The 217,270-nt window shown below is 41.1% G+C and overlaps 6 protein-coding genes across 10 annotated transcripts; 3 read left to right on the top strand and 3 right to left on the bottom strand.

Moving 5' to 3' along the window:
• Positions 1-283: 283 nt before the first annotated feature.
• WDR25 (WD repeat domain 25) lies at positions 284-77,291 on the bottom strand. Of its 3 annotated transcripts, none has more exons than XM_072865779.1 (8): positions 77,243-77,291; positions 73,911-74,680; positions 53,208-53,279; positions 32,816-32,963; positions 22,880-23,010; positions 4,363-4,533; positions 1,877-2,017; positions 284-1,490 (listed from the first exon to the last, which is right to left on the bottom strand). In XM_072865779.1, exons 2-8 carry the CDS (start codon positions 74,619-74,621, stop codon positions 1,269-1,271), a joined length of 1,596 nt encoding a protein of 531 aa, XP_072721880.1. In that variant the 5' UTR covers positions 74,622-74,680; positions 77,243-77,291; the 3' UTR covers positions 284-1,268. The 3 variants fall into 3 exon arrangements, with proteins under 3 accessions (XP_072721880.1, XP_072721881.1, XP_072721882.1); XM_072865780.1 differs by lacking the exon at positions 77,243-77,291 and adding an exon at positions 75,919-76,142; XM_072865781.1 differs by lacking the exon at positions 53,208-53,279.
• A 212-nt stretch (positions 77,292-77,503) lies between these two features.
• WARS1 (tryptophanyl-tRNA synthetase 1) lies at positions 77,504-105,596 on the top strand. Of its 3 annotated transcripts, none has more exons than XM_072864691.1 (11): positions 77,504-77,604; positions 82,550-82,766; positions 83,873-84,080; positions 90,764-90,872; positions 91,620-91,739; positions 92,349-92,531; positions 93,857-93,957; positions 95,212-95,324; positions 96,425-96,598; positions 99,701-99,841; positions 102,950-105,596. In XM_072864691.1, the coding sequence occupies exons 2-11, from the start codon at positions 82,653-82,655 to the stop codon at positions 103,106-103,108; spliced, it is 1,422 nt and encodes a 473-aa protein (XP_072720792.1). In that variant the 5' UTR covers positions 77,504-77,604; positions 82,550-82,652; the 3' UTR covers positions 103,109-105,596. The 3 variants fall into 3 exon arrangements, with proteins under 3 accessions (XP_072720792.1, XP_072720791.1, XP_072720793.1); XM_072864690.1 differs by having other exon boundaries at positions 77,573-77,700; XM_072864692.1 differs by having other exon boundaries at positions 77,573-77,700; positions 102,929-103,065.
• Positions 105,597-114,095: 8,499 nt separating this feature from the next.
• On the bottom strand, positions 114,096-123,838 carry SLC25A47 (solute carrier family 25 member 47). The gene is made up of 7 exons (XM_072865491.1): positions 123,824-123,838; positions 123,177-123,414; positions 117,403-117,446; positions 117,047-117,118; positions 116,607-116,789; positions 115,218-115,491; positions 114,096-114,382 (listed from the first exon to the last, which is right to left on the bottom strand). Exons 2-7 carry the CDS (start codon positions 123,202-123,204, stop codon positions 114,096-114,098), a joined length of 888 nt encoding a protein of 295 aa, XP_072721592.1. The 5' UTR covers positions 123,205-123,414; positions 123,824-123,838.
• A 14,653-nt stretch (positions 123,839-138,491) lies between these two features.
• On the top strand, positions 138,492-148,074 carry SLC25A29 (solute carrier family 25 member 29). The gene is made up of 4 exons (XM_072865376.1): positions 138,492-138,577; positions 140,245-140,288; positions 144,926-145,009; positions 145,686-148,074. The coding sequence occupies exons 1-4, from the start codon at positions 138,544-138,546 to the stop codon at positions 146,427-146,429; spliced, it is 906 nt and encodes a 301-aa protein (XP_072721477.1). The 5' UTR covers positions 138,492-138,543; the 3' UTR covers positions 146,430-148,074.
• Positions 148,075-155,871: 7,797 nt separating this feature from the next.
• Positions 155,872-182,222, bottom strand: YY1 (YY1 transcription factor). Its single transcript, XM_072863664.1, has 5 exons — positions 181,265-182,222; positions 171,402-171,564; positions 161,727-161,787; positions 159,174-159,332; positions 155,872-158,056 (listed from the first exon to the last, which is right to left on the bottom strand). Exons 1-5 carry the CDS (start codon positions 181,959-181,961, stop codon positions 157,874-157,876), a joined length of 1,263 nt encoding a protein of 420 aa, XP_072719765.1. The 5' UTR covers positions 181,962-182,222; the 3' UTR covers positions 155,872-157,873.
• A 23,112-nt stretch (positions 182,223-205,334) lies between these two features.
• On the top strand, positions 205,335-215,084 carry DEGS2 (delta 4-desaturase, sphingolipid 2). The gene is made up of 2 exons (XM_072864665.1): positions 205,335-206,073; positions 212,796-215,084. Exons 1-2 carry the CDS (start codon positions 205,357-205,359, stop codon positions 212,937-212,939), a joined length of 861 nt encoding a protein of 286 aa, XP_072720766.1. The 5' UTR covers positions 205,335-205,356; the 3' UTR covers positions 212,940-215,084.
• Positions 215,085-217,270: the final 2,186 nt, after the last annotated feature.

Below are 217,270 nucleotides of genomic sequence, written 5' to 3'. Positions count from 1 at the left end.
GTCAAAGAACATCCACTGCACTGAATAGCATAATGACAATTTTCTGTGTCCAAGTGACATCAAGAAGTATGGAGAAATGCATATGTGTTCACAATAAATTAGGGTAGCATATTAATTGTTTCTCCCCCCAGGTATCAATTCCATGATAGTCTTGAGTACTAACTTGTCAAGAATAACAGGAGTAAAATAGTGAAATACAGACACCATGTATAAAAAAAAAAAGTTTATTTTTTCATTAAAAATACTTACACATAGTTTTGCTTTGTTTATGTACAGTCATAAATGTAAGTTTAAAACTCCAGTTTAAACATCGGGATTTCAAGAACACAAATTTATTGACCTCAAAATTAGCTTCAAGTTATCTGGCACACATTTCCCTGAAACTCTCAGAGGGCATTTTACAATAAGTTGAGCTGGTAACAGCTACCCATTTCCAAAAGAAGCAGTCCCACCTGCCCTGCAATCTTCCCCCTTCTTGTGCGTAGAAGCTGTTTTGCCTTGAACTATGCTACTGCTTGTCTAAACCTTCAGTGACCAGATCAGGGAGCTAAACTAGTAAAAACTAGTTTAAACCAGTGAAAAAAAAATCCCAGGAAGATCAAATAGGCATTAATTGATCTGAACATAATCCTCTGTTAAACAGTATGTCCTCACCAACATTTGGTGAGGATGAGAGGAAACGGCCTCAAGTTGTGCCAGGGAAGGTTTAGATTGGATATTAGGAAAAATTTCTTCACCAAAAGGGTTGTCAAGCAGTGGAACAGGCTGCCCAGGGAAGGGGTTGAGTCACCATCCCTGGAGGTATTTAAAAGACGTGTAGACGTGGTGCTTAGGGACATGGTTTAGTGGTGGACTTGGCAGTGTTAGGTTTACAGTTGGACTCGATGACCTTAAAGGTCTTTTCCAACCTAAAAGATTCTATGATTCTATGATAAAACCTGGTTTGAGAAAGCTGCATTGAAAAGCTACATAAAAAGAGCAATAATTTTCTTAAGTTTAGCTACTCAAACCAGGGTGAGGCTAGATGAGCACCAGAAGATTGACACAAAAGGGGCAGAAATTTGTCACCATGGCTGAGGGAGAGAGTAAGACCACTTCTTTGCTCAGCAGCTAACCACAAGACCATCTTAACTGCATTATGAAAGCGTACACTTAGAGGTCATAGAAGAAACAACACATCACAAAAAAATTTCACATTGCATACCATGGTTTATTTCCTACGCCTTTGACAGACTAACAGGATACATCCTGAAGAATAACTCTGCTTGTTATTGCCAGATCTTGATTTCTCCAGCCCAATCGCATGTTGCAAGGAGTGATGGCAAGACTGGGTGAAATATTGCACTTACACAAGCTTCTTTATGTGCAGACAAAGTGCGAATAATCCTAGCAGTATGATAGTTGTAGAAAAACACTTTGCCATCTGAACTTCCTGTCACCAAAAGTGTTCCATCTGGAGAAAATTCACAGCCCACTGCAAATCCTTCCACCTGTGAAAAATCAATAACAGTGTAACTCCTGATGCTGACTAGAAAAGCTCATTGTGATATACTAAAAATTAATATAGTACCAAAAAAAAGTGTATCTTTAAATAAATATACACTAAGGACTTCTCCAGGTGTTTATTAAGACATAGCTATAACACAAACTTATTTAATCATGCTATTAAGTATTCATAAAGTCTCCTAATAACTATTTTCTTCAGCGTGCATATGATTCAAAATAGACTGGCACATGGGAAAGCAAATGAAGCCAATTAATATCTATCACTGATTTATAATCAAACACTATTAGCAGACATATTAAAAAGCACAGGTACTTTGCTACCTGTCTTACTTCTAGACTTGGATACTAAGGTCCCAGTGAAGAAGGATACCTTATGTCCTTCGTATCTTTTCTTTTTGTTGATTCGGTAAGGTCGCTGGGCAGAAAACAAAGCCATGTAGTTCCCATTCGTCTGAGCAACAAACATAGACTCTTTTGGGTGCAGAGTCAGACTTGGGCAAGTATAACGCTCCTGAAAATAATTTTAAAGAAAGTTTTGTTGTATGAAACAAAAGATTTATTCAAATGATTGAGGTTATCTTCTGACATATTTGAAAGACCACAAAAGGCAAGGTAATGATAAGTCATCTCCATAGTATACATTATATAAAGATGCTTAACTCATTACAATTCACTGAAAGTCTTACACCAAAACAAATATTAAATCCAATCTTTACCCCAATTTCATAGATACTGACCAAAATCCCATCTCCCTCTGAACCATAATTATACTGCAGAACAGCTGCAGAAAGGTAACTCCACCTGATGGTACTCAGTCATCCTCTTCCTGCTCAGGGCAAACTGAAGTTTGAATGTGGAAGTGAATCTTCTTCTCCCATATCCCTTCCTCCATAGCCATACTGTGCCTTCCATGCTACTTTGTACAGTTATCAAATCCTCCATCCTCTCAGTTCTGGCCACACTAGAAATCACCCTATTTAAAGAGACACCTTTCCCCATCCCACTCTTATTTAAAAAATAAAAATAAATAAATAAATAAATAAATAAAGGATCATTATTAGCCTACTAAGTCAGAAGTTCCTTATGACAGTGATTTGCCATGTAGACTGCTGCTGGCTGAAAATTCATAAATATCTGCAGAATTCAATAACACTTGGCTTTACTCTGGTGTTCCTATTTAAGACTGAATTAAGATTACTTTCAAAACTTGGCATGGTGACTGCATCAGAAATCAACTGCTCTTGCAAGGTTTCCACCAGGTCCAAACCTCTTCTAGTTTCAACCTAACCTAAAGACATAGTGCTGAATTTTGATGCCATTAATACAAATTAAGAGAGCTTTGGCTGTAGGATGCATCTGTATGTGAAGGACACCAGGCTGACAGTGACCACTGGACACCATGGGCTTTGTGGTAGAGTGGGAAGAACATCAGACTGGTTTTGTTGTGTGGTTTGGAAGTGATGAACTGGGAAGGAAGTTCTGGGTATTGTAAGGTATTGGGCACAGAAACCAAAACAGGGTTAGGCAGTGTGTCTGGTTAGGAGTGTGCTCCGTGGCAGAGCACTGCATGCTTCTGGGGAGAAACTGGGTCTAACAGTAAGAGATCAGAAAGCACAAGGCAATCTGCAGGAGCACTGTGCTGTTATGCTGGGTATACTATAGTAATGGGTTATTTTAGAGCTCTTAACTATTAATTTTTTAATGCAGACAAGCAATAGATCAAGTCCTCTGGGATCTCATCTGTTTGGAGAGCTCAGGGGTTCTCTCCCACCTTGAAGGGTTCAAAGGTGAAATTCAGAAAAGTGAAGCAGAGTTTCCAAAATCACCACCAAGTTTTGTTTATTCACAGTGCAGAAAAGGGGGAAAACAGTCCATTTCAGAGATGCTGTAGACATGAGAAGGTAGCCTGTGGTGGGATTTTTGTTGGTTTGTTTGGCGGGGATAAGGAGAAAAGAGTTGTTTGTTTGTTTTTCACTCCTTGATACCAAACCTCACTGGTCGGTACTTTACATATTCACAGCTTTTTTTTTTTTTTTCCTATTGCCTATCCAAGACGTTGATAGATCCAATATTGGACAAAGACATAACTGTGGAAATTAAACATGAAACAATCCCATTAGATCATCAACTACATGTCCTCGTCAGTAGAGAACTGTTCATTTCAGCCAAAAAAGCAACTATATACAATCCAATCATATTATATTACATAGGATATTAGACTTGGGTTTTCAAAAAAGACCCAGGGAGTCGGAATTATCTATTAAATTCCTTGGTAATCTCCTTCAAAGCTGTCAGCCTTTCTAGACAATTTAGTCCATTAAATATCTTGCCTGGATAGACTACTGAGAGAAATACTGCACCTGCATTGATAAAAGTAAATTTTGCCTCTGTGATTAAGCCGTACTAGATATATGTATGTATCAGGTTGCTATTACTATGCGAATATTAAACTCAATTTGTCAATAGCCCTCATTGCAGCTGATGAAAAATGCATGAAAAAGTGGGGAAAAGAAACGTGGCCCTATAGCAACTACTGCCATGCACCACTGGCAAGCTAGAATGACACTGCAGTGGCCTTGCCTAAATATAGCTTAGATGTCAGTGAATGAGCACTGAAATGTAAATATTTTTAACACAAGGAGACCTATCAGCCTTTAAGGTCATTTTTTAAGAATAAGTGTTTTTAAAATATAAAAATAAAGAAAGTCCTCAACTTATATTAAGAGCATTTTATACAATGATCTTACAGAATGAGCATCACACAATGATCTTACAGAAAATCAAAAGTTTTTTTTTTACACTGACAAGCATGAAATACTAAATCATGACACAAACAATACTAGTTGTTAATCTTACATGAAAAATCTGATTGGATATTTTTGCAGCGCTTTGGAAGTCCCATGCAATAATGGTACGATCAGCTGAGTCCCGGCTTACTGCATCCGTGCTTGTAAGAAATTCTCTTCCTTCAGGGAGAAAAAGTATATCCAATGTCTGTTGTACTGCGGCTTTGTACACTCTTAACACCTAGTGGATAAAAACATTTGTTATTTTTTGACAGATTAGAAGAACATGATAACCAATGTTTTCTCTCTTTGTATTAATAACTATCTCCAACAAACTATATATTATTTTAAAATGTGAAAAAGTAACTCATTGAAGTACTAGTGTATTAAATAGCTTGTTAAAGTATGTAAAGAGTCCACACACAGGAAAATTAAATGAGATAAAAGAAAGCATCAGTTTGTACAATTTATATATTCTGTTTATATACACATAAGATTCTGTTATAAATTCCCAATTAATTAGAGTTAGATCCAGAAAGAGCTTTAGACAACACAATGTTGTGGAGCTGGGTCTACACAAACTCCCTTCTATTTTATGAACTATTCTAGATTCCCTAGAAGAGGCAAGGGAATCTTTGGCAGCAGGCTGGCCAACTTGGTGAGGTGGGCTTTAAACTGGAGGACTTGGGGGGCAGGGACCAAAGTGGCAACGCTACACCATTGCAACCAACTGGGGAATAAGCCAGGCCAACCAGAGCAGTGACAAATGTTCCTTACCTCCCTCCCAAGATGAGAACCAGAAGACCAACCACCTCAAGTGTATGTATACCAATGCATGCAGCCTGGGGAACAAACAGGAGGAACTGGAGCTCCGCACCCAGTCAGAAAGTTATGATATCATAGGAATAACTGAAACATGGTGGGACAACTCACATGACTGGAGGATCACGATGGATGCCTGTAGACTGTTTTGTAACAACAGGCAGGGAAGAAGAGGAGGAGGAGTCACACTCTCTGTTAAGGAGAACCTTGAATGTATAAAAGTCAAATATGGCGATTGTGGAAGCCCTGTCGAATGCCTCTGGGTCAATATCAGAGGGGTCATCTCCAAGGGGGATCTTACAGTAGGCATCTGCTGCCGACCTCCAAACCAAGACGATAAGGCAAAAAAAGCAATATTTGGGTTGCTTAAGTAAGCTTCGGGTCAACAGAACCTGGTTCTTATGGGTGACTTCAACTACCCAGACATTTGTTGGAAGAACAATACAGCAGTTCACGTCATCCATCAAGTTCGTGGAATGCGTAGAGGACTGCTTCCTCATACAAATGTTAGATGTACCAACCAGGTATGAGGCACTGCTGGACTTGCTATTCACAAACCAAGAAAACCTGCTTTATAATATCTCAGTTAGTGATAGTCTTGGCTGCAGTGATCTCAATATTGTGGAGTTTGGGATCCTGCTGAGCACGCTGAAGGTTAGTACTAGGACAAAGGTTCTAGATTTTAGAAGAGCAAACTTCAGCTCGCTCAGAGCTCAGTTGGGAGGGATTCCATGGGAAGCTTCCATGGAGGACAAAGGAGCTAGTGAGTGCTGGGAGTTTTTCAAGAACACTCTCCTGGAGGCACAAAAACAGTTCATCCCCTTTAAAGGTAAGGGAAGTAGGCGGAGTGAGAGACCACCTTGGCTTAACTGCAAGCTTCTGAGTCTGCTCAAAACCAAGAGAGAAGCATATGAGAGATGGAAAAGCAGCTGAATACCCATTGAGAACTACAAGGGCATTGCCAGGGCGTGCGGAGATGCAGTTAGAAAAGCAAAAGCTCAAATTGAAATTGGCCAGAGATGTCAAAAACTACAAGAAAGGGTTCTTCAGGTACATAAACAACAAGCAGAAACAGAAGGAAAATATTGGCACACTGTTAAACAGGAGAGGTGAATCAGTCACCAACAATGCTGAAAAGGCAGAGGTTCTCAACAATTTATTCACCTCAGTCTTTACCAGCACTGTTGGGCCCCAGGCCTTTGGAACAAAAATCCAGGTTGATGCAAACACAGACCCACCATCAGTGAAGAAAGAGTTGGTATGTGAACTATTACAGGAGCTTGATCCCTACAAATTGATGGGCCCTGACAATATCCACCCGAGGGTGTTAAGAGAGCTGGCTGACGTCGCAAGGCTGCTCTCCATAATCTTTGAGAAGTCATGGAGACCGGGGGACGTCCCAGAAGACTGGAAGAAGGCTAATGTCACTCCCATCTACAAGGGCTTAAAGGAGGATCCAGGAAATTATAGACCCATCAGTCTTAATTCAGTCCCTGGGAAAGTTGTGGAACGAATCCTCCTGGGGGCTATTACAAGCCAAACGAAGCATATGATTGGGAAAAGCTAGCATGGATTCGCCAAGGGCAAATCGTGCTTGACAAACGTAATTGCCTTCTACAACAAAGTAACCTGCTCAGTTGATGTGGGGCGAGCAGTGGACATTGTCTACCTGGATTTCTCCAAGGCTTTTGATATGGTTTCCAACAACCTCCTCCTTGAGAAACTGATACGTTATGGTCTAGAGAAGTGGTCCGTGCGGTGGGTGGGGAACTGGCTGACAGGCCATACCCAGAGGGTGGTGGTAAATAGCTCCTTTTCAAACTGGCAAACTGTCACAAGTGGGGTCCCCCAGGGATTGATATTGGGCCCAACGCTGTTTAATATCTTCATAAGCGATCTAGATCATGGGATCAAGTGTACCCTGATGAATTTTGCTGATGATACCAAACTGAGTGGGGAAGTGGACACTTTGGAAGGGAGAGCCACCCTGCAGGAAGACCTGGATAGGCTGGAAGAGTGGGCTTACAAGAACCTTATGAAGTTCAACAAGGACAAATGTAAGGTCTTGCACCTGGGAAAACAATCCAGGAGTGCAGCACAGGCTGGGATCTACCCGGCTGGGGAGCAGCTCTGTGGAAAGGGACCTGGAGGTCCTGGTGGACAACAAGCTCAATATGAGTGAACAGTGTGCTGCTGCGGCAAAGCAAGCCAACAGGATGCTGGGTGCATCAACAAGAACATCAGCAGCAGAGATAAAGAACTCATTATCCCACTCTACTCAGCGCTTCTCAGGCCACACCTGGAATACTGTGTTCAGTTTTGGTCCCTGCTCTACAAAAAAGATGTGGACAGGCTGGAGAGGGTCCAGAGAAGGGCCATGAAGATGATCAAAGGACTGGGAAGCCTGCCATGTGAGGAAAGGCTGAGAGAACTGGGTTTGTTCAGCCTTGAGAAAAGAAGGGTTAGGGGAGGCCTTATGACCATGTTCCAGTATTTAAAGGGTGGCTACAAAGAAGGTGGAGACTCCCTTTTTACAAGGAGTCACATGGAAAAGATGAGGGGTAATGGGTACAAGTTATTCCTGGGGAGATTCTGATTGGACACAGGAGGAAAATTTTTCACAATGAGAACAATCAGCTATTGGAATAATCTCCCCAGGGAAGTGGTGGATTCCCCAGCATTGGACACTTTTAATATTTGGCTGGACAGGGCGCTGGGCCGTCTTGTCAAGACCATGCTTTTGCCATGAAAGGTTGGACCAGATGATCCTTGAGTCCCTTCCAACCTGGTATTCTATGATTCTATGATTGAACTCAGAGCACTCTGAGGATCAGTCTGAGGATCTCTCCTTCCTCCTTCCAGGAAACTTCAGAAGTGTAAGGTTTTGGTCTTTTTGTTCTCAAAATCTTCAGCTAGTTATAGAGTCAGGGAAAGGAAAGTAATTAGGTTAGTGGGGATTTGGGGCTTACAAGTATGAAAAGGACATGGCAGGAAGAGAATATTCTCGTTGATCATTCTGGACTTAGTTACAAATCACTGTTTATGACTAGGGATGAGTAAACTTGATGATTCAAAGCTCTCCCGGTCCCATGCTGCTGTGTGTCATTGCTTAATTTGCAAGTGGTGAGACCCTGCTGTCAGGACTGTATGGGAAGGGATCAAAGCATGCATTCTCAGTCAGAAACTGCCTACGAGGCCAACGTGGACACGCTCAGCAGAAGGGTACACCATTCACCCTGCAGAAGATACCTCAATCCCATTAAGGACTCGGTCTGACACCCTGTCCTGAAAAAAGAAACTCAAGAGTTTGCTCTTTTAAAGTGCTGCCAGAGAGGGAGGGATGGAGGTGACAGGAGCACTGCCGTCAAACAGTTCAGTGCTTTAAGGACTCAGCCAGGATCCTTCCTTGGTCTACGGGGATTCAATCCCACACCTCCCACCTCATCTGTCTACCGACTGTCCTAGCAAGAGGCAGTCTCTGCTGCTTCTGCTGAAGCAGAGGCTTTTTCTGTCACTCTGCTGAAAATGCAGGGCAGCAGGGAAAGAAAGAGTCATCAATACTTCAAAGCACGTTTGGGCTCAAGAGTAAATAATGTGGCTCATCCACTAGTTCCCATCATGTAATTAATGCACCTGAACAATCTCTAAAGAAGTTTGTGATGTCAAAGGAAATAGCAAAGTTCCCAAATCTTCTTCCCAAATCAAAACCACCAAAGTTCCCAAATCTAGATCCTCTTTCAGGACTTATACCAAACTGGGTTGGATCCATGCAGAAATGGGTCCTCAGCCACAGGATTCTGAGTATTTTATCAGTCTGTGAGTTGGATCTTAAAAAGTAAGAGAGATTTTGAACTATTCTAAGGAATATATGAGCAATTTGAATTCCCTTTCTTTCCACATTTCTTCACAAAATTCTGCATCTATGTTGTCTACTTTGAATTTTGCAAATCAATACTTTTGCTTTCTTTTTGTCTGATTTGCCTCCAGTGAAGAGAAACTTCAAGGCAAGTGGCCAGATCAAAGCAATCCATCTCTCTGAAGATGGTGATCCTTAAAACTGGGACACTGGAAGACTCCTAGTTATTAATACCTAAATCTCTCTCTCTCCCCAAGATAGCTAAAACATAGCAGCCTGCACTTCCAACAGCGTGTTCAGAGGTTAGTCCTTCTTCTAACACCACTAGAAAAACCAACAGAGCAGAGAGAGTGCTTGAAGCATTATATTGAAACAGTTCCCAACTTTGTGAGGCATTTCAGTGCTTACATTATACCTCTAACATAGCACATGACTACTGACTTCAGGGCCCAGACCTTTTACAGATACTGTAAGCACATACATTTTTTAAAAAATAATTTTCAGGTGTTGCAGTGAAATATCCTGGATTATACCTCTGTTTTATACATTAACCAATAAAAGGAAAATCATAAAATCATTTCAAATATCAAACACAACATGAGAACTTCTTGATTTCTTGCCTCAAGCTCAAAAATCTATGACTCTTTGGAAATGTTCAGAACTAGCTGATCCTGCTTTAGGGTAGCGATATACTAGATGATCTCCTGAGGTCCCTTCCAGCTCTTCTCCCTGTGATCTCGGCATGTAGAAGGATGGCAGCAGCAGCTGCTCCAATTGCTTTTCACAGGCTCTGCGAAATGTACAGTTTAGAAACGCGATGTTTGCATTCAGTGAAGAACCTCAGTCATGCAAGCACCCTACACACCCTGTAATAACATCAACAAGATGTAAACCTGCAGATTCAAAAAACTGGCACACTTTTCAGCAATCTGCCTGCATTTTTAAGATAGTGAATACACAAATGTTACTTGCTCTTGTCAGATTTTTCAGCCTAGGAATCTGCATAATATACAAAGCAATTAAACTTTGTAAAGCCAAAAGTGATATTTGCATATTTATAGCCTCCACTTTCTCTATAGAGAAATCACCATGCATAGCTATTTCTTCACAGAATTATAAAAGGAAGTCCGTAGTTCATTAGTAAAGTAGAAAATTAAGCTATTTTGTAGAGCAAATACTAAAAAAAAACCAACCAACCAAACTAAAAAAAACCCACAAAATATAATAGCTGCCTGGAATGAGAAATGGAAAAACCATACAGAAACCTGACACCTGTAGGAACTGCAGGAGAACTGAAATAAAGTTAAATTGAGAGGGGGGGACACAAAAGGCTTTACTAGCCCGACAGACTGAAGGAGGCAGCTACTTAGCAGCAGGCACCTTCACAGAAGTGACAAGTCCCAACCAGAGAGTTGGCAAGATCAGAGCGTGGAGCAGCACAAATGTGTAGAAACAGGGACAGGGAGGCAGAAACAAAGGCTATTTTGTGCTGGGAAATGAAGAAGAACGATATAGAGCAATAAATGATAATAAAGTCCCAAACAGTGAATCACGGTAGTGATTCTTTAATACTTTCTTATTTTAAAGATGAAAAAAACTCAGACATACTGTTTGGGTCTTTGTCTTCTAAAAAAACCCTTGTGAAATGTATGTAGGTACGTATCCATACATACACTGTGACCAGCACTGTTAAGGGGTTAGGGTTTAGGTTTGGGACTTGTTTTTAATAGGTTTTGGAGCAACAGACATCTCTCAGTAAGGAAAAAGAAGAGATTGTGAAGTTGGTAATGTGCACATACTTTTAATTTTTGCTGAAAACCTGTTGGGCTCTTACATAAACTGCCACTATCAATTTAAACATTTTCACTGCTAATCATTAAATATATTTGCTTGTCTGTTATTTAATAGGATATCTAACCAAATTAGCTGTGTATCTTAGCTCTGCAACAGGAAACTGTCTTTATAAAAATTAGTCCAAAATACCACCTTTTTCTATATGTTTGATGCATACCTCAGAAAAACTATCTGTGTAATCTTCAAATCACATAGTAAGAACTGACTCAGAGAACAATAAATTAACACTTTGAGTAGCAGCTGGGAACTTGATATACCTAGTATTTAAATTCCGCCATAAAGATAGCTTTCAAAAATAACTAATTGCAACACCCCTGCTCAGAAAAGTACTCATAATTAAACCTGCTTTGTTCTACCTTAGACAATTAATTCATGACATGCCTGAGGAACTTGCCTGGGGAAAGCACCAGTTTCCCTACCCTGCTGGCTTTAGTTTGTTAATAACAGCTTTTGCTCTTTTTCTATTTGCAGATTTATCACCCATAAGCATTGGAAAACCACAGTCCACTTATTCAATCTAAGCATTTTCTGGACATAAAAGAAATCATTTCAAAGGAAGGCCTAATAGTTTCTGGTGTCAACACAATCCAACATAATAATAAAGCTTCTTCACTAAGGCAAGAGTTCATGGCTGCAGGCATTCAACAAGAAAGGTAATTTAAGCAAATTAAATCAGTTTCAAACAGATTCTTATGTTTCTGGTGATTTGAAAAGCACGCTGTGATGCTGAATTCAAGGTATGTATTTCAGATGGGTGTTCCATAATACTTCTCTGCGTAAAGCACATGCAATGACAGGTATTTTGTTTGTCAAGAAAACTCAAAGTCTCCACACAAGTAATTCAGAAGCTGCTGTTCGCCCCAGCTCTGTGCTGGTCACCTGTAACCTATGTGCACTGCACTTTCCTAAAATTCCCTCAAGCTTTATGCAAGCAATGAGAAAGAAATGTGCTTTTATAGTCATTGCCCTGAGCATCAGGAGATGAGGTCTCAAAACAAATCTAATAGGACTACAGGCAATCTGGATGGTCATGGAAAAAACCCTTAATCAGTCAGTGCCATGGCTTCCAACCTGTAAAAATGTCCATATTTTTTCTTCCACTTCTTGTCCTACCCTTTTAGATTGAGTGCTTTGGCATGAAACTGCCTCTTCCTACTGGCATGTTGGGTAATTAATGCAATGGGGGACTGATTTAAGTTTCCTCTGTGAAACAGTACTACACAATTAATAGTAAAAAAAAGGTGCATTTTAACTTAAAAGAAAGCTTATTTTGCACAAAATATAAGCTTTTTTATCTACTGCAGTGCAAGTCATTTGTGTTGATCTATTCTATAGAGTAAGGTGTTGAGGCAGAGGACTACTATTTGCTTTTTAGCTACATGTTCACAACAAAACCACAACCACATGACAAATCCAATTTATGTCTCTGATCTCCATCTAAAAACTACAATAGCAATTTTAATCAAAACACATGACAATATCATAGACAAGAAGATCAAGCATGCTACAGCCTTATGTTCTTTTAAAGTCTTTTAACATGACTGCTGTATTTCTCTTTATGTAATTGAAAAAAATTATTTTGCTTTTCTATTTACATTTTTTCCTGTTTGTAACTGCTCTGTTTTCAGACACAGCTCAAGATTATCAAGGGGTCTTGAGAATAATTAAAAGGAAAGGGACACTGATTAAAATGAAGAAGTGGTTGAGCTTAATCTGGTACTGATCTATAAGACTTTAGGTATGAACAATGTACACTGCTTTTTTTAAAGTCACTTTCAGATTGCTTGAGAAGGCACAAGAATCTTGTGATGGAAAGTGTCAACCATTTATTAGAAAAAAAAATATTTTCCCATCAGATATTTAAAATTGTCTTCCCATCTCAAATAGGATAAGTGAAATCTGTATATAGGAAACAGACAAGGAACATCTGAGATACAGAATGGTTTTTCTATGAGGAGCAATAATCAAGGACTTTTCAGTACAGAAATGAGATGACCAAGAGGAATTTGAAAGAATCGGAAATAAAGTCTGGGCAGCATGGAGAAGGTGAACAGTTTCTTCCATTACAAGAATTTAGACTCCAAACTAGCAGAAGGAAGCTTCAAAACACACAGAATGAGATGCTTCTTCACACAACACATATTTAAATTGAATTCCTTGCTACAGGATGTTGCAGGCATACAAAGAATCAAGAACAACCAATTCCACAGCATGAAACTTCAGAGAGCCATGAAAGACAGACACTATTTGTAGTGCAGCAAGTCTCCACACTGTAAGTTAGAAAGGCCTGGGTAAGAATTGCTGGGAATTGTGATAAAGAATTCTGCTGTGCTTTCATATTCTTGTTTTTTTTTAAAGCATACTGGTTGCTGCTGGGGGTGTAAAATTTGTCTAGAAATGGGCTGAAGCTGGAACGGCTATTCCCTGACAGCTTCTCACTCAAATACTCATGCGCCGGAAGGAGGCACGTTTTGTTCCTGGCCCATTTCAGTCTCTCCAGGAGCAGTTGCTCCAGGAGATATTGTATGCACAGACAGGTCTACAATTCTCATCTGCGATACCACCTTATGAGGTTTCCAAATAAGCACAGCAGGATGGCTTATGTATGTGATACAGCCACATAAAATGTGCCTTCACACTCAGAAAGGATCCCTGAATGTTATCATTTAAAAACAAATGCCATTACGCAAGTACAAATGTACCCCCACCATATGTCTTTGAACTTTTTGACCATAAATTCAGTAAAGATTTCTCTGACTGTGAGAAGAATAACTTTAGTTTTCTAAAGCACTAAATAAATCATCTTATTTTAATTACATTGTTCTTCCTAATACCACCAGTGCATGACAATGTATTGGCTGTTTCTATAGAAACTAGAAGAGCAAGTAGCTCCACCAATTTCTACAGCCTTTTTTCATATTTATATGCTATCCAGAGACAAATTCATTAGGTCTCCTAAATACATGCTACTTAAAATAACTGCATCTCATCTGAAAGAAATTGCAAAGGAATGTTTCCAAGGAAACAAATGCACTGCACTCGCACTCTAAATTTATTAATTTTTTTAACTGTGCTTTAATGACTTAGGCTTATTTCTTTATAAATTCAAGTATGGAGAAATAGCTCAACAACATAAAGAGCATCTCTTTCATTTTTTCTTTTTAAGCATAACGCTATAGATGATAGTTGCAATTTTGTAGCTAAACAATGTTCAATCCAGACTAATAAACCAAGATAGGGAAACCGCCCCCTGTTGTTACTCTGCCTCGGCCTCTGTTAATAATAAAAATTCTGCAGTGCATTTCTAGACTAATTTTAAAAGTTCAAAATAACTGCTTCCACCAGTTTTCTAGTTAATTTGTTCTATAGCTTATAAGACCTCAGTTTCAAAAATGGGAATTTTGTGTAAATCTTCAAATCTAAGTTTTCCTTAAATTTGCCTATCACTCCAACAGATTGACTTTGTATTAATCTGTTTTGAAACCTTCCTTATGTCCTGACAAAATTTTGTTATTAATCCCAAAAGGCTGGCCCTTTGTATTCATTTGTACTCTTCCCATTTCTAATAAGTCATTGCTATTTTTCCTGCATGATATTCTATTCCTTTTTATATATATATTGTGTTTCTGTAACAAACATTTTTCAAAAATAAAATAATAAATGTTGTCTCCATTTGGAGCTGTGCCTGAAGCACTTCACTAAATTCCTCCCAGTCTGTTTCCTTTCTTGAGATCTCACCTTTAGCTAGTTTTCTCATTTTACAATACCAAGGTTAGTCCCTGCCTTCTCCAGCATCTCTAATTGCTCTGTCAAAGTCCAAAATCGTAGTGACATCAAGTAAGCTACACACAATCAACCTTCGCTTAACCCCTATAATTTATTTTTTTTATAATTTAATTTATTCCTATATCTGTAACTAATCTTTCCTTCAAAGTCTGTTCTGTGGCTGTATCAGGTCATACTACTGGGTCTCCACTACCTGGTGCCCTTCTCCTTCCCTCCTTGTTTAACATAAGCAGTGGATTTGCATTTATGGAGGTCTAAGAGCTTCAAATTTTGCTTAAAGATCAGAGCCACAGCCCTGTCGCCTTCCACTTATTCCCTCTCCAGATTACTACATGGTGCTTCATCAGGACTTGCTGTTCTGACAGCTACAGCAGATAGCTCTTGCCAAAGCTCCAATGGGCCTCAGTGGTTTATGAGACGGAACACATGAACATCAACAGACAAGAGATCAAAAACAGAGTACATCCAACAGCTGAATAAATTATTCCTCTATTTTTAACAGAGTCCAAAAAAATGTTAGTGATCTCCCTACCTTTAGAGTTCCTTGCATTTCTGTATGCACATGATAAAGAACCAGTTCCTGAATGCTTACAAAATGTTAAGAGTTCCATCAATCAAAGCAGAATGTAAATAAAAGGTAAAATATGCAAAACTCAAAAATAACTATATGGATACATTTAGAAAATTTAAATGAATACATTCAGATGCAAGTTCTTGAGTGCTGTATGTCCTTCGGCAGAGCTAACAGCATCCCTACTTTACACTATGCAAACCTTGCTGACAAGTGTAAGTAAAGCTTTTCAATTCAGTTTGACAATTCACTCATGATATAAGGAACTTTAGCTCTTTTAAAAGTATTATCAGTACAAGACAGTTACAGTTGTAGTCTTGTTCTGATATTACATCTGAGTAATCTTAGAAACCCAAATTAAAAAGAAAAAAATTATCTGTGGTCATATTTTCTTTTGTGAACACAATAAAGTCCTTATTGCCAGCTAAAGGATACAAGTCTTGACCCTTTGTTCTCTTTGGTATTTCAAGGAATATTAAAATTTCAGGTAGAATAAGTGGTTGGAATATATATCGTCTCCTGTCTGAAAAGCTAACGTAGATCAGCCAAAACGGAGAGTGACACTGTAATTCAACTGGCTTGTGCTGAACATCTTAAGAAATTCTTCCACAGCTTAGAGAAAGGAAGTACTTCTAAAATATATAACTACTTTAAGGTCTCAGTGTTATTGCACAATTCTTTTTACAGGGCATTTTACAGGGTTTCTCTAGGTTCAGCTCTGAGGTCCAAAGATCCCTTGGGGGCTGTTCAATATGATGTTCTCTCCTTGCTCGACACTGTAGAGCTTTTTTTTTTTTTTTTTTTTTAAACATAGCAGCTCACTTCCAAGTTTTCTGGTCTTTTCATAAAGTCTCTATAAACATTCTCCAAATGTTTCATAAATTTAATCAATCTGTTATACAGCAATATAAGATCTCCAGAATAATCTCTTCACCAGAGACACAAAACTGGGTTTAACACAAACAGAAAGACATACCACTATAATAAATCTCTACATGCTAGTCAACTGCCTCTTTTATTCTTTTTTTTTTCAGGCTTTGATTACTTGTCTCTGTAATTTTGAGATGCCTATATACTCTACATTTCACTGAGCAGTTAAACTGTTCCATCCATTCATTTCTCTGAAGTATATTGCTTAGCTTTATCTTGAAGATTTTAACTCCCTTATTGTTCTTTCATTCTTTATCTTGCTCAGTACCCAATGCTACATTTGAAATCATTTTGCCTATTTGCTCAACAGAACAGGGATAGCAATAAATGTCTTTCAACATTCCTCCTTGTTTTTTTTTTTATATCTGCCTTTCTGATTAATAGCTTACTGCACATTTCTCAAGGTTTTAGTAGCTGAAAGGCTGCCTCAAACCTATCTTCATACATTTTCTCTGGGGCTTAGAAATCCAATTTTTATACCACATTCAATTCATGAATAAATATTAGTAATTTATGCTCATAAATTTATGCTCCTGTTAAAAATTAGTTGCCCATCAAAATCAAAGCGAGATTTCAGAAGTACTAATTTGGAAGAATACCACTATCAGCTATCTATGTCATTTTCCATCAGCAGAAAGCACCAATGTGGCACACTGGCATAAAGCAGCCCATTTCAACCACTGCATATGTATGTGTAATTGGACAATATTTTTGTTATTAGTCATTCTCTCTATCTCTGTGGTGCTTAATGCTTTGCTCTGAATTTCCACGAAAAATTCCCTCATTTCCTGATATACAATTATCATTTTGCCTCACATAGTTAAGTTTAAGATGTGCAAGCAGATAGCCTGTTAAAACACAGGAGTACATCCTAAAGAATGACCTCTGCAATTGAATTACCAGCGAATGCTGAAATTGAGTTTTCAGCGTGCAATGAATAACAAGATTCAAGGTCTTGATTTAGGGTGCTCACTCTATTGACAAAATATGCTGCAAAGCCTGAAAAGGCTATCAAGAGTATGATGATGGGAACAAAAAGAATCATTAGTTTACCCACACATGATTCCAAGCTGAATGACAGGTTAACACACTTGAAAGAACAGGAAAAACAGGAAAATCTTGTAAGGAATTAGGATGAAAGCACTTGGAAGATTTTAAGACTGTTTGCATCAAAACTGAAATGAAGTGGCAAGAGGCCTCAGACATGTAGTTCAGTTAAGAGCAAATGGCACTTCTTAGAACAGGACAAATTTCAAAATACTGTCCAGGACAGTTTATCCAATCTTGAATATGGCCTTAACTGTGCAAGATGGAAAAGATAGAAAGCATGCTGGTTTTATCTTGTGAATAAAGATAACAATGTAAGCTAAAAGCAGGAATACCTGAAGAATACCTTGAAATCTCCCAAAGTAGGGAGAAGCAGACATGAGATACTGATGATATTGATGATTCATGCCTAACCAACTGTTGTGGTTTAACCCCAGCCACCAACTAAGCCCCACCCAGCCACTCGCTCACTCCCCCCCAGTGGGATGGGGGAGAGAATTGGAAGGGTTATTAATTAAATAGTGAGAAAACTCATGGGTTGAGATAAAGACAGTTTAATAGGGAAAGCAAAAGCCGCGCACACAAGCAAAGCAAAACAAGGAATTCATTCACTACTTCCCATGGGCAGGCAGGTGTTCAGCCATCTCCAGGAAAGCAGGGCTCCATCACGCCTAACGGTGACTTGGGAAGACAAATGCCATCACTCCGAACGTCCCCCCTTCCTTCTTCTTCCCCCAGCTTTACATGCTGAGCACAATGTCATATGGTATGGGATAGCCCTTTGGTCAGTTGGGGTCAGCTGTCCCAGCTGTGTCCCCTCCCAGCTTCTTGTGCCCCCCCAGCCCACTCGCTGGTGGGGTGGGGTGAGAAGCAGGAAAGGCCTTGACCCTGTGTAAGCACTGCTCAGCAGTAACCAAAACACCTCTGGGTTATCAACACTGTTTCCAGCACAAATCCAAAACACAGCCCCATACTAGCTACTGTGAAGAAAATTAACTCTAGCCCAGCCAAAACCAGCACACCAACATACTGTTCTGTGGCTGAGAGTTTGAAATGTAACTATGTTATTTTGCAGTTATGATGCACAGGTGATACTCGCCATTTTGCAAGAAGAAGCCATAAGCAGTCAAATCAGAGTTTGATATTTTTCCCCTTTTCTCCACTCAGCTGTGACCTTCCACATTCACTCAATACACACACACAGTTCTTCAAATTTTAAAACCGATGCAAAGGTAGGTGTCTAACAGTCTACACCCATCACTGAGCTACAGCTACCTCAGATGGGGAAAAAGAAAAATCACAGGATAATAGAAGCTCTCTCCCCCTTTTGGAAATGTTTCAGAGTAAGAGAGTAAACCACACTTCTGCTTTAGACAATCACAGTACATACAAAATTATGGTTTTCAAATAAGCAAACATGTCAAACAAACAAACAAAAAAAGGATCAATATCTGTTACCAGGCTAAACCCACGCCTTCCACTTTCTAAGGTGATTAGACACTGCTGGTTATTAAAATTAATACTCCTCATGCGCTATTTAATTGCCTAGTTTTCCAACTGATGAAGTTCTACATGAATGTAATTGTTTCCTAATGAACAAAGCAGGTAACAGCTTCTAAAAACTCCCAGAGAGAGCCCAGTACAGGATCTGTACAAAAGAAACAGGCTGGGGTTTTGTTTTACCAAGCCTAAAACCTTTCCTATTTTACCTGTCAGAATATACATTCATTCACTGATTTATTCTCTCAGAAAGTAAATTATTTCCTTGTATAATATGGTGGGATATTTCCCTTATCTCTTCACTAGCATCAGCTTACGGAAATAGAGTTGCACACAATCTTTCTAAGCACTGGAGTGTCTTGCAGGTACAGAGACAAACACTGTGGGCATTCCTCGGTGATCAACAGCTCTTTAAGGCAGGTTCCAAGGCTGGAGCTTCAGCATTGCAAAAACGAGTGTATGGTTAGTCATTGAGATTAAAATGCATTATTCTGCTAGTCTCATTTCTGCTGTATAAAGCATCCTGGCCACAGAACGCGCTGCCTTTTGAGAAATCATGTCATCAGATGGGATCAAAGGATGTCACAGCATGCAATGTTGTGACATATTGCACACAACAGCAATACTCTCAGTCAAAAAGAAAAAAATCATAATGCAACAATCTTGAGTACCGTCTACTTCAGCAACAGTATTAAAAGTGGATAGGGAATGGCCCATGGAAAGACAAATACCTCATTGCATCCATTTGAAAAAGGCACCACACCCAGATCAGTAAGCAAGGAGGCCAAAAACCACAGTTGGGCAGTAAAGCATAAAGATATGATAAAATACTGTTTGAATCTCATAAAGATAATATACTCCCTAATTAGTAGAAAACATGAGGGCTGTTTTAGTCTGAATGTATAGTCAAATTAATAAATTGTTAAGTATTCATGTTCCTCTTCTACATAAATAAAAATGGGTTTTATGGTGTGTGTTTGTCCTCTGGAAAAGAATCATAGATGTTGTCACCCAAAGTGGTCACTACAGGCTCTGCATGCAGACACACACGCAGCTTATATGTCATGCCCTGCAACCTACACAAGGGTGATCCCAAGCATAACTATTGTTTCTTATAACTGTGCAGTGGTAATGTACTGAAAACTGCACATTTCCTCTGCAATTTTGTCAGACGTAGTTTACACAAAAGTTACTATATCAGATCATCTCAAGCCAGGCTACTGGTAGTCAGGATTACAGAAGATATGAATGGGTGGGGTATTAAAATCTACAGTTTATCAGTATGGTTTTGCTCCTTTGCTTTCTTACAATGCCTTTTACAAAGGCCAGTACCTCACAAATTGCACCTTGCCCCTTATCTTTTCATCTTCTACTGCAACCTCCATCTCAACATGTTTGTCTGCTCCTCACTGCAATAATGCCTCATGTAAATTATGCCAGACATATTAATTGACAGTTTGGCTGTGGTTGAGCTGAGGCACCAGAATTTAAAACCTAACAGGAAGGAGCTGCTTTAAGAGATGACACACTCAGTGTCTTCATTGCTAGGAATAAAATACTGCTCGATACCTCGTCTGGTACAACAAGAAAGCACTATTGAAACTCCGAAACTTCAGAAGGGGTAAAAGGACCAAGAACAGCATTTTTCAAGCCATTTGTCACCGTAACACCATTCAAAGATAAAACCAAAATATAGGGATTGGCAGAGATACTGACAATAGGAGAGCATCAGACTCAGGAGATTACGCAGAACTAACTTATCTAGCACAAGCATTAACATCTGTTATTTAGCCCTTTAATTCTACTTGAGTCAATGCAATTTTGCATTGTCCTCAGGTCTTGTCATCACAATCCCTGGTATCAGAATTGCTGCAAAAAAATCTTGTTCAAGCATAATCCTTGAACTGTACATATCCATTGCAAATGAATCTTCTGTTTACTTGAAACTGAAGTGCCTTCTCCACTATCAATATTTGAGATTGTCTCCTACCATACATGAAAGATTTCTAACCACATTCCTCCATAACTGTATCCAACAGTAAGCAACTGTTCCAGACAGGCACATTTTTGCAACATGCCATTTTGGTTGTTTGTTACTATAGAACAGAATCACTTATTTTCCATCTGTAGAGACTGGGCACCTTAGACACACGCAAGCTGGAGGTATTGCCATTTTTGGCATGAACATGCTCATCAATCACAGCTGATTTCAAATCTAGAGAAAAATCATCTTTACAGGATTCTCGGAGATAGTCACTCAAAGACATACATAGGTATAAAATCCATCATAAAGAAACTACAGGGTGTGAAAGAAAGAATGTCTCTGCCTTTGTACACAACTAGACTATCATTTGACTTTGTGTATAACTAAAACATCATTGTTTTGTCACCTACACCTGCCATCTTCTCCTTGACTAGCACCAAATATCTCAAATTTTGACACTACAGTCAACAATCTTTAAGCCTTAAACAGATTATACCATTTAGCTCCTGAAGTACTTTTTAAAGGAAGTTCAGCCTACAATGGCTTCTCTGTTAAAAAGGACAGCTAAGCGTTCAATTACAGACTGCACCTCCTCCCCACAATTAAGGTCTCCTGTTATGAGAATCTCAAGAAAGAACAATTGTATTCCCTACTTCATTTGCACCCTATGAAAGCACTGAACCTGCTGTTCAGGAGAGAAGACTTCTATTAGTCTTCCTTCTCCAGCCCACTGCCAGAAAAAAAGTAATGTTTTTGTTCCACAGTAAATTTACAGGGTAACCTCTGATCACGTGGAACAAACACCCTTTGAACTGGTACTAATTCCTATTTGTGTGATACATATTTTCATGTTCTATAAGTTGCCTACACTAAAGAAAGTATACCAAAATCACTTACTGACAACACGAGAATACTGTACACCAGTGCAAGGCAGGTCGAGGGAGGGAAGAGCTGCTGTGGAAAATCTCATAACTTTTAAAAAAGTTACATAGGTATTCTTTATCATAAGTATTTACAATTTTGGCAATCTAAAACTAAAATCATCTTCCTTCATAGAACTGTGCTTTGAGTATCTCTACATATCCTTATCAAGGAAAACTAGCCATCATACAAGCATGACGGATGGAATAAATCCCATCAGACTTTTTACAAAGGTTTTCATGCTGACACTGTAACTCTGAAACTCACAGTAAATTTTTTTTCAGAGTAGTCTCAGACTTGGCAGCCTTGATATGTACTTAGTAATGTTTTTCTTTTAAGAACCTATTCGTGTGAGGGAAGCCTGTAGTATAGATCCCACACAATTAAATTATTTTCTCAAACGTCAGTGACAAATCCACAGGAACAACTGCAGCACAGGAATTAGATTGTGAATTGCACAATAATACTGTGTTTCTTTAATAGAGCAACTCCCATAACTATTTCTGAGCTCTCCTGTTAGAGCCCCCATACCTGAAACGCATCTGCCTACATCTCTCACCTATTATTCTTAGTACATCAAAGTCAAAGACAAAGTTTGGATAAGCAATCTTATCTTTTTCGGATCTCTTCTGTCACACCCTCTAGAGCAAACAGATGGCTAACTAAGATGAGTAGGATCTACCCACATAGAAATTCAAAGGAAAACAAAGAACTACTCACTTTACAGCCACTGCTGCTCTTTGAGCTGTTCTGCGCATGAGGATATCAGCTTGCCTTATGCTTCCACTGGCAGAGTACAGCTCTGGTCTTACCTGAGCTCTGAATGGCAGCTGGGAGCATGCTGTTCTTCATGGTTCAGCATAAAGTGAAGGCAGAGACTATACATGCCTCTCCGTGGCCCTTCATGAATGTAAAATTACTCCAAGCTTCTACACAAAAGCTACAGGCACACACATCCTGACCCACACGTAACAGCTTGAACAGCGCGTTAGCTGTCCTGCTTCCTAGTACACAACTGCCTTTTTCACAATCCTGAAGTGAGCTATTGGCTTTATTTAATTCCACTATATGTTACTCATATTTACATAAAGCAAAAAAAAAAAAAATCCTATTTTTTGTGTACAGTGTTCCTCTTTGTGCTTCAAAAACATTACAGAGGTTCCTATCAACAAATGGCAACACAATCAACGACAAATACAAACTATTTCAGAATAACATTTCATTGAAAGACCCGTACATCTAGCAGCTTAGTAATGCACAGCACATCCAACCTAGGAAACATTCTAAAAGAGAAAGAGGTAAATGATTTCCATTACCTTAGAAGTCCTTATATCCCAAGCTTTAACTTCTGGGCTGAACCCTCCACAAATGAAAATATTTGACTCTGTAGGGTGGAACTTCAGCGCACTGATCCTAAATTCATTTTTGCTGCTAAATATCTGCTTCCCTAAAATAAAGTGAGAAGCAGAGATTAAAATTTGAGCAGAAAATGAAATATGTTATTCATTTCAACCTACTTTCAAAAATGCCAAGGTTGTCAAAGACTAATATGTTTATATTAACACATTTCAAGTATCTGGGGCTACTCTGATTTACTGACAATACAAGACTCAACTCACTAATTTCTATCCACGTGAAATTGCTCCTGCTCATGGGTCTCTGCACCACTGACTGTGTCCTACTGAAAGGAGAGAACAAGTGGTTTCACACACTAAGGAGAGGAGGTCCACCGAGGTCCCAGTTCAGTCGACATGCAGGACTAAATCTACAAATCTAATGGTTGAATGTTTCCCTACAGAGAGCCATAGTCTTTCTTTCAGTGCGATAAAAATAACTAGAAAAAATACTGGCTGTGCAGAAATACCACGTCCCAAACTATACTACAACTCTTGAGTTGTTTACTTATATTTCTGTGAAGGTAGGAGTGAAACTTCATCTTGAAAGTAGGAAATAAGGCAATAGCTGTTCCCATGGATACACTGTTCTCAACATTTAATTATGTACACTAATCTCCACAGGATCCTGTGGTTAGCATCAATTGGATTCTCGACACTTTTGAAGGCAACAGAATTCAGCTAGGTTAATTTATAGGACTTTTCCACAGTCTGCTGCTTCCTTTCATCCTAACAAATTCATGATATTAATGTACATTCACTGAAATATAATTTTTGGAACAGCAGCATGGACCAAGATAAATACATTTGCTTAGTTTCACAATTTCAACAGTGCTTTATATTCTACATATCACATATAAAGATCCACATTAAATAAAGTTACTACTTTAAGCCACAGTGAAGAAGGTACTGCAGAAGTAAAAAAAAACCCAACCCTTAAAATACTATGATAAAAGTTTCTTAAAATATTCATTAAACTACATTTTCAGCAAGTGAGAGTTGTCTTAAGATAGGCTTTCTTAAATAACTGAAAATACTTTGAGCTAAAAACATTAGTGACAGATGTAAATATTTCCTGTTAAGTGAACAATACTGAAAATCATTCATATAGATTTTTTTTAATGCTTATTTCATTATTTGGAGCTAATTTATTTGATTTTGTCATCAGTTTCATTTTCCCCATCTGCTGAACTCAACTTACACAGTCAAGAGGCTAAGACTTGTCAAATTATTTATTTATTCATTTTAAAGAAGAGAAGAGAGAGATTTTACTTCACCACACATGTTCTTCAAGCTAGCAGGGGCAGGGAAAATAGATTGCAGGGAGCATAAGGGAGGGTTGAGTGTTGTTCTACGTGAACTCTGGTTTTTGCAGGGGTTTTTTTGTTCTTTTTAAAAAGATTCTCCACCTATTACCCATACAAGATCTAAAGGGCCTCTCTGTCACTACCGAGTGAAAGACTTAATTTAGTCCATAAGTGCCTTCCCCAAAAAGAGAAAAAAGTCATAAGGGCAGCAGAGGTTCTCTCTACAAGTCATATGCAACAGTGACCATCTCTCACCGTGGGAGCTTTCAGTATCCCAACAGCTCCAGAAGGAAAAAAAAAAGACTCCACCGGAAGGAAGAAAGTATTAAAATCGTCACTTATAGGAGTGACAAGATGTTGCTCTCATGTGCACCACTACCAGGCATCATTTGCAGGCTTTAGAAAAGCCACATACACATGCGTCTTCCTCTCATCCACAGCACTTGAGAAAATACTGAATTTCCCCATGGAGGTTCACTAGTCAGTTTAATAGCACTTTGCTCCCAAAGGAATTTGGTTCCTACTGGTACCTAGTTTAATAAACACCCTGAGAGTATAATCAACAAGTTTTCAATGGCACTGCAGCCAGAAATTAGCAAAACTGCAGCCTACCTGTACTGATGCTGTCAAACAGCTTTATAAAGGATGCATCGAGCTCACTATTCTCCATAAAGTGTGTTGTCCAAATGGCATTAGACATATACATAAGTGATCCAGTGGAACTCATCATCTAATCTGACAAACATTAATTGTTTAACTGACTTTACTAAAATACGTTTTTACCTCCACAAGACTTCTGAAAACTGCTTTTTCTGTAATGCATACATTGATCTTGCCATTGTGCTCTCTAGCCTAAGACATGAGAAAGCCAGGTAAGGCACAATCAAAAAAGATGTGCACTAAATTCAAGATGCATTTCACCTACTAACTACAAGATCTGTTAACTTTTCCACAGAAAGAAGATTGATTTAACATAACTTGTTATTAACTAGTCCACCTTTCAATCTCATCCCCAGCTACTTTCAAGTAATTCAATCATTTGCTCGATATTTTCTCCAGAAACTAAAATTCTCTAATTCCCTGCTCCATCTCCCCCTGTTTTAAGATAGAAGTGGGCACTGCATTTGCCATTTTCTTGTCTTCTAGAGTCTGTTATTTATCGAAAAGCTCTCATAGCACTGAGATCATTACAGTGTAATTCTACGAATTCTACATTACAGTGTAATACTAGATAAAATTAATGCAAACTACTTGAGCATCTTATTCACCTCTATACTCTTTAACCCCCTTCCTTTTCCTATTTTAACCCGTTTGATGCAGATATTAACTACACTAGCTTTTTGACTGGTGTGAGGTGCAATCAGGATACATTAATCTTAAAAGCTCAGGCTCTCCAATTAATACTTTGAAATACAGCTCTCTTTCTCATTCTCTCACCCCCTGAAGTGAAATTCAATCAAATGTCTCTTTTTGGAAGCTCAGTAAACAGTGTTTGGTGTTATTAGATGCATACATGAATTTCATTCTACTCCCATGTCACAGAAAATTAGAAGGCTGGAACGTAGAAAAGAAGAGCATGGGAGCAAAGCAGCAGCAGATAACATACTCAAAAGGGGAGGATCACAACAGTACAGCAAGGAAACCCTCTTATTGCTAGAACTGAAATTTATGCGCAACATACAGAATCTCAATCGGACTGCTTGCCATACAAACATGCCTGCATCCCAGCAAAATTAACTTTCCTAACATTTACATGAATACATCCCTTAAGCCCTTCCCTTTTAGGTATTAGGACTGCAGGGCTGAAGTGCTGAGGTGCATTCTCTACACCGTTATGAAACCTCTAGCACTGTAAATCTTTCAGAACCTCAGAAACTTAGGAAAAATATCCGAGAGATGGAACAGATCACAGTGGAAGATGATGTGGGGCAAAACAGCTCATGCAATTTAGTACGTTAAAACAATGAATTCAACTCTTAGCTCCTTTCCGTACAAACTTTATTTAGTGTGTTTTACTACTATGAGCAGAATTTGCTGCTTCCCACGCTGTAACTGTGCTGTGACAGAAGCTAGCCCCATGGCTTGGGAAATCCAGCTTCAGTGTTTGCTGGAGACACTGCTCCACCTTTCTGCAAGTCAGTTATATACATTTTTGTCTACAATTGTTCAGTTTATTAACATTAAACATTCAGCTTTTGGGGGCCTTATTTTATATATTGCAAAAGATGTCCTTTGAGGAGAAGACTCCCTCATCCATAATAGAGTACAAGGGGTGTAAATCAGCAAGCTTGTATATACCTTTATGTGTATATATTTAGTGTATTTTAGTTTCTAAAGGCAGCATAACAAAGATTCAGCCAACTCATAGGCTGTAGAAAATTACATCTTCTGAAAATCTATTTGCCTAATTGAGGCAAAATCCATACCACATAACATTTTCCTGTATGAGAGGTTGTTATTCCAAAGCAGAAAGCAAATGTTTCTCTCAATCTTTAATTTTCACAATTTCAATAACAATATCTACTACATCTTTGCAGTGTGTTTTATATTCTTAAAGTGCTTTAATTCAATTCTTCATTCATTAAAAGCTCACCAGTAACACACACAGTATGAAAAAACACTTTCTTGAACATATGTTTCTGCTCCTTCATGCTGCAAGCCTACTGTGAAATTGCTCAACTGTGAAATCAGATATTTTAAAGGCTATTTAACATTGTGAATTTTTCACAGAACATCAGCACAACTATTGAGTACAGGATGCTTCTGTAACTGTGTTCAGTGGTCCTCGGGTTCACACCCCTACCTGCATAATCCAAAACCATTCACTTCCTTACACTAATCTGTAAAGAAAAGTGAAGCCTAAGACTTACAAGGACAGGAGAGTAATCTTGCTAAGCAGAACGGGTTTCCCTACTGTGTTTACAAAAAGACATGAGACAATATATTAAAAAAAAATCTCATTACAGTCACAATCTCCCTCATGCACGACAGTGAGAAGAAAATTAGATTGATCAGACATAATTTGTTCTTAACAAATCTACATTTGCTGTTACTTATCCATTTTACCTTGGCATGCTTACAAATTGCTTTATTATTTTTCCAAGAACTGAAGTTATACTGATTATATGTGTTTCCTAATTTTTTCCCCTACATAGTCACAAGTTTCTGGCATGCGAAGGTGCTTGAAATATTAAATCATTTTATCTCTTACCCTTGAAAATGTCCCAAAAATAAATGTTTTTCTCTCTTCTTATTGCAAGGACTTTACATTAGTCAGTATAAAAAAGTAAAATGCTGTTACCTCCTAGCTGGAGAGTGACCACTAAACTATGTTCAACGTCTTACTTAAAACTGCTGAATTTTGGGGGGAATCTTGAGACCTCACATCAAAGATGCCTGTATGCATTCAAAAGGAAAAAATAAAATTAAAAAAAAAAAAGAAAAATCAATCAATTGGGCTTTTTTCTGAGGTGTCATATAAAACCTTCATGCATATTAAAACAACATACTATCTACACAGTACTGGGAGAGAAGGGGAGGAATAGGAGAATGAAGTCACAGCTCGCCTAAGGTGATGTGTATGTATGAGCACTAAAACTCCTATGTGAACAAATACAATTACATTAACAATAATATTAACAATAATAATGTTATATCTATAGGACTACCAAATTAGAATATAAAGGAAAAGATAGAAAAGCAAATTTGGACCACCCTCTTGGAGGTACAAAATGTTCCATTAAGAAACTCTCGAAATAATGTGAAATAAAACAGGTTAAAAAAAAAACCAAACAGATTTAACTGACCACATTATAGATAATTTGAACTTTCCTTCAAAACCAACAGCTTAATTTCAGTATCCGGGCCATGGTAATGTGAAAACTTTCAAAACAATGGGGAATTTAAATTCCCCATTATAACTCTGAGGACGTTATATTTGAAATCAAACTCAGTCCATGAACTAAAATATAACTGCAGCATTTGGCAATGTAGGAAATGTGCCAAAATTTCTTGGAACATTCCCTCTGTCATAATATTAAAGAAATGAAAAGTATCTACAATATGCAAATAGCATCAACCCAGCCAATGTTCTGCCTATGCTATTGTACCAATTCATTTGTGACTAATGAAAAATCCAGTGATGAATAAAACATATATTCCAAAAATAAAATAGTTATAAATAAATTTTAAAAATACAGTTACCCTTCTGAAGTTGGCAGAGCATCTCCATTACACCTGGACGTAATAGAAGTTAAATGTCAAATGTACTTGACCTAGAATTGTTTTAAAAGCTTTTCAGTGCTCTCTGAATATACCACTACTTACTACTCTGTAAATAACAAAGTGTCTGAACTATCACTAGTAGAAAATGACTGCGAGTGTGGTGTTAGTAGAGATGAACAAAACCAGGGAGTCTCACTGGTTCAGACTGCTGCATTATTATCACATTTGTGAAACCTTTCAAAAAGCTTTCTTTTTATAAAGAAATAATGTATATAAATCAGACAATTAAAAAAAAAATATTAACCAGTAATTGTTACAGGCAGCTCAGCTGCAGTTTTTGGATCTACTAATATTTATGAAACCCCATATTGCAGTACTGAACTTGCCTCATGCAAACTGTAGCCACAGAACCATTCATGTGAATGACGCATGAATAACCTTGAGTTCCTTAAACATTTTACGCATATTTTGGATCAGACCCATACTCTGAATACGTACAACAGTTTTCAAGAAAACCATATTTGTGGAGAGTCTTAGCTTGACATCCTGGTGTTAGGACAAGGGATGACCAATAAGATGATAAGTGATGATCTATAAAAAATGAATTTAGAAAAAGAAGACTTGTACAACAGCGTCCATATTCACCAAACCAGGACAAGTGAACTCCTTGTACCTCAATAATTTGAATTCTTTTCTTTCCCTGTTCTTCATCATAGCATCAACAAATCATGTAAGTTGGACCTCCAGGGGTCATCTAGTCCAAACCCCTACTCAAAGTAGGTCCAGCTGCAGCAGGTTACTTAGGGGTCTCTCCACTGAAGTTCTGAGTATCTCCAAGTATAGAGACTCCATGGCCTCTCTGGACAGCCTGTTTCAGTGTTTGATGACCCTTGAGTTGAGCCAAGAAGTTTCCTGTGTTCCTACATTTGTCCTTTGCCTCTCATCCTTTCACTGCGCATCTCTGAGAAGAGCCTGGCATCATCTTCTCTATCTACTAGGTAAACACTTGCTAATCGGGCCCGGGATGAAGTTGACCTTCTTTGCTGCAAGAGAACACTGCTGATTCATATTCAGCACCAGGACCCCCAGGTATTTTTCTGCAAAGCTGCTTTCTAGTCAGTTTAGCACCAGCCTGTTCTGCTGCACAGGATTACTCCATTCCAGATGCAGTACTTTGCATTTGTCCTTGTTGAACTTCATGAGGTTCCTATCAGCCCATTTTTCCTCCCTGCAGCATCTTAGATCTTCTTATATATAAGAACTTTCATTAAACACACTGGACAAGGGGAAGAAGTTTGATGGTGTAAAGCTGCAGGATAAGATTTCATGGATGTATCTTCTACCCTTGCATCAGGATTTCTATGCCAACAACAAAAATTCTGTTTTGTGATTAATGAGATTTCAGTGTTTGCTTCTATTCTGATGTTGTTCAGATCACAAAGATTTAAAAAAAAAGGAAATCACTCCAGAAAATGCAATATCCTAGGACAATGGATAACCAAACTTAAAACCAAGCTTAGAAACAAAATTTCCTGAAGATTTTATTCTAGCACTGTTTGTTACAAAAATGCTGGCACATTCCTTTGAAAAATCTTGTAACTAGCTGTCGTCAGACCCAGAACAAACAATTAGCTAGACTACAATTTTGGTTTAATAGGGCAGAAACTATGTTCCTAACAGAAAACCAACACAAAATGACAAAAAAACCCCAACTGAGCAGCTCAATACCACGCATGTACTAAGCTGTATTTGCAACCTTTCCTAAACTTTTAAAAGTAATTCTCTTCAGACTGTTAGGTTTCTTTTGGTGAAGGACATGTAGCAATTTTTATAACACAGACGTAATATATAAAATCTATACCGAAAACAAAGACAAGAAGTATTAGACTTTAGCAAACATGACTAGAAAAATGTTGAATCAGAACAACATACACAAGAGACAAGAGCACAGAGCCTTAAAGACAGCGTTAGTATTTATAAAATCCCACCGGTATGCATTTACTGCATTTAAACACACTAGTAGTTAGTTCAGTCTAGCAATGGAAAGTAATTAAGACCAAAGTCCAAAAAAGTTATCTAAAAATCCTCTGTGAAGGAACAGTTCTAACATCTATCTGAAGTTAATCAAAGAAGAAATCATCTCAGCACTGATGAAGAGTGAGGAGGAATGAATGATTCAGTGAACTAATGTAAATCAAAATCTTATAGCTGCCTTAGTGTTTTTCAAATGGAAATGAGGCTTTTTATATCAAATTGATTTGGATTCCAGAGGCAAACTGCTTGCCCTGTTTCTCTGAAAAGAATTGACTGAAATGTATGAAAAAAAAGAGTAACTTTACAACAGGGAGGGAAATCAGAAACTGGCCCGCATGCGTAGGAAATCAGAATAAAATTCCAATCACTCATATAATACTTTTCCAAATGAGGTGTGTGTCACTGAAAGTCAGGTCCAAACATCAACATTACAACTGCAGTTCACAGGAGCTACAAGAAATTCTGCGTTCTTGAAATAACGCAATATTGAATATCTGGTGTTTTCAAGGATTATAAACATTCATTTTGCCTTTACACATACAATTTATTTAAGTAGTTAGAAATACTACATAACTCACAAGTCAGTAAGGAAAGAACCATTTATAAGCTTATCTGTTTTGAAACTTGATAAATATAATTTGCTACTGTTGTCATTGCCTAAAACACTACAAATACCTTCTTTCAAATGAATGACTACTATCAACTTAATCCAGACTACTATCCCATTACTGGATAGTTAAGTCAAATAGATGTTAGAAATTAAAGTATATGATTAAAATCATGTATCTTTGGAACTTGTTCTATGATTTTATAAAATGAGATTTTCCCCACAGTAGTCCCTTCGAATGACTCAGGCACATAAAATCTATTCTACTGCTATAAATCCCATTAACGGCAGTAGCCACTCTGTTTAGAATTTGTAGGCATTACAGTCAAAATTAAATCCCCTTGGATTAGTGAGATTCAGCTATATGAGACTAGAAATGAGAAGGTTGCTGCAATGAGACTGAAAATAAAAAAAAACAAGTAGTCTGACAAAATTAATGGCTTGGTATATTAACCTCAGGTACTACTACATCAGATATATAAAGCTCTTTTCCCTGTTACAAAACCTGAATATTCTCGAAACATCAGTATTCCGTAACTGTGTCACATGTTTTACATTCCCAAACTACAACAGCTCCCTTCCAGCCATCATTGAATTTAAATACTTCTGGTATGACAAATGTTGAGAAAAATAGATTCTTAGAGCATGGAAAAGAATCTTCTTTTCATGTGAACAATATTCACAAATTTCCTTGGCCACTTTCCCAGTTCATCTGAATAGGACTTCTGCTCTCCAGATATTCACATACAATGTACTTCTTACTGTTACGTAAGAGAAAACCCTCCTAGACAAGAACTTCTTGTAATTTTTGTAAGGATTTCTTTTGTAGTCTTACAAAAAATTATTGCACCTTTGCCGGAGTTAAACATTTAAAAATAAATCAAGTGCAAAAAATAAAATTGCATCTCTTCAGTTGACAAGGTACTATTTTAGGCCTAATCCTTCATTTATACACACTCAGAGGTGCCCTATTATGTACAGCCCCAATGAATGCAGCAGTATGAATGCTGATAACATACATAAAGGAGAGAAGAAATATAGCTGATGGAAGCTCTTTAGTTTGTGAAGGAGACATGAGGAGAGACAGCATCCAGGAAATTAGTTGTTAAGGTCATAACAATCAAATCCCAAATCAAATTCACAACTGCATCAAAGCAACACAGGTTCAGTCTCAAGGTTTCATACCAGAATCTAAGTTTCTACACTCCTAATTAAGGTCCTACTCAGGAAAAAAAAAAAAAACAACAACAAAAACAAAAACAAAAACTCATAATTAACTTTAGGCACAAACTTAAAACCAACCCACCTGAGAATGAGGTACAAGCCTATGTTTAAATTAACCATATGTATAAATGTTACTGAAGTCAGCCTTAAGAGGCTCTTCAAACACTTTAATGAATGATCATGACAGAGCATAAAAAATACACATTTCATTCTGTTCATCTGTGCATTATCTGACAACAGAAATTACATGTGATCATGACGTTAAAGATATTTCAGTTTTCTTAAATATCTCAAACTACCCTTAAGTGCTGAGATTTTTTTTTAGCGATGACATTTCAAGAATTCTAACTTTGATCTGTAGATTTTATCTATATTTTAGAAGAAAGATTAAGGCTTACGAGAGCCGAAGGTATCTGTACTTAATAAAGACAGGGCTATAATGCACCCTTACGTGACCTTTACCTGTTTCTACATCTGTTAAATGCAACATGGAATCAAAGCCCCCACTGAGGATCCTTCTTCCACAAGATGACCACCGGGCAGCTCGAACAGCACAGGAGTGACAGGAATATGTTTTTAAACAGCAGCCTGTATCTACAGCATCCCATACCTTAAAAAGAAGGATAAGGACAACTTCATAAAGAATCACAGTATTTTTTCCAATGTACTCATAAGTAGCTACGGCAAATCATCGTGGCTGAGAAAGCTTTGCATTCCAAAGTTGTATCTGCTAAGCTGTACAAGTCTGTTTGAAATAATTGCATGGTTGATTAGAATTAGGGCATTTAATTAACAAGGCACAGATCTGTAATACATTTTTGCGACTTGTATTATTTCTTGAAATGTCCACATTGCTCTCAATGACAATTAATGTTATATTTTCCCATTCATAATGCTGTCCTATCTCTGTGCAGGGATGTATCCAAATACATTTTCTCTTTAAACCATTTTTCTTCCAAATTTTTGTCTCTATCATACCTTGCTTTCCATTGAGTAAGAGGAATCCTAGCAGATTGCAGCTTTTACATCTGCCTACAGATAGGCTATTATCATATTTCTCACTCAGTTTGTAATTTTAAGTAGAATTTTACCTTAACTTCACTGAGGAGACAGATAGGAATATCATCATGCATCTACATGGAGATTTCTAAGTGCTGCTCTAAGTCCTCTCATTTTTCAGTTTCTTCTGGACAGAATTAGGTTGATGCTGAGCACTTCTGAAGATCCCATTCTACTAGTTATCCAATTTTTTAAAAGTATATAACAGCTAATATTTTCAGAACATAAATAGTCCTGCTCATATTTTTAAAACAATTTTTAAAGAGAAAGGCAGTTGTTTCCAAATAATATATTTTAGAAAACAGAACTAGTCTGAATTATCATTTCAGTTACCAAATACAGTTCACAATAACCAAAAGCACATCCTTTTCATGGTGCTCTTTTTGTCATAGTTTTAAGATAAAATAAGAAGTTTAGCAACAAATGACCCATATGAAGAACCAGTATGCTCACTTCTGTGAGAGAAGGCTAAACATCAAAACTATTTTCCCTATGAATATTCTGCTGCAGTAAAAGCTAGATTATAAAATATCTTATGATTGTAGGATACAATATAATACCTGTTGAGTTGTCTAATAAAATGGACATCGAATGCTATAACCATACCAGTAAATCCTACATTTTATTACTTCTAATATCAGTAGTACAAATAAATCAACACTTTGACAGTGCTTCATGATAGTTTTATTGCAGTTTCAGTAAACCCAAGGCAGTTTATTACTTTAAAGTCACCATTTTACTTCATGGCACTTCTCTTGGAGATTAGTCACTTTCATCCTGCAAAAACTTGCAGGATGAAAACAACACTGCCTATGGGCTTAGAAGGTTATTCTGAATTTTGTCTGTTCTAATCAATTTCTCAATTCTAAGATTGTTTATATAATGCTGGGAACAGACTAGGCAATTAACAGAATACAAAAAAAATTACTTTTTTTAAAGTGAGATCAAATTCAACCTTCATGTATGTTGACACAAGAGCACTGAAGTTAGTACCAAAATAAAATTGACTGCATGTTTGTGCATTTTAAAGAATGCTAAAAACAAAACCGACTCAGTAAATCAGAAAACATACATAAATGTTTGCTTTCTTGTGGCAACAGCACAATTCACAATACAGGAGAATGTAAAGGGGGAGAAAAAAGCAAGACTTTTGGCAATGTATTTTTATCTTCAGTTATATTTTCCTCTTAATGGACAAAAAGGACTTGCTGACAATATCATTATTATATAGTCCATACTCAGAAGACAACATTCCATTATAGAAAATTATTTCATCAAAGTATCTTCTAGCACAGAGCACAGTTCTGCAATGCAAAGCAACCAATTATTATTAATTACTTGAATAGTCAGTTAAGACTGGAACCATGATGGCCATACCCTAAGTATTCTACCCTATCCACAAGAAAATAAATCAGGACAATTTTAATATTAAACTGCTTTTGAAAGTAAGTTTCTCTGCTTTAATGAGTTTTAATGATCATTTCAAGCTTCACAGTATTAAAAAAGGGTTAATTGTGTCTTGGAGGGCTTTTAATACGAGGAAGCTAATGAATGAATCAAGATGAAAGGAAAAACAGGTGGTACATGCTTCAGATATTTTTCTGTCATGTTTTAGTGATTAAGTATGAAAACTCAATTTTCACAAGAAGGATGAAGTAAAGCAAGTTCAATAGCACTTCTGAGTTCCCACTTGATTAAAAAAGGCTGTATAAATGGAAAAAGCTGTACATTTCCCTCCATTACGTGAAACAGAACAAATGATCGACTCTTGTGGATGAGACCACTGACCATGCACAAGGGACAAGTTACCGAATACCACGTTTCTCTCCACTGTTATGCTTTCCATCAGCTCTTTTTGCTCAGGCAATGGTGGTGCTGCAATGCCTTCTGGAATTAGAGCCGCGTGGACAAGGCAATCTTGACTGAGGAAATTCACTTAGTTTATTGCCAATTAACATAGAATTCTAATTACAGGTTCAGGTATTGAGGAAAAAAGACCAAGAGTGAAACGAGCACTTAGGGGAGCACCTTCCTGCCCCAGGCCCCACTTCAGTCCCACACTTCTCCTCCCCTATTCCTACCCCAGCTTCCCCTGTTTTCACCAGATGTTACGCTCAGCCCCTTCCATATCCCTTTGGCGAGACAACAGTCATCGCAGGAGGCTGGGGTCAGGGCCTACAGGTTTCTTGTTGCCTCTCCTTGCGTCTCACTCCTTTTATCCCCTGCTCATTGCTTCTTACTGCTTCTCTGCTCCTTCTCTGCAGACACACATCTCTTCCCCGTCTCCTCCCATCACCTTCTGTGTGTCCTCACACACATCCTCATGTGTCCTCATGTGTGTCCTTGTGTCCTCTGCCCTCAGCAGCTGCTCCTTTTCTTCAGTATGCGTGAACAGAGGCACCACCTGCTCCTCTGAAGTTCTGGCCCACAGTGAATTGTTTTCATCCATTTCAGAGTGAGCTGAAATCAGCTGTAGCAGCACAGGGCAGCTCATGACCTCCTCCCGCACAGGGGAACCCTGCAGCCCTTGCTACCAAACCCCACAGTTTATGCCCAATACAAGCAGACAGTCCAAAGTTAGGACAGACCTCCATCAAGATACAGTCCAATGCAAATTCACTGGAGCCCACAAATGTGCTTTTAAATAATGCTGAGAGGTGCCACTTCTGCACCTCTCAGAAGAGGTGCCACACTGCTTAATGGACAGAGAAATCAAACAAGGCAGCAGAAGAGGATGGCAGACCCTATCCTGCTGTGCAGTGGCAATGCTCTGCAAGCTTCATCCAAGTGCATTCAGTCCTAGGTATGGTTCCGTATGACCTGCCTGGGATTTTCCTTCAAGTCTCACATCTGCTGAATTTAGCTCAGTGTAACTTTGATACGTTAGTGTGTGCCCTGCTGCAAGGAGGACACTGTGCAGTGCATCCCCAGAATAATTTCAGTTTTAAGTTTCAATATTCATCTTCCACAGGAAAAGGGAAGCTCTACTTGCTATTTGCAAGAAGTAGTATTTGATATTTACAGTTAGCTCTTCAGCAATCACTTATGAGATTAAGCCATGCCCACAGAAAGTCATATAAAGGTGAGCCGTTGCATATCAAGAAACAGATATGGGCGTGCAGAACCCAAAACAAGGCAATTAAAGGTCAAGCTATGCACCTTCTGTACAAATAAGAAATTATGACAAGGTGGGAGCTATGAATGCTCAGCTGTAACAGGATGTGTGTGTCCCAAGTTACAAACACTGTTCAGTCTCTAGAAGTGACAGAGATGTTAACTGTGTTACGCCCACAAATGGGGAACCTACTGTCCTTCATTACCAAGGTAAGATGCTTCAAGTCCCATCAAGGATCATCACAAAGCCACCATCAAGTCTGCATTTTCTTAGAGAGTCTCTTAAGTAGTTTCCCATTCCCGTGGTATAGCATTTCTACTGCTTAATCATAACAAGAGGAAAATGTGGCTAGAGGGAGAGTTCCAATATACTCCATCCAAAGCTTCAGATTAATGTCTACTCAGTAGCTGGTGCTCACTCTGTATAGGCAGTCACTGTCATTAAAAAAAAGGGAGGAAGGGGGTTGCAAAGGGATGAGTCCTTTGCATGTGAGTTTGCCTCTCACTGCCAAACACTCAGATGCCAGATTATCAGAATCACCAGGATGAAAGGCATTTCAGGGTTTTTCTTCAACTGAGATACTCAAGCGCTTCAAGAATAACTTGTGTGGAAATCATTTCTTTCTAGTCTTTCCTTCTTCACTTTTTCTATATGCTGGATATGCTGGCTTAAAGCAGGATGGAACAATAAGCCTGAAAGATTGCATGGGCATAACCAGCAGAGTTGATGAAATAACCTGCATCCCCAAAGAGCATCCAATATGATGCCTGAACCCAGAAGCATGTTCTTTAAATTACCAAGGTAAATAATAAACAAACAGACACTAATCAACTAGTTTAGAGTGTGACAACTCTGCAAGGAATATAGAACTAGGTTGCAATATAGCCACCAGACTTCAGCCTTAAAAGAAAATTTTTTCAGGGCCTGGTACAAACCAGGGGACAAGAGAGTCCCCTAGGAATTAGGACCATTAAAACCTTCTTATTTCAAGTGAGTGAAGTTGTTGATTATGCCTTCTCTGCCAAAAAGTAACATGAATTACAGACTCTTAAAGAAGAGGATCCCAAACTCATTCTTCTGAATGGCATCTACATATGAGCTCAGAAGAAGGTTTTGTACCCAAGAACAGCCTAAGGCTGAAGGCAAAGGCCACAACGCTGTAATTTAAAAAGTCATGGTTGTAACAACTACAGCTTTAATTTCAAAGTAAGTGTTTTTAAGAAGTGTCTTAGAACTATTAGAAAGTTGTATTTTAAATACCAAAGGCTGCTAACTTTAAGCACACCTAATAATAAATACCTGTAAAATAAAGATTTATAAAATAAACTCATAGATCTACATGGAATAAAGGCTTACATAATTAGTACATAATAAATTACTCGGACGGGGGAACAGTTCAATACAAAATACAGAGGCTGAGATATATATCTTCCTTCATAGGCATTTAAAGGCGTGTATCAAGTATTATAGGACTAGACACTACTATGCATCTGTCTGAAAGGAGGACAGATTTATATTCAATTATTTTTACCAAGAGATCAACTGGTTTAAGTGTTGTTGCTCAACTCCAACACTCAGATGTTACAGACATTCAGTATTATCTCTAGATGAAATACTAAATTCTCATTACACTTGAGGTTGTTCTTTTATCTTGTGATGGCAGATGTGATTTTAATTGCTCAGTTAAAAGTTAAAAGCACACATTTCAGCCTGCTACTCTGAAAATACTGCTTATTGCCACACATTCAAGCAATGTTTTACATTATAAACAGTAATCGGTCCATCCTTTCCCCTTACAAAGAATCCTGAAAACAATGAAATACGCAACTGTTATTAGGAAAAAGGCACATATTACTGTATTATCTCCCCTAAATCTACGATTATAAACTAATGACTTCTCCAATATTTGAAAGAAATAAACAGACAAGACTCAAAGCTCTGAAATTAGGTAGTTATTTTCAAGTATTTTCTTCAATGCCTTTCTGGCATTAAGGTATCATGAACACTTTAATTGCATTTTTTCCAATTTTATTAAAATCAGCTTTAATGTGTCAAGCTGGTTCATATTTCACTACTAGTTCTTACTCTTCTGTACTTCACTATTTATAATATTGCCTTTCCATTTCTTTTCCATTAACTGCTTTCATTTCATTTCCTCTCACATTATAGAAAGTATGGTGATTACACAGTTATCTGCTAGGAATAATATGTGGGGCCAAAATGGCAGGTACAAACAGCTAAGTGACAAAATGATACTAGAGATTTCTTTACAAAAGCAATTTTCTTTTTACTTTCTCTGAGGCATGTTGTAATTCAATTGCTCTTTCACATTCTTCATAATATTTGGAAATAAAGGCTTTAGAAGTTGCTTGCTTTCCTGTATAGCTTAAGAACATTGTGACAATACTGTAACCAGCATTTTAGGTAATATAACCAGACCTCCTCACCCTCAAGATCAAAGTTCATAAATCATGTAAGCAACTAAACAATATAATGATGAGATCTGTTATAGATTATATGTTTCCACATCCTATTTTCTGACTGAAAGCTTTCAGGAAAACAGCCCCTGAAAATAAAGTACTTTGGGTTGAAGATAATAAAAACTCTCTTGGTAAGTCACAAAAGAAAGCAGGAGAGGGTAAGCACTTGATACTCAAGTAAATAGCAGCCACAGAAGAACGTTCAGGGGTCTGCTATGCTATCGACCAGCTCATAGGACACAAAATAAAGGCTTTTGTCTTACTGACCATCCAAACTAGGCATTCATTCCTAGAAACAAAAGTCACAGCAACATAAGCAGAGTAACCAAAGTAATGTGAGAACTCACCAAGCATATGAAGACTGATAAATTCGGAATTGAGCTTGTCTCTTCCATTGTCATTCTATGATTATCTATAACATGCTTGACTCCAAGCAAATTAGATTGCAGAAAAGAAAATATAGCAGCCTTACTTTTAGAAAGAGAAAGGTGCATCTATTCAAACAGACAGTCACTAATTGCACAATGAACCCAAGAACAATGATTCAATTGTGATAAATTAGAGGTTGGAAGCAAGTATCAGGAATTAAGTTGTACGCATTTTGAATTTGCATGCATGAAGGAACTACAGCAGAGCCGATCAATAAAACCAAACAAGAAATTAATTTCTGGAGCATGCATAACAAAATTTAAAACTTTTTTAATGGATCAATTCAAGTGAATTCCAACATAACATCCATACTAAAATAACAGAACTCTTCTCCCTCAATTTAACCAAGTTGTGCCATTCTTCTGTAATTACAAACTTCCTCTGTGAATGGCTCCTACTACATGAACGACAGCAAGAAATCATTTCCAACTTCTCGACTAATCTAAATACAAAGATGGCATTTAAGAAACAGCCCTGTTCAAGGATGATGTGGGATAGTACTGAGTTACAGGAAGCATGAAGAATTACTATGCTTTGACTAGAACATATGCTGCTCCCTTCCAAAGAGTGCTCAGGTTGCTCACAGACTTGTGAAATTGAAGAGACATGACCCTCTCCTTTCCCTTTTTGGAATAACATTGCTCCCTGCTGTGTTTCAAGGAGAAAAAAACCTGATTTTTGTTTTCTTTTTTTTAACTGCAGAACTGAATTCATCTCTGAAAATTGAACATGTCATATCTGCTAACACACATAGATTCAAGAGAATGGTACTCCCCGAACCATACTGCTTTTCCTATCTCATCAATATCTAAATACTGTAATTTCTAATAAATACAGTAAAGAAGGAAGCCCCACACAATCTACAGAAAATTGTGTCATTCCTAGTTTGCAAAGCAGGCTCAGAACTGTAGTTTAACTGTAGTTTAGTTCTTCGAAAGTCAATGCACCGGACAACAGTAGTCCCATGGAAAAATTAAAAAAAGGTATTTGCTGCTGCTGCTTCTTCAGGTTCCCCACTTGGATGAAGTGCAGCTTTGGGCAGGACTGCAAGAGTTAAAAGTGCCCCTTGGGTATCGCTAACCAACAGCAGTAAGGATAAGAAGTCACTCACAAACAGGTACATTCTTTTATTCATAGGAACTGAGGCAAGAGAAAGCCAGTAAAAAAGCAACAAATAGCTGAAAAGCAATAAGTAGTCAAGCATTAGAGTTGGTAGGTGTGCCTAAGCCTCTCCAGCCACTGCATGATTGAAAAAAAATCAGATCTTGAATGGGTATGTAATGTAATATGTATAAATTCCTGGAGTAACTATAGGAAGATTTAGAATGTTTCATTGCGGTTTCAATTCATGTCTTCTTAAAACAGTGAGCTAAATATTATAGTTTTAGTAGAAGGTAAAACTTGTTGAAAGGAGAATTACAAAATGGATCACTGTCTTTGCACTCTTTTGTCTAAACATGTAGTTAAACTGTGTAAAAACTAAGAGCTAAGGTCTAGCTTAGGGTACAAACTGTAAGTGTTAATAAACTTATTTTCATACAATTATGAAGGATGTAAATGGATGTTCAGATTGTTATATAGACTATGATTGATGACATTTTGGGCATACCACCTTAATTTGTAAACCAAGTGTGCCAAAAAAGAGTTTTTCAGCAGGATTCTGTAAAGCTAGATAAAGCTAACGTATTTTCAGATGTGTTGAACACTTGCTCCAGGAATGTTTAGAAGTGTGCTAGGGAACATATTTTAAATGACATCCATCTTCCTAATCTAGACATGGTGTAAGAAGTATATATCAATGCTGTCATTTGAGCAAGCACTTACAGATTTCCACTAGCTTTCTTCTTGCAGCAGATGTAACTCAAAACACGATTATCTTAGTAATCCAAAGCACAGGACTAGTAACTGATAGAAAAGAGAAAACTTTATTATTGCTTTAATATCTGAGTAAGAGTTTGTATTTGGATAGTTTATTACTAGACTACCCTCACTACTGTAGAAACAAGGAGAATGGAAAGTTGCAAATTTAATTAGCTGAGACAGCCAGCATAAGGTCTCACTTAATTTTTTTTTTTTTTACCAAAAATTTTAATATTAAAAAGTTTCCAGTACATTTATCAAACCAATGAGGTGGAAAATCTTCTCTTTTACAAAAAAAAAAAAAAAAAAAAGAACAGTACATTAGACCTTAAGATAGCTCTTATTTTGTAGGGGGATTTATCCAGGCAGAAGTATTTTAAGTTATAATACTAGAAGCATACTGCTAACCAAGTTAGCAGTACTACTAGAAACTAGTCGGTGGTATGAAAACTGATTTGCAAACATGTCAACAAGCTTTAATCCTGGTGAATCCAGCAAAGGCTGAGTTAAGTACAAGCACTACATTTAGCTTCAGGAGGCAGCACTAACATACTAAGCATGCCTATGAAATACATTTCCAATTATTTGGTGTGTTTTATTTTAATCTTCCCTCCCACAGAAACACAGCAGTCCTTTCCCCAAGGAAGGCTCCACAATTGTTAATCGTGAAGCTTCATTTGGGTGGTTTTGCCATTAACAGGAAAATAAAAACCTAACCAAAAGTGTACTTTGAGCTGCCAGCATCCTATAAAATGATTTTAAGAAAACACTAATAGACTAAGATAAAACACTGACATTTTCAGCTGGCAAAGGGAGAAACAAGAGAAGTAAAATAGAATTCTGTAAAAAGAAAACAAAACCCCCACACCACTATGGCAAGAGCTATCCATCTGATTATATACAATAAGGGAATGTTCTTGGTAAAGCTTTAATAACGAGAGCTACTACACTTAACCTAAGCTTGTTTGTTGGCCATCTACTCTTGGAAATACACCTAACGATTCCATACTTCAAAAGCTAACTTGTAGCACAAGGAAAATCTGATCAGCCAATCAAAACTGAAAACATAAATAATTTTAAAGTATACAAATTGGTTGGGGTTTTGCCAATATAAATAATTAATGTAGCCTCCATGGGAGCCTTTCAAGTGAAAACTGGCAAACAGAACTCTTAAGAAAGATGTAAATTATTAAAAAAAAAAAAGTAATGGTAAGAGACTGAACAAGACTGATATAAACATTTCATAGACATTTCTATTAGAGAATTTGTAAATTATATATTGCCATTGTATCAAAAGCTAAAGTTTTACCCTACATGCCATATTTTTCTCAGGCCATACTAATCTCACCTGCAAATAACATTTTTTCCATCCCCTTCATTCGTAAATGGAAAAAGTAAAGAAAACATGGACACTAGTGAATTCCTATTTCTTGGATGTTCTTCATATCTGGAATTACAGACAGACAGACAAGATGGACAGCTGGGACAAGACATTATTTCCATTTAGTGGTTTTCAATATTCTTTCCCTGTTAATTATATGCAGTTTCTGCACAAGCAAGCTCAATCCTCCAGCGTTTCACAACCCTCTCGGAGGGAGGCCTTCACTTTCAATTGTTTGGATAGCGCACACACACACACATTTCATGTCCAGATGAAATGCTGCTAAACATTGATGTTGCAACAAGAAATATCAGAGTACTAATAACATATTTAAATGCTTGATTAAAGTAAATAAATGCTAGGGTATTACATAATTATTCAGAAATAGGCCCTGCTGCCTCTATAAACTGAAGCTACAGATTAGAATTTCTTTGTTTATAAAGGATGTTTACCTAAAATTAACATCTCTGTGATAAGAACGGAAATAAAACTGTTGCAGTATGAACAGGGTGAAATCTTGGCCTGCCAGGTCACTTACATGAAAACACAGTTAAAAAGTTTCAAAGTTATTCAACAGCAGTTATATTTGAGTGCTTTCATGACACAGCAACTCATTGTAAAATTTTCTTTTTATTATGGCATATCTGTAGCTGTGCCTGTTGAGCTGAAGTTGTGCCAGATTTATAGTGAACTATTTCCATTCAACACCTGGGCTTCACAAAAATAACATAGCTGAACAGGCACTTTCTTTCAGGCTATTTGCACAGAATAACATAAGCACTGGATATGTAATAATTTACTTCTTCATGACACCTAGCTTCAGAGTCACACATACACATGAATTAAAGAGTGTATAATGAGAAATTCTCCTCTTGGACGGCAAATCAATTCAATATACACATTATTGTTATTTCGCCATATAGATAAAATTTTATGAAAATCAGTTACTACCTTTTTATTGCTGAGACAGACAAAATATTTAGGTGTGGGAGATATACCTAACACAACAATCAAAAAAAATCTAATACTCCTTTATTTGACAGAATGGTAACTTAGAGGGTTTGTTATATTTAACAAACCAATGAAAAAATTAAGGAGACCTTAAATTGTGCTGCTACAGTCCATTATGAAGTGCAATTATGAGAAGGTAAAATTATTTCAGTGCAAGTCCTCAGAGGTGCCATTAAGGTGCCATTAAAAGACCATTATAATGTTTAACTTCAAGAGTAAAGCTACTTCATTACAAGTCATACCATCATTTTAAAGAGAGGAAAGCAATTCTCACCAAAAAGAGGTATTCTAATTCAAAATAACTACATCATCCTCATTTTAGCTCTTTTATTTGCAATTTTAAAGTTTGTTAACCTTCTGCTTGCTTATGTAAGAATTAAGATCCAAGTGGTCCAATTTCCAGATGTGTTGGCACTTACAAGAGTCATTAATGCCAATGGAAGTTGAGGGTAGGGGGTTAATAAACTTTAAGCTTTAGATTGAGTTTGAAAACTTGGATTTTAATGTCTCAATGTTATAGCATCTACTATAACTTATCCTCCTAACTGAGGGAATATTAACACCACTATTAATTTCTGATTAAGGAATTAGCAGTTTCATACAAATATAGTATAATTATGCAGTTAAGAACAATTAGACAATATATTTATGACCACCTGATAAGCATTTGGTTCTGGAAAAATATTGCAAAATGACTTTTACATTTATTAAATACATAGTGATTCTTCACCTTCAGGCACTGAAAATAGCTTCTCTTTTCAGTCTAGAGATTCTCTAACCTTTGCTTCACTTTCCACCAGAAAGATCATTTCCCTCAAAATCAGAGTAAGTCATCCCTGCCAAAAGTTTGCGTTATTTCAGATGCACTTACAAGGCTAATCTAGCAGTTATTCCGACGTGGCTCTGCCCCAGTGAAGTGACAGATGAATAGTTTCAAAGACAGGAGATGTGTCAGAGAGAGCTGTCTGGGCCCCAGCGTGTTGTGACACGGCAGCACACACGATGCTTACAGAGCGGCATCCTCTCTCCATGCACCAGCACAGCCACATCACAACGCGAGTGACTTGCGGCTGAACACAGACCAGACACGTCTTCCTACGGACGAGCAGGGAAGGAACGGACACAGGCACCGCTCAGGAAAGGGGTTCAGGGGAACAACAGCCAGATATTTTGTTACCAAATACCGTTTTAAAAGGGTACTGTTAGAGAATGTGCTATTAAGCAGCGATAATCAACAGCATCTCCAAAAAAAGCAATACTAAAGTGGGTTTCAATCTGTTTCAGTTTCGAGAACTGAAAGAAACCCCCAGCGGGGACACAGACTATGCAGCTACCTTAGACCAACCGTCAAGTAACGCACTTTTCTTAATTGCTTTTTATGGATCCCTTAGAAGTAATCTGTGTTCCCAAGGATCCAGTAATCACAAACTTAAGACAATACTACCACCTACTAAATTATATTTTTAGAGTATCATTACATTATTGAAGTATGATTGCTACTGTGCAACCTTTGGCTTATAATTTGTTATAAAGGTACTTCAGCTTTGAACCTCTCACCCAAAATAAATGAAAATTGATTAACTTCAACAGTAGTTGATTTTTCAACTCTGATAATTACAGGCTGAAGGCAGGAGGGAGGTGAGACTTGGAACCAGTGCATCTTCCCTCAGGAATAAATTATTCCACACCCTTTAGAAGTAAAAAATTTTTCCCCAGCCAACTCAAAATACATGTTTCAGAGTCAAAGTACTAAATATCTATATATACACACTGTTTAAACAATACCTGGAAAAACTAGAACTACTTATGCACTTAAAATAGTGACAACAGTATTATAAAATAGCATAGACAATTCTAGATTCTACAAATGAAAGAGTATCCCATGTGTTGCACATGCCTGATGTTAAATACCACATTAAAGGGCAAGACAAAGCAGCATTCTAACTTTTTAAGTGTCATAATACTTTAAGGATCAATATCTGCTTTAATTCTTAAGATCTTTGATCACTATTTAAACAAAAGGCTTTTAAATTTGAAGTAATCTTTATAAAGACATGTTTTTAAAATGAAACTTCAGAGTATTTTTAAATGATGGAGTACTCTGATATTCACTTGGAAGTAAAACCAATCTACAGTTCCTTGTTTGAGGGGATTTTGGGCGGCTTTGGTTTTTTTAAAATGGGTTTCATAACACTTATCATGGACCATCTGACTTCATTTCATTGTTTTGTAGCATTTCCAGTGAACATCTAGTTAAGATATGGCACCAAGCTTTGAGTTTTAGGGGCACAAAGTTTACACATGTACAGTGTCTGTGACAGACAAGTTTTGTGTTTTTAAACAGGGCTGAGGGCTAAAAGTTTCAAATATGCATTTATTTTTAGTATCACAGTGGAATACAAGGCACATTTAAAAAAAGTGACAAAATGAGTTTCAACAAATTAAATACAGCAGGAGCTATATATCTTACTTGTTTAATGAACAGTACTAGCAGAACAGGTTCCACCCCCACTAAAATAAAAAAATATTAAAACAAGCTCAGTAAGATGATCTTGCTGTTTAAAAATACTTCCAGGCAACGAAGAGAAGCACTAACACATTTCAGTGTTCCTTAGACATCATCTGAATTTCTCTACAAGAATGACTGCCATCCCAGCGGGGGATATAAACTAAAAATTGAGGAGACATGTTGAACTACCAGAGAACTATCAAATTTTATCATCTATTTAAACTATAATCAAAGTGGGCAGGGACTAAGAATGGTGTGAAAAAGCAGCTTAGTTTCTGGTAATACATATTAGAGCTTTAACTCCTATGTTGGTTAGAACCTATGGTATAAATCTGTTCAAAACACAATCATTGTGCAGTTGCTAGCATTTTTTATTGGTTACATTTCTTTACAGCATTAAAGTTGAGAGAAAACTGACATGTTTATTTTTGTTACTTTTATGTATTTTTTCCTACATTGCCAAGTGAAATCTTCACAGTTCTAGTTTCCTTCCTTGAAACCAAAACATTATTGTTAATAAAATTCTCCTGAAACGATTTTATCTTGTCTGCTCATTTAAAAACTTCAGGGAAATTACACTGATAGACTTTCAAAACACATTGATTCCTTCTGCAAAAGCACATATTTGATTGTTAGAATGTTTTATATTGCATGTATCATTTTAAAAGACACTAGAAAATTGCAGCTGTTTGCAGCATAAATTCTTCACATAATGAGATCAAGATCTCCAAATACACTGATCCTTCTTTTGACTTTTATTTTGGCAGACAGCTAGTTTTTTCCCAGTTCTTTGTTCTTAAAAAGGAGAGATTCTAAAAGAATGGAGATGCAATAGAAGTAAGAGCAGCATCTTTCCTCTTTCCCCTGTTCCAAGATTTGGGAAAATTTGCTTTTCATTGATATCGGACCACTCTAAATATAGCCCTGTTGGCTAAGAGCCCTTTAAAGGCCAGCAAGACACTTGTGGGCCAGCAGTGTAGCTGGCAGCAAATACCCTTTGCCAGAGATGCCAGCTCCTCAGACCAGTTCAGCATCCTCTCTACTACGTAGCTCCCTCCACCGCTGGTTTCAGCATAAACTCTGCAGTTCCAAGACCTCATGTGAAGGCAAGTGAATCGGTCACATTACACACAGCACTAGTTTGTCTCTCTAAAAGGCAAGGAAGCTACAACCTCTGAAAACGATACAAATCTAGACACACTGGCAACTGCAAAAAGTTGAACATATATTAAGGTGTAGGATCCATGTTATCATGGATTTGAAGATATTTGATTTTGGCTACATATTTCAATATCCAGATGAATAATTAACTCAGGACTGCCCACCACAGCTTGTAGTAGCATTTTACTGAAACTGTATTACACAATTAGAAACAAGCTGGAATGATCTTTACCTTCAGAGGAAGAAATATCAGAGCCACCTGGCAGCAGAGCAACTTTAACAGCTTGATTCATTTCCAAAGAAATAGACTTATCCTGCAGGAGTTCAGAAACAGGGGTGAAGAGAAAAGATGGCTGCAAGCCCACTATTGGATTAAGTTCTTGCAGTAAAGGTCTTGAAGTAAGAGCAGATTTTTTCATTTCCCAGAGTGGAATACAGTTTGAGAAATACAACAAGCAGATTGATTAAGTGACACTGAGGATAAGACTAAACTTTAGTTGTAGCAGAGATAACTTTGTACTAGAATCAGTTTAGCAAGGACAACAAGAGAGCACAAAAAAGGTAATTTATTTTGATAGGCTATTTAAAATTACATGGGATATTTTTACACTGTTCTGAATAATACACCTAGCCTGAAGGCTACAGGGGTAAACTTTGGTTGAGGTCTTTTCAAGATTTTTCTCCATAAGATGTTATTTAGCAGGATGTATGTACAATATAGGAGCCTCCACTTGTTCAAGTTATACGAGGGTCGCCCAAACTAAGAATCTTTCCTATTTTTCAGGTGGAAAACATACTGCTTTATAACAATTGTTTGTACCATTACCGAGCTATTATGATTTTTATGTGTCTCTAAGAACTGGGGAAAGTAACAGGGAAAACATACAGGAAGTTTATGGTTCAAGTGACAAAGGTCTCTGGGTACAAGGTTTGGTCTCCGGCTTCCCCTGGAATAAGCTGCTATGTATGTTGTGAATATTATGCCGTCTAAAACACACATTGAATTGTTGCAAGTGAATTGGAAGTGTGTATTTCCTATGTAAACTAAAGAGCCTCCAGACAACAACTCCAAGCACAGAGCTGCCTACCATAATCCTCGCTGATGATTCCTCTTAGGGAGATCAGCACCAGGTTCAGATCTCTCTGCCGCAGGAATTCCTGCTCAGGTGGGTCTCCACTGGATGGCTGAAGGCAGATTTTATCCAGAATTAAGTCTGTGAATAATACTGTTAAATCCTGGAAGCTGAAGAGCATCACAGAATGAGTAACATGCTGAGATACAAGTGATTACTACATTAAGGATGTTTGCATTTCCTGGCCACTCACAAGGAGTGTCTCTAGTATTTGGAAGTGTAGGAGGCAGATGCCCAAAGACCTTGGGATTTCTCAAAGGTTCACATTTGACTCCTAGGATATTCAGTGCCTCCTATAAGAGCTGCTGACTCAAAGCAAACAGTTTGCACCCCAGATGGGGATGGCTGTCTTCCACAGAGCCTAGGTTTTCTTTAATGTGCAGCAGCACACACAAAAGAGATTCCCGCGGCATATTCCTGACATTTAAATGTAGTAGAGACAATCCTGCTCTGCAGTGGCTATCTAGGAAACAAGCCAGTTGTAAAACAACTTGCCTATTTTAAAAATTTTTTTTGCAATTTCCCTCCAAACACACACCACAACTCAGTTTTCTCCACCCAGTGCCGCATCGCCATAACTATTCCTTGGCCCACTGGTGGGACACTGCACAGTTGCAGGGCTGGTAAGTATGCCAAAAAGCTTACTGTGACTGACAGAAGTCTCACCTTCCCTTCCAGCTTCCCTCATGTTACAGACAAAAATATTTAACTTCCACATTTATATCCAGCATGATGGAGCCATTGCACTGATTCCTGCTCTTCACATCCGTGTGTCTCTACACTAAAGAGAGAGGTACAGTTTTGGTTTGTTTCCCTAGTTGGTAAAGCCCCCACCAACGTTACACCAACTGTCTCAGGTTAACTGAGACTTAACTAATTCACAGTAATTTTAGCGCAGATGTACAACATTGGCTGTGTCATCCTATTTTCTTTTTAAGTATATTCACTTCTCAAGTGAAGTGATTACAGCAGCTCCTCTTCTCCAAGCAATTTACACAACGTCAACATGCATCATTAGAATACTCAGATATTTTTTTTTGAGGGAACTCAAGTATCTACATATTAACAGCTTTACATAAAACAAAACTGATTAGCTTTTGTTATTTCTCCTTTGCATATCTATGCAATCCATTAGTCAGAAAGGGGCCTGGCATTCATATGACAAAAAACAGAAGATTGGAAATATGTTTAATATTCCTCTTTGTAATAGTTTGGTTCCTATAACATAATTTAGATTGCCCTACGGAGTTTCTGTACTTTATAACATTTAATCTCTCCCCTGTGAAATCTTGAAGAATACCTTATTACATAAGTCAACCGAGCAGGAAGTTATTGACAATGATTTCATGAAGGCCTTTATCCCAAAGGGCATTGTTAGGCAATTTGCAAACCTAACATACATCTAGTCAGCAGAGAGGGTTTTCTATGTTCGCTTACATTCCTATAATGTAGTACAGTGATATAGCCAACCTGAAGTTGAACAACAGATCTTTGACTGTATTTTTCATCAATACAAAGCAGAACAGTTTGCATCAAATTTTAAGATTCAAAATATAAACTTGAAAGAACGGCTAGCTATTTCTTTCACATCCTTCAAAAGACTTTGATAAATAGCCTTTTCTTTATTAATAGATTAGGGGGCTGTTTACTTTAATAATAGATTCAACAACATTAAACACAGCCTCAATATTAATTAAAAAAAAAACCACACACATGATTTTTTTTTTCCTTAAAGCTGAGTAGCATCTAAAAATTGTGCATTTACTTTACCTGGCTATCACATGGTGAGAAAAATGATAGCAATTTAAGATACAAGAAGCTATGCCCTAAAGAGGGATTATAATTACTGTAGTTCAAATGTTTCAAAGCTATTTTCCATATGTAACTAATTTTTTAAATTTAAACTAGTAGTACAGCTCAAGTGAGAAGTCCTGCTATAAAAGTGTGGGTGAAAGCATCTATAACTTGTACATTTCTGAGTATTTAAAAAGTATCGACTATATTACTCTATAGTAATAGTTTAGAAATTAAGTAAAAAGCTTGCATAATTATTGTGGTTTTGTCATATTAAGGAGACAGTATTACTAACTTTCATTTTACAGCTGGTATAAGAGCATACCTTTGAAGCTGGAAATGAAAATAATAATACTCCATACTACAAATCTAGAACCAGGTTAAAAACTAGCTTTCTCCTATTTGGAAGTTGACATGAAACCATGAAGCAATGGCAATGTAGAGTTATCAAGGAGCAGATATGAACATGCTGATACTTACAAACATTGCCTGGCATTTATATAGGACCCAATTAAGTTATTTTTAACTATATAAGCAAATGTAATATTTAGATATTTGTAAGATTACACACCACTGCCCCTCCCACTTCTTTTTTTCCTAAAGCCTGATGAACACACTTCATTTTAGCAAGCAATAATGCATAATAATTTTATCAGTACAGGCTGCTTCTGACTACCTTCACGTAGTGCCAACCTACACAACCATCACATCAGTGCAGTGGTACCATGAGACATGATGCCACTCTTAACCTCACCCCAGAGGAATAACTACCTAGCTCATGAGGGCATCACACCAACCCTGCTCTGCAGCTTCTAGCACCCAAGCTGACTCGATTGCTCTATGCAGTGCAGCACTGAAACATGCACATAAACCCGAAGTAACTTCCGTCATAGGTCCCAGGGTGCTCGGCTCCTTGGCACTACCACAGTACAATCTCACATCAAGTAGAATTTAGTTCAGCATTTCTCACTGCTGTATGACACACCTAGAGGAAGTGTTACTTCACTACTCTAAGTATTTCATTGCATTTACTTCACTATCACTGTAGAACTACAGAATGAATAATTTAAAAATTAAAAGTTAATGTAAATATTTTGGGTTGGGGTTACTTGAAAATTCTAGTGGCATTACAGGCTTCTGCATATTAACAAAAATGTAAGGAAATTAGTGACCAGTTTTGAACATATTTTTCAAGAGTATTTAATTCCTATTTAAGCACATAAAAATGAACAATTTCTAAAATAAACAATCATAATGTCAGCAGCTGCATATCAAGTTTTTTGATTAACCAGGCTCTGTACTGAGATACTCAAAAGCAGATTTCTCATCAGTCCTTACAAAGAAAAAGAGAAGAGTCCTTCATGTATAATGGTGGGGAAAAAATTAAGCAGTAAGTGTTATGTGAAAGCTTTTGGACATTCAGAACATTACCAGTTAGAATGGGTCTATGATGATGTTCTCCAAACACTTAAAATCAAAACCTGTTAGTTGTGAAAAGCTTGTTTTCTTCAAGTCATTCTACAACTGAAAAATTATTACTGGGAAGTTTCCCCAATGAAGTGCTTACCACTTCCAACAGTATTTTCACATAACACTTTGAAGACCCTTCCACAATCAGATTAATGTTATTATTTCGGCTTCCTATCACTCAGCTTCTTCTCCATTTGTGTTGCCATCACTAAAATACTTTTACCACTCCAAACAATATTCATCACTGCCTTGGTTATGCCTTCATGTACCTGCAGTTTTCTCCACTTCTACTGCACAAAGCAGAGATAATTAGTTTAATTAATCTTCATGACTGTTTCTAAAGTTTAGTAGCTTTTCTTGCTGTTCTCTGAATTAGCTTTAAATTGATGTCTGAGAATTCAAACATCTGTTTAGCATGTTGTAAGTGCTGTCACAAATTAAAAACTTTATTGTAAAGCATTTAATGTACTTTACAGAAAAATATTATTATGAAATATATATATTAATATATGTATGCACACAAGCATATGTAAACTGTGCTGCTGCAAACAAAGAGACTACCATCATTGAAGAAAGATTTATTTTTTTAAGGGAAAAAACTTGAAGGGAATCCTCTGACATTTCAATTAAGTTTCTACATGAAAAGCAGAGAAGAAAGATGGAAGAAGGAAGCTGGAAACTAGAAATAGGGAGGATTTTCTAGGATCTATGAGGGGGTTTTTTTGGTTGCAGTGTAAGCTATCTTGGGTTGTATAATGCTCTTTGCCAAGACAAGCCACCCTTACAGAGAGAAAAACACACTAAGCACAAGTGCTGTGACTGAAAAAACTCTTCTAGTATTATCATAAGCCATATTTCTTCAGCTGAAGATGTCATCACACCTTTGTAACACCTCATGATGGATCTAGACTGCCAGTCTAATTTGCTACTGCTTCTGTCTTCTTATTCTGCTAAAAAAAAAAAATAAAAAATCAACTGCTTGCTTTTTTTAAAAAGAAAAAATATTACATACAGCATGATTCATATGTTAGAAACACTGCCCAGATGTAGCAGAGCAAATGGAATGGAATAACTGATTCTCCATGCAGCAATGCTCAAGATAAAAAGTACAGAGGGCCTAAGCAACAGTAACACTTTAAAGACTGAGTTAAGTAAATTTTGTTTTTTATACTGCTAAACCTTTAGCAGCAAAGTACATTTTTCACAGTGGGTAAGAAATTCCAGAAACATAAGTACTACCTTGAGTAATTATTGTTAATTAACTAGCAATGAGGCACTATTTCCAAATGTGACATTTAAAGCACGTAATGTGATTGTGAATATTCACAAAGATAATTAAGTTCATCTGCTTCAAGTCCTTGATTTCAGCACATCTGAAAACACCTCTTAAACTATCATTAGACCTGTAATCAAGTATTTTGTTGCTCAGGAAAATTGGATACCTTTGCTTACCTGCCAATACAGCGATATGTGTTCAAATGCAAGTACATGGCTTTTGTTAAGAAACTCTCCTTCGGGCAAAAGCTGAGAAAGAACACAGTAATTCTGATTGTTTTCTCAGAAGAGACAGTTAAAAATAAATTCCTCCCACCATCAGATGGAAACAAAAATAAAAATGACTGAGCTTCCTTAATTGAACTCAAGATCACAAGACTGACATGAGGGATACTTCTTTGTCATACTTCAAGCCAGGGGTACCACTACTGTGCATACTAAGGATACTATCCACATTAGGTTGTATATTTTCTTCCATCTTGTTTACAGCTAAGACAAATTCATTACAAAAAGAAAAATTCAACCAAATTACAGGGATGCAATACAATGTAATGCAAAAATGTTGAAAATCAGAAGATATATTGACATGATTCTGTTGGGAAAAAAGTTATAATCATTACTGTCTTTAGAGAAGAAAGGAGACTTTGATTATCAACACTGATCTTGGTCTTGATCAAGACTTCTCAGAGAAATAAACCCTGAAAATAGGAAAAAACTGACCCCAAGAACAGGGTGTCAAAACGGTCATGCCTGGGTATTTTATCCTTTATTCTTTTAAGAGTAAAGAAAGCTTCTTTCTACTAGAAAAGAGATTAACGAATAATGTGCTCCAAGATGGAGAAGAAACATTTAGGCAGTATTCTAAGATGCAACAGATTAAGTTTACTCTATTGCTCTCCAATTATTTGGCACAGAGGATTTTTAATCAGTCAAAATAACAGTGTGAATAATTGTATGTTATAAGGATGTCCTACTGGTCTGTATCTCTCAACCCAGTTTGACTAGCAGTTTTATTCTATACCTGAAGAGTCTCTCCTGATGAAAGTTTTATCAAGAATTATGTTTGGAGAGAAAAATAACGTGAAATCTTTCTAAAAAAAGAAAAATCAAATGTTCTGAAAAAGCGCGTAGTGCCAAGAAACTCCTGACCTTGTCTAAAAGACAGTTCCTGCTGCTGCCTAGCTGCATAAGTGCACATTTAGCATTCTGCTTCAAAGGTGCATCGCATGCACTGGCAATGCCGACTGCCTGGAGAACGGAGAAGGGTACAAGACACTCCATGCTGCAGGTCATTAACCCCCCAGTCTGTATCCTGCTTATAACAGCAGCCAGCTGGACTTTTCTTGGGAGGATGTCATCCTCCAAGAAAGCATTGGTCCTTTTCTCACCAGTGAAAGGACAGTACCTGACCCCAAACAGCACGTACATCTCAGACTCCCAATTCCAGGTTTGGGAAGAACTTCTTCAAGAGGTCTACATGTTACCCACCTTCCCCAATATCTCTTTTCTTAAGCTGTAAATGGACTGAGAAAGCAAGAAAAAAATGTTTATAAAGTCTCTGGAGATGAACAACACTGAGAATTAAGACCATGTTGCTGTACTCCTACTAAAGACACAAGTTCAGATAAAAGTGATCTTCAACCAAACTAGTTAATAAAAATCACAACTGTAGTTCTCCAACAAGTGCTCAAGGCATGTTTCAGAAAAAAACAACCTACTCAGGCTTATCCAAAAAAAAGAAATACAGTGGAGGACTAAAACTTAGCATAGGCCTTTCTTGTCCCTCTCTTTATTCTGTGTATGAACACAAAAAATACTGTTGAAACACTTTCTTATAGTCAAAATTCAGTAACAGTCACTTTTGGAAAGATTCATGAGAACTACTTCTGTTCCCATATAAAGTGGTCAGCAGAATAAAATAGGCAGTGGGAGGTTATGGTACACTAACATTACCAAATGTAAATGGTTAGCCTAAAGCAAGCCAGGTTGCCAAACAGGCATTAATTGAAGGCCAGCTGCCATGGTACATGTCCTCAAAGCTACTGCAGATTTTAACCCCCCAAGAGCAGCTGGGCACTCTCCAAGAGGTACTGCTTTTTAGAACAATACAACCAGCGAATAGAAGGAATACATAAGAAGCAAAACTGTCTTGTTAGTATTGTTCTTGTATTTTATTTCTGTGGAAGTATGACAAGATAATGCCTTTTGAAATTTCAGGGGATTAAATGTGTATGTTTCAGATGCTCATCACTAAATTTACAGCAAATTAAGGGGAAAGCAACATTTTAAAACATATTTTTCAACTGAATTCATCTGCTCTACAGAGATAGTATGATGGTATTAGACCACATACATCATAACATGCATGCTATTTTCTCAAACCATTTTAAAATCAAAATTAAGTATTCTCTGAATTACTGCAGAGATTTGTACTAAAGGAACCTAGAACTTAACACCCTATGTATAAGGCAATCCAAATGAAACATCAGAAATTCTCAGCCAAAATATCCAATAAGAGTTACAAGAACAGTCGAGGCAAATCAGACCAAACAGTAAGATTCATACAATCAGAGACTTAATCTGATATTTTAGTCACCTGTACCAATCAAACTTTTTTAGCTAATTCCCACTATTTGCAAAAGAGGTATGCTTACCAAATGCTGAATAATAAGGCAAGCTGCCAAGGGAAGGAAAAATAGGAAAAATTAAAAAAAAGAACCATCTATTAAAAAAAAAAATTTTTCTCTGAAGACAGGCAACCTTTACATTACAAGCAAAGCTCACAAAAAAAGTCAATTTGTAAATAAGTATATATATCCAGTAAAGGATACTTAAAATCATTGGTTACTAGTGACTTTATCCTTCTCAATAGCAAAGTGTTTCTGCCATCGACTGCCATCTTTTAACATAGTGTGTTCCTCATTGTGCAGAAAGATTCTGGGATAATCACGCCTGAAGCTAATCACAAATTCTCCATAAACCATTGATTCCAAGGAAGATGCTCATACAGATCACATTTTCAGCCAGCTAAAAGTTATGAGCGTGACTAAGTTTTTTTTGTACCTACAAAATAGCAATTGTACATTCATGCTGGGGAGACAGTGCAAGAGAAGTAGCTTCCCACACACACCAAAATAAAGGGATGAATTCCCACCTATTTTGCAGTTAACCTTTAAGTGTTTTGTGACTAATCACTGTAATATGGCTAACCCTGTGGATGTACCTCAAATGGTAAGTTCCTGGAAAATGAAGAAATGAAAAGAAGTTACAATATACTTATAAATCAGTTAGTGATTTAAGCTATGGTTTGTTGTACAATATGAAAAATCAAAATTATTTTAGCAGAAGGCGAAGCCAAGTATAGCAGAGATACTTAAATCCCCACCCAGTTGTACACTACATATACTAAAATTTTGGCTTGAAAAAAAGAATACCCAAAAATTTACTTTGGATAAATTATCTACTTCATGCACCATATTAGGCATATTTGGGATGACATGGTTAAAGCAAAGCAGTTGGATGCACATATTCAAGTAATTCAAGAGAAACCAATATATAATGACAGGTAGCTATTAAGAATTACTTTAAAAACACTATATTTTCTACTGCTGAACCTATATGGGAGAAGAATAACATGGCATAAATTTGGCAGTTTCTCATCAACTTCAATGTAATAGCAGTGTGTTAAGAATGATATAAACGTGTTCAGAACACCTAAAAGCACAACCACAGTGGTTACTAGTAGTTAGTATTTGTGCCCAAAAAACACTTAAGCAATCAACATCATACCAGCAGGCAAAGGAGAAGAACTTCAAATGTATTACAACTCCCCAAGAGATAACTAGCTAAATTACTATAGCCATTTACTAAATAATCTGATTTTGCCTTCAACTCTATGTATCATATTCATTAGCATCAATCACTTCCCCAAGTCACATACGCTTATGCTCTATTAAGAGTGGGGATTCCTCATAAGTGTTAAACACCTCAATTTCAAACTTATTGCACTTCGGAGGCAAATGGTGGTAAGCGTCCTCAATTCCTACAGGTAACTAAGGACTGGATAGATATGTTCACAAAAACGGATCCTACAGATGCTTGCATCCCACAGACTGTGAACATCCACCACGAGAGTAAGAAACACTGTTCTATTCAGAACATAAGTACAGTCTTAGCAACTGTACGCCCCAGCTTCTGAAACACTGTATCTATTTGCTCTTGACCTACAACTTATTTCTGAAAACAGGAGGGAGGAAACCAACACTGACCAATTTTAAGTTGTTTGGGATTTTTTTCCTTAAGCTTCAGTTAAACAGTAGCTATCAAAATTCAAAACATATCTATTTGTACCATACTTTGATATTATCATACTTTTTTAATATAAAACTGTGAATCAGCTAAAGCCACTCATGTGCTTTACAGCTTTATATTGATCTATGTACATATATAAAAATCAGATAACCATCTCTTCTATTCATACAGTCAATAAAACAAATAAGCACAAACACAAAAATTAAAAGGAGCAATTTAAGCTGTCTCATTCTTGCACATTATCCACTGGGAGAACTTGACACAGCAGGGACAACAGCTACGGACAAGCTCTGCCGACCCAACCATCAGGTGCGCGGTGGCTGTTCTACAGCGCAACACAGCCGGATACACCGTAAGCAGCTGCACGATTGGCAGCATTTGTGCAACAGCACAGAGGCACACATTGCTACAACAGTTCTAAACATAATGGTAAACCGTTGTACTTAAGAACAAATTTCTCTTTGTAAGAAATAACCTAATCCGAATTTACAGGCAAATTCTGTCCCATTGTCGTGGTTTAACCCCTGACAACAACTAAGCACCACACAGCTGCTTGCTCACTCCCCCGCCCCGTGGGATGGGGGAGAGAACCGTAAGAGGAAAAGTAAGAAAACTTGTGGGTTGAGATAAGAACAGTTTCATAATTGAAATAAATAATAATCATAATAACAATAACAATAATAATAAATTGTAATGAAAAGGAAAACAATGAGAGAGAGAGAGAAGCAAAACCCAGGGAAAAAAAACAAGTGATGCAGCCACTCACCACCCGCCGACCGACACCCAGCCAGTCCCCGAGCAGCGATCACTGCCCCCCGGCCAACTCCCCCCAGTTTATATACTGAGCATGACGTCATATGGTGTGGAATAGGCCTTCGGCCAGTTTGGGTCAGCTGTCCTGGCCATGCTCCCTCCCAGCTTCTTGTGCACCTCCTCGCTGGCAGAGTATGGGAAGCGGAAGAGTCCTTGACTTAGTATAAAGATTACTTAGCAACAACCAAAACATCAGTGTGTTATCAACATTATTCTCATGCTAAATCCAAAACACAGCACTATACCAGCTACTAGGAAGAAAATTAACTCTATCCCAGCTGAAACCAGGGCAGTATCCACTCCTTATTCTATACCATCTACGTCATGCCTAGGTCCCATGCTTTCCAATACATTTCAATTAATCACCACCACCTTTCTTATCTTTTAATATATACACAGATATCATTCCCTTGGTCTATGGGCCAACCCTCTAAAATGTCCGTGAAGTTCATTTAGTCCATGACTTTGGGTTCCAGCTGTCATAACAGTCTTTCAGGGCAGGCGAGGTGCTGTGTGGTGTTGGACTGTTGCATGATGAAGTCAGTTCTGGTTCCATCACTGCTGCACTTTGCTTGGTTTCATCAAAGTTAATTCTTCATTAATCTAGGTGATTCCTACTGTAATACCATTGATATGGGATATAACAACTATAAATATTAATGATATACATTATTACATAGCAATTAATATCATACAGTTCGAATCATTGACTATTCTCACCCAAAATCAAATCCCCTTGAGGTACACACATCGGACTTCCCCATCCTCCCACATCACCCACCAAGTGCACCCAGGTCCCTGAGCAAAAGCAATCCCACAAATGGGTTGTCCTTTGCCTGAGGCAGGAGTAACCCAGACTGACTTCCCTAGCACATTTTTTATGTGCACTACAGGGACTTTATTCCCCTCCACAGTACGTAAAAGTTTTGATTGGGCAGGGCCAGCTCAATTGGTAGATCCCCCAGAGTTGACTAAACAGCTGGCCTTTGCTAAATGTGCATCCCAATGTTTAAATGTCCCAGCACCCATTGCTCTCAGTGTAGTCTTTAACAGTCCATTGTACCGTTCAATTTTCCTGGAGGCTGGTGCATGATAGGGGGTGTGATATACCCGCTTAATGCCATGCTCTTTGGCCCAGGTGCCTATGAGATTGTTTCAAAAATGAGTCCCGTTGTCTGACTCAATTCTTTCTGGGGTGCCATGTCACCACAGGACTTGCTTTTCAAGGCCCAGGATAGTGTTCTGGGCGGTGGCATGGGGCACGGGATATGTTTCCAGCCATCCAGTGGTTGCTTCCACCATTGTAAGTACATGACACTTGCCTTGGCGGGTTTGTGGGAGTGTGATATAATCAATCTGCCAGGCCTCCCCATATTTATATTTCAACCATCATCCTCCATACCAGAGAGGTTTTAACCACTTGGCTTGTTGATTGCAGCGCATGTTTCACATTCATGGATAACCTGTGCAATGGTGTCCATGGTCAAGTCCACCCCTCAATCACAAGCCCATCTATATGTTGCATCTCTTCCTTCATGGTCTGAGGTGTCATGGGCCCACCAAGCTATAAATAATTCACCCTTATGTTGCCAGGCCAGATCCACCTGAGCCACTTCAATCTTAGCAGCCTGATCCACCTGCTGGTTGTTTTGATGTTCTTCAGTGGCCCGACTCTTGGGTATGTGAGCATCTACGTGATGTACTTTCACAACCAGGTTCTCTACCCAGGCAGCAATATCTTGCCACAATGCGGCAGCTCAGATGGGTTTGCCTTTGTGCTGCCAGTTGCTCCACTTTCATTGCTGCAACCACCCCCACAGAACATTTGCAACCATCTGTGACTCGGTATAGAGATAAAGCACTGGCCACTTTTCTCATTCAGCAATATCCAAAGACAGCTGAATGGCCTTCACCTCTGCAAACTGACTCAATTCACCTTCTCCTCCAGCAGTTTCTGTAACTCATTGTATAGGAGTCCATAAGCAGCCTTCCACCTCCAGTGCTTTCCCACAAGACAACAGGACCCATCAGTGAACAGGGCATATTGCTTCCCATTGTCTGGCAGTTTATTATACAGTGGGGCCTCTTCAGCATGCATCACCTCCTCCTCCGGCAATATTCTGAAGTCTTTGCCTTCTGGCCAGTCCATGATTAATTCCAAGATTCCTAGGCGACTGGGGTTTCCTATTCGAGCCCACTGTGTGATCAGTGTGACCCACTTACTCCACGTGGTATCAGTTGCATGATGTGTAGAGGGGACCCTCCCTTTGAACATCCAGCCCAGCACTGGCAGTCGGGGTGCCAGGGAGGAGCTGTGCTTCAGCACCAATCACTTCCAAAGCAGCTCGAACCCCTTCATATGCTGCCAATATCTCTTTTTCAGCTGGAGTATAGCAGGCCTCGGATCCTCTGTATCCCCCACTCCAAAACCCTAGGGGTCAACCACAAGTCTCCCCTGGTGCTTTCTGCCAGAGGCTCCAGGTAGGGCCATTCTCCCCGGCTGCAGTGTAGAGGACATTTTTTACATCTTGCCCTGCCCAGACTGGCCCAAGGGCTACTGCACGAATTATCTCCCATTTAATTTGTTCAAAAGCTTGTCATTGCTCAGGGCCCCATTTGAAACCGTTCTTCTTCCAGGTCACTTGATAGAGAGGGCTTACGATCAGACTCTAATTTGGAATATGCATTCTCCAAAAACCCACAATGCCTAAGAAAGCTTGTGTTTCCTTTTTGCTAGTTGGTGGAGACATAGCTGTTATTTTGTTGATCACATCCATTGGGATGTGATGACGCCGATCTTGCCATTTTATTCCTAAAAACGGGATCTCCTGTGCAGGTTCCTTGACCTTACTTTGTTTTATGGCAAAACCAGCCTTCAGAAGGATTTGGACTATTTTCTTCCCTTTCTCAAAAACTTCCTCTGCTGTGTTGCCCCATATGATGCTGTCATTAATGTACTGCAGCTGTTCTGAAGCTTCACCCTGTTCCAGTGCAGTCTGAATCAGTCCATGGCAAATGGTAGGGCTGTGTTTCCACCCCTGGAGCAGTCGATTCCAGGTGTACTGGACACCCCTACAAGTGAAAGCAAACTGTGGCCTGCACTCTACTGCCAAAGGGATTGAGAAAAACGCATTAGCGATATCAGCTGTGGCATACCACTTGGCTGCCTTTGACTCCAGTTTGTACTGAAGTTTTAGCATGTCCGGCATGGCAGCACTCAGCGGCAGCATGACTTCATTCAGGCCACGATAGTCTACTGTTAGTCTCCACTCTCCGTTAGACTTTCGCACTGGCCGTATAGGACTGCTAAAGGTGAGCGAGTCTTGCTGATCACTCCCTGGCTCTCCAGTCAACGAATCAGCTTATGGACGGGAATCAGAGTCTCAGTTGCTGTGATATTGCCGCTGGTGCACTGTTGTGGTAGCAATTGGCACCTGGGGTTCTTCGACCCTCAGCAACCCCACAACAGAAGGGTCCTTCGAGAGACTGGGCAAGGTAGACAGCTGTTTAATTTCCTCTGTCTCCAAGGCAGCTATACCAAAAGCCCACCGGTACCCTTTTGGGTCCTTGAAATACCCTCTCCTGAGGTAGTCTATGCCAAGGATGCACAGAGCCTCTGGGCCAGTCACAATGGGGTGCTTTTCCCACTCATTCCCAGTTAGGCTCACTTCAGCCTCCAAGACAGTCAGCTGTTGGGATCGCCCTGTCACTCCAGAAATACAGATGGATTCTACCCCTTTATAGCTTGATGGCATTAGGGTGCACTGTGCACCGGTTTCTACTAGAGCCTTATACTCCTGTGGGTCTGATGTGCCAGGCCATCAAATCCACACAGTCCAGTAAACCCAGTTGTCCCTTTCCTCCACCTGGCTGGAGGCAGGGCCCCTCTAGTCCTGGTCATAGTATTCATTACCCACTTCTTGTAAATGCAAATCAAAAGTCCCTTTATTAAGATTGGAAGATCAGCTCTTCTACTCGGTCTGGGGAACTGCTCACTGGAAACTGGAGCAGCAATTTTCCTGGAAGAACTCCCTTTTGTGATTGTTTTTCCTTGCAACTCACATACCCATGCCTCTAGGGTCAAGGTAGATTTTCCATCCCACTTCCTCATGTCCTCTCCGTGGTCACACAGGTAAAACCACAGGGTGCCCCATGGTGCGTATCCACTATATCCTCTCTCTTGAGCAGCGGAACATTTACTCCTAATGGCTGAAGATACTGGTCCGTACAGGTGGGGAGCAGGACATATCCTCTTTAAATTGCTGGAACTCCCAGGATAGTTTCTTGGCTAGCATGTCCAGCAGTTTCTCCACAGCCAAGATGCAGGCCTGTAGGGAAGAAGAGAGACTTTCTTCATATTGCCGGAGTTGGCCAGCCAATTCATCCACTGTTGGTTCCTCTCCATCTTTCCAGGTCATTACTGCCAATGAGTTTGCACGCGACGATAGCGCACTGCACCAACTTCGGCCACATAGGCCGTGCACACTGGACTTCATCTGGATCTTCGGATAACTGCTCATTGTCCAGGTCATCATAAATCACCTCCAGCACAGCGAATTTCCTCAGCTACTGGATACCTCTCTCCATATTGGTCCACTTGCCTGGGTGACATATAACATCTTCCTTGAAGGGATATCTTTCCTTCACACCTGACAGGAGTCGCCTCCAGAGGCTGAGGGCTTGTGCCCCTTTTCCAATTGCTTTGTCAATGCCCCCTTCCTTAGAAGGGGATCCCAGCTGCTTGGCTTCCTTACCCTCCAATTCCAAGCTACTGGCCCCTTCATCACAGCATCGGCGCAGGCAGGTGACAACGTGCCCGCCTGAACAACGACTGAAATCTTTTCGCATATCTTGCGGCTCACTCAGGGATAGGGATTGGGTGGTTACCATCTCATTTATGGGTTCTGCCTCTGCCTCCTCCTGTTCTCACGATGGCCCTGGTTCACCTTCATCCCTTACTAAATGAGCTGATTTTCTTGTGTGTTTCTTCTTGTGTATAGGGGCGACTGATACCGGCACGGGTTGGTTCTCTGGTTCAGCTACAGTACCTGTTGCCGGGGTTGGAGTAGCCACAGTGCCTGTCACCAGGGTTGGAGTAGCCACAGTGCCCATCATTTTGTCATAAGACCCAGAGACTTTCTCTTTCCTTTGAGGGTTCTGAATAGTGTTGAACAGGGCTCGGTAGGCATGGGCCAGGCCCCAGCACATTGCAGTGATTTGCATCCCTCTGGAGTTGCCAGGGTGACAGCATACTTCTTCCAAATACTTTACTAGTTTTTCAGGATTCTGCACTTGTTCAGGGGTGAAGTTCCAAAACACTGGAGGGGCCCACCATCCTACGCATTTGCCCATACTATCCCATACACCCTGCCACTCATAACTATCCAGCCTTGGGGCAGATCTCTGGATTATATTCTTAAATTGTTTATTAACCTTAGACAAAACCAAAACAATATTCCCAAGAAATATCAATAGAAGGATCTTAACTACCCAAGGATGTTCAAGATACTTAAAAGTTACTGTAATGAAGGAGGAAACATCATAGAAGAAGGTAGCGAAGGTGCCATTCTGTATTTCCTCCATAAAAACCTCTCAGATGAAGAGGTATAATTGCTAATTGTCTCCACGAGGCGGTACCCAAAGTACAGTAATGGCTTCAGTAAGAAAACTCAGATAGCAGTTTAAGGTCAAGGCCAGTGTTTTAATAACAAATTCCCCAGGCAAAACATCACTAATCACTGCAGCGCACAGCAAACTGCAAAAACTAACACCAAAGTGTTATCACATTATTTTCATGCTAAATCCAAAACACAGCACTATACCAGCTACTAGGCAGAAAATTAACTCTATCCCAGCCAAAACCAGGACACCCATCCCCAAACGTTAACCAGGTAACTTTCTTATTTTAAGAAGTAGTTATAGCAGCCTTATTGCCTGCACTGATGTGAAGTAATATCTAACTATGAAGGGCAGTATACAGTTAGTGATTTAGAACAGCTATCTGAGCTTTAATGAATCTTGCATTCATTTATCAGTGAGCCTGGGCAAGAAACATTTTCTTTACAACTCTTCATTCTTTCAACTAAAAAATAAATTGTTTATTATTCCCAAGGCTATTGAGAATGTTAATAACTGCAAAAAAAAACCAAAAAATGAAAAATCCTAGTCTATGGAAAACATAGATGCAAGCCTAAACCCACTGATGTCAGTGACATAACCCAGCCTTAAACATGAGCAGAGCTAGGTATTTAATTATGAAAATAAACTCTTAATTATGTCAAGCAGCTATGTGTTTTGCTGGCAACAAGGACATTCATAACTAGTACTATTTCAATACTACTTCAATACTAGAGTAAGATTGAACTACATAATTAATTTTAATTTTTTGCATTGTTAACATAGTGCTAGCTTTAACATATCTGCCAAGCTTTAACATGTTTATAATGACTATGTCAACCCTAACCACCTGCATACCTAACAGCCATCCTTTCCATAGAGAACCAGCTGTGCCCCTTCCTCAGTATAGAACAACATACAATTCCAGCCACTAGTCACAATGTTCAGAATGAGAAAAATTCTTATAATGAGGAAATGATAATCTGGAAAAAGACAAGAAGACTAAAGAACAGGACGAATTCCAAAATCTGACATAAGAAAACAAGGTGTTACACAGTTGGCACATGCACAACATTCAAGCACATGCGGTCTTTACTATCTGTCATGCCAAGATGTTTAATCCATTAGCCAACTGAAACATTTGAGAAAGGTAGAAGTTTCCATAACTACATTTTTAGATGTGTCCTAGAAGAAAATCAGCAGTTTTATTTAAACAAATAAATAAATAGCCTCCACAAGCACATTGAAGGTAAAGCTCAGTCGTAATATCCTAACCAGCTGGTCAGCCAGCACATACGAACGTACTGGAAGACAAATCAAACACAGTTCCAGACTAGCCACAAAGTGTTTTTTCTTTGAAGAACAAGGATTACTGCAATTACTGCAAAAACATGATATGTATGATAAAGGACAGTAAGTCATTAGTTCCATAGTAGAGAAGCAACTTCCCTAAAGAACAAGGGTTTTTTAATGTTTCTTTCCCCTCTAATTTAAAGGGAATCTGTAACTAACAGTTGTCTTTATAGCATAAATATATAGCAAAATGTCATTAAAGTTCTTTCTATCAGGCTTCATCTAAAGATCAAGTGTCAACAATCTTTTGTATATTCACTGATATTTTGACCTTAAAGATGCAGCTATTTCACACATGCTAAAAATAAAATCTGCTTTAAAAAAAGCAAGGGCATGAACATACTGAAAAGAATAAAAACTTCAGGAAAATTGTTTCTACTCCTGATGCTGGATAAATCCTACACAAGTAATCCCTCTATAGAACCTGAAAAAGTAGAGCAAAGCTTCTCAAAAATTTGTCTCCTTGACAACATCAACAGACCAAGAGAGGTAAGGAATCGAAGTAATAAGATGCCTTGTAGCTTTCTTAGCAGACTTAAGAAAAAAAATATATATAGCAGTCTGTGAGATGCATATATAAAGCTAGACTTCTAGAAAAGAAGCAAAAGTTAGACTGGTGTTATTTATATTTTTAAACAGCAAAAATATTCAGAATTCCTCAACTGTTAAAAAAAATTGAGATACTCCCATAATGTATTACAGTCACTTAAGAACTTAAAACTACTCTAGCTCAGTTTTTTCCAAACACCAAAATCTTGGCTCTTTCACCAGCAATCTTACTGAAGCATGCAGAAGGGGGATAACACCACCATCCATTTCTCCCATCTCAGGAGACATTCTGACGTTAGACCGCACAGCAGCTGCCCACAGAGATCCTACGCATAATTGGAGGGCTTAATTTATGACATTATCAGTTAAGCTTCATTAGAGACACTACTTCATTGACATCTCTAGCCCTGACTTTTTCTTCCCGAGTAGGCTAGCTATGCTGGGGAGGACAAGGTTGCTTATTTCTCTGCTACAGGCTACTTCAGAGACAGCTGGAAGAGTAAACAGCTGGAAGAGTTCTCAGTAGAAAGGAAGTGCAGATCTCGGCCATTCAGGACAGATGAGTTTCTAAGAAAAAAGTCAGATAAACACTTAATATTCTTGATATTTCTGTAAGTAATGACACAAGTAACCAAAACTCTTTTTAGGTAACATGAGGAAACAGAATCCTTTCTTCCACATCATTGTTAAGGATATCCGAAAGCCACTCTCCATCCCTTTGGAGAGGATCTACAAAGAGGATCTACAGCCAGCCTCAAGATACAGCTAGGCTCCATACTACTCTTGAAAGAACTTTATTTTCTGAATTTTTCTTTAAATAATTCCCAATTTTGGGAGGAAACACAGGCATATTAGCTGTGCCATGAAATACCCATCTTCTCCCGCTCTTCTCCCTCATAGCCACATCCTCTAACATGGCCATAAAGCAGTGAAAAATGCTTTGCAAGACCACTTGGGGTACTACTCTAGTATTCTTTAAGGAGATCCTAATTCAGGACACATTTCCAAGTGTAAAGAAAAACTAATGCCTTTACAGAACTGAAAACCTAACCCAGAAGCTGAGAGGTTCACTACATTTTTGCCCCCTTTTTTTAAACGTAGTGTTCACACAAGTGTTAAGATAAATTCTAATCCAAAGGAGCACTGAATTTAGTTCTTGTTAGTGAAGAAGGAAAGAAAACAATGGGCTATCAAACAGCGTAGAGATCAGGATGGTGCTATTTATACTCAAAGAAACATACTCCTTTGAAAAAATCCTTTGAGGCACAAGAGTGTGTCAACTACTAAGAACATAATAAAAAGTTATACAAGTCATCTCCAGCTGTGGATTCTGAGAAAGTGAACAAAGGCATTACAAGGATTTCTGTTTCCTTGACAACAGCATTGCTGGAAAGAAGAAAATAATTTTTAAAAAAATAAATCTCTATGTAACACTGATCTCTAAACGTATCTAGGTATTAGCATACCAAATGTGGAACAACCCTTACCCACACATACCTTTGGGATAAAGAGACCAAAATCCACCACCTTCATGAACTGTTCTTTGCTGACTTGTGTTAATGGCTTTTGCAGAACAATTGTGTGAGAGCTAGCTGTTACATCCTGACCTGTATTATCATCTAGGCATAAGCACAGTCAGAAGCTTTTGTTGATGGTCAAGCACATTCCTTCCTGCATGATGTTCCTTTTTTTACAAAATAAGCATTATGGAGTTATGGAGAATACTTATCAAAGTGTATGAAACAATTTTGTTAGAAAAAGATCAAGGTATAGAAAGAAGCCCTTTCAGCACTCAGGAAACTGGTATTACTGTGCATATATCTATCAAATAATAAAGCGGACTTCAATCTTAATAATCAGCAAGCTTAAAGTCCTTGGAAAAATTATACATAGTTCTAAATAGACAAGGGAAGAAGGTCAGAACAAGGCATCATGAAGAAAAGTCAGCTTCAGTATTAGCCTATTTAGTAGCCTCTTCAACAAGAAAATGACAATGCTTTTTTCACACCTCTAGGTAAGCAGCACACAATCTCCAGAATATGAGCGTTTCCTTGCCACTTCCAAGATAATGGGGAGAACTTCTTGTTATTTTTAAAATACAGTATTAAAAGTATACCAACATCAGAGATTTTTAAAAAATGTTTCAATTAAAGTGGAATATAGGTATTAAATAGGATGACCCCCCAAATTCTCATCTTATGCATCAGCTATAGTTAAAGGAGCATTGCCACAATTAGATTTTAAAAATTAATCTAAGAATTGCAATATTTAGGGTACTAGCAGCACGATACCTAATACTGCTTAGTGAACAGTTTGAATCTAGCCTAGCAGTGACAGGGCTATAGCCATCTGACAGCTATGCATGAGTTTATAGGAAATATGCTGGCAGCTTAAATTCATTCCTTCATAAACAGACATGCATGTGACAGAACAACAAGAAACATTGCCTATTTCAAGTGAATTGTGTGCAGGATGGTTGAAAACAGAAACGTTAGAGTTTGTTACTCTGAGGCAGGGTAATGGCAGTATCTAGGAAATCTGTATTGCTACCATTAGTGCTACACACATTATATGGATGAATGGAGGCTATCATGTTCCATCACTTCCATCACAACAGAATCAAGAATAATTCCTGGAATACACTACTATGCTATCTTTCTCCTAACGTGCACACAACCACAAAAGAATAAAAGGTTTTGAAAATATGAATAAAAATGGTATTTCTTGTAGTACCTGATACATTCCAGGAAGCAAAATCCGTACATTAAATTTGATCAGTATGAGTAATATACCACTCTAGATCTAATGATCACAAGAGAGTCTCATAAGACTGGAGAAACATCTGGAAGAGATCTCTTGAGGTAGCAAGTTACAAAGTCGAACTACTTTGCAGCTCAGAAATCCTCTGACTTCAACATAAGCAGAGACCAGAAGAGGACTTAAAGGCACCATAAACCTTTGACTTGTTCTTTTTCTCTAGGCATCTACTTATGGACCCTACTAGAGACTGATCACTGGGCTAGACAGAGCCTTGGTCTGAACCAGTATGGCTGCTCTTGTGTTCTTAATCATGAGAAGCAGGCAACACCTCTGTTCAACAGGCTGACATTATTAAACTACTTTTAAAAACTTTTACTTTCCTTCTATAGATTCAGCTGTGACTAAATGGAGATACAGTTCAACTAGGCAAGTGGGGAACAAAATGCATAAGAAAAACTTCCAACAATGTGTTACAATACAAGTCACCCCATCAAAGTGCTATTGATATACATTTTGCATACCGAGGAATCACAGTACTTTCTTTCCTTGATCCTGTCCATCAATGGAAGGTGAAAGTGCTGAAAATGAAGACATAATTTGCAACAAATAGAATACCTGCTGTGATGCTCTAAACAGAAAACCAGGAACACTAAATTAAAAGTTTACAGATTATTATATAAAGATGTTATCTTGAGTTAATTTTAAGACAAAATAAGAAATACAGAATAATGGTATGGAAGGCTTGAAGTTATGAACAATTGTTAAAAAGCTAAGTCCAGCAAAAGCAACTAGTGAAAATGTTTACACCTCTGTGGCTTTATGCAATTACAAAGTCTTCCAAATAAAAGACACTAAGAAGGTGAATGCTGTATAGTGTTTTCTGCAACTGGTAAACATTTTTCTTTTTATCTACCCTGCTACCTAAGGTAAACAGCTGTAATCAATGGTAACCTGTGATTTTGGATTCTATATTTGGGGTTCTAAACCAGAAATACCTAAACAAGGTCTGATGTTCAGAAAGTGCTGAATATCCACACTATGGAAACTAGGCACCTTTAATAATGGTGCTGAGTCTCAAAATTTATGCAAAAAATACTAGACGAGATATTAAAATCACAAACACTATTCTGGTGCTTAAGTCAGCAAAACCAAAAATGGCAATAGTAGCCTAAATTTCATTTACAGCAGCTATTCAAACAGAAGGTAGAGAAGAAGTGTTATCCAAAGAAAACAAATTTAATCAGTTCAGGCAATCATGTTTCACAATCCTTAAAACACATACTTAAACTAGAAACATAAGCCACTGCTAATACAGTTAGAATATAATAGTGAAGAGCAGCACTGCCACAGTAAGAGCTCCCAACAGTACTTTCTCTAACTTGAATCAGGTTTCCTGCCCCTTTCTCTGGCTACCTAGGCTGGAAGTACTATCAGCTTCCCCTTCCAAAGGGGAAGCTCAAAACCCTAAGAAGATAGAGGGTAAAAGACTTGCCAAAGCCTGAATCTAAGCTTTTTTTTTTTTCCCATTCCTTACAAATTTAAAATTTAGCGTGAAATATTCTTCTATTAGCGCTCCAGATTTGAAGAGCTGTGGGTAATTAATCTGCAATACGTATCACTTCCCATATGAGGTTCTGTCTTACTTTCAGGTCTCCTAAGTTTTCTTATGACTTTCAAAACTTCCTAAGTTTTCTTATACGTTTTGCAACACATGCATAAACTTTTAATTTTGGTCTTTCAACACACAAGATGGAGGCAAACATGAAAGTCTTCCAGCCTTTAGAGCCACAGTTTAGTTGGCATCCCTTTCTAAGATACTGAGGAGCCCCATCTGCTGGTAGGAGTGTAATGCTCTAGAGAATTACACTCCTGAGCCGATAACTGATTTTTTTCAACTGTACCACTTGGTAACTGTTTGGGGTTTTTAAAATGCAGCCATACACAAAAAATAAAGAGCAATTACTGTTAATGAAAAATATGAAATCCCCTGAAACAGTGCATTCCTTCCTAAATACGCAAGATATTTATAAAAACTGCTTCAGATGATCTTTCCTGACACTAGGCTGTTCTTCAGTCAACACAAACTGAGAATGTCAACTCATTTTCTGCAAACATTGTAATGACTTACAGTGATTCATAAAGAAGATGGTAAGGTGCATGTTGGTTAATCAGGGAGAACATAAAAGGAAGACTGTTCTTTTCCCCTGATTTAAACAGGGTACATACACTTAAGAAGTAAGAAACTACATAATCAGTTCTATATGTACACATTTCAGATATATCCCTGTGTGATATGGATGATTTAGTCATAGTAATTTAGATGGGAATAAAGAAATTAAGATCACTAAATTAAGATAACTAAACCAAGTATTTCTTCCTTCTCTATGCCAAAAAAAAAAAAAAAAAAGAAAATCCTTTCCCAGAAAGGGAAATTCTTAGTTTGTGATGAAAAATTTAAGAGGAAAATATTTCAGCACACAAAAACAGATAAAAGATGCAAAACTGTTTGGCTAAATACTGCAAGAATTGCATACGACTATAGATCTTTTGATTTAAGCACAACTTAAACTACCACAGTCAGTCAGATCTGCTTAGACAGAACTCTCAATTCTGAGAAATCTCCACTAATATTGGACTCTTCAAAAGATAAATGTCTTAATGCATAGGCTGAATGTAAGGACTGAATCCAAGGTATTTACACATAAAGATATTCAGACACAGTTATTCACATGACTAACTAAAAGTACAGATTTTTGAGGCTCTAGATTGCTTGCTCTCTCTGATCATACAGGGATTTTAGGCTTCTAACTGTGCGTTGAGTTTTTTCCGAATCAGATGTTCAAAGTAAATAGTGCAAACATCCTGAGTGCCTGCATATTCCCATTAAAGGGAAAGAGAACATGCTTCCACTGCCTGGATTTAAACTAGCAATTCCAAGCAGGGGTTTTTGGAAGACAACAACAAAAAAGCTAAACGGTGGGAAGGTATAGGATCGGGAAAAACAAATAGTACATCTACACCTGCATCTTCAATCAGTTGTTTTATGCTTACAGTAGAAAATTGAGAACTTCTGGTAATGGTAGACAGCCAAAAAATCCCCAGAAGATAAACTACTGCTGTCGTAGTCATTAGAGATTTATAGGCGCGTGACCCTCGAAAGTTAGTGAAATTAGTTTCATAACATCAAGTCAATACCTAATCTAACCGTGCCCTCTACTGGCCTGAAAGGTACTTGTGTGAAGGTGCAGACTTTAAAGACGTTACTGCTCATACCGTTACAGTCTTCAATTTCGTTAAGAAATAACAGTAAGAAGCATTCATAGGTATTTCTCTACAGGCTACCTTCCAAAATACAGAAGTGTGTTTTAATATACTTCGTAACAGTTACATTATTACTCTATTAATGTTTTAGACTCGCATGCTCTGAAGTGTTGCCAACATTAACATACTCTATTTACATTGAATTTCCATGGTTTTGGGCACCTAAAGCAATTAGATTTCTTCCAAAACCAGCTTTACTGTTAAAGACTGCTTCCAATGAGGGGTAGTAACACTACTTTAGAAAAATAAAGTAATCTTTCTTTCTGCTTAGAAGACAAAACAGACAGGCCATTATTTCCATTGTTTAATAATTTTACATTGCAATAACAAGTTTGATTTTAGATTGTTTTACCAAATTTAACACATCCATAATTTCACTCATCAGTAAAATGAGGCTCTGGGATAGTAAACAAACATTAAGCATATGGTGTGACGTTTAAGACAAAAAGTCAAATTCAGAAATACTGAAGTCAGAGGTGCATATAGTTTTGTACAATCCAATTTTAAATTGCTGCTTACCAAAAACATCCATCAGCACTTTTTGCATATCTTAGTCTTTTCCTTATAAGTCTATTCTTCAAGTAGCAGCCAAGATATAACTTATTCAATATATTAAAGAACACTTGCAAAGAAAAACAAAGATATTTTTTTCCTCCATTTAATCTTTAAGACAAAGATGTAAAAAAAGCTTGGGAAAGAAGATGAGGGAGGAATTACCCACAGTTGAAAGTATTCAGACTTTGATGGTGTGATAGGTTATGCTGACTACAGAACCAGTGAAGTTATTATAACTTAAGAGAATAAAAGATAAGCAATTGAGAGGAGTAAATTCTATTCATGCTATAGATCTGGGGTCTTCTCTTCTTGGAGCACCAGTGAGCACCTAATAGACATCAGGAGAAAAAAAAAGCAAGAACTCTGTCCAAGATTCAAGAACATCACTGCTTCAAAGATGCAAAGTCAGCACATATTTCACAGGGCCCCATGGCAAACTGGGGAAAAAGGAAAGGAAAGAAAAAAAAAATTCTAAGATAAGGAAAATCATACAAAAGCCAAACTAAATGAAACTCAATTCTCCACTACAAATTAAATAGCAAAACAGTAAAAAATAAAAATTCAATTTTAGTAAGAGAATTTAAGAATATTTTTTCCCACATAAAATCAGAATTCAAATTCAGTTTTAAAGTTCCCTCCTCTCCTTTGGTTTTAGAAGTATGCTGATACAAAGGGTGTTCTTCTCACCTCTTTACTTAGTAAGATTTACTTAAAGCCCTAAATTTAAGAACTAAGTTTTAAAATAATTGTACCTGCTATGTTAAATACATGTTAGATACAATAAAGCATGCCTTCCACCAAAAAGGACACTTTCTGTGCACTCTTATCAAAACTATGTTCCTGTGTAAACCTGCTTTGGAAGACTATTACTTGAACCCAGAGGTGGCATTAGCCCTACCTCTGGGAAAGCATACACATAACATTTTTATTACCCATTGTTAAAATAAGACTCATTGGACTGACTAAATTAACAAACAAAGAACTGAAGCCAAATTCACTAAAGCTAGAAGGAAAATACACTAAGTGTTGAGCAATTAGCCCTTGAAACAAACTTAAAGTGGGAAGACTCCTTAGATCATGACAAGACTCTTCTGGGATGCAAGACCTGCCACACTAGTTCAGATGAAAAATCCAGCTGACCTGACATACCTCCTCCCGCAGTAGTCACTTAGGCCTGTCAGAAAGGTAAAGTTCCCCAAAATATTATTCCAGTGTTGGCAGCCAGTTGTTTAATGACTTAAAAGGCAGAATCTGTATCCAGACCATAGTGCTTATGGCCATTGTGACATTAAAGTAGGAAATAATGAAAACCTAACATTAATACAGATTATGAGAAATTACCTAGTAGAAATCTAAAACACTGACATGCCTAATACAAAAAACCCCACATTCCAAAATAATGGCACCGACTGTAGGTATAGTGAAGGATTAGGCTGCAAGTTCATAATAGGATCTTATACTTCAAAGCATCTCCTCGAATTCTGAATACATTGGAACTGTTAAAACACACACAAGCAAGGATGTTATTCCCAGGAGATCATTATTTAACACAGTATTTTTAAGTTTGACGATTGGGCCGCAAAGCATCTTGTTTTACATTACCTTGACTGTTTTGTCCATAGAAGCTGAGAGAAGCATGTGACTTTGTTCTCGTACAGGACACCACTGGATTTCATTAACAGGGCCACTGTGTTTAGACATGTAAAATATTAAGCTTTTGGGGACTTCAGTTAATTTATATTTGGATCCCAAATATGGCTTAATTAATTCAGAGATCTTTCTCGAAGCTTGCTCTCCTGATATGCCTAGCTTAACATCACAATCTGAGCTATCTCTCTGATCAGATTCTTTTTTTTCAGGCATACTGGAATTTTCTTGACGCAATCTTTTAGGGATATATGGTCTAATTCCTTTTATGGCAGTAGCACTGTCTTTATGTATTCTCTTCTGGGAAATGCCATGTCCGGAGTTTGTTGAAGAGCTTGATGTCTGTTCATAGTTTTTGTAGGACATGCATAATGCAGTATGGCCAGAGTATGCTCTCCTACAATATGTCAAATCAGTGTTGTTATTCTGTGTATAATGCTCAGGGGGATCTTCACAAACAGCGCTTGTGCCAGAACTGTCAGCGTTCTCAGTAGGCTGCATTTCATATGTAGATTTTGTACCCAAACTACCAGGTGCAAAGTACTGAACACGATCCACAGAAGAACTTGGAAGGCTTGTTTGTCTGCCTGAAGTAGTGGGGACTTCAGTCTTTTCAGTTTCTGCCTCAGAGTCTGAATCATCATAAGCAACCAGTGACAGACTCATTATGGCTAGACACAGCAGACTCCAGAAATCTCAGGGCTGGAATCCTCCAAAATTATGATCTACAATAAAGAATTGATTATTCAGAGCACAATTCATTACAGAGTCTACAACCTGAGTAACTTAAGGATATAAATACGCTTTTCTTAAAAAAAAAAAATTCCATAACTTTTATTCCTGTTTATTAATGGAATTTACTCCCCTATTATAACACATCTGTACATTCAATTATGCAACACCATTTGCCTCCAAGCACTTTGCATACATTTTTAATGCATTGCAGAGATGCATTTGCATACCACAAAACAATGAAAATGAGCATGAAAAGGAAAACAAACTTGTGACATAAGTACTGCAAATTACTTTAACCTCACTTGCAGTAGCACTTCCACACACACAAAAGAGGGTAATTAATCATGCAGTGCTTTGATATGCACATTTATAAGAATACAAATACTACAACTATTTTGGAGTCAGTCTAACAATATCTATTTCTTAACAGTACAGATACTTGAAAGAAGTATGAAGGGGTTCAACCGGCAACTAAAAAAGTAAATACATTTTTGACCCACTCAGCAGTCTTGCAGTATGAGGAAATTTTCCAACTATATCCACAGAGCAAGTTCCACACAGCCTTTAGTTTTACAGGACAGGCTTATGCCAGAAATTACACTGAATTCACTGCTTGCATTTACTTACAGAAAAATAAGAGCACGGATGCCTTGTTTACCTTGGAATAATCTTTTTCAAAGTGTCTGTGAGAAAGAAATCTCACGCTGAGACAGCGTGTAACATGCGGAATAACTCACCACCATAACAATCCCACCAAGCTTCTTCCAAAAATTTGGACAGACCATGTGGAGTACAGGGTTAACTACATTCAAATAATTGATGTGTCTGCAAAAATAATCTTTCAGCCTCTACTGTTTATAGTCAAAAAGTACTGCTATCCTTCAATTGCTAAGATTCATTAAATGGGACATTTTATTTCTGCTTTGCTTCCTTGCCTAGCTGTTAGCACTCATCATGCTGAAGTCATTTAACCCACAACACTTTCAGATCAGCTGCTGAAATTCTTGGTTTAGGTCAGTGAAGAAGCTGCCCTCAAAAGCATCTTGATTAAAATCAGAATGCTGTATGAAAGACAGTATCTACATAAGCATTTGCAGAATTGATGCCACAAATATAGGTCCTACAAATACTGCTGCAAGAGTACTACACTGGAACTTGTAAAGATTACTCATTTAACTTCAGAATTAGATCCATTTGAATTAAAACAAGCATGTTTCATTTAACCTACAGAAGTGTTACATTACAGGCTATGGTCTGTATTCTGTAATGAAATTCCCAAGCGCAGATCCAGAAGACAGGTTCCTATTAAGACACACATTCATCATCACAGATCCTTTCCAAGTGATCAAGACGTTTATCTGGAACAAGGTGACTAATATTTTAGCACATAAAAGCATCAAGATCTCCCTCTAGAGGACGTTTTGTCTTTATCTGAAGTTTATGACAGCTATAAGTGACAGAAATTAAGAGCAAGGAAAAATTCTTTTTTTAATAATACAGCTTCATTTATTAAAACAGCATTTCACTTAAACAGTGTCAATGAAAAAACTTAAGTAGTGTTTCAGGAAAACTTAACTAACAATTCAATTCAAAAACAGTAAATTGAAGTTTTTACAAGTAAACCAGAACCTCTTATCAAATAAATGGTAACTTTAAAGGACTGTACTTCAATAATTGCAACAAGTGGTTACTATTTGTATTGCAGTGCTGAAAACAGGCCCCAGCCAAAATGCATCATGTTCAAAGAACAAATAGAGCAAGAAGTTGACCTCTGGCTGAAAGCTATAAATAAAGTTACACAAGTAGATTGGGTTAAACTTTCAAAGTTACTTTACTTTCTTTTATCACAAAAAAAATTAAGCTCAGATTCAGAGATAAGTGCGAGACGGTGCCTTGCACACACCGGGTTAAAAAAGTTTCCTATGGGATACTGGAAAGAAACTGTCTCATTACATTTGATCAGCATAAATCCATTCCACCACACGCATCCCCCATAAGCCTTAGTATTTTTGTAAAAACAAAGCACCTCTGTCATCTTAAGACTTCCTATTCAACCTCTGTTTTCAAAGAAACACCACCCCAAAGGTTCTTATGCTGCCCTAACTAAAGAAAAATGCAGGGAAAAAAAACACAACGTAACTTCACTGGAAACATACTGTAACTAGATGGTGAATTTATTACCGATATGATTTACAACGTTCTAAGTTAACAGGGAAACTTACAGAACTTTTGTTTTTCTTTCGTTTTCACACGACTGACTTATCTGTACCCATTAAACCAAGGAGCATTAAACTGGACAGGCACAACACCACACGCCCTCTGAGTGACTGTAAGCGTCAACAAAGGTGTGACATAAAAGATGAGAGCGGTCCCCGATGGACCCTGGCACCGAGGCCCCTTCCTCCCCCCCGGCACCGGAGCCGTTGCCGCTCCCATACACGCGCACTCTTCCCCACCCCCGGGCACCCAGGCCACTCGTGGAGCCCCCTCCGCCCCGGCGCCGCCGCCGTTACCGCTGTCCCGCCGCAGAGCCCGCCCCGCCCCGCGGGTACCTGCGCCGCACAGCCGCCGCCGGCAGCGCAGCCCGGAACTCACCGGCCGGCCCCTGGCGGCTCCGCCTTTCAGAGCGCGCCGGGTAGAAACAAGGCGCCCCGCTGTAAGGGTTCCGTGTGACACCGTCCTCCCGCAGGGACCGCGTGTTGGGAAGGGCAGGGGTCAGGTCGCAGCTCGCGGGGAGAGCAAGAGCCCTTCTCTCGCCGCTGTGGGCAGCGTGGAGGGAACTTCTTTGGGCTGATGACTGTAGGTGGAGGGACGGTAGGGGGAAGCAATGGTTCCGGTGGTATGTGTTTCCCAGCCGGGAGTCGTGAGTGCTGTGCCGGTTGGGGGGTGATGCAATGGCAGTGACAGAGGAGCGGTAAGGAGAGCTGAGCTGAGCTGGGCTGAGCCGGGTCGGGTCAGGCCAGGCCGGGCCGGGCCTCGGCGAGTGGGTGATGCCTGGGCCGGGGCCTCGGTGAGAGACCCCGGTGGGCGCGAGAGGGGCTCGTTGGGCGGTTACTGCCGCCCCCGTGGCTGGTGCGGGGCGCTGGGAGCGGGGGTCTCTGCGGGGCACGTTTCCTCCCTCCCTCCCTCCCTCCCTCCCTCTGCGAGGCGTCGATGCTCTTGAAGGCTTTTTCCTCCGCTCCGTGCGGGGCCGCAGCCCCTGTGGCTCCATCGCCAACGCCTGGAGAGAAAGCTCTTTTCCCCGGGAAACAGCGGAGGGGAGATGTCCTGGCCGCTGGAAAGTGCGGCCCAGCCCAGGGAGGGGGGAGCTGGCGTTGCCCTGCCCGGGCGTGCGTGTGGTAGGGAAGTGTTGCAGGGCTCAAGGGTTAGAAACATTAGCTTGCTGGTTAATTTTATGCATAACCGGTCCTGCACAAGAGCTTAGCTCTTAACAGCTGTAGTTGTAGTTGCTCTTAGCAGCTAAAGATTCTAGATTTACTACAGCTCTTAACAGCTGTAGTAAAGATTCATATTGGACTTTTTTCAGAGGAGAGTGGTAGAGTGGTCATATTGTCATCTCAAGGAATTGTCTTGCACACTTTTATTGTATTTTCATACATAAATTGATGATTACCGTGACTGGAAAGGTAGGTCTACTATAAAATGCAGCCTATTTTGGAGTACTTCTCAAAAGCATGTTTCTCAAGGCATGTTTCACACAACATCTGTGTGCATACTACTTGCTTCAATTTCACTTTTCATTTTTTGTTTTATTTCCAGGAGGCAAACCAGTTTTCAGGAACATAAGTGCTGTTAGACTTAAATTCACATTCTTCCATTAATTCATGAAAATTTTTTCGGGACTTTTGTATTGCTGTTGTCTTTGGAAGTCTTGATGTACCTTCACGCAATGTTTGTCATGAAAGAGCTCTTCTTAACATAATGTGAAACCCTATTCTTTGATTCTGAGGTCTCTATCTTACCAGATCAGATAGCAAACAGTGAAAATGATCATAGATCTGTGATTGTCATCCAACTGGAAAGAAAGGAGAATACAGTTGTTTTCTGATACCTATGCCAAGCATTATTTTTGAGCTTTGTCTCATGACGATCTAATATTCTGAAACAGTCACAAGAGCAGTACCCATTACAAGTTACCATGCATTGGTAGACAGATGCAGATGGTTACCACTCATAGAGAGAAAAGGCACACAGTTCTAGGCTTTCAACTTCACACTGTGAAACTGAGGCTTTTAAGTTCATCTTAGGCTCTGTTCCTAAATGTCCCAGTAGTACATTCTCAAGTTCCCATGTATCATTTTTTTCCTCGAAATCTGTTTGCATACAGTATCTAATGTGTCTGGGACTGTTAGTTTTAATAATATCAGTAAGAAAGCAAGAAAAAAATGTCCTGATAAAATGCAGAATATTCACTCATTTCTTTTAAATGGTTCACAATTGCATTTATGAATTTCAAAAGATAAAGACCTATGTTCCATATTACTGAATTCCTGGCTTGAATTCCACCAGCAAATAAGGAAAGTACTGAGGTAAATGGAGATAAGTTTTAGGTAGCAGTCAATATCTTTTGCTTTCTATAATTGTAATATCCTCATCTCTTGTTGCAGTGACTAGATTACTTTTGCTACTTCTTAATGAAAATGCACCTTCATTTGGGATTCTTAAATCCTTAATATTCCAAACTTTTTAAAGAGTCTTTCTGTTATACTGCTCTCCAGTATGTGTGCTCAGTCTCAGCCATGGCATTTCAGCCTTTCTAAATGGAGGCAATCTATCAGGAAGAATGTACGTTCAGGAACTGAGTTAAAACAGCAAGTCACAATTTGTTCTACACCAAAGAATAATTATTGTTTACCTTTTCCTATATTTGAAATCCGAAGCCAGTAAATATAACTGGCATATTCCTACAGAAAGGATGTGTGTTAATCTTCATAAACATTTTCTAATATGAATTTACTCTATATACTTTCTTTTCCAGTTAAATATCTTGTACCCATGAAAAAGAGGAAAACACTAGTATCCAAATAAAAGAATGCAAGTAAATTGTAGGAATACTTCATAGGATTGTTCGATATGCGTCAAATTACCTCTTTAAAATAACATTGTCAAACTGCAAATAATAAAGCTTGAGGGGATCGAGGTTAGGTGAAAAATTTAAGTATTACTGATAATACGTTAGTCAGTCTTATTTTAGTCAATTATCTAATCTAAGTATGATGTGAGTGTTAACAGACTAAGCAAATTAAATTAGCAAGTGGATGTATACACTTCTCAGCTTTCTCCAGGTATTCAACTGGAGCTGAAATCTGGGAATATTACAGCTGTCTGACAAAGCCTTAATGATAGATATGTTTTGGTAACCAGCAAGTTACCAGAGCAACCTTCTTAAGTTTTCTAGGCAGGTGAAGGCTTTTTACAGTGGCAGTTTAAATATATACTATGTAAATATAACCAAGGTTGTGATTAGGCTGATAATGTTGTAGAAGGAAAGCTTAGAAATACTGCTGAACAGCTAATGCAACTATTACATGCTTTTGTTTCTTCTTTTTTAATTCTGGGGAAAGGGAGCCAAATGAATGTGGGTTTTTATTAGTAGCTTTTATGATTCACTTCAGTGACATATGTATCTTGTAAACTCAATGTATTCACGCTTCACGGGCAGCACTGGATCAATAATATGCTAGGGAGTCTCTCTGGAGAGACATAATCCTTTGCAAGTCAGTAGGGCTTTACATGAGCACAGAGTTCTTCCTTTATGGATGTGGGCATGGCATGACAGAGAATGCTTTAGGGTGAACGCTGTGTTTCCAACACACCTCTGTTTGCAACTCAGTGTGAAGTTAATTTGCTCTTTCAACTTGCATTGCATTTGTCACTATCACATCTGAATACGGTGCATGTAAAATAAGCATCAGTTTATGAATTAAGATGACATCACTTTCCTCAAGAAAAAAAGTGATACAATGGCTTGGGTGATTGCATAAATCAACCATGTCAGATTGTGAGGCAGCGCTTCACAACCCCAGCCAAGTTGCAATGATAGTTTTCATGGAAATTTACTTTTCCCTCAGTTTACTTTGTCATTAGGATCTGCACTGTTACCTCATTTTAACAGTCTCAGGTTTTATGAAATTTCTTTATAATTCTCTATGTGCTTCTCTATGTAACTTGTTATTGTGGTATGTTCATCCCAAATGGATTCGAGATAGTTGCAGTTTTACTTACAATGTTGTTTTTCTGACAGATGGTGTCCTCCTTACCCATTTTTAACACTTATTTTCTTCTATGTAAATATGGCAAGCTCACCATAACCAGAACAGTAATGGCTGTAAAACTCTCTTCCCATATCAAGTTAATGCTTGTTTATCCTTGGTTCTGAATATTTAAACAACATGATGCTTGAATTTTTACAAAAAAATTATTCGGAGCATATGTACTTCTAAAGACCTCATCATTTTGTACAGAGAGCTGCTGAGCATGAATAATTCTTAAAAATAAGGATTTCTTAAAGTAAGGAATTCTGCCTTTGCAGTTGAAATGAGTTTTCACTCATGGCAGGTTGATAACAGATTCACCGGGTTTCTTAGACATAAATAAAACACTTTTTAGATCAGAGATTATCTGAAGACAGTTTATCAGGTAATTTTAGAAAAACTGGAGGAAGAAATTGCTGGGATACGATGAATTGCTGTGCCACCTTTATGGGAGGCATATGTAGAAAAGTATGAGTTAATTCAATGCAATCCATGTTACAGGAGTTTCCTGTCTTGGAAATTACTAAGAGGTGTTCAATGTATTCATTAAAATTAAGTACAGCAGTGCTTGCTTGTAACATTTTAGATTATAACTGATGGGACAAAGATCAAGAACTTTCTGATGTAGAGTGAAAATTATTTTAATGCATTTGATAACAGAAACTGTATGCTTACTTAACATTTTAACAGCATTATTTAACTTTCTGTACTTTCTGTGTTAGTGTACTGTAAACTATGCAGGTGTAGTTTTCCAAAGTCTTGGTTGCTGTTAATTAATAGACTGCTAAGAAACCTTCAGATCATGTTATTGTCAATATATACAATGTTATAGATGTTAGCCTAGGAGAGAAGCCCGTTTGTGGAAGCATGGGCGCACTCTGTGCTAGGAAGCTCCAGTGATCAAGATATATGTTGGACATAGGAAGACCGCTGTGTCATTATTCTCTGCCATCTCATCATCTTAAGCCATATCCTAGGGTTATTTTCCCTACATACTGCTGAGAAACAAATAGTTCCTTGAATTTACAGCCTATTGGTTACCCGAAGATTGATTGTTCTTTAGAAAGCAGCATTTCTCACTAATCATCTGTGTTTTGTGACCTCTGGAGGAAGGCAGTAAAGATGACTAAGCTTTTCTCTTGTATATCTTTCTTTGGGCTGAAGTACTATATTACATATATTAAGACAAAATTCCATATGATAGTTATAAAAATCTCATTATCATTCAGAATTTGACAGGGTATCAAGTAGTACAAAAACATTAGTCACGAATCAGATAACCTCTACCAACTGTTTTGAGATGCTCTGAATCGTACATATATTTAATTACTTTTACTTTTGTCAGGAGTTTGACTTTGAAAAGGTGTTCTAGTGTTAAATACATACACAAACAACATTAAGAGTGATCTCTAAATTTATTTAGTACTCTTGTCAGTCTCAGTCCATTTCTGTATGAAACTGAAGCTCATTGTGTTAATGTCTCCACATTTATCAATCTGATATGAATAGAATTAGGTATGGGGTCAGTATAGTTCTATTCTTATTCTGTTCATCTAATCTTCAAGATGTGCATGAAAGAATAAAACACTATTTTTTGCCTTACAGTTTTCCTTGTTGTTGCTGCTGTTTTGAATCTAGAAGCCAAAGAATTGGAAGACGTTAAATTTAGCTGAATTGTAAACAAACAGATCTTTTGCAGTCTGGCAAAATGGCTGATAGTGCAAACTGTGATTTGAAGTCTCTGAGTCCGCTTCAGCTGTTTGAAAGAGTAACTGAACAAGGAGAGAAAGTCAGAGCACTGAAAGCAGGAAAAGCACCAAAGGTATTTCCATTTCATATTTTGAACCCATCCTTTTTCAGGTTAGGTCTGCCTTTAAGAGCACTGAAGAATATGATTGTTCTGAGATCTATTTTGTATTGTAGTAAAAAAAAAAAAAAATTGTTAAAAAATACTTATGTCTATTTTGTGAACTGTGGACACACCTGGAGCAAGGTAGTCGCTAGCAAGAGCAAAGTTGTTACTGCTGAAGTAAGAACAGAGTCATAGGCTTAGAAGTCTGCTTCAGCCAGTTGCCATGCTACACGATGGGATCCAGGGTATTTGGTTTTCAAGTGAAACTTATGTCACTTGTATTCTGCCCTTGGTTTAGATTCTTTGTTAAAATCTCTTTCTCCATGCGTTATTGTACACATTAGCAAATATATCTTCCTGTAACTGTACTGACAGTCCCTGCTTAATCTCCCTTAAATAATTTAGTAACTTGCCATTTATTTCAAGTTCCCTATTCTGTCATCACTATGTTGGCAAAGAGAGCTCAGTTTTAATGTGGGCTGTCTCACTCTATTGCCTGTGGGAGTAAGCCTTGAAAACTGGGAGTCGAATAAAGTGTTGATCTATTTATTGCTTGCATGAGATGTTACAATAGCTTTGTATTAAAAAGGTCATAACAATGAAAGTTGTAAAGAACATTTTGTTCTAGTTTGTCTTCAAGTCTGTCAATGAATTGTAATGAATAAATTATTTTAAGGTGAGCCACTAAAAGCATTGTAAAGTAAATTAGATAATAATTCATATTATATTTATATATCTTAGAAATGTGTGCTTAAAATTTTAAGCTTGTTATACCTCTGAAAAGCAGGCAAGCATTTTTTTTCCTCAGGCAGAAATTGAAAAGTGAGACAGAGGTGCTTTAAATATCTTGGCAATGGTGATGCTCTAAATTCTGCCAGTTAGGAGACAGTCACCTGCTATTTGCTTTTCTTTTACCTTTGGCAGTGGTGCTGCAGATGTGTAAAATAAAGGCTTAAAGTTATGAATAATGCAATTCAAGTCGAAGCATGGATGCAGGATTTTGAAGGGTTGGGACATTAATGTAATTGTCTATCTTAAGTATGTTAAGTCAAACAGCTTTTTTTTCCTTTATTCAGGATGAAATTGATGCAGCAGTGAGGATGCTATTATCATTAAAACTGTCATATAAAACAACAACAGGGCAAGATTATCAGGCAGGCTTGCCTCCAAGAGATCTTGTATTAATAAACAATGGTACAACTAAAGAAGAGGATGAGGATTTTGTGGACCCCTGGACTGTGCAGACATCAAATGCTAAAGGCGTGGATTATGACAAACTCATAGGTATAACTCTTTCTTCACTGCTACTAAGAAACTTATGTCAAGTGATCCTAATGACTACCCAAACAGCAAGGAATCATAACAAATCTCCAGCAAAACCCTTATAGGTATCATTTAATTTATGTCTAATCTTAGCATTCACATGTCTAAAGAATTTGCTGTAGGAATTGAAAATGTCCCAGGCAGGGGTCTCCTATGGGAGACTTAAATACTTTGCAAAGAACTTTTCAGTTTAAAATAAAAGTTTTACTCACAGTTTGTTTTTTGGCATAAGAACTGTTATTAGAAGTTATGTTAAAGAAGACACTGTGTCTGAGTATCTGCATCTTCAGTGGCTGTGACGCAGAACAGCTAGAGCCTAGAGCATTCTGACCAAGCTGTAGGATTCTTCATACCGTCTCTCCGCATCTGCCTTGACTTCCAAATTAGGGAGAGCAGGGATGATCCAAAACTAGTGCAGAAATCTGTAAGTGTAATGACTCCTTCACAAGACACACTATCAAGCAGCCAAGTACTGGCTGGGATGAAGAAGGTGCAGCACATTTGAAAAACGTGTGTAATGGAAAATTTTTTAGACGAGGATGTTACAAAACTTGTAAAGTTTTGTAACTTAAGAAACAGGGCTTTAGTTAATTTCCTTATTTGTTTTACAGTCTGCTGTTTTTATAGCTTGTTTGAGTCTAGCATAGAAACAGGTGAGAGAAGTATTTAATTTTTACTATTTTTGCCTTTTTTTTTTCCTAAATTATTGTCACTCTTCAATCCATATTTAGTACCTCAGTGAAAATTCTTTAACAGACATACATTGCTGGTGTCTACTTAGTAGCTTGTTTCTCACAATAGAACATACACCCTTATGTGGCAGTAACCATATATTTGCTTTTGGGAGCTCAGTTGCTAGTGTCAGCATTCTTTTAATTCAGTGTGATGTTATTGAAAGATCATGTCAAACGTATGTGCAGAAGGTAATAGGAGAAAGAAAAAGTTGGAAAGGGAGAAGCTTGTAGAGAAAAGCACCAGGGGAGGTTTAGATTGGATATTAGGAAAAATTTCTTCACTGAAAGGATTGTCAAGCACTGGAGCAGGCTGCCCAGGGGAGCGGTGGAGTCACCATCCCTGGAAGTATCTAAAAGGTGTGTAGATGTGGCAATGAGGCATGTAGTTTAGTGGTGGACTTGGTAGTGTTAGGTTTATGGTTGGACTTAATGATCTCAAGGGTCTTTTCCAACCTAAATGATTCTATGATTCTATGAAAAATACTTGTCAGTGGGGGAGAAGGAAGACAGATAATTGTTAGAATCTAGAAACGGACAAGATCTCTCATTGTCTTGTTACTTGTGTAGGAGGTATGGAGAAGGTTTTTGTTTTCTCAGGGGGGTTTCTAAGTCTTGTAGAAAAGTGGGAAGAGTTCAGTACTTGTGTTGGCACAATCTCAAGGTCTTTCTGAGAATGACTAGCATGACTTCACTGTAAATCAATTCTCTAAAGCCTAACAGCAATCTCCTTTTTTCCAGTAACTGTTCATGTATATGTGTTTATGTATGGCCTTTTGGTCTACCCTACAGTGGTGGGTTGGGCTGAAGGATTTTTACTTCTTTACGCTGGTAGCGGATTGGGGAATTTTGTGGATGAGTCATTTTGCTTGTTTTAAGTGATGTGTTGGAAATTTTTCAGAGGAGGATGCTAGCCTAGGCACTTCAGGAAGTGAAACTGTTACTGCTTGTTATTGATAAACTTCCTCCTCTTCCTCCCCATTTAAAAAAAAATAATAAAAAGTTTTGTCCAAGAACTTGACATCCAATAGGTCTTGCCATAAAATAAATTTTTGTGCCCCCTATAATCTGTTTATTTACTGGTGGTGCCAGTGTGTTTGTGTTTGTTCAAACATAGAAGAAATGAAACTGCTAAAAGCACAGTGTATTTGAAGGGGATATTCTTTTCAAATGGTTGTCCTATATGTGCACTTAAGTGTGGTTACAGAACAAAACAGCCTAAAGATATTCTTGGAAGAAAGGTTCTATTAGCTAAGTACTAGACGTGAACATCCCTAGAGATTTTGTTTGTTTGGGCATGAGCAAAGAGCAGAGGGATGAGTGAGAGAGCTTTGTATGCTAACCATGCTGATATTTTAGTGAGCTGAATATTGCCAGTGATACAAAATGGTTGAAGTTGGCGGAGATTTTTGCAGATCATCTAGTCAACTCCCCTACTCAAAGCAGTGTCAACTAGAGCAGGTTGCTCAGAACCTTGCCCAGTAGGATTTTTAATATCTCCAAGGATGGAGATCCCACAACCTCCCTGGGCAACCTGTTCCAATATTTGACCATATGCATAAAATTAAGGTTTTTCTTATGTTTAAATGGAATTTCCTTTATTTCAGATTGTGCCCATTGCCTCTTGTCCTTTCACTGGGCGTCACTGAGAAGAGTCTGGTGCCATCTTCTTTACTTCCCCCCCCTCCCCTAATCAGATATTTACACACATTGATAAGATCCTCCCTGAACCTTCTCTTCCCCGAGCTCAGCAATCCCAGCTCTCTCAGCCTCTCCTTGTATGACAGATGCTCCAAGCCTTTCATCTTCATGGCCTTTTGCTGAATGTATGTCCATGTCCTTCCTGTACTGGAGCCCAGAACTGGACCCAGTGCTCCAGATGTGTCTCATCAGTGCTGAGTAGAGGGGAAGGATCGCCTCCCTTGATGTTCTGGCAGCACTGTTTTTAATGCATCCCACGAGGCCATTGATCTTTCAGTGACACAGAAGTGTATTGCTGGCTTCTGTTCAATTCCTTGTCTACCTGGACCCTAGGATGCCAAGGTCCTTCTCCCAAGCTGCTTTCCAGTCAGTTGGCCCCCTGCTTGTAGCAGTGGACAGAGTTATGCCTCCCCAGATGCAGGACTTTGCATTGCCATTTGTTGAACTTCATGAGATTCTTGTCAGCCCAATTTTCCAGCCTGCTGTGGTCCCTCTGAATTGCAACACAACCATCTGTTGTATCAGCTACCCCTCCCAGTATTGTTTCATCTGCCAACTTGCTGAAGGTGCGCTCTGTCCCATCATCCATGCCCTTAATGAAGATGTTAAACAGTATTGGCCCCAGTATCAACACCCTCAGGTACATGACTAACATTGGGCTCAAGCTGGACTTTGTGCTGCTGGTCACAACCCTTTGAGCCTGGCAGTTCATCCCGTTTTCAGTTTACCTCACTGTCCACTTTATCTAGTCTAGACTTCATCAGTTATCTATGGGAATAAGATGGGAGACAGTGTCAAAAGCCTTACTGAAGTTGAGATAAACAATGTCCACTGTTCTCACCTCATCTACTAGGCTAGTCATATAATCATAGAAGGCTATTAAGTTGGTCTGGCATGATTTCCTATTCATAAATCCATGCTGACTACTCCCAGTAACCTTCATGTCTTAAATAATGTTTGGGAATGGTTTTCATGATTATTTGCTCTATCACACGCCCAGAGACTGAGGTGAGGCTGACTGGCCTGTACTTCTACAGTCCTTTCTTCTTGCCTTTCTTCAAGGTGGGAGTGGCATTTGCTTTCTTCCAGCTCCCAGGAACCTCTCCCAGTTGCCATGACTGTTCAAAGATTATTGAGACTGGCCTAGTCAGTAAAGTTACTGTATAGCAAATAGGTTATTAGTTTTCTGTATGCAAATATAACGTGGCAATGGCAAAGAGGAAAAGTACACAATAAATTTTTAGCAAACACAAATATGCTTTTGAAAATGGCAACTCCAGGACTTCTTATGTACAACACGTTGAAAGCTGTCTTTTGGTAAAAGCTAGAACGCTAGAGATCAAAAGCACGCTAGGAATTTTTTTTAAAGCTTGTTAAGGAGTGGAGACTGTCCTTGTCAGAAACTGTTTAGGAAGGCAGATTCTTAGTGGATAGAGAGTCTAAAATGTATCGAAGGTCCCCATAAGAGGAATAAGAGGAAATAGGTAGGGAAAAATTATCCAATTTTTTAATGGGAAAGATGAAGATGGACAAAGAAAAGGGAGTTGTGCATTCTGTGAATGTTTAATAAAGATATTTACACATTTCCAGTGAAGTGTTCTATATATCAGAGAGCTTTTAATCACTTTCTGTGACAGCACACAAATATTTCTAGGGTGGCTAGTCCCAATTAGTCTGGGGCATTCTCATGTTTTCTATTTCTGTAAGATTAGCCTCTTACCAGTTGCTATTGTTCTGCTGAATCAAACATTTTCATGTTCATTTGGTGTCTTTTTAGTATTTGTCCAGATCATAATTATTTTGTAATACATTTTATTTGCTAGGAAGAAATTAATTCAGTAAGTAAGGTGTGCTTAGGACAAGCAGATGTGATAACGCTTGGAAAACATAGGGATTAAAGCAGTGGTTGCTGAATCATGAACCAGCATTCATCTTTTTTAGTTACATTTATTTTAATGGATAATGGTGCATAATAGGCCTAGTTTTCCTTCCCATTTAGTAATGAATTCCTACTGACTTCAAGTTTACTGACTATATACAAAGCCTTGTAGTAAAGCTGTGCATAACCAGTAATTCTAGAAGAAAGTGAAATGGGTATAGAGGATCTGGAACAGCAGAAATACTTACCTCCAAGTTGATGCTCAAATTGGATACGTTACGACTTTTCTCTCCTGTCAAGATTGAGTCTTTCCTTCAGTGGGGGTTCCTGATTTTTATTTGTGAAAGGCTGTTCAGTGAATAGTTCACATAACAAAATAACAAATAGTTCAGTTCATGTAACAAACTTAAACACACATCCCCATTTTCAGCCAGAGTGTAGGAGAGGAACTCCCTGTACTCAGGGCTTCTCAGCATCCCAGTGCTCCAGGGTACATATTGGTCTGACTCTTCTGTCCCATCCCTCATAAATCCCTCGTGAGTGCTGCAGTCTCAATGATTAGAATGGCCATGGTTTTAAATAGTCCTTTTTGAGATGTATGAAAAGCCTTGATAGACTGAAAATAGCCTCCTGGCTGTGCTTTGAAAACCCGTGCTGTAAAGGTTTGGAAGGCCTCTTTCCTTTCCCTTTTCCAGGGAAGTGATTAGTCTAGTATAATAAGCCCAGGGTGTCCGAATATTCAGCTTTTCAAATTACCCCAGCGTGCTCAATATTCCTTGCTGCCCCCATGGGTTAATTTTCTTTGTAAAATGAGTTCAATTCCCAAGGCAGTACAACCAACGCAGGTAGAGAACTCTGCCTCCAACTGGAATCAGTCTCTCTCTGTTGTCCAGTGGTGTAAACTGTTATGCTGTCCAGCTAAGGTTTGTTACCGTGTGCTAGGATGTAACGTTAGAAGCTCACCTGCTCTAGCAGGAAGTTGTAGTATTGTAATTAACATTTCAGTTAATTACAATATCCCAGCAGGAAGGCTTTTAATGTTATTTGCTTTTGACGTAAAGAAATTGAAAATTTAGAAGCAGGAACATGCATAAGGAGGGAATTCAAAGTAAACCTGATTCTATGTGGGGCATTCAAAGTGATTGTGGTGTTTTCCACAGGGCAGAAGTATAGTAGTCATGTAAGTTATAGTTTACTAGCTGCATAATGAATGGTTTAAAATGAATTTTTGTTTCTAGTTTCCTTAGGAAACTCAAGATATTTGAAATTTGTCAAGCATATGTTCCTGTGAAATTACTATTTTCTGTTACAGCTAGGAAGACCCTAAGTGCTTATCCCATGTGGACATGTGTCATATAACCAGGGAATTTGCCAGTGTAGTCTCTTTTTAATAAACTACTCAGAAGAGCTGGATGTAGATATTATATACATATAAAATGTATTTTACATCCAGAGTCTCTGTTTTGTTCTCTTTGGTAATCTCAACAAGTAATAGTGCAAGTTGTTCTAATGCTGAATAGAGCAGAATAGTAGCAAAGAGTAAATTCTTATCTAGCTTTTTTTCGATCAAGTCCAAATCATAGAGCCATTGACCTGCTTATTAGGGTCCAAGAATTGGGATTGCAATATAGGAAGCTTTACCGAAGAAATAAAAGATTTTCCCAGTTCAGTTTTATTTGGAATAGGAAAAAATACTGCTATTTCACTCTGTCAAAACCTTTCTTCAATGAAATGACAGCATCTGAAAGTGTTGTTTTATTAATCAGCTGATTTCCTAAACCACCAAGTAGTAAGTCTTACTTGATTGCAATGAAGAGTATTATGCATTACCTTTTCTAGCCTCTTGAGGGGAGCAATGTCTGTAATCATAGCCATATAAAAGAAGAATGAAGTTTGCAGAAGAGTATTTGGGGTTGAAAGGTGAAAAACCATGTGATCTGAGGGCAGAAAATTTGGATACCACGAAGATAGCCCATTCAGAGCCTCACAGCCATTTTTATCCTATGGCTTACAGAGGCCAAGTTACTGAGCTAAATATGTTTCTTTAGAATGTTTTTTGTTCTGAATATCAATAGTCCTGCTATAAGGAAACCGCGATTATAATCAGTCATGGATGGAGCATTACTACAGATAGACTGGGCCTCCTAGCATAGAGTTACTATCGGAGGCAACTGCTGGGACTCCAGGCAAGAATCAGGAAAATCTAGCCATTTTACCCAAGACTTGAAGGAGATGTCCTTTTTAATCTAGGCTGCATCAGCATGTTCTTGGTAAAGCCAAGATCTGATTGTAGCTATGCTATTCTTATTTTTTTTTATATTTTATTATTATAGTTCGGTTTGGCAGCAGTAAAATTGACACAGATCTGATCAATCGAATAGAAAGAGCTATTGGGCAAAAACCTCACCGCTTTCTACGTAGAGGAATCTTTTTTTCTCACAGGTGAGTTTTTCTTGTTTTAAAATTCAAAAAGGTCCAATTAGTTAGACTTTCTGTGGGCATTGTTGGGAGAAACCTATGACCAGCAAAAGACCATGTTCTTTTACACCAAGGTAAACCATGTCATTTGAAATTAACAGCTACTGTTGGTTTACTCTGGCAACGTTTGAAACCCTTGGTTGTATCAGTTTCTGATATGTCCTCACTAATCCCAAATTGAGAAGAAATGTGCAGGGAATCTTTGCTTTGTACAGGTTCCATTTTGACTCTATGTTAGTAGCCAGATGGAGGAGATGGCCTAGCAAAGAACCCTGGGGCTTATATGGTGTCACTGCTGATTTCAACAAGGGTCCACATGGCCTGTGGATGTATGCATATGTATTGTTACATAAAAAAGGCTCAGGGACTAATCTTAAGCACCAGCCTGCCAGTCATCTACACTGTTTAATTGTTAGCATGCATGAGCTTTTGACCCATGGCAGCTAGCACTTATCAAATAAGTACCTGATTCATGGCATAATTTAATTTTTCTTTGAGGTTTTTTTTTTTTTTCATGGAGACTGAAGGAGACAACACTTTTCTTAAATTCAATAAACAAACAAACAAAACCTTTTCATTTCTAGGACACTTAACATACTCTATTTATAAATATGTTTGGCTTTAAAAGCACTCAAATTTTGAATAGAAGCTTTTTGCTGTAGATGTTTCTTCCTAAAGAGTTGCATCATGCTTTCTCTGTTTTTTCTTTAGAGATATGGACCAAATCCTTGATGCTTATGAAAATAAGAAGTCCTTTTACCTTTATACAGGCAGAGGGCCGTCCTCTCAGGCAATGCATGTTGGTCATCTTATCCCGTTTATATTCACAAAGTAAGTTATTTCTACCATTTGTATTAATCAAAACATTTTTCTCTAAGGCAATGTTGAATGCTGTTTATGGAACTGCCAGAATGATACATTGCAAGGAGTTCTGTTTATTTGAGGTGAATATTAATGAGCTTAAACAATGCAATCTTACCTTTTCATTAAAAGAGTCGTAATCTCTGCAACACCGTAAAGCCCTCTTCCTTGCACCCTCAGCCCTGTGGCATTCTTTAAAATTTTTGTTCTTAAAAATGAGTTTGTGATGCAAGTCAGTAACATTACTGTATAATGCAGTGCCTGCAGCAGCAGGACACAGAGAAATGGGACTCAAAGAGCTAAAAAGTCTCCTTGAATTCTGTTTCCATTGCAAATGGTGACTGCTATCATATGTGCAGGAAACAATAAGTGTGAGTCTTTTTTTCCAGGTAAGTTGTCCTTATAAGCTGTATAAGACGGTTAATTCTGTTCACATAAACATAACTGCATATGCATACAAAGAAAAGAGAAGCAGACCTCTTTATATCCTTTTCTTTAAATGCATAAAAATATTTTAGCTGCATGACTTATGTCTTCATTTTAACTTACTTTGAAATAAAATCTTTCTGCTTTTATTAGGTGGCTGCAAGAAGTATTTGATGTTCCCTTAGTTATACAGTTAACTGATGATGAGAAATACCTTTGGAAGGACTTAACAACTGAGAAGGCATACGAGTATGCTAGAGAAAATGCAAAAGACATCATTGCATGTGGTTTTGACATCAATAAAACCTTTATATTTTCTGATTTAGACTATTTGGGGTAAGTATAAATTTCTTTAGGGTGTTGTAATGAAAAAAAAGTGTCTGTATCTTCTCTCCAACTTTGACAGCCAGCAATGTTTTCATAGATGTATCTAAATTTGAAAGCTTCAAGATAAGTTTTACAACACTTAAAATAGAAACTTATTAATTTTTCTGCTGTCTAACATTTTATATGTATACTATTGTCATTCTTCTGTACAACATATGAACAAATACTTGTGTGTGCAATGCTTAAATTTAAATTATGAAAAATATATTAAACCAGCTAAATTGTAAAAATACCTACACCACCAAGAAACCTCCAGATTGATTTGTTTAAGATGGTATCAAAATCTTTGAGATGTGTTTACACTTTATCTGCATTAATGAAAGGCATTTTAGCAACTTGTTGTGGTCAATTACTTTAATGATACAGCATGAAAGATTATTATTTGAACTTTGAGTAAAGTTTAAAGCAGATTTAAGAAAAATAAACTCCTATTGGAACTGCCTTATCAGAACGAAGAAGTTTTATGGCAGATTTCAGAACTGAAGTTGTGGGCTTTGTTCTTCCATGTGGGGTGATGAGCTTCCTTAAAGACTTGGATGAGAGAACATATGTTTTAGAGACAAACTGTATAATGTACAGTCCCCAGAATGTGGAGCCTACAAAGCAGTTTTCCCTCCTTTCACTCCCCTGACTTTCCTGCCTTAGAAAGGTTGCATTAACACAGATCTGTCCTGTGGGTGAATGAGGGTAGGTCAGAATTGCTGCTTCTTTTGCTTCAGCTCTTCAGCAGAAATAAAAAAGGAAGAAGTTGCTGAGCTATTTTTGATTTGGAATTGCTGCTGCTGTATTTGGTGACAGAGAAAGTCCAGCCAGGGAACTTAGCCTGTAGAAAATGAGAATTTGGAGGATTTGAGCTACTATTCCTTTGGTGAACCACAGTGTCCTGTATGGGATATGCACTGGGGATACCAAGCAACACAGAAGACATGATCCATCCCTTCAGGTTGCCTGAGTTCACAGAGAAGCATAAGGATAAGTAAACTTCAGGCTCCATGAGGCATTTGGGCACCATTTCCAAATCAAAATATTTCTGGATTTAGACAAGTAATTGTGACAAAACATGTTTGCAGTAAATGTTGGGGGCCAGGAGGAATAAATTAAACTTTCAAGGTGTAAAATTCTTGTTTGTAAATAATTCTCAGTGGGCCACAAAATGTCCAAAACGGTGAGATTTAATCCTGCAGGTTTTTTGACATTCTCAGCTTTTGGAGTGAAAGTTTCTACCTACACTCTCCTGCTGCTCTTGTTTTATTTTTCCACTTTCTTTCTCACAGGACAAGTACCGGCTTCTACAAAAACATCGTTAAAGTTCAGAAGCATGTTACATTTAACCAAGTGAAAGGAATCTTTGGCTTTACAGACAGTGATTGCATTGGTAGGAAATAATACAAGTTACTGGAAGTGATGCTTGCTTTCACTTTCTGTGGCACTATTTAAGAAATTTTAAAGAAATTAGTACCTGTCATTATGAAACTGATAGAAAAAGCAAGAAGATGCATGTTTCTAGGCTGATTCTAAGAGGGTGTTATTGTGGTTCTGTCAGTATAGAAAACAATTTACAGTGAAAGTTCTAGCGTGATATCTACCTTTTTGGCCTAGTAACAGCAAAGTACAAAACACCAACGTTGAAATGCCCAGAACAGAGAACTATTCTTTTTTTTTTTTTAATAGTGATTGCAGCTATAGTCAATTATGCCTCCTAGAAATTCTATGCCAAATTTATATAGAAGCTTATCTCTTCAGAAAAAGTTATATTAATACACACATGCATACACATATATGAAAAAAGTTAAGGAGCGCTCAAAAGCCTAATTATCAAGGTGCTGGGTTACTCTGTCTTCCATTTACTTTACTGCAATTGCAGGTTTCTATAACATTGGTCAAAAAAAAGATTCTGTGTCAAAGGTGGCATTAAAACCTTGGTGCTCCTGAGCACTAACATCATTCTTTGACCAGTAATTGGGCCAGTGACAGCATTTCAACCTTCACTGTAACCAAGGAACAGATGCCTACTTGTTTTTAACAGTGCTCTAATAAAAGTTGGTATTGTGATAATGACTTCATTACATGTTTGGAAAAATCTGCTATTTGCTTTCTGTTCTGAAAGAATTTTGATCAGGGAAGCAGGTTGGTCACCCTGTGATTAAGCACTGTATAAAAAAAGAAAACTAGACACATCTGAGATGCTTCACAAGTACAGTATGCGTATTGCAATGATTCTAAGATCTTAGAGAGGAACTTGCCTGATAAGTAGCTCTATAGTCATTCTCTCAAAAAGAGAAAAAAAATTAGCAGCTCAGAGTGATGATATAGTCAATTGTATTTCTGGCAAGGGTGGATAGTTCAATGATGAAGAGAGTATGTCCTGATGAACCTTTTCTGAAACCTTGGTGATCACAGCCTGCCTTTTTTCATTAGTTTGTATGTTAATTGAAGGTTTGTTGACATCATAGAAGGTAAAGATGAAAAAGTTTCCTCAGATAAGGCAACGCTGCTCGATAAAGGTAGATACTGGTCTTCAATTGCATGTCTGAATGATTCACCTGTGCATTTTACACATTTCAAAAGGTTATTGCTATTTATCATTGCTTATATTGGCTTCTCAGCTTTTCCAAACATTGTTTTCTAGGAAAGATCAGCTTTCCTGCTATTCAGGCTGCTCCATCCTTCAGTTCATCATTTCCACAGATCTTCAATGGCAAGGAGAACATTCAGTGTCTTATCCCATGTGCTATCGATCAGGTAAGAAAATCATATTACTTAATTTGGTTTTCATGGATTTGTTTTTGTAATGTACCATTCAAGCTTCATGGTTGTATATTGAAACATCTGTAAAACATTCCTGCAAGCACTTTTCTGGGGCAGAAGCTGGAATAGATAAAAGGATGTTGTGCTGTGTCCTGACAAAGATGAAGGCTTAACCCAATGATCATGTATTCATGTGTTACTTGTTCTTGCCAGTCTTGGATCTGTCTTGATCTCAACCCAGTTCACAGTGAGCTGACATCTATGAAAGCAAAGAGAGTAAAATCTATGCAAAAGTATACTGACATGGGAGTAGGAAGAACCTTTTGGCCATCTCCATGGTAACTAGGACAAGATGTAATGAGCTTAACTTGCAGTACGAGAGATTTACGTTGAACCATAGGGAAAACCTATCAGTAAGAATAAAGAAGCATTGAAATAGTTTGCCAGAAAGGCTGCAGAGCCTTAACAATTCAGATCTATATAGAGAGGTGGGAAGAACATCAGCTACAAATGACAGTGGTAACATCATTACTTTAAATAAGTATTGTGTCTAGGAATCAAATTCTGCACTGTCTGAATATTTAACTATTTTAGCTACAGGGACAATCACTGGAAGATGATGTAATTACATTCATCATCCACTATATTATGTAGTAATATTATTACGGTTGGTTTAAGTCAGATCATCAGCACTGCACTGCCAGCTTGATCACTGTTTTAGTTCAGAATCTGAGCTGGTTGTTAAATGCTTTGGGAGGAAGCTTGCATCTTAGTCTGCATCAGTCTCTGGGACTACTAAGCATACGTTTCACAACTATTTGAATTCATGTAAATCTTTGTAAATATGCCTATTAATTGTGGGAATCAGAGTGTACAGCAAAACTACAGAAATGAAAAAAAGGGATTTTGTTTGTTTGTTCCTCTGGATGAACTGGGTTGGAAGTAGGTTCTGGAATGTTTTGTGGTTTGTTTGGTTGTGGTTTTTTGTTTTTTTTTCTGAGACCACCTTTTAAGGCATGAATGAGTCAGCACTAATCAGCTTTTAAATCACATTTTTCAGCTTTATTCTGTGCTTTTATTAATGGTTGTTTTAGGACCCTTATTTTAGAATGACCCGGGATGTAGCACCTAGAATTGGACAGCCTAAACCAGCCTTGCTGCATTCAGTCTTCTTCCCAGCCCTGCAAGGAGCACAGACGAAAATGAGTGCTAGTGACCCGAACTCTTCCATCTTCCTCACTGATACACCCAAACAAATCAAGACAAAGGTAAGGACCTGCAAAACCTGAGAACACAAAGCTTTATAACAAAAAGGAGTGGTGGTCCTCACAGTTACAACGGCAATTTTTTAATGTTTTCTTTGAACATATCTGAATCCTTTTTCCCATACATTTCATGGCAAAGCATTTTCAGGAATTGACCAAATTACGCAAATTTAGCTAGACTATCAAACAGAATCTTTTGCCTTGCCAACTAGTCTAACGGTACAAACATTAGCTAGAATAATGTACAAAATACCATGTTTGTTTATGTGATATCTGCAGAGCAGTGGTGTAAGAATAAGAGCTGTGGAGGCTCATGCTCTAAAAATAAATATTATGTTGCCATAGTTTTGAAATCTGACAGTCCATGATGTAAATCAAATAAACAGCTCTTTCTCTTGACTGCCTGTCCATGCTGGGAGCACTAAGCGGTGCATGGTGTCGGTTACAACACAGGTCAGACTTTTCCTGCTGCTTGTGGATCTGCTGCTGCCATGCACTCCTCCCTCCAATTCACAAATAAATATTATGTTGAATTTCACCTAATTTTTATAATGTATTTTCTCCTATCTGAGTAAATTTCTCGTGCCCCTTCTAGCTCAAAGGAAAATCCCTCTTATCCAGTGTCAGATGATACAGTTTGGCAAAAGTTCACCTGTGTTGTGGTATTTAAAAAAATAAATAAAACTCAGTTTTTGGAAAAGGATTTATAGGCATGATAACCAGACATGAAATAACTCTCTCTCAAAAAAAAGAAAAAAGAGGGATATGTTTTTTCCGCTGGGTGGGCTTGGATCAATTCTCTTATGATTGACAAACCCATGTACAGATCAGATTCTTCTGCAGCCATCTCATAAGTATTCATTATCTTATGTAGAAACTGATTAAACAGTACTGTTTTGAAGAATTGGAATTCTTCATGTGTTGGATTATAATAATTCCAGTTTATTTGCACATTTACACATTGCTTTTTTAAAAAGCCTATAATATCAGAACAGAGGTTACATGGTTAGTGGCAATGTTGGTAACATTCTTCCATTTTGTTTTTCCTGGCAAGTAGCTAGTAATCTGCAAAGAGATCCAAGATGCCTTGTGTCCAGTTAATAAGTCCTATTTCAGCTATCTTTAAACTAGTTGGAAAAATAACAAAATTATTCTAGCTACTTGGAATATAAAAGCTATAGAGATAAAATTCTGAACATAATGTAAAGTAAATGTAAAGTATTGAGTAATGGAGGACAAATGGAGATTTATTTCAGCTTCTAAAGCCCATCAGAAACAAGTCTTTATGGAAATAGAGCTTGAGTGAAAGACCAAATATTGTTATGGCCAATAAATTAAAAAATAGAGTAGGAAAGGTGACTTCTGATGATGGATGAAGGTTAAAAAGAGTGTGCCACTGCTGCACAAAAAAAATTACTGCTTACAGCATTTTTCAGATCACTAGTACATTGCTAAGTAATGAAGTAATAGAAGATGAAGAATTACTAGATATTGGGAAAGGCTGAGAAGTTTCTGGGAAATCCAAGGAGATGAATGGCAACGTTGTAATAAACTATTCTTATTTCACCTATTAACACCAAATTACAGCTCAATTATTTGTTTGTTTTCCTAGAAACTGCTATTTAGATTCTAAGTCTATACTAATTCAGGGAAAAGATCAGTACATCGCTATAGATAAATCATTGAAGCCCTCAGTCAACGAGTAGGTGCCAGAATATGTAAAAAGTTTCAGTCAATGAGTAGGTGCCAGAATATGTAAAAAATGAACTTGAGATTAATATAGGAAATATTTTGTATAAAACAATACTGTGCCTTCACCTGGCATATTGTATTTAATCCCTCTCACCTTAGTAAGAAGACAAACTGTAGAGATGAGGGACATAGAAAAAAAATTTATACAAAGATTTTCAAAATCTAATAAGGAGAGAGGTGAGGGGAAGTGCAAAACAATATGTAAAAACTTAGTTTTACAGATACTGAGACAGCTATTCAGGGTGTCCTACAGTATAAGAATAGATGTAATGTGACAGATGGCAGTTTATTTTCTTAAGATATTCATCAGTGCATTATTTCTGTATGTAATTCATTGCCACAAGGCATCATTTCTAACGTGGTGGTTAGAAAGATTCAAAAAAGCACTAGACAGTCATAGAGATAGTAAGAATGTTCAGAAATTGTAAATATATAACTGTTCCTAGATACCCAAACTAAAATAAAAAAGACTTCATATGCATGTGTGTCTCTTGGCTGGTTGATGATGATATCTGAAAAGATACAAGAGCCAAATGAAAGCTCAGCTTATGGTTGAGAAATACTTTTTTTTTTTTTCCCTCCCCTCTTCCTGGAAATTTATTTTCTTTAAATTTGTAGGAAGATTAGCATCCTCCGAGAATTCTACGCATGTATAAATTTTTAAAATAGGCTAGTGTCTTCTGAATTTACTGGGAATGGGATTAGCAGGTACATCTATTCACCAGTATAGTTCATCTGCCCATAGGAAGCTATGCTTAAAAAGAGTGGGGGAGAGTCAGCAAGTATTCCATTTTTAGACTGGACAATTGGGTATTTGCCTAATTTTAGCTGTTCTAGCCAGAGTTTTGTAATCTTTAGCTTTGCTTTCTCTTGTTTTCCTTTTCCTTGAAAAGAGGAGACTAGGTTCTCTTTAGGATTTCTTCAAAATTCTCCATGCCTTCTCTGTCACTTTCAAAATTAGTGTCTTGATGAAGTGAATATCTTTTTTTTTTTTTTTCTTACATGAAGTACATTTCCTGTAAGCACAAATTCTATACAACAGGCAACAGCTTCAGCAAAAGGGACTTAAAACTTTTTTGACTGTATCTTGGGTGATTATTTTTAATTTTTGCTTCATTTTTGTTCTGGTTATGCAGTCTGAGGAGTATGTGTATGGCCATTTTTCCCTGCTGGATGCTAATGACCTCCTCTTGCCTCCCTGCTTCAGTCTTGAGGCTCTGCATTAGCTTGCCCCATTCACCCTTCAGCTAGTCCTTAATATAGAATTTGTAGGATCATGATACACCTCTGTTTACAGTATAGTAATCCAGAATTTAGTAGAAATTATTCCATAACATCATTATGTTGTTTCAGATTAACAAGCATGCCTTCTCAGGAGGCAGAGATACTATTGAAGAGCACAGGAAGTACGGAGGTAACTGTGATGTTGACGTGTCTTTTATGTACCTGACTTTCTTCCTGGAAGATGATGACAGGCTTGAACAACTGAAGCAGGTAAGTAGCAAAGTTGAAAATAGTATTATTCATTCCTTATTGTGAGGACAAAGCTGTACCTAAGTCCTCGACAAAGCTGTAACTAAGTCCTCCTATGAACCTCCTATGAACCAGGAAGGTAATTGTGTTGTTATTCTTGTGCTCTCCCTCCCTTGCAAGTTTCAGTATTAAGGCCTCTGTATTTGTTTGTTTGCAATGTTCTTCTTTCTCACAGGCCAATCTATCTCTTCTTTAAAAAAAAATAATAATAAAAGAATTTCCTAGTATTTTCACAAGGATCTCCAACACTGTGTAGGACAGTATCTCCCCCACCTTCAGATGAGGCCACCTTAGGATTAATTTTAATTGTATAATACACTCTGCCTGTTCCTTATGTGCAAGGTACCTAAATACTCTGCAAAACTGCAAAAGCTCATGTCTAAAGCTTGCTGTTTTTTTGTTTTTTCTTATCACAAGAAATGTAACAGCTATGAGGAATTGATTCACTGATCCTAAGCAAAAACTGCTTCATATAAGTGGCATTTTCCTTAAACCTGTCTGGCAGACTTCTGTCCCTGGGGGTGGTAGCAAGATATTTCACTTCCTTCAGCTGTATGATCATCATCAATACTAGCCAGTATGCATTCTCTGGAAGGCAGTATCCACAGCTGATAGTACCCATGTCACATTGGTTTATCAGCCTTCTCCTGCTAGAAACAGCTGCAAGAAAATCCAGAACTACAGATTCTTCTCCAGCCCTCTACTCTTTCCCACACAAGACCAGGGTTGGATAGCTACTAATCCCCATGCAGACTGTTGTAAATTCCTTATGGAAATAGAATCATAGAATGGTTTGGGTTAGAAGGCACCTTAAAGATCATCTAGCTCCAACCCTGCCATGGGCAGGGACACCTTCCACTAGACCAGGGTGCTCAAAGCCCCATCCAACCTGGCCTTGAACACTTCCAGGGATGGGGCATCCACAGCTTCTCTGGGCAACCTGTTCCAGTGCCTCACCACCCTCATAGTGGAGAATTTCTTCCTAAAATCCAATCTAAATCTACCCTCTTTCAGTTTAAAGCCATTACCCCTCATCCTATCACCACATGCCCTTGTAAAAAGTCCCTCTCCAGCTTTCTCGTAGGCCCCCTCCAGGTACTGGAAGGCTGCTGTAAGGTCTCCCCGCAGCCTTCTCTTCTCCAGGCTGAACAACCCCAAGACTCTCAGCCTGTCCTCACAGGAGAGGTGCTCCAGCCCTCTGATCATCTTCGTGGCCCTCCTCTGGACTCGCTCCAACAGGTCCATGTCCTTATGTTGGGGGCTCCAGAGCTGAATGCAGTACTCCAGGTGGGGTCTCGCAAGAGCAGAGTAGAGAGGGAGAATCACCTCCCTTGACCTGCTGGTCATGCTTCTTTTGATGCAGCCCAGGATACGGTTGGCTTTCTGAGCTGCAAGCACACATTGCTCGGTCATGTTGAGCTTTTCATCAACCAACACCCCCAAGTCCTTCCCCTCAGGGCTGCTCTCAATCCATTCTCCGCCCAGCCTGTATTTGTGCTTGGGATTGCCCTGACCCATGTGCAGGACCTTGCACTTGGCCTTGTGGAACTTCATGAGGTTTGCACGGGCCCACCTCTCAAGCCTGTCAAGGTCCCTCTGGATGGCATCCCTTCCCTCCAGCATGTTGACTGCACCACACAGCTTGGTGTCATCAGCAAACTTGCTGAGGATGCACTTAATCCCGCTGTCCACATCATCAACAAAGATTTTAAACAGCGCCAGTCCCAGTACTGACCCCTGAGGAACGCCACTCATCACTGGTCTCCACTTGGACATCAAGCTGTTGACCACAACTCTTTGAGTGCAACCATCCAGCCAATTCCTTATCCACCAAGTGGTCTGTTCATCAAATCCATGTCTCTCCAATTTAGAGACAAGGATGTCGTGTGGGACAGTGTCAAATGCTTTGCACAAGTCCAGGTAGATGACGTCAGTTGCTCTTCCCTTATCCACCAATGCTGTAACCCCGTCGTAGAAGACCACCAAATTTGTCAGGCACAATTTGCCCTTAGTGAAGCCATGTTGGCTGTCACCTATCACCTCCAAATCTGGAGCACATTTGACTTATTGACCTGTTTTCCGTTAGTCTCCAACCACTGCAACAGTATCGGCCTAACTCTGCTACAGAGCCCAAAGCCTAGACCACAGCTAGCAGCTTGCTGCAATGCTGTCTCAGAACCAGATTAGAAAACATGAAGTCACTACTTATAGCGGCATTAGTGGAGCTGTTTCAGTTATTGTACCAGAGGAAGAAGCTTTCAGAAGTGGATACTCGGAGAAAGCAATATTGGTGTTTTTATAACAAACTAACAAACAAACAAAACACACCCCCAAAAACCACCACCGAAGTTACAATTCAGTTCATTCTTGTTAACATATTTTACTGTTGCTGAGTGAGCATCAGCAACAGTTACACCTTGAATTGGTATTACAAATGGCTTGATGACAAGGGGAGGTAAGATTATCATGTTTATTGCTATTTCAAATCATAGCTGAACTGCCCCAGCCATGGTTTCTAACCAGGGCTGAACCAGTCAGCTGTTAGCCTGTGGTTCTAGCTAAAGCATTTTCAGTATCAGAGCAATTGAATGAATTACCAACTGTGAATATGACTGCTAGTGTGACCGTAGATTATGAGTGTCTTTTCTATAAAAGGATACTTTAATCACATTTAATCTCTTACCCAAATGCCGTGAGAGAAAAATATGAGAATTTGTACCTCTTATTGCAAAAAAACAGCTTAGGGTGACTGTTTATTTGAACTGGGATTCTGGGGAGTTTCCTGCAAATAATTACAGGATTTCCCAGTTAAATTCTTGTGAATGTAGCCTATTCAGTCCATATAACTTGTCACATAGGAAATTGCCCAGCTGTCTTAATCTTTTAAAAGGCAACAAGCAATTTTGCAAGTTACATTTTTAGAGTGATACCACGTGATCTTCTAAGGCATGTGCTTATATTTAAGACATCCAAATCTGTATTTGCTAGGGCCAAGCTTTTAAAGAAATACTTGTCACTGAGTCTTTTTCCATATAACACCATATTTAGCAATCAACACTTTCTTGACAGGCATACACAAGTGGGGAATTGCTCACGGGGGAGCTGAAGAAGGTTCTTATTGAAACATTGCAGCCCTTGATAGCAGCTCATCAAGAGAGACGGAAGCAGGTCACAGATGAAATGGTGAAGCAATTCATGACTCCACGGAAGCTAGCTTTTGAATTTTGAAGAAATGCATATGTAACTTACCACTTGATAAACCAAAACCAAGTAATTGTTGTCTGTTGTATGTCATCACTCCCTAGTTATGTACAGCCTGCAATCAGTGCTTTATAAATATTGCTTTTAATGAGTTAATTACAATGAATGTCAGAGTACAGGAAAAGTTTAAAATAGGACTCATATCTATTTAAAATCAGAATATACAAGACAGAATTTCCCAATCTTGCAGAAAAGCATGTCTGTCAGCACAACACTGTATTTCATGTTGAAAATATAAATAAAACTTCCATTTTGATGATAAAGCCTAACTTGTAAATTGTTTTAGATATGTTGGTAGGAGGCCACATCACAAACTAATAACTAGCAGCTCCATTTTCTTTTGTTCTGTGTACCTTGATTTACTAGACTGCATGTCCTTTTGGGCTACTGGGAAGACACTGCACACAAAAAGATACTGAATGTTACAAAGTAGATTAGACAGTGACTTAGGCCTGGTATCAATACAGAAAGAATGGAGATCTGTGAGTTGAACACGGGAGAAAGAATATCAGGCTGCTTTTGCTTTCGTCTTCCTCTTTTGACCTGGGGCAAGTTGCAGAAATCTCACTGTACTTTTGTTTCTGCAGCTATTTAACTGGTCTGACTGCCTCTGGAGGGAGGAGGTTATCACAAGGTTGTAAAGCTCCTTCATATTCTCAGGTGGAAGGTAGTATAGAAATGCAAATTTTAGTTTCTAGTTATAAAAATACCAAGTGTTAAATCATGCTGTGAAAATGAAGTTGCTGCTGGACACAGGGATACTTCTAGTACTGTCTGTTCTGTTTTACTGCACCAGGTCATTTAAACTAGGGGTACTTATTTTAAGATGTATTCTGGTGAGAAAATATACTTTGTTAAAATACCTCATGTAATATTTAATTATCTCCTTTCTTAAAAAGAACTTCAATGTCTTTGCTATGATTTATGGAAGAAAAATTCAAATTATTAGCTAATTTGTTTTAATATGTACACTGCTGAATGCAAACTGTTAGATCTGTCTTGTATTTATATAGAATAGAAAGTTGCTAGCCCAAACTTAGTCTTATCTACATCAAATAAAAATACCTTTGATACTACATCAATACCCACCTGTGTTATTTGCAAACCATTTAAAAATATAAGGAAGGCACTTGAATGAGGTGAAAGATTTAAACTTTAACAGGTTCTGTACTGCGGGGCCTAGTGGACATATATTGACTGTAGCATTCTTTAAAAAAAAAAAAAGAAAATTAAAAACCCAAAAAGCACCCTTTTAATTTGACTGTAAACCTTTGAAGTCAGCTGATGTCACACTTGGCTTGAGGGAGCAGTTTCAAGGGTGAGACTTCTGACTGACTTCAGTAGACCTTGGATCAGCCTGTTAGTACATGAGAACATGCTGGGCTGTTTGTGCTGCCTGGAGCTGGTGCCGCTGCCTTCCCACCAGTAGCCGTTCTGTAACACAGCATACACATCCTCTCCAGCAATGTCCTTGCATTTCTGACATGGAAGTGCCTGTCTGCCAAGTTGTATACGAAGTGCCCCTGTTAGTTTATGTTTGTGCAAGGAACCAAGGAAAGACTAAAATGCAAGGCAAGTTTAGTCCTGTTGCATGCGTTTCAAACTCGTGCTGAAAATAGCAAAGCTTAGCTTTTGTCTTTTTCTTTACAGTTTACGTGAGCTGGCATCACTAATCTAATGCCATTGACTTTAATGTATTACAGTAAATGTTTACCAGTGACTGTCTTTCTGTAACCCACAGACCTAGTATCTCAGTGCTAACAAGAGTTTAACAATCACTAGAAAAGCTTTTTTTTTTTTTTTAAAGTGGTGGAGCAATTCTTAGAAAAGAAAAAATAGGTTCTTAAATCCAGTAGTAAATAAACTAATTCTTGGTTTCTGTAGACTTTAATGATGACCTTCCCATTCTTGAAGTCCACTCTTTGTCATCTTTAAGCTATACATAAAATATAAGACTTAAATTTACTTTTAAAGGGCTTTTACAAACTCATAATGCAAATTTCTTCTTTAAAATATTATATGCAGATCTGTCCTGCAAGATTTATTTCATTTACTCAGGAAAGGGAAATATGCTGTAGGAGAAACAGTAGTGTGTTCTATTCTAACTAAGCATATGGACTAATTTTATAACACAGCAATTAAAATCTGTTTTGAAAGTTCTAGAAAGGAAAGTGATAGCAAAATTATTTAGTATTTATTTACTGAGCAAGCACCTTACTCAAGTACTCTGTCAGATTCTTACAAACATGCTTCTGAAATTACACAGTTTCTCAGAGGAGTCTTGGCAAATTCCTAAATCTGTATAATTACAATTCATGTCCCAGAGGTATTTAAAAGTCAAGACAAGGCAGTCTTCAAAAGCATGCATGGAATGTCTAAGAATGTTATCAGGCAATGTTCATTACATTTTCCTCAATTTATTCATATTTGGTTCATCTCACTGTAATAAAAATGTAGATAAAAGTCTGTATCAAACTTCTTTGATTTTACTCTTCTTTTTTTTTTAATTTTTAGAAGGCTTAATTTACACATACCCTAATACTCTATTTTTGACCTCTCTTCCTACCCTTTTAGGTTCTGATTCAGTCATCTGATGGAGCTGGCCCTAGTTTTGATGTCCAGTGCCCTTCAAGTAGTGAAATAGGGGCCCCTATAACCCCCTCTGTTCAGTCCTACCAGGTAGACATCAGATTGCTCCCTGAGCAAGCTAATAAGCGTCAGTTTTCCAAAGATTAACTGGTCGCAAGCAAGACTACATGTTGAATTTCCTCGTGCTTTCCTAGGAACTCCAGACAGCTGTGGTGCCGTCAGTCTCAGGGAGGGACTGATGCTGTAGGGCTCAGGGTTGCACAGAGAGAAAATCATATGGCTTACAGGAACCCGTGCCTGGTTTCACTTTCAATGAGGCCATTAGTGCAGTTATGTAAAGAGACCACGTCTGCCACTCATTAAATAGTGACAGGAAAAAGCAAGGATATTCATATTTCAGCTGCTACAAAGGGATATAATTGTAGAATACCCTGGGAAAATTACAGCTGGGAAGGAAAAGTTGCAGCCTGAAGCACAAATATGTAAGTTACTCGGTGAACATGTTGTCCCAAAAATCAGGGTTTGTTCACCCGGTGTGCAAAATGCCCATGTTCACACAGAGCAGAGGTATTTTATTGCATATTTGAGCAGATATGGGTGTCTGTCCCAAGACAGCACACACAGCTTTCAAATTAACAGTTATTTATACACAAAGCATTAGCACATTCAACTTCCTAGTACCTATGCAGTATTCTTCTATTAAATGATTGGTTAAAATCTCTTCACCTAGCATGTAAATTAGTACGCATGCTTAGTCGTTGTTGTTCAACTCCATCATTTGAGTCAGTGGTCTAATTGGGGTAGGTGGTCCGTGAGTCGGGGGTCGCGATCTCCCCCTGCCAGAACTACCTTTCCCCGGGTTTCCTACCTTTTTGGCAAATCTAAGCGGTTCTTCATGGTTTACTAACTAGACTAGTAATGCATCAGTTACACTTCTGCTTTTTGGCAGCCACATCCTGCTTATTAGACAAAGGTACATTGTATAAGTTCCTATGGAGATAGGGTAGGGCTCTACAGTGGATGTCTACAGCAGCATCAATCTTTATGTGAGTTGTATACTTACGTTTGATGCTTACAACAGTTCCCCCCTTTGAGACTTACCGAATCAAATTTTTCGACAAGTCTCATCTCCATTTGGTACAACTAACGCATAAGATTGAGATATTTGTCTAGCAAATAGACTTTTTAAGCATCCAAACATGACACAAACCATTATTGTAATTATTACAAAGATAATTAAATTCCATAACAGATTTTGTAACCATCCTGTTAGGGAGAATCCTAAACCATGTAAAATCTTCTTAAGCCATCCTGTTTCTACTTTCCCTTTAGTGGCTCGTCTTTCCAAGTTGGAATGTAGACAAGGTCTCCCAGCTGAAAAGGATGGGCAGGGGTATCCCTAGGCAAAGGTGTCCTCTGATTTAAGTACCTGTGTAACAAAGACAAGATCTGCGAAAGAGAAATTAAATAGTCTTTAACTGTTTCCTGTCCTTTCATGTGCATTTGATCCTCTTTTATTGTGAGTGCGTTAGTAGGATATGGTTTTCCATACATGATCTCAAAGGGGCTTACTCGTTCTCTGATTCTTGGGGTTACCCTACCTCTCAATAGGGCCAAGGGTAGGGCTTCTACGCATTTGAGGTGAGCTTCCCGGCATAATTTTGAAATTTGCCTCTTAAGAGTCTGATTCATTCACTCTGTCTTTCTACTAGATTGAGGTCTCCATGGGGTATGGAGATGCCATTTTATCTGCAAAATTTTTGATACTCCCTGATACTATTTCTGCTATGAAATGAGGTAATACCAAATCTAGGAACTATTTCCTTTAACATTATTTTAATGACCTCTCTTGCCTTGTTGGTGCAACAAGGGAAAGCTTCAGGCCAACCAGCAAAAGTATCTACCAGGACTAACAAATATTTATATTGGTTACATCTAGGTAACTCTGAAAAATCTATTTGCCAGTGCTCCCTGTGCGTTATTCCTCATTTTACATTTCCTTCTATTGTTTTCTTTTCCACCTTCGGATTGTTAGCACAACATAAATTCCATTGTCCTTTCGGGGTTTAGAAGTTGTTTTCCTTGTGAATTTGAAAGTCCCTTTTCTTTCCAAATTTCCCCATAAGCATGGACAACTCCGAAGGCATATTTTGAATCTGTGAAAATACTAGCCTTTTTCCTGGTACTTATTTCTAGAGCTCAAGTTAGAGCAATCAATTCCACCTTCTGGGCTGAAGTATTATAAGGCAAAGATTTGGCTTCCAAAACATGGACTCTGGTCACTATTGCATATTCAGCACAATGCTTTCCTCCAGACATGAAACTACTTCCATCTGTATATAATTCTACATCAAAATCAGAAAGAGGAGTATCCTGTAAATCCGGTCAGCTGGAATAAACTTGTTCGATTGTTGTCAGACAATCATGTTGTAATTCATCTTGTTCTGAGATCGGTAGCAAATTCACAGGGTTTAAAGTGGCAGATATTGAAAGGGTAACATCATCCTGCTCCAGCAGAACAGCCCGGTATTTAGCCAGTCTGCTAGAAGCCAGTCTGCAATGGTGTCCCTTGTTTTCTAGGAGAGAGATCATGGCCTGGGGTACAAACACGGTCATGGGTTCCCCAAGGTCAGTTTCCTGGCCTCTTCAGTTAAAATCACTGCCGCAGCAACAGCTCTCAGACAAGCAGGCCATCCTTTACTGACTTTGTCTAATTGTTTAGAAAAATACCCCACAGGTCTCTTCCAGCTTCCCAACATTTGAGTTAGGACTCCTAAAGCCACCTGTTGCCTCGCATGCACGTACAGCTGAAAAGGTTTTTCTAAATTTGGAAGTCCTAATGCAGGAGCTTCCATAAGTCTTTTCTTGATTTCATCAAAACCCTTTCGACACTCAGCAGTCCATGCAAGTAGTGCCTCTGGACCCTTGATGGCAGCATATAGTGGTTTAGCGATCGGTCCAAAATTAGGAATCCACAACTGACACCATCCAGTCATACCCAAGAATCCTCTCAGTTGTTTTTTTTTTTTGATCTAGGTACAGCAATTCTACAAATCACCTCCTTCAGTTTTGTGCTCAATTTCCACTGTCCCTGCGTGATTTCAAATCCCAGGTATCAAACTCTATCTTTTGCTATTTGTGCCTTTTTTTGGAGACGCAATATCCTGCAAGTCCTAAAAAGTTCAGCAAACTAATTGTAGCTTCAAAACATTCACTGTAATTGCTTGAGCCAATTAATAAATCATCAACATATTGCAACAAGGTTATATGTCTATTATTACCTTGCCATTGCTCTAATTCTTTTGCCAATGCATTACCAAATAACGTTGGGCTATTTTTGAATCCTTGTGGTAGTACAGTCCAATATAACTGAATCTTTCGTCCTGTGGTCGGGCTTTCCCATTCAAAAGCAAAGATGAGCTGACTCTGTTCATCCACCAGAATGCAAAAGAAAGCATCTTTTAAATCTAGAACTGTAAAATACATATTATTTTCAGGGACGGAAGCAAGTAGAGTATACAGGTTTGGCACCACAGGGTGGACATCAACTGTTTGAGCGTTAATTTCCCGCAAATCCTGTACCAACCTATATTCTTGAGAATTAGGCTTTCTTACTGGCAAAATGGGAGTATTAAATTCTGATTGACACTCCCATAATAGCCCATGTTCTAAAAGGAGTTAATGAATGGTTCCAGTCCTTGCCGCGCCTCTAATCTGATACCATATTGTTTCTTTCTTACCAGTTGGGCTCCAGATTTCAACTCAATTTTTATTGGGGTAACGCCTTTGCTCATCCTGGTTTCCCCGATGCCCATACCAGTGGTATCACTGCACTCAATACTTCTTCGGGAATGTCTGTATTTTCATCCTTTTCACCTTGAGTCAGCAGACACATTTGTGCTTTCCAGGCATTTTCTGGGGGAATGTGCAGCTGTACCAAATTTTCAGAAAAAGTTATTTGTGCATTTAACTTGCATAGCAAATCTCGCCCCAACAATGGCAAGGGGCACTCTGGCATATAAAGAAGTCAATGAGTTACCATAGTATTTCCAATTGTACACTCCATTAGTTGTAAGAATGACCTTAGAGTCTTTTTCGCGGTGGCACCAGTTACACTGGTCTTAATTTTACTTAAGGTTCTTTACAATCGGTAAGTACTGAGTGAGTTGCTCTGCTATCTATTTAAAAAATCTGTTGTTTCCTTCCCCAGCTTTACTGGAACCAGAGGATTGGCTGAGGAAACTTTAATAAATTCCTCCGGTCCCCTTCAATCTAATCCTTTCTCTGCCAGTACCTTGGCAGCTGTCTCTGTTCCCTTTTCCTGATTATTCAAAAGGCATAGGCAATCTTTTTTCCAGTGGCCCTCTTGCTTACAATATGCACACTGATTTGCTCCTAAAGGAATATTACTATGACTTTTCCCAGTATTTCCATGATTTCCTCCTCTACCTTGAAACCCTCCTCTAAAATTTCCTCTGCCTCTTCCTCTGCCTCTTCCTTGTCCTTCTGACAAGGCGGCCCACAAGGAAGCTTGTAATTTTGATTTATTTTGTTTTTCCTTTTCCTCTGCTTCATCCCAGTTATTATAAACTTTGCAAGCAATTGATAACAATTGGGATATTGTCATACCATCAGCACCAAACGCTTTCTGTAATTTCTTTCTAATATCAGGTGCTGCCTGCCCAATGAACAACACATTTAGAAGTCTAGAATTATTCTCATCCTCAGGGTCCAAATTAGTCCACTTCCAAGCTGCTTCACATAATTTTTCATAAATGACAGATGGGGGTTCTTTATCTCCCTGTCGTATTTTGACCTCTCTTCCTACCCTTTTAGGTTCTGATTCAGTCATCTGATGGAGCTGGCCCTAGTTTTGATGTCCAGTGCCCTTCAAGTAGTGAAATAGGGGCCCCTATAACCCCCTCTGTTCAGTCCTACCAGGTAGACATCAGATTGCTCCCTGAGCAAGCTAATAAGCGTCAGTTTTCCACAGATTAACTGGTCGCAAGCAAGACTACATGTTGAATTTCCTCGTGTACAGCAGCCAGCTCAGCAATAGGGGAAGGTCAATGTGACCCATTTACAATGACACTTCAGTAGGTTTGGCGTAAAGACTGGCACTTCAATGGAAACATGATACTCCACAATTGCTGTTGTCTGAAGAGCACAAGTCCTGAATAGCTTCACCTGGCTCTTCCACAGTCACCAAGAGGCGTGCTGAAACGGCATGCTGAAACCTGCTTGGATATTCATAAACATTGTCAGAGAAAACAGGAACTATCAGCAACATGAAAACATGAAGCAGAATGTGCCTTCTAAAGAAAATTTTCTTTTTTTCAAGGCCCCCAACTTTGTTACTGAAAGAAATCATCTGTACAACAAGCTGCAGTCCCTATAGCAACTGGAACAGGCTGCCCAGGGAAGTGGTTGAGTCACCACCCCTGGAGGTATTTAAAAGACATTTGGATGAGGTGCTTATGGACATGGTGTAGTGGTGGACTTGGTAGTGTTAGGTTTATGGTTGGACTTGATGGTCTTAAAGGTCTTTTCCAACCTATACGATTCTGTGATTCTGTGAAATGTGGTCTCTTCATTCTGTTAGCTGGCCTTCAGCTAGCTAATTTATCAGAATAAATAGTTCTGTGATTATCAGAGTAGCTGAAGGTCAAGGTAATACAAAGAAATCAGAAAATAAAACAGCCATGTTCTGAAATCCAGAAGCCAAACACCCAGCTTGGTGTGTAAGTGAAGTACCTAATATGTACAATGCATCATGTCATTAAACAAAAATTGGTTCATATTTATGTGCCTGTGTTTACAGTACTTATACAGGCAATTCCTGTACCTGGTGGTAATTTGTATCAGTGTGAATTAGCCGTGAGTTCTTGCTGTAAGGCAGGTTGTCACCCATACACTGTGTATATATTTTTTTCCCTTAAAGGCTTGTGAACAGGATGGATTGCAAAGCAGTTACCATCCTGAAATAAGCTGCCTGAAGATACAACTTACCTCTCGTGTAGCATTTGTTCAGGCCACATGAGAACCTGCTTTTATATGGTGCTGAATACCCTGAGGCTTACAGTTCTCAGCCCCTCGCACTGGCTTCCGCAGTTGTTCCCACTCATTTTTACAATTCATCTGTAATTCCTGTTTCTTGAAACCAGCTGTATTTCAGTTACACCCACAGGAGGAGACATTTTTAGTCATCTGAATGCATGAGCCTATTAGGAAAGCTGAGCTACTTTATTTTCAAACCTTGGGCTGACCATGGATGGTATCAACACTGCCTAACAATAAATGGTTGTTTAGTCTGATTTGCGGCATTTTTTTACTGTATCTGTTCAGAGGATGTAATGCCCAAGAACAAGGTCGGCTGAGAGTAATACAGCATGAAGGAGTTTGATTCCAGAAAACATCCAGGCAGAGCTGGGATAAATCACTACCTAGCTGGGACAGCACTCAGTCAAATGCGTCCCCTGTAGAAAGAGGTGAGGGTAGTGGTCTCTTAAGAGCCATCTTAAGAGGAATTCCAAATCTTGAGGACTTAAATCTTCTGGTGTAAGGACTTTCTGACTAAAGGAAGGTTGGTGCTGATGCCCCAGATGTACCTGGGGGTGGTAGGTTGCTGAGGCCATAAGCACTTTAGGAGAGAATGAGGTTCAGTGTTGGGTCTTTCATTTCACTCCCCTTTAAGGCGACATACCATACACCTGCCTGGTCATCTGGTCTCTTAAACCTGCTTTTGGATGAGCTGCAAGAGCTGGATAGACTCTTGAGAGAAATAATTATGATAGTTGTTTGATAGCATGGCCGTGAATGTGTTTAAAAAGCCAGTTGAAGCCTTAGATTTCATGAGGATAGTTCTGGAGCTTTTTACTGGTCACTCTCTGGCATGGAAGAGGTCCCCTTTATTCTTTTCTAGTAGCACCTGAAATTTTTAAACTTGTCCTTCTAGTACAAGATCCATTTTTATATGTCCAGAGTAGCTGACAAGTCCCATTAGCTGCAAAATTACTGTCAGTGTAGTCAAGGCCATGCTATCAATTGGTAAAAGTGGCTGTGGTAAAAGTGGACCAGAAGGGCATCAACCCTGAATATGAGAACTCCTTTAAAAATATAGTCTTCCTCTTTCCCTCCAAAAAATGCACTTTCAACAGAATCCGACAGGGGCTGGATCCAGATGTCATCATCCAGGGATTAAAACGGAGACAGAAAACATTTATGCTGCTCTTGAGGCAGGGTGAGCAAATTAAAGTATTTCTGGCTTTAGGGACTTTCATTCTGAAGCAATAGTGTGGGTGTTGTTTTTTTCAACTGACATGTTGATGAAACTTTATATCTTTGTGAAACAGAAATAATCGTTAGGGAAGTCAGAAATTCTCTCAAAAGGTACCTTTGACAAAAAAAACATTTGGCTGCTCCTAACAGTGTAGTTTAAAGTGAGCAGAGTATGCACATTTTAAAAGTTGTAAATCTTAATTATACTCTACAACTTTGCAATTCTCCTTTAACTTGCCTAGCCCTGCCAGTGCACAGATTTTATCGCAGCCTTTCCTTTGAGAAGCAAAGAGGTTTTGCACACTTCCAGGATGAGAACAGATTGCCTCCAAAGCTGTGCCAAGCTCTGGAGAGCCGTGGTGTCGTCAGTCTCGGGGAGGGACTGATGCTGTAGGGCTCAGGGTTGCACAGGGAGAAAATCATATGGCTTACAGGAACCCGTGCCTGGTTTCACTTTCAATGAGGCCATTAGTGCAGTTATGTAAAGAGACCACGTCTGCCACTCATTAAATAGTGACAGGAAAAAGCAAGGACATTCATATTTCAGCTGCTACAAAGGGATGTAATTGTAGAATACTCTGGGAAAATTACAGCTGGGAAGGAAAAGTTGCAGCCTGAAGCAAAAATATGTAAGTTACTCAGTGAATGCAATACAGGCATTACATATAAAGAGCACACACTGGATAGTGTTAAATCTTACACAAAATCCCCCCAGCTCTTGCCTTGGTTGTGAAGCTGGTTTTCTGTGCTGGTAGAAAACAAAATGAATCCTTTACCAAAATCTCTGATCAGACTAGCAGCTTTTTAGAGCATAAATATTTGCAAATGTTTCAAGGACCTAAGCAGCGGCTACAGTCTAAATACATTAACGAGATAAAAGGGAGGTTGTATGTAAGTCCAAGACTCCCTCATGAGTTTGTAATCTTCTAAGAATAAAACAAAGCCGTCAGTGATCCAGCTTTGTGCTGAAATGTCCAGGCTTCTTATGCTGTCCATCAAAGGGGACGGCGTTCAGCATTTGTTTGTGGATGTTGTGTTACAAAAAAACAAACTAAACAAAATACACCTCTGAACAGAGTGGCAAAAGCTATGTTTTGTTTGTATAATGATCTGTAAATCTCAGTACAGCTTCATACGTTACAAACACCACCATGTTCACAGGAAAGGCACGCATGCAGTTCAAACCCAATCCTTTGAAAAGCACTTTTGCACCCTCCTTTCTCACACTTTCTCTAGCACACTGGATGAGGCCTGTGTACTTGTGCTTGTCCGATTCATCTGTTTGCATCCGTGATTTGATGACATCCATGGGAGTAGCTAATCCCCAGGCCAGGACTCCAGCGAAACCACCAGAAAGCAGCACGACGAGGAAACCTGCAGGAGTGAAGGGAGGAGCCTTGCACTGATACGGCTACGAGCATCTCAGATTTGTCAACTGACATGGTTAACTTTCATGTTTTTCAGCCGTTACTTTGTCCAGCTCTTGCAGTTGTTAGTTTCCAGGGATCTCACACACCCGTGTGGCCTTTTGATTTCACAGCATACTCATTTTTGCATACATCATACTGGCTCATGCAGAGGCAGCATCTATTTTAACACCGCATGAATGAGATGTGATGCAGCCTGGGAGTGCTTGCACCCTCTTCAGCTGGGTCTACTTATTTTTATAATTCTCAGGAAGACGCTCCTTGCTGAATGTCACCTATTTGATCTTTTCTTAAAGTGGATAGCTGTTTATTTGGAGCCAAATCACAACCAGGAAATTTAAGTGTCTTTATGTTCTGCGCCTGGACTTTATTTTCAGGCTCTGGACTGACCCTGATCCGTGCTCCATGATGGCTCCTGGGAGGTTTGTCCATGTTTAATTTCTATTTACATATCCTATTTCTGCATTAAGAGGATTTCATACCCACATACTAGGCACCAGAGCGTGCCGTAAACACCCCTCCTGCAGGGAGAGGAGTAGCTGCTGAGGGACAGGGTCACGCTGGCGAAGCCCTCGCACGCAGGCTGCTGGCACCCGCGCCGGGAGGGCACAAATGGCCCTGTGACGCCAGGAAACAAACACACAGCAACCCCACACATGGACCGGATCTGGGTGAGGTTTTATAGGTACTGGGTGAGGTTTGCTGAGAGCCTGATTTCCCTCTTAGTGTGGTACTAAACAAGCCGTTTTTGCAGGTAATACCAGATGCTTTCCGATACCTACCTGGTTTATTTTTCCCAGCTGGTGTGAGCCAATCACACAGAGCGGAATAGGTAAGGAAATATATTGCAGAAGAGGAGCAGTCCCTGCAGAGTAATGCAGAGCAGCCCTTGTAGAGACCCCCAAAACCTTCCTCCTTGGCGATCACCTTCAGACAGTGCAGAGATCCTCGGTACTTTGGCTTGGAAACAGGCTGGGCAGATGCGACGGAAGGATGTGGGTTCCTCTGAGTCTGCATGCGAACTTTAGCCACCTCACTAGGGGTCATCAACACAACCTGTAACATCAGAGGATGGTATTTTAACTCTTCACATTTAAACAGTGTTTTGAGCCCCCTCCTGCAAATTCCTTGTCTCCCACCTTTTCAGGCAATAATACTGCCTGAAGCCAGCACGTTCCAGCCTCCTCCCCTCTGTCTGTGCTAAATCCCACCCGGCAGCAGCAGGACATGTGTGTGAGCTGCACTGTGCAGAGTGGAAGGTGAGGCAGAAATCAACAGGGGATATTAAATACCTGTAACAACTTATTAAACCAGATGATAGGCATGGAAAGGGGATGTCCTCAGCTACAGGGTAGCATACATCAAGTCTCTGGTATGTATCTGTATTTGGAATCAAGGCCATAAAGACTTTTCAAAAGTTAACCTGTCTCAAGTAGAGTCGTTGCCTGCTAGGAAACACCTAGAAACCCGACCATCTGGACTGCTCTGCAAGAGGATTGCCTGTGACTGGGCACACATTTCTGCCCAGTACGCCATCGGGGCACTGGGGTGAGCTCTGCCGTGTTCGCAGCGCCTGCAGACGCTCACAGAAATCCATCTGCTCATGGGAAACTGCTCCTGAATTCAGCCTCGCCTCCCTGTCCCGGGATCATGCATGTTTGCCAGGCAGCATCACTTCTCAGTGACACCCCGTTGAGTTTTGAGTCCTGACAAGGCAATGCTGTGTACTGCCCATTTCCACAGCGATACCGTGCCGGGCTTGCGCGGCCACTGTCAAAACACCGGCCTGTGCTTTAACACACTGAGTTACATCTTTCTTACATAAACATACCATCAGAGCCACTTAGAAAGTTTGCCGCCCAGGTTGGTTTTCTTCCTTTCCCTGTGTTTGCTGCCCAGGCCCATGTCACTCTTAATAGCATGTTCTTAAGTGTTTTGGTGCTCTAAACCAAACCCGGCACGAGCTGCCCAGCAGGACTTGGCCACGCCACGGAGCCAACCAGCGAGGGGCCAGCAAGGGCAGAGCGTGACCCCCTGTGAAAACAAACCTGCTGGGCTTGTTGCAGGCTCCCCTGTGGCCTCCCGGGCAGAAAACATTCACTGCTTTTCCAGCTTCCTATGTTTGTGAACAAGATGGCTTGTTGTGCTTTCCCTTTTGGCTGTTTACCTACCCGAACAGCACCGGCAGCACCTCCAGCAAGAGAAACATCTGGCTTGGACGGCTTCGCATCTGCAGCCCCGTACCGCAGCTTGCAGATGGTACAAAGGAAGTTTCTGTATGTGCCGAATGAAACAGAAGAAATCACCGATACTGTGAGGACTGATGCAGACACACCTTTGTAAAATCCCCAAACCTAGTTGGAAACAGAGGAAAAAGAACACTTTTAAGAGTGGAAAAGCATCTACCTGGAAACACTGGCCATGCATTGCTGAGCCAAAACTTACTCCCATCTTACAACTCATCGACAAAGCCAAATTTCATCCTGACCCTTCTCCCAACAAATGGTTGTGTGTAACTGCTGCCCATCCTCCCCAAACTGAGAGGCAGCTCTGCTTCTCTGAAACAAGGCATCCATAACTGGTATCAGCAATCCTGATGAGAGGTACCTACTTTTTCTGTCCTGTATGTTTCCTGAATGCAGTGCCAAATCCCATTGTAATGTCTCTCGGTCTGAATTCTCACCTAGGAATATAGGGGCAACTTCAAAATGCAGGCATCAGATTAAAAAAACAAAAAATCAACAAATGCCATAGCAGCAAACTAGTTAATTAGCCATAAAATACCATCCCCAAACAATTTACTTTTTTTTTTAGGAGAAAAACAACACAACTAAATAAAGTGAAGTATGTTGATGTAACAAAGATGAAAGCATTATCATGGGACTAGTTTTCTAAAAAGGCGGGGGGAAAGCAAAAGGGCCTGTTTGTTTCCAGTCTGTAGTCAAGAAATAAAGCTCCAAGGCGTACCTTCACTGTGTCCAGTGGATAACCCACTGCTGTGCTTAGACCACCTGAAACAGAGAGTGTATTGGAGATGGTTAACAGTGCACATTGAGACAGACCATTTTCCCCCATCGTGGCAAGTCATTAGGGGAATGGCAGAAAAATGCAGCTTCAGAGCCCTGCTGTTCTTGGCACCAGACTTCTCTCGAGCTCTAGCAATTACGTTTGAGCCAAGAATGACAGAGCAAAATGCACAGCTTTCTCTGCATGACCAAGGCACGCTCAGAGGAAGAATCCGAGTGTCAGGGGAAACTTATCAGGAGAAATAACACCACAGTGCAAGCTGGGATGGGGGGAAACACAGAAGGCACTGCTGTGAGGAAAGCTCTGTGCACGCCACCAGCTCTGTGGGCTCTGAGCAGCCCTCTGAAAAGGGACTCGGCAGGAAGGTTGAGGGATGACTTGTACGATATCGGACAGTTTCTGTTCCCCCGCTCAGCTGAGGCGGTACAGCATCTTTGGACTGTGACCAAGCACCCTCACATGAGGTGCAGAGCATCCCCACTCACATGAGGGGTCTCTGGAGCAATTTTGGTTCTCCATGCTTGGCTTGGAAATATTAAGGAATAAAAGCAGCAGTCACAAGGACGTTAATAAAAAAAGGGTGGCCCTCACGCATTACAGGTTCTCAGCAATCTGTCCTGAAGACAGGAGAGGTACTTCTGCTGCCTCCTGCACAACAGGGACTGGACATGTCCTGGCTGAAGCTTACAAAGCACATCTAGAGCCCTGGGTGAGGCATTCATTGGGCATTAGCGTCCGTGGCACCTTGCTGGACTAAGCCTCTGAAGTGTATCTATCTCCTACGTGCACCAAAGACTGCTGCAAAAGCAGAGCAAAGCACAAAAGCAAAGGTTGCTTGGAGCCCTGGCAGGCTGGTGTGACACCGGGGCACAGCACAACCGGCAGCGCTGCTCTGCGGCGAGATCACCCGCCCTCCGCTGCTCGGGGCTCAGCAGGATTAAGGGGCAGCGAGGGATTAGCGCCAGGCATGCACAAAGCCAGCGTGGTCGGCAGCATGCCCCGCACGCCAGCTGACCGCGACTCCCGCCTGCAGCAGTGACGGCATGTCCAGCGTGCTGGGGGGGTTGCGAATCCTCTAGTGACACCCAAGCTCATTTCGAGACCTTAAAATAGCCACTGGACTTGGAAACGCATTAATCCTACGAGACAAAGTTACTGCCTTAATGGCAGATAAGGAGAGCGAAAGAGGCCCGACACAGACTCGTCTTGGTCGCAGTAACAGATCACCCACCGTCCCTGCCTTTGCCTCCACTGCATTTCTCAGCTCTAATTTAAACGCATCTGTTGGCAGATACCACAGATGATAAAGGGTCTGACTAGCTAACTTCCTCCCAGTACATCAACTGCCAAGTCAGCTGAGAGGAAATCAGGCTGGGGGACGATGGAGCTGTGATGTGAGTTATTTAGAGGGAGATCAAGTTCATAAAAGTGCTGGATGAGCCCTGCAGGGAGCCAGGCAGTCATAGATACAGCGCACGTCTGGTGGCTCACAGGTTGGAAACTGCCTCTCACTGAGTCTGTCTTTAAAAAAAAAACAAAGAAGATACTTAAAAATGTATTAGTTGCTGTAGGCATTTCACTAGGCATGTTCACCTGTGATTACACGGCTGCTTGGGAGCTCTGGAAAGCTCTACTACATTTGGGAACTCACCCAGCTGCTGGTGTGAGTCACCAGGAGAAAATCCTGAAGTGCATTACTCAGAAGAAAACAACCGACAGCATCTTGCTTGAAGAAAAATGAGGTTTGTTCTGCAAAAATCTCTATCAAATCTGCCACCAGATAAATAGCAATGAAGGTGAAAAATGAGCCAAGAAGCCACCTTCTGTATTTCAAAACGAAAATGAGATCAGATTGGAAGAGAGACAGCAAGGGGAAGTACACAGGCAGAGTAATACAGCTCAAAGGAGCAATGCCTCTGGTCTGAGCAGAGTGACAACACACAAAGTCACCGGGGGCCACCTGTACTGTCCCAGATTCGCGGTCGGCGGCCAGAGGCAGACTGCAAACACGGACCCCACCAGGCAGGGAAGCGCAGCACATAAGTCAATGTCAGTGGGACTGTGCTGACCTCAGAGGTGTGGTCCAAGAACCCGTCCCAGACAGGAGGATTTGGCATCGCATCAGTTTCAGAATTCCCAAACCTTAGAGGCAGTGGATGTGGGCTGACCAGTTGCTGGTGATGCAGGGGCACCGTGTGCCTCGCATACCTAAGCCCCGGCTTGCTCCACCGGCTCAGGAAGGTAGGAGCCTTGGCTCACGCACATCAGGTACCAAGGCTGTTTTGGGACAGTGTTTGACAAGAAGTGTCCTCCCCTCTGGAGAAATTGCCCTGTTCACACATTAAAATGCAGAGAGAGCAGCAACATAGACAAAATAAAGCAGGTTTGCCCCAAACCAGCCTGTTTCCCTTTGCTGCTCAGTTCTAGGGGCTTACCTTGGTGCCAGCAAGGACTAAACATCTCCATTTGGGAGGAGACCATAAGGGTAAATTCTTCTCTGTTCCCACCAAAGCGGAGATGTGAGCACCCCAATCCTCTGAACAACTACAGTCTGCTGTGAACTGCGCTCTTAAGAGTCAAAGCACTCCGAGCAGTGAAGTTTTCAGAGCTGAGGAGCTCAGCCAAGTCCCTCAAAGGCTGAGGAAGAAAGGCTCTGCACAGTGTCACACAATATAAATAGCCTGGGACAAAGATAGCATGACCCACACATGCCCTGTTTGCACGGCAGAATCAAATAAGGCCAGCAATGTATAGCGCGCATATGGGAGAGGGATCCTGTGGGACTACTACTGCATAACACTGCACCAGCTGTGATGAAAATAAATGGCAAAACCAGGTGAATGATCTTTGTTGGGTTGTAGTGAGCCATTTTTTATGTCTACTTTATCTGAGAAGTCCTCGGGTATTGTGCAGAGTTTGTGGCATCCCCTGAACACACACACACACAGTGCAGGGTCAAAACTGGATTACTCACAGCCTCTTCACAAGTCAGGCCACTTTGACCAGGCAATTCAAATAAGGAGGGATCCTGGCAGGGTGGCCACTGCAACGGCAATCAGCAGAGAGCAAGCGGAGCCGTATGGAGCCCACTGGGCTGCCAAGCTGTTGGCAAACACCTGGCTGAGAGACCCAGGGAGAAGCAGGGATCATGGTCCATGCACTGGATGGGTAGACAGCAACTTTCAAAGACCTTTACTTTGTGAAGAGCTGAGAACATAAGAAGTGCCCCATATCCTAAACAAGCTGAACTCCATCCAGTAACGTGACCCTGGCAGTGGCCAGCAGGAGCTGCTTTAGCTGTAAGGACAAGAACATAGCATGTTCCCTCCATAGGTGGACTATTTTATCTGCCCTTGGATTGCATGTGACTGGTGTGTAACCTTGCAGCAGGATGTAGAGAAGCCTGGGCATGCTGCAGACCCTGCTGCTCTACCACCGCTGGGTGAACCTCAGCTTCCCCATCCCAAATCTTTGTGCCTGGCACGAGTCAAGTCATCCCCTAGTCATCAATAGCCCTAATCGTCAATACCTATCCCCTGCCATGGCCCAGGCTGCTGCCGTAGCAGGGCTAGAAAACACGCATGGGATCACAGGAAAATTCAAGTTGGCAGGAACCTCAGGAGGTCTCTAGTCCAATCTCCTGCTCAGTTTTATTGGCCAGGAAGGACATCCTTATAGGTGAGCTGCTTTTGAGGACATCCAGCCCCATTTGATGGTTATTGAAAGTTTTCATAGTCACTACGCATGTTTCTCTCACGTTCTTTCCATCTGGAGTCACAGCAGGTCACTGTTTCCTGGGCTGAAGATACTGAGCTTGTCCCATGGCCACGGAAACAATAGGTCAGAGGAGATGCACAATATTTGTGCAGGTGCCTAAGCCAGGCTGGATCATTCCATGGGATTCAAAAGGGCAGCATCTCTGCCGGTTTTCAGAGTTCAGTTCTCACAGGAAAGCTGCCCCATCCCTGGAAGCTGTCCCATGTCGGGGTAGGGACCATGGCCCTGAAGCCCTGCCCAGGTACCTTGCACATGTCTGTGTGCAAGCTCCCAGCAGGGAACAGCATGCCAGAAAACACACCTCTCTGCTGGTGAAAAGTTGCATTATCCCTCTTAGAAAAGCCCTGAGCTGGACACAGATGACAGGACAGAAAAATCTTGCTCTCAGACACCCTGAGGTCAGCAAAGCGCGTTAAAACAAGCAGACATTTCTGGTCCCAGATGGAGCTCCCCAGCCTGCATCCTCCCAGGCTGAGCCCGTTTCCAGGGCACCCATGGGAGATGCTGCATGGCCAGGCAGCACACGATGCTGGTGCCCGGACAGGGGGACACTGCACAAACCATGGCTTTGCATGGAAGGGGGGCAGAAGGCTGAGGAGAATGGCCACTTTGAAACTGTGTTTTCAACTCTCCACGTTCCCTTGCAAAATAACTTTACCCTTAAGTGGCTCAGCTCCAACTGTGCCAACAAAAGTAAAGGAGTCCAAGCAGCGAATGCAATCATTGCTGCCCCACCGTTAACGTGAAGTCTCAGAGGAGTTTTGGTGAATCCCTCCAGGATGGACATCCTGTTGCCAGCCCCAGCACAGAGCTCCCTCCTCCACCGGGTGCTCTGAAGTCAGCAAGGAAAGAGGAGGAGAAAAGCACGCTCTTGTGGAGGGGCTGGTTATATCCCACTCTCCCAGGAATGATCCTTCCCGAGCAGGGTCCCCCCAGCACCCCGGGAAGGCCAACACCCCGAGCAACAGGTACCTCTGGGGCTGGATGCCACTGAGATGCCAAACCTCACCCCACTTGCACATTTTGGGTGACAAGCAATAAGGGGCTGCAGTGGAAAATTCATCATGGTCCTTCCCAGGAAATGCACATCTGCACCAGGACCACAGGCTGCTCCTGGTGAAGGAAACTGCCGAATTTCAGCAGATCTCAAAGTGAGATCTGACATGCAGGCTTGGGCTGGGTGTCTCAGCCATCTGGCAGGTTTACCTGGCCTTTCTGGCAGCAGCGACCCCAAGGCTCTTGTCTTGGTATTTGATGCTCCACTAAATCTGACGAGATTTCAGAAAATAAATTAGACCAGTGGCTACATTCTGTTGTTTAAAACAAAGCTGCGTTTGAGCAGTACATGCTCTAAAAATGTCTAGAATTAAATCACACTTTTCTCCTTTTGCTTTTTTTATATATAACTAACCTACTTTCTCCCATTTCAGTGCATGCTTGCACTGAGATTACCCTCGCAGCTGCAAATACGTCTTAACCTAAGACAGACTTTCTTCACTGTGAAACGCCATGCCTCCACCCCTCCTGTCTCACAAATCACATCCTCAACCCAGAGGCACAACCCTGACAGCCTGCCAGGACCCCAGGCACCAGACACGTGAGGTTTTGCTGTCCGGGTGTTACTCACCAGTTTGTGTCTGCAAGCAACATATTCCACTTTGCCTCTTCCTATCAGAGTTTTGCCCCGTCCCGCTGCAATTAGACTGGAGGAGATTGCAGGGCAATGACCTCAGCCGACCAAATTGCAGCGCTGCCTCTCCAGTAGCTCTGTGAACCTGCTCTGATTACAATTTCCATATAATAAAGAAGAATGCACTTTTAACAAGCAGCCCCCATTGAACGACTCTCAGCTCTGCCATTGAGATCTGCCCGTTAGCTGAACAAGAAGGAAACACAGCGATCTGCTTTCATCAACAAGCACTACTTTATGTATTTACCTCCAATGGCCCCAGCAATGAAATCCATCCAGACTGCGTCTGCTGCCTTAATTACCCTGATTAAGTGTTAGGGAGGTAGAAGAAGGGAGGATACCGGTTCAGTCTTTCCAGAGCCCTGCAGGTCCTTCGGAGACAGTGTGATTTGCAGTGTGACTGTCTTCTCTTGCTTCTGGGAACTGTGAGCCGTGTGGATACTTGATGAATTTGTACCCTGGAGGCAGAGATGGGAAGCCTGGAGCTGTTCCAGGAGCACAGTGAATGAGTAATCCCGTGAAGCCCTGCAACGCTGCGCCACAGCCGCTGTTCCCAGTGCCCTTCTGCTTGGAAAATCACAAGGGGTGGTGCCTTGCAGGGTAACGCTGGCTGTGAAGGGGCCGTTCCCCATCGTACTCACTAACCCCAGAAGACAGCCTTGCACCCTGGTTTACCAGAGGACACTCTTGCCCTGTGCCACAGAGAAGTCGCACGGGTGGCTGTGCATAAGACACCTCCTCCCCCCATCCCAGCCCACCCTTCCTCCTTCTGATGGAGCAGACCCCCTTCCCATCAAGGAAAATTCCTTGTGCCCTTCCCACGGAATTTTCCTTGGCTTTCCTAATCCACACAGCTGACCCTAAACCTCTACCCAGATGCCCGTGGATTATTACCTGCTCATTGTGTATACACGTGGTGAAGCCCAGAAATGAATCCAACCACGTACAAAGCATTTGCTTCCCTTTCAGACTGCAGGGTGGTTTTCCCAGCCCCTGGAGGAGCTCTGCTACTTCACTTCTTGCTCAGTCTCCCAACCCCCTTTCCAATGTCAGCTCCTTGCGGAGTTCAGCGGCAGAGCAGGAATCACTATTGCTGCTGCCCATACTCCAGTGTTTTGCCCTGCAGGGGAGATGGGAGATGGATTTTGCCAGGAGACTGGTCCAGCACCTAATTTTTTCTTCCTAATTCACACCCAGCACAGGGTGCTGATCTCAGCAGGGGAAAGAGAAAAGCACAGAGACCCGCAGGTCAAGGGGAACCAAGAGCTCAAGAAAATGCCATTTTGCCTATTTTTGCACAACTGCCCCATACCAGAGGGCGGCCACATCTACACAGGAGAAGTTAAGTTTTGCCCGAAGTGAACCTGGAAACCGAAGTCCTGATGCAGTGAAGGGCTTGCCAATTGTACTCCTCTTGAATAGGTTTCCCCGGGTCAGAGCCAAGGCACAATGGCAGCAAAGGGAAAAGAAAATTTCATGGCTGCTGCCTCCCTGGGTCAGCTTCACAGAGGAGCTGAGGACTTTAATCCCCAGTCCTGTCTCCCGCACATTTCACAATAACCAATTTCTCACTGAAGTGCATATTTTGGATTGTCTGATGTGTCAGTGACATATAGCACAGCTCCGTGTGAGGGCTCAGAGTTTCTGGGAACTGAAAATTAAAGGATTTTTAGCAACTTGATTCCCATAATTGCTTACACATCCTTCCCTGAACACATCCTGCGCTGGAGAGAACAGTTTATTCCAGCGTAACATCATGCAAGGACAGCAAAAACTTAAAACCAGAAGTAAAATATTATCTAGAGAGCTAGCAATGTAGCTGCTAAAACACACTGGGTTATTCAGTAGCCCTTCCTTGATACACCTGGTGACCACACCGGAGTTATTAACGGTTCATCAACAGTCTGTACGTGCCAAGTGCGGGGAAAGGTGCTGTTTCCACTTCTCCCACAGCCATTCCCAGCTGCTGTCCTTTGGGCCCCCTCCAGCAATGGGACCCGGTGTGGGACCTGCCGCGTCAGTGACACGCGGGGACAAGGACACAGTCCCCTGTGGAGGGGCAGCCCGGGAGCCTACAGCCTCCTGGTTCCTGCAGGGATCGGGCACCCTGCCGAGCCGCTCCGGCCCGCACTATAGCAGTCACCGCTGCCTTCGGCACCACCGCTTAGGCACCACTGTTTAATATTGCTTTTCTGGGAGCTGCTTCCAGCCAAAGTGAAGAAATTCATTATATTCCCAATACGAAAGTGTCGCCATGTGTTCTCTCCCATCCCACGGCTGGGAGTGTCATGTAGGGGGAAGATTTTTCTACGTATTACAGTGACTGGTGCAGTATCAACAAGAAAATAGAGACTGGCTGGCATGTCACGCTGGCTGACTAAAGTGTCAGGGCTAAGTATTTCCCATGAAATGTCACAAGACCAAGCAAAATTTCTACCTGAACAGCTCAAAGGGAATCTTCCTCATGAAACCTTCTGAGATTGTAAAAAAAAAACAACCAACACAAAAACCTTCCCTTTGCAACAGAAAATTAACCCTTTTTTATTATTTTAACCTTCATTCACACCAACGCTTCTATCAAAATGTTAGTTTTCTTTATATAGCACAAAGCTGACTCCAGATTCAAGCATTTTGATAAGCTCTGATAATGGTTTCAGTCACTTCGATGGAGTATACCAGGAGAAGTCACGCTTTCCACTTGACTGGAATTGCTCTGCAAACAGAGGCCGTTCAGAAGGCAGCCATCTGAAAGAAGAATATTTTGGGGCTTGAGACATTTCCCCTTGTCCTGTGAAGGTGTTGCTGGGGGCAGCCGGCTCCGGAGGAATGCACACACACAGCAGCTTCTGGGACATTTGCCTCGACGCGGGCTTAGCAGGGTAATGCAAGCCCCAAGCAAACACAGTCACCGCTACTGTAGTCTCCAGTCCTTTGCTCCTGGTGTCTGGCCAGGACTTAGAGGCAAATAGCATCCACTGCCATGCTCATCAGCTGTGTGTGACCCGCTCAGCCCGGCCGCCATGCAACGGCAGCGAGGGCAGAGCCTTCTGGAAGAAGGGCCCTGTGCAAATGTTGAAGTGTTCACACAGGAGCAAGTATGGAGGAAGGCGTAATTTGGCATGAAGGAAAGCCCATCTGAGAAATTAAACCTGTGTTACTTCATTTGCTGTTACCTGCTGGCATGCCCCGAACAGTACAGACCAACTCCCTGCTAAAGAGAGCGATTCAGCCTCCCTTACCAGGAGTCCTCCTTAGAGACGTAGAGTCCTTGAGGTCTCACTGTCCTTCTCGCCTTGCTGAAGGAGCTTCCTCCTTCACCCCCTCTTCCCCAGGTTTCAGATATATACCAGCTCTCGGATACCAGCCTCATTAGAAACACTTAGCAGAATCCAGCCCCGCAATGCCACAGGTCAACAGAGGCAGCCCACAAAATCTAGCCCAAAGAAATCTTGAATTATAAGGAAGACCTTCAAGATTAAATACGAGTCATTGCTGTCACCATTTGACACAATGTCCAAGGACTGACAGAGATGACTGCTAGTCCAGCTTGTAAAGAAACGCCATGGTCCACATCTATGCAGGGATGAAAAAAAGCGCCTGGTCTCAACCCAGGTGGTCTTCTCAAAGCATGCCCTAGGAAATTACACACGAAACGCATGCTTTGAGCCTCCACAAGGGACAGTACTCCACTAGAAATAACTCACAAGTCCTTTCCTCCAGTAGCAAACTGTTTTAAGGGCAATTTGTTCAAAATGAGTGAACTTCACAGGGGATGTTGAGAAAGCAGAGCATGGAAGGTGCTGTCAGATGAAAAGACAGATCTGACGATATGAAGCAATCTGCAGGAAATTATGAAACTAAGTGATAGAAAAGCAAGGAAAGCCTTAATTTTGCACAGTGCGTGGTGGATGAAACACTCCATTTGCTTCACAGGAGGAGGCAGCTGTCTGCCCACCCAGGCAGAGAGAACTGCTCCACAGCTAAAGTGGCAGTGGGGTTAGAGGACTGGTACAAGTGTATGGAGCAAAAGGGAAGGAGAAGAGGGAGACTTTAGGTAAGTAATCAGTGTTAAGTAACATCTTTTAGGTGAGACAAAAAAGCAGGAGCATCCCTTTACCCCATAGATCTACTTCCATAGATCACTCCCAGGACATGACCAACTCCATCCATCCTGCAAAGTGAAAGAGAAGCCCGTCCTCTTTTGCATCTGCAACCACCTGCTAGCTTGTCACATCAGATTTTCTGAGAAAATGTTTCTGCCTCATTTCCTGCCATAACATGCTGCATTTTCTATTCCCCTCGCGCTATGCGGCATCACACTCTGTTGTGGTGCAGCCCCAGTCAACAATTAAGCCCCACCCAGCTGCTCGCTCACCCTCCCCCCCGGTGGGATGGGGGAGAGAATCGGAAGAGCAAAAGTAAGAAAACTCGTGGGTTGAGATAAGAACAGTTTAATAATTTAATAATAATAATAATAATAATAATAATAATAATAATGATGATGATGAAGAAAAGGAAAACAACAAGGGAGCTAGAGAGGAACAAAACCCAAGGAAAAACCAAGTGATGCAACCGCTCACCACCTGCCGACCAAGGCCCAGCCAGTCCCCGAGCAGCGATTGCTGCCCCCCGGCCAACTCCCCCCAGTTTATATACTGAGCGTGACGTCATATGGTATGGAATAGCCCTTTGGCCAGTTTGGATCAACTATCTTTTAAGCTAAGGGAGGGCAGATTTAGACTGGATTTAAGAAATAAATTTTTTACAATGAGGGTGGTGAGGCACTGGCACAGGTTGCCCAGAGAGGTAGAGGAGGTCCCATCCCTGGAAACATTCAAGGTCAGGTTGGACGGGGCTCTGAGCAACCTGATCTAGTTGAAGATGTCCCTGCTCATTGCAGGGGGGTTGAACCAGATGGCCTTTAAAGGTCCCTTCCGATCCAAAGCATTCTATGGTTCTGTGATTCTATGATCTTGGCTGTGCCCCCTCCCAGCTTCTTGTGCACCTGGCAGAGCATGGGAAGCTGAAAAGTCCTTGACCAGTGTAAGCACTGTCCTGGTTTCGGCTGGGATAGAGTTAATTTTCTTCCTAGTAGCTGGTGTAGTGCGGTGCTTTGGATTTTAGTATGAGAATGATGTTGATAACACGCTGATGTTTTGGCTGTCGCTAAGCGGTATTTACATTGGTCAAGGACCTTTCTTTTTTTTTTTCCCCCAGCTTCCCATGCTCTGCCAGGTGCCCAAGAAATGGGAGGGGGCACAGCCAGGATAGTTGATCCAAACTGACCAAAGGGCTATTCCATACCATATGATGTCATGCCCAGTATATAAACTGGGGGAGTTGGCCGGGGGGTTGCGATCGCTGCTCGGGGACTGGCTGGGCGTCGGTCGGCGGTGGTGAGCGGTTGTATCATTTTATTTTATTTTATTAATTTTTTTTTCTTTCCCTTTTCTTTCCCTCCCTTGGGTTTTGTTCCTCTTTCTCTCTCTCATTGTATTCCTTCTCATTATAATTCTTCATTATTATTATTATTATTATTATTATTATTATTATTATTATTTTGTTCCAATTATTAAACTGTTCTTATCTCAACCCACGAGTTTTCTTACTTTTGCTCTTCCGATTCTCTCCCGCATCCCACCGGGGGGGAGTGAGAGAGCGGCTGGGTGGTGCTTAGTTGCCAGCTGGGGCTAAACCACGACAGCACTACTCAGCAACAACTAAAACATCAGCGTGTTATCAACATTATTCTCATACAAAATCCAAAACACAGCACTATACCAGCTACTAGGAAGAAAATTAACTCTACCCCAGCCGAAACCAGAACACACTCACATGCATATCCATTAATTCCTGTCCAATTTATTTTTGAAAAATACTTGACTGAAGAGACTGTTCAAACAGTGTTACACTGGTATGTCACCGGGCTGTTTGCACATTGCAGAACAGGAAAGAGTGACACCAGCAATGCTGAGCTGGCAGAGCTTGACGCGTGGCTTGTGTGGTGGTGGGTGGAAAGGGGGGTGGAACCTCCTGGCTCCAGCTGTGTTACGGATTTTCGAATCAAAGTGTCTCATTGTCCTTTATCTCAGGTACTAATCAAAAGCCAATAATTCCAAGGACTCAAACATTCGCAGCAGGAATTTCACAGCAAAACAAACAAAACCAGTAAGGAAACCACTCTGAGCATTGCAACTGCATCGCTTTTAGCCAAGGATAATTGATCAGTGATTTCACCTATAGAAAGCCAATATAAGGTTGTAATTTTTCTACGCACATTTCCAAGGGAAGAGAAAATGTTAGATTTCCAAGAGGATTGAAGATGAGTGCAGTAATTTAAGAAGTGATACAGATTTTCTGTGCTGCTTTGGGCAAGTCACTCAAACTCCCTATACCTAATCTCATCAGCACAACCAGTGTGCTGTATGTCCACTGCCATGAAATCACTGCAAGGATTCAGGAACTTCTCAGAGAGCCACAAGTCTGTTCAAGAGTAAATCCTGGGAAAAGGCAGAAGTAACAACATTAGCACCCACCCTACACATAACGTGACCACCCTACACATACACCCATGTGAAAAAAAAAAAAATAAAAAAATTAAAAATGGCATTGCTCTCATGGTTCTTTTTAAGTGCTATATAACTCCTCCCCCAAACCCTAATCTTTACAATAAGAAAGAGGAAGTGTGACAGTCCACCACCTCAGCCACCTCCTCTAAAGGATTTTATGCCAGCCAACATTGCTAGCACTTTGGAATGACGCCTGCCTGTGATGGAGAGAGGGGATGTCAGGACTGTTATTGACTTTCTGATTGCACTTTGAGCCTCTTTCCACTCTCTTGCACATTTTTCTGCACTTTAATGAACAGAAGATGTAGCCAGTGACCTGGCAGCAGGCTTGGAGAGCCAGGAGCAGAGGGAGGCACTCACCTTCCCCATCTCCTCTTCCCCACCAAGCAATAATGTACTCTTTATTTGTCATGATGATATTAATGTACAACCCTCAGCCTTTTCAGCAGGGGTAGTTCAAGCGTTAGGCAGTAAAATATAGCTGCCGTGGTGGGAACAGTGACGAGCCCCAGATCCGCTGATGATGCTGTTGCAGTATCAGTGCTCTCTCCGGAGTCTGTGGCTCTGTATCTTTTTCTCCAATATTCTCAAACTTCATCTCCCTCAGATCTCTGCTGTACACCAGTGAAAAATGTATGAGATGCTACATCGTTTTGACTAGCCGACAGTCTTTCTTCCCTTGGAACTATCTGATTTGATGGGATTTAACAACCTCAGAGCTACTTGGAAATTTGGAAGCAAACTCAGCTCTAGAACTATAAAGCATTATTATTTAGGACTTGGATATCAGCCGCTAAAAATCATGTGGGAAAGATTGTTATAAAGATACTTAACTGGCAAACCTGGCACCAATGAGTTCAGAAAATAGAACTTTTTTGAAATACCAGCATTTTTATGACCTTAGGTTAACAGAGGATATATACAAAAGAATTTAAGATTTTTTATCTTGCAGGAGTGGAAAACAAGTGAAATTACACTGAATTAATTAATGCATTCAAGCAAAAACAAAGCATCTCCCTTAAAAATTCTGCTACAAAGCAGGTTTAATTCCAGTGAAGATCCTGATATTGTTGGGGCCAAAGAGCTACTGATACCCACGCTAGCTTGATCAATACTAATTCACGGATCTCTGCCATAAATCTTTGTAAGAAGTGTACACAGTCCTAGTAGAAACATAGACCCATTTCATTAGTAAACGTTCAGTTCTGTGCCTCCAAATTAACCTGACCTTTTCCATGGGCTCAAGCCGGAGAAAAATTTGAGGTCTAAGCCAGAAGTTTCCATAGCTTTTTCAGTAGCATCCCCAGCATTAACAAAGAATACCCAGACACCAGTACTAACAGTACGGGTCTCTGAATATCATATGGAGTTCACAGCCTCGCTTATCACTCTTGTCTTTTCCCTGGCGTTAGTTCAGGAGCCATATGAGCATCCATCTTGCAGAGTACTTGGGAAGTTTCTGTGAAGGCACATTAGTCATTCTGCCAAGCCTGTCCTTTCAGTTTCTAAGAAATGGGTGCCTTTTCTGTATGACTAATGCAACAACAAACATAATCCACATGACAGCTGGAAGCCCACATATGACCCAGCAGCAAGCTGCCTTGAAGACAGGCCAAGATATTAAAAATATGTCTGTACATAAACCTTAGTGGCATTGCCTCACAACATATTCCCACTTTTTTTGGCTATCTCTTCTCATTCATTACTGACTGGTGCATCATACTGTGTGTCTACACTGTTGAATAACTTAGCATTTAGATTCAGCTGGAGACCTGGTCTCCCAGTTGTTGACTTTGCATGTGGATACAAACTGTGCCAGAGGATTTCAAGTACATGGTGTTGAAAATATATTTCTACGGCTGTTGGCAGTGAAAAATCGTTTGCCTCACAAAAATGTTCCTGTAAGAACAGGGTGGCTTAAAAACAAAGACAGGAGGCAGGCAGAGGAGGTTCACCTCCTAGCTCTTCCTCCTGTTCCCCTAGGACAAATCAGTTTTACCAGTTTCCTTATGCATGAAATGGGCATAACTGCACGTTTTTACTTCACAGAAACAGCCTGAGGCTTAGGTTATATTGTCTGTAAATCCAGACTGAAAAATGTTATGAAGATGCCAACTACTGTTTTTATCTTCCTTTTCTGAATGATTTCCCAACAGTTTTTGCTCACTGTCACCAGTCACAAGTATATTTGTCGAGTGAGTGAGTAATATGCAGAGGGAGAGATGGGTAAAGCTGCTTGGCTGATAGGTAGTTACTAATTCAGGTAACTGGACTCAGTGCCCACCCTCTTATGTCAGTGTGCCTCTTTGTGGTCTCTGGCATCTTAAAACTGTGCTGCCAAATAGCTTAGCATTTGGGTTCTGCTGGCGATCTGCTCTACACATAGCTGGCTGCATGCACACGCAAAGTCTTCTGGTCTTCTCCCAGGGAGGCCAGCAGCAAAGAAACTTGCTCCACCTGCAGCAAACATAAGAGGACATAGTCCTCACAATATTTCAGGTACTTTGGACTCAGCTCCTTCCCCAAATATACATAAAAAATAATTATCATGTCTTAGCCATCATAGTACTAGCACAGGCCAGAGAATAAAGATGGGACCTATGAAGGGAGAAGTAAAGACCCAGTATGGGGATGTGTTTGTGTAGGTCTGCCCTCTCCAGCCTACTTGGTGACTTCTTAAAAGAAACATGACCGAAAAGGAAAAGACTCAGCAGTTTAGTTAATGGAACTCCAAGTATATACGATCTTTGAAATTAAAGGTAATGCCAAGGAAAGGACTTTGGACTAATGCCTGTAGGCAGCTTTTTCCCATTTTTCAGTCTGTTCATCTCACCTGCTTCCAGCGAAGCACCCAGGGGAGTTGGCTATGGATTTGTATTTCAAACAAAGCACAAGACAACTGACTATGAACAGGGATGGATTCTTCCTCAGAGTGATCATAAATGTTGTTGAGTGTTTTAAGTGCAGGTTATGCTTCTTCTTCTTGCCTTCTCCAACAAGCCAGTATATTTAAAACTAATAACCCAATTAAAACGCTCCTCCACATACACAATACACATGGAGCAGAGGCTGAGACAAAGAACAGAAAGTGCATGTCAGAACTTGGCCACTTCTGCTTAAAATGACGAGGGTCAGGATTTCCAGAAGATATGTGTGCCCAGTAATAAAAATGTTTCCACTTTACCAGGATAAAGCATGGAAAGTTGGAGCCATAACAAACTTTTCTGGGCACTTCACAATTTACAGCATACTAAGCCACTCTCTTCCTGCAGCACCTCTCAGTCTCTGCCTCTCTCAAGCTCAACACCTCACATATTAGCTTTGACAGTTGTTCGTCAGCCAGGCTCATGATTTCCCTTGGAACAGAAGGGGTCTCACATCCTGGGATCCTGACCAGGACATTTTAGGGGATCACAAAGCTCCTACCCATCAGCAGATCTATAAGCAAAGCAGCTCTGTTTCAACAGCACTTGACTCTTGTACAAATGCATCAGTTACATCTCATGCTTTGAAACACCAGTCTTATCAAGGGCTTTTATCAGGCTGGGAAGTTTCAACATTTGATATACAGTACCTTTGAAGCCAGTGGGATAATAACGTCAGAGAATACCCTAAAGCCACCCAAGGTCATAAAGTTAATGGATAATAAAGGCGTCTAGTCCACTATGAATAATGTCTTAGCTGCTCTGTCTTCAAAGACAGCTGCATCCTGAGGATCTGGAGTGTCCTAATGACCTGACTCAATAACAACATTGAGTGGGGCAATGAATACAAGTGGAGCAATGAATAAAACAGTGTTTAGGAAAATGAAGAAAATGGACTCAAATCCACACAAAGGTAATCAGTGAACTCACCAGAAGAAGAATCTTTTTCAGACACTGGGTGTTTCCACAGGGCAGCCCAGCTTCTAGGTTTTTCTTATGTACTTAACATTGTGTCCCAAACTTTCTCTCATTTCACCATTTGGATGTATTTGTTGCTACTTTAGATGGTCAGCTATTCGGTGAAGCACTAGCTGATCTTCAAGCCTAGTTGTGCTGGACTGCAGTCTCTGGAAAATGCAAGGTTTTCCTGGCAAGCCATTTGCTAGTGTAGAGGCAACGTTCACACGGCTGCATGCACGTGATCTAAATGCCACCTAGGTTCACATTATAAACAGGGCACAGAGAGCTGCTGCCCTGAGAGTCTTTGAAGAGTGATTCAGGGATCCCAAGTGGGTGCTAGGAAGGAAAAGCTCAAAAACCAATCCCAGGTCAAAATAAAAAGAGAAACTGATGCATTTTTCTGGGTGACGTGATGAGTACTGAAGTTGTGATGATGCAGCAGTGCATTACCTTAGAAGATAAGGAAAGAACTGAGGGCAGAAGGCTATACGAAAGGAAATTCTCCTGCCAGGTAGTCCCAGAGCTGGCCAAGCCCCAGTGAAGCTCTGGGGAGCAAAGGGGAGACCTTCCGTCCACCACGTTCCACGTTCTAGTGGGACATGTCTACTGGGACATGGCCAATTATTGATGCCAAATTCACAAGCAAACAGAAAGATTTTGAAACACCTGAGTCAACAATGTGTATTTTATTGCATGCCATTGCCACCAGAATTTCTACAAGTTTATCACAACTCCACATTTCTGTTCCTTTCCTACTTCACCCTTCTTTTGCCCTTTCTCTTTATGTTTCATTTACCTGCAGTATTAATTCTGCCCTGCTGCTTCTTTACTCTCCTCCTTATTCTGTTCCCTTCCCTACTCTCCCAGTTCCCTTTCCCAGGTTTTGGTTTGGGCTCGCCTTCTCCCAGATCTTCCCTGGGTGCCATCAAGGGCAGCAGGTGGCTGACAGAGTCACTTCTTGCCACAGGAACGAAGGAGAACCTTCTCTCCTATCTCACCCGTCCAGCATCGCCTGCAAAGCCTCCTCCACCTGAACTGCCAGCATTCAAACCTAAAAGACAACGGGACAGAGGGAAGAGGGTCTTTGAAGGATGACATTAAATTATAACTTTAACCTTTTCTCTCAGACATGTGGCAGTACTGCTGCTGTACATGCTGGTAGGTCCTATATGTTTCCCAAGCCTCCGTCAGCTCTTTCTTTTCTGCTTTCTCTATCTGACGAGCCCGCATTTCACCATCCAGCAGAGAAGCTAAATGCTCCCAAAGAAGAAGAAGAAAGCAGGGAAAGCACAGCCCCTCACTCCAGCTCTCTAGGGGATGCATCCCAGCCAGTTGTAAGTTATGTTTGGATCTGCCTCAGCAGAATAAAAGGAAAGGCGGTCACAGCTGAGCTGAATCTATGGAGCCTGAAGGGCACAAGTGCTCCCAACAGACGTCTGAGTCACGCTCTGAGCCAGAGGCATCACACATCAACAAAACGGATGCAAGATCAGACATAGCTTTTGAACTATCCAGAAAAACAGCCTGAGTGAAGAGGAAAACCATTACATCTGGGTTTCCTTGAGTGTCAGGTTAGCTCTCCTCTCCAAAACCGTATCTGTACTGCACACATAAGGCCCTGGATCAATAGGTACAATGTCTGGCCTAAGTAATGCTACCAAACTGTAAGAGCTATACGACTTCCTTCCCTTCATCGCAAAGCTCCTACGGAAGCCACACACAAATATAAGCACCCATATTGATGCACTGGCCCCCCCACACACGAGCCTAATAAACTCCTCTACATTCATACAATGTTGCCTCGCAAGTGTAACTTGAACCGAAAACAAAACAAAACCTCAAGCAAGAAAAAATGAACAAAAGGGAAACTCCCCAGTGGGGCTAAAGCCATGCTCATTCCTTAGCGAACCAACCCTTGAGATCTCAGACTTTATACCAACAAGCCCTTGCTGTTCTCTGTGCTAATTTATAAAGCACCCCTCCGCCCCCTTTGAAGTACATGCCTGCTGCAGTGAGGTTCAGTAGCATTGAATAAAACTATCAGTAGCATTGAATACAGCTTATTAGGAGCAGTTCGAGCACGCAGGAACAAGACAGGCCTTTGCAGATTGTAGCAAGCTGGGAGAGGCTGCACAAACATCGACAGCAAGATTAGAATTCAAGTGATCTTGACAAACTGGAAAAACAATCTGGAAAAAGCAATTTAGCATGGACAGCTGGGAATGACTATGTAGAAAGAAACTGTGCAAGTAGAAGATAGGGAACGTTGTGGCACACAGCTGATCTACTGGAAAGGCTCTGGGGCACATCATGCGTCACAGGCTGCCCATAAGTCAACAATATCATGTTATGTTACGTAATTGTATGTTATGTAATTGTACGTTATGTTATGTTACGTTATGTTACGTTATGTTGTTATGTTATGTTATGTTTGTTATGTTATGTTACGTGAGGAAAGGACTCTTGCCTATGTCTGATCTCATATTCAGAAATAAGAACGAGAGTGTTGTCTGCAAGTACCCACGGTAATCTCCCATTAGTCACTCAGCCAAGGCCTTAGGGGTCAGTTCAAGGAACTCCAGATCAACTGAAGAAAGGGGGGTACGAAGAATCAGAGATCAAAAGATAATAATCAATATAATTCAGAGACAAAAAGATTAAGATTTGAAACTGCCTTCAGATAACCTAAAAGGTGCCTGCAAAGAGAGAGAAAATAAATTGTTTTCTCTGTCCATTGTGGGCAAACATTAAAATTACAAAACTCTTCTGGTGGAGAAGGTAATTTCTCTGAGGCAGATTGCATTGGAGATCAGAGGATCTGAATAACAGATTAAAACCACTTTGGCCAGGAATGTTTTAGGCCAAGCTGATCCTTCCAAGGCTTGTGCTAGAAGACAGATGCATATAACATCTGGACTTTCACCTGCAGAGCTGCGTGTATGATCGCAATTCCTCTTGCACATGCCAGAGCAGACAAGATTCCCCGAAAGTCACTTCCACCTCCACTTGGAGAAAGTGTTTACGGAAAAAGGACTGATCGGGGCTTCCTGTCTGATTTCAAGGACTGGCTGCGGCTGCGTGGGTTGGGAAGGCCTAAGGTCCCCGTTAGGATGTAGAACGGCGTGTAATACAGCAGGACTGGGCAGCTCCCAAAGCCATTGGTGCTGCGACAAAGGGCAGGGCCAGCCTGCCTCCCTGCTCTCCAGTACCAACTGTTTCTCCCCAGGTGGGACAGATATGTGCATCAGGGAATCCAAAGCATCCTGGAGACACCTGGGTGCTTGATTTGGTTTGACAGTGTCTAGAGATGAGAAGGAACCCAACTGAATGTTGGGTTGGAAGAAGGTATGGGGAAGGTCAGGGATTCATTGAACGCTTTGCATTTCCATCTTATCTGCTTATTAATAGTAATGATGGTCCAAGAGCTGCTAAATCTGGGACAAGTTCTCAGGATTTGTTCTGTAGTAGTAGTTTCAGACCTTCTTGGAAACATCCTTGTCTTTGTTCATTTGTTTGTGTGTTTTCTTTGCACAGAAGGTAAAAGCTGGCTTCATTTTTAATATGCTGTTCCACTGCAAGATTTTATTGGGTTTATACTGAGCTGCTACACCTAGGAAAGCACCGCCATACCATGGAAAGCAATGCAGAAAAAAAAAAAAAAGAAAAAAATAAGAAAAATATAAAAATCCAGCTGCTTTTCCATTCTGCTTCTGGAACTTACTCTCTAAAAACTGACTTTGCAGGCCCTGAAGAGATCATGTTACTCTAAACAAAGCTCACATAGGCTACTTATTGTTCTAGGCCACTGCTATTCCCCTTTCTCAGACATTGCCTGCAGAAATAACAAGCAGTTTAAAAAGGGCTCCCTTTTGAAACTGTCAACAGCTTGAGTTTCTCATTTAAAGGCTCTGGCATCAGGGCACCTTGAAGCAAGGTAATGTTAGTAGGAAAGTAGAGTTAATACAAAATGAGAAAAGCCTCCAGGGAGGGGAGAAGTCTCTTCTGCAGGGTGAAGCACAGCAGCAATGTGTAAGACTGAGATCCAGTGCTCTGCCAAGCCCCGTGGGCAGCAGGCTACTGATTTGTGGCCTTGACCGTCAGAGTAGGGTCTCATGTCCGCCCTTGCAGCTGAGCCACCTGGACAGCAGCTAGCACAGAGCCCAAAGCTGTTGGCACAGCCCTTTCTCTCTTCTCTGGGACAACACTGGGTGGGGGAGTCTGGTTATAGAATCACAGAGTGGTTTGGGTTGGAAGGGACCATTAAAGATCATCTAGTCCAAACCCCCTGCTGTGGGCAGGGACATCTTCCACCAGCTCAGGTTGCTCAGAGCCCCATCCAACCTGGCCTTGAACACTTCCAGGGGTGGGGCACCCACAGCTTCTCTGGGCAACCTGTTCCGGTGCCTCACGACCCTCACGATAAAAAATTTCTTCCTTATATATAATCTAAATCTACCCTCTTCTAGTTTAAATGGTTACTCCTTGTTCTATCACTACAGGCCCTGGTAAAAAGCCTCACTCCATCTTCATAAACCGCCTTTATATATTGAAAGGCCACAATAAAGTCTCCCCGGAGCCTTCTCTTCTCCAGGCTAAACCACCCCAACTCTCTCAGCCTTTCTTCATAGGAGAGGTGTTACAGGCATTCCACCCCTATTAAAAGAAGGCACCCTCTCCAAAGTCCTCCCGACATCAGCTCCGCAGGCTTTCCAGCCATCAGCGCCCAGAAAACCACATGCCCCGCCCCGGACAGCCTCCCTGGGCCACCCAAAACAACTCTGGGGCTATTGATGCTCCCTCCGCAGAAGGGATGCTCCCCTCCCCCCCAAAATGTCTTTCTGCTTTTACTTTTGGTTAATTCTCTAGATGTAGAAGGAAGGGAATGGGTTTTTGGGGGGGGGCGGAGCCGCCCCCCTAATCCCCGGTAATCCCATCTCCGTCCCGCCCTTTGCCCGGAGCCGCCCCGACGCGGCCTCCAGTGGTTGCGGGCGATGGGGGGGAGTTGTCCCGCAGCCCGCCCCTTCGGAGGCGCGGCCCGGCTCCCCTCCGGAACGGGGCGGGGGCGGGCGGTAGAAAGGGCAGGCGGCGGGGCGGGGGCCGGCAGTGCGCGGAGCGGCATCGCGCAGGGGCTGGGACCCACCGGGAAGGGAGGGTTGCCGGCATGGCTCTGGATTTCCTCGCGGGATGCGTCGGAGGTGAGGAGCGGGGGGGCTGCTAAAAAAAAAAAAAGGAAAAATTAAAAAAAAAAAAAGGCGGGGGAGAAAAATGGGGGAAGGAAAGGGGGAAAAGGAAAATAAAAAAGGGGGGAAAGGGGGAAGGAGAAAAGAAAAGGGAGGGAAAAACCAGAACATTTTTAAAAAAGCAGAAATAAGGGGGGAGGGAAAAAGGGGAGAAAAGCGGGGGGTGGAGGGGAGAGCTGGGCGCGGCGCTTTCGTTTTGGGAGCGGAGAATTGCTTGGGGCACGGGGGATGAGAGCGGCCGCCCCGCTGCAGGTGGGGGGCGGGCCCCGGCGGGGGGAGGCCGGAGGGAGGGAGGGAGGGAGGGAGGGACGGAAGGAGGCGGCGGGGCTTTCCCGCCGTGCGGGGGCGGCGCGGGCCGTCCCTCCCCGCCGCCGTGCCGCAGCGCCGGGGTTTGCCCGGAGGGGCTGGGAAGAGCGGCTGGTGGGGAGGGAGCTCCCGCGGGGTTAGCGAAGGGCCAGCAGCAGGCTGAGGGACCCCTCTGGCCTGAAAATATTTACAGCGGAGAGCCTTAACGTGAAAAGGAGCAGACGCGTGCCCGTCTTGCTCTTCCCTGTGCATCTGCTCGCGGCCTTCCTCCTTCTATTTTTAGCAGTCGTTAAATTGTGTTCAGGAGACTTATTCTCGCGTCTTTTCAGTTACTTGCGTTTGCTGTTCTCCTTGCCAACCTGGCGAAGAGACTTTATTTTTTTGTGCAGCTTCTCTCTGACTTCATCCTAGTGACCCCTGCTTGCCAGGGATCCCGCGTGGCCAGTTGTGCCGCTGGTCTCTTCGTGCCGAACACGCTGCGCATCGCTGTTTCTGTGACTTGGACTATCTTGCCGCTGTGCTGGCCTTGAACAACCTGGCCTACTCCGTCCTGGAGTGGGATCTGTACTTCTGCCACGTCCTGTCGGGGAGAGGGAGAGATTCTCTTTCTGCAGCCGTGAGGAGGTGCACTGAAGCACCTGCAGCTCTCGCAGTTGGTGGTCATAAATGGATTGAAATTCCAGTTTTGGTCACAGAAGTAGGGAGCTAGAGGGTCCCTTGCTTCAGCCAGTACTTGTGTTTTTCAGTGCAGAATGCATGTATTCAGATTAGTATAACCAATAGGCCTGCATTTACCTTCTAAGAAGTCCTTTGATGCTAGAATAAAGCAAAGGGTTTTGGTAATGCATGGGCCTTCTGCAGGTGCTGCCATCACATCTGGAAAAGCTGTGGGCAGAGAGCAGGAATTTTCTTCTGCCTTTAGAGAAGCTTCCAGGTTTTCTGTGCCTCCACAGAGCAGCACATCCATGAAATATTTTGCTTCAGAGGAAATCTGCAATCTCTGCCCACTGGACTTGCCTTGGGCGGAGGCCAGGAATCGCTGCCGAACACCCCCTATGACATGGCACGCTCTAGTCGCACACCTCGACCCCCGCCTGAGGCTCAGAAGCGTGACGGGAGGATAAAGGCACCTAGTACTGGCCTGAAGGACTGAACTCTAGCTCTCTTACCTTCTGACTTGGTAGGATGCTCGGTAGCTGGCCTGCCGGTAACCCTGCACACTTACACCTCAGGCTGGTGGTTGTGCTTGGGCTGCTGCAGCTGCAGACCCAGGAAGAAAGCTGTGAGTCATGAACATGGCATTTGTTTTGTTTCAGGTGCTGCCGGAGTGCTGGTAGGACACCCGTTTGACACTGTTAAGGTGGGTTGATTATGAAATACCTTTGTCTCTAGGTAGAAAACTTGGAAGTTTTTCCAAGGAGTAGGGGAGGAAAAAAATCCCCAGACACTGTAGGAGCATAAATCTGTGCTGGGAAGCTTGGAGTGAGCCTCCTCAACCACTGGTTAGAGATTTGCAGTCTCCAGCTCTTCAGAAGCAAAAAAATTCTTTGTATGTACGATTCAACCCAGTAACATGGCAAATGTTGGCCTAAACTACAAGTTCATCAGTGCAGTAACAACATTGTATTTGAAAATATGATCTTACATTTAACTTAATTTTGTTCTAAGCCTGCTTCTCTGCAGCTGCTCATCACTAACTGCTAAAACTGCCTCTCCCTGCGTTTGTAACTCAAACCTATGTTGTTACTAGGTTGAAAACTTGTGTTTTGTTTCCCCCTCAAGCTCTGCTACTTACTGCTCAAGCATTAATTTGTTACACTAGCCAAAGGGTGTGAGTGGATAAAAATCCACAGTGTGAAGCTTGTCTGGGGCCTTTTTCCTCCCTTTAAGTATTATTATATATTTTTATAACTTTCCAAGTGAAAACTGATTTTCTGATAGTTGCTTAGCTGTATGTATTATGCATACTAAGGATAGCTAAGACCTGTTCAAAGACAAGATTTTAAGTCCCCTGGAGAGCCCTTCAGCCAGGACTCCCAGGGGTCCAAGCCCATTTTTCAGAATGGGATGACAACTCAAGTCACGTTTTGGCAGCCTTATCCAAAGTCTTGCACTGGAAGAATAGAAGAAGGGATGCCAATATATTCCCTGCTAAATTAATATACCAGATCACTTGACTGCACCAGACAGCACGCCACCCTCTAGAGCTATATTTGGAATACCTCTACCTTGCTGAATTTAGATATGCAAAGGGCTGATAGCGTTACCGAGGTCATCACCACATTCTGTATTCTAGCACATGGTTAATTCGATACAGATTTTCCTAGCTAGTGGATATTACTCCTTGCCAGTCAAGTGCAAGCTGCTCAAACAGTAAAAACTGTATGTATGTTTCTCAGAGTATGGTAAATTTGACTGTTAAGTAATTGGGTTCAATTCTAGTATATATTTTCAGGAATGGTATTATCCAGACTTGCACTTTTTTATGGTGGTACAGGGCCAGCTGTCTTTTCTCACCCCTATCCTGCCAAGTTTTACATGCTTAACTTAAGGTGATGGGTCATTTCACTGAAGCCAGCAAAACTGCTAAAATTCTACGCTCAGACTAAAGTTAAGCATGTGTGGGGTTTTTGAAGTTGAACAGCTTCTAGTGCATGAAACTAAACATTTAAGTGTCTGCAAAACTGGGGCTCCCGTGCTAGTTCCAGCAGATGTATTAATGCAAAATAGATGTGTTGGCTTTAGAAAAAGCATCTTGCTTTACAATAGAGTAAATAGTTTGCTTCTGGATGACTTAAAATGTTTTATGAAATCCAGTGTGGCACACTATATTTTCATACCCATTAGACAGTATTATAAGCATTTATCTATTTTTTGTTAGAGAAAATACTAATGTTTGTGTTATTAGCTGGTATAGTCACCACTGTATATGGGAAAACTAACACTATAACCAGTCTTTGGAGGAAAAAAAAAAGACATTGCATAACTTGTTGTGTATGTATGTGTTAAGAATTAACCCTTTTTATAGTTCTGCAGTGTTTAAAGGGCTAGCTGGTAGTCACCTTAGACTGTAAGTTTTTAATATAACTGAACAATGGGAAAGCTGCTTAGATAAGCCAGAATTTTACTTCTGTCTTGGCTTAAGCTCTTTTTTGGCCAGTGATCATGTTTCACAAAGCGGGGAGGGGGATGGTGGGACACACAGGGAGAGATTAAGCTGGTGAAGTCACCCTGCGAAACCCACAGCTGAGCTGATCTCAGAACTGGCAAACTCCTTATCCCTGGTTTGTTGATGTAATGTATAAAATTGCTTTTTTGCTTTTAACTGCCTTTACTTTCTGAGCTAGGGGCTGTCTTCATTAACAGCAAAAGTGTTACTTTGTTGTAGATGACAGATAAGCCTCATCACGGGAGAGTTACCTAGTAAGTATAGCCCAGGTGAACACTTCTGTTTCTCTCAGTCTTAATTTATTCCCAAATGTATTAGTTCAAATAAAGATCTAAAAGACTTATGAAGCTTTTTTCCTTTTTAGTTTTAAACTGATGTGTCCCTCTTCTACAGCTATGGCATGGAGGGAGCGGGGTTTAAATATCCCTTTTTTTTAACGTAAAGTCTTATTCTGAACCTTCTTTCTGGTATGCGTTTCTGGCTATATACACTTCCACACACAGTGGCTCTAAAACTGAATTTCAGGTACACTGTTGTTGAGGTCTTATCTGCTACATATCCTTGGAGGACATTTTTGTTGTTCAAACACTTCTAAATCACTTATTTTGCACATTATTAAATATTTGGACTGGTTTGGGGGTGGGGTGGTGGGTTTTTTTTGCTTAGTCTTGAGTACCTTTATGCAATTCTTTAGTGATGTGAAATTACAGTGTGTTATTATTGGACCTAAAACCTTAGTAACAGTGGTTTCAAATAAGGAAGCAAGAATATCATGCAATGAATAGAATAGAGGGTTAAACTTTGCACATGATTCATCCTTCCTATAGTTGCACACTCTAAATAAGAGCTTGTTGAATACAGCATTAGTATCCATAAATACAGTTTCATATACATGCATTGCCTGACCTGGCAGTTTGCTTGGGTGGGTACCCCTATGTGGTCATCACTGTGCTCAAATGAAAGAGCTGTTTTTTCATCCCTAGATGTGGAGAGTTAGTACTTAACTTTCTAAATATTTTATCCTACAACAAGGCTTAATTGGTCAGTATTTCACAAATTATTTAGACAAAAATTGTGGGAGCTGTATGCTACTAGGAAATTCAACCTATATACAGAATATGACTAATTCTAAACTACTAAAGACAAGTGTATAGAAAAGTCAAAGTAAGGAGGTTCCTAAGCTGCAATTCTCCCAAAATCCATACATGGGGAAGTCCCCTGACTTCACAGACAGGGTTTGAAACAATAGCAGTAAACTATAAATGGAGTAAAACCTTCATTTGGTGCAATTCTGACAGCTTGTTAAGATTTATGACTTTGCCTGTGGGTCTGCTTCTTGAGCAGTTTTAACAATCTGCCTGCCCCCCAGTCATCACTTTGATTAACAAAGGATTTATTTCCTTTGAAGCCTACCATAAGCCTACATTTAAGAAGTTTTAAAACCCTGTTCCATCTTGGAAGACCTGAGGTGATCTCAGCCTCCCAATACAGCTAGCATACACTAATGTGTATACTAAAAAGACACTGAAAACTAAAGTTTTGATTTACAAAACAAAATGACATGTTGTAGGACTATAAAAAAACTGAAACTGTAAATAATTTAACTTTTGCCTCAAACAAAGCTAACCTGAATATAGAATTCTGACAAACCTTATCCCCAAATCCTTTTCTGGACCCACATCATCTTACAGGTCTTTCATTGTTTTAGTGGTGTTTATTATTACTTTAGGCAAACAATGATAAAAAGATTTTAGAGTCAGGAGTCTTTTACGCAGACCTGATAATCTTTTCTTTTGTTCAGAGTAAGAGTCTTGAAGTTTTTTGCCCTGGAGTTGCAGCAGCAGCATTAAATGGTTGATAAGCATCTTTTCTGAGGAACATTGCAGCCCTCCATGCTGGGGATCAAAGACAGATTTCTAACTTTCCCAGTCCAGTGAAACCAATTTATTGAGTTTATTCCAGTGTAGGGCTTTACATGAACCAGGTAGCCTTGAGGCTTTTTTGTTTTAAGTATGCTGAGGACAAATTAGCAGGAAAAAACAGAACTGGACTTTGCCATGAAAGGCTAAAAAACATCTAGAAAAAGGGCCTGTCTCCTAATGTCAGCAGTTGCAGTAGCATCTGTCTGTCCAGCAGAACATACCATTTCAGTTTTGGAAAAGTTAATTGATTACTAACATTAAAGGTTTGAAACAGCCACACCCTCACAAATTGTTTGTGTTCAGCACATTAAAAAAAAGAATAAAATTTAAAGGGACAAGTGGCTTTTTATTCCTTTCTTTATGCAAAGTAGGACATCTTAAGAGTCGCTTCCCTCTGAAAAAAAAAAATCAGATCTCAGTGAAGGGTCCCAAGTCTGGTTGCCAGAAACACTGTGGGTGGTGGTGTTGAAAGTTTCCATCCTTTTAAAATTATCCTTATTTGTAAATAAATTTTTATAAAAGTCTCTCAGGTTTGTACAGATATTCCTTAGTGTGAACAGAAGTATTCTTGGCAGCTAAAGAAAGTACTTGTTGTAGCCAGTACTGGAAAATTCCAATCTGAAATTCTAGCTAATGGTGTCCCCTGTTGTACTTCCACATACTGTTTTTCTAATATTCACAAGGAGTTAATAATCCTCCTGCCTTCATGTTTTCACCCCAAAAATTAATTCAAAACACTTACAGAGTATTTTTAAATTATTTTGCCACATATGGCATTCCAGTGTCCAGCCTGTGCTCTTGCATATATCCATTGCTTTAGCAAATCTCCATACATGTACAAGACACTAGTTTACCAATTAGGCTGCTTTTGACATACAAATCAGTATCTCATACAACTTTTTATAGGTTCGTCTACAAGTTCAAAATGTAGAGAAACCTCTCTACCGTGGGACCTTCCATTGCTTTCAGTCCATCATAAAGCAAGAATCTGTAAGTACAAAATAAACGCTTTGCAGATTTTGTATCTTCCTGTATTTCGTATCAGAAGGGTGGGAAAGCTGTTAAAAAAAACCCCAAACCCACGAATACTGAAGATCAAGAGATAAGCATACTCTGAACCTCACCTGACCGTCGGGCAGATATTGTAGTCAGAAGTTTGCCAGAAACTTCATGAAGAAGATCACTAAGTTGAAAGTTGATATTTTGAAGTTAACTTTTTAAATAAGATAATGAATTATTTGAATAGCTAATTTTCCAAGAATCCAAGCAATCTGAGCAATGAGTGAAGAAATTGGTGAGGTGGTTTTCTGCTGAAGCTTTAAGACCGTAACTAAAAGGGTGGCTTTAGGCTTTTAGCTACTTAAAAAATAAAGTATAAAATTTACCAGAAAAACTTTTCTCTGGATGGACTAAGATTATTTTCTGGATGTATTAAACTATATTTTCTGGATGCGTTCTACTATATATTTGTACTGCTAAAAATGTTTACGTGTGTGTGTCCTAGGCAGCGATGAAGTTGTTATTACAAAGCAAGATGGTACTGATCTTCTGGCCACTGTTAGAAAGTTAGGGCACAAGGGAGAGCCAGAAAGGCAGTGTTCTGCACAGTTTCAGGAGGTGATCAAAAGCGCTGTTAAAGAGGGTTTTTCCTTCCTTCTTCCATTAGGCTTTTGGACTCTATAAAGGTATTGGGTCACCAATGATGGGACTTACCTTCATTAACGCACTTGTGTTCGGCGTACAAGGAAACACACTTCGTGCTCTCGGAAAAGACACTCCTCTAAACCAGTTCCTTGCAGGGTCAGCGGCAGGGGCTATCCAGTGCATCATCTGTTGTCCTATGGAGTTAGCAAAGACAAGAATGCAGCTTCAAGGAACAGGTGAATACAAACTAAAAACTAAGAACTACAAAAATTCTCTGGATTGTTTGATCAAAATCTATCGAAAGGAAGGGCTGAGGGGTATCAACAGGGGCATGGTCTCTACATTCATAAGAGAGACTCCAAGCTTTGGCTTTTACTTCCTGACCTATGACTGCATGACCAGGTATTTAGGCTGTGAAGCTGAAGACAGTTACGTTATTCCCAAACTGCTGTTTTCTGGGGGGATGTCAGGAATTGTGTCCTGGCTCTCAACCTATCCTATGGATGTGATCAAATCCCGGCTTCAGGCTGATGGAGTCGGAGGCGTTACACAATACAATGGCATTTTGGACTGTGTCCGAAAGAGTTACCATGAAGAAGGCTGGAGGGTGTTCACAAGAGGTCTTACTTCCACACTTCTCCGTGCTTTTCCTGTCAACGCAGCTACCTTTGCTACTGTCACTGTGTTCCTAATGTATATGAGGTCAGAAGACAACCTTCGTGAATGTGAACCAGGTCCAGTAATCCAGCAGCCTTCCAGTTTGTGAACCTTGTCTGTTTGTTCTCCTGATCCAAAGCCCGGCTGGTTGGGTTTTTTAAAAAATGTAAACACTTGACCTGCACAAGTGGTATAAATGTATGCTCTCTGTATAAAGAATTCCTAAATGTGTCAAATTAGGATTTCATCTCATTACATGTATAAACAGCATATTGCCTTATTAAGGACTTCGTACCTAGTAGTTTTCAAGTAAGACAGGGACCTGCCTTTAGAAAGTACTGTACAGTTACTGTTGCAGCTCCAGAAGAGGATCTGGAGAATGTCATAGTACCAGAGATCAGGTTTTCTTCTACTCGTGTTCTGAATGACTGAGTTGAGTTGAATTGCCGAAATGTTTTCAGAAAAGAAATGCTCTTTTTGTGTGTAACAGGAGTAAGTATAGTCCTCTAAGGTGAAGTAGGGGGAGGAAATTAAATGTTGGAGGCATTTTGCAGGTAACCCTGAACTGTTTAACTGTTTTTCTTTTCCTCTGCTTTTATGTCAGTGGTTTTAGTAGCAACTTTGTTCATTCTGGTTTGCTAAACAAACAAAAAAAACCACTACAAAAGGAAAAAAAAAGATTTATTTGTAAGCTACTCCCTTACCTTTCAGCTTTGAATAAATATCTTAAGCCCAAAGTTAGCATCTGCACTCATATGCACTTGTTCCTTTAAATCTCAAGGCTTGTAAGGATTTAGGGAAACTCAGATCTAGTAAGAATGATGTTATTTGCCTTCACCTTTCTCATTTGGTGGATGCACGGATTGTATTGACTAGATTCAGCCCAAGGAGACTTTGTTCTCTGAAGTTAATGCAACTTTGCACCATTCTCCCAACGTGCACCATAGCAGCCAGTGATGTACAGAAGTCAAAGTCCTCCCTGTGGTATTGCACAAAATGTTTGTGAGTGCAATGTTAGCTTAGCAGCTTGAAGTACTGTAGAAATACGTACATGTTTAGAACTGGAGGTTTCATACCTTTCCAGAAAATAAGGGTGTGTCTGAAATGGTTGGTGTTCAATACACTTGCATTATGAATTTAAACAATACTGATTTTTATGCATTTAGTTACAGTGCTACTGAAAAGAAGACTGAAAAGGGTTTTAGAGAATTTTCTTGTTACATTAATCTGCTGTGATTTTTTTTGGAGAATTTTCTTGTTACATTAATCTGATGTGATTTTGTTTTTAGCAGTCTGTTCAAGAGGGATTGCATTAGTCAAAAAGCTAGAAACAGTTATTTAAGATTTGGAATAAGAACTACACATATTTGGCACAAATAGCCAGGAGGAAGGAGCGCATGTGTGTGAGGAATATTCTAAAACATATCAGACTAATTCAGTAAGTACAACTTGTTACACTTTTGGTTGGGACAAGTGCAATATGTGGTTAATTTATATGAATTTTCTAAAGAAACCTTATTTCATAGCATTTTGCACTGTAACAAAATATGCTGGAGAAACCTGAAAAACTGGTATGTCTTTTTATACCTTGGAGGTATGTTGGATGTTTTAGTGCCTACTTGCACTGAGATTCAAATTGAATGTTAAATCTGTCTACTAAGCTGCATATGCACAACTCACAGCAAAGACCATTTACACCTTTGTACAGTAGTCTGTAATTATTGTATATAAAATTGAGGGAATAAATTTTTTAAAAATTTTGACTTTGGTTCTTTTAAAGTTTCTTACGTTTTACGCAGATGCTTCCTTGTGTTAAATCTAGCTTGCAAGAAGGTGAGGTTTCTGGCTTTTGCCTGAAGAAACTCATTCCCCATCTGCCTTCCACGTACCACCGGGAAAGCCAGTGCCTTGCTCTGGCTTAGAGTGTACCGATCAGTTTGTTGAAGCAAAGGGAAGTTGCCTGAGCTCGCTTCTTCAAACTCATCTTTTCACTGAGTACCTCACTTGAAGATATTACAGGTACTAAGAGAACAATCCTGCTTTTAGAGCCAGAGACCCAGCAGCATGCTTGGACCCTTCATATTCTGTATTTAAGCAGTGCTGATCAGCACCAGGGCTGTGAAACTGCAGAAGGCAAGTGCAGGGTCTCTGCGGAGTCATATCAGAATCAAGTACCAGGACTGCCCACAGCACTGTTCATACCCCAGTCAGATTAATGCCTGCCTCCAAGATGCACAAGTTTAGCAAAAAGCTTTGTAGGTTGTAGGTTTTTTTTGGACAGTGCAACTAGTTCAAAGAGCACCAAAATTCCGAATAAAAAGTCACGCAGGAAAAGCAGGATGATGTGTGTTATGACCTATGAAAAAGGCCTCTCATTGCTGATGAGAGGTTATGTCAGGTAGCGGCTCTACTAATTCATCTTCTTAAAGGGCAGATACACATGACCAAAAGAAACCCTGTCAAGCATGAGTTTGCTAGAGCAGAAAAGGGAAAGGCCACCACTTCACTAACCATGACTGGGGCAGTTCCACTGAAGTACCTTGTGATCTCCCAGCAGGAGCAACAACGTTAACTATGGCACAGAAACAAATACTTGGAATAAGCAAACAGTGTCTCCCTAAAAGACAGTAACATCATTAAAACAGAAGGGGCTACACGATGTTTTACTTGCAGTATTTTCTAAAACATTCTCTCCAGAAATTCTTCCATCTGGAACTTAAAAGAAATAATCAGTAGCAGGCCTGGAGGTTACTCAACAAGCCTAAGAGGAGGGTAAAAGCCAGCTTTCAACCTAGTCTGATGTCACTTGCTTGAAATCTGTGCAACTCCTAACTATTAAATCAAGCTAGACAATAGCCTCAGCCTTTTAAAACATGATTCAGTTCTTCCTGCTAGATTTTTGATGTGTCAGCCAATTTAGCCAAGTCAGACAGAACTGTATTCTGCCTCCCCAGATCCTCCTTCCCACAAGCATCGTGATCCTCGGTAGGAGGTAGGCTATTAATATCCCAACAACTGGGTATAAGAAGGTAAAACTCACTGAAAGTAAAAAACTCACCTACTATCAAGTCCCCATGCTCTAGTCTTTCTTATGACCCACCCTGCTGCTGGATGGGTCATACCAGTGTTACAGGTTGCAGCCACAAATATGCTCAGTTGGTACAAGAGGAAAAGCAGCACCCAGGTACAACCCTTCCAAGTTTTAAAGAAGTTATAGTAAAACTACTGGGGTGAAATTCAGTTCACTTATGTCTGCAACCATAACATGAGAGTATTCATATTTTTTTGGTCCTCTCTTCCTTGCCTTCCTCTGCATATAGCTTTTTTACAGTTCACATGAAGAAGTAGCAAGACATTCAAGGGATGAAAACCTGCACACAGCAGGTAGCATACTGGGAAAGTTACTAAGACACAAGCATAAAAAGTTGACCTTGCAGAGAAGAGATGTGTTTGTTCTTTGAAATTAAATATATTTACTATTATGCTGGAAAACAGGTGTTAACAGCTGTTGTTAGCCAGACTTTTGATCTGTGGATAGTTAAAGAACAACTTAAATCCCAGAAGTATGCCAAACACCATTAGATTAGCAGTAGGTGCAATTAAAGCCCTCTTCTGCCAGAAAAATGGCCAGCAAAAATAGCTTACCCAAGGCAACACGCCACATCAACCACCACAGCCAGAGACAGCTGAAGGAGCTATGGGACCATGGGGCTCTGGGAGGCACAGCAAGAGAGCAGGGAAGCAGAGAACTTGCTGGGCCAAACCTAGTGGAGACAGGCTTGGAAATCAGGAGGAAGCAAACTGCTTCTTTCAATATTCAGGAATTTATGTATGTTCAGGGGCAGTGGGGGAGGAAAGCAGAGGAAAATAAACCATTTTCATCTTCCATTGCAACTTTTGCAATTTTTGTACTAGTGTTGTCCTCGCTAATTACAAAAATGGTTATCACTAACAGAAAAAAATATTAGTGACATAATATGCACAACAATACATATGATATACAGTAAAAGCTTGTCTACTTATAGTTTATTATCAGTTTTAACTGATTTGACCTAGAATGTGATTTTAAGCTATACAGTTTCATCACTAAATAAATTGAAAGCAAGCAAGGCAAGGTCTGCAGTGAAAAATAACACCCTATACATTGATATAATTGGAAGAAAGGCAAATTCTAATGTCCGCAAAACATTCTTCAGGCCTATAAAACTTTACATCTAACACAGTTAAATTGCTTCTTGGTATCGTTCATTATTATTACTTATACTTTATTATGACTGCTTTTTCTTACTGAAAGAAACCTTCCACATTTTTTACTAACAGTAAAATCGAGTTGTACCATTTCAACCATATCCATGTGTCAATCAATAAAATACTAAAATCATAATGAAGCTTGACTTCACGCTCTGCACTGTTTGCTAAATATATCAAAATAGGAAGAATTGTTGCTAGAGTAATTTGACTTGGCTAGACTAAAGTTGGTATGAAAGAAAATTAGTATTCTTTTTCTAGGACCTGATCTAGTTGTCTTAAGCAGAGATTTATCCTAGATCAGGTGTACTCAAGTGTTGCAATCAAGCAGGCCACACACCTTCTTCCTTGTGCACTGATGTATTTTCACTTAAGGAAGAATCTACAACAGGTAATTTTCAAACAGGCTAGTAATAAAGTTCAAGCTTTGTAACTGCAATTAAAGGAGGTAAAGTAAAAATAACTCTTACCCTTAATTTCCTCCAGACAGATACCTGCTTCCCTGCCAGTTCATAACTGAGATACTGTACACTTTCATTCCACACTCTGGAAAAAACGGAGATGAAATCCCCTATCCCTAACCTAATCCTTGTGGTTTAACCCCAGCCGGCAACTAAGCCCCACCCAGCCGCTCGCTCACTCCCCCCCAGTGGGATGGGGGAGAGAATCGGAAGGGTAAAAGTGAGAAAACTCGTGGGTTGACATAAAGACAGTTTAATAGGGAAAGCAAAAGCTGTGCACACAAGCAAAGCAAAATGAGGGTTTCATTCACTCCTTCCCACGGGCAGGCAGGTGTTCAGCCATCTCCAGGAAAGCAGGGCTCCATCACGCCTAACGGTGACTTGGGAAGACAAATGCCATCACTCCGAACGTCCCCCCTTCCTTCTTCTTCCCCCAGCTTTACATGTTGAGCACAATGTCATATGGTATGGGATAGCCCTTGGGCCAGCTGGGGTCAGCTGTCCCGGCTGTGTCCCCTCCCAGCTCCTTGTGCCCCCCCAGCCCACTCGCTGGTGGGGTGGGGTGAGAAGCAGGAAAGGCCTTGACCCTGTGTAAGCACTGCTCAGCAGTAACCAAAACACCCCTGTGTTATCAACACTGTTTCCAGCACAAATCCAAAACACAGCCCCATACTAGCTACTGTGAAGAAAATTAACTCTAGCCCAGCCAAAACCAGCACACTTATGCTAGAGGAAAGAATAAAAAAAAATAAAAAAAACCCAAACCAAAAAAACCCAAACCCCAACTGAACAAAAAAACCACACAAGAGGAAAACCTGAAGACCTGCCATAGTATTATCCCCTACAATCCATTTCCAAACCATAAACATTTGTATGCCCTTTCAAGCTATGGGAGTCATTGGATTCATATAAATCTGTTGGAGGTTCAGTCAAAGCACCAGTTAAGATTGAAGACTGAAGGACTCCATGTCCAAAGGCCAAATCTTCTGTTTTGCTGAGAAAGAAGAAATGTGTTGAAAAGTAAGTCAAAGCATGAGCTACTTGATGCCCCATGTGTGAGGCACTCACAAACTCCGCAAGCCAAAATTGCAATTGGCAACATTAGTGAGGTCCTTGGCAAGCATCTTGCAGCTCTGAAGGACACTTGACTTTATGAGCCCTTAAATCATTCCATAAACACTAACTAACAAGACAGGGTTTTCTACAGATTTGTCTTGCAACCGATTACTGAGATGAGCTTTAGCTGAAGTAGATTAGGACATATCCAGTCACCAAGCTTTTTTGTGTATGGATTTTCCACTATTTAACAAGGAGTCAATCTTATGCCTCAGCCTTTATCTGCTCTATGATTTATCTCAAAAATATACCTGTTATTCACAGACAACAACCCTCTGAAATACTCCTTTACTGTGGGCATGCTCCAGAGAGAACCGGTTTACTCGAGATCTTTGATTCCCTAAAGAGCAGCAATGCAGGACCCTCTGATGCAACATCTGTCCTGCAGTCTCTGCAGTGGCCTTGCAAACATTACCAGCAACAACACGCTGAAGGAAAGTCAAATGGCGAGGCCCTAACTGCTGCAGGTGAGCTTAGGCTTTTTCGGAAGCCACTGCTGGAGTCAAGCATTGGTGGTTTACATGTCTGTCAGCTAACCAAAATAGCCACTTACAGTTGAAAGCACATTCATTAACACCACATGTCATTAGATTTCCACATTTCTCTTTGAAGATATTAATAGCGGATGTATAGATCACCTAGAAATATATGATCCATGTAAATAATGTGTCAGCATTAAGCTGTGACTTCTTAGTAACTACACTAATAAAACCCAACAGTTTTTATTTACAGTCTTTATTTTCATTGTCTTGCTGGTGCTTTTTACGAATGCACAAGTAGGCTTGGACTCTCAGAAATCAGCACAGAGTTGTACTTCTTATTGATCTGCGCTGGTGTGTGGGAAACTTGCTCCTTGACACTGGCACGTTCCTGCCTGTCAGGGTCTACTGAATGCCACAGGACACCCTACACACGCTTGAGCTACAGGGGCACCCTGACACTTTGCTATTCTGTCTGCTGGTCGCTCTGTACAAACCGGTAATTCACTGCCATCTCCCGGCAAACTACTATTCAACAGTATCTGCACAGACTGAAATGAAGCACTGACACAGATGCTACCTAGTATCAGCCCGATTAGAGAGAAATTACGCTTAAAGCTACACAAACACTTAATATAAAAGTGGTGGCAAGAGAAGCATCCAAAAGTCCTGCAAGGACCCCAGAGACTCTCCGTCCCCTTCCCTCCCTCCCAAAACTGACCAACATTTCTACAGAACTTCAGGCTTGCTCCTGAAGACAGTTTCCAATTTACACAGGAACCTGGTGAGAACAGCAGCTCACAAGAGGGATATTATGTCCACACCTGAATACGCAATAGAAGGAATGGTATCCGACCAGCATCCCATCTTACAGCTTTTCCGTTAGAAAAAAAAATAATGGAAGACTTAAAAACCTGAAACTGGGGTTGTTTAAACAACAGTTGCTGTAAGTTATTCTACTCGTTTGCTTACAGCATAAAGGGTGTTTTTTCCTGCTACTTTAGGGGAAGCCAGGACCTGAAAAATTCACATGAACACTTCTACAGAATCTGATGTGCTTTCTCCAAGAGGAAATTCAATATTCTCCAGACTACTTGCAGAGAAATGAAGGGACTGAAAAAAAATTCTAAGCAAAACTGCCCCAATAATATAGGATGATTGTGAGCACACAAACTTGCCTAAGCTGGTTTAATTCAGGCAGACAGAATAAAACCAAAAAAGGGACCACTGACTGAATTACCTTATAAAATGAAGCCGGTAGTAAGCATTGCTGTAAAGCCATCTTCACACTACTAGCTTTTTGCAACTTGAAACTAGGTCAATTCATATGATCAAAACAAATACTGAGTCTCTCCCACTCTTTTGCTCTGGGACTGCTAAATCAGGCTGATATAAGAAACCTTTTCACTCTTCCCAAAGAAAGTGCTCTTTTTTAACTATTCCATTTACACAGCTATGAATAACTGTACTAGATCCCAGTCCAACTTTTATTTTTATTCCTGCCTGCAAAATTTACACCCAACACTCAGTTTTGAAATCCACCACAAATTCTGAAGTTTCTGAAGGACTTTTGATTTCTCCATAGCTTTAAGCAATACAGGAACATTAGTGTAGTTATTAAGAAGTCACAGCTTAATGCTGACACATTATTTACCTTCCTGATCTTCTCCAGCCACTGTAACACAGACTTAAGAAAGGTGCCGTACAGATGAAAGACTTACTATTCCAGTGCCATCATTATAGAACAACTGGATCAACCAACGCCAGTAACAGCTACCACTTGACTCACTAGACTTTCTAGGCTGATTTGTCTAGCAGCCCTAACAAAAATACCAATTTTTCTCCATTTCATCAAAGCAGTAAGGAATTGCATTAAGTGGAAACACCTTTTATCGCCACTACCATTCCTCTTAATCTAGCACTTTGAAGGGATTAGCTTTCTTCAAACATTTTAAAGCCTCAATAATTTTGCCATTCCTGTTAACTATTGCTTCTTTTGCTTTTTACTTACTGTGGAATTAGCAGAGGGAAAGGATCTCCATCTGCCTTTAAAACTGTATTGCTGCCGACAAGCTGTGTGTTGTAGAATGTGTTTAGTATTTGGCTTTGTTGAGTGACAATTTGCAACCACTGTGGAGGAAAAAAGTGTCAAATTGCACCACTTCAATTCAACAGTGAACCTCTCCAAAAATAAGATAACTAAAATCAAGTGCAAGTTCAGCTGAGGTCCTGGCAGAGAGGAAGGAGTTCTCAGTTCTGTTTCACTACGAATTTATTCACTTAGCGTTTCAAATTTGTACTTGGGCTCCTCTGAACACCCTTTTCAAGAAAAACAATCTCTAGAAGCAATAGATACTTAAGTTCATTTTGTCCTGTATTTAAAGCAGGTCCTACTGCTACTGGCAGACCAGAAATAGACACAGCTAGGAAAGTCTATATGGTCTGAGTCCAAAAGATACACAGCTACACATTTGTCTCCTTCCATTTCAACAGCAGGAGAACCAGACAAGGCAATATGAAATGTAAGATCAAATGAGCAGTAGAACAGGCATGATGAGTAAGCACTTAAACCTTTTGCCAGCTTTAAAACCACTGCCTACATTTCCCCCACCCCTCGGACTCTCCTCCCCTTACCTGAACTTGCTCACAAATTGGTGGTATAATGCAGGAACTCGTCGATAGTAGGCTGACAATGGTGGTTTCAAAGTCAACTCTGTTGCTATTCTCAAAGTCTGTAATTTCTTCACTGAAAATCCGTAAAGAAAACTCTGGAATCAACTAAGCACGATGTTTTAAGAACAAGATGTGCCAATTATACTTTAAAAGCTTAAATAACTTACAGAAGCTGCTCAATGCAAGTATTTATTCATACCCAATATGTAATTAACTAGTTACAAAGCAAGATCTTTCATGCTACTAAGTGTTGCTACTTACACTCAGGAGTGTATCGAATGCTACTGATTTGAGGCCTAGATGAAAATTTTTCAGATCTCTCTGTAATCAGATGCAATATAACTAGGGGCAATACAAGTTTCAGTTCCCAGTTAATCCTCAAATAAATATTTAACATAAATAATTCAGTCTCAAATGTATGTTCAAGGATGAAGTACTGACACCATCAAGGAATCACTTTACCTTGCAATTCAATAAAAAGGGTACCACTTTATGACATCGGAAAGCAAACTTCTGCGCAAGCCTAACACCACCATATATACTGTTTAAGAAAAAATGTAAGGTCAATTAGAACTAGACTGAACTGATTTTATTTCCTTCCAAAAAGAATAGACACTAATTTAACTGTATACAGAATTTAATTTAACTATAACTATACAAGTTTCAGTATACTGTCCTGTTCAAGAACTTATATAAAAAAAATACTGCCAAAATTCTAATGCATACTTTACAATTAAATGCCCCATCTTTCTTTCTACCCCTAATAACCTCAGACTAGAGCTGCAGTGTTCAGATTAACTTATGTACGTACAGATGGAAATTCCCTTGCTCTTCAGTGTAGTTTCATTATTGCCCATGTTTTTTCCACTACCACCAAAACTGGACTCAAAAGTAAGTTTTATAGTATTAGCAATGAAAAATTTGATGAACCTTGTAAGAACAGAATTCAGAAAAAGATTAACAACAGTTTTTACTATATTAAAATGTCACATCCCTCTAAAAAATACTACTTATGCATTTCTGTGCATATTCTTATATTTATTAATCTGTCACATTTTAGTCTAGTATCTGCAAATTTCTTACTTTGAACACTTGAACAAATGAGTAGTAACCACTTTTAGTTAGACCATCAAAACTCCATCAAGTTCTCTGAGAACTCTGAGTTCCTGTCTTGAAGTAAAAGGTGTCCAATGAGGTTCCAAGAATTTTCATCATTATACTCAAACAAGTTAGCCAAAAGAAAAAGACAATTTTCTTTTTTTCTGGTACAACTACTGAAATCCTACCGTTCCCCCACTTTCCATTGTTATTGCATATAAACCTCCAAGATCCCTTACCTTGACTAAACAAAGGTGCCCGTTTAGTTATTTACTGTACTGTTTTACCTAGTTGCTGTCCAGGCAAACTGAAAACTCCCCACTACACTGCCAAGTCTCCAAATCCACCGTTCCAGTTAATGGAAGTCTAAGTCACTCAAAAACAGACTTACAGTCACCAATTCTGTCTAGGTATACCACCTGACGTGGTATTACATATTTTCATCACAAATCATTGTAACTGAATGCAAAGTAAAGGAAACTTGAGTTTATTTAGCTTCCAATTTCTGGGTGGTCAAGAGGAACTAGGACTGCTCTGGACAACAAAAGAAAATAGACTGTGCTTACAGATCATTTTCTGCCATATTCTTTCTTTAGGACCACTGTTTTATTGTTGCCCTTTCTATTACATGGGATGTACATATTATCAGGTGTTAATAAAAGGTCAGTGCCTGTACAATACATTCTACAACTGAGCACCACTTTCCGTAACTGAACAGGCAAAGAAATTACACTGAACATCAGCATCTGGCAGTATTTATCCAAAAAAAGTGACTAAAATGGGTTTAAATTGATTAACACTATTAAATCACATCTAATATTTGATACTACATGATTTCATTACAGCTATACGATACAATTATACAAAATGTGTTAACATCAAAGAATACAACCAAAATTAAGATAGCAAACAAAACCTATATAACTTTTTTTCTTTACAGGAAAATACTTTTGAAGTATGCATGTAACTGCCCATTCTTTTAAAGAAAATCTACCGCAAGCAAAGTTATCAACCTCCAGAAAAATCACACATAGCATTACTACGCATATCCCCAAAAAGTGTACAATATGCACACTTGGAAAATACAAAATTAAAAAAATTGTAAGCAACAGGTGAGCTTCATATTTATAAGAATGTGAAAAGAAGTCCAATTTTAGCACTGTTGTATAAAGAATTGTCTTTTTTGATGCAAGTTCATGAACTGACCCCCTTCAGTTGGGGCCACACTTTACAAAACACCGTGTTCTTGAAACGGGATTACAGAGCAAGGTAGAGCATCTTAGCAACGTCACCTTAAAGTTTTTTTTGTGGTTTTTTTTTTCTTTTTATTTACTACTTATCAAAACACGTCCTTTAGGTTTGTAGGGTTCTTTTTTTAAAATTCTTTCCTAGAAACAATATACAAAGGGGAGGCATATTTATTTCCAATTCATACTCCTGTAAGATGCTTAGAGTTCAAGAACTTTCTCCTCCAACTTTCACTGGTTGTTTTTGGCCTTAGCGTGTGTTAAGATGTGAGATTTCAGGTTAGTTGATTGCGCAAACTTCTTATTGCAGCCGTCAAATGGGCAAACGTAGGGCCTGTCGCCAGTATGAATTCGCACATGTGTGCGTAAATTGAAGTCCAGTGAAAAACGCTTTCCACATCCTTCAAACGTACACTGTTGAAAGGAAAAGACATACTCCATTAGCTAACAAAAGTAGTATTCATTTCAATCATTGATTAGAATAGTATTCCTTAAATCCCTAGACTGTACATACATGAAGCCAGATGCTGAAGATTATTATAGGTGAAGCTGTGAACATCACTTTTAAACTGTATTTTAAAAATAAAATGAATATTTCAGGTTGGTTTACCACAGTAGAATATCTGTCTTCAAAGAGGGAAATAACTTCCAGCTTGCAAGCAAATGCTTTCACTAAAAACACCTTCTCTGCATATGAAACAGTATTCTGCTATGCTGTACTAGAAAACAGAAACAGTGTTTCACATCAGAATTTCCCTCTTTTGGTGATAACTTGCAAAGATTTGCTCATTTTACCAGCTTTACTTTTAAGGTGGACTCAGAATACAAAAGCCAGAATGTTTAGTGGCAAACACTTATTTAAAACACAGCAGCTGCAGCATACACATCTAAGTGAATGCCTGAATATTGTAAATCAGGTTTCTGAAATAATTAATTTTAAAAAAAATCAACAAAAAATACGTATCTTAAATGTATACTGGAGAATGCAGATATGCTCAAGACTATGAATACCTATAAAGATTTATAAGGAGTATAATATGAAGTAGGCAGAGGACCTCTGGTGGCAGAAGCTCACGTGACTTGATATGAAAGAGATTCAGTGACTACCATCATTTTGCTGAAAACTGATTAATACTGCTACTGAAAATTAGTATCAAGAGTCAACTGAGCAAACAGCCCTGAGTCTCAGCTGTCCACAAGTACTAAGTTGAAAAGATGAGGAGGAGAAAGAGACATTTTCCTCATTCAGTAGTAACTGCAGACTTCATTTTTAAAGTGGGTAACTTCACATTGTATTTTGGAAGGTATCTCCCATGTACATAAAATTTGCTAATTTCTAACAAAAGCCCATGGAAATAGTTAAATGATAGCCTAAGGGGACTTCCAATTTTTAAGGTGATCATTCAGTGCCTCATCTGATTTTAGAAAAAAACATAATATTCTCAAAGTCACATAGAAGCTAGGTTACAGTTACAGTCTACACATGTTTACCAAATAAATTGTGGTACTTCTGTCTGGAGGTTAACAATACCTGAAAGGGTTTCTCTCCGGTATGAACTAGCTGATGTCGCTTTAGTTTTGAGCTCTCCACAAAGGCCTTGCCACATTCTGCACATACGTGTACTCGAGGGCCATGAGTGTGCAGATGCTTCCTCATGGCAGAGTTGTCCCTGAACATCTTTGTGCAGCCCTTAAAAAGAACAGTGAAACTCAATTAGTAGATAAGCTAGTTCTGATGAAGACAGTTTTATCTGCTACAGTACAAGCATTTAAAATGTTTTTATATCCTGAATACTTTTCTTAAAAGTTGGCCCTGAAAAGGAGACCCCTTACATTTATTTTTAAAAAGCAATACCAAGAAAACTGATCATTTGAAAAGCTGGGAAAAAAACCCCAAACCCTCTCCTCGTTTAGTATTATGAACCATGTGCAGTCAAATGAATTATAGGACAGTCTCATGAAGAAGATGCAGCTCTGATAGAAGCAAATTAATAAACCAAACAAAAGCACTTACAGTTTCAGGGGAAAAAAACCCCAAAAGACAGAATGGTAGTTCATGGATACCTATGGTATATTCTGAGCACTACAGTAATATAATATATGATATAGTCTCTAACATACCACAGATTACTCTCTAGTACCAATTTGTATGTGCACCACTCCATCTCCCAACATTGTCCTCTTCCTTCTCATTCCTGAGAAGAAATGGAGCAAGAGGCTTTCCAGCACGTTACAGCTTACAGAAACTACTCTGTCCAAACTGGCAGTTAGCAAATTGATCACTACCACGTTGAGACATAAAGAGACTGCCACTGCTTCTACAGTTACATACAAAGTGATACTGGGCACCTGAATAAGGTAGGAGAATCTCTGAGTTAGTGCCAACTCAACCTAAAAGCAAAAGATACATTAACTCAGGTACAGCATCGGAAGTCTTAATCTGGGGTCCATACTGCATCGGCACAGGAATACTACTTTTGATTCCAGAGTAAACTTAAGCAAGCAGCGACCTGTGGCTGTCTTTACCCAATCTTTCTATAGCTTTTTTCACCTTGTAGTGACAGTCAATAGACATCTATCAAATGTTTTATGAATGTCTTCCTCAAGGTTCAAAATCCCTCATAAAATCCTATTAACAACTGTAAATTCTATCTGTACTCCAAGTGATGCTGTTTCAACTTAGGTAAAACTAGTCTACCAACATCATTGTGTTATGAGGCATAAAATTCGACAACAGAACCTAAAGGAACAATCAATTGCTAATCTTAAATTCTCCCGGCCTCCTCTTTGGAAATTATTTTTTTTCAAAACTAAATAACCACATTTAAATATGCCTTATTTCTTAAAAAAAGGGGGAAATGCCCCTTTCAAGAAGAGTTCTCTCTTCAAGCACTGGAATTTCTTTGGCTGATGTAAGAAGTGTTGTGCCACCATTCATTGCACATAACAGAACCAGGTGGGGCAAAGCAGCATCAAAATAAACATACCATCAACTTTTTCTGCATTTCTTTCAAAGCCCCTGCTTGCCTCTGAGAGGAGCAGTTACTTATTCTACAATATTTTTATTTTTTAAACTGAAGTCATAAATGCACAAAGCCTAGAAACACTAGAAGAGAGAAAATGGAAGGACAGAATATTCTTTTTTTCCCCCGTTTAGATGAAGTTGAGGCCATGAAAAATTAAATTAAAGAAATGAAGGCAGCATTCCTCAGTATTGTAAGGAGTAACTGTTCCTGTATCTCCCCATACTATACCATAATAAAAACATAACACTTGTAGAATGTGAAGAATTGGAAATCAATATAAGCACAGAGGAATCTTTCTGACTATGGCTGTCAGAAAGAAGCCTTCTATTCATGCTCTCTAATGTGTACTGTTAGCTATCTGCCCTGACTATTTGCTTAGGCTCACACTTTTCTAGACCAGAAGTCAGCAAGATTGTATTTGTCTTTTCACTATGGACTAAGTTAGCTAACAGAAGCTGCAGTAAAGCTGGATGCTACCAATCTCGGTGACTGGCAACATTTAGTCAAGACAGAGGCTTCCCTGCCTCTGATCCCAGTGGATCAGAATCGTATCTCTAAGATGCCTCTCTCTCTCTTTCAAGATGCTGTACCTTCCAGCTCTGCAGAATTTAATTCAAAGTCTCCCAATAATGCTGACCTTGGCATGTGCACCATAAATTGCTGATTCCTGATCTAGACTCCAAATCTGTCATAGTTTCCAAGCAGAGGATATATAGATCTTAGGAACGTACTTTGAACAGCTTTCAGAACATTCTTTCAAGTATGTAATCTTGGGTGGCAGGAAATCACAACAGTAAAACCAGCATGTTAGGGACTGTGCATCATGGTTACCAGAAGATTAGGGATGCACTAACCTTAAGACAAGGAATGGGAATAATATATTATTCAAGTGAAAGGTTTTTAAGGAAGCCTCTAAAGAATGATAACTAAAATACAGTTAACTGAGTGTAGTCTATTAACAGTAAGATATTTTAGTTATTCATTCTCCAGAGAAAACATCAATACAAAATTCTGGCCTACAAATTGCTACCTATTCAGAAGCTGAGCACTTCACTTACTTTGTGAGGACAAGCTATCGTTCGTGGAGCATCATCTTCTTTAATTTTTCTTGGTTTCATTCTTAAAGATAAAAAAAATAACGCATTAGTAGAAAAAAACATTAGTAGACAGCTCTTCTCCCATAATTGCCTACATAACGCACACATTTATTTTATAGTATTACGTGCATCAGTAGTACTCAGTTTTCAAAACCTTCATAATAATATTAACAGTATAATTTGGCATTTGGAAAGTTCAGCTTTTCCAGAAGGACCTCTCAAATACAAAATAAGACATTTAATACTACTTTCCTAGTCCTTTGAATATGTGGAAATAGAGGGTTTTTTTCTGACCTATACTGATTTTAGTTAGGAGGTTTTGTCTGAAAACTCTGTTTTTGCTGGGCCAGTACCCATGTGCCCTATTTATCTTCACTTCCTCTGCATCCCTGCAGCAGGACATGAAGGACTGAGTAGCCTCAATCATTCTTCAGTATTTTCACCACACAAGACTTCAGAAGAAAACTCTACAGAGCAGGGAAGGCAGGCAAGTTGTGGAATCTACGTAGACAATGTAGACATCCACAGAAACTGCAATTATTCTTACTTTAAGCTACTGTACACATGGATTCCACTCTTGGCAGCTGACAAGCAATCATCTATTTACTCTTGGTCGCCGATAGGGATCTTCACCACTACTTTATGGGCACCATTTTTCCACTGACTACATAAGGAGCCCAGAAAACTATTGCTTGCATATGTCAGGTGTTTCAAATACAATAAGACTCCCTGTAGACAACAATGTTAGAACAGTCCTGCTGTAACAACCACCTGTCTGAATGTCAGAGAACTGTCAGCTGTGTGGACACTATTCCGGGGGAAGTGCAGTGCCCTTTCACCTATCTTTATTTCTCAAACCTGTAGTGCTGTCTTCAGAAAGTCAAAGAGAAATGGCTTATCTCCACCTTATGGTGGAGGTAGGTATGTGTAAATAAATGCACCTCATGCAGCTGGGGATTCACTTAGATAAGTAATGAGATTTTGTGCATTCCAAAACCTTGCTGTAGAAGGGGAGCCAGTCTGTTTATGTGAGTTCCTGCATGATTTTTCCTGGTAAGACAATATAAGATAGTTCTGTATGATGAATTAGCTACATATCATATCCTTAAGTTAAACAGAAGGTTTTCTGGTGTTCTCTCTAGTCTCAATTAAACAGAGATGAGTGGCTTGAATTTAACAAAAGAATTAAAATTATCAGAAACACTATTCTTAATGTTAAGAAGGAGAGGAGTCTTTTGCTATCCAAGACAGTTTTAATCCCTATGAGTTCAGTTCCTGGAAACAGATATGGAAGAACAGGGTTGGTGGAAGAGATTTCCAAGTAGTGCATACATGTATTTTTTTTTAACATGCTTTTTTAATAATTGCTCTGAGACTGGCTAAACAGCAACTTCTAAACATACAAAACAATTCCCAAGAACTGTAGGGAAAATAAGCTAAAATCTCTCCAGTTTGACCATGTAAGCATTTGTTTCTTTCCAGGCAGGGTCCAGTCTTCTTTGATACTATAACATTTCTATGCATAAGGCTTAAATCTGCTGTTTCACCTGCCTCCTTCATGTGGACAGATGAGAGGACAGGAATGGAAGGCCTCGTGAGGCTGAATTAAGGCAAGAGCAGTGAAAAACCTCCCTGAGAATTCCTGAAGACTGGATCCAGAAAAATCTTACAACTTCCAATGTGATGGAGAAGTCTCCTATGGCTCTGTGGGCTATCATTTGTCCCTCAGAAACAATCTGACTCCTCTCAGTAGTGCAGATGTAGCACAGTTCAAATGATCATGTATGGACTAAAGCACTTGAAAGTTAGCCACTTCACAGACACAACATTAAAACCCAAGGATTTAGAGGCTGCATTTGTTCTTTTCTTTAAGTGGACATTTAGGAAACTCCTGCTAGCTCAGCATCTCCAAACTACACTGAATATGCATAGTGCTAACTGAAGAACACCACAGTCTCCTGCAGGGTTAAAAATACAGATGAGACAAAAATATGGAAGCTGGAGAGTATGGTATGCAACAATCCTCTCGTTTACAGATACTAACAGCTCCTAGAAGACAGCTGGGAGGTATTTGTATTGATGAAGTTCCTCTTGCACCATTGCCAGCAGCATACCTAAAAATTTCATCAGTTTAAGGGCAGAGACATCCTGAACGCAGCAAACTATCTGTTCCTGTAGACCAGCCTCTTTATTATCTTAATCTTCCTGGTAAGTTTTATTTTTCCAAGATTACAGACCAGCTTAGATTACCTTATTGATTAAATTTAATTTATATGCCTCTGAGTAAAGTATTAAATACCTAAATCCAAACAAGTGATTGGGATTAACTGACTGACTACACTCTCCAGTGAGGTTCTAGACTGACAGTGCTACAGGTACCAAGGCTATAGGAAAACACACACACACACACACACAAAAGCTTTGTTACAGTAACAGAAAGCCAAAAGGGACACACAGAAGAACGTTTTGACAACACAGGACATGAGAGAACACAGTGCCATGGTTTAATGCCGTTAGATAACAAACACACCTAGGGGACAAAGCTGGTGCCAAAAGCACCTCCTTTACTTCTAACTCTATCAACTTGTTGACTTGTTGGCTGAGTCATTCCCTCAGCCCCAAAAAAACCAAAGCAAAAAACTCCCAGGCTCAAAATCTGTGACCATGACATCATCAGGACAAGTAAAAACACCATTGTTCTGAAGTCCTAACTGACCACCTGTAAAGGGAGAGACTAGACAAAAAAGGAATCACTAACAGGAGATGTGGTAAACATCTTTAGTGGGAAGTGCTTGCATTCTTTACACTTGGCATAAGATCCCACTGATCATCGTGCTAAATCCTATTCGTAACTTGTGTCTTGCCTCTGGTATTAAGTCAATCTTTGAGAAAGAAATGCTGCAACAATATCATCTATAACAGCCTGTTGAAGTCAAGTGAGAGGGAAAATACCCTGGCCAGTGTAGTCAGGAAGCTTCTAGATCAGCGTAGTCAGGAAGCTTGAGGAACAAATCGCAGCAGAACTGGATGGTCAGACATGGGACAGACTGGAGCTTCAACATATACCTTACATTTTCCAGTTCAGTATCTGAGCAGGCACCTAATGTTCTGAGCGTCCATTCTGGAATAAGCTGACTTTTTAATTTTCAAGCTTTGTTTCTAAAGTGAGGAGTATCAGCCCAGCAGTATACTTGAACGTAAAAACATTTAGTCTCTACTGACTACAAAATTACAACAAAGTTTACCTGATAAAGGGGAAGATTTTAAATCTTTTCATTTCTCCTGGAAGTATGGGAAGTGGGAAACTTAAGCTTAAAACGCAGAACAAGACTGTGCATAAGCACAGGGCTCCATAGGCAACCGAGCTATTCAACAAAATAGAAGCAGACACTTCAACAGGAAGAGATGGCAAACAGTGTCCAGGTTATATCTCAGTGCCACAGGCAGCAAAAAGCTGCTGGGCCCTTCATGCACTTGGATTAAAGGCATGAGGGCACGAACACCACGGGCACAGCTACAACAGATAATTTTGTCAAAAATGTCATCTTGCTCAGAAGGCTGTAGAATCCATATGGGAAATCACTCAAAGAAGAATTTAAAGACTTACATAGTCAAATGTATTAGAAAAAATATTTTGGTCTTACTTTAAAATTAACTTTCTGCAAAAGGAGATCAGACTAGAACCTGGGCTGTTGATCTTAATTACACTGTTGCAGGTAGCTCTTGCTGGTGGTTAAGACTTTTGGCTCCCACCCAGTAGAGCATCTCTACCAGCTCCGTCCAAGTTTTCTTAGTCTGAAACATTAATCAAAAACAGAACTCTAACACATACCACTATTTAAAACAACTATACACACACACATTAATACCTGGGTGAAACTTCTGAAATGGCTGCCTTTGCAGAAAGTCAATTTACATGGCAAGACCAGAATTTTCATTTCTGCAGTGAGTTTATATGGGCCATGCCAAGTAGTAGCAACTGCAGACTAGCTAACTGCGAAAAACTAGCAAACGTACCTTTGGAACAAGGCACTGGGACACTGAGATTAGGCTAAATCTATTAACCTGTATTGGGTGGGTGGAGGGAGGGAATGGGGGACAGCAGAAGGAGCAGGAAGGCGTGCAACCAAATAGCTTCACAGAACGAGCTCCATAAAAGCACACTCTCTTATCCATGCATAAAGAAGACTGAGTGAAATCACAGGTAAACCACTCAGTTCCTCAAAATAAAGCAAGTAGCTCTGTCACTGTGCAATATCATAAAGTAACAACTACCTCCAACCACCCAGCTGAACTGAAAGAACTGTATCTTGACAGAACCAACCCCCACCCCACAATCTGCACAACCTATTGTCTTGGAGATAGATCCAATTTTAGAAGTTAGCCATATAAACAGAGTTAAGGCTAGGAATAAAGGAAATCTGTAAGTCAAAAACAATTAACAGTATAGAATTTCCTCCTTGTTCCGATAGCTCCCTTTTTTGCTGCTGTTAAACTTCCATGTTCTCACATGCTTTCTTCTCCCTCTATACATAAATCTAACCTAAACAGTATTACTCTCTCTCAGGCAACTCCTTTGACACATCCTAGAGATCTCTGATGACCAGCAGTGATATTCACTTGTGCTGATGACCACATCCCTAAGAATAGTTAGAAGAGAAGGAAATTATTCTCTACCAGTAGTGTCGCTGCCACTTCTGATCTGCTCCCTCACTCTGCCATTCCCCTTGTACTGTCCTGCTGAGGCAGAAATAACATGAGTGTCATGGCCCTATGCTGCTGCAAGAATTGATTTGTGCTGAGGAACTGCTGAAACTGGCTAGACTGGCTTTTGGATAAATAGACAAAAGGGAAGTGGTTGCAAGGCATCCTAGGAATCTATCTACAACCAAAGAGCCCACAGCCAGTGTCTTAACATGCTTTGGTCACAGTTAAGTAGGAAAACGTCATAAAAATAAAAAGTTATTCACTCCAAGGTCCTGGCAAAAATAATAACTGTGTTTGTTCCAGTTATGAAGAATATCATATGTATAAACAGAAAGAGTGACCTTTGAAGTGTGGTACAGAGCAAGAGATTCCCCCTCCCCCAGAAGAACACTTTGGGTAAAGCAATTGTTATTTTACTGCCCTTTAAGCTTCTCTGTAACAAGAACAAACCAGTACAAAAGCATATACCTTATAAAGAGGCCCAAGTCATAAATCTAGGTGACCAGAATGCTTTGTCACTTTTAAGAAGGGTGTCCGATTTCAAACTCTAATGCAGTTTCCTCTCCTTTGTTTTCTATCCATTTTGGAAAGTGGATAGAAAAGAAGGGCAGTCCTTACAATGGCTCTCCTTCAGAAAAGGTACTAAGAAGAGCAGATGATAAAGCCATGGAGAGTAAAGTTTTTACCACTAGGACCCATTACTGTGCCAACTTCCCAGCTATCGCATCTTCCCCTCTTATTTCTTAGTTTTACTGATGTCTGTATTCTGCTGTCTTTAGCCAGTCATGTATCTGCCTGGCGCGTAAGAGGGAGGGAGAGGGGAATCAGGGATATCCTTTTTAGTGGCTTTGTTTGAGGGGATTTGCTGTATGCACCAACTAGAAATATGTCTGCCACTTCCCCACGCTTTTCCTACCAAGCAGTTATGATTTCTTCACAGCTAACTAGAGAATTACTTGTAATCAATGTAGACTTGGATGAAACGTTTTATTTCACTTGAAGGGACTTCAGGTGTCCCAGTCAAAGGTATCAAATGGAAACATGGTAATTTATTAGGTTAAATTTCTTTCTGAAAAAATCATTCACAACTAATGTTTCATATTCTGATATGATTGCCTAAGAGAAATCAACAATTTTTTCTTTTTTATTGCATTTTTGAAGTGTACTAGAGAAAATACATGATTCCTACAACAGAATGAAATAATTTGTAAAAGGTGCTAAAGTGCTCAACCAGGTATAATCTACGGTAATTTATGGTCATTCCTCTATGCATTACTGAACACGTCTTGATGTTCTGACACAGCTTGTTTATTCAGTGTTTTCAATAGTTTTAGAATGTATAAAAGCCTTTCCAGGAAAAACCATAAGAGTTCCAGTTAAAGGATCCGGATTCCTGCTACATGACTCAATGACAAATGCACTAAAAAAAGCAGTGAAGACAATTTATCACAAGAAACAATATAACTACTCGCTCTGCTAGTGCCACCTAGCCGCTGCGCAGCAGTGGTGTCCATTGCAAATGCTGAATTACTACAGCTGTAAATTTTTTTTTTTTTTTTTAAGGGCTGCAGAGCCAGAGGACTTCAAGCATCAAGTCCACCCCTGCCTTACCTCACACTAACCAGACCATGATCAGAACTCCAGAACCTTGCCTGAAACCTGTTACCACTAGAATTCAAGCTTTGCCTGTTTAAACTTAACCTCATAACTTTGTTCCTAAGAATCAATGCAAATGTCTCAGTCAATTTATCCTTAATCAAAATAAGCTGCATGATTATAAACAGTGAATCTAGCCTAGTTTTGATCTACAAATGTATAGTGAGATTCTTCCAACTACCTTAATGAAAACAGGAAAGCAACCCAAAGTGCTCTCAACTGCACAAAATACACTTAGTATACAATTTTACTAGCCAGTTTATGCTTCCTTGTATGTGGACTGTGGACAATTCTTTTTTCAAGTCATCAAAATACAAATTTGTTACTCAACACCTTACTCAGTGCATGTGAAGCTACTTAAGTTTAAAAGAACAGTTGCAACTTCAGCTGCTGCTCAGTTTTCAGAAAACAGCTACTGAGAATTTCAAAATTCTGAACTGTAGAGTAATGAGCAATGCTTGAAACTTTCAGAGAACTTTACACTAAATAAACACATTATTTTAGCATGAATTCTAAATACCTAACTGTATTCCTAGGACTTCCAAACCCAATTCCAGTATATGTAAACCCAGTTTTTTCTTCCAGTTTGCTATGCAAGGTTTCTAGTGATAGTGCACACAGCAATCTAGATAACAAGACAATTGATCAGTATAAAAACAGGTTTAAAGATATCAGTGCTTGAATTCATGTTATTAGCTAAATGGAGTCGCTTCAACATGCTACACTGCAAGAAGACCAAGACCTTAAGAAGCAATATTCAAATTCTAATACACCCATATTCTTCAGCCTCAGCTATACACAATCATTTAAGATCTAACATACTACTAACACAGGTTTTTGGGGGTTTTGTTTTGGTTTGGGGGGGGGGGGTTGTTGGGGTTTTTTTTTTTTGGTGGTGTGTTTTTTTTTTTTTTTAAGCAAGAGTAAAAGTTTCACAGTCTTCAGTTCTGACCAAGCAATCAAAAAACCTTTCTTAAAACAGAAAATGCTTGAAGTTTTCACGTATCTAGAATTAAGCTACCAGAATAATTCTTCACAGGTTTTGGGCAACTTGAGGATATTGCTAAAGGTGATGTCCCCCCAGGTTGCTTACTCTACTACCATCTATTTGTCTTATGACTGAAGTGGATTACATTTTATGTGCTGTACAGAAATACATTAACAGAAAAGAGACTGTACACATAGAACTCAATCCTTCCATCATCTGCTACAAATTCTACCTCTAGAACTTCCTAGAACATTCCACCATGAATAAAAAAAGTGGTAATTTTAAATTACTGCCAGCTGCCACTATTTTCTCAACAGAACACTAACTAAAACCCAAAGATGCAGTACATTTTACAATATTAAGAAATATGCAGACAGATCTGATAGAAGCAATCTGGTCATTTCAACAAGCCCAAATCCAGGCAACCATTTCAAGTGTTCAAACCAATCTAGAGAAAAATATTCAGTATTTCCATGGAGAATACCCTGTGAGAAACTATTTAAACTTCCTAACGAAAGACAGCTATTCAGTACTTAAACGTTTAATAGAACCAAAGGTTTCAGCATGTTTTAAAATAACTGAGAATACCATTCTAAGCACATGATGAGCAGAAACGTGTAAGTAACATTTTAGAATTAGAATGCTATGTACACTCAGAACATCACTTAAACATTTGCTTTCACAAAAAATTGTATTAACCTTTCAGCAGGTCTCAGAGGAAAACACAAGCATTTTGATCAACAATAGTAAAACAAGCAACAACAGTATCAATAGCTAGAATCACCCACCACTTTAGATAAAACCCCATTTTCAGTTGTTTGTGATGTGTTTTTATACATTTCCAGATCAGACAGCCTGAAGCAGGGAGCAAGCCCAGCAAAAATACCTTACTAGGAGCCTTCAAATCCATAGTTCATGGCTTTACTGAAAATAATTGTGGGATGAGGCTGTGCTGGCAATCCTCTGGTACAAACACACTGAAGAATAACAGAACAAGCTTGTAAAAAGCAGCACGATCAAAGAGGTGAAACAAGAGTAGATGCATACACTGAACACCAAGATCCACCTAACCAAGAAGGCAGACCAGAACTTGTCTCAACAGTCCCTGCCATCTAGCAACTAGCTGAAAAACCCAGTGATTTAAAAAAAAAAAGTATACTTCTCCCTCTACTAGCTGACCCAGGAAGTAAAAGTAACAACATCTGATCATCCACCTGCTTTAAGCGTTAGAATCGTGCACCAGAGCTCTGAAGAATATCCAGCTGGTAAAGAAATGAAAATGAGCGTAGCTTCATTGATACGTTTTGCTTTCAACACAGGCAAAACTGATTACAGCAGCTGCAGGAAACTAACAGTTGTGCTCAAATATCTGGAGACACCAGCATTAACGCTGCCCATGCACTGAGTGGATGAGTATGCCTTTGGTAATTACAAGCACATGCACACAAAGAAGGGGACCAAGGAAACGCTGCAAAGACAACCCTAATGCCACAGCTTCCAGGTGCCGAAGCAGGCTTCTCTGGTGACCTCACGGTTGCCCTCTGGTGGCCACCGGCCGCCCTGAGCACTCGGTACCAGGGCCGGGGCTCTGCGGAGGGGGGGGGGGGGGGAAGACACATGACACTTTCAGCACTTCCACAGCAGAACAAGAGCTTCACCTCTATTTGAAAGTAAAAGTCACCTTGTAACTCAGGTCAACGTATTGATATGTAAACGAGTGACAATTCTGATTCACTAGAGGAAAATCCAAGCAGTATAGTTACCAATTGTGAAACTGCCATTATCAGTGGCACTTGAAAGTGCAAGACACAGGACTCCATTAAAAAGAAGTGTAAGACCTAGAGCTTAAGAAGTAAGAAGCAGGTGAAAGAGAACAGTAAGTGGCTTTACAAACTAAATATTGTAGTCTAGCTTTTTTGTACTGAACAACCTGAATACAGCATTTCACTTATCAGATCCTTTGGTGCTGAAGAATCCAAGGCTACTCACATGAAAGACACGTTCTGTCATGTCAAAGATGCAGTCTATCAATGTATTTAGGTCCTGCCTTACCCAACAAGAACTACAGACCAGAAGTCATTGAAGAAGTCACTGCTGAATATAAAACCCAGTTATTTTAACATGGTATCAGCTACTCTGTTCTGAATTAAATCCCTTGTTTCAGAAGATGATTAAATGGAACAATAAGCCATACTAAATCTACCATTTATTTTGCCTAAAAGTTTCATAATTAAACCAGTGAAAAGAAAACCATTTTAGTTTAAAGATCCTTTCTTCCTACTTACCTAGCAAATTCAGCCAGTTGTTTGGGGTCTGAGAGGTCAATGCCAGGTATTCCACCAGGAGGAAGTTTCTTCCCTGTCATGTACTCTGAGTAATCTGGAGGAGAATTCTCTCCAATGATCTGCTCTTCCACCACTGTTTCATGGTCAATATCTTTTTTATCATCTGAAATACACAAAATACTGAATTCAATACATACTAAAGATCAAAACAGCATATAAGTTATTAGGCTGCACCTCAATACAAATTCACTGTTGCTGCACACTTAAAAGAATACACTGCACTTCCAGATTTCCACGCTAACTGTAAAGAGCAAAAAGACATCCATACAGTTACAGCATGAAGAACACAAAGAACACAGGGGGTGAGAAAAAAAAAGCAGAAGTCACATATCTACTTAAACACAAACAAATAAGGAAATAAGTAGAACAATCCTATGAATGTTGGCTGCATTTGAAAGATAGTGCACTTTTCCTGAAACAATGCCTAAATATTTAATTCCCTTAATCTCTTCAAGACTAACCTCCACCATACCCACCTTGGATCTCAACAGCATTCAGTAACCAAGCAAGCCTATCAGGAGTGGCAGATGCTTACCCTAAGACGTTAGGACTACTGATCTTTACTTCAGAGTCTTCAGACTTCCTTGACCTCCAACAGAAGTGTCACAGAGGGACAAGAAATCTAAAAATAACTGCTAATGGGCTTCAGCACCTGCCCATAAAATTAAAGTTTTTCAACACTTGCAGACAGGTCTGAAAGAAAGCAAAAAACTAAACAGCATGTCTCCCTCCCAAGGGGGCTTCTTCCTTCCGTGGCAGAGGCCAGCCTAAGCTCTTTCCCACTCTACTACCTAAAGGGATCATTCAGAGCCTTGACCTGCATGCCAGTTAAGATACCGCTATTTTATCTGCTCTAGAGCTCCTCCTATGGATTTGTTCTCAAGGACTGCAGTGAAATCAGGTGAAGGACCTGCTGTGGCTGTCTACTCACATTCAGACCTTACAATATGCCAAGACACAATGTTTTCTCTCTCCTCTTGCTATTTTATAACAGGAACCAGAGAGACACAAAAAGACGACAGAAAATTGAAACACCCACCTATGTTCCTCAGTGCAGTGCTCACACCAGCACCAATCCTGTTTACCACCCTCAAATACACCTAGGACAACAGATGTACATATGGTTGTAACTACTCAGCTAAGTGTTAATAAACTTGCCACTACATTACTTCTCTTACCCTGTGTATGGGGAGCAGATTTGGCAAATCACTTTATACACAAAGGGCTTGTAAAGTCAAAGTATTTACAAAAATAACAGGAAGTTTTATTTTACAGGTAGTATTTAAGGAATGGAAATAGAAGGTGGTAGGACAGAAATAGTATTTCCCCAATTTAAAAAAAAGAAGGAAAACATAATGCAGGAAACAAATGAGGCAATGTTTTTTTTGTTGGTTTTTTTTTTTTTTCCTAAACAGAAACACAGGCAATAACATTACTCATTACTCAGTAACTTAGGTTAGGAAAGAGAGGACAAAAGACACATGCAAATAAAAGAAATATACTAAGGACGAATTTCTATTCAATTTGTAATGCCTGCTTTTAATGTTTGCCACTGAGCTATTTCTAGAAATGTTACTGCTAGTTTGGGGTTTAATCTGATCTACCAGATCAAATAGCAGTTCATGTATATGTTCCATGGTGAAAGAGGAAAATAGACTCCAACACCACAAAGACAGGAGTGTTAATAAGAAAATACTATCTGCAGCATTAAACTGGGAATAAACTACAAAATTGACTATTTGGACAATTTTTTTCTTCTACTCTAGTTTTCCATTCACCACACTACCTTTCAGTCTTTACCAGTGCTTTAAAGAAAGCAAGTGAATTTACCTTAAGCAAGGATTATACATTAAGTTTTACGGCACCTGCAGGAGTTACAAACTCAAGTCAATAAACCCCCAATTTGGCAACAATTTGTTCTTCCAAACAGAAGCTTGAGAAAAGATATTTAGCATTGCCTACACAGACAGAAAAGACATTATGAAGCTCAGAAGAGCACAGAATTTCTGGAAAGCTAAAAGCGATGCCTTCTCCATACTGTAGACTAGAATGAGATCAGCTGCCTTCAACATACCCATTTCAACAGCTACCCAGCACTTCCAGTTTGACTGTTTGATGACATTCATAACAGAAACAAGTTTTCATTTCCTGCCTCAGAGCAGATGCATGAGTCAACAGGGAAATTTTGTATACATTCTTTAAGATCTTCTTTCCTTCCCTAGCGTAAAGGCTTGCTATTCCACAATGCTTTCTTGCCATTTGATGGCCAAACTGAAAGTCAGCCTTCAGTGCCTTTACTTCCTAAAAGCCCGCGAACAGAAATCAATTCCACAGCTATTCAATTCCACAGGCTATTGGAGTAAAACATGAAAAACTATGAACATAGTGCTTTGATACAGTAGAAAAATAAGAGAAAGTATCCCTTAATATATTGACAGTTATGTGAAAATAAAAAACAATCAAATTTTCCTGTACCAAAAAAATGTATGTCTACAGCAGCATATACCTGCAGTTTTAAAAACTAATTTAAACCAAAACAGACTAAAACAACAACATACAAAACATTTACCTTAAAGTGTTATGTCAGGCTAACGTCCTTCAAGATAGAAGACCTGGTTCACACCAAAAGTAAAATACTTTTTCAAAAGTAGCAGCAGACTTCAGTAGCTCTTTAGTATCCAGACCACCCTAGTTACAAACCACCCTATGACATTATCAACTCATTGGGAAAACAAAACAAAAACAACGCACAAAAACCCACACACACTTCTTTGGAAGAAGTTTAGAAGAACTTTACCAATGTCCTCTATGCATAAATTTATGACAAGTTTATTTGTGATCCCCTACCAACCTGGACTAGGCAGCTCAAAGTTTGGAGGCTAAAGTCCAAGCAAACTTTCACTCAGGCTGACAAGTTAACCGATATTCTCATTGCAAACAGGGCAAGTTGACTGCTTGATGTTTTCTGCCTTTAAGCAAGTCCTGGTGCCCACTACATCCAAACTACTTCCCCCCCCTTTTCCTCTCATGAAGCATCAGAGAATCAAACATAATGCATCCAAAGCAAAGCAAAACACAGAGCCACAACCCTAAAGTTCTAATGACACCTCTGGAGAAGTACAGTGCAAATAAGGCATAGTAACCCCATGCAGTTTATGCCCATGCCAAGCTAATCTGGATGCCACCCATACAAGCTAAATATGGACAAAGCCACGGAGCCAGTCAGGAAAAGGAAATGAACTACTATATACCATCTGATCTGCTTTGTTCTGTCCCTTAAAGCCACTTGAGAGTACAGCAGACTCAAATACAAGGCATTCTGCTTACGTGTGTATTTAGCACCATTCTTATAGATCTAATGCAGCTTTCTGTAAGGAAGTTGGAACATGATTTTAGTCCCATCTTCTGAAAGATACTGAAGATCTGAATGCATGTCAATTAGTTAGTCATTTTATCTTCACAAAAACATGCACTACCAGTCACTGCAATAGCTATGCCCAGCATATCTCATAAAGCTGTAAAATACGAATTTGTTAGAGACACCACAGATACTCCCCAACATCCTTCTACACCCAATTACATTAAGATAGATACCTAGTCTAAATTGGGTTGTTCTAGGTACCTGTTTAGGACATACCCAAACAAACCTTCATGTTCAGTGTCCTTCCATCTGCACTCCTCTCATGCCCTATATACGTGCAATACACAACTTGAACTGGTTTCACTTCTGCACTTCAAAGCAAGTCAGTCAAACTTTTTTACTAAAATTAGTGAAAGTTCAGCATTTTAGCCTGCCATATCTTTTGACTACTACTTAAAATATATTTCTACTAGTGAAATAGCCAGAAGTTTTAAGAGTACCAAGCCCAAGTACCAACTGAAGTAGAAAGAAGCCAGATTACTGGTTTATAAACTAGTAACCGCAGATTCCATGTAACAGATCAATGACAAAACATGGTAGAATCTGTTTCCCAAGACTTGATTGATTACCTTTTGATCTTATTACCATGCTTTCTGCATCTCTTGCAGCCCTTCTGTTGCACAGAAAATACATCCACCTCAGAACCCTGTTACTTCATGCATTTCTAGAATAGTAGCTAGCTCCAGCTGACATCTCTGGAACTCCCCAGCTTTATAAGATGACCCCCTTAACTCCCAACCCAACAGCCCTGTCAGTATTTCTGCCTCAGTTTTTCTTGATTTTAGCCATCATATTCTACTTCTAGATCCCTAATTCTCTGAGCCATCCTCCTCCTCTATTACAGAGCAGGGAGAACACATTGTTACTCAACGGGTTCTCCCCTGTGGAAAATAAGGAATGCAAAAGGGAACTCAGAAGGTACACTTGGTAGCAAGGTAATAAGACCTAATCCTATAGCTTCCTCCCCAAGGTACCAAGCTAAAAGCTTGCTTACCAACTAAATGGATGAACAACATTTAAGCTTAAATTTTCTTTTTATCATCACACAGTTAAACACATTTGTTTTTAGGAACAGCTGAAATGCAATTACATGATAAAGGATGTATTCAGCAACTGTGCAGTACCAAGGCACTGTGGTAACAGCTTGGTTATTGCTACCACATTGCAATCTCCTTAGGCAAATTAGTTCATTGGTCATGTTTGGAAGCAAAGAACCATAATTAGCTTGTTAAATAATACAGTTATTTAGCAGACACTTCTGAATGTTAAATTCCATTTTGCACAGTATGTCATTTTTTAACCTAACTGGCTGCTAGGTTACTTTCCCTCTGATGTGCCTTGCATGCAGACGGAGAACAGGTTCTTCTTTCCCCGTGTCACCCATCTCTTATTTCACACCACTGAGACATGAACTGACAAAAACACTGCATATATCAATAGTCATCATCTGACTTCAAAATCTGTGAGACACTGTGCCGAAGCACTATGACCTTCTGAATCATCAGCATATAAATGACATGGACCTCTCAGGGAAGGATCCAATAGCAAGTTAGAAGATTCTAGTTTGAAGGCAGGCTAAGAGGCAACTTGAGACATTTTAAGTGAAATACATTCATGTATTTCACTTCCAAAACTGAAAAGATATTTAAAACAGCTGCAGGAAAATATCTACTTATCCTCTAATGTTCACTGGCAAAAATGTCAGGGCAGACCCAATGCTTATGGATACCAAAAGCCTATACTGTTGTCTTAATCAGAGTCAGAAACAGATTATCATCTTAGTATTTTAAAGGAACCAGACAACGACTTTCTGCCTCCATCATGAAAAATTTTCATATAAGAAGCTGACCTATCTGTCACCGCAAAGAATTTTGGCCAACCTTGACACAGGCCCACAACCGAACTAAACTACTAGTCTATCATTTAGACTATTGAAGACAACTGGTCAGACAGCAGGTGATTATTTTTCTCACCCCTGCAACCTGGTAAAGTAAAATGAAAATGCTTCTATTTTTTTTAAGACATTGAAAGTTTTTTTAAGAAGTTTTGAAGAACCTTCTAGAAACCCAACAGGAACCCCCCCCCCCGCCCCGAGTTTCCAAATATGGGTCCACAGCACAGGCTTCCTGGGTTATCAAGAATCATTTCCAAACCATACACAGCTTCTGCATCTTTGTCTTTCCCATCTAGGAATGAGCAGTTTAACATCTGTGGGCAATGTTTAGTTTGGTTGTCCTATTTCAGCACTAAGCTTGAAGACTATCTATGCTAGCAATAATAGTTTAAGCCAACATCTATTTCAGGTTTGAAAGCTTGACAGAGTCAAGAGTCATTACCCAGAAGCAGATGTACTTACACCAATACCTTTTTCCCCTTCAAAATTAAGCCCCAGCTGCTTGAAATTTCAGCATTTGGTGGAGCCAGGATTTCAGCACCACCTTCCCAAATGCTCCTGCATCTAAGAATCAGTTCTGCAAGTGCAATCTGACCAAGTGATTTCTAATGACCCTTCCCCTCCTCCATCACTATTGTGTACCCAACCTGGAGACAGTCACTAAAGAGGATGAGTTGAATCTAGCAAAAGCACAAGTAAATTCCACCTCACAAACCCAAACTTTCCTAGTACAAATCTGGGTGACTCACTTGGAGAGCACCATTAACTACATACAATTTTCTAAATCCATGACAGGATACCCCAATGAAAATAATGAGGATAGATATTAGACAATATAGAGAACACACTACAGGAACATGAGTAAAATATCCACCATATACACCTCTTCAACCCTTTCAGAAAATAGAACGCCTTTGTTCAGCTCCTATTTTCACATGTGAAGAAAGACAAATAATTCCATTCTGAAGATCTGGAAAGCTAATCTGAACTAGAACAAAGCACTCCTGTTTCAAACTAAACACTTTAAAGTAATCATGGGTCACAAATTTGATATCACCATAGATACCAAGGTGATAAGAGAAGTTATGGTAAGTCTAAACCGTTGCCAACAACAGTACTGCCACTTCTAAGTAACCACGTAACAAGACAAGGATTGAGTAGCCCCCTTTAATTGCATTGCTATATATTTCACAGATTATTTCTACACATTTCAAGAGGTGCTACCAGGCATGTTACACTCATTTATGAACAAAGAGTTATGATTGACTAAATTTGGTACCACCTGTGTACAAGCTAATATAGCAGCACTAGAAAACAGTAACAAGTAACTAATTCACATTGTCTTCCCACACTGTGGTGAGCAAAGTGCCCTTGTTCCCAATTCAAATACCCATGAACAGCAATATAGGGCTCATTGTTTTATCTTGATGCATGGGCTCATTTACTATTCGTCTTTTGATAAACTTTTTGCTAAGCATTTAAACCAAATGGTCAATTACATCAGTGTGCAAGCAAGTCTTTAATTATGTCAAAATATAGAGAAAAAACTACTATCTTTGTTCAAAATAAAGTATGCCTGATTCTGCAGGGAAACTTTAGTACAACTACCCTTTTGCAAGCCAGTAGTTTGTTCTGGGTTGGGTTGGTTTTTTTCCCCCCCAGTTTTGCTTCTTTTGGATTTTTCTGGCAACTGTTCCCCCTCTAAGATTCCAGAAAACAGACAATGAAGCCTCAGCATTTGACCACTTCAGACCACTTCTATAACATTCAATAAGCTGTGTAAGAGGCATAAAAGCCTATCCAATAGGCTCAGTAAAACTTACAACACTCCTAACTGAGCAGGTTATTACCACAGGCTGTTTGAAGCCTGGGGGGGGGTGTGTGTATATGTGTGCAGGCAGGGAGGGGAGGTCAAACTTTAATACTTTTCTTTCCCCTATATATTTTGTGATTTTGCTTTTGGGGGGCTTTTTTGGTATTAGAACTCAAGTCAGAACAGGTATTCTGCGTCATGGATATAATTGAGTTGAATGTAGCAATGCAATTCAATCTCCAGTAAATTACAAGTGGCTATCATTCCCACTGAGCTTGCATGGTCATGCTCATAAAGAATAAAACCACTGAAATCAATAGGGCTACCCTGATGTAAAAGCTGTGTACGTGGGAAGAGAATCAAGTCTATTGATTATACACATGCTTCACTTCAGTCAAGTAATAATCAGCATGCAGAAGCCCTAAGAAAGCATCCTATCAGGCACTCCGAATTTCAGAGTGCAAATGCATGCTCAAAATTGTCAGTTGATCTCAGTGAGGTCCTGTATTCTGCCAGCTCATGAGTCATACATCCACTTGCATTCAGCTATCTTCGGTAGCTTTCACAAACCAGAAGACTACATTAGTTTCTATAATCTTTTTTTTTCTAGGATGGTCAATTCTAAGAAAAAAAAGCCAGCAAGTGGATTTAATTCAGGTTTCATACAATGATACACAAGAGCATATAGAACCCCATTCTACTAAACCGTATTTGGGAAACTCTTGAATTAAAGTTCTTGGTTCATCAAGAAGCAGGGAACTTTGATCAGACTCATGGGGCTGTCAGACTATATGCCAGAAGTGTCATACACTCTATCAAACTTGCTAAGTAATCACCTATATTTCAAAAGGGAGTGAAAATCAGAATCACCATTCTTTCCATCTTTTCAGACAAGAATTTGGTCATTCAATACACTTTTCCTTCAACACTCCCCTTTCTAACAACTACTAGTCATTCATGAACATCACAGAGAGCAAACATTTTAGACTACATCAGAAGCTTAAAGAGGATCTTTATCTTACTAGACTCTTTAAAAATTCAAAAGAGCACAAAAAATATGATATGCAAGAGGGATAACCAGCCTACTACTCAGAGACCACACACCAATTTAAATATTACATGAATCGATACTATTTGACCACTCATTTTCACACTTGCATAACTTCAGCACAGAACTTTGACTACAGAGCCTAGCTTCCAGCAATACATTTTTTGTAAAAAAAAAAAAATTAAACAAAAAACCCTATGTGCCACAAGTAACACTTTTCTGCTGACTAAAAAGACTCCTTCCACCCCACCGCCCCCTGTATTTTAAAGGAAAGGATCAGAAAATCGTGGCAGATAAAATAAGTGGGAAGGGCAGGCGCATGTCAGGTTTATTCCCAGTCCTGCAGATACTAAATACCTTCACAAGATCTTATTCCCTTTAAGAGACACTCCCACAAAAAAATCCAACTCCTCAAAAACCATACACCATCTCACACAAGGCGGACTCCCTGCGCCTAGTTAAAAAGCCTATTTAAAGCTTTAGACCTAGCCGAGGAAAAGCTGAACGGTCTCCGAGCGTCAGATAGGAATTGCTCCTTCCCTCCCCGCAGCTCCCCGGGACGGAGGTCTGCCTCTCGGCTGTCAGCCCCTGGCCCCCGACCAGGGGATTTCTGAAGGGCCGGTTGGTTGCGGCCGCCCCCTCCGAAGCCGGCGAGAGGCGCGGGCAGCCCCCGCGGCGGCGAAGAGGTGCTTCCCCCTCGCCGGCACCGCTGGCTTCGGGCGGGAAGGCCCCACCCACACCCCGCCTGGCTACCGCAGCGGCCCAGCGGGCCGGTGCCGGGCGGCCCCCGGGCCCACCCCCACCGGGCGAGCTGTAAAACGGTATTTCGGGGAGATCGCCGTCCCCGGGCCGGGGAGAGCCGGCGGGGCGGGCGGCGCCGGGGCGGGCGGTTCTCCCCCCCACATAACGGTCACGGCCCGGAGCACACGCCTCATCCGGGGCCGCCGCCCGCGTTCGGCATTAAAATGCGGCCCAATGGGGCCGCGGGTGCGCGGCGGCGGCAGCGCGGGGCGGGAGGGAGAGGAGCGGCAGGCGGGGAGCCGGCAAGGCAGCGGCGGCCGGGGAGGGGAGGCGGGCCGGCGGCGGGCCGGGGAACGGGGGGAGAAGGAGGACAGAGGGCGCCGGGAGGCGCGGGGGGCGGCGGCCGGGGGAGGGGAGGGCGAGGGGCAGGCGTGGAGCGAGCGGCGGGGCGCCGCGGAGAGCGGCGGCGGCAGCGGCGGGGCGGGGACGGGGGGAGAAGCGAGGAGGCTGGGTTCGCCCCGCACCCTGTGCCCGCCCGCACACCCCGCCTCCCCCTGCTGCAGAAACTACGCCATTGCGGCCTAGTCCTGGAGCCAGCGGCGCGCTGCCTCCCTCCCTCTCGCACCCCCCTCAGCCGCCGCCATCTTGGCGGCCGCCGCCATCTTTCCTTCCCCCCGCCGGAGCCGGGCAGGAGCAGCGGCGGCAGCAGCGCAGACCCCGCCATCTTTTCGGGGAGCCGCCATACTTGCCCTGGCGATGAACATGGCGGCGCCCATCACACACATCAAAACATGGCCTCCCTTCAAAACAAAACTGTCCGAGCCGAGCCGGGCAGCCGCCGGCGGGGCCTGGGGCCCGGGGAGGGAGGGGTCCGGCGCGCACTTACCCGAGGCCCACATGGTGACCGAGAACTCCCCCTCCAGGGTCTTGATCTGCACCTGCTTCTGCTCCCATTTCCTGCCGCCGCCGCCCTCGGCCCCGCCGCCGCCTCCCCCGCTCAGGTAACTCTTCTTGCTGCTCTTCTTGCCGCTGCCGCCCTTCTTAACGCGGCCTCCTCCGCCGGCCGAGGAGGAGCCGCCGCCTCCGCTCTTGCTGCCGGCGGCGGCCACGGTGACCAGGGTCTGCTCGATGTACTCGTCCTCCCCGGTGGGGGCCGGCACCGGGATGAGGATCTGGTCCTCGAAGCCGTCGTCGGCCCGCAGTCCGTCCGAGTCGTCTCCCCCTACCACCTCCTCGCGGGTCTGCACCAGGATCACCTCCTGGTGGTGGTGGTGCAGATGGAGCTGTCCCCCGCCGCCGCCGGCCGCGCCGCCGCCCGCCCCGCTAGGGTCCCCGTCCGAGACCAGCGGCTGCAGCGCGATCATGGGCTGGTGGTGGTGGTAGTGATGGGGCGGGTGGTGCGGGCCGCACTCCTCGCAGCACTCGTCCTCGTCCTCCTCTTCCTCGTCCTCCTCGCCGCCCACCACGGTGGTCTCGATGGTCTCCACCGGGATGGTCTCCACCTCGATCTCGTGCAGCTCCACGATCTCGGCCGGCATCTCCGAGCCGTCCGTGGCGATGTACAGGGTGTCTCCCGAGGCCATGGCGGGGCGAGGGGGGGAGAGAGCTCCGCGGGCGGCGAGGGGGCTCCCGTCCGCTCCCCTCGGCGGATGGTGGGGCTCGGGCTCCTCTCGCTTCCCCTCCTTCTCCTCCTCCTCCCCCTTCCACACAAACACCAGCTCCTCGCAGCCAGCGAGAGGGAGGCAGCCAGCCAGCCGCCAAATCCCGGCTACGCTCCCTCGCGAGACTTCCGCTGCTGCCGCCGAGACGGACCCCAGCCCCGGGAGGCCGCTGCCGCCGGGAACCGCCCCCCCGCCGCCACCCGGCCAATCGCACCGCCCGCCGCGCCCACGGCTCACCCGGGCGAGCGAGGTAGCCTACGGGGGCGCGCCGTGCCGCAGCGGCCCGCCCCCATTTACTGCCGCCGGCCTATCAAAGGGCGCTGCGAACGCGGAGCGCCCCTCCCGGCGCTGAGCAGCCAATCGGCCCGCGGCGCTGTCACCCCCTCCGCCACCCGCGCCGCCCCTCCCTCCCTTCTCGCCCCGCCCCGCGTGGAAGCACCGCCCCGGCCCCGCCGCCCATGCGGGCCGGCGGCCCGGTGGCCTGGCGGTCCGTGCTCCCGGGTGCTGCCTTGTCCTCGCCGCCCCGTGCTCTCCTCCCCGCCGCCGGGGCAGGCGCTTCCCTCGCCACGCGCCCGCACGCTCTGCCGCCGGAGGCGGCCGGGCCCGCTCCCCGAGGCACCGGCAGGTGGCGTGCTAGCAGCCGGGCCGTTAACGGCCGGCGCGCGGCCCTGTCGGCGGGCGCGGGCGGCCCGGCTGCCAAGGACGAGCGGGCGCGGGCCGCCTCCCGATGAGAGGGCCGAGGGGCGCCGCGCTGGCTCCTGCCCGCGGCGAGCCCCCCGCGTGGAGCGGCTGGGCCGAGGGCGGAGGGGGCTCCGCGCCTAAAGCGCGGGGCGGGAGCGACGGCCGCGTCCCGGGCGTTTCCTAGCCGGCCGGCCGGGTGAGCTCGCCCCGCGGCCGCTGGCTGAGCAGCCGGCGCGGGCCCAGCCCTGCCCTGCGCTGCGGCCGAGAGCTGCCGGGGGGGGACCCTCTGCGGGACGGGCGGGCGGCGGGCCCCGCGGAGCGCCGGGCTCGGCCTGCGCAGTCGCCGGAGAAGCCTTTGGAGGCGGCCGGCAGGACCGGCTTGTTTGAATTTTACAATTGAACTGCTGTGGGTACTTAGGAGTGTTCCTCTCCCCTCCCTTCTGTTTTTTTGGGCGGGGGGTTGGGTGTGAGCATTGCGTGCGGCACGGTGCTTTCCCGCAGACTCTCACTCCGAATTGCACGCAGGCAAGGAGCGGGCTTTCCGGAGCGCTGGCTCTCCTCTGCGTTGCTGACAGCGGGAACACGGTCCGAAGTCACAGCCTGTGGCGGAGATCAGTAGCCAAGTTCATGAACTCGGTTGCCCAGAAGCAGAGTTTAAAATACGCGATACATTGTCATTCATTCACTGCACAAAATTCCAGAAGGTGAAGCGATCCCCTCATTTAAAATACAATTATCAAATGTAGTTATTTGCCGTAATTATTACCGCATCTCTCCATCCCTGAACTCCATTGCTCACCAAAACCCCTCAGACAACAGCAAAACGGTATGTGCTTTGCAAAGGCAGCAGCTTGGTGCTCCAGTCCCACTCCACTTACTTCCCCTCCTGCCAACTGCCACAGGACATCCCTTCCTCACCCCCGCCAAGGAACTTCCCCGCGTGGAGAGGTGCTGAGGGAAAAACACCACTCGTTAGTAGTTTGCACTCGTGATTATTAGCTCTGTAAGGGGTCAGGCCTGTGTGCGTATAAATCGGGAGCAGTATTTGCAAAGGAACCGCTGTCTATCTTGATACGAACAAGCAGATGCGAAAGTGTTTACAAGAAGGAGATACAGAGCCATGGACTGGGTCTCCTAAGATCTCATTGTAAAATGTTCTCAAAAGGTAGTGATGAAAAGTCCTTCAAAAGGACTGTATATTATCTTCAGTCGAAGATGAATGTACTGGTAGCTCTGCAAGTATTTAAATCTGAAAAAAAGAAGTGTTTGGTTTATACAAAATAAACGCTACTGAATGTGAGGATTTTAAAACAAGTTAAAGCCTCATGGGCCTCCTGTACTCATGACAAGATCGTCTCCTGTTCCTCATTCCTTCTTTTTTCTGCTGTCAACACCACCTTTCCTTCCCCTTATATGTTAAGCTACTATTAACTACAAGTACAGATTTGCCTTTTCAGTATTTCCAAGGCTGCTGCAAGTATACATTCCATTTTTATCTTCACTTCTCATGACACCACTGCTTTGCTTGCTCATATCCCAATTGCCATGATATAAAAACTGATAAAAAATTCCTGCTAAGAAATACTTTCTTCTACATCAGCATGAAGTGTTCTCAAAGTTAGTCTAGTCCAAGTCTCAAGACAGCAATGCTGAGCTCTGGGCTAATGATGAGATTAGGAAATACTTTCCTATTAAGTATTAGAAATAGCAACAAATTTACTTAACGTGTGGCGATCTGGGAATTCCTTCTCTCCAGTCATACTCAGCGCTCCCATTTTAACAAACTACAAGATGTAGTTTATCATTGCAAAATTCTCATAAACTCAAAGGCTATTTTTAGATCCTGTAGAGAGATTTCCAGACCGTTACATATAAATTCTGCCCCTCTGTCTATAGTTGGAAGGGCAAATGTAACACTGTGGGAAAAATAGTGCCTGTAACTTTTACAAATGAGAATATTTCAAAATTAGCATGAAGTCTCCCTTGTCCGCCAGTAAAAGTTAAATGTAATAAAAAATGATGAGTTCATTTATTTTTTTTAGGAAGAATGAACAATTCACTTATACTTTTTATTCTAAGCTTGCATAGACAAAATATTAATGTCACCTACATGGTAGACATGCACTCAGTCCTGCTCTTGAATTCCCACCAGAGCTGACATTGACTTCAGAGCAAGTGGGATTGGGCCCTGAACTGATTATTTTGGGTCAAGTTTTTTTTTGGTGTTAGTGTAAACAAGCTTTGTCAAATATAGGAACAAAGTCACAAGTCTCTCTTGTTTATCAATATAAATTTTTTGGTCCAGGTCCATGATAATAGTTTAACAATTTTGTACAATCTCATTTCATTTTTGTGGTTTTACTACAAACAAGTATATAATTTTGGACAGAAAAGGCACTTCTAAGTTTGTAAGCATCAGAACCACCTTATTTGGAATATTGCAAGCGTTTTCTACTTTTTCCCATACTTTGGCTTAAAGCCAATGCTTTCATGTTTTGCTGCAACATTCACATTTCATTATTTTTCAGTGAGAAATGTTACATGATACAAATATTCTTCATCAGGTCTGTGTTTTATCCATTATACAGTTCTCTTCATCCTGAACGATGAGATGATTTGCTTAACTAGCATATGATTATATTTCAGTAACTACGAGGATTAGACATGCATCATTTTTCCAGCTGCTTGATGAGAGAAAAATACAGCAACAATCAAAAATAAACATGTGAAAGCTGCCCAGTGAAAAAGTGTTTAAAAGAAAACCTTATCCTCTGTCCAAATAGCAGCAGAAGTTACTCCCTTGATAATCTCTTACCTTCCTGCCCTACACACCCCATTTTGCTCCCCATCCTCAGAACTCCAGTTTGTTTCCTATCCATATTTAAAAAGTGAGGGGAAAAAACCCTTAATTTAAAAAATTCCATTGGAAATAAAAGTTATTTTTAAGCATCCATAACAAATAAGTTTTTGAGAATATTTATTCTTTACAAGCTCTAGATGCCTCAGATTTAGCTGTGTTGTTTTCTTATGGTTCCTTCTTTAAAATCTGAAGTAAATCGTAGTCCACCATCAGTCTGAAGAAACCAGTTTTTAACTTTAACACGCACACACCCACCAGCATTGTTTTTTCTCCAGTCTCCTTTCTTGGCACTGCGAAATTCCTGGTAATAGTTTCAAGTCCTGAGCATATCTAACTGAAACGGAAAAACTGCGTGAGTTTTCTCTTGACAAACGCAGCTTCTACCATCCTCATAGCCTTTCCTTCTTTTGGATTTAACTGGCTCAGGCGTCGGCCTTTCTTCAGCAGCTAGGCAGGCAGGGGAAACCTCAGGATTCAATGAGATGACAGCTGCAAAGCCAGCACAAAAGAGTATAGTAGCTCTGTACAGTCGTCGTTTGGAGAAGATAGAAAGCTACGGGTTAATGGGAGCTGACCTCTTTTAATTTTGGTACAGAGCCCCATAAAAAAGTAAGGCCATCCACATATACCTGAGCTACCAGTAACATGCGCTGCCAGGGAGGGAGGGAGGAAGGCAAGAGATGCATTCTGCTGTGTAAGAGATATCTTACTCCTCTGAACCTCCTTCAGCTTTTAGTTTTTATATATACTTGGCATCAAGTGTTACAGAAGATCGTATGTGCTGGGTTCTTGTTTTAGGGCAAAGAGTTACACCAGTGTAGAGTTCTGAAGACAGGTTACTGCCACTGTTTTGTACGCACAGATGACATACATGGATAATTTGAAAAATCATGTTTTGTTTCAGTTTACCCCAAAGGACACTAAGCTTGGGCTTTAAACAAGAGTAGTTGATCTTTTCAGTTTCACAGGATCACAGAAGAGCTGAGGCTGCAAGGGATCTCTAGGGATTGTCTAGTCCAAACCCCTGCTCAAAAGTGGGGTCAATAGAGCAGGTTACTCAGGTCCATGTTCACTCGGGCTTTAAATATCTCCAAGGATGGTGACTCCACACCCTCTCTGGGCAACCTGTTCCCATGTTTCACCACCGTCACAGTAAAGAAGTTCTTTATGTAAGTAAAATTTCCTGTATTGCAATTTGTGCCTGTTGTCTCACGTCCTTTCACTGGGCACCACTAGAAGAGTCTGGCTCCATCTTTTTTTTTTATTTGTAATTTTATTTTGCGATTCCTGGGATGCTTGGTGTCCTGATTAGACTTAAAGCATTTGTTAAATGCAGACCACCTGCAGTGAAATCAGCAGGGCTGCTCATAGTACAAGAAGATATGGGATGCTTGAGGCATTGCAGCACCCTGGCTTGGGAGAACTTTTGTAATCTATCTCTCAGATATGCTCAACATAGCATCAGCAGGTGACGGTCAGCACTCAATATCATTAGCCACTCCATCAACATTATGCTTTTTCCTCTTGTGTTTTTTGTTTTCTTGTGGTGAACTAGTAGTTCATAGCTTTCAGAAACCATAGTTGTCATGCTGTACTAATCCAACTTTGTGTATAGTATCCGATTGCATGATATTTATATAAAGAGCTGTTTCTCATTTCATAGTACAGAACTAATTGTTCTGGCCCTCATCTCAGCTGCATTAAGCCAAAACTAGGTAACTGTTCTTTTAAACAGGAATTACTTGGTAAATACAGAAGTCTGTTATATTTTAAGAAAAGGAAGGTCACACAAAATAAGTTACTCTTTCACAAAGTAAGAAAGAATGAACAAAAAGATCAACGCTTGCTTCCTAAATCTTGTTTTTTTTCTTTTAGTCCTATTTCTGCCCCCTTCAGCTTACATTAAAGTGAGAAAGAAGAAGAAATCTGAAGTGTGAAACAAGTGAGCTTTTCACAGCCATCATCTACAGCCTTCTCTCTCGCCTCTAGTGGGGTCAACACACCCTTTTCCCAATTTGTTTCACCCAGCCTTTCAAATTCACTGATTTGGAAACTTCTGATATCCTATTTTTTCCTCCTCATTCTCACACAAACTATTTGTCTAATGTTTGAGAAGAAAGATTAGCCCTCCCATTGTAAATCCCCACTGATTGCTAAACTGATAATACTTACATATCTAGTTAAATATGTGACATGAATAGCTTTTAAGATATTTTTGCTCTTGTGTAAAGACGACCAGATACAGAGTCTCTTACTGGAGGAAAAGACAAATCAGTAGTTGATAATACAGGGTTCTCGTGTTAACACCTATTAAAGACTTATCTAAGACTAATGAATAAGTTCTGCCCATTCAAGATATCAGGTTTTCCTTGTTATCTTCATCTAGAATGGCTTATTAATCAAGTAAAACAGAAGAGGTCTTGAAGAAAAAAAAAACTTCAGAAAGAAATCTAAATGAGGATTTACAATGCCATTAAAGTAATTCACTAAGAAAAATGTTAATTAGTTGTGCCATCCTTTTCCCAGAGTCCCTGTCCCAGCTCTTTGCAGCTCTGCAGGAAATGCAGTTTTAACTTTACCTTTATAGTCCTTCAAAATTTAGCCTCATCATCTCCAACTGATCTGATATAGCTGCTGCCATGCCTGGCCTTTATGGCCCACTAGCTTCTGCTACAAATGTCATTGTCCTCTCTCCTCAGATTGCTAATTAAACATGAGGGAAATCCCTGATCCCAATTTGTGTATGGACTCCTACAAAACACATTTAAAGGTTCATTATGATCATAAGGTTCTGCTTGCTGGCCATGACTAGGAACAAGTAATGAACTCTGTGTGCACCTCTTTTCTCTGTTTCTTTTTCTGGTACTTTTAATAATTATTGTTTTCTTTGCTGTGCTGCATCCTACTTCAGGTTCCCCTCTTAAAAACAAACCAAGCAGCTAAAAAAGCTACACAAATTAATTTGCTTAGATTTATAGCGCTCTCCTCTGTTTGCCATCCGGTTGTGTCTTTGAGACTGAGCACAGTGGGGAAGGGTTTTCCTTCATCTGTTATCTTGCAGAGGGAGGGAGACAGGGTTTGCACTGCCACCATTCCAAACTAATTTCTAAGTTATGATCACTAACCACCCCAGTCTCATTAAACAGGTGGTGTTGTAAGGACAAGATCATATAATTTGTTTTTCTTACTGTTTGAAAGGATACATGAATCAGTGGGCCTAATCCTTGCTCCAGAAACGTTTAACCCTTTAATTGTGCATGGAAAATACAAATAATTATTATTGAGTTGTAAAGCTGGTGACCAAAAAATGAAGGTTTTCTCCTCCATTCCTGACTTCATGGCTGAGGACAGGAAACTATCCTTCTAAAAATCCTCAGCCTTTAAAAAGCAGTCATGTTAGACCTATCAACATAGGATGTGTGTGGACGTCTGAATAAGCCATATCTTGCAAATTGTAGACAACACAAGAAGCAGAAACTTCTGGGAAATAATACATATTAGTTGAGCCAGCAGGATAGGATTTCACCCCTGCCAGCACAGGCAATATATGTGAATGCGTGTCCTAACTGCTCATACTGCAGCCTGGGATCAGGAAGCAAATCTGCAGCTCCTGTTCATGCCGCTTGTGTTCCCAATAGCAGGACTCCGTAGCCCTCCTCCTGCCTGTGCATCTGCTTGGGTTACAGACGCCAGACCTGATGCTGGAAAGCGCTGAGCTCTCAGCTTCCGTTAAAGTCACCAGGTATTGACAGATCCCAGTAGCGCTGAGAAAGAAGTACCCCTAGAGTTAGGATGACATTTTAAAAGAAAAATAATCCCCGATTGAAATTAATAAGGCTAATTAGTTAAAATAAATAAGATGTATAAATTGCTGCAGTCTCAATGAAAGCCCAAGGGCACCTATTTTTTCTTAAACCAACTGAGCTGGCTTTCTGCGAGGCAATAGATATTGTGACTCAATTTTCTCTGACAGTTTGCTAAAGTATGAGTATAAAAACTTATATTCCTTAGGCATAAGCAAAGCTGATCAATACTTTTTGTAGTGTGCTTATATTAGAAAGATTTGTAACTCAAACTCATCGGAGGAAAGATTGTCATTTTACTTTGTGTTTTTGTAGTCAAATCCTAGTCCATTTTGGAGGGACTGTATATGTTGCTACAATATAAATACTGACTAAAAATATTTCTCCAAAGCAAAAATGAGACTGTATGACATAATCTTTGGAATTTAGCACAGTTTGTTATCAAAGTTGTTCTCCAACTGTTCCCTGCAGAGGGAATTCTTCCTATACGCTCATCCACGCATACATACACATACACACAGCTATCCATTTTCAAGTGGCTTTTTTTCCTCTACTTAGAGCTCAGTCTCTGACTTCAAGGGGCTGAACAAAGTACCCCTCTTAACCCCGTGACACTCCTATTGTCAGAAGTGAGCTCAGCAGCACTGAAATAAATCAGGTTTTAAGTGTATCAGGTTGAAACCTGAGTATCAGGAAATAGTTTGAAAGAGCAGATCTGCTAGGGTCAGCTGTGCTCTAGAAAGCACTGCCATACAGAAAGCGATGCACAGTAGCGTAGGGTTTTAGGGAAGAGAGCCATCAACGCTTAGAGGACAAGGAGAGAAATCCCAGTTTGATCTGATGGCTTTCTTCACAGGACACTCTTTGTCAAAAGGGAACCCCTTAGGTTCTCACATTTAGGTCAGTGATTACAAATGTTGCTATTTTTCCCATATAACATCTTTGCTGTGGAAGGGAAGTCCAGTTAATGCACTTCATTCAGGTATTTGTACTGGGATGCTCATAAAACTGTTCCTGAAATGCCAGGATTGCAGGGAGGGTAGCACAAACTATTCATGGGATAAATACTTATGGTGCGTACCAGCAAATATGTCTCATGATAGAAAGCAATTGCAAATCCTCTGAACAATGTAAAACACTGTGTGGAAGAAATTACTTTCCAGAAAGATTGTGGTTCTTTGAAAAAGCTAAGAAGCAGAAGAGTGAAAATGTAACACGAGAAGAAATATTTATTTAGAAGAGGAAATTGTGTTCATTTGAATTCTGCAGAAGCAGTCCTACTGCTGCTAGTACTAGTACAGCAAGTGCTATGTACTTGGTCATAGCGGTGTCATCAATTACAGTAGGCCTGCATTTGTTAAGCTTCTAGCTAATGATCAGATCAAAACATCTTACAACCCCTTCAGCAACAGAACAATTCCGTTCTTCCAAAGGAGGTGAGAACATTTGACTGCTACCAAACGAAGCCTATCTCTCCTGCGAAGTTGCTTAAGTCATAGTCTTCCTTTTTGTTGATTTCCGTGACATTCGTGGGACGCTTAGACTTGCTGGAATAAAAGAAAATGCGTAGCTGTATGAGGCGAAAGAGGCCCAGAGTTACCAGCCATGGCCCTAAAGCCGTGTCTAGGGAAGGTGACCGGCAGAGCGGTTACTCCCGGGGGAGTCGCCGAAGCTGCCGCCGGGTTCTACTTCAAGGCCTCCGCCATGCAGCCCCTCCGAGGGGTCGCGGGGCGCCGTGGCGCCCACGGGAAGCGCGACCACTCTCCTTCGGCGAGGGGAGCCCGGTCCCCTCGCTGCGGGCGGCGCCGGGCCCACGGCGCCGGCAGGGGGCGGCCTGCGCTCGCAGCCGGGCGGGCGCGGGCGCGGGCGCGGGCGCGGGCGCGGGCGCGGGCGCGGGCGCGGGCGCGGGCGCGGGCGCGGGCGCGGGCGCGGGCGCGGCGGTGGCTGAGGGGGCGGCCGAGGCGGCGGCTGCGTCGGGCAGTGCCCGCGGCTGAGCGGCGCTTCTCGCTCCGCTCCCCCCGTGCCAGCTGGCCCACGCTGCCTGCCCCGTGAAAGGCAGGCACTGCCGGGGGAGGAGGGCTGGCCACGAGGTGCCCGCAATGGCGTTTTGCCGTGGAGCCTCTCCGCCGCCTCCCCAGCGCCCGCCCAGGCGAGGAGCGCGGGTGCCGTGGGTATCCAAACCCCGTGCGATGCTGGTGCCGGGTCGCGCGGGTTCTGCCTTTGCGCTTCCCGCTGCTCCTGGCCCTAGAGGGGGTTGTTCGCCCTGCTGTGGGCTACACCCCGCTCTGCCGTCCCCGGCAGGGCTGGCTGGGGAGGGCGAGGGCTGGTGCGCACCTCAGCACAGAGCCGGGGCGCTGGGAAAGCTGACAGCAACCGAGGCGTGATCAACTCGGGCAGAAGTGAGCTGATCTCATAGGCAGCTATTTATTTCTTTGAACCGCACTTTTCATTTTGGGAGCTCCCAAGCGGAGACGCTATGAACCAGCCCAGATGCAGCGGGGTTTGCCGAGTGCTGAGCAAACGCGGCTGTTGTGCTTGCTGACGTTGCGTGAAGGGTGGCTTACACATACTATGACCAAATGCATCTAACAACGTACCACTAGCAAAAGGCAAATGTTTTCCTCCGCCTAAGATGCTGTTGCACCAGCTCCTCAGCACCTTTGCTTGGTCAGTTCAACGCACAGCTCTGGCACAGAGTTAACCCAGTGGAAAGAGAAAGCCAGAATGAACCAGGGAAGGGGCAGCGGAGGTAAGAGGGGAAACAGAAAGCAGGGCTTATTGGCAAAGTATTTCCCCTGAGCTAAGTCCAGCGGGGGGGTGTGTTGATGACATGGCTCATCTACAAACTGTGCTGCCTATGAAAATTTGACTTTGTTCAATAAAGTACATCGCGTTGTAAACCTTGTCACTAGTTACATCGTGTCAGAGCGTGACACCCTATTCAAAATGACTGCAAAATGTTTTCTAAACAAGCGACTATACAGCTATGTTTTCTTCAGGTAATCAGAATAACTGCGAAGGAAGGTCCAGTTCATACAGGCACAGAAGAAACGAGGTAACTCAGGAAAGTTACAAAATACAAGTCTGTCATGGGACATGGAGCTCTTTATTCAGATGAGAAAACACCTTATTTAGAGATAAAATTGCCAAAGAACGTTATTTTACTTCCAGAACATCAACTTTAACAAAGATTAGTCTCTGGAAACCAGAAGAAGAGGAGTTAAGGCCTGTACACCAGGGCAGAATTAAGATACCTCAAACACCAAGCCTGCTCTTCAGGCTGGCAACAGCCACTGGGAAATGTGTGGAGGTGTTCCTGCCGCATGTGCTGTGTCACCTCTTCTTCTGATAAGTGGAGGGAGGAAGTAGCTGGGTTGTGTAGCAGAAATACGGTCGTGCTGGGAAGCCAGCTGGTGGAAAGGCACCTTTGGGTGGGGAAGTGTGAGTCTGCCTGGAAGAGAGGACCAGTATGTCTTGTTTCAGTGCTGCATGTCATAGGTCATGCCCTCAATGGAGCAAAGGATTTTTGTCTTTTTTACCCTGGAAATTGCCAGCTGGGATGCTGGAGGTGAGTGTGAAGTGTACTTAAAACTATGTAAATGAGATATTTGATGGTACCCTGCACAGACTCAGCAACTGTGCTCCTCCTTTTGAGTGTGTTAGGCATTTCTCTCAGCTAGGCTTCTCAATACTTAGAAATCCCGAACAAGTATAGGAAATTGCTGAAGAAAGGAGGGCTACAGCTGGGAGAACCTGACCATATGAAGCATGTTTGAATTGCCATAAAGTGTAATGAGTACATGAATCTGTAGAGCTCACAATCATTATAATATTCATTAAAAGTGCTATTATTGCCGGGTGCCATTAAAATTCCCCCCTCCTTTTCCTTTGTGAAGGGTTGTAAGCCTGTTTGCACTTTACTAGAATGCTATAAAACTAAGGGTGCCAAATGGTCAGAGCTGGATAATACTTCTAGAAGACAGTCTAGGGCTGGCGTTTCTTGTTTGTCTGGCATCCACAATTACTCTTAAATTAGTATAATTTGTTTGGTTTATTACAGAAATATAAAGTGTGAAATTCTATCCTCAAAGAGAGATGCCAACTCACTGGAGACAGAAAAGATTTTTGTTCTTCTCATGTGGTAGGGTTGAGCCTGTAGTAATAAGCTACGTGAAGACAATGCCGTTGCCTGCAAAGGAGATACTTAGCTTTCCATGTGTAACTTACCATATGCAATAGCACTAGCGTATTGGATAAACTTTTGGCGATGAAGTCATGTTTGTTTTCTTTGCAACTGCATGGACTGCCCCACTAATTTGCTTTTTTAGTCACCTTGAGCACTCCTGAGCAGGAAGTGACAGAAGGGTGTCATCACATTCATGTCGTCCTTGGCCTCTCCACCGATACTGTCAACAAGCCAAAACGTTTGAGCCAATTAAAGGTTTAGGCTGAGATACTGATGCATCTGCTCTCTGAACAATTCATTCCTTAGAGAAAGATTTAATAACCCTACTTGGATTAACAGTCCATTAACTGGGTTGGGCGCTGCAACTTTATGGGAGAACACCAACCTCGTGCTGGAGCAATGGTGAAGAAACCATTTTACTTACAGAGAGTTGACCTGTAAAAGCAAAGTGGTTAAACTCCTGCTCCCACTCTGGGCAAAGCTGCTTACCTTTACACCATACTCCTTCCACTCAACCTGCTTTGGACCTTCAAGCATTCAAGGGTTTAAATTTAGACCACTTCAAGGGAAAAAAATAAAAATCAAAAAAGCCTCCTAAAACTTTCTAGCAGTCAGGTGGCAGGGTTTGGGGGTTGGGGGTTGTTTTGTTGTTGATTGTTTCTTTTTTTTTTAACGCATATTGTTTCATGCAGTTGTGCTACCAAGCAGTCTTAAATAGTTAAACTAGACTAAAGGAAGAGGTGATAGTATTGCCAATGTTAGCAGGCAAAGATTATTGCTGAAAAATATTTACATTTCACATTTGCAAGGCTCCTTTTTTGCCCCTTTTAACTTCCCACTGTGATAGGCATTTTTAAGGTTAAGAGAGTATGGAGGGAGCTAGAGAGATTCATACTGAAACAGAATGAAACAAAATTGTCTCCCAAGTGTGGAGCTGATCCAAATGGGATGTTGTCAGTGGAAGGAGTAATGATAGGGGTAGTGAACCCTGAAGACGGACAGCGGGTCAGGTATGGGCTTGCAAAAGAGCATAGTGGGAACAAGAGCAGCACTGTAATTTTGGGTTGTGTGTGTGGAGAAACATCACCGTGTAACACGTGTAACTCCTCTCCCTGTGAATCAGAGAGGCTAGAGAGGTTAGCAAGGTTACCTTAGTTTTAAGGTTAGCAAGTCCTTTGCCTGGCTTCGTTACCAAGGGAGCGGTGTGATTTCCTGCTGCTTCAGCGGAGACGGTACCGGGCCTGGGAAATGGGCCAAGATTCTCAGGAGTGAAGTGCGACCCAGCCAAGGGCTGGATGCTACCGGGACAGCTCACACAGGATTTGTCAGAGTGCCAAGGACACGTCTGTCGGGCGTTGGTCATCTTTGCGCCGTCCCAGGTCTTCCACCCCTGGGAGGAGCTCACATGACTGGGCTTTGCCCTAAGTCACGTTCTGCTTAGGGCTGTGGCACTGGATTTATGGGATTTGGACTACCCTTGCTTTCCAAGATCCTTGTCTGGAAGTGCGTGGGGACCAGCCTGCAGTGCTGGTGATCCCGCTGTGCTCTGAGGCCGTCCCAGGAGGAGATGGCTGTAGTGGCTGTGCTGAGCCCCGGTGGGCCCCACGGCGGTGGCGGCAGCACAATGGGGATCCTGCTGCCCTGCCAACCACCGCCCACCCCACGCTCCTCGCCAGGCTGCCTTCGAGGCCCCTACAGCATCTCGAATCTCGGTCGCCCGTCTCCTGCCCCAGAGCCAGCCCTGAGGCACCTCTCTCCCCTCGGCCCCTCCCTGCACACCCCGCAGGGGCTCTGCAGCTCCCCCAGCTCCCCGCACACCCGAGCGGAGCCGCGCAGCTCCCCCGCCCACGCCCAGGCTCCCCCCGCGGCCGCCCCGCCGGGGCGCAGCCCCGGTGCCCGCCGGAGGCGAGAGGCAGCCGGCGGGGCGGAGGCAGGAGGCGGGCGGAGCCGCCCCTCCGCCGGGCGCGGAGCTATAAGGTCAGCGCGGAGCGGTGCGGAGCGCAGCGGGAGCCATGGGTAACCGTGTCACCCGCGGGGACTTCGAGTGGGTCTACACGGAGCAGCCCCACACGCAGCGCAGGAAGGAGATCCTGGGTACGTCGAGGGGCTCGGCAGCGGCCGCCGTCGGGGCAGGCAGCCGGGCTGCATTGCACCCCTGGACGGGACGGGACGGGGCGGAGCGGAGGGGTCCGTGGCGGGTCCGCCGCTGTCGGTGCTGGAAGCGGCTGGGGGCACTGGCCGGGCTGCGGAGAGCGGGGGCTGCAGCCCGGTGGGCTCGGAGGGGTGTTTTCCCCGGGGGGTGCTGCTCTCCCAAGCTCTGCCGGCGCCGCCTCGCCTTCTGGAGCCAGCGGAGCGGCGCGGCGAGGGCGCCGGCGGCGGAACGGAGTCCCGCTGCGCCGAGCTGGGTGACACGGGCGGCGGAGCTGGCGGCGGCGGGGTGGCGTTGCGGGGCCATCAGCCGTACCTGCGGCCGGGGCTGCGTCCAAGGTCCACATGCCCCGCACCTCGGCCCGGGCTGGCGGCAGCTGCCGGCGGGGGGGCCCGCGGCGGGCGGCAGCGCTGCTGGGTCCGCACGGGGGGTGGCTGGGGTCCTCCCGCGGGCAGGTGTTCCCAGTGTCTCGGGAGTGCAGGCAAATAGATGAGGCTGTGGGTGAGTGTCTGCTAGAGAACAGCAGAAAGTCCCCGGTGCTTGTCAGGGACAAGGTACGCTCTTCTGTGTTCACGTTGGCCAGGCAGCGTTTAACCGCGTACGTGAGTAGATTGGGTTGGGAGGTTTTCGCTTTTGGTTTGGGGGTTTGGGCTTTTCTGAAGATAGTTTCTGAAAAGAACTAATAATTCAGAATTGTCACAGAGTATTGTTGTGTCTCTCCTGAAAATATATTTTCAACGTTTTATTAATAAAGAAGATTTTTTTTTTGCTGTTTTTGTTTGGGTTGTTTGGTTGGGTTTTTTTCCTTCCCTCTAATGAGTAGGATAAAGTTTTTGAAGATCTTTTATGAAGGAAGGCACTGGAGCTTGTGGCTGAAGTGCTGCACAGGGTCTGTGAAAATGAGGTGTAGTTTCTTAACTCCTCCATAATCTAATAGATTAAACCGAGGTTAACCTAAATCACAAAAACATTTCTGGTATGGTTGTGGTGGTGGAATATCCTGGTCCAGGTTTGAATTATATCCAGGAAAATAATAATTATTTTACAATGTAATCATGACAGAGAGTCAAATGATGTCATTATATAAAATGATGCCTCTTGGAGTGATGCTGCTCATCCTTTTAGTCAAGTGGAATACGTTTTTGTGAGCTATGGGTAGGAGTGTGTATAGGGGGTTCTCTCCCCTTGCTAGTCTCTTGCTTTCCGGATCTTGCTATAGAGTGGGGACTGCAAACCTCAATGAAAGTTGTATTGCAAGGTGGCACTGGAGTGGTTGGACTGCCTTACCCTTGCCACAGCAAACTCTCTTTTTAGGACCTTTCAACTGCATACTTGCAGACGTTTTGCCCCTGCTTTCTTTGGGTTCAGAATGAGCAACAGGGAAAAGGTTCATCTCCTTCCCCACAGCTTCCCCTGCCCCAGCTGTGGGAGCAGAAGGAAGGGCATAGAGAAATGCAACATGGAAAGAGAGACATGGAAGATGTGGGCAGAACAATCTGCGTCTGCGTCTGACAAGGCAGAATGGATCATGAAACTAGTGTCACGAGTACTAAAATGTTACCAAAAGTTATTGAAACTATCATGATATAGTGAAACTATCATGATTGGTATAATGATCATCACTGTATTATTCAAAGCCTGAGGGTCAGAAAACCCCTGGTATCTAGAGTATGTACTTACCAGAGTGTCTAGTGTCTGAGCTGGAGTGCACTGTGAGAATCTTACATACATATTAAAAATATCTATAAATATCCACGTATTTTACATTTTTGCATATAGCAATGCCTTGGGGACAGCATTCCATGCTGGTAAAGGAGGTATTTTCCTCCCAATAGGTTAATGATTTAGTTGCTAAGCACTGAAACTTGTTTGTTTTCTGTTTAGGCTGCAGCTTTTTGAAATGTTGGTCTCTCTCAGGCATGGCTACTTGGATTTAAATGGAAATTGAAATTATCCATTACAAAAATAATATAGGCAAACTGACAAACACGTAAGGCAGTTTCTTTCTACATAAGTGGTGTTTCCTTGAGCTGTTGCCCCAATGTTTCTATAGAGCAACTGAGAGCTAATAATGGTCCATCACAAAGTTGTGTGTCCTGGCTTGAGAGTTAGTAGCCCAGGTGTCTATAAGACTTTTGTAGTCGGTGACAATAAGACTTTTGTAGTCGGTGACAATATGTCTGAATGATAACTCTGTGAGTCCAATCCCCCTACCATGGGCAGGGACATCTTTCACCAGCTCAGGTTGCTCAAAGCCCTGTCCAACCTGACCTTGAACACCTCCAGGGGTGGGGCACCCACAGCTTCTCTGGGCAACCCGTTCCAGTTGAGCAGCAGAGCTATGAGCTGTGTATATCAACTGGGCTGGCTGGAAGCTAGCTTATGGCAGGACACTGTTGCACTAGATGAACCTACTAGGGATGTGATTCCTAACGGCTGTAATTATACCAGCAAATAGATCAACGTTTTGTGCAAGGGAGAGGTGATACTTTATCTCTTATCTCTTTGTAGTATCTTCCTCTTCGACTCTAGGTATTAAAATGTAGCTTGTGCTTGGTACTGTCTAGGTGCCAACTGCTTCTAAGTTACAGTGGAGATCTCTTGCCAAGCTGACACTTCGACCCTGATCACGTTATTCATGTTCCTGAATGTGCTATTCATGCTTTTCAGTGTATGAAGTTGAATTGTTTCATTGCTGTTCTCTCACCCTCTTGTTTATGAAAAGCCTGTTACTGTCTTGTGTCAGGACTGAGATTTGTGTAATGCTGCAGTGAGCTGTGTTAGGGAAAGACCTGGCTAAAAACTAACCTGACGGAAGAAAGTTTTTTCATCTGGATCTGCTTAGCCTTGCTATATAGTTATACAAATGCTGTTAGAGGGAGATATAACGTAGGGTATAAGGTAGAGGGGATATCTACTTCTCGTAGAAACAGGATTTCTTCTTTAGTGGCAATAAAGGTCTGTTGGATTGAAACACCTGGAGAACTATGGTCTTGCACAGTGGGAAGTGTTTGTGGTTTTTTGGTCTTGAGAGAAGATGAAAAAAACATTGCTCAGATGCTGGTAACACCATAAGCACACAATGAGTGGTCATTTCACCTGCAAGCAGTTTTCCAAATGAGAAAGGAGCATGTCAAGAGTGAGATCTTTTTTGTGCTGTGGGTTGGATCTAACTTTATAAAATTACTGTAGGTTGGTCAGGAAATGTCTTGCCTTACAGGATCCTTAGGGAAGCACTTGTTTGCTGCTGAGGATGAGGGCTGAATCAGTGTTGCTCATGGTAGGCTAGGAGCATCTGAATGTGATCTAACATCCAAGAATAATTAAAAATTATATAATTGGTTATTTGGAAGGTTATTTTGGAGTGGAGATGGTGCAAGTATTTTATCTGTGCTTTATCCTGTAGAAAGGCTGAGATGTTAGCCTATGGCGGGGGTGTGGGGTGGGTGTAGAACAAAATAAAAAAGCCAAAATTCATTTTATTTTAGCATTTAGCTGATTTGAGTATAATAGCTCCTGGCTCTGCTCACTTATTTAGAGATTAGTCTGCTGTTTCTTCCAGCTGACTCTTCTGTTGCCTGTTTAAACCTCACATTTATGAAAATTCTGATAAATTGTACCTACTGAAATGTGCAAGATGCATATCTCTTTAGCTTAAATCAAAGCTCGGAATTACATATGCTTCTGGCAAAGAAACTGAGTTTGTTTCCCCTTTAGGCTGCAGTACGTGGGCACAGTGCTGCCACTGATGTGCATGTTCTCTGAGCACATTCAGAATAGCTGCTATCTCAGTGCTCAAGCCAATTCCCTGTGGGGATCACCCATAAAATAAATCACATGAGCAGAAAGTCACTTTTTTCGGCACTTGTGGTCTTCTGCTGAAAATGTATTAAGTGCAACTGAAGGCTTCAGCTTACTCCATGTTGCAGGTTTTTGTTTCCAAGGGAGCTGGAAGCCTTCTTTCTAGCATTCCTACATCCCTTTACGCTGAACCAGCTAATAAACAAGCGTAAACAAGCAGGTCATAGGTGCTCTCATAGTGATGCACTGACACCATCCATCTCTGTCAACACCAGCAATGTGGCACCGCTGTGGTGCTTTGCCTCTGGTGGCCACTTCTGGGTGACCCAGCTCCATTGGACCAGCTAGCACAAAGCAATTTAGGAGGTTGTGGGTGGGAAATACAAGATTAAGACCCTTGTCCTTGCACAGTGGATATACAAAACTTCAGTGTAATTAATTGGGCCAAAAAGGTTTCTTATTAGTTTGCATACTGGAGGGTGCAGGAGACTGTGCAAAGCCAGAAGCTTTTGTTATGCACGTTGTCCTCTGTGTGTGTCCTACCTGTGTCCTGGCTCATGTATGGTTTGAATTAATCATAGAATCAAAGAATAGTTTGGGTTGGAAGGGACCTTTAAAGGCCATCTAGTCCAACCCTCCCTGCAATGAGCAGGGACATCTTCAACTAGATCAGGTTGCTCAGAGCCCCATCCAACCTGACCTTGAATGTTTCCAGGGATGGGGCATCTACCACCTCTCTGGGCAACTTGTGCCAGTGCTTCACCACCCTCATTGTAAAAAATGTCTTCCTTAGATCCAGTCTAAATCTTTTAGTTTAAAACCATTACCCCTTGTCCTATCACAACAGGCCCTGCTAAAAAGTCTGTCCTCATCTTTCTTATAAACCGCCTTTAAGTGTTGAAATGCCGCAATAAGGTCTCCCTGGAGCCTTCTCTTCTCCAGGCTGAACAAACCCAACTCTCTCAGCCTTTCTTCTTAGGAGAGGTGTTCCAGCCCTCTGATCATTTTTGTGGCCCTCCTCTGGACCCACTCCAACAGGTCCATATCTTTCCTGTACTGAGGACTCAAAGTGTGCTGCGCTGTTTATGAGCATGTTCCTGAGCTGAGCTGCTAAAAAGCAAAACACTATCATGTCAGCAAACTGACTTCTTTTGTTTTATTTATTTTTTTGGTACAAATACCAGCTCCAGCATAGGGCACGGGGTAGTAAAGCTAACATCCTGTGCCTGTTGTCTTATTTGTTCTGGCAGGGACTTATAGTTGATAGAACATAGTCCAGGACAGCAGCATTGCAGATATTTTTATTTTCTTCTTTTCTTTAACAGGCCTTCTAAAAGTCTTACACTGAGTAGTATCTCCACTTTGACTATACCTGTATGCCGCACTTGTGGTCAAAATAAAGGAAGATGAAGAAATTAATTTCTTCTCTTGCTACTACTAGCTTCTCATGGATGTGGGCAGGGCTGCTGCTCCTTTAAACCTCCACCACCTCTGTGTTTGTGGACAGCTCCCACTTGCCCACATCCAAGTCCCACGTATGCCCAAATGTGCAAGTGCTAAGCATGTGGTGTCACATCAACGAGAAATTGTGTCTGCTGCCATCACTGAGGTCTAACTGGGTCTCTCCTGAGTCATCTCAGGAGCATTGTCAGTGGGAATAGAGGATGAGTGAGGGTTCAGAACAAGATATTCAGTCTCCTGAGGAGGAGGAACACCAGGACCTAGTGACTGACAGCTTCTCCAGGAACAATTACTCCAGTCCTAACTGAGCATCACTGCAGGGCTATGGTGAGTGCTCCTGGATCTCCAGAGAGGAGCATCAAGGAAAAAAAAGTGTAGTCAGAGTAATTTGTCGGTAGTGTTTCAGAGTGACGCATGCCTCTAGAAAGGTGACTGATGCTTACACACAACACTGGAGTGATCTCCGTGAAATGTTAATTCAGTAAATAAGTTGCTTCAGAATCATGAACGCTTCTGAAAATATACTTGCAGCGTTTGTTCTCTCTCGACTGCTGTTCTTTCATCCACACTGTTGTACAAGTGGGAAATGCTGTCTTTCATCGTTGTGGTGCAGATTTCAGGGGCTCTAAGGTTACGCTGTAGAAACCGTGGAGCTTTTTGGGCAGAATTATTAACTACATCTACCCACTAAAGTGGGTACTACTACTACTGCTGAAGTGCTTGCACTGCTTTTGTGGTGTGCTGGGACAGAAAAGTCAGGCTTCTGCACTTCTGTACATCTATACCAGTATCCCCACCCTCTGAAAGGCAGTACGACGGACAAGCTGGAAGCAGCATGTGTGGATAAGCAGTCTGCCAGGCTGAGCTAGCAGACTTTCCCAATGAGCTGGAGGCTGGAGAATGTGCTGTGGAGACATCAGAGTAGCTGGAGCTGTCCTGGTCCTATTGTACTCTAAAGGGCAAATTCTGGTTCCATGTGGTCACATAACTTTGTGGGGGTTTTTTGTCCATCATCCCCCTCTCCCCCACCTTTATCTAGAATGGCTGCATGTTGGGGTTTTTTTCTCCTGTTCCTGTGCCCTTTCCGTGCCATGATTGTCGATAATGAAGAGCTCACTATAGATTACATTTTATGGCCATCATCACGTATTAGCCCTGACCCAGCCCTGGTTGGGAAGCAATGGACTCTGGCTGTATAGAAGCTGGTCATTTTTATAATTGAAAAGTGCTCAGGAAGACCAAAATGGAAACGATTTAGGAAAGAGCAGCATGATGAAAATATCTGCTCGGATGCCGCTTAGTGTGAAATTCTAGCAGTCTCAAGAGTGGAGAGTAGGTGTCTGTTTACTTCTCCAAGTGCAGTGTGTAGGAAATGAAGGTGGTCTTTATTGTGTAGCTGCCACAGGTCTCACAGTCCTTTACAGATCCTGGTTCAGCACTGCATAGTAACCCTGTGTCTGATTCTCTGTTGCCTTTGGGATGTGCAGATGGCTGACAGCTGGTTTGCACGGCCCTGGTTTGCACAGCCCAGCTGATCACCTACAGACACTTGTCACAGCAGCCTTACGGGGTTGTCCAGGTTTTTCAACTGTAAGTGCTCTATCTTGCCTTACTAGGATTCGTTCAGCTAACTGCAAGGCATGAACGCAAGGGAAAAATGAGATAACATCTTTGTGTCGGCATGTTATATATAAACTGCAGTCATGAGGATCACTTAATCTGAGATTAAATGTGTCTCTCTGAAGAGTGCTTGGCCTCAAGTTTTGAAAGGGTCAGCATTCAACATTTTGCATGTGCAGTGCTCCTGAACCGAAAGGTCTCTGGCAGGCTACACCACCAGCGAGGCTTTTAGCCTACAGTGAGCCTAGCAGCCCCACCTGTCAGCCTCCCCAAGGTTCCATGCCATGGGAATGCGAAGGGTTTATCAGCATTAATAATAAACAGACACAGTATTGTGGTTTAACTAGTATGCAAAAATTTACTGTTGGAGAGGAGTTAATCATGTGTTGAATTTAATATTAAACCTTAGCAAGTTACTTAATAGCTGTCACCTGTGATAAATGCAACTTACCTGCATTGCTGCTTGCAGACACTGTTGCTGCCGGTTGGCAGTTACTACTCTGAAATCTCTTAAAGGTAATCTGCAATCCTTGTTAGCTGCAACAAAAAGAAATAGGTCCAAAGAGACAATATAAATAAGTTCTCAAACTACAATATATAGCATTGCTTAATCTTTTTCCCATCCCATTAAATCTTTTTTTTTTGGTCAAAGTGGCCTGAATTTGACCAGGCTGAGGAACAGATTTGGTTGTTTTATATCTCTTAATCTCTTCGGTGACTGCAGTAACTTATCTCTACCAACCGCGTGACTGAAAATTTGAGGTGGCTTGATTTATTAAAAGGTTTTCTAGGTTTTGGACAGATGATCCAAATCAGGACATTAAGCTATGTAAAATTATATGTCTGTAACAGATATTTCAACCAGGTCATTATGTCAGGTTATTCTTTAGACTGGATATCCCAGCACTTTGTGTAAAATTTTGGTACCTGTCTAGGTACCAGAGAACCACTTCTAGCATGTTAGCATTTCTAACATGGAAACTAAAAAACCTGCAAAAACAAGGACAAAAACAAAACAGCAAAACCAAAACACCTGGGCTTTCCAGAGATTTTTATCAAAAAGTTTGGCTGACTTTAGAAAGATGTGAACTTTTACTAGAGCTTTCCCACCACTTGGAAAATCTCTCCCCTGCCTGAATACTCCTCATGGTGATTTTGCTGCCTTGTCCTCTCAAGGGGAAGAATTGAGAATATCCCTTTTCTCATCATCTTCCACAAAACCTGTCTAATCTTTATTGTCTCTAACTGTTAAGCTGGGCTGAAGTTGGCTAACAGGTTGAAAAGTTGTTTGAATGGTTGCAGAGCATGACCACATCAGCCTGCTTCCTTTAGCGCTTCATCTTTCTCAACTTCTGCAAACTTTTCAGGGTTCAGTTCCATAAATACCTTCTCTGTGTCCTGCACTCAGTACCTGCCACTGCTTGCAAGGTCACATGAAGTTACGTGTATTGTCTCCCGCGTTAGTTTGTAGTATATACAGCTGCACAGATGCAAATTATTATAATCTGCTTTTATTGCGTTGGTATCATACAGTGACAGTCAGATGATATTTACTCTTCTATTCATAAAGTGGGCCTATCAAACTTACAGGGACAAACTGTGTAACCTCAGGGTTCAGAATGAGTGACTTCTCCTACAGTCTTATCTGTGTAAGCTGTAATTATTGAGAAATGCAGAGTATGAGTAAAAGAAGGGAGGCCAGTGGGTGGGTAAAAGCCATAAAACAGTGGAAAAATTCCTGTGCAAGTTAATACTGGAAGTGAGAAGTGCAGGTTTGTAAAGAAGAGACCTGAAGCAATGAACAGCACCTAACAGATAAGCTGTACTTCTGTGTATTTTCTTTTTCTTAAAAGGACAAATGAATGGCCAGTAGAACTAAAGATCAGTAAGCTGGTCCTGTCTTGACACAGGTCAGACGTGGCAAGCCTAGCCCATGTCTCTCTGATGCTGTATTGCAGCATTTGTGAGGCCGCATGAAGCTGCTGTGTGATTATTTATGTGACTTTCATGTCTGTTTCTGGTATGTGACTTGGGAACAGGCTAATGAATGGGAACAGAGAAAAAATTTCTGTCTTACAAATTCCTGATAATATTACTGACTTACTTTCTTGTGATGTTACCATGTGCAAAGAGTTGTACGTGTTGGAAGCACTGATGAACACTCAAATACTTAGGAATTTTTCTTTAATGCTACATTTGTCATCTAACCACAGAGCAAAACCTGGCGAGCCTGTTGCTCAGCCCTCTTCCCCTGCTAGCGTGTCTGAAGCAACAGTATGAAAAGGGCTACAAAGAAGGCAGTTGTATCCCTTTTGTGGAAAATAGCAACTGGATTGGGCAAAATAAAAAGGAAAATGAAAAACTTGACAGAAGGTGCTTCTTAGAGCTTAAATCTGGTGGGTTTTGGCAAACTAATACCCATCCTTGTGAAGGCACATGAGGCCACATAATGACCATCAGGGTAAATTTTATTTTTTATATGTATGTGTGTATAGATATGTGTATGTCTGTATGTGTATATCAATATCAGTCACAATTGGACATGATGCTGGCAGTGGGAATGGAGCCCATACCTTAGTAAAACTTTCACTGTAGTGGCAATCTGGCTCTGGAATTGCCACTTTGTAAACCTAGGGCCTCAAACATATGGTGATAAAAATAGAGTGCCAGTGGTGATTATGTTTACCTCACTGTGACCTAATGAGGTTTTCTCTGCATTTTTCCCTTTAGCAAAGTATCCAGAGATCAAGACTCTGATGGGACCGGATCCACATTTAAAGTGGATTGTATCTGGAATGGTTTTCATGCAGTTTCTAGCATGCTACCTGGTGAAAGACTTATCTTGGAAATGGATTTTCTTCTGGGCTTATGCTTTTGGGGGTTGCATCAACCATTCGCTGACCCTAGCCATCCATGATATTTCACACAATGTTGCCTTTGGGAACAAGCAGGCCAAGTGGAACCGATGGTTTGCAGTCTTTGCCAACTTGCCGATTGGCATCCCTTATTCTGCCTCCTTCAAGAAATACCACATTGACCATCATCGGTACCTTGGTGGGGACAATCTGGATGTGGACATTCCCACAGACTTTGAAGGCTGGTTCTTCTGTACGCCCCTTCGGAAACTACTTTGGCTTTTCCTCCAACCTCTGTTCTACAGTCTGAGACCACTGTATGTGAACCCCAAAGCAATTACACGAATGGAAATTTTTAATGCTCTCGTCCAGTTTTCTATAGACCTTATAATTTACTACCTTTGGGGGCTCAAACCCATTATTTACTTAATAGCAGGTACAATTCTTTGCATGGGTTTACATCCCATTTCTGGGCACTTCATAGCAGAACACTACATGTTCTTGAAAGGGTATGAGACATACTCTTATTACGGACCTCTGAACTGGCTCACCTTTAATGTAGGCTACCACATGGAGCATCATGACTTCCCCAGCATTCCGGGATGCAGATTGCCAATGGTAAGTATGGCACGAGCACGAGTGAATTGGATTTTTATAAAAGTTGCTAAACTGTCTCAAAGAAATCACTCCAAATCATAGCAATGGATCAATTTTAAAAAAGAAAAAGAAAGGAAAAAAGAAGAAAGCTTTTGGATTTGTTTCTAATTATTTCATTTTAAGTGGGAGATTGAGAGAAATGGCTGCCAAACTGCTGTAATATTTCATTTATTTGATGGAAACATGAACATCTGAGCCTCAGAGGGCTTGAGGAATACTTTTTGCATGATAAGATCCTCCAACAATACTCTAAATTTCTCCATTTCCTTCCCTCAGCCACCAGGTTTCGTCTCTTTGGAATTTTAAAGGCGTATCTAAAGTGAGGCAGGTGGCAATTACTACTTGAAATTTGTCTAATGATCAATCTGCTAACTATATTGCTTGATTAACATCAAATAAAAGTCTTTCTATTTTTGAGATGATGTAAATATTGGGGCATGTTCCAGCCTGACACAAATAGCACTAGAAAATAAAGCCCCACTCTATATGACTTGTTTTAGCTCTGCTGCCCCACCCACAGAAACTGAGGATGCCTGATCTGTCATTGGGAAAGTGCTGTGGCTTTCCTCTTTTGAAAGTCAACCCCCTTTTTGTTTACATTTTATCAGTTGTGGGAATCAAATTTGCAAAGCCCAGGTGTCTAGGAATGGTTTTCAGTCTCCCTCCAGGTATGTAGCTGCTCTTCTGGGTTTTAATACAAGGGTTCCTCAGCAGGTGCTCACAGTGTTAAAGGTACGTGACTTCGAAGTCTTACTCCTACATACAAATCCTCTAGCATAGGAGGAAGGAAACATTTTCTGTCTCTGGTCTGATGCAAAGCTGGGGGCTACTACTGCAACATCCTCATGAGGTGGAGGTAGAGCTGAGGAGGCTGAGGTACGGGAGCTGTGACCTCCCCACTACTGCATAACATGTACAACTTTTATGATGATATATCCAGGCAAACCCTGCTTTACGGGTTAACGTTCTTCATCACAGAAGCACTGTCTGAGAAGAGATTAAAAACAAGAGGAGATTTTCTTGTGGTGTAGAAGAGCGTGGGGATCCTCTATATAGCCTGCAGTTCTGTTTCAACACACCTCCTTTACTGCTGGAGGTCTGTCCTGGCCGTTCCTGGCAGGGTTCAGAGCAGCCAGTAAAGCACCCAAGCTCACATGTGAATTCTGTCAGGCACTCCCTCAGCTCAGCTCAGGGCAGTGTATGAGCTTAGTTTTAGCTTCAAATGTTCAAACTTGTTAGATAGGCTTAGATACTTAGATTACTGAAATGTAAATGGAAGAAGAGAAGGAGGTTAGCTCTGTATCTTACACAAGGGAGGTGAGTGACTAATTGAACTTGCTGGGACTGTTGCTCCAGACCTGATTGAGACCTGAAAAGCCCTTCCCCACCCACATTACAAATAGTTTACCATAATTCCTCGAGGCAGTGCAGCAGCTGGAAGTGTCTGCCCTCCTGTGTAAAGAGGATAGAGTTATTAGTTGAATTTCATGGGCTCGTGTTCACGTGTTTCTAGCTCTTGGGCCGCTGAGACTTGCCCTGCTGGTGGAGGAGATATCAGGCTTGTCAATTGTTGTTGCCTGACAGAACTATGTGGAAAACTTTGAGTTTTTGACAAGTGATCAAGTGAATATCTATTATGAAATGAACATCCTTTGGCAAAACAGTTACTGCAGAAAATATTTTGTCCATTAAAACAAGTTGGTTATTCTTTTCTGCAAACTGAGAAGAAAAATTCTCTCCTCTTCGGTGAAAGGAGATAAGGGGACAGATCCTCTCTGGCTAGCTTTAATGTTTGAACTTCATCACAGGTAGGGCTAGAAACCTCCCCCTGCTTAACCTCCCAGCAAATTCTTCACTCAGCAAAGGTCTAGTTTTTTCATATCTAGTCTCTTAGGCACTTGAACTTCTAATAGTTGAATTGTGTAATATGGATGACCTCTCAGTATAGCTATTTTTATTTTTAATTATTGGCTAGTAGAAAGTGGAATAAAGATCTTATTTGGTTCCTGCATGATTGAGAGCAGGGAAGAAATAGGATCAGAGAATAACTGGATCTTAATCTTGGAAAGCAACTGGGTCTTCCACTTGCTTATCAGAAAAGTAAATTCAGCTTTGTCCTTTGTTACAGGTGTCTCATTCAGAATGTTCTGAGTAATGTGTTTGCCACTGGAAAGACCTTTACCCTAGGAGTGTGACAGATTTGAAAGAGGAAGAATTAGGCTGTGCTGTAAGCTTATAGATATTAAAGATGAGTGACATGAGTGTGCAGTAAGAACTTGTCCCACCAGTATAATGAGAGGTTATGCAAGAGACCATGAAATCTAACATTATAATGAAGGACCTGCTCTAAAAAAAACCCTATAGATTTATGACTCGATTAGTCTTTGCATGCAATAAAATACTGCATTCTTTACCAAATTAATAAAAAGAACCATTCTTCATTATCTGAAGGATTGAATATACTTATGGAGAGAGGGGACAGGAGAAGAAGGAGGAACTCAGTACTCTTCCTATAAACTGCAATAAAAACTGCCGTGTTACCAGAGGCAAACTAGTTACTCATTAAGCGTGTGGGAAAAGGAAAAGACATGGTATGAAACCAGATTTATTAGACAGACAAGACTGGAAAACATGGTAGATGTGCTGGTTTTGAATTGCAGATTTCATTAACCCTGTGATGGCCAGGAGGGCTAGCTTGAATGCTCCCCCCCAGTCAAGGACTATGGAGGGAACTTCTGTAATATGCCTTCTAGCATTCTAAACATCATTTTTCAGCTTCTTGTTATAAGGATCTCTAGCTTCTGTATAGCAACAGGACAAAGGGTCTATAACAGCCGTGGTGAAATATTAGGTTGCATTTAACTTTTGTGCCTATCTGATACAATGGAGTAGGATCGGGGTCCTGTTGCTGTGCTCTACAAGTACAAAACCACAAGCAAAGTTTCAGTCTGAAAGATGTCATTTCTTACCTACCACCTTGATCTACTTGAAGAAAAGCCTCAATATACCAGGTGCCAAGTGCCTAATAAGCTTCTTGCAGACTTTGTGATCTCTTGCTGTCCTTCCATGAGAACTTCCATTCACAAACTAGTAGTCAGTTAAGCCTTACAGCTGAGATCTGTAAGGAGGAAGGAAAGGAGGAGTTGAAGCAAATGGACCATCTCCAATGCAATATGGAGAGCTTGGGGGGGGAAATCAGGAGTAGGACTTAGGAATACTTTGCCACAGTGCCATCCTCTTTGAGACCATCAATGATCGTAACACTGGCTGCAAAACTTGTTACTTGGAAACTGCCATCCACAGGTTTTGTGCTGGATGCAGAATGCAACATGGAGGATTACTTTTCCAGCTTCAAACATACTTAATAGATGTAGTTTAATGTTGTATTTAAAATGGAATCTGCGTTAAAAACCAATTACTTTCTGCCTTCCCATCCCCCAGATTTTCTGGCAGGTAAGGAGGAGATAATTTTGTTTTACATATGGACATGCTGAAAGAAATTACAATAGCCGAGCTGTTGTTTCTGTACATCTCATACAGTTGTCCTGCCCAGAGCGCAGAGACCTTGCTGATGGTGCAAGTGCTGCCTGCCTTCCTGCACAAGGTGCTGCTGGGCAGAAAGCAGAGCAAAGAGCTACTTCGTGTAGGTGGGAGTCACTGTCCTGCAGCTGATCTAGGGTAACACACTCCAGTGCAAGCCCCTGGTCATCTCTTGTGGCTTCCATACTGACCATTCAGAATGAACTGCCACCATGCTCTGCAGGAAGGTGCTAAATGGATATGCTTGGTGAACAAGCAACTCCTCCACACCTGATGCTGGCAAGCAGCTTGCCAGCCATGACAGGGCTGCCTGCTTCCAGAATGAGGTGTGTATGATCTTCTTCAAAATTCACTGCTGGGTATTTTGATTAATCATCTTAATTATCCAATAATGCTTGTATTCTAGGTGCCTGTTTGAAATCTGTAATACAACTGCAGAATATGTGTATGGAATATATTTAAGTGCAAGTTTCCAGACTTGCATGTTGTGTCCGCCTGAGCTCTTCAGCGCTATGCCCAGACTATACTGCTGCTCATGTTTGCTGAAAGTGCAGAAACTATTGGGTTGAACACGGGCAGGCTGTTTATTGGCCTCTTCTCTGAGCCACTTTTTCCTGCTTCATCACTGGGGTCATTTTTAGTTAGCCTTTGGTGCCAGAGGGCACAGCCACTGCCTGAGACATTGTTCCTAGGAGTTTCTGTGAATCTCCAGCCCTCCACTTCCATATGCAAGGGGCAATACAGAAAGACTTTCTGAAGCCCTCGTAGTGGTCAGGGTCTAATATGATCACGAGCTCTGCAGAATAATGTACCTAGCTGAGAAAATGTGTCTGGTTCAGACCATTGTTTCTGTGGGCAAGAAATATATGGGGGTTCTGGAGAAGAGGGGAATGGTAGACTTGCCGTATGAACTTGGCTAGTATAGATGAGGGCTGAATTACTGTTGCAAGTCAAAATTCAGGCAGAACTTCTAAAATGGAGGTAGGAGGGAAGGTCTGTAAGCAGCAGTGTGCTAGGGAATGACCACATCAGAGCTGGAGTGAGGCTTTTGGGGCTGGGTATCTGAGACCCCCTTTGTGTTTGCATAAGGCCTCATTAGTGGCTTTCATTCAAGGGAGTCAAGGGAGCTTACTGTCTAAATAGTCTGCCCCCTCATCCTCTGGCTATTTCAACTACCCAGCTGGGAAACGGGAGGATACAAAACCCAGATTAAATTATTTCTGACTGTGGTTATAGAAGGAGTGCAGGGAACTAAATCTGCATCTCCAGAGATCTTACCCGGTGCCTGGAAATCAATCTTCTTCTAGTCATTAACAAATACCTCTAAGGGGAAATGCTGATATTGTCTGAATCCCATTGAAAATGAACCACATTTGAAGTACAGACCAACACTTTAAAGCAGGATATAGGGAATTATCAGGAAGTCAGAGGTATTCAGTGAAAGGCAGAATATAATCAGACCTGAACTGAATCTTGTTTAGCCTGGAGAAAAGGAGGCTGAGGGGAGACCTTATTGCTCTCTACAGCTACCTGAAAGAAGGTTGTAGAGAGGTGGGTGTCGATCTCTTCTCCCAAGTAGCAAGTGATAGGACAAGAGGAAATGGCCTCAAGTTGCACCAGGGGAGGTTTAGATTGGATATTAGGGAAAATTTCTTCACCAGAAGGGTTGCCAAGCACTGGAACAGGCTGCCAGTGGTTGAGTCACCATTCCTGGAGGTATTTAAAAGAGGTGTAGATGTGGTGCTTAGGGACATGGTTTAGTGGTGGACTTGGCAGTGCTAGGTTAACGGTTGGACTTGATGATCTTAAAGGTCTTTTCCAACCTAAATAATTCTATGATTCTCTGATTCCACCTCCAACACAGCACTACCATGGCACGAGCACAAGGACTGCATAGGGGCTGCAGTACAGAGGTAAAAGATCTTAATGAAACTTGTACGTTGCCCAGCCTACCTCACAGGAAGTGTCTGCTAGGAAGCTGAATTAACAAGGTAACTAGCAGTGAGCTGTACTGGCTTATAATTTAACTTTTGCTGAGATTCTTACCTTTTCACAAACAGTCAAAATGCTGTGTTAAGATTCCACCATTACACCTCGGATGCTGATGAGACCCTCCTCCTGGATGACAATTTCTGTGTAACCTTTTCTCTCTTCACTGTAAGTCTGGGCTGTGCTCAGCACAGCTGGCTTTAAAATTCTGCAGGGTTTTTAAAGAGAGAAGTCATGCTGTCCATCAAGACAAACTACTCTAGAATAGAGCTTTGTTTGTCTAAGAGGTGGAGCTGTAACAAAACCATGCCCAAGCAGTTTATGTGCAAGTGTACAAGTTACCAGACTCTGCTGCTTCATAAGTGTGTTCAAAAAGCAGAGCATCTAGCTGGAGCTAGGACTACTGATAACTCGGGAATCCTTATAGTCCCCTGAACCTGCCAGGTTTGAAACCTCTTTGTCCTCTGGTTCTGGCCTTACTCCCAGTACAAGTGCCACTCCCAGTGATGTGCAATGCTTCTTTGATGGCAACAGTCTTAAGACTTGGGGATTTGTAACAGGGATGAAATTTTATTAGACTTGTGATCTAATAATGAATCTTGCAGCATTTTTAACACCAGATTGAGGAGAATGGACTGCCCCCGCAATTTCCTCTGCCTGATGGAGGAACCCATCTCTCAGATTTGCATCGCGGTAGCAGAATGGAGGAAAGAAAATGAAGTGTAGGCAAGGCTGTGTCTGGCATTTTCTCAATTGGTATTTCTCTCCTACCTGGAACCCTCAGCAGATAAGTATTATGAGTGGCGAACAGGGCTTTAAATACAGTGTGTTGGAGTCTTGGCAATTTACAAGGTGGATTAGTCACCTCATTGCAGAGATCCCTCCGTCTCCGAAATGAGAGAAAATAGTTCAGACTGAAGGCAGCGATCCATCATCTTTCAAATTCTGACATTGTGAGGCAAAACTTACATCAGAAATCTGCTAAGAAGTATCTAGATGCATTTAAGTACATCTCATTTGGCTGAACTTCAGAAGCTCACAAGCAATAACAAGTAACTTCAGGTTATGGCTGTGGTATCAGATCTGAACGTGAAGACTGAAACACACCTGACACTGTGCAGCTAAACAGCTCGTTCTCTCTCTTCTTCTTCCAGGTGAAGAAGATTGCAGCAGAATATTACGATAACCTCCCACATCACCAGTCCTGGATTCGAGTTCTGTGGGACTTTGTTTTTGATGACACTATTGGTCCTTATTCAAGGGTTAAGAGACTATATAAGCTGGCAAAAGAAAGCTAACGGACTAGCTCCACCAGCCGCATTAGTGTTCTGTTTGTTCATTTGAATGGCTTGAGTTTTCTGAGAAGTAGAAGGATGTTTGTGTGTGCTGAAGTAGCATTGATGTGTGCTCCTTAGACCAAGAGGATGAGTGTGAAAATGAAGGAATTGGATGCACTATTTTAGACTATTGATACTTTTTAATAATAAAGGATATTTGTGTATGTAACCCTGAGAAACTAGATTAGAGTGAGCTATGATTATGTGAACCTTTGGTCTAGGCTGAGAGTTAACTTCCTGGGCCACATGTGCCTAAATCTGAGTTTTGGCCTGGTCTGCAACGGAGAATGCTTAGTGCGTGTATGTGTGAGCATGCGTGTGTGTAGTTTAGGACTGGTTTCTCTTCATGCCAGATTAGATGTAGATGCTCTGCGTGCACAGGACTGTGGAAGCAGGGAGGACTGGCACGCAGTAGCAAATGATACTTTCTGGAGAACACAAGGGTGCCTTTAGCTCAATGTTTTGTCTAATCTAATATCTTACTTCTGATAATTGCTGGTAGCAGAGATTTTGTATATGCAATGGAATATGTGTATATTTTTGTACATTTGTATCATTATTTTAGTATCTGCTGTTTGACCTTTATTCCAGGGCTTTGTCTAAACCTTTTCTGAATGCATTTCTATTCTTAGGATCTAATACTCAGTGTAGCTAACTGGCAGAGCTGTACTGTGGCATGGAGAAACCCTTTCTTTAGTCTTCTGCTCGCTGCCTGATCAGCAGCATGGATGTGCCCCTGGAGGAACTGGGTGGTCCTTTCTCACTCACCTTTTCAACAGTATTCATAACTTCATGTTTCTCATCCTTTTCTGCACTGTAAGTCCTTCTGGGAATGGAAAGGTTCTAATTTTAATTGCTGCTTGCCAAGGTTGTTAATATTCCTGATCACCTTTCTTGGTCTTCTCTATATTATACCCCTTTCTGTGCATAGGAGTTATAAGTATGTGTCAGTGAAGACATTCATATGGAGACATTATGGTGATATTTGTTCCTAACCGCTTTCAGAATAATAGTGACTTTTTTCCTCGGTCATTCAAGGGGCACTGACTTGACATTTGGGAAGCATGTGATACTCCAGCTATATAAAAGTTGCCACTGAAGGTGTTAAGGGGATATACCTGGAATATGGAGCTGGGGTTGTTTCTCTCCCTACATGTCTTACTTTGTGCTATTGACATTAACCTTCATCTGTCATTTCTGCCCACCGGAATAGTTAAATCTTCCTACCTGTCCTCTCCAACTATCAACTTTTGCCTATTCTCAATAATTCTGTATCATCAAAAACCTTAATCACCATACTTTTCTCCAAGCAGAACAATATCTTGGGAGGCAGGAGTTCAGATGCCATCTAATAACTTCCCTCCACCCTGGAAAGCTGACAACTTACTTCTGTCCTTACTAAGAGGTTAAAAGAGAATAGATCTATAAAGGTTCTCTTATAACCTAACCCTCCACAGTTTGAGGTTTTTGTTTTCTTCTGGAAATCCATGTCTGTAGCAAAGAAAAGGATTATTCTGCATTCTCGTTGGTGCCTCAAAGTATGCTATTAGACCTGGGAAGCCTGATTTCCTCAATAAACACAGTTTCGTTCCTTCCTCCTACAACACTGGATCCAGTGAGTCAGTCTGTCCGCTCGCTAGCCTAGCACACCAGGCAGCTGAGCTAGCCCACAACAATTTGGGTTCCTCCTCCTCCATTTCCCTTTCCTTCATTTTCCTCATCTGTCTGATTTTGGCAGTTGGGTAAACGCCCAGGTTTGCTCAGCAGTGCAAGATCCTTTGTGATGCAGGGGCTGAATACCAGTTCATGCACAGATATTGTTTTGGTCTGGTTCTTTTTCTGGAAAGGAAGCAGAAGAACGGGACTTCTTCTGACACTTCAGACTGCACTGGTTCTTCAGGTGCCTTTTCTCCCAAAGGAAGTAGCTTTGGTGCGGGAACCTCCATTGACTTCTTTGTGTTGGTGCTCATGCCAGGAGTTTCACTTTTTCATTAATTTACTTCAGTGTTGCTGGCACTCCATGATTCAACGTGTCCGTGTCCTTAGCAAGCTTGGCCAACTTAGCAAGTTAAAATAAAAACCATAATAAAGATTATGCTATCTTCCTCAATCTGACTATTGTCCTTCTCCTCTATGGAGAGTGACCTTTCTATAGTTCCCTTACTCAGCTGTTCCATGATGCAGTTGCCTATGTGATCTATAGATTACTAGCCTAGCCTGACACAGAGGCTATGGTACAAACAGAGGGGTAACCAAAATTGGCAACCGCTTCTCATCCTGCCTTCCATCAGCATTTCTGTCATGGTCCCACCTTGCTTTGCCTGGGCAGCCCCACAGCCCTCCTGCTCTGCACTCTCCACCTCAGCGGGAATTTGAAGGGGCTGGAGGCCTGCTGCCTGCAGATGTGCAGTGCAAACTGAGTTTCAGTGTGTGTGGGTGCTGACGGAGAAGGCTGTGATCCTGTCCTCTCCGTGGGCGCTTGTCCTTGCCACTACCAGTAAAGTTGTCAGAAGGTTTTTGGTTTTTTTTTTGTAACCACAGGGCAAATGGGTTAAAAGAACACTGCGGCTATGTATAGTTTTATTCTCTTAGCTTAAAAATTAATCCAGATCTCCTTCATTGTGGGGCCACACTAATGCTCTGGCAAGAGGTGATAGGAGGGACAAATAGCTACATGACAGGTTGGAGTGGAGGTTGATGCCCCTTTTGATTTCTGCTGATGTAAAATGCCTGCAGCCTGGCCTGTTGCAGCAGTACCCTCAACAAGCCCAGCATGAAGGGACACCCTTCTCTACAGAGGCAACAGGCAAACTGCATTAGTGTCTGGGAGGGGGAAATCCTCCTGCAGTGCCACTACTGCAAATAAGCCACCCCGTGTATCCCTGTCGCTGGAGCCGTAGGCTGGGAACCAGCAAAGCACCGGTGATGCCAGGACTGCTGCCCTGCCCCTATCAGCCAAGCTTCCCCTTCCACCCCTGTGCACCTTGCTCCCACAGCTATTAAGTGGCCCTGTGCAAACTTCAGCTCATTATGTCTTAATTATATGAGGCCTGCAAAGGTAGAAGAAGAAAGTAAGAAAAACTCATTTACAGCAGGTGGCTGATGTTAACAGAGTGGCACACCGTACCTGGGCTGTACCCTTGTCCCAAATTACAACGCAGTTATTACTGTCCTTAGGCATAATGCCACATTCCAAGGCAAAACATGAACCATGGCAGGCCCCAACTTCCTGAAGCCTAATTAAGATTACAGGAGAGTTTCACAGAATGGTTGTGATCATCTGAGAGGCAGCAGTTTTGAAAAGTACTTGCCATTGTCAGGTATGCCGTTACATGGGTTTATAATTAAGAAACGCATCAGCTACTGTATGAGATTTATGCAACAGAGCATTATAATCTTAGCTCTTACTGATGCTTGTCTCTGTTCTTCCTACTGGAAGGGCTCCTTCTCCTGGTCCTGGGGTGGTTGTATTGTGTTGCACAGCAATGTCTGTCTGCTTTAGTTGCCGTGTGGAAATCTTATGCCGCTGTCTAACCTGTCTCTTGCCTTCTGCTGGCGTTAAACAGCTAACAGACTTCAGGCTCAGTCTGGATCTCGCCATTGCATTAAACTCCGATTTCTCCCATTTTTCCCCTATTTAATCTACAGTATAACCACATTGAAAAACAGACTATTTTCTAAAAGGCAGATGGGGTTGCTTTGAAGAGTGCTGAAGGACAACCCCACGTTCTCCAAGCCAAAGCAGATAACATTTTACAACTAACTGCAAAGCACGCCCACCCCACCTCATCTCCTGGGTCTCCTGTTGCTGGCAGGCAGTCCCTCCTGCCTGCTGCTGTGCCCCGTGAGGCCTGGGGGATGCGAGCAAAGGGACAGCCACAGCCTCTCCTGGGCTGCTGCACCAGGCTCTGCTCCCGAAACCATTCCCAGGGCCTGGCTTTTAAAATGAAATCTTCAGGAAGGCCTGAAGCAAAGCAGGGGGGCTTGGAAAATATTTGACATATTTCAATAGCTGAACTCCAATCTCTTGCCTTTTGCACAAAGTTATCAAGAAGATGGTATCAGGACTACTGCCATGTAAAGCTTGCACCAGACTAAGTCAAGCAGAAATTCCCAAGATCGTGCTGATGGAAAGAATGGCTCTAAAGAAAAAAATTGTATGACCTGAAAGATATGACTGGGTGTGTGCTGTTAAGTGTTCGGCATCCTGTACTCATATCTTTGACTTCACTTTCTGTGAAATAAAGCTCAAGACCTGCATAACATTAACAAATGAAATATGTGAGATATTA

The sequence above is a fragment of the Ciconia boyciana genome, chromosome 6, assembly GCF_034638445.1.
Source record: "Ciconia boyciana chromosome 6, ASM3463844v1, whole genome shotgun sequence".
Classification (NCBI taxonomy): domain Eukaryota; kingdom Metazoa; phylum Chordata; class Aves; order Ciconiiformes; family Ciconiidae; genus Ciconia; species Ciconia boyciana.
Note: the sequence above shows the minus strand (reverse complement) of the source record. Positions and strands in the feature narration are given on the sequence as shown.

Excerpts from the sequence above, each read along its gene's own strand:
- YY1 (XM_072863664.1), bottom strand. The coding sequence starts at position 181,961 with ATGGCCTCGGGAGACACCCTGTACATCGCCACGGACGGCTCGGAGATG. Across the intron at positions 161,788-171,401 it reads CAACTGGCTGAATTTGCTAG|AATGAAACCAAGAAAAATTA; the intron begins GTAAGTAGGAAG and ends TTTATCTTTAAG. Across the intron at positions 158,057-159,173 it reads CCGGAGAGAAACCCTTTCAG|TGTACGTTTGAAGGATGTGG; the intron begins GTATTGTTAACC and ends TCCTTTCAACAG.
- SLC25A29 (XM_072865376.1), top strand. The coding sequence starts at position 138,544 with ATGGCTCTGGATTTCCTCGCGGGATGCGTCGGAG. Across the intron at positions 140,289-144,925 it reads ACCCGTTTGACACTGTTAAG|GTTCGTCTACAAGTTCAAAA; the intron begins GTGGGTTGATTA and ends AACTTTTTATAG. Across the intron at positions 145,010-145,685 it reads CCATCATAAAGCAAGAATCT|GCTTTTGGACTCTATAAAGG; the intron begins GTAAGTACAAAA and ends TTCTTCCATTAG.
- WARS1 (XM_072864691.1), top strand. The coding sequence starts at position 82,653 with ATGGCTGATAGTGCAAACTGTGATTTGAAGTCTCTGAGTCCGCTTCAG. Across the intron at positions 93,958-95,211 it reads TACAGACAGTGATTGCATTG|GAAAGATCAGCTTTCCTGCT; the intron begins GTAGGAAATAAT and ends ATTGTTTTCTAG. Across the intron at positions 99,842-102,949 it reads GGCTTGAACAACTGAAGCAG|GCATACACAAGTGGGGAATT; the intron begins GTAAGTAGCAAA and ends CTTTCTTGACAG.
- DEGS2 (XM_072864665.1), top strand. The coding sequence starts at position 205,357 with ATGGGACCGGATCCACATTTAAAGTGGATTGTATCTGGAATGGTTTTC. Across the intron at positions 206,074-212,795 it reads CGGGATGCAGATTGCCAATG|GTGAAGAAGATTGCAGCAGA; the intron begins GTAAGTATGGCA and ends TTCTTCTTCCAG.
- SLC25A47 (XM_072865491.1), bottom strand. The coding sequence starts at position 123,204 with ATGGATTTCATTGCTGGGGCCATTGGAG. Across the intron at positions 117,447-123,176 it reads CATTGCTGGGGCCATTGGAG|GTGGTCTAAGCACAGCAGTG; the intron begins GTAAATACATAA and ends TCTCTGTTTCAG. Across the intron at positions 114,383-115,217 it reads AGCTGGGAAAAATAAACCAG|GTTTCCTCGTCGTGCTGCTT; the intron begins GTAGGTATCGGA and ends TCACTCCTGCAG.
- WDR25 (XM_072865779.1), bottom strand. The coding sequence starts at position 74,621 with ATGAGTCTGTCACTGGTTGCTTATGATGATTCAGACTCTGAGGCAGAA. Across the intron at positions 32,964-53,207 it reads ACATATCGCTGTATTGGCAG|GTATGGGATGCTGTAGATAC; the intron begins GTAAGCAAAGGT and ends CTTCTTTTTAAG. Across the intron at positions 2,018-4,362 it reads TATCCAATCAGATTTTTCAT|GAGCGTTATACTTGCCCAAG; the intron begins GTAAGATTAACA and ends AATTATTTTCAG.